This window comes from Vidua chalybeata, chromosome 3, assembly GCF_026979565.1.
Source record: "Vidua chalybeata isolate OUT-0048 chromosome 3, bVidCha1 merged haplotype, whole genome shotgun sequence".
NCBI lineage: Eukaryota > Metazoa > Chordata > Aves > Passeriformes > Viduidae > Vidua > Vidua chalybeata.
In genome coordinates this window covers 80,680,032-80,968,389 of record NC_071532.1, presented here as the reverse complement: position 1 = coordinate 80,968,389, position 288,358 = coordinate 80,680,032, and the positions used below count along the sequence as shown (strand labels likewise).

The following is a 288,358-nucleotide window of genomic DNA, read 5'->3' as shown; positions in this document are numbered from 1 at the left end:
TGTGAACCTCTGCCCTGTTACCGTGGCTAATGGGACTCTGAGCCTTTGCCATCTGCTGGCTGGCTGAGCTCCCCTGCAGCACCTCAGGCTGCCCTGGGTGGGCACATGGGCTTTCCACACTGCCCATCCAATCAAAATGGGTGGGAGGAGGAGAAGTGAAGGGAGGAGGAAGATGAGAAGGCCAGGGGAGATTCCTTGAGGAGGAAGTGCAGGGCAGGCAGTGGAGTAATACAGTCACAAACAAGCAAGCAACCAAGCCACGTGCATGCAAAGTGCCTGGAACAGCTCCTGTCCTTCCAGGTCAGGAGAGGCTGCTCTGAGTGATGATTTCACCAGCATGTGGGAGACATACTAAAGAAATTTCTCTTTAATCCACAAGCAAGGCACAAATAGTTTCTGATGGAAAACAATATTAAAATTGTTGATTTTTACAGAAAAAACCCAACATCCATTAATCAAACAAATGGCACTCTCAGTAACTGAGCAGCATGGGGCTGCAGATAAATTGCAGGAGTTGTCTGTTCCCCCTATATCTTTTAGCATTTCTGAATGGACATAATACCCAGTTTATTATTTGCCAGCCCTGTAGGTTGGACTTGAAATGCAATTAAAATAGCACTTGAGAGAGCCATACATTTTAATTAATGGCCTGCATTGCTGAGAAGTTGGAAAACAAAGAGAGCATTGCCCACTAGCAATGAATAAATCAAGACAGATGCGTTCCTGGGTGCCCATACATCAATATGATGACATAATCTAGCAGAGCAAGAAACCCATCTGTGCTGTAATATTGCTCGTTTTGCTTCAAAAATTCACTGCAATGGGTGCATATGATCAGAGGAGTGCCAGTTTAACAGCCTCAGGTTTTAAAATTGGGACGAAATATATCTAAGGGAATGCTGCTCTGCTGCAGGGTTCCAAAACCAAGAGGAGTCCCCATGAGATTCTGCCTGCCCAACTCCTGTCCCCGCTGTGCTGCTTCCCCTTTTTGTTTCCAGATCCTGGAGCTCTGGCCCTGAACTGGTGGCTAAGATGTAGCAATCCCAGGTGTGGGTGACACCTAAGAGTGGTGCAAAAAAGGTGTGAGCACTGTGGTATAAAGTCTGGGATTTGCTCCTGCTCAACACCCTTGTCCTCTCCTAAAAGCAAGGACATTGCCAGGAAATATCTTGGCTAATCTCTGCTACTCCCAATGGCATTGCTCCTGTGGACAGCTTGGATGCAGTGGATCTCTTTTTGTATATATAGAGTATGCATGTGTAAATATAGATGTATCTATTTATGCCAAAGACTGGTGCTAGACACGTTTTATGCATAGATCTGGACTTCCTTAAGTATTTTACATGATGATCATCTTGTACATAACATTTACTGAGAAACATATTGAAACACTGGAAAACAAGCAATGCTAGTAAATTTTGCTAAATAAAGAGTAAAATGGGAAGTGGTTCACATGATATAAGTTACAGAGACTTTCAAGAGTTTGTATATCCACTCACAGATCACATACCAGTTATGATTTTGGCTAAGGATCAGGGGCTACGTAGAAAAGATGTCTTCAGCTTTTTACAGGGGGAAAACAAAACTGAAGCAGAAAAAGAAAGGGTGACACACACATTAGTAAAAGCAGAAATGGAAATAAGAGATGGGAAAATTGCAAACCTGTTGACCATTTTAAAACACATTTAGAGACCTCAAAAGTACAGAGTGCAGAGGTAAAAATTTGAAGAGGGCAGCATTTTTTTAGGTAAATCTGTCTTTCCTGAACTAGGGAAACTCCAGGAAAAACTAGCAAAAGAAAGGCACTTATGAAACAAGATAGAAGAGAAAATTGGCTGTTGTCAGTATGAGATAATGAGCCTTCACAGAAATATGTTGAGCTGTCTGTCCCCTTTTTCATCTCTTTGTGAATCTGCCTTTTTTGGACAAAATGTGGGCAATCTTTGGGACTATAATCTATCAGCAGGGTCTGATCTAGGCATCTTCAGCAAAACACAGAAAGGACTGAGATGGAGAAATGAAAAAATGCCACTTCATGAGTCAGTAGTACTCCTGTATTCAAATGCTTTAGGCAGTTTTGGTCACCTAATCTTTAAACACAAGGTTAAAAATTATGATCTTCAGAGAAGGATCAGCAAACAAATGAACACAGGGAAAATCTCTTCTTACTTCTACCTCGAGCTAGAAGTATCTGGAGGCTTTCCATTCATCTTGAAAGACAGTCCAGCATTCAACACGTGTTCTACGTCACGGGTACCCAGCAGAGCAAAAACTGACCTCCACCTTTGCAGAAGTATGTCCTCCCCTGAGCAGCCTCCCAAGAGGGACACCAACACAGATCAGCCAGCTGCCAGGGACAAAAAGGAGTTTAAATGCTTGTGCAGCCTTTGGTAAGATTGTGCAAGATGGTAGAACCCGTCTCAGAGAAGAAACTGCAAAGTGCTGGATATAAGGAAATATCCAAAAGCTACTGAGAACACCCAAATATTGAAAGAATCATGGAATGTGCTGAGTTGGAAGAGACCCACTGGGATCACTGAGTCTAACTCCTGGCCCTGCACCATCCTCAAGATCCTCAAGTTCAATATTTCTTGGACTCCATCAGGCTTGGTGCTGTGAGCCTTTCCCTAGGGATCCTTTTCCAGTGCCCAACCACCCTCTGTGGGAAGAACTTTATGCAACCTAAACCTCCTCTGACACAACTTCAGGCCATTCCACTGGTCACCACAGAGAAGAGATCAGTGCCTGCCCTTATGTTATATCCATTGTTTGAGATGTATGGATTTTATGGTGGGCAAATATCAGCTATCTGTTTCTCTCCTTAATCCTGAAGATAAAAAAGCAGATTTTTGTTTGTGTTTTGTTTTTTGTCTTCATATATTCCCCTCTTGGAAATACCCAGACAGTAGGTTGCCAGTGTTGGCTGATGGGACAATTGACTCTTCCTGTGGCCATTGCTTCTGCAGTTTGCTCATACCACATTACTGGGCAATCCAGCCCTGTCAGCCCATTTAGCACAAATGTCTACAATGAAGTGTCAGAGGGGCTGTGGGCAGGCATAAACATCCCTCTGCCTGATCTACAGGTCTTGACTAGTCAGGAGATAGAGACCTGTCCCAGGGAAGTTGTTGGCACATACATCTTTAGGAGGGGAGTTACATGTGCACTTGTTGGGGGCACTGAGGACAAAGTAAAAAGATTTTTGCAGCCTGCCTTCTATCCCCTTTGCTTTTTCATTAAACATGGTTGGAAAACATTTCCCAAGTGGAAAACACTTGTTTGCATTTTTTTTCCCCTGAGCATTTAATAGCTTTTTAAAATTGTGTCACTAAGGCTTTTTAGCAGCTGGCAGTAAGATGGGCCCACTTCGTGAGCCATGATTTGTGCCTGAGATCAGAAAAGGCTGGGTGTCCATTAATCCACACCTGTGTATTCACTGGGGAAGCAGCAAAGATTAAGTTCATTGTCTTCTGGGAAGTCTTCTTGAGTGTGCAGATTTCCTGCTGCCAGAATCTTAGCACAAAAGGAAATATTGTGTTGTCACTCAGACCTGTACAGCAAAGCCCAGGCAGGCGCCTTACCAGCCCCATTTCATTTTCTGAGGCATCAAAAAGCAGGAAGGGGGGAGATGCACATGAAAGGCAATTAATGCTGAAGCAAAGGGACCTAATTAGAGTGAAGGTAGGGAATCTACATGAAACAAAAAGACTGTGTAATTACTAAAATAACTAATATGTTGCTTTATAAACCATGACAAGCCACGCATTTAGGGTTATTCTGTATTCTGAACTTTGATTGACTCACATAGTTGTGTGATATTGCCAATTTTTATAGCAAGACGAAGCAAATTCAGTCAATCTGAGCCTCCAAATCTGTGTACAGTCATTGATGCCAAGGAGAGAATCCTCTTCTCTATTGGTCAAAGACTGAAGGTGAACTTGAATTTCCAAGAACTTGAGACAGTCTGAATGAGAATTTCCAATGAAAATGGCATGAGCCTTTGGATCAAGTATCCAAGGTGACATACAGAAAATAAGGATATGTACTTACTAGAGAGCTTTTTTGTCATCTGTCCATACTGCTGTGGGCATCAGACCTGACTGTGGCACCTTAGGGCACCATCCCACTGACCACCTTCTGGATGTTCACTGGTTTTGCCCTGCCTGATCTGCAGGTGAAAATCATCCAGAGGCATAACTGGTGAAGAAATGACAAGTACACACAGCCAGAGTGCTAGAGAAATGGGGAAATTTCATTATCCTGAACTAAAAGTAGATAAAATCTATTCACCCACAGTTACCCTTGACCTTTGCTTTATCCCTGAGGTTTGAATCTGATCTGAAGGTGTATTTCCATGGAGTATTTGCAATGGGACATAATGGGGAGCAAGCTAAATACTGGGGGAAGGGGAAAAGGATTTCCTGTTTGCTTATTGCTAAGAAGGATTTCAGGGGTGCAGGCAAGCCTCCTGCATCCCCCCAGGACCTTTGGCTTTGGTCCCCTTGACCCATGGCACTGAATCAGCATTTCTTCAGCATTCTGCAGGCTAATGGTAAAGCAGCCAAGGCTTGGGCTGTCCCTAGGAAACTTGGACTTTTGGGAAAAGACAGAAAAAAAAAAAGGATGCCAGGATGATTTAAGCAATGTAGCAATGTCCTGGAGGATTGACCCATTGCTAGGGCAGAGGATCCCTTTGCAGAAGCATGAACTATGTCAGTAAGACCTGAGGTTTCTCTGTGGGAAAGTTCAAGGCCTGAACAGGTTAACTCAGAAAAAAACACATTAGATCTTTAGAAATAGAATTGGTGGGCAGCTCTGCTCTGTGAAACAGAAAAAATACCCAGCACATGGCTGGATAATCCTGTGATATTTTGAAGAAATTGTGCCCCCTGCTGATTTAATTAGTTTTTTTTTTAGCCTCAGCTCTAAACCTGATGAGAGCATTCAAACATACTGATTAGCATTCAAGGTCAGTAACTCAGATGTCCTGCTGGATAGTAAAAATCTTCTCTTTCAACACTGAAATAAGATGCTTATTATTGATTTGTTGGAAGCAGAAGGCAAAAGATGAATGGCATATCCTTGCAGGGCCAGCATTCTGATGCCATGCCTAGCGTTTTACATGTCCTTTGTAGCATTTAATGAGGAAATAAAAGCCTGGAATAAAACAAGCAGAAATTTGTGACCAGGAGATTTGGTGGATTTATAAAACCTCTGTTTGTGTCTTATTTGCATGGTAAAATGATCTCATTTTCTAGCAAAAAAAAAAAAAAAAGAGCAGTCATTGGCTACCCATTTAAAGTGATTGTGACTCATTAACAAAAACAAAAAAAAAAATACCCACAAAAAAAAAAAAAATCCCAAATGCAGGTCGGACAGCAAAAGAAGGAAAGAAAGGAAGAAATCGCAGCAATGTTCTGTCACAGATATGTGAATTGGGCTCCAGCCAGCCCCACATCCAGCACAGCGGGGCTGGGTATGGGCTCACACGTCCCAGGAAAGGGCAACAAACCCCCAGTGCCCACTGCCCCGTTTCCATCTGGCAGTCTGGGGCCACTGGAGCTGTGTGTGGTACAGATATGGTTGGTCCTGATGGATTTAAGCCCGTCCAGCATTTCTTTCCTCTGAAATCCTACTTAGCGTGCTTTCCGGGGTTGCCCTGTGCTCTGCTGTTGTTAATGCAACGATCAGGGACATTTTCTTTTGGCTTCCCTTTCCCAGCCGCTAGACCGCAAGCCTGTCTCCGCTAGGAGGTCATTGAGTACCCTCTAGTGGATATTTTGGAAAACATATCTCAGCTCTTTATTGGCCCCTGGAGCCTTGGCAGCAGCTCTCTGGAAAGCCTTATGTTTCTAGTTAAGGTACACGGGGGATGGATTACAGAAAGCACAGCACATGCAAACAGTTGCAAACGTTTACAAAAGCTCCTTCTCTTTAGTTAAATCAATCATGAAGGGCAAACAAGATTAAAAATCAATACTTCCAGACAAGCTGCTTGATTTTTTTTTTTTTTTTAATCTGGTAGATGTGTACAAGGCAAAAAATACCTGTCAGGAAAATCAATCTGCCAATAGCATTCAATTTCAGTTTTTGGAATAGCCTGAGATGGCAATGGGCCCCTGACCTATGGCATCTGAGGACAGGCTCCTGGGAGAAGCAAGAATATAAACCTACGATCAGCTTCCTTACCCTTTATTTATTAGCTTTATTAATCATCTGGGTTTTTTTCCTAAATTAGTTAATGCCTTTGCTTTTTGCCTCCCATGATCTGTATGTGGTGGGTTAACCTTCCCAAACAGCCTAAATCCCTCCCAGCTGCTCCCTCACTCACACCCCCATCCTCAGAAAATGTGTGAGAAAGGTCTTGTGTCACAGGAAGGACAGGGAGCTTGCTAAATTGCCAGTTAGCATCACAGGCAGACTACAATTGGTGGAGGTGGGTGGAAATATTTTAAGTTGCCAATTAAAATAGATTCAGGTAGTGAAAAACAAAGATAAACATTAAAATAATACCTTTCTTCTCACACTTCTCACAGGCTCAGCATCGTCCCCAACTCTTCTACTTCCTTTTACCCCCAGGCTGCACGTGAGATGTGGGAATGGAAGTTGGGGTCAGCCCATGATGGCTGCTCTTTCCTTCTCATGCTTTTCCCCTGCTCCAGCATGGGGTCCTCCCTGGGCTGCAGGTCTTCTGGATAAACCTTCCCTGGTGTGAATCCTCATCAGTGCAGTGGATATGTGCTTCAGCTCCGGGAGTACCTCCTCCCCCACCCCCTTCCTTCTCCTCCTCTGCCCTTGGTGTTCCCTCTGCTGTTTCTCATTTTTTCCTCCTCCCCTGCCCATCCAGAGTTATCTGCTCTTTCTGTTACAGCTTACCAGTAACATTTTCACTGAAGTGTTGAGCAGCATTAGTTTCTGTTCCTGCCATCTGTCAGTCCAGTCTTGTCAGTCAGCAGTCTTGTCAGTTTGTCTTGAGTTGATGTCAGAATAAATGTTGTGCCATTAGCATGCTCATCTTCATGCCTTTTATCAGTGGCTTAATGCTGATGCTCTGTAAGGCTTCAGGAATTTCTTTGGTGCACCAGGATGTTCTCAAAATGAAGATGAGTAGGTCAATTATATTGCTGGCAGATTTTCCAGGCCTCCTGAGTATGTAGCAAGACTTAAACCTGCAGATTCTTAATGTCCTCACTTATAACTTAACAGCTAAAAAAAAATCACTTCTTTCATTACGCTTGAAAATACCATCCTGCTTCTTTCTAAATGTGTAAGAGAAATCTCTGTTTGTCTGCCTACCTTTTCTTACCCTTCTCCTTAGGAGGATGTCACTGCTCCTGCTGTTTTTCAGGTTTCTATCAGGCTTTCCCCTTTGTATGTCCTGTTTCCCTTCTGGAGCACAAGTTCTGTGCTGGTCTGTTGGATATTTAATTAAAAATACAGACCTCTATATGCACAGCTTAAAAGGCTTTGGGGCTCTCCTGGTGGCATGTTGTAAGTTCACCTCCTTTTTAACATCTTTTCTTGTGGAGCTTTTGGCCATGGCTCCTGGAGTTGGGCCTCATATGCCCCGTTCTTATGCCAAATTCTTAATTTTCAATTTCTGAACCATCCTGGTGGTTGAGATTTTGCCTTTTTTTTTTTTTTTTTTTTTTTTTTTTTCTCTAGGAATCACCATTATTTCCAGAAAGTAGCTGGCTCTCAGTGTGTTATGTTTTAGAAGAAAACCAGACTGTCTCTATGTGCAGGTAGGTAACAGATGGGCCAGTTGAGCCTCAAACCCCCTCCCTAACCTCTTGTTTCAGATCCTCCATGGTTCACCCTCTCCACTAACATCTGAGACACCTCCAAGCCCCTTCTGCCCAGTCCCTGGGCTAGCCAAGGTGTCCAAAGAGTGAATGTTTGGAAAGGCACATTCTCAGTAATGGGAAGGGGAATATCTGAGGAGCTTCTTGGTCATTAAAAATTGCTCCTGACCTGAGTAGGAAATTGGGTGAGAAGGTTGCCAGAGGGACCTCCTAGGCCAAATTGTTCTATAATTCTATGCAAAAGTATGGTATATCACTTGGTAAACTGGCTGAAAGTATCAAAGAGGCAAAGGTAGAGTACAGGATGAGACACATGACATAATTACGTTGTTGAAAAAGCTTTATTCTTTTAAATTTTATTTCCTGAAGCAAAAAGTATACAGGAAGTGTACAACCATTCTTGAAAAATGTTCTATTCCCTAATCCAATGATATTTTCAGTTGCTTTGAAGGTTTTCCATTGACGAGAAGCTGCAGTGCCCAGGGATGCACCCAGCACATGATGACATACATTTCCTCAGTTACTCAGAACCTGTCCTCTCTGGTAAGTGAGACAGTGATAACACTGCTGTTTTGAAAGCAGTGAGTCACTTGCTTTTGCTAATAATGCATTCAAAAATCTGTGCCATTTCTGGCTGTGTTTTAGCCAGGGCTCTGAGACACCTACCAGACGCTGTGGGGCTGCAGGAGGGAGTCCAGCACCAGCAAATGATAAAGGTGGTTTTCTGAGGAGCTGGCCCCAAGGTGCACACAGCCTTGGCTTGTCAGAGAGCTCTGCAAGTGCACATCTACCACTTGTGCTGCCTCTCCAGAGTTAGTGAGTCCATGGCTTTGGCTTTGAGAGTGTAGTGGTGAATATGGGAGGAATTTTTTTTTTCCTTTCACTTGCTCTACTTTCATGTGTCATTGGAAAACAGGGTGTATTGTGTTTGCACAGCAAGGTTTTGGTAGCAGGGCTCTACACTGGTGGCTTCTGTGAGAAGTTTCTAGAAACCTTCCCCATGCCCAACAGAGCCAATGGCAGCCAGCTCCAAGATGGACCTGCTGCTGGCCAAACTGAGACCATCGGTGACCGTGGTAGCTCTGCTGCTGTAACACATTTAAGGAGGGGGAAAATTTACTGCCCAGAAGCAAATTTTGGCCAGAGAGGAGTGAGAATATGGGAGAGGAGCAACTCTGCAGACACCAAGATCCATGAAGAAGTGGGGGAGGAGGTGCTCCAGGTGCCAGAGCAGAGATTCCCTTGCAACCTACAGTGCAGACTGTGGTGAGGCAGCTGTGCCCCTGCTGCTCATGGAGGTCCACGGCTGGAGCAAAGATCCACCTGCAGCCCCTGGAAGATCCCACACTGGAGCAGGGGAAGAGTGTAAGGAACCCCCTTCTGAGGAGGAAGGAGAGGCAGAAACCATGTGATAAATTGACTGCAGCCCTCATTCCCTGTGCCCCTGTGCCAATGAGAGGAAGGAGGTAGAAGTTTAGCCTGGGAAGAAGGGAGGGATGGGAAGAGGTGTTTTCCAATTTGCTTTTATTTTGCATTACCCTACTCTGGTGTTAACTGGCAAATAAATTAAACTAATTTCCCCAAGCTGAGTCTGTTTTGCCCAGGACAGGAATTGGTGAGTGATCTCTCCCTGCCCTTACCTTGACCCATGAGCTGTTCATTGCATTTTCTCTCCTCTGTCCCAGTGAAGGAGGGGAGTGATAGAGTGGCTTTGGTGGGCACCGTGCATCCAGCCAGGGTGAACCCACCAGCAGGGATGTGCCAGCTCAAGCACTAAGCAGAGGCTATTTTACAGAGCAAGCAGAAGTGGGTTTTTTTCCTGTGTGATTTCAAGCATGAGCAACAAACATGTATAGCAAAAATAAATTGGCTTAGCCAGCGCTTCAATGGGTGTGAGCTGCCACCCATGGTAATTTCAGCGTGATTCCTGCCGACTTCCCCTTTGCAAAAGGTGTCTTGAATGATTCATACTCTCATCTACTGATGTTCTAGGCTTCTTAAACCACACCACTAACCCTTTGCCTTGGAACCAAAATTTCCAAAATGTTTTTAAAAGGTGCTTGTATGTATGTGTGTGTGTGTGTGTGTGTGTGTGTGTGTGTGTGTGAGCCTTCTTTTGAAAGACAGGCAATTCCAGCCTGTGCCCCAAGAGACAGGTCTGCCAGTGGAAAGTTACCATCCTCCCTGGCCTTACTCATGTCCCTCATGCTTGCTTTTTCCCTTGAAGGATGGAGTGTGTCCTCCCTACCCATAGGCACCAGTTGAGACAAAGAGCTGCCAGAAACTCTCCATCTCTTCCTGGGAAGAGGTGCCTTGCCATTTTCTGATTAGATTGCATACTTATAATGCTGACCCAAACAGAAAGCCAGAATGAGCAGGCACTTCCTCCTCCTGCTTTATTACTGGCCAGAGGAGGGAAGCACCATGTTTCCAAACTCTCCTTCTTCTGGATCCCTCCATGCTAGCTCAGATGCTCCCCGTTTAAAGAACTTTCAAAATCTATTCTGAAATGCATCACCATTTTTTGTTTTAATTAGCACCGATGGCAATGACTACTTTTGAAAAGGCTCAAGGAGCTCCCCATCTCTCCAGGCCTGCAAGGCACTGGCATGATGGGTGGCAGTGCTTCCCATGGCAGCAGCCCTGTGAAGCCATGCTTTCCCAATGCCTCCAGTGACTGAGCCACTTAGGAAAGCAGCTCTTCTGGTTATGTTAACTCTTTAATCCTTTTCTCTCCCTTTCCAGAAGTGACAACTTTTCTGTTCGCACCTCCATTGCATCACCACTCCCCTCTACAGCTGCCCTGCAATTTTTTTGCCTAACAGCATGTAATTAATCAGCTCAGGTTTGTAATAAAATATGACGCCCATTTAATAGACTGAGTCACTGGTAGAGCCAAGCAGAATGAGCTGATGGGAAGGATGGCAGGGGAGATAACACAGGGCTGTCAGCAGGCGAGGGGCAGGCCTGCCTTGCACAGCCAGTGCTCTTCAGAGGCAGCCTGGGCGACACCAAGACCAAACCTGCTCATGTTTCCCTGTTGCTTGGTGAGGTTTTGGCATGTTTTCCTGCCTGAGCCAGTGCTGCAGCAGCAGGAGCCAGACTGGTTGATCCTTTCCATAAGAGATGAGCATGAGCTGAGGGTTAGGCTGGGAATGAGGAAACACAGAGAACGGGTGAAGTGGAGAGGTGGCTGCCAGCCCTGTGGGACACATCCCCTGGATAAGGTGAAGGGGTTGGACCCCATGTGCCAATGAGCCTTTTTGGGGGGAGCCACCAGTCTCGTCCCTGAGCTGTTGCTGGCTTTTCAAAACACTTCCATATGCAGGTTTTTTTGTTGCTGGCTGTGGTACTGTCACATTATTAATCTTCATTAGAGAGTGATAAAATATGTATATAAGAGCAACTAATAAAACCAGCTGATCATTGGCATTGTGCTACTCCAAGTGCTCTGGAGTTTCAGGACAGAGGAGTTCTGTGACATTATAAAAATCTCCCTCCTGTGGTTCAGAGGCAGTCAAAGCTGAGGAAGAGCAGTTGTGCAGGTGACAAAAACTTTAGGGCTTGCACTCGGGCAGCTAAACTGGTGTATCTGGGAATGCTCATGAACAACACCAGAAAGATGCTGGGCATCTTACAATTTACTTTGCAAGAGCTGTAGAAAAACTAAAAAGTGCAGCACCGTGACTGGGAAGATGGGTGTCCTTTTGTGTACATCTAGACATATGTAGCAAAAAGAAACACTTTCTGATTTTCTGGCTAACACAGCTAGAAGCTTTTTAAGCAAAATGGTTTTAGCTCTATTTCCAGCAATTATGAATATTTCCATGTGACTGCTTTTCAGCTGTTCGTTAGAAAATGCTTGTCTAGTTTTTTTTATGATGTAAGCTAATTACATCCCAAATTAAAAAATACCTTATTAATGAATAAGATACAGGGATTTGGCATTTGATTTCAACATTCAGCACAATTCCTGTTTAATGCTGTGCAAACAAATTCAGTCTCTTATCCCAGACCAGGAACTGCAAAAGCCGTGATGGTACAAATCACGCGTTGCAGCATGTTCATCGCACGAGGGGATTCAGGGTGCTCTGGGTATGGGCAGGAGAGCAAAAGCTCTGCCAGTTCTCGGTGTTTCTCCACACTACCATGTCCTAGGAGGCAGCAGTGGCTGCAGGACCTCATTTCCAACCCCACTGTGTGACAAGTCCTGCACTGAGCTTGCAGATGCAGCACTAGCCCTGTATTAGCCTGCCACGCTGCAGAAGGAACAGGATCAAAGGAGAGAGTCATCCTCACCCAAGTCCTTGCAAGTCTTGTTTCTGGTAGTTTATCAGGTATTCCAACCACTTTCTAAATATTTCTTTTTTTTTTTTTTTTTTTTTTTTTTTTCCCTTGGAAAAAAAGATATTAACAAAGAGCTAGGACTAGCACAAATTACCTACTGTGCTTTTTATTGTTGAATTAATAATCTCCCTACTTTATAGCCCTGCCAAGAGGGATAACACTATTGTTAAGGCATGACACCACACTCCAGAAAGGGTGTCTGCTCAAAATTTATTTAGTCCTCTCATCCTTGCCTGTAAATCACTGGAAGACATACAAAACCTCTCACAGTTTGCACAGTGGCCATTCAAAGTAAACTCTAAGTCTTCTTTTGGTCTCTTTTCCCTGTTAAGGTAAGGAATACCCCAAAGCTAAACAACTGAGAGTGGTCTTTTACCAGTGTTGAGTTCTGGAAAGAGCAGCTTTTGCTCTTGTGGTAGGTACCTGCCAGAAAAGCCATTTTAAGATTGCCCATCAGTTAAAGCTCTAAAGCCGTGGAGGTGGAGCTGCAGAAACGCCCTTCCTATGGATGCCAGAACATTGTTTAGCTCTTCCTTAGAAAACATCAGCAGTTAGGAAGGCTCCAGGTTTTCCAAAGGAAACACTGTAATGAAATGCATCATCCAGCTGTCTGTGCCTTCACCACCATTCACCTGTATTCATCCCTTCATCCTGAAATCTGGCTGCAGCTCGCAGGTTGTGCAAGCCTGCTAAATTCAAGTGCCACCCAGAAAATGTTTTGCAACTGGATGCAGTTTCCAGCTATGGGAATCTTCACTTTCCCCACTAAATCACCTGGAACAGATATTTGACATTTGCTATCTTTATTTATTTACATATTTAAATTGCTGCTCAGTCAATCCTGTAAGTCCTCAAAGGTAAACCAGTCCCAAGAAATAGGATTGACCAGTGATGAGAATATTGTAATTTTAAAAGTGGTTCTGGGCTGAATATTGCCATGAATTCTTATTCTTTCAACTTTCATAGGACAGCAGGGCCATCCTACTGGGTGTGAATGAATTTCTCCTTGCTAAATAAATTATAAAATGCTCCTTTTGCTCTGGAATTTCCAGTTTCAAGACCTGAAATTCTTACATAAACATTCAGATTGCATTATAACAGCTGAAAAAAAGAAATTAAGAAATATGGTTAATTAGCCCACCCTCATGTCTGATTAAGTGTATCATCAATCTCTTTCTAAAGGATTCTTCACAACTGTAATGGCTATTTTATCTAAGCATCAAAGAGAAACAGGCTCCAGCTGGGGATTTAAAACCTGATATTATTTTCTTAATATAAATAGCATTAATAAGCAAAAATGAGGGCATTTCTTAATTTGTTTGCTTTAGCTACTGGAATAGAAGAGGGCACAAAAAGAACAGTAAGTAATAACCTCAATGAGCAGAGTTCAAGGATTTTTCTTTACCTTATTTCTCAATGCTGAAGAAAGACATGACAAAGTTGTATTGAATGAAATTATTTTTAAAATTTATTTAAATCAAAGAAATAGAACACAAACAATCTGTTGAGTTTTATCATTTATTTTTCTGAATTCCTAATTCCTAAACATAGCTTTTGCAGCTACTAATCTCTATATCCTGGCTGAGTCACTGTGCTGAAAAAAAGCTGTTGACTATATTGTCTTTGAGGCAGATAATGGAATTCTTTTAAATTTCTAATTTAGATCCAGAATGGACTGCTCACCAGGTCATAATGATGTTGAGAACTAATCTTGGTGTCTGGCATTATGCTCATAATGGGAAATTTGGAGGCACTGCACAGCATTCTGCTGGTGTCTCAGCAAACAAAGAATTACATTGCCTTGAGATGTCATGCTGCCAAAATTGCTACACCAAAAATTAAATTGAGAACAGAGTCTCAAATCCTTTGTCTGGATAAAATATCGTGTTATTTCCAGCATCCTTGCAATGCAAAAGCAAGCAGACCACTAATGCTTTGTGCATCTCTTTGTTCCTACAGCACATGTTCCTACTCTCCATGAAAACATGCATCAAGAGATAATGTGAAGAAAATATCAAGAATATTTTGGTCAGATTAAAATACCCACTTATTTCCCAGTCAGTTAAAATTCCTAACAAAACACATTACAAAGTAAATGGATTCCTTCTTTCTAGTGCATCTCCTACTGAGCTGAGCAGCCATCGTCTAATACTTGCCATGAATTGCAGAGAGCCCAGTGCTGCTCCCTGGTAGCCAGTGGCTGAACCAGGGGCTGCCAAAATCAGACTCAAGGTGTTGAAAGAAAAATTGTCTCACTGCCAAAAATGTGCTGAAATATATTTTGAAAGGCACCCTGTGAGTCTGAGTATGAAAAAAAATTACAATTTCAAAAATCACAAAGTTACAAGTTACAAATTCTTAATTTGGAATTGAAATTGTCCTTAGTGAAATTCTAATGGTTCAGTTCAAGGATTTTAGTAAATCAATCCCTCTGTAGCTTTCAATGGGCTTCAGACAACACCTTCTGGATTCAAGAGATTTTATAGACTTCTGAGACAGGCAACTTATGCCAAGTGCTTTTCAAGATGCTACTACAAGGGTACTCCACAGTGCTGGTGCAACTAGAGGCATTAAGGAGAGTTTGAGTTACAAGCATTGCACATACAAGTCTCATATCTCATCCCTTATCAAAAGCAGATTTAATAAAGTGCCATAAAGCAAGCAAAAAAATCACTCATGCACTGGTCTACAGCACAAAGCAGAGTTTTCTCTCTAAGAATTCTGCCACAGCCAACACTTTGTAAGTTCAAAATGTGTTGCCACTTCTAGTATTTTACTAAAGTAATTACACCTTCACTGTAAAGTCTTAAAAAAAAACAAACAAAAAACAAACAAAAAAACAAACAAAAAACAAACAAAAACAAAACAAAAGAAACAAAAAACAAAAAACCCACAAACAAACAAACAAACAAAAAAACCACAAAAAAACCCCAACCCCCCCCCCCAAAAAAAAAACCAACAACAACAACAAAGTGGAAAAATTTTAAAGGTATTGGTCCTTATTTTTCTATTATACTCTAGATTTTCTAGTGTTCAGTGTGAGGTCTAGATGGTAAGTAAATTTTATACATTCTGTTAGCATCATGGACTGTCCTTAGTGAAATTCTCATAGAAATAAGTGAAACTTCACCTAGAGAATACCAAAAAGCATCAGAAGTCACAATGAGGGATTTTATCTGTGCAAGAAAACCTACCTGACTTTAAAATAAAAATACCCAAAAGTCAGATTTATATAAAAATCTGCTATTTATTAAATTGTCATCACAGAAGAGCTCAGTATAAAATCTCTAACAAGGTGATTTTATAGTGCAGTAAACTCTCTGTTTCCCACAGCCAAACTCTGGTTATGAATGTACAGTGTGCCTTCATATCATAGAATACAAAACTGGAGTTTGTCCTTGTAGCCCCATATTTGTTAAGCAGGAAGACCAAATTTAATAAAAGCTGTTCCTTCTATTAGTTTACTGTATCCAGAACAGCCAGTTTTGAGATCATTACATGAAAAATTTTGTTACTACTCAACCTGCTCAGAATGTGTGGCCACTATTTGGCATTTCAGACTGCACTTCACATGCCCCAGTGACAAATCACAGCAGTAAACTATTCCCTGAACACATCACAGTCTGCATTCATCCAAGGAGCCACTCTAGCAGAGCAGAAAGGCATGCACAGATGAAGTGATTGAAGTGGGCAAAGAGGAAAAGAGGGGAAATTTTCAGTAAAATCTCATTTTCTGAGTAAATCCTAACAATGTGGTGGGTTTTTTCCTATTTAATGGAACATTTCCAGCATATTTGGTTTATGTCAAGCAACTAAGAGCTGAAAAGTATTCTAGGCTCTTTACAAGCACTGCATCCAGGGACACATTTTCTTCAAACTCCGTACCTCATGCTGTCAGCAGAAAATGTTCCAACACCCCCTACCAAATTGAATGTTTGAGAATAGGTAGAACTACAAAAAAAAAAAAAAAAAAAAAAAAAAAAAAAAAAAAAAAACAAAAAAAAAACCACCATTCCTCACCAGCCCAGGGGGACTTCTGTGCCACTTGCCAAATGTGCAGAAACCAGGTCAGACACCAATTTCCAGGTGAGAATCTGTTGTTCAGTAAGGAAAATTCCTATCAGGATGGGTAGACCCAGACTGCTGTACCCTGTGCCCAAGAGCAGCATTTGAGGTGAACCCAGTGTGCCAAATGCTGCCATGGACTTGAAACCCTTGACTGTAAAACACCCCAAAGTTTATTTTAACATTTTACTCACTTGCAGCTACTACAAGATCTTTCTATGACATACATCCCACTCTGGAATAATTTAGTAAGCAAGCACCTGACTTGAAGATACATGTACAAAAAATAAACAAAGCAGTACCAGAAGCTCTGCAAAAACAGGTTTTTAGCAGTTATACAGCAATTTTCAGCTTTGGAGGGCTTTCTGTTACTGCAAGAAACTACTCAGAAGCTCTGAAGATTATCAATGAGAAAATACAGAGAGTCCTGCCAATGCAGGAGTATGATGTTTACTCCAAGCATTTGTAGTTAGATAAATCTCTCTCTCGATTGTAATTTAAGACAAAGCAAATTTTACATACCTCAGAATGCAATTATGCACAAGTACACTACTTGTATACCAGTACAGCATCTGTAATGAATACACAGCAGTAACAGTTATAGAGTAGTCATTTAACTCCTGCAACATCCAGGAGCAGCAGCAAAAACTAGAGGAGCAATTACCTCACGTTCTCTAGTTTTTGGCCCAAGTTGTTTCTTGTATTTCTCTATTTTTTCTCACAACACACTCCAAAAAATACTAGCGTAACAGTGGTTTTCTTGTCAAACACATTAAGGTTACACCACTGCAAGAACAATAGTTCTCTAGGTAATGATCAGGACAGAAAACACTTTGAATCATTTCAAAACTCAAAGATTTCTTTTTGCTTAGCAGACTAAAACCGACCTGATATTGAATTGACAGATAGCAGTGATGCCATACAAGCTTGTATCAATTCCCACCTACTTAATCAAAATGCAAAAAGCTTTTTCCCCTAAAGCAGCACTGACTGTGTGGTGCTCTGGCAGGAATTGCCAGCACTGTTTTGTAGTGTGCACTAATCAGGGCCTGGATGATCAAGAGACATAAACTTACCCATCAATAAGTATCTTTGTAATTAAGTCAAATGTGATGTCACTGACATGTCAGGCAGTCAACAGAAAAGTGTGCCTGCATTCATGAGGTGACCTACAAGTCCCAAGCATAAAAATACACTGAAAGCACTAGTCCATAGAAGGCACTGCCTTCAAAGCTGTCTTTGAGTACATGGCTTCTTGTGTGTGTCTGAGAGTAGCCCACGTTCACCCAGTGCTTTTAGCTGAGCAAGAAAACAGGTAATAAAACCCTTCCCCCGCTGAACTCCAATTTCCCAGATGTTAAGAAGCAAGTGATACAAAAAAAGAAAATAGAACATCAGAGGATCTGCTCTATTCTATCCTATCATCTGATAAATCTAATTTGATCACATTCTTAAAAAAGAATAATGGTGAGGGAATAGAGTTATGAGAAAGATGCCTGCAGAGAGAGCCTACCCCAGCACATGTTAATCAACTAAAAGACAAATCTTGTTCTGAACACTTAGTGTATTTTCTGATTCCAGGGAGGATGTAAGCAGTGGATTGAAGCAATAGCTGAGAATTGTGCAAGGCATAATTGACCACACCATATTTTGCTATGATGGCAGACTTGATTCTCTACTACTTGACATCCGGAGTAGCTATTTGCACTGAGGTTCTAGGAGTGCAACATGGGTGCAACTTGACATTATAAGGTTGATTACAGAACTCATACTTGGCAGACAATGAAGGAACTTACTGTACCCAGCACATGTAACCACAAATTGCACCTAATGCCAAAAGTGCTCCAGATTCTCTGAGATGAGATACTTCATTAACACCACATAGTGTCCAGCAAAAGCTAAACTTCATGGCTAATTGTATTCCTAATTGTTAATGCTTCCAAGACCAAATACAGAAACTTAGGGGATTTTTTTTTTTTTTTTTGTTTAAGTGGGCATCCTATTTTCAGTCAGTTTGCTAAGGGTGATTTCAAAGCCACTCCATTATTATCTGGGGACAATATTCAAAATTTTAAGTCCCTGTAACCTCAAAATAGGAGGATGTGTCACAAAAAATGGTTTTCTCAGACTCCTGGGCAACAAAACAGATTACATCACACAATCTGCACAACACTAAAGTTAGCAGGCATCTTGAGGCAAGATGGGACACAGAAGAACCTATGACAGAATGTATAAAACCAAACTCAAACAGCATGAAAAAAGTAATGTTTATTTCCAATGTTTACAAAAGCATGAACACCTTATGCAAAAGCAGCACCCTGAACCATACATTTCCCTCAGTCCTCCCAGGATATTGGCAGAAAGCAAATATTTTCTCTGCTCTTTAGTGCTCAACACAGTCTGCTGAGGTAAATGGGAACCAACCCACTCATTTCCATGGAGCTCCCTCTGCTTACATTAGCAAAGGGGCCGGCGCATCAGACTGCAGTGCAATGAGATGTCACATGGGTGTCTTGCTTTAGGTATCAAATTAGATAAGCCTGTGTTTCTAACCAAGATAAATACACTATCCAGATACTGAATTAGCTCCCCATTCTCTTCAATTTTAACCAAAATAAATCTTATTTTAAATATGATTCTCAGCCCACACTAGCTTCATGCAAGGTTTAACTTTATGCACCATGAACAGTTTTATTCAAGTTTTTAAGAGATAGCTAGTGCTTGTAAACTATTTTAGGACTGAGACCTTGCATCACAAAAGCTATTTGTCCTTTCTTACCTCCCTTCCCAGCACATGCAGTTCAAGTGCTTACTCTGAAGAAATGTGCCCTTAGGTTAACCTGAAAAAATGTGCAGCATTTTCATTTTGCCTTTACCTTTTTATCCTGGTCTGGAGCTGGAAGTAATTGATGGTCCTGTAATCAAATAGGCCATGCTTTTGAACTTACAGGGAAACATTTGTTTAATAATTGGACTCAGTCATCTTAATGGTCTTCTCCAACCTAAATGGTTTTATGACTCTATGACTTATTTTTCAAAGTTTTCTGTTAAACAGAGAATATGATTGCAATGATTTCAAAGACTCACCTGGAGCAAGTTACTCTTACTAAAATGATCCCTACCATAATACAGCATAATTCCCCAGCTACCCTGAGTTGAGATCTCTCCCCTCAGAATCTACAACTGATGCCTCAAAATATTTATTACACTGGTAGAAATGGCTCTGTCTTGTCTGCCATCCTATATCTAAAATAACTGACAAATACTATTTATGTTTGCAAGACTGATACTGGATTTGTGGAAGGAAAACTGCTTCGTTTTCTTGCTGGAGCTGTAGGAATCATTCTATTAGCTCCTGCCAAATTCACATTCGAGAAATATAATTTACTTCACATGTTGAAAGAATCTGCTAAGAACCCATACATATATACACACACACATACACTATGTATGTGTACACATATATACACACATGTATAGATAATATGTATTTAATTTTACACTGAAAAAGTGCTAAAATAATCCAACAACTGTCACTGCTAGAGATGAGGCTAAATGAAATGGTATTACTTATATGGCATCAAATATTTAGAGACTCTGGTCCAAGAGCTTCAGAACTCTTAGCAAAAAATAATAATTCATTGGCAAAAGAAAGAAAAGTTTCAAATGGTTTGAATTTAATTTTTCAATAAATTGAAAGGATTTATAAGAACAAAACCCCAATAACCCTGTAAAGAATAATTGTACTGCAAAAGATTGTATAATTTGAATTTCAGTATTATGTATAGAAAATACACATATTTATACATACTTTCATGGCAAAATTTTAAGCTTCCTTAGATTCAAAGATGACTCTAATGAATCTGTCAGTATTTCACATGTGCATTATTGCCTATATTTTGAAAAACAAAAAGCTGTACAAGTTGAGCCCTGTATTCTGTGAGTCTGGCTGCATAGTCAGAAACAGAAATATTGCACTCAAGACCATGCCTACAAAAATGCACATTTAATAAGGCCATTATATTCAAGATTGCAATGGGACTTGAATTACATGAACAATCAAATATATCATAAATAGACCTAGGAAAGTCATACTGCAAAAGATGTACTCAAGACAGCAGTGTTCAGTAATTTAATAACTGGGTTTTTTTCCCATGAAATGGCAATCTCTTAAACCGGTTTTATGCACAGGGCCAGATGACATGATGTGTATGTACACATGCATTCTCACAATGACTTTTTTTCACCGTTTTTTTTTAGTATTTAACAATTACCCCAGAATTTGACAGACTTCTACTTGAATTCTGTCAAAAATGTTCCAAGTTGCAATCAACTTTAATCCACTTCCATGCATGATGAGGGGAAAAAACCTTTGACTTTCAGTTATTTAAATATTTATCATCATGCAAGACATAATTCTTAAGTCAGAAAGTGTAGCAAGTGTATTGATCCTGCGCTGGAATGGTCCCCAGTATGCTGTAAGAGTATCAATTTAGCTGAGCTGGCTTATTGAATGAATGACAGAGCAAACAAGCAATTTAACACAATTCAAGGAATGATACAGATTTAGAAGTTAGCTGCCCACATTGCATGGCAAATAGAAAGAAGCTACCCTTTAATCAAAGTGAGGTAAACGACCTTGAAATTACAGCAGGATAACTGCATTCACACCAGTCACCACCTTGGAGCAGCAGGTGTGCTGTAAATCTGCTCTGTAGTTATTTACTCCTTTAGCTATTCCAAAGTTAGTGGGTCAGCCAGCATTTTGGCTTGGTTAGGGGTAGTGGCATTTGTCCAAGAAGAAAGGGTAGATCACCATCCCTCTTCCCCGTGCCACGCTACGTAAATACGCAGTTATGCAAATGCAAAAAGCATCATTAAAAGGCTGGAAGAATCAGAAGACACAGCAGATAAGAACCTTAATGGTCACATGCATTTGAGTTCAGCAGAGTCAGTTTTTCACAATTCTACATTCTGCCCAAAAATCCACAGTGGTGGTGATTAGGCATGAGCCACCTTCCAGCTGAACCAACTCCAGCATTAGAGCATTAGAAATTATTTTCTAATACAACAGACTATATCCAAAACTCTTTTTCCTAGGACTTGCTTTCTGGATTTAGACTTTTTTTTTATAGAAACAAGACAAACCTGAGACACAGAATATGTAACCTGCTTGCATATTATAAACAGTCAATGGATGACTGAGATAAAAAAAAAATCTAATAAATGTGTCACTCGCTTTACACTTACAGTTCCATGTACTCTCTCTGCACCAATGGTGCTACTTGCCAGATATGTTTGTTGCTACCTCTGGATATGTTTTTGACCAGAGCTGGGGGGGAATGCATTTGGACAATGCAGCTCTTGCAGTGATGGCCAAGGAACACAGTAATTCAGGATATAGTTTCTAATTCCACCCATCTTCTACTCATTGCATGCTAAGCAGGTCAAAATGTATCTCTCAGTGATCACATTATTCAGAAAGAGTATAAATCTTTCCCTATTTTCTTCACAAAAGGAATAGTAAAAAGTCCTTTATGTAACATGTAAATTAAAATCCATCTAAAAGTTTCTACTTATTTTAGCAGTTTTGACTTATAATGGTGACCTGTCAGGTAATACTTTGTCTGCAACTGTCTAACAAATAGAGTTTTGACAGGTATCAAGCAATAGCAACGTTTTCAAGGTTTTATGTTTGCTGTACTTAGTACTTTTAAACTGAATTCTCTCTCCCAATAAAGTGATGGTTGGTCTTGTAGTTAGCACGGCTACCCAAGCACACATTTCTAAATGGAATTACATGCTGTTTCCTCTCCACCATTGCATTATCTTACCATTTTGAGTATCAGTGCCACAGATTGAATGCAGGTCATGAACAACAAGCAGCAGGCCTATTTTTACTTCTTGCTTCAACCAATATATTTGTTCATATTTACACATTCTTAAAATGTACTCTTGATTTGGCTCTACTAAAAGTATCACTCCAAAATTTCAGTTTACATTAAAATGATGACTTGATCAAAGGATACCACCAAAAATCCCTTTTACTCCCACAGGGAAACACATGTTCTCCTGAATTAATATTAGCAGATATTTAGATTAGAGGACTCTGTATTTCAGAAACCAGTTATTTAATGCTCAATATTTTCAGCAGATGAAGAGGTAGGTATATTTCCACACAAGAAAAAATAATAAAACAAAAACCAAACGGTAACAGATACTCAATTAAATCAAGTAATGTCTGAAAAATCAAACACTGTTCTGACAGCACATATTTTGTCTGAAGGTACTCTCCAAGGAGGACAAGAAAACTTGCGGATTCTGATTAGATAATACATCATAATTTGAAATTTAATAGTTTTCTGGAAAGAAAGCACAAATATTCAAATGCTACTTCCTTCCCATCCCCCCACCCCCCAAGAAATGTGGGTGCCAACAAAACTGCCTGTATCAATCGTAGTATTAACTTTTGGACTGCTAAACATGGAATCAGCTGTAATTCTTCCTTACATTCACCAACACCAGCAGTCTACAAGTTTACACAGAGACCATATGCATGATAATTACATAATTACAATAGAAATTCAACTTTAGTGTTGTTCTTAAAACAATCTTCATAAATAATGAAAATATCTGTGTTCTAGCTCTTCAGTAACCTAAGGTTAATTGGTACAGATAATGTTTTTTTTCTTCCTTTTATAAACCAAACTGGAGGTTCCTCACTGCCAACAATGGTTAAGGCCTGGATCAAGTTACTCTCCTTTTGCTTTTCCCTTTTTCTGCTTTTTTCCATTTTCCACCATCGCATTATTTTCTGGTTTGCTTACTCCATTTGCAACAGCACCATTTGCTATTTTGCCATTCTTTACAGGTTCCTTGGGCAGCTTATATGTCCGATAGTAGAAGTTACCAAACAGGAAAATGAAGGTGACAGCATAGAAAATGACACCCCAGTGCATCCATTTAGGGAAAGGACAATCAATATAAATAGACAAGGCTGTGTGGCCAATAGTCACGTGGAACTGCACCTGAAAGACAGAAAATACAGAATCAAAAATGTCTGGATATATTCTGTAGGTCTGAGCACATCAATTTATACCAATTCATTAAGTAATGGCAACAGCTGAATTGGGAGGTGGTAGGGAAGCTGTATTTGGCTGTCACATTCATGCAGGCACATCTGTGCTTGACCAGGAGCATCACATTTATTGTAGTATCTGGCATCAGTGTTCAGAAACAGGAAAATGAGAAGATAATAAGCGAGCTGGATTTTCTCTACATTTTGAACATGTTTCTGTTATTCAGTTGAAACAACTAGCAAGGAAGCATTAGACTTTAACTCACACAACTCTTATATATGCTGCATTTTTTTTTCCAAAGTTGAATACATGCTTCCATCTCCAGAAAGTATTCTAATTGAAGAGTGTCAGGCAGAGAAGATATTTTGGAAGGAGCAGCATCCGATTCAAAGCTCTGCAAATGCAAATCCACACAGAGGCAACACCTTTTATCCCAAAAGGAGGATAATTACTTACCAATTGCAATATGGTCAAATATCGTTTCCACCACAGGTATTTCTGAAATTTAGGGCCACAAGCTGCTAATCCATAATACATGTACATAATGACATGAATAAATGCATTCATTTGAGCTCCGAAAAAAGCTGTCCAGGAACAGAAGGGAAGACCATCATGTAATTTTGGAAAAGAGGATTCTTTTCTAGTATTACTCACATAATTATTTTTAATAGTAAAAATTACAAAGCACAGGACATGTCAAGATTCCATCCCCAATGTACTGAATAGTATAATGCAGATCTGGCTGTCAACATGTGCTAACACAAACAGATGTTAATGCAAGTAGTATGTCACATCTTCCATGTAACTACTTATGCCAAAGCTTTTTATAAAATTTTTGTTGAACAAACATAAATGACATCTATTCCACATTAGTTGTTGTAGTGTAACTGCAACTGTTTTTCTAAAGGATTATTAAAAGCTTTGACAAAGTAAAGTATAAAGTACCAGGCTCTGAACTTAAATCTTTTCAACTGTATTTAAATGCAAAAGATTCATTTCTCAGCAAGAAGTCAAGAAACTCACATGGAAGTCTTATTAAATAGGCCAAAAAAAGCCCGTACAAAGCAAAATTTGACTTGTTATTTATAAGAACTTTAAGGCATTGCCAGGTGAGTTTGTCTAAATTAATAATTTTTAGTTTCTTTATTTATTATTTAAATTATCCAGCATTCTTAAATATGTCAGTGTATAGTATAACATTTTCCAGAATGATCCATGTTAGATCCATGTTGACAGTTTCATTTGCATTGAAATTTCTTTGCTTTGTCAAGATTAGCAGCCATTTAACAGAAACACATTATATCTTGTTAAGGTACTCTTACACTGACAGAGAGGCTCAAAAATGCTCTCATGTATAAGATTAGGGCAATACAGACAACACTTGCTGACATCAAACAGCTCAGATGCCTGGATGGTCTGGCCCCAGTTGTTGTAATAGGGTCTAGTTTATAACAGACCTGTCTGTGTAAGCAACAGGCTATCAGCTAGAAAACAGAACACAGATCTATCCACGTTTATGCAGTGGTGCTGCATAAATGCAGAAAAGCAACTGCTGCTTTTCCTTTTGCAGGCTCTAGGAACTAAGAGGCAGTGCTAGAACACAAAACTTGAAAAAATTTGCAAACAGTTGTAACTGTTGTATTAAAAACTGCAGATATTTAGCATGAAAATTCTGAAAAGGCAACAAGGGCGTGGGCCTTTTGAGATAGCCATGGAATTTCTATGCAAGACTACAAGTAACCATCCAGTCTACAATAATCTTATTTTATAGGTGCAGTTGCAAATAAAGACCATGAAACATCTGGTTGAGTACCTGCTTCTTGCATATTACATAAGAGAAATTAAAAGGTAGTCAGAGACACTAAATTTACATATTTCTTCCTTGCAAAGTAAGTGGCCACTCAATACAAAATGTCTATAGTAAATGGGAGCAGAAACCACCCATGCAGTAAGTATTAGTGTGGTTCCAAAAAAAAAAAAAAAAAAAAAAACAAAACACTTAACCCAAAATATTAGTTTGGTGTTCATAATATGGTATTTTGTGTTTACTATGTGGTATGTTCAGTGTTGCAAGCCTACAAAGCACACATCAAAGGAAACAGGGCATTTGCCCTGTACCCTCAGCTCTGCAGAGCTTTCAACTTGAGAGACAAGGCTAAACAACAGGAACAAGAGTACAATGTAGGCAATGAAGGGTGCAGCAAATGCAACAAACAAAAATGAAATTATTTGATAGAGGCTTTAGAAAAGAAGAGAGGGAAAAAAAGGCTGATAATGAATTTAGACTTGTACCATTATGAACAGGTTTTAAAAGTGAATTGACAGATTTATTGGCTCACCTCCAAGGGAAGGTTTCAGAATTTTATACATGCCTCTTTATAAAAATAAAAGCAAACCTCAAACTAATATACAATGCCAAAATAACATCTCCATTGACTTCATTAAATTTGCACACAGAACGTGGCCCACAATTAGATTTTGCAGCTCTCTGTATCTGCAAAAATTAAAGTTAAGCAAGGTGCATACAACTTTCTGTTTCACACACATACAGATACTTTCAAAGGCAGAACTTCAGGCTTGCAATTGATGCCCATGAGGAAAAGAAAAGAAGTTTTGCAATTCATTAGATTATTGCCCTGCTATCTTTTCCTCCCCCATGTTTCCCACAGAAGGAGATGTATGCATTAATAAACAGTTTTGTATAGTCAAGTCTATAAGATTTTCTTCTATTGCTCCCAAACAATAATAATTCTCCCTTCCGCCCAGTCAAAAACACATGAGAGGAAGGGAACTCACCTTGTCCACCTGCAACCCACTTAATACCAATCCACCACAAGGTGAACATGGTGAAATGGTGATAGACATGAAGGAAACTAATTTGGTTAAATTTCTTCCTCAGGATGAAGAATACTGTATCCAAATATTCAATTCCTTTAGACACATAATACCACCATAAAGCAGCAGCTATCTGTAATGAAAAACAGAGAATATATAAGTTTTAGTGATTCCAAGCTGAATGGAATGAAGTTCTCACCATCTATCTACTGTAAGATAAGGATATCTCTTCCTTCCATAAAACTTGGTTAAATGCTGAGGTGGAGTCAAACATCTGACAGTATGAGAACAACAAAAAAATGCTCCTTTCATCTATTCTGGACATGGAAGAAGATTCTTCTGAGCCTGTTGCTCACCAATCACATCTGTAAAAAAGCTGATATAGTTAGAAGCTTTGCCATATCTGAACAGTTTACCAGTTAAACATGGGAAGTTTGTGTCCTCATTGTCTCTTAAGCTTTGCAGCAGAAGTCTGCCACAGGGCTTCCCCCTCTAATGAGGCAACACTTTGATGTGGTCAGAACAACGAGGCAGAAACATTATGACAAAATGAAGTTGCAAAGGTGAAACTTTCAGTACCATGAGCATATGGGTGGAAAGATACCAAAAAAAGTTAGATGCAGCACAGATTTCACATTCCTTACAGCAATATTCCCTCAGCTTCTTCTGGCCCTCTGTAAAGCAGCATTCCCCCAGTGGCTCTCTGCCCTTCAGGGAGTAGAAAAAACAGAGACCACAGGAGCCATACAAGCTGAACAGATATAATCCATCCACCCAACAGGGAAGTGCTACACACCCAAAATTCTTTTTCTCATCCACCCGTCACAGCACATCTTGCCCAGGATGCAACATAAACACGGCTTCCTGCTGAAATTAGGATACTGTCAAAGCAAGTAAAGCCCAGAAGCTCTGTGTAGCAATATGCTAATGCTATGATATGGGAGTATGGTGGTGGTAGGGACTCCCTCCCAGATCCCAAAACATAGCAACAAGTCTAGTTTTGGCATTGTAAGTCATCTAGCTTGTTATGCAAGGGTGGGACCAGATGGTGACTCACACAGAGAGTGGGAAAAAAAAAAAAAAAAAAAGAGTTGGAATTGGTACCACCAGCAAGGAGAGCAGGCAATGTCACAACACACTATGTGTAAGAAGTTGGCCTTGTCTTTCAGGACTCAGTTGATGGTAAACCAGACTTTCTTAAGTTAATATGGTGTGAAATAACCCCACCACCCCCTCAGTCCACAGGGAAGACAGAAGGAAAAAGAGTTAACACAGAGTAGCTTCCCTTCCCAACTACACACATATTTTTAGGTGAGATAAAGGGGAATCATAAAGAGCTGTAGAGAGCAATGCTACAGCCCTGCATGGTGTTTTCCTCCACCTCTCCAAACCAATGGGAAAGGACAGCACCTCTCCACAGACTGTCATAGCCATGGCTGGTCTGGTGAACAGTTTAGGAGAAATTACAGCAGAAGCAAAAATGCAGCATAGGAGAAGAGTGCTGCATATCTGCATTGCAGGCTCTGCAGCTTCCCAGAGGGACTGCACATCTTACTGATGCCAAACTGCAGCCTTCTATGTGTCCATTAATGAACACCCTTCTCACTCTCTGGATGTGATTTAGCCCCCTTCACGACTTGGGAAGAGGAGGCAGATTTATTTTTACTTTTATATGGAAAGATATTAATATCTAAATCTGAAGAGAGGCTTAATGACAGAAAAGTGACTCCCACAGATCTTGGAGTTCCCAGACACAGAGGCAAGCTGCAAGAATCATATATATATATATATGTATATATTGCTCAATATCCAGTACTGCCTCTGGGACAGGTAGCCAGGTATTCAATAACACCCACATCAAGGTTTGTCTCACACCCAGTGGGTTAGCATAACAGTCCAGCATCTCTTACAGGTCTTTGCTAAAGTTGCATCTCTTACATAAATTAAGATAAGCATCTTTTCATTTCATAAGTTAACAAAAAACACTTTGGACTGTATATCCATAAAATAACAATCCAGCACTGCAATACTTTAGCTCTTTGGAGGTCCTCCCTTCAAAGAAACTTTCAGAGAACCAGGAGGTCAGTTACAAGCAAACTGCCATAAAATCTTTTATAAAGTAAATTGACATTTTTGTTAATAAAATATGGGAACAATAAGTCCAAAAGCCAATAAGCAAATAGCCAATTTACTGTGACAACAGAGAAAAATATAAAAATCCTACAAAAATACTTCTGTCTCATACCCAAAGTGCCACAAGTTCAGTACATGTTCTTGGGCAAGTCACATAACACATGTCATTGCTCTTCTTTTGAATTGCACCTAGTGGAGAAAGCAATTACACTTCATGGGTAAAAAGAATCTGAACTTTTGATCAAAATGCTTCCCATCACTTAAGAAAAACAACAGGATTCTTTGAAGGATTATACCTGCTGATTCTGTGTTCCTGTAGATTTTTTGCATGTCAGCTTCTTTGCTCTGTTACTATCATCAAATTTCCTGCCACTTACTCTCAAACCTGATAGGTTTTGTGTACTGATGATCTATTTCAGTACTTCCAGTGACTTCTACAGATGTTTTCATCATTAGCTTATAGAAAAAAAATGAAACAAATGTCATTTGCCTGAGGCTATGCATAAAATCAGTGAAAAAGGGCAGAAACAGAGGAGAACAATACACTGATATGTAAGTTATGTCAGGAGCAGATGGTTACTAATAAATTTCTTTTGCAAAGCATCAAAAATCATGACCTAACCTTTAGCCTTTGGACACTGCATGCAAGAAAGATTTAGTTGAAAAGAATAGGAAACGTGCATTTAAAAGGCACACCCTTGTAATGAACAATAGTAGTCACTATTATTTTCACAACTATATATTTTCTGGTATTTTTCATATGTACCAATGTAAGTCTGTTAAAACACCAGATGGCACAAAAGATTACATTACAGCCTAGGATTAAAGGGGTCAACAAGAGGACCAATTCCATGTCCTCTGCCTGCTGCAGGGTTTTTGACTGTAGGGCTGTTTTATTACAGGACTGTTTCTGCACCATTTTTCCTCATTTTGGGTTGGAGACATTTATCCATTAAGGGGTATGAAGGGACATGTACTTCTTGGAAGATTACAGCAATGTGGAAAATCAAAATAGCTTTTATAGTGAATTTTCAGTTATAGGATTTTGTTTACAGAACTTGTGAAGTCAAGTTTACTGAAGTTTGAAGTATATTATGCTTTTTTCATAAAAGGAAACCACTCAAGTTCTAGACATATAGAACATAACAATGTAGATTACAATTACAATACAGAAAAGAACCATTGTTTGCCTTCATGATTACAATCAGCACACTTTAAATAAGAACTAATTCACACAGCCCCATATTCCCAATTCTTCAGAAATGCTAATAAAATAGATGAACTTTGACCTGGTAAACAAGAACTCACAAACATAAGCAGAGGGAGGAAATGACTACTGGCAGACACCAGTGTACATTAAATTAGACAGTGCAACAAAATTGTTCACTTCAGATACTGAAGCTCCCAAAGGAGTACTACAAAGCATGGATTTAACATCTCAGCCCTTTGCATTTATTGTTTTGATTCTTAAGCTATAACCAAAAAAGTTTTTGCAAGATACATCTGTAGATCTCTCTAAATACTTTCTAAGAAATTTGTTCCCCCTTTTCTTCCTTGTATACTACGAACATTTCATTTTTTTCATAACTAAACCACTCAACTTCCTGCCAACAGTCAGTACAGTGGCTACCTACTACATTCATCAGATAAGTCCTTCACAAAAAAGTTTATTTCAGCAAATGTTTCAGCAACTGGGGAATTTTATTTTCATCCCTGCCTGCTCCAGTTGTCCATTGTTTCTTGTAGAACAGCTAGGGGAGCCTCAATGAGATTAACATGTGTAGGTAGGTTCAAAACAGTAAGCAGGAGGACCAGCTTCTTCACATTTTGTGTAAACTACCTACACAATATAAAATTGAAGAAAATACACAGACAAATACATGGGAAAATATCCCCCTAGAAGCTCTGGCAAGACCAAAGAGGCTATGTCTGGCTTAAGAGGTCTCTGAGCCACAGGCTGCTGTGTTGCTAAACTGTACAGGGGAAGTGCCACCACATGCCCTTACTTTGCTCCCTTAAAATCACTGGTTTGAGACATGATGTGGGCTGGAGAGGCAGAAAAGGACATTCTCTGGTACCCAGGATAGCCAAATCTTTTTTTTTTTTTTTTTTTTTTTTTTTTTTTTTTTTTTTTTTTCTTGCAGGGGGAACTTTTTCTGGGAGCTCTCTGTAGTCTCTTGAAGGACAAAGGATGGTTTCTTGACCTCTTATTTTGATCAAGAGCTTTACACAAAGGAGGCCACTCAATGTGATGGCAATATCACAGTGGCACATTCCCAAAAAGCCATAAACGGGGGCCCTACCAAGGCTCCTATGTTGCCATTTAGACCACTATATACAATTAGTTTCACGTTTCTCAACATTTGTACCAAATTTCAATGCCCCAAATTAAAGTCATATATGAAGCTCTGCTTTTCAGAGCAGGCTCCATAATGCTTTCTGGGCTCAGTGGTTTTTTCATGGGACCTAGTCCCAGTCTTTATCCGAGCAATACAGGATTTATTTACTCATTCCCTGCAAATATGGTCATTGCATTTGTAACTGATTCTACTGTTGCAGTGCAGCAAACCTGGTGCTGATAAATGCTAACCATTTAGTATCTAGATCTATTAAAAGGACATGAGAGATGTGCTAAAATGCTCATTGATTCCATACTCAAAACTGCAAAAACATATTTTAAAATTGCTTTTGCAGGTTTGTATTATGAAAGACGATAGTGAATGAAATCTTGACAAGGTTTGGAGTTTTGGTTTTTTTTTGGGTCTGACAGTGTCATAAAACAGCATACCTTCTAAATCCAGAGCATGATATACTGTAAAGCAAGACAGACATGTATCCAAGAATCCTCACTTCGACAAAACACACTTGTGGAAAGTATAATTTTCTATTTGCAACTTATTTACCTGAACTGAGAATTCATTCAAAAATAATCACCAGAAAATGATCAAGATAAGAATCTTGACTGATAACATACTACACACTTGCTGCAGTAACTTGAGAGGACTCCATTTTCCCTTGTTCCTCAACTCCCTCAGTTGCAAACTGAACATGCTACAACTTAAACTTCAGGGCTGTTTTATGCAAATCCATAAATCTGGGAAATAATTTTATAAAATTTAAAAAAATAAGAAAAAAGTCAGGAAGTCAAAAGAATATATATTGCTAGAGCAGGTCTTCCCATCGGGACATATTATATAGTCCAGATATAAATACATTCTTCAGGTCATTTTGCCTTTATTTAATTGTAAAATAATGCTGTGCTTCTCATAACAAACAAAATGGATGATTCTTTCGAGCAGGTCTGACCTCTCCACTGCCTCCCACAAACAAGTGCACCTAAAAGGGAGGCTATGAAACAGAGTACTGCTTGTATTTAGCTAATATAAAAATTCTTCCCATATATACCACACCAGTCCTCAATGACATTCAGCTTAGTACAAGGGCATTCTATTTTGCTTATCTATTAAAAATCCCAAACCTGTCAAGCACTTGCTACACTCTACTAGATGCTGTTTTTCTAACAAATTTTTAGCAGAATCATTCTAGTGACTGACATAGTGAGAGCACTGTATTGGCAAAGGTGAAAGATTGGCAGCTACAAAAAGGTGAATAAAAATCTACGCACAGAGCTGTTCTGCAATATCAGCCATTATAAATAAGGTGTAAGACTCAAACCTTTTGTTCTCACTACCACCCCTGCCACGTGCACAAGCTTTTGACTAACCTGTCCATGAACAGCCACCTCACAGACAAACATTTTCAAACTACCATAAACATAATGCATATTTTCACTGCATTTTCAGGAACACGTCCTAATCTGTACATGAAACTTGCAAGAACAGCTGAGAGATTCTCTAGCGTCAGCTCTGCTGGAAGATAAGGTTTAGTACATGAGCTAATCAATGGCATTATGAAAATGAACAAGGAACTGCACTTTGCTTTTAATTTGGATGTTTTCCAAAACCCAGATTTTCGAAATCTAAGATAATACAATGAAATGTACTGATAATACATTTGCCAAATGCCAGCAAGACCTCATAAAGCCAAACATGGGTAAAGGAGACAAAGAGTTGCCACACCAGTATGGGTGAAGTGCAACCACAAGATAAGATGACAAATCTCACTTGCTTTGATCTAGCTAGAACACAGCACCTTTACTGGTGGTATCCCAAACTTCAGCAAATCTAGGAAGCAAAGGATGTACACAAAGTTTACCCTGGGTTGTACAACTCTGGATGAAGCCAAGGATGGTATCTTCAAGATTCCCCTCAGCTGTTGCAGTCAGATGCAAGTTAGCACAAATAAGCTGATGCATTTTGATTAAACCTGCTACGTATGATGTAGTCAAAGCTGAAGTGGCCTGTGAGGATGTAACGGGATACAGTCATTGCTGGCAGCAGCTGTGGAAACACTTGTTCAGAAAAGGCTTAAACCATCGTGTAGTGCTATATATTACACACATTCATATACAAATACAAAAAAGAAATACTCACCCTAACTTCATAAACATTATCTGAATAATCCACAGTCTGGCAGACATAGCTGTACCCTCGAGCTCTTGATGACAAGAACAACTGAAAATATTAAAGCCATACATGAGGGGAAATATAATACATAAAGCACATTTATAGCAATTATCAGCAAATTTCTTGCTACATCAAGCTTACTGGAACCGAAATACTTAAAATGTTCTTATTGGTCCTGAGAATACTATTGAAGAAAGACAATATTTAGTACTAACAACCTGTTGTTACAGACTATTTATTTTTTTCTTATAAATTAAAAAGAAAGCATTCGTTTTTCCCTGCATGTATCTGCCCAGATAATTAGAGTCTTGTACAACAAATTCTAGTATGACCTTAAGCTGTTCAGACACAAATACTCTTTCTGATGGCTCTAGCTTCAGAAACAGAAAATATCTAATTGCTTTCACTGCAATTGACAGAAATGCTATTCCCAGTATAAATTCAAGAGAACACTATTCAAGAGACAGGGATTAGATAATATGGATGTACAGTTCTTAGCACAGTATAACAATCAAAATCCAGAACCTCTCCCCCCCACCCCTGCCTCACTTTGAACAGCCAAAGCTGAATACCCACTAAACACAGTGAGGGAAAAAGGATGGAGGAAAGTTCCCCATTTTGTGCCAACAAAAATGGCCTAAAGCAATTGAAGTGCTTCTGTAGGGCCTCTCCAAATTAAGCACGTTGCAAAAACCTGGACAGGAGAAGATAAAATTGACGTTTGAACAAGTTCCCATTGGAAAGAAGTACTTTTCTAGAGCAGTACAAAGTTCAAGTAACACTTCTAATCTTGACATTCATAAATGTTATGATCCAAGAATGTTTAAAGCCAAGTAATCCCACTCTATTAAGGATCAAAGAGAAACAGCAGTGGGGCAGACATATATTGGGGTGATAGAAAAAGATTTCAAAAAAACCTGTCATGGTCAGGCACTGACTACTCTTACCACTAACCTGACTTCCATCTTATTTACAACATACAAAACCTTGTGAACCTCTGGACTTGTTTGCTGCACGTATGTTAAAGGAGGTAAATGAAAGAACTGCCCACAGAAATTATCCTAGAAAAGAAACTGAACTACTTCTGCATCATCTAAGTCCATTTACAAACTAGTGTAACTAACTGGAACTCCAGTGTGGTCCCACGTGGGCAGAAGCACATCCAGTACTAATAGAGAAGAGCAGGGAAAGTTTAGTTTGCACCGTTACAGAAACCAACCCGTCCCTACTGTGACCTACTGGACAACTCAGCCAAGGCTCCCTTGGTAAAAGGCAGTAAATTGACTTCACCAAACTGCCCTGAAGTAGAATAAGAAATTCATGCTTCTGTGGCAAAATAGGGTCTATTCCATTGTGACTTCTGCATGTTCTAAGCAAAATTTGCTCCAAATTTGGATGTGAATTTGAATTCTGCATATGAGCCTTGCACTATGCTTTATGATTTACTATTTAACATAAGCTACCACAGATGAACAAAAGAGCTTGCCATCAGGATATTTATTTAAATAACTTTTAAAGGTGTTTCACATTAAAATTCTGTTCTTAGCAATGTCTGGAAACTTCACAAACACTCACAAAATACAAACAGTATCATTTTTCTCAAAACAATTACATTAAACTTGTGTGAATTACAATAGTGGCACAGTGGTATTGTAAACTTTGGAAGCAGAAATTGCCTTGTTACAGGGAACAACTGAAACTTGAACACCTTCCTTCTATCAGTCTCTACAATCAAGAAAAGACACTTGCTGGAAGTGCTGTATCCATTGCCTCAACATCCACTGAATAACAACCTACCACTAGGAGAGAGGAGGAAATTAAAACCTCTGTGTATAAAGTTAAGAGCTTTCAGCATATCAGCAACAAATATGTATTTGTAGTCCCACTCATTTTTATGTTAATTCAGTGACTTGGAAATGCTACAAACACATATCCTATAAGGAACATAGGTCTGAATATTATTTGACTGCAAGTTTGGTATAATTCAGCTTATGGATGAAACAAACCAGTTTAAAAGAATATCTGAAAAAGACAGGCATTGCAGTAACACTGCAGAACTAATTCCAGGAGTTTCAGTTTTAGCCTGCCAAGATGATTGGATTTAATCTCTTCCTTCAACTATGCTTTCATGTCAGCATTAAATTCTTTTGTACCTGTCACACTACTTTGTTGAATAGTCCAAGCAAACAGTTTAAAATTATGACTAAGGTGTGATGGCTAAAATTTTACTAAACCTTGTCTTAAAGTGAGGCTGAAATAATTTTATGGTTAATGATTTTATGCTAGGAGCTTTGGGAAAGGGTCAAAATGCAGATCATCATCAGATATGCTATTTTTTTCATGGCAAAAGTACAGAACAGACCAGACAGTTCTGCAACGCTGTAATTTTCACTGCTCTGTTCATTTGCTTACTTCTGGAAATAGATTTTGAAAATCTATGATCGGAGGTCTTCCAGGAAGACAACTCCTGATTCCCATGAGCAGTCACAGCAGCATAAACTTAGCATCAGCCATCTTCTGTACAGCTACCCTTGAATAACAATTACCAAACTGTTAAGTAATCCCAGTTAGCTACTGCTACACAGCTGATCCACTGTGGTGTTACTATTCATTCCCTCTGTCCAGAAAATCCAACAAAGGAAAAATGCAGCAACACTGAATTTCTAAATATTATAAACACATTGAAAGTATAAATAGCTCAATTTCTAACAAGATACATTCTGATACCCTTTAGGATTATTAAGATGAAAAAAAAGTATCAGTTACAGGTGTTAAATCTACAGATTTTAGTCTCTCCAGTATTTAGACTAACATAAATCTAAGAAGAACTTGGAATACCTCAAACACAAATTCTCTCTATTGACTCATTTAGTGCAATTATTCTCAAACAGAAACTACCTATTTACAGAAATACTCACCTCAAAGACAAACTCATCTTTAAAAGTCTGTGCAAAACATTCACTCTCAATAGACATCAAGAATACGCAACATCATTTTCATTTTGGCATCCTCAAACCTCAGTAAGAATTCCCTCTTGCAAGAGGGCATACACACCTCTTTGAAAATGAAGAAGTTGAGCAGAACCATTCCAAAGTTGTAAACAACCAGGAGGAAGCGTAACTGGAAGGGCTCTCTCGTCTTCATCCATTTGGGGCCCAGCCAGACAGTGAGGAGATAAATAGTGCTTATAGTCAGTGTTGGAAATGGAGACTGCATCAAGGGCCAATCATCAACACGCTTGTCTGAGGGAGTGAAGCAAACAGAAGGAGTCAACAGGGTCTGAATAAAATAAATTCCATCATCGCTTTAAGCACTGAATTTGTTAAGTATTATTTTCTCCTGGAATAGCCGCATCAGATAGTAGAAACACAATGCACTCATTCTTTCTCGGAAGGTTAAAGAAAATATTTTTTTAAAAAACCCCACTATATCACATTACCTCACAGAGAGACTCATTATGTCATTCAAGCTCTGTTGTCCAGTTCTACAATCCAAAACAACAAAGCAAACAGAATCCCATGAGCCCAAACACAAATCAACTCACTAATCCCCCAAATGAATTTTGCTTATGATGAATAATGACTGCAGTGGCAGTATAACCAAATATTCATCACCACTGCAAATGAAAGATACATGAATTGGGCAAAATACTGATAAAACCAGTAGCTTTTATTAGTTTAAAATTAGGTACTAGAAAGTCTCCTATCAATTTTATACAGGTTGTATGATGAAAACCTTTGCTACTTGATATAGGTCAGTCTCATGTTTCAGACAGAATACTAACAGTGTTACCAGAAAACAACCAAATAAAAGAGTTCTAAAGGGATGGTTCTAGTCAATCTGTGCTGCCATATGGGAAACAAAGGTTTTATTTATAGTCTCCTTCAGTCACTCACAGGATCCAGTTACATTACACATATTTCAGAGCTGAGAATATGCTATATTAAGTTCTAGATCAGTATGAAAAATGCAGTGTTAGCCTGATGAACCAGTGACATCTAGGATTAGAAGATAGCTCTGCTAGAGGAGAGAAGTGAGATTGCAGAGACACCTCCTTCCTCAGTGCCTTGCTGTCCCATGTGTCACATGTCCCACCCTGCCTGAAGGCCAATATCAAGCTGTAGCAAGAGATAAAAGGTTACTGCTTCATAACTCTCAGAACTTCAGACACTGCACAGCTCTATGATACTAACTGGATTATTTTCCCAATGCTTAGGCCAGTTACAGTTCCCATGGAAATCACATCACAGGGCTCCTTGGGAAGCTCAAACATCTGAAACACCTGCTTCAGTCAAGTGTGGGCAAACTCACAAATGCAGCTGGCCAGAGATTTACCCAGAGGACAAGTTTCTTTTAAAGAAGTGTAAATCAAAGACCATGAAAAATCCCTATACCATACATTAATTCCTGATCCCAGGCATAGAACCAGCAAGTTAGAAAACCCTTCTTATCAAGAAAATGAGGAAAGTACAGAAGAACCCTGCTGTCATTATTTCTCCCACTCTTCTTTCTTGTTTCCTTTGTTTTACTTAAGGCCATAAATTAGAACCTAATTTTAGGAACAAATTTCATGAGGCCCTTTATTTCTAATAAAAACAACAAGTACTGTGATCTAGGGAAAGAGGAAATGAAGAACACAGATTATTCTTACTTGTAGATGATTTGATAATAATTAAGCTGCACATTCCAAGATGCTAGGAAGCCTAAAAAGAAATTGAAAAGAAGACTGCTTCTTTTATGGCTGTTAATACCAGAAGAGAAAATTCATCCTAATGCATGTAAACTTCAAGAAAGGACACTGATGCTGCTGGAATGATGGGATTCAGCCATTTGGCCACAGCCACCAAAAGAAGCCAAGGGCAAGACAGGGCAAGGACTACAGGGAGGAGTGTCAAAAAAATCAGATAGATCAGCTGTAGAAACACAGGCAATTAAAGAGGACCTGAAGAGAGTGAGAGAAGACAGCTACCACTTAACTTTTTGTCAAGCTCCTGAAACCACAGAGAATACCACCTGGCACCTACCAAAGTTGAAATCACTACTGCATTGCAATTATTACACTCTTATATCCTTTACAATTTAGTTTCTTCTTGCCTTTAGTGATTACCAATCTGAATTTAAAAACAAAAAATAACACACACAAAAAAAGATAACCTCATCATCTACCTGGCACCAAGTAATAGGCAAGAACTCATCATGAAACAAGAAAAAAGGTGTCAGTTAAGAGACAGCTCTGGGAATAGCCAAAGAGTGACATGCTTTAATCAAATCCAGATCTGTCTTCACTGTAATGTACAAAGAGTTAAGAGCAGGCGAGGCAAACAACACAGTTGCTTTCCCGGGTTTCTTGCAATAAGGAATACAAAGAGGATAAAGAGAAAAAAACACATTAGAGAACCTGTCTTCTATTTTCTAACACATTGTTTCATGATAATCTTACACACTAAAGTGGCAATACAAAGAGATGTGAGAGAGGAAGATTTGAATTTTAGCCAGGAGGTGAACGTTACCACCCACTGCTGAAAACAGGAAACCATGACCTGTTCCAGATTTCTTTTTGTGTCAGGAGACAAGGATTTCTGGACTTCTAGATGGAAGAATGAAGATTCACTACAGGGTGAAAGGAAAGACAAAGGGATAATTTATTTTAAAACCCAGCTGAAAGCAGGCTTTGCCTCACACCTCATCAGCACTGTAAACAATTCTTCCACCTTGTTTCCACAAATATTACAAATTGAAGGACTTCACTGGAGAAAACCAAGAGATATATTTCATTAAGTCTGACAACTATATAAGAGCACCTAAGAAGCTGCCATTACTCTTCCATACCATGCTCTCAGGCTGTGACTTTCCCTCTCCAAAGGGTTTTTGGACAGTGAGCCACCATATCTCAGAGATGTCTTGAAGTATTTACAGGAAAAACATGTATTACTGATACAAATCTTGTAACACACTGCCCAGAGTATCCAACATTGCACCTGCATATGATTATTTTTAACTAGAAAACATCAGAAAACATGATACTGTTAATCTGTGAACTTTTTCATCACAGGATCTCTCCTGGATAATGCAAAGTAACTTGTTGCATCATAAGTCAACTCCATTCTTATCACACAGAAGGTTATACAAAAACAATTTTATTTCAGTTTACCTGGCAAGCCTGCTTGTTCATGTTTTACACAGAAAACCCAGTAAAATGCAGACCCTTGCTCTCTTTCAAAGATAAATTCACTATCTTAAGTCATCTGCTCAAGTGGCAAATATTCCAAGCTACTCTAACACCTTTCTCCTTCCCAGCCCCCAATCTGTTTTAGCAAAACCAGCATAATTTTGTGTCCTACTTACTAGCTGGTGCTGATGACCACAAAAGATTTCTGCAAATTACAGAGAACTGTGATAGCTTAAGGGGACATATGAGTGCATTAAATCCTGCAGTACTTCACACAGAAAAGGGACATTTTTACCTCAAAGATGAAATAAGCTTGAAATAAAAAGGCTAGCTCCCTGAATTAAAAAAAATCCCTCCAACTGCTGTGAAGCAAAAAGACCAATGCCTTTACCTGATTAGAATTGACAGAGATTGACTGAATCTTTCAGGGGATTAAGGCGTTTGTCTTTCAAATCCCAAGACCCAGATTCTAATTCGATCCCAAATAAAATGTCTGCTGTGATGGCACAGCCTGTAACACAGTGCTCTTCTGGTAAGCTGGGAAAAGTTTTAGAACAAATACTTTATAGCAAAAATGAATCCAGCCTAGACTAAGGCATCTACTAACATGCTCTTGATAAAAAATAACTGTTATGTAAGGAAATAGCAGGAAATATGTATATACACAAGGCTTTCTTGACATTTTGTGTATATACTTTCTAAAGTTACACCTTGCAAAGGCAAAAACCAGAAGAACTTACATCTATATATTTATATGTATATATATTATATTTAAGTATATATATTATTATTTATATATATATATAAATAATTGAAATTGCCCTGAGGTACCTACCTTTGCACCATGTAATTCTTTTTGTGGGGAAATTAACAAGAAATACACATATAAATCCCTTTGATTTCTTAATTCAAAGCAAGAAGAAGAGCAGGACCAGTGAAAAGGACTGATTATCCTGCCTGACAATGTCCAAAGAGGACATAATTAACCTATACTGAAATATGGATGGAAAGTGAAGATGAATTTCAATAAGTAAGGCTGCAGTGATGCTGTTCTAGCATTATAAATCACAAGAAATTTTTGAGAAACATACTGTAACTGTTTTAATATGCAAGCATTTCTGTTAAACACGTTTCAGCATTTCCTTTCTGATAGAGAAGATTTTAGATGGTTCAATTTCCTGCATTTTACTTAGCCTATGATCAATTTTTTTCTTTCCCCGAGAAGTACAAACTTGAAAAATAAGCAAACAAATGCATAGCACAGTCATTTTGACATTCACCTCGAGAAATCCTGAAACAGTACAATGGTGGTTATCTTTGCTTTTACAATCAGTTTTAGAGAAAATATTACATCACTAAAATACAAGGTTATTGCAATTCCCTGTGCTCATGTTTGGTTCAAAAGAAATACTTAGATAATCTTCAGTTTAACAACATATGTATTCCTGAGCTATAAGGTTGCTACTCACTAATTTATCTGGAGAGACTTTCGAAGTTATTAATAGCTATTGATACTATTCTCAGCAAAGACACTTACAGTGCCAATCCAGCACATCCATCTGTCCGATTACATTTCTAAAGACACTGCAGAAATGACAGTGAGCATTTAAAAGTGCTTCTGTGAGAGCTCTCTGGAGATCACCTTTATTTCAACAAAAGCACTCTCAAAGCCAGCCTCAAGTTTAAGAAAGATTTCCTTAAACAAGTAAAATTTTAACTCCACAGTATAAGGAAGGCAAAGCAGTATCACCTAATTGGAGTACTGTTCCATGAACCACAGTGGTTTAATTATCTAAGAATTTCCCACATTTTGTTAGTTCCACTACCACTATAATTGAAATAATTACAAAATGAAAACACATATCATATTAAAAAAAAAACAACAAACCAGGTGAGAAATATAACTTCACACACCTTAAAATGTTTACAAAGTTTTCACACTAGATCCCTTCAGTGATTTTAGTGCTTTAGTGATCCCCTCCCTCCCCCTTTTCTTTCTGTCTACAGATAAATATGCAATATACTTCTCTCCAAGATTTTTATTAGAAATACTGGTCCAGTCATGTAAGTATTTAGAAGTGAATATAAGATTCACTCTGGCTACACAATCACTGCAGACCGGATCTGTTGAAAGCGAACTTGAATAAGCATCTACCTGATTAGACCCTATCCTTTGAACTAAACTGAGTAATACAGTAGAATCATTTAAAAGTAGATTTACTGTTAGCAGTTAGTAGAAATTCCAAGAAAAAAGCTCAGTCTCTGACTAACTAACACTTCAGAACAACAACAGCTAAAGCTATAAAATTAGCCTTTAAAACAGTACATGACTACATGGGCTGCACAGTTTGAGACTGAAGACTGATAATGAAGAAGCATTATCACTTTTCAGAGTGAAAGTTGAGTGGCCATATATTTTTGGACAGAAAATCAGTAGAATTAAAATTTTTTTATTCACTTACTATTATTTTAATAGAGCTGTTCATATGGCCCCAAATTAATTTTTCTTTTTGGTTGTCATTGCTTGAATTAACTTACCTGCTTTGCTATTGATTATTCATTGCACAAATTGCACTCTATTCCTCAATTAATGGAATTACAGAATCATTAAAGTTGGAAAAGACCTTCAGGATCATCTAGTCCATCCTGTGACTGAACACCACCATGTCAATTAAACCATAGCACCTAAATGCCATGTCCAGTCATTTCTTGAACACCTCCAGGGATGGTGACTCCACCACTTCCTGGGGCAGCCCATTCCAAAGTCTAACCACCCCGTCCAGTGAAGAAATTTATCCTGATGTCCAACCTGAACCTCCCTCTGCACAGCTTCAGGCCATTTCTCTTGTCCTGTTGTTAATAATCTCAGTTTATAAAGTTTCTTTAATGAGAAATCTTGTAATAGCAGATTGAAGCTACTGCATGAACTGAAATTATATCCCTATAGCCTCATACATGTCTCAGGCAAAAGAATAGTCCATGTCTTCTTAGGAGGGATTGTGCAGACAGATTGCTGCAGGAAAGCAAAATGACTGGGACAAAAAGAATGGCCAGTTTACACTTCTTTCTTACCTATCACACTTGGCAATGTCTGCAGTCCTCTGGCACTATGGGTGTTTCTAAGGAGTTTGTCAGGGCCAAAGATACCTGTATCTAACTCAGAAAGAATCTAATATCATCTACAAAGCAAAGACCATGAAGCTTCCATTAACACATGTATAAGCCAAGAGATCTTAGAAGAATTTCCCATTTTAGTACAGGATATGTTTTCAGAGGCAGCAAGCCTGGTAGTACATATAGCAGCTTGCTGTAAAACGTTAACAAGCATAAAGTTGCTCTCTACAGCTGAAGAAATTAGGATTAAACTTTAACTAGTTCACTATAATTTCCATTCCTAGACCCATCATTTTTTTCTTTCCTCATTTGGGTAGTTTTGAACAGTTATCAGGTCACTCACTAGTTGCCTTTTTTTTTTTTTAATTTTCCTTAAAGAAACACTTCATCTCATTCACCTGTAGGCATATTTTCCAGTCATAGAATAATCTTCATGCTCATCTCTGCATACTCTACAAACATTTAAATCAGCCTTGCACTGGTTTCTCAGGAACCAGTCAAGCCCCTGCTGCCTTATCTCACAAAAAATTCTGTATTATCATAATGTCACAGTATCAGTGGTGGTAATAACTGGCAAGAAAACAAAGATGTGAGTATCAGAGAATCATAGAATGGCTTAGGTTGGAAGGGACATTACAGAACATCCACTTCAAATCACCCTGTCATGAGCAGAGACACCTCCCACTAGAGGTTGCTCACAGCCCCATCCAACCTGGCCTTGAACACTCCAGGGATGGGGCATCCACAGCTTCTCTGGGCATCCTGTTCCAGTGCCTCACCACACTCACAGTAAAGAATTTCTTGCCATGTATGGTATTGGTAAAGCTAAGGATGACACACACAGGATATCATATGCACAAAGGTTCCCAAAACCCAGGAAAAAAAGCATAACAGCTCATCTGGTTTAAGTAATTTTTTTTCAGTACTTAGTAGCTCAGTAGAGGAAAAGCAAGTTTTTTTTTTTTAATCTTTGATAATAAATCTAAAAATCTGAGTTAAGTGCTTTGTCTATCCTTAAGCTTTAACTAGTCAGGAACAAACTAATTTGTTCAGGTCAAGGACAAAACTTTATGCCAAAGCATTGTCATTTTAACAAGCCATAAAACTAAAGTGCAAGAATAAGAGTATTCAGCCTCAAGCACAATGAACAATGAGAGGACACCCCAAAAATCAAAACAATGAAACCCACATATTCGAAGTTTGCTGTACAAAACCCTGTTGCGGGCAGAAATGAGAGATGCCTGCCCCAAAACCAAGAGGATTAAAAGGCAAGACCAACAGGTACCACCCATAACCAGTTGTGGCTTTGTTTTGAATTTCAGGGCTTTGTATTTGACTGCTTAGTCTTCTTTAAAACTGTAAACAGCAACATAAGATCAAAATGCCACACAGCTAAGAGCAACATCTCCTGCAGCTAATGAACACCTGTGTAATGTGCATGTGTTTCATAAACTCCCATTAAAGTAACAGGAAGGCCAAATCCCAATTTGCTGTTAAAAGGCCAGATGTATTTTAACTAGCCTTCCCATTATTCTGACCAGCATTCCAGCCTTCTCAGGACTCCTATCAGTCATTAATACCATATTGGCTTTGTGCCTATATACAGCAATTACATTATACACGTGTTTCAAGACAAGGATAGTAATGGAATTACTATGAAGTTCAGGACACATGACAATTTTCCATCAAGTCTCAGGATTTTCAAGTCCAAAGAGGTTACCTTGCTCAAATGATATTTATCTCCTCCACTGATTATGATTACTCGTGGGGACAGTACAAATGCTCTGCTTCAAGTAATAATAAAAATATAATCCTCATTGAAGCTTATACAAGATATGCAAGATACAAGCCCTTGAGGCATGAAGTATTCTTCTGGTTGCCAAACCTTCTTTTCCAAACATCACAAATGCAAGATGCATTCCCAATGCAATGATGCCTGCATGCTTTTTCTTAAATATTATACGTTATGGAGTAAACAGACAAAAGTATACAAATCCCCCAACCCTACCATACAATGTAATTTTATAAACTAGTTGCAGACTTTATGATCCAGCATATGTCTTTGTATTTCTAAAGCAATAGCAGTACTGCAAAAAAACACACTTCAAAAAGCTTTTCTTCTACTGAAACTTCTACTCAAACATGTATGGTTTTTTGCCAAAACTATGTCTCTGAACTCAGACTGGACATGTCATTACTTCATACAAAAGCACTGGGGTTTGGCACTATGAAAACAGTTGTAGGAGTATCAGTAAGCAGCAATACAAACACAGGACTTATGCACATTCAATGTTGCAATAACAGATTAGTCTACTGGCCCACCCAGAGTTTTAGAATGCTGAAGGGGATGATCATAGGGTATGATGATCTTCTCCAAAGACAGATATTGCTACTGGATTCCTTCAGTTTAAACATAAGTTCATTGAAAAATGTGAAAGACTATTATTATCAGTTCAATAACAACTCTGCAAGGTCTTATCCACCGTAGATAAGTGCTACATACTCAGCATACATGGGACATGTCTAATGTGCTTACACACCAGAAGGATAGTGATGTTTAACTACACAGAAAACATAAACAACTTACATCGATGCTCTTGTAATGCAGCTATTTGGGGTTGTAGATGAACATTTAGAGACTTTTAAATGCAGTGCTTGAGCATGTATGAAAACCAGCAATGGCAAGTGAAATCAACCTAAGAATAATACCAGAAAGCTACTGGAGAAAATTTGCAGAAGCAGCACAGAAAGCTCTCTGATAAACTACCTGGTTTTCCTGTTTGCATTATCACAAGGATGCTCCTCATCACTTTGGTTTTACAGAAGGATGAATGAGATGAGAATTTTGTTTTTTTAAAAACTACAAAAGGAGTCACTGAAATGCATTAGCTCTTCAAAGTTCAGAGGCAGAAGTAAATTTACAGTTGTGAGATGCATTTGGTCTTCTGTTAGCTTAACACAAATACATCAGTCAAAGCCTCTGAGGAAAACAAAACTCTAAAACATTTAGAACTTAATTCCTCAACATCCCTTTAACATCAGCAAAAATCACAAACTGGGGGGTTGAGGAACCAAGCACAAAAAAAAAAAAAAAAAAGCCTAGTTTTGAAATGCTGATTTTCAAAATATGAACTGAATGACAAAATGCTTTTAACCCAAAAGTGAAGAAAAGAATGATCAGGGTCTGAATTTTTCATCCACTAAGTACACAGTAGCAAAATCATCAGTTTGGAAGCTACATAATGTCCATGTCCAAATGACTGCTACAACTGAGTCTTTTCACTTCCACAGTTGTGTTACCTTCCATGCTGACACATGGGCCCCAAGCTTCTCTAATGCTTTCAGCAATAAAAGTTTCTCAACGTAAAAAATCCAGGTCTCACTGAAATGGAGATTGGACAGAGTAGGAAAAAACCTGACCTAATTATCAAAGCATTTTGGGGTACTCTGTATGTAAGTATTTCTATTAGGCACATCTGTTCCTGGTAAAGCACTAAATATTAAACTGTGTAGAAAATATGATTATGAAGTCTCCTATTTACAACCCAGCTAGTCAATTTAACTACTAACTACTTTCTTTTTTTTTTTTCTTTATGTTAACTCAAACCATTTAAAAACAAGGTGTTACAATTATGTTCTAAGAATAGAAGGACATAAAATCACATCAGAGAGAAGATTTGCTGGCTCCACAGAAAACGTGAAAGACATGGGTTAAAAATTCACTTCTTTCAGCAATGTTCTAGGAACATTTAGAAAGCAATAAAACAATTTTTGTTATTGGTCCTAACTGGGAGAAAGAATCAAGGAGATAATATCTATAAGCAGAAAAAAAAAATAGAAGAACGCTATAGTCAAGCATGTAAACTAAACACAACATATGCAAGAGCTGGAAGAAGACACTTTTTAGATATAGCAGAAATAGATAAGAGGAATAGGAAAATATGATGGAAACAAACCAGTCAAGAGTTCATGATTATGCTGAAACTGAAAGTGAAACCAGGGATGTGGTGGTTTGACCCTCTCTGAAGGCCAGGTACCCACCAAAGCTGCTATCACTCCCCTCTCAGCTGGACAGAGTAGAGAAAATAGAAGATAAGGCTCATGAGTTAATCAGAATCACAGAATTCACAGAATCACCAGGTTGTAAGACCTTCAAGATCATCCAGTCCAACCCCTGCCCCTACACCTCAACTAAACCATGGCACCGAGTGCCACATCCAGTCTTTTTTTAAACACATCCAGGGGTGGTGACTCCACCACCTCCCCGGGCAGACCAGTCCAGTACTTTATCACTCTTTCCATAAAAAACTTTTTCCTGATATCCAACCTATATTTCCCTTGGTGCAGCTTAGCACTGTGTCCTCTCATTCTGTCAGCTGCTGCCTGGAGAAAGAGACTGACCCTCACCTGACTGCAGCCACCTTTCAGGGAGCTGGAGAGAGTAGTAAGGACAGGGAGAGGTCACAAACTGATTACGGTCATGGACAAAACAGATGTGACTTGGGGAAATTGCTTACTTTATTACCAATCAAGATCTGAGTTGTATAATGAGAAGTAGAACAAACCTGAAAAGCACCTTTCTCCCAAACTCTCTCTCCTTCCCAGGCTTAACTTCACCCTGATTCTCTATCTTCTCCCTGCCAGTGGCAATGGGAGATGGGGAATAAGGATTACAGTCAGTTCATCACGTGCTGTTTCTGATGCTGCTTCCTCCTTAGGAGGAGGGGTCTTGCCCCTGCTCCAGTGTCAGGTTGCTCCCAAAGGAGACAGTCCTCCATGAAATTCTCCAGCCTGAGTCCTTCCCACAGACTGCAGCTCTTCACAAAGTGATTCAGTGTGGGATCCTTCCCGTCAGGAGCCTGCTCCAGCACAGGCTTCCCATGGGGTCACAGCCTTCTTACAGCATCCACCTGCTCTGGTATGCTGCTCCTCCACTGGCTGCAGATTGATCTCTGCAGCCCTATCAACCTCCACAGGCATCAGAGGCACAGGTATCTCACCGTGGTCTTTCCCATGGGCTGCAGGGGAATCTCTGCTCCAGTGCCTGGAGCACCTCCTTGCCTTCCTTCCCTGAGCTCCATGTCTGCAGAGTGGTTTGTATCACATATTCTCACTCTTCTCTGGCTGCAATTACTTCTGTGCCTTTTTTCCCCCTCTTCTTAAATACATTACTGTAAAATCATAGAATGGCCTGGTTTGGAAGGGACATTAAAGATCATCCACTTCAAACAACTCTGTCATGAGCAGGGACATCTTCCACTAGACTGGGTTGTTTAGAGCCTCATCCAACCTGGCTTTAAACATTCGCAGGGATGGAGCATGCACAGCTTCTCTGGACAATCTGTTCCAGCATCTCACCATCCTCAGAATAAAGAAATTTTTCCTAAAATTTCTAACCTAAACCTCCACTCTTTCAGTTTGAAGCCATTCCCCCTTATCCTCTCACCACATGCCCTTGTAAAAAGTTTCATTCCATTTTTCTTGTAGGCTCCTTTCAGATACTGGAAGGACACAATTAGGTCACCCCAAAGCCTTCTCTTTTCCAGGCTGAACAATTCCAATTCTCCTAGCCTTTCCTCATAGGAGGGATGCTCCATCCCTCTGAACAACTTGGTGGCCCTGCTCTAGATTTGCTCCGTTAGGTCATTGTCTTAGAAGAATTGTCTTTTTTGTGCTGGGGACCCCAGAGGTGGAAGGTCTCACAAGAGTGGAGTAGAGGGACAGACTCACCTGCCTCAATCTGCTGGCCACGCTGCCTTTGATGGTGGGATTGTTGTCACTGAGATTTTATTACCACCACTGATTGGCTCAGCCTTGGCCAGGAGTGGGCCCATCTTGGAATGGGCTGGCATTGGCTCTGTTGGACATGGGGGAAGCTTCTAGCATAGTCCCCCTAGCAGCAAACCCTTGCCATGCAAACACAATACAAGGGAAGAATCCCATGGTACAATGGGAAAGCAGACACAATGCCACAGAGAGAGTGAACATTCCAGGACAGGAGTTAAGGATCAAACCACTGAAATTATTCAAGTACCTAAAGAAAGAAGTTGAGCTGCAGGCACACAAGCAAAACAAAGCCAAGAGCAATTGGATGCCCACAGGCATCACTATCTTGCATCAAATGCAGGCCAAACTGAGGTAGCTTATTCTCCCTCACCTTCCATAAGAGAAAGGCAATTTAGCTCATGCTTATCTTGAGATCCAAGCACACACAAAATGATTTAATACAAACCACGTTGCACTCTATTGATCTCCAGGCTTGCCTTGCAGCTACTTATTGCTTTGCCTACTAGCTGGGATGCAGTACTCAAAACCCCAACAGGGCTAACACCTAAGCCTTGCCAAGCCTGAATTTCAGAGCTGCCTTCATTTGCATCCTTAAAATTCCACAAGACTTTGAAGTTCACACACTCAGAAGCACTTAAGTTTGACAACACTGAGTACCCACTTGTCACCATACAAGATCCAGGAACTGTATTCAGCATCTACATCCTCCTAAATGAGGTGTCAGTCAGACAGCCCCACTCAAAGAGATCCTTATGAAATGCAGTGGTAGCTCCAACTTGGTTTCCAAATACAGCTTGAGAAAGCAAGGCCTTGTCATTTATTTACCAGTCAGAGAAGTCCTAACTTATGGATCAGAGCTGTCCTTAAAATCACACTGTCACAACTCCTGTGCTCTGGGAACACCCCAGTCATATCTTTAAAAGCCAAAGCTGTCATTCTTTTAATGGTCAATTCTTTTTAGATAAATGAACTCTCATTTATCTCCAGTTTTTCAGGCCATTCAGGCATTCATTCAACCTCACTTGCCCTACCTCAAAAAACTCTTCAGTACACACAACAGCCTCTTCTCCCCACTTAGCCTTGCATCCTAGCAAGTTCTTCCTCTCAAAGTCCCCTCCATATCTGTTTGGAGTCTTTTCATTCATTCACCTTTTATCTAAATGTTCTCCTAATCAATCAAGTAACTCCAAAAAACCTGTCTGGACTGGCAGAGGAAAAAGTGGAGTCTCGCCTCACCCACTCCTCATCTACAAGACCTTAAAAGGAACTACATCCTATGTTCCCTAAGCTTCTTCTACTACCTGTCCTTGTGCAGCCTTTGACACTCTTCCCAGGTTGCATAGGACAGCACAGCTGCCTTGAATACAGCCTCTTCTGGTTGTTCATATCTATAACCACACACACCCTGAGCACAGCACGAATGTAGGGTGACAACTACGAACACTCCTAGTCAAGGTGCTCCAACTAGAGACAGCTACCTATGAACAAGAGTTCAGCCACTATCCTTGATCAAGCTCTGTAACCAGTGGAGCCTCCAGGATGAATGCATCTGCTTCATAGCAAGGGTATTTCAAATTCTCAAGAATTCTTCACCTCTGGTTGCAGTATGGGGCTCCAGGACCACATATTGATTTGCACCTCATGATGCCTCAGCTGAGAAACGTGATTTGCTTGGAACTCTGGAACAGCAATTTAGCATGTGCTGAATTCTAAACATCTAGTCATTTGGCCTTCTGCAGCAGGCACTAAGATCATGCAATCAGCTTGGTTAAATTCTGTATACAGCCATTTCCAGATCTTTTCCCATGGATTCTCCTTTAAGAGTATTCATAACAACTTATTTCCTTCAAAGATTTAAAGACATGCTACCTACACAGTTTTAGAATGAATTTTCAAAGATGCGGTCATGTTCTTGTCATTTTGTCTACACATTTCCTTTTCCTTCTGGAATATGCTGATGAGTGTTCAAACAGAAGTTTGTATTACATTCTTGCTGGTGCTCTTTGAAGTTTTTTTTCTGTTTCATTTCTTTTCTGGAGCTGAGATTTGCATATCACCCCTACAACTTCTGCTCCTTCATTTTAGGAAAGAGAAGTCTTCACTCAAAACTCAGCTTCTCATCCATAGAGTTCATTTTACTTCTCCTACTCCCTCATGACCAAGGTCTTGAAGCTTGCTGACCCAAGATCTCTAAGTAGACATTTTCCCTTCACTAATGTACTTTCCTGAATGATGTTTCCACTTCCAAAAATGCTTGGTATCTGTTTAGTTCTGATTATGTCTTTTGAGTTCTACAATCTGATAAAAATCTTCTGATGATGAAAAGGGGGTAGAATTTCCCTCAAACACTCAGCAAATTGCCTTCAATACCAAGCATTATTTTTTTCTTCTCTAATAAATTCCCTCCCTTCACCAACTGGCAATTAAATGTCAAATGAATCAAATAAACTGGGATGCTCCAATTGCTCAGTTTAGTTGACAGCAATCTCATGATCTAGGCATTAAGATTCTTGACTTTCACAATCAATTTCTCCAGTGCTGTTTCTGCCACAGGTTTTTTCTGTGTTTCTGCCACAAGACAGCCAGCCCAGTCAGACAGCTTTTCCATTTCCAGTATGTTTCTCCCTGTCTAATCCTTGTGTTTTACCCAGTCATGGCCACAGACTGAAAAAAAACTATTCCCTTGAGAAGAATATTGTATCTGCAAGACAAGTATTGTGCCATATCACCAAATCTGATGCTCAGCCAGCCCTCTGAAAGTTTAGGAACATGTTCTGCTTTGTTTCTGTGAAACAGACTTCATGGACCTTAATCTCACCCTTCGTTCTCTTTCTTTCCCCATCATCATCCTCTGAAGCACTTTCACTGGCATTCTACTTGCCTCCAGCTTTGGCACAGATCCTCAGCTACAAGGGACTACTTGCACTCAGAGTGTTCTGCTAAGCACCCCAGTGAACCTTTCTCAAGCATAAACACTCAGGATCCTTTGGTCATACTTGGGTTCTCTGTGGAGGAAGGTACAAGGGAAGAAGAAATGTGTTTTGTTCTGGTTCTGTTCCCTGGACTGAAAAAGAAAATGAACCTGAACTTCCTGGGTAATTTTAAACTAGTCCCAAGATCTCCTAGTAAAAGTGTTCATGGAAGCTGCTCCACTGGTTCTCCTTTTGGGCAACCAGCTTTAAGTTTCCCATCTTCTCCATCCTCACCGCCTTAGACTTCTGACCCAACCGATAAAACCTACAGTTGATGTTGCTCCTGAACAAGATACTAGGTAGAACACTACCCTACCACTAAAGTGAAAGTTTGCATCTCTCCTTTCCTACTGATGGAAAAAGTCTGTAATCTTATTAACTGCAACAGCTGTAAATAGTTGCTGTTCCAAAGCAGTCCCACGTGGCCTGGGATGGCCCTGCCTTCTTTAAACTCTTGAGCTCCAAGAACAATCATTCTCACCCAAAGTCAGTAAAGCCTTCTGTTCCTTAGCTCAGTATATTCAAATTAAGTAGTTCCTCTAAATAAATATTTTTGTACAGTGTTTCATGAATCTTCTTTTCAAGCCACAGTCTCCTATTCCCCCTTGCCGACTGACAATGGTCTCTTCACCCACATTTTGAGATTTCCACACTCTTCTTTCCTGGATTGTGTCCTGAGTTATTCATCTTAATAGTTCCCCTGGACTCAGCCTGGAACCTCCCTTTAAGTCACTTGCTCAGTCATCTAATCATACCCTTAATCCTTCCTGGCAAATCCAACCTCAACCAGCCACTCGAGCTGAGAGAAAGAAGGAAGCCCTGCCCTAACAATTACATGGAACTGGTCCCATGCCCTTACAGAAATAAGGGCATGGAATTCCTAGATCATATTCCCTGATAGTAACTGTTCCTCTGACCACCTTTCTATTTCTTCTTGAAGATTATGGCTTCCTAAATTATGTCCTTCAGCCTCCTAGGTGAATATATGGTTACAATGGATTTTGGGCTTTCATGAAAGGGGTCTGAAAAGTAGTCATGGGTGGAGAGAAAAAAAGTAATCTTGCAACAAATAAACAAGCAAAAGCATCAAGCTAATGCTGAAAATGTATTTGATAATATACTTGGGGAAAAAGTCACAGAACACTGCTACTACTCCCAAATGCAAGACTTCAAAAACCAAAACCACAAACCAACTTTAGACAGCATGCTTAATGCTAAAAGAAATTGTAACATCAACTCAAAATCCATTTAGGCTCATTATATACTTGGTCTTTTGGGGTCTTTTTTTTTTGGTCTCAGAAAAGGTCAGTTGCTTTTTCAATAGCACAAAGCAGGGGAGGAAAATGATCAAATTTTTAATGTACAAAAATAAAGCAGCACAAGACTCAGTGGGATGTTCTGGCACAGTCCTACACAAGTGTTATCACAGGAGTCCAAGGCAGCAGGAGAAAGCACCTACTGGCAAGCCAATCTTGCTGAATACAGAGAACAGGGCTAAAGACACACAGGTGTTCAATAAAAAATGGAAGTGGGAAATGGAGAGAATAAGTGTAGGAGTAGTAGTGGGAATAAAATTTCTTCACATTTTGTTGTGTAATTTTGCTGTGTAGTAGTGTTTCAGTATGATTTATTGTGTAATGCTATTGCATAGCATCATTTGTTGAGCAACTTTGCTGCGTGGTATAGTTTTTTATTTAATGATATTGAACATTAGGCAATGGTCTTGCATGCCATAATTGGTGTTTTCTGTTGAGCAACATTACTGTCATAGCTCTTAACACAAAGGTGAATTGCATGAATTCATAACAGTGCTGAATTCACAATTTTAACGTATCATAGAATGGTTTGGGTTGGAAGGGACTGAAGATCATCTACTTCCAACCACCCTTCCATGGGCAGACATACCTTCCACTAGAATTTCAGAGCCTCATCCAACTTGGCCTTGAACAATTCCAGGGATGGGGCATCCATAAGTTCTCTGGGCAACCTGTTCCTGTGCCTCATCACCCTTGCAAGAGAGGATTTTTTCCTGCTATCTAAACTTACTCTCTTTCAGTCTGAAGCCATTACCTTGTCCTATCACTACGTGCCCTTGTAAAAGGTCCCTCTCCTGCTCTTGTGTCCCTTTTAGGTACTGAAAGTATGCTGTATGTTCACTCAGAGATGGCAAATGGAGACAATTATTTTTATCTCAACAAAGAAACATGCAGAAAAGCAGCAAACTGAGCAGGTATTTTTGCACAACTTAGGGCATTAAAAATTATTTCACTGAAGAGCCACACAGCATTGCCTCATGAATAACACTTTCTTATCCTGAGCTACCTTGTAACTACAATGTGACACATTACATGTTTCACCCATCCCTACCTGACTGTGAAAACTACAGGAGAACCTTGTTCCACATGCTGCTGGGTATAAATAAGAACTGTAATGTGTTTTTCATGTGACTTAGGCTCTACTCAAAACTAGCTTTGAAGGGACCTGCTGTAATCCAAAATCTGAACAAGAAACTCTCCACAAGATAGGACTGATGACTTCATTACAATGGAATCCTGCTCTAACAGCAATGCTACCGAATTTAAAGCAAAAATTAAAATGTTTCCATTAGTAAATTAGTAAGACTTACACATATTTTAGGGGCAATAACAATGTGATCCTACTACTGCTTAACATCCTCCAAAGAAGCAGAAGAAAAAAGTTTGCTGTATGTGTAGTATCACTGTTACTTACTTATCATTACATTCTTAACATTTACTTGCTTTTCCTTCTTTTTTTTCCCCTCCTCTGATCATTTTTGCTTACAATAGACATGGTCTATTGACAGACTTAAATAACATTTTTTGAAGTTGAGGAAATATATCAGAACATGAGTTATTTTTTTCCAATAAATCAAGTAATCGACAAGGTTATCAACTTTGTACCCACATCTATTTTTATATCCATCTGAAAATGCTATTGGTTGACTAGAATAGCATTTCTTTCATTCATTACCTGGCAGTCTATGAACAATTGTATGTTGCAAGAGTCAGAGAGCAAACACTGGTAGATTACAATGCAGTGCTGCTGCAAGCATTTTTATTTGCTCTCGTATTCTGGCAGTTTTTAAAAACAGAAGAGAAAAATAAGCATGCAGGCTCAATTTTAAAAATATAGCAAAACACGGGAGTTATGGAAAGGCTAATTGCGAAAAAAGTGAGCTCCTTCCATCTATAACATAAGATTAATTTATTATCTGACAGATGGCAGAAGGGAGGGGGGGCGGAAAAGCAAAGACTGCTGATGCAGTGAGCTTCCACATTCCCACCTATCTCACCGCCACGAAATACATCCACAGTTGCACTGCGCGTTTCAAAATAGCTAAACCTCATCGTTGCGTGGACAACGAAAAAATGAAGAAAACATCCAGAGGAGTAAATGATCCTTCTGCCAGCTGCCCGTGGCTACTCACAATAGCAACTGTGAAAGCGACTCCTTTCATTTGACACACGAGACAGAACCATTCACGCTGACCAATAACACTTCCAGAGCTACCGGTCACTGCAGCAAGGTACCGCCTCATTTGCTGTCCCAGCACTACAAGCTGCTTTTGCACATTTCTCCATATTCCAAGACATTTACTCTTCCTTCAGCATCTGCCACATTGCAGTCGTGGAGTGCCAATACAGGAGCGGAGCACGGAAAACAGCAGGACTGACCCAAACACATTTAATATAAAATGCAAAGCTGCTGCACTGGCGGTAACAACCATTTCCTCATTTCTTTTGCTGAACTCCACGCGATGCCGACGTGGGGCTCCCACCTGCCGCAGAAGCCAAAGACCGGCTGTGCCGGGGGGGCTCGCTTACCTCCGACATCACATCCCCGTGTGACAACCCCAAGGCACGCCGCGGCGGCAGAGACCCGGAGGAACCACGGCCCTGGGAAGCGGATTTCGCTACGTCCACCCGCGGGCGCCCGGGGGACGCGCTCACCTTGCCTCGGATCGATGCCCCGCGCACCCCGGGCCGCTACACGGGATTACGGCGGATAAACAAACACTGCACCGAGCGCACCCGGAGGGGCGAGGAGGGCAGGCGGGAGCCGGGGGGGGGGGGGGGGGGGGGGGGTCTGCCCCCGCGGCCGCCCCATCCCGGGGAGCGGAGCGCGCTCCGCGTCTCCCGGGAGATGGAGCCATTTTGAGCCGCTGCGCATCAGCGGCAGCGGGCGGGGGGCGCCGGGCACGGCGATGGCGGGGCCGCGGCCGCCCTGGCGCGTTACCTCGGATGCTCCAGGTCCAGCGGTAGAACTCGAGGGTGTCGTTCACCACGCTGGACACCAGGCCCATGGCGCTGGGGGGCTCGGCGGCGGCGGCACCCATGGTGAGCAGCAGCAGCAGCGGCGGAGCCGGCAGACCTGTCTCGGCGCGTGCGTCCGTGCCTCTGCGCCGGGGCTGCTGCTGCTGCTGCCCCTTCTACAGCCGGGGATGTGATTTAAATCTCTATCTCTCCGTATCTTCCCTCCAGACTCCGCCTCGCTCCCGTCACCGGCTCCCGTGCCCCGCGGGCAGGGTGGAGGGCGCGGAGGCGGGGGGCGGCGCGGCGGCGGCCGCGGCTCCGCAGCTCGGTACTCCGCAGCGCGGTGCTCCCGGCTCGGTGCTCCCGGCTCGGTGCTCCCGGCTCGGTGCTCCCGGCTCGGTGCTCCCGGCTCGGTGCGCGGCGCCCGGCGCGGTGCGGGCGGGCGCGTCACGTGTCCGCCGTCCCGCGGCCCCGCGGAGCGGCCCGGCCGCGCAGGCGCCCGGCGGCCCCGCCGGAGCAGGTGCGGGCGGCGCGGGGACCCGCTCCTCCTCCCTCAGGGGGGCGTGCGGGGTGGCGAGGAGGCGCTTGTTATCTCAGCCTGGCTTTTTATGTTCAAATAGGAGGTTTTTTTATTTTTTATTTTACCAGAAAGGGGGAAAATGAGTATTTCAGCCAACTCCTGTTTCCTTTCTTTCTTTTCTCTTCGTGTAAGTTTGGATTTTTCTTCTCTCTTCCCCTCCTGCTACCCCTTGGCAGACACGCCGAGGGTCCGGCGTGAGCGGTGTTGGCGTTATCTCCGTGTGTGCGTATCGAGGCTCTTCTGCTGCTTCCAGGAGCACTCGCTAAGATCCCTTCTCCTCCCAGCACGGCTAACACCGGCAACCGCAACGGGACCTCGCTACCTCCCTGCCCCACCCCCTGGTAGCACTTCCCTGGCCAGCCTTCGAGTGCCACCCAGCTGCCCTTCTCACACCTCCCCTTATCTCCTGGACCGAGGCCTTTATGGTCGTTTCATGGAGCAGAGAGATTCAGCTGCCCGGAGTGTTGCTGGGTGCTGCAGGAGAAGCATCCATTCTGCACCCCGTGTTTCAGTCCCAGCAAACCCTCTGTCTGGTGTAAAGGCACCACCTGCTCCTCACACCCTTTGCTTCTTATCTCCTTCTTGGCAGCTTGTCTGCCCCATGATCTTGCATAGTGCAGATGGCTACATGACACCCTCGGGAGTGAGGGGCAGGAGGGGACCTGCTCCACCCAAGTTGCAAGCTTTCCATCTAGCAGGCAGCAGATCAGATGGTGTCTGCCTCTCCCTCCTCCAGTGCAGCAGCACCTCTGTCACTTGTTGTCACTTGGTCTTGGTGAGCACAGCTCTCACTCCTCCTCCTGGGTGAGGCAGGCCTGGCTTAGCTCCCGCACTGCTCTGGCTGCTGCGATCCCAGCCCTATGGACAGGAGAGGCACACTGGCCATCACTAGTTACCCCACTGGAAGCAGAGTCACTGCACCAAAACCAGGTGGCTGGCAGTAGGGATCACCTACGCTGGGAAGAGGAAGAGGAGCTATGTCAACACCTGGAGGCCTCGATGGACAGGGAAGTCCAACTGACCCCAATGCTGGCTGAAAGTTGGAGCGAAGCAAGGTTTTGGATGTATGGACAGCTGCTACTTCTCTCACATGAGAACAGTCAATCAAAATTCTTCATGAATTACAGTGACTGGACTTATGCCTTGTTTTGATGGCGCTGATCGTGGCAGAAGGTCTGGTGAAAGCTCTGAAATGGATCTGTCACTGGGTAGGGCAAGGTGAACACCAACCTGCTTCTCAAGTTGCAGGCAGACAGTGTAGTGTTAGCTGTGTTTCCTGTGTCTTCAAAAGGAGAAGCTACTGGAGTGTATTGTTGGACATTTAGTATCTTGATATGTGGTTAGCATTGTCTAAAGTACAGCTTCAGAACTTTTTTGTAACATTATCATTTAAATTGAAAGGAAACCAGGAGGTTGAGTCATAATCCTCAAATTGGTATGTGGCCATTTGTGTTGGCCACATGCTGGAAACAGAACGGCTTCTGACTGAATCAACATGACAAAGGTTTGCACTTCCCTGCCCTGTTGGGCAAGATGTGGACTTAGGAGAGTGCCACCAACACAAGGAGTGAAGATCCACAGTCTACCAAAGAACAAAAAAGGAACAAGACATTTTAGCAATATGAATACATATTTCAGTTAATAATTATTTATATTATAGCTTACATATACTTACTTCTTCATTAGAATGCCTGTTTATTCTGTGGAAGTCTTTTTTGCACAACTGACACCAATAATTATTGTTTATAAAATGTTTATATCATCCAATTTACTGTTTCATCTATTTCTGATTAGGTAACTTTGCTTGATGGCAATTAAATCCTTTATATTAGCCATATGATTGTACATAGATAATTTCACAGAACCATTAAGGCTTGAGAGGAGCCACAACTGAGTTGCAGAGTTTGGACAACGGGGAGAAGATGAACTATCTAACCAGAGTAACTTCCTCTGTGCTTTGAGATTGCCTTAAAAAGTATGCTGAAATTTACAGCTAACTATTTTCATTAGTTTAACTTTCAGCCTGCAAGTATGTGGACATGCTTTTAAGATTAGGTCTGTGTCTGAGGCTTCCAAACACATCCCAGTTAGTTTACATTTGTGCACCCAGCAGGGTATGCTATCTCAAGAATGCTGAGACCGTGTCTTCTACTTAAAGAGAGCAGAAGGAGGAAGGCATCCAAAGGCATGGCATCAAAATATCCTCCAAGGAAATCTCCAGCATGGTCGTCAGAAAATGATGATTTTTCAGTATCATTAGTTGGCCAGTGTTGTTATTTTCTACTTGATAATCTACTTGTTCCTAAAACTTGGACGTCTCAGATGGACTAGGAAAAGGCAGATCTGTGGCAGCTGATCCCAGAGGAACACACACATGAATTCCCAGCTGTGCTTCAGCCATTTGCCCAGTGCTCCAGGGTGCTTATGCTGGCAGCAGGCAACTGTGTGCTTTAGGAAGGGTGCAGAAGGTAAGAGGAAGTTGTGGGACAGGTGGATCTAGGAAGCTCTCCTGCCAGTTCCCATTCCAGATGCAAACTGTTTGTATTTCTTCCAGATATTTTTGTAAAAAAACCCCAATGATATCTCATTTCAGAGCTGTTTCAAGCCATTTTCTGCTCCTTCATGAAAAAAACAAATAGCGATAGAAATGTTACAAGCTCCTGATGATCAGTGCCTTTATTCATGCTTGTAAACATGCATTTATTCATTAATTTCAGTGAAGCATATGCTATCATAATGATTGATGAATCAGCAGATGCTTCTGCACTAGTTGAAAGTATTCCCACTCAGGTTTTGCTTCAGGTTAGCAATGAAATTGCTGTAAGGGGAAAATGTAATGCAGGTATATTTGGCAATATTTATGAAGTGTAGTAGGAAGAAAACAGTCAGAGCTTTGTGTGTTGCCTCCAGTGATCCCTCCAGGCAGCTCAATAAAAGACAAAAACAGCGGTAAAAGAACTCTGCCTTGCTACAAAGAGAATCACCAAAACCAGGAACTTACCTGGTGGGAAAGCATAAAATTGCTTGAATCAACACATTTGACAGATCTAAATGTTACATGATGTGGTAAGGGACAACCTATTCACTTATCAGTAAAGAAGGTGCATAAAGTATTGTATGTGTTGAGCATGACCAAATTTAAATGTTGAAAACACATTTAACTTTAGAAATGTGTTTTAATTACTTGAATTATTGAATTCTCATGTTTTTTCATTTGATTCCATCAATGTCTTAGGAGGGAAAATGATTCAATAAATTAGCACATTAATTTGCAGTGAATGGGTTTTTCTTGCACAGCCTGTCCAATTGATATGCTCCTTGCATTAAAACTTTCAAGTTGATACGCCTTATAAAGACTGCTAGCTGAGCCAAAAAAAGCTCATTTGATCTTTGAATCAACAAGTACAGGCTCAAGTGTATTCATATGCAATAGTATAAATGCTATCTGCTTCAACAGAGAGGCTGACTTAAGTCAGCTTTATACTATAAAAGCTTAAAAGAAGCTGGTTTCATACAACCATAATATTTTAAAATAATAACATTTAAACCAACTATGTGTCTTTCAGTACTAATTAATTTGTTTATTACGCAACACACTGTTAATTCCATAATTTGAGGTGGGGTAACTCTGCACACAGGTATTCCACAGCACAGTCTTCCATGGGATCTGAAACAGATCTGGCTTTTTGTTTTCTAAACCATCTGCTAGATGCCATCTGTCCTTTCATACATTTAACTGCATCAAAAGAATTGTTTCCAAACCAAATATATTGGAGTGATGCATCAGAAAGTGTCCAGAGATGCTAATGCTCGGTGCAGGCTTTGGCCAAAACTTACCTTAGATGTAAGTTCCCACAAGGTTCCACCTCGCTGTTGTCACCAGCACTGGATTGAATCTCTCATATATATCAACTTCATGTTTTGAACATCAGCCATTTTTACTGTGGCTCTAACAGAAATATGAGAATTAAAGTATGTTTAATATCCTGGTTAAAATAGTCAAGGGCCAGTCTGAAGTAAGTGAAGTAAATGTGAAGTAAAAGTGAAGTCTCCCAGTGAAGTAAATGCAAGTTTTGTTTCCAAAGGGCTCTCTGTACATATTGACTTTTCTTCTTCATCTTTCTGCATAAAAATTTGGTGCCAAGAAGATGAGGGAAGTGGTGAGCAGCTTTCTCCCAAGCCATATCAGGCTTTACTCTCAAGTAAATATATCTGTGATTTGACTCAGGATCATTATATTTAGGTGTTTTTTTTCTAAACTGTAGAACAAACCCCATTTACTGCAATCTGGGCAGAGACTGGAAGTGTTGGCCTGCAGTGCTGGGCTGCATTTAGCTTGAACTGCTGCTCTTTGCTACTTGTTCAGAAGAGGAGCCCTTAGTCCAGTGTTTCCCAGCACCATTCTGAACGATTATTTTATAATTGATTCCTGTGTGGGAAATGGCACTAACCATGAAGCTAATGTGTATATCCAGTATATGAGATGTGTTGTGTACCCAGCAGGTGCACATACATTCATAGCTTTACCTGTGTTTCAGCTTCCTTTTAAAAATGTGTTCAACAGATATGAGGATGACAAAAACCTGTATATATACACTGCCTCGCTCTGCCTTAATGATACTTTTCTTACATGGTTTCTCATACTTTTACACAGCTAAGATTTTTATCTGCAGTGATATCTGTCACAGCATCTATCATTTGTGAGGTGTGGCAAGCACGCTTTTGCAATGAGGGCTTCAAATGTGTACATGCTGGAGAAGGACGATGCTAAACTATGGGCTGATGTTTTGAGGGCACTGTGTTGAAATGACAGCAACATGTATAGTCAGATCTGCAGCAAGTCGCTAACTCCCAAATCCAGCCTTTTCCATAGGTGTGTGTCACTGCTACTGCACCCACCTCACTGGGTGTGTCAGCCTCCTGAAGGCGTGTAGCTGTTTGTAGGGATGATCTTGCACCTTTGCTTCTGCGCTAGTAATGGCTGAAATGTAGGGCACAGTCCCCTGCAGAAGCTGCTTGTAGCAATGCAGGCAGGTGGAAGGGCGTTGGTTATGCAAGCTGGGTGCCATTGTGCTGTCTCCGGCTGTAGCTGTGTGAATACGGGTAGTAATGATGGTGCTGCCCTTACCCTTTCTCTGTGTGGTGTGTGGAGGACAAAATTGTGGTAAAGGAGTTACATAAAGGCTGTGTCAGCCTCTGGGCCCCTGAACTGGTGTGACCTGGCTCACGCCCCACCTTTCGCTTTGCCAGGGGGATACGCTGTGGAACTGCGTGCTCTGGGTGGACAAGCCTGAGTGCCAGGCCTCATTATGGGCGTGTTGTCTTATCCTCAGAAAATCATGTGGAAGTATTTGCCACAGGCTTACACATTTTATAAACAATAGGTTAGTTATACAGCCCTACCGAGGTAATCTGGCATTATGATTTTCATTTTATGTATGGGGAAACCAAGCCTAGAGAAAAGTGATGCCAATTCCAACCATTTGGAATGGAATAGAGAAGAAATTTTGGCATGTCCCTTAAGCTAGCTATGTCTTGGCCACTCCCTGGTATAAATCCATGGTTCACTGGTCTTTTCACTGCCATATGCAGTCATGGGCATGAGCCTCAGGACACCACTTGGAAAGAGCCTGAAGATCCACCAGGTAGTCGAAGGCAAGACAGACACATATAAAACATAACACTTCCTATGGTTGTGTAGTGAACTTCCAAATTTCTTCCTAAATATATGAGAGCTTTTGCTCTAAGTTTTTGTGCAGTGACTACTGTAAATCTTTTAGTTGTCAGGACTCACAGTAGAAGTTGTGTGTGTGTTTAACACAATAGTGTTTCAAGAGAAAAAACAAGAGCAGAAAAAAAGATAATAGAACATATGAATATTTAGTTGTTGAAATCAGAAACACAGTCATAACCTCGTAAAGGGCCTTGAAATCATCTTCTACCACGTCCTGCTAACACTCAGCCCAAGTTTCCATGCATCCATCTCTCCTGCCTGGGGATAGGCAGGGAAATTCCTAGGGAGGGCTGCTCTGCAGACAGACTGCTTCCTGCTGGGATTTGCTCTGCCCATTGCAGGGTGTTGTGGCACTGGGCTTGGTGTTAGCCTCTGAGCCATCCATTCTTAGCGCAAGCGGCAATTAATACTCAGGGAGATTTTACCAGGATTACAAAGCTCTGGTGGGAATGAAGTCACCTGTCCCCAAGGTAAGAGTCACAGCTCTACGTGGCAGATAAATGGACTCCCAAAGGGGAAGCTGACACCTTAAACTTTCATGTTTTTAGAAGACAATTATTGCATATGAGTAGATGCACTAAATAAGCACATTTTATCTACGTGCACATTTTATGAACTCTGCATCTACCCACAAATCTTGATTTTGCCTCAGGCCTTGTCTCAAAATATTAGGTCTTATCTATGTAATGGAGCAGGATGCTTAAAACCAAAACCTGGGAAGCCTGACATTGGAAGAGAATGTATCTGTTAGAGGCAATATTAAAGTATGTCCAAATGACAAAGGCCAATCAGATGCTATAATACCTGCCAAAAAAATCACAAGTAATGAGAGGCTCATGGACACAAAAGGCTAGCTCTGTATCTGAATTATTTCAAGAGTTCATGAATCAATACTTGGAACAGATCTTGTGTAAATGAGCAGGACTCCACTGAATTCAGGAGAGTCTTTATGGACACCTATTTTATATTGTTTACAGCAAAACCACCAAGAGAAGTATGCTACTTGTCTTTTCATTGGGAAAGTGGCCAATGTGAGGAGGGCCAAGGATGCTGGATTATAAGAGTACAATAAAATATTTACAGTAGTATATTCTGAGGATCAATTTATTGATACATGTCAAGATAAAAAAATTATTCTTTTAAAATTTGTTTTTATTTCTGCCTAGCTGATTCTAATAACAAAAGAACCAGGATTGTTTGGTCTAGACCTAGTAAGCCATAAGACTTAAAGAAAGAAAGCAAAAGAGGCAAGAAGTGATATCTACTCTGAACTTAAAAGTAGAGGACCTCAGGGAGATTATTGTTGTGCAGTTCCCAGGAGCTGCTCCTTTGAAAGAAAAAGGATCCCAGGAGAGTGAGTCTCAAACCATGAGAAGCATCAGCTTCTGTCTGCAGGACATGATGCAGGTGCGAGGCAGCCAGACTATCTGAATGGGGAACTCCCGACAGGGCTTAGAGAGGAAAAAGGGATCCTGTGGGACACAGAAGAAGGCACGGGCTGCTCAGGATGAATACAGAAGGAATGCCCAAGTCTGAAATGATTGAATTAAAAAAACTAAAAAGACTAGCCAAAGTAAAAATTGGTGAAGTGCATGAAGGAAGCAGCAAGAGGAAGAATAAGGCCAAGTGAACAGGTAGCCTAGTAATGAAGGAGACAGAAAGGTGGAGGATTTTACATTCCAGTTTTTACTGGCAAAATTTGTTCTCAGGCTTTCCATGTGTTTGGTGGAATATAACCAGTGTTAGAGGAAGACTGAGTTAGGGATTACTCAAGCAACTTGAACACAGAGCCAAGTAGGAAGCATGACTGATATCACTGCAAGGCTGTTCCCTACCTCTTCAAGAGGTTACAGTGATCAAAAGTTCCCAATGACTGCAGAAGCAAATGTCACAGTCATCTTCCAGGATGACAAGGAGGAAGAACTGGAAAATAGAGACCACCTGGCTTTACTTTCATCTTTGTGGAGTTTAAGGAGCAAATCCTTGTGTGAGCCATGTACAGGCACATAAGAGAGAAGAAAGTGACTGGGAAAAAAGAAGTATGGATTTACCAATTGCAAATTGTGCTTGACCAACCTCATTACATTTTTCATTGTAATGACTGGATTTGAAGATAGAGGGTAGAGAAGTGGATGCCCTTCACTTTGGCAAACTTTTGTCTCTGCTCTTACAGAATCTTTGGAGCGAAACTAGGCAGACAGGGTAGGTGGGTTTACACATTAGTTTAATTCATTAGCTGGGTGAATTAAAGTGAGTAAAAAAATAGGCTGGAGCAACAGGCTGAAAATGATGTGCTGTCTGTTTACAAGTGGTATTCCTTGGACATTCATATTGGGAGCAGTATTATTTAACATCTCCATTCATGGCTTTGACAATGGAACAGCATGTATCTGCCACAAGTTCACAGATGATACCCAAATGTAGGGAGCAGTCATTGTGCTGGATGATATGTCTGCTGTTGGAGTCACCTTGACAAGCTGAAGAAATGGGCTGATAAACCTTTTCTGAAATTCAACAAATGCAGTCCTGCATCTTGGACAGAACAACACCATGCAACAGTACTGGTATCCATACACCATATATGATATCTAGCAGCATTCATTAGACCAGCATGCTCTAGGAAAGGTATCTGTAGGTACAGGGCTAGCTCCAGGGCTGTATTCAAATTCCACAGAGGCTATATAACTACAGAAGGGAAACGATACTTTTAATTTTTTTAAAGTTTTACCCAGTACAATATTGGTACCTAAAGAAAAATGCAGTGCAGGGCAGTACCTGACTATAAGAGAACCTATCTCCTGTATTTTGCTGACACAGGGGTAAGGGAGTGCACCAGAAACTTCTGCCAAAGTGCAGGCACATGCACACATAACTCAGTGCCAGCCCCGAGCTGCTCAGTGCCTGTGGTCCTCAGACCTGCTGGTTATTATTTCAAGAAGCAGATGAAACACCCTTCTTGGTTGCTGTCACCATCTCTGCTCTGTTTTCAGCCCAGACTGGCTGCCTATCAAATAGCCTCCACATAACTTTCTGCAGCAAAGAAAAAGAAGTCATATCTTCTATCTCTGTGGCATGCAAGAGTTTCCACTTTACCCTTTTTCTGAATTAATTACTTATAAGCTGTTACTTATCATATTTTTTTCTTGCCAGAATTTCCAGTTGCAGTTTTTATTCTTAGTCAGCCCTACTGTATAGATGAGACTACTGTCAGTAATCTCTTCTCTATGTAGGAATTCAGTTAATATTTCTTCTTTTAGTAACTTGATTTTTTATTGGACTGCAAACCAGATTAGTCTTATTTTGATGGTTAGTGCTAAAAACTTTGTTCACCAAATTTTTTGCAAGTTTTTAGGATTTCTATAGAAATGTGAATTCCAGATCTGTCAATGGTTTCTTAGAAATTATTGTGCTCCATACAGCTGATGGTCCATTTGCAGTTACCCTTGCTGTCACTTAGTTACTTGTTAATCCATATAAATTAAATTAACTATTTTTTTGCACCTCTAACTTTTTAAACTCATGTAATTCAGATGCTTACAGAAGCTTTATCTTATAGACTAGTACCATTACCTTTTTTGGTCTGACTTCTGATCTTCAAATAGTAAGCCTATCTTGCAAAATCTGTATTTCATAATACCCAGTTGGTGGCCATTAATTGCTTACATATTTTATTTTTGTTTTAATGAAATCAAATTTCTGCCTTTATAATTGAGTCTTGAACCTGAGTCATGTTAATGAGTTACACATTTCTGATATCAACCAATTTAATATTTGATAATGTTTTCTCTAATGCACATTAAATTAATTAGTGTTTCAAGATTAGAGAAAAATCGACTTTAATATTTAAGGGAGTCATTTGGCCTAGTATTTTAATGTTTTAATACTCTTGGACTCTGAGTTTTCAATTTCTGTTCTGTTTGGGGTTTTTAATATTACCAATATAACTAAAGATATGCATCCACTGAATTAAAATCTCACTTCAAGTGTTTCACATGGGATAGCTTTACTTGGTGACTTGTGAAGTGGCTAGGTGGGATGCAGATTGTATTCTGTTCCATGTGTGCTGCATTTAATGTGTCAGAATTGACAAGAAAGTTTTTGTATGACAAGTAAAAATGAAATCTATTCCTAGATGTAGTCTTTTTTTCCCCCTGATATGTGCAAAAGGACACAATGTTACATGACCTGAGCTATACTTTCAGTATATGCTATCTCACAGTACATCATATAGGATTTATGATCAGGTAATGTTTATAATCCCAAACTTACTCAAATTCATTTTTAGATTTACTCATTCCTTAAGTAAAGGAATATTTGTGAATGTACAGGTGTAATGATAACCACAAATATGTCACCATAAAGGAATGGCAACACTGTGATTAATAATAATAACAGCAGCTACAATACAGCCAGACTATCCAACGTGGTCATCACAGGAATTTTGGAAGACCATTTTACCTAGAAAATCAAACACTATACCATATATAGCACCAACACCAACTTTTACTGCCACTTGGGCTCAGATTCCATATGAATGTATTGAGATTTTTCTTGCATGACAATATCAAACATGTTAAAATATCTTGCACTATATCCTAAAACATGAATATTCTGTATGTCTAACACATATATAAATGGAATGTCACCTATGAGTGGAATACTAATAGTTTATCTGTAATGCCACAGTGACTAGAAATGGAACCTTAATGCTAGAAATCACACCTAGAACAGGAACAGAGCCCTTACCATAAAGGCCTTGCAAAATAAGTTTAGATAAAAATATCTTGCAGGCAATCTGCTATTGGCAGTTTTAAAACACTCTGACATGTTTGCATGAAAAATGCACTGACCATAGGAGGGAAGGCTAGGAAAAATGGCATCTGGTCCATGTTATGGCTAGAGACTGCCAAGATAATATTAGTATATAGGTGTAGTGACCTATAACAATGACTCACTGATCTTACGGATGTTTAAATGGGTACCTAAGGTGAGTCCACCTCCTTCACCTCTTCCTACTCCTCCTTTCCTTCTCCCAAATGTGAGCTCAGCTCTGATGTTAAATTTAAATGGATTCTTGCTGCATATTCAGTATCTGGGGCTAGGGCTTGCCATGCATTCAGTGAAGAAACCTGAGCTCATGCCTGCAGAATTTGGAGTTTCTGGAGTTTGCAGGTGATTCTCCAGTGTTGTGTCTGTACATTTAGAAAGACAGTGTAAAAAGAATCCATGTGTGCAATAATAAAGCTGGGTATGCACTTGTATAGTTTTTGTTATGTGGCTATCCAACTTGACTTTAAAGGATACAGTGGGTACAGTATAGGTGATATTTTAGCCTTATTATTCTAATGAATAAGTAATAAAAAGTAGCAGTTGCTTGATCAAAATGGTAAGTTTTTGCTTAGTCTCACTTTCCTTTGCGCACCTGCAAATTTTCCGTGAGCTGCTCCAGGTTCCATAACCTGGAAAGAGTGGGGAAAAAGTGGGGAGAAAGAGATACTTGTAGAGGAAGATGTTTTTTATCACCCTTAGATAAAAAAAGTCATTGAGTGAGGTTTTCCATCTCTATCAATAATGAAAAAAGCCTAGAGCAGTCACTAGTAGATGTTAGGTGACTAAAGAAAATTAATTCCACCCTTATGTATAGTTTACTATTCAGGTAAACATCACCCATTCTGAGCCAGTGTGTATATTCCCTGTGTACATGCAAGCACAATGTACTGTCATAATATGAATGATAAGAATACTTTTCATGTATCTGTCTCATTCACCCCAGGATATCCTCTGTTTATCAACATTAATTAATGTGTCTTCATAACAATCTCATGAGGAAAGAATTGCCCCCAATTTAGAGATGAAGAAATGGAGCCATAGCATGTTTAAATAAGTTGTCCCCAGTTGCACAGAAAACCAGTGGCATAAATGTAAATGCAAGAGGATGCCTCACAATCATAGCCCAAAGATAAGGTAATCATAAGGTGTGGTTCCCAAATCAATACAAACAGTGTAATAGCAGTGGTCCTTGCTTCCGGCCTATTCAAAGTAAATAGGTTGAGGTGTGGTGTGCACGAGGTAATTCCTGATGAGTTCACATCAGTCATACAATAAACTTGGTACAGATAGACTGAGGGCAGAGCCACAGGGCAAGGATCAAAAATACCTGTTCCACATATTTGACATATTTGTGTGTCTGTATGATTAATTTATTTAGATTCCACAGAATCCAATCTTTCAGTAAAGAAACAATTTGATAGCCCCAATGAGAAGGACTAGGGATACTGGTGGATGAGAGGCTAGACAAGGGCTGGAAATGTGCACTTGCAGCTCAAAAAATCAACCATATCCTTGGCTGTATCAAAAAAAGTGTGATGAGACGGTCAAGGGAGGTGATTCTGTCCTTCTACTCTGCTCTGAGGAGACCCCACCTGTGTCCAGCTCTGGGTCCTTAGCACAGGAGCAGGTCCAGAGGAAGGCCATGAGAGTGATCAAAGGGGTGGAGCATCTCTCCTGTGAAGACAGGCTGAGAGTGTTTGGGTCCTACTCCCTGGACAAACCTTCAGAACAGCTGTGAAGAAGCCCAGCTGGTTACGCTGAAAGCAAGACAGAGAGCGTTTTAGGAGTTTGCTAGTGCAGCTGATTTCATTTCAGTATCATGAATATTTCCTGCTGCCAATTTATTTTTGGGGACATCGGTATCTATTGATGCCAGGTTTTGTTCACTCTTTCAGTGGGCTTGATGTCCCTATGTATGAGCTTGCCTTCAATAAAGGTTTGCTGTTCATTTTTCCCCCACAGCACTCCTCTCCCCTCCTGGCTTCATTCCCCTACTGCCATTCTTGTCCAGCACTTATTTGCATGTCTAAACCTGTCATCAGTGTGAGAAATGGCACAAGCCAAGCACTGTAACTGTACTGAGTTACAGTTCAACTCATCAGTGTGTATCACCAGAGCTGCAGGAGAAATCCTGTGCAGTTAACTTCCTGCTTTACTACATGGAAGAAGCAAACTCATGTTGCTAAACTAGTTTCAAAGTATTATTAATATAATTCTCTCCATGTTTTTATTTTCCCTGCTTTTTCCCTTTTCATTCTTCCATGTACTGGACAACTTCCTAATGAGTTGACATTAGCACAGTGTTTCACTTTCCATTTCCATGTGTCCCTCTCCAACAGTTCATCACGGTTATGCCATCTAACACAATGTCAAGTCACTTTTCCTGCTGCTATATGGGTCATAATATGGTTTGGGTTAGCTGCTGGTGTGAGCAACCAACAGCCAACTCCTTGAGCCACCATCATCTGCTATGATATAACTTTGAACAGAGGTTCTCTCAACCTTTCCCTGTAGGATATGGGTGAAAGTAACTAAGAGGCTGCATGTTAATGGCAGACATGTAGGAGAAGAGACCATGATGACCACAGACCTCCAGGTCAGCCTCTGCCAGTGGGTGAGCTAGATGTTCTGCTGAATGCTACAAGCACTGAACTAAGTAAAAGCTATGTCTTAGAGAATGGACCTTTCTAAGGTTGGTGGACCTTAGAAAAAGGTCCACTGACCCTTTCTACTGTTGTCATGAGTGAGTTGTAACAGATCAGGAAGAGACTCCTCAATTTTGCTACAGTATCCAGGTTTATGCACTGAGTTTGTTAGTGGTTTACAGCTGTGAGTTGTATTTGTCTTTGTGTAAAGATGGGAAAAGAGCATTTCTCTTGCACTTCTTTTTTTCCCTGTACCTGGTAAACTACAGATGAGGAAGGTAAGTGATCTAAGCATGCAACTAGGGCCTCTTTTAATTTGTCTTTGCAATTTGCAGAAATAGAAGAGATTTGGTATACTAAGGAAGAGTACCCATCTCTTCTGATATTTTTGTAGCTCTGACATAGCAGTAGGCTAAGATGAATTGACTAACACTGAAAAATTATCCCAAATGGATGGACTGTGGAACTCGGTACTCTTACAGTCATTGGATTGTGCTATTTCTCAGCAAGCTTTTTCTGACTGAGAGGGATGTGAAAAGCCTTGTGAAACATTTGCTTTTTTGGAACTCCTCCCATAGCTCAGCTTCTTTTCATGCTTGTCTAAATTTTCCCCGTAGCTGGCAAGGTACACCTCAGTCCACTTCACACCCCGTGAATTGCAGTGGTCAGTGAATGCTAGTGAGTGCTTGTTTTCAATGGCAACTTCCCTAACTAAAACATCTTGCAGTCCATAATACACTATTGAATCACCAGGTAATGAAGAAGTCTTCTTTGCATTAACAGATGGAATTATGCTTATCTTTCCATAGTTTGCTTGTTTTCAGTCTCCATTACTAACGTGTTCCAGGACCAACCAATATGAAGCAATAGTGAAACCATTTCTGGTAACATGATCACAATGCTGTACATGTTCTATTATTATTTTCCCTAGCAAATCTTGCTTATATTTTTCCAGTCATTAAAAGTTTTTACTAGTTAATAAAGAAAAATAAATTCTTAACAGAGCCCTCTGTTTATTTTGTCCCAGACTGCTTCAGAGCAGGCTTTCAAATGCATATTATTTCAAATGGGAATAGATGCATGTCATGTTGATAACAATTCCTAACAAGGCTTTATTTTCTTAGGTTAAGAGGAGAACTTTTTGCACCTCTTCTATTAAAAAATATTTTTTGTTGTTCTACACATACTTTTACTTTTGTACATAATGGCTATGTACCCTAAAAATGGTATTATGTACTTGGAAATTGAAGGGGAAACATGTTGTTGCACCCAAAAGATTTATTGCAGGTAGAGTCTATAAAACCAAAAGTCTCCAATGCACAACATAAATCAGTCCATAACAGCAGAATGGATGTGCATAACACACCAGTGCACAACACACAAAATGACACTGGGCTGCCTGGCATTCCTTCATTCCTAAGCCACGTCACTGTGCAATAAGGGATGTGGGAGCAGGAGGCATCCCTCATTTTCCCTGATTGCTTCCTCTTAGACTTAGAGGGAGGGGATAGAATTTCTGTCTGTGTGTGCCAGATTTAGCAGCTGAGTGTGTATGGGGAAAAGGTATGCAACCAGAGCCTGCCATGATCTGCTCAAGTAATGAAAAGATAACGTGTACAGTGTGCAAGTGCTCACTCTGTAAGCTCAGCATTCTGCAAAGACATGGCCAGGACTGCATGTTTCCCTACACACTGATCTTTTCACTGCAGCCTGCACATTCTTTCATCACCCAGCAATTGGCACCACGGTAACAGCAGGTTGTGGGATTCCTTGCAGCAACTGTGAAATTGCATGCTTTATAATGACCTTATCAGTAAGAGACTAAAATCTCTCTTGTCCCAAAAGGCAAACATCCTAACTCTTTAACAATGTCACAATACATCCATACATCCCTTTGTTATGTCCCCAGAGGTGTTTGAGGCCAGGTTGGATGGGGCTCTGAGTAATCTGGTCTAGTGGAAGGTGTCCCTGCCCATGGCATGGGGGTCAAACTAAATGATCTTCAAGCCACTCCATGATTCTATAGTTCTGTGACTCTGTGATACATACACATACTCCTGTTCAGTACCACTTGAGAATGATGGAATAGCACCTCAGCAGTTCAGTTTCTGTGTGTTTATTTAATGGATAAATAACGTGTTTGAATGACATTGATGATTTTATTGACATTTGGAAAGACCCATTCCAGATAGCTGTTATTTCAGGGATATTTGCAGAATTTTCCTATAACCTCGAGGTATCATTTCAAGGCCTGTTTTTGTATGTGTGGCGTCCTGCTCCTAGGAAAAGGGAGCACCCAACAGTCATAGAGGCTTGTGGTTGGAAAAGAACATCAAAACTCAGAGGGTCCTCAAAAACTTACTAAGTTTTATTTGTAAATTATACACTTGGCATGGAAATCAGTATGAGTTAGTCCCATATATACTACTATAAACACACACTGGTGGAATTTGAATAAGGAGTAGGGTGAAAGAGAAGAGAGAGGGAAAGACTAAAGAAAGGGAAGGAAGGAAGGAAGAAAGGGAAGGAAGAAAGGGAAGGAAGAAAGGGAAGGAAGGAAGAAAGGGAAGGAAGGAAGGGAAGGAAGGGAAGGGAGGAAGGGAGGAAGTGAGGAAGGGAGGAAGGGAGGAAGGAAGGAAGGGAGGAAGGGAGGAAGGGAGGAAGGGAGGAAGGAAAGAAAGAAGGAAAGAAAGAAAGAAGGAAAGAAAGAAAGAAGGAAAGAAGGACCAGTCTTGGCTCCAGCACCAATCCAGCTGGTAGGGTGTTCAGGGACCTGGGGCTGCCTCCTGGGACAGGAGTGACACATGCAGCAGTAGAGCCACATCTGGATGCAAATAAGACAGATGTGGGTGAGGAAATAGATGGGCCTTCTATTTGGGAAAAATGACGTGAAAGCAGAGAGAATAAGAGTATACTTTTACAATGTAGACTTGGGAAGGAATTCTCTCAAAGAGGATGGGATTTTTGGAGAAGACATTAATATAGTACAACCAAAATAATTCCATCAGAGAGGAAGCACACATATAAATCTAACTGTAGCTTCTCTTACAAACACAGTACAACCACCTTTCTTGGAAGTATATTAAAAAGGAATTGTAACTGAGTACTCAGTTTATTCCTTCAGAACTTCAGTTCTCTGCAGTTCTCTAATGGAGCTTATTTTCTTCTTTTTGCTTCCTATGATGCAAAATTTTGATAAATTTATAATTCCGCAAAAAGCTGCGTAAATCTTGCAATAATTATGCATTCCCTGTTCAACATAAAGGTCACATCTGAGACAACTGTCTCACAGAAGTCTTATTTTAAAATTATCTTTGATAAGTTCACCATTTTAACAGATGGAGTAGAGAAGAGAAAAGACTAAGATGCATAATGGTAGAAACCCTGACTCAAAAAAGAATTCCACAAAATATTCATGTCATATGAAATACACCTCCTATACAGCTATGCAACCCAGTCACTCAGCGTATGGCAAGTAAAATGGAAGCAAAAAGTAACTAATAAATATAAAACAAACATGACAATGCATTTGATAGTTCTGGCATGTTTATCTAGAACAAAACCAACACCATAGTCAATGCTGCATTGTTAAGAATGCGGAGTAATGTACACACACACTCAAATGATTAGTCCATGATGGCAAAAATTGGACATAATTCTATGGAAACTTCATTAGTACAAAAATTATACTGAAATACTGTTGAGTAGGAGTTTCAAAATGCTCACTGTTTAGTGGGATCTCTTCTCCTTCTGATGAAATGATCTTGTTTCTGATGAAATGATCATGTTTTACTAGCTTTTTTCTATCTTCCATGCACTGCATGTTTTTAATTCCCATCTGATTTTGGTGTTCATGCCTCGACAGTGATCAGAGATACCTCATACCTGGCATTCTTTAGACGTACAGCATCAACCATACCCTTCAGCACAGGCAGTACTTTTAAAGTCTGACATTGGTTTCAAACTCACTGCCAGGACCTCTGGAATGAATTATGTAATAGTTTTAAGTCAGGACCATGAAATTAACATCTGTATTGAAATATCAGACTCGCTGCATTTCATTGGATTACATTTGTATCGAGACGAAGAAACTTTTGACAAAAATCATTCTTTCAGAGTAAATTTGATTCAAAGATGATTATTCACAAATCTTCTTCAAAACTTTATTTCAGTGCTTATGTTTAGTGATGTGTTTTGTCTCCAGTTTTATATTCCAGACACTGGTTCCTTGGAACTTTTTCCTACTAACTTAGAGACCGTTGTACTACCTACTTTTTTCTCCCAGCAAAGATTAACAGGAATTAAGTTATGTCTCAAGCACCTTTTTTCTTTCCTCTTTAAATAATAAGGCATTTTGTTCAAGTCTGAGGTAATTTTGTGACTGTCTCGTGTATATTAATGTCTTGGTTTTTTGAAATTAGTCATTTGCTGTTGACTAATTTGAGACTCCCCAGCACCACGTGTAAAAATAAGATCATGTCTGACTGAGCCCCTACTCACTAACCACATGATTTTTATACATGAGAATTAAATAATTTGGTTTTGCAAGGCCATCATAGTTCTAAGTTTCTGTCCTTAAAATCCTCTCATATAAATCTCAGAGTTTCCCAAGATATATCAAGGTTCTGGAGCAAGAAAGACTTTTTCTTGGTGGATGAGGGTAATGAGACTGTTTAAATAAACTGGACATACACACTGGACCTGATGGGACACACCCACAAGTACTGGCCAATGTAATTGAAAAGACATTCAATTATCTTTGGAAGGTCATGGCCACAGGGGCAGATAACTGAGGACTGTAAGAAAGCAAATTTCAGAGGAAATGGTTCTCTCTTCAAACATTCAAAGCAGTCCTAGAAAATGTCTTTTCTGGCCTTTACAGAGTATTCTGCAACATATTTTCTCAGAAAAGGTGTATTTTATATAAAAAATCAACCTGAAAATAATTCCACAATATATTAGAAAATATTTAATTCCAAGTAATCAGATCCTACCACTTTTAATATGTAGCAGCATTCACAAAACCACAGTTTAATATGCCATCTCTGTAAATAAACAGGGAAATATTTTGCTTTGTGGGGAAATCTTGAAATATACCTTCAAGCTAGATGCTGCAGGTTTCCTGAATGGAAATAATTATTCTTCTCAGTTGCAGTTACTGTCCCTGACCTACAAGCAATCAAACTCAGGAGAACAGCAAGGGGGCAGATAGCAAGCAGTAATCTAGGGATCTAAAGCCCCCATATTTCAACTACTCATCAGTATCCCACTCTGTGTCTAATCTTACCTTGTGGTAAAAGTGAGCTCACTGAGAGGTGACCTGTTTACCACATTCTTTGGAGGTTAAACCAGACAGGAGTGCACGGTAACACAGGCAATTAGGCTAAATTCAGAGCCTACCTTAGGCCACAGTACCTGGCTGATGTGTTCCTCTCTTCAATGTACCTTCTGGTATAAGTATGCGACCACGTGTGGTTTCTTATCGGAACACCGGTAAGATAAAGACCGGGGCAAAACCAGATCTGATGTTATTGGTTGCTCTGCTAGTCTTCTGGCCAGCTGGTATAAAGCATTGTGGTTCTACACCTGGGAATTCAGATTCCAATGAAAAAAACAAAGTTAAGTGTAATGGTTTCATATGTGAGAAAATTTTGCTGTGCCTGCCTAATGATGGGTGAGAACTAGGCAGACTTTTAAGGTGCTTTGTGGGTCTTTTTGGTGAAGAAATGAAATAAATCAGGGACTCAGATATCATGACTTCAGAGAGATAGCAAGCACTTTTTTGGACAAAATGGGGCTTGGGGACTCAGTATTTTGTAAAGTGCTCACAGAACAGTATAAGCTATAAGGAATGGGATTTGTTCAACCATGAACACTTGATTCTTTCCGTTTAACATGGAGAAAAAAGTCTTCGTTCCTACCCATTTAGATTATGTTGAATTTCCACACTACAGTGAATAATTCACTACTGTTCTGATAAGATGTGAAAATCTAACTTCTATTATTTTGAGTTTTAATTTATTTTTGAAGTAATAGCCCTGGTGAATAAGACAGCTCTTATTTGTAATCTGTTTCTCTAAAGCATCTTGAAAGTATTGGATTACATTTTTTTATGAAATAGCTGGTAGTGAGGCATGGGATATGCCTGTATTGGTTAGTGGCTGGGCAAGCAGGAGTACCTGTAAACACTCAGGATCTAGGGTTTACAGAAATCATAGAGATCATCTGCTGAAACCAATTTCAGCATCCATACAGTAGATTTCCTTGACATCACTCATTGACAGTTCATATTAATTCCTAATTCTAACATATTCCATCATCTCCTTTGCACACTTTTTCTTTATGCTAGCTCAGTCCTTGGTCTTTGCTGCTGCCTTGTTCAAGACTCAGGCCATCTTCAATGGGCTCAGTACTTTCTAAACATCCACTGGGATTTAAGACATTAATAGCCTGAAGTTTCCAACATAATCCTTCAAACAGTGTTAAGCCTGAAGGGTTCCTGACAGGCTTCTCTATTTGGAAGACAGCATCATTTCATGGTGTTATGGGATCTTCATTTTTCTCAATCAAGATGTTTTATTTAGTCATAATTATATTCCCTTCTCACCACTGCAAATGGGGACAGGTTTTTCAAGCTAGTTTTCATGCTCATACACTGGAGCACCACATGGCTACAGAACCTCCTCACTTAGAATGAGGCTAAGTGCCAATGTCCTGCCAAGTAATTACTGTAGCCAATAATCAAGTTTTCCTAGTGTATATGTAATACATACTAGGTAGGGTCAAAATGCCAGCAACCTTGCTTACCTGTGACTGTTACTACAGTTTTGAAGGATTTAATATCAGTGACGTTAAGAACATTTCCTTGCTTAAGACAATGATCTTAAGGTCTTCTAAAGTGTCATAATCTTGAATTTCAACTTTCTCAGAGCATAAGGTAATAGACTGGACAACTGATGGGGTTTCTCTGCTACACAGCATCAGAAATGTGCACTGCCATGGTGATCCCCCTTCGATTACTCTTGTATTTTTCTCCGTGGGGACAAATCCTCTTGTGATGCACTCTAGTGTTGCACTGCTCTGGGGAATGGTTTTCCCCCCACCAGAGACCCCTGTAGCTGTAACCATGTTAGTTTAACCCTTCCTTCCTTCCTTTCTGGACCCAATTGGCTGGGAGCCAATTATCTCTTCCTGGACAGGAGTCCAGGTAATGCCCTGTTCCTCCATTGTTTGCCCTCTTTCCCTCTCTTTCACTCTTTCCCTCTTCCTCCTATGGAATAAACATCTTGGACCATATTAGGGGTTAGAGCCTCTTTTGGAATCTTTTGCCTTAACCCTGAAATATTTCCCCCAAAGCTCTCTCAGATCTGGGCTAGCCTTGTAACTCCAGGGGGCTGCGGGGGTAAGTATTAACACTCTAGGTATGGGATAACTGTTTATTCACAGCCTTACTTTTAAAAAAAAGTTTTGTTTTGTCTTGTCTTACCTCTGGGTATCTATTCCATGCACAATGTAAACAAGTGTTGCTGCAAGACTACTGCATGTAGGTCAGCCCTTCCAATGAGCCTGGAGTTACCTTGGCAGGCAACCAAGAGTAATGCTCTGCATAGCACAACCCACTGCCTCCACTGGCCTCTCCACATGCTCACCCACAAATGGGATGGACAGCAGTGGCACTGGTAAGAACCACAGTGTGGGCTGTGCTCTGGGTACCTCAAACAGCTACAGTGCTGATAATCGTACCACCAGCAGTCGCCGGGGCTATCAAATACATTCCTTACTGGCCCACACTGTACTGCCATATCTTGACTGCTATTTTACCTCTGCTTACTGGATTATCCTAACTTGTGCATGTCTCTTCATGCTGCTCACACACCCAGTGGAAACAGGGTGGACAAAGCCTTCTAATCTTTTATCGGTACCGTGTGTCTGGACATTTGCTAATTGCTAATTTCAGCTCTCGTACCTTGGATTCAATCACTCCTGGTGGTTGTTTCCTTCGTGGTATTAATCTATGGGTTATTTTTTGAGTAACCTCCTTCCTTAAGAAACCTTGGGAGGAGGTGTTGCTGCAGTGAGTTAATACAAGCACAGTTTGTTACTGAAACTATGGTTCTTTTCCTAATTTTCTGCTGCTTTCTTACTCCATCAATTAGGGAAGTGTGCAGTCAACCTGCAACATCTGATTCTCAGGGAAATCTCCTGATTTTTCATTATTACCTTTGTTTTAAACCTGTCAGGACAGAATAGAAGAGATAGCTCTGCACAAAATTATCAAAATCTCTTAAATGTATCACATTCTTAGGGAGAAAACAGTATCAGGCAGTAGTCACTATTGTGCTATATTTATAGGTATTCCTTAAGAAATGCTATTTGGGTACCAGAAGCAACAGTGACAGCATGGAGAACTGTGCAGGATAGTGCATCGCTTCTCAGCTCAACAGCTCCCAGCAGTGCATGTGAACCCATGTTGCTCTCTGTTGCTGCCCTTGGACTGCTTTCAATAACCAGGTTAGCTCATTTAGGATGAGCTAAAATTAAGAGCTATAACGAGGATGTCCTGAGGTGGATCTTTTGGCACTCATGCTGGTATTTACAGCTGTGATAAAAATCAGTTACATATTTATTTCTAGTAATAAGATCTTAAAATGTACTTCATGTTTGTCAGGCTTAGATCCAATTTTTTTCTTTTAAATATCTCCTGAGGCTCCATTCTGGGCAATCTGCCTACTAAAAACTTTCATTCACTTTGCTTTGCTGTGTAATCTTCAATCATATTTTCAGCTAAAAAAATGCCAGTTCTTTTTGTGAGAAAACATCACCCCGTATCACAATTTTAGCCCTTTCAATAACACGGTCTTGGGGATGAGACTGTCAGTACTGGTATGTCCTTTGGACAATTGTCCAGAAAGACATCTGGAGATTTGTATTCAGCAGTACATCCTGAGAACTGGGTGTTAGATCACAGTCACTTTTTTTTTTTTCTGAAAGAATAATAAAAACAATCAGGGACCGACTAATATGTTGCAATAAAACTGACGATAGCAGCAAGCTGCATTAATTCATAATTGCTTGGATAATAGCAATTTTAAGTAAATCTAATCAATTTCTTCTATTCAAAGAAAGGAGAGTTTGAAGAAAGGGACTGAAATGGGCATCTGCTGGAGCATCACAGAGAAGACCATCCACATCCCCCACAAGAGAGGACTACAGCCTCCAGTTCCTTCTCTTACTTAGTATTCAGTCTGTTCTGAAAATTAACAATTAGAAACAGTATCAAGTTGTGCCAGAGGAGGTTTATATTGGATATTAGGGAAGATTCTTCCCCACAAGGGTGGTCAGGCATTGGAACAGACTGCTGGGGAAGTGACTGAGTCACCATCCCCGGAGGTATTTGAAAGGCACATAGATGTGGCACTTAGGGACATGATTTAGTGGTGGACTTGGCAATGCTGGATTAGTGGTTGGATTCTGTGATCCTAAAGGTCTTTTCTAACCTAAATAATCTATGATTCTATGTCTTTTTCCTTCAGTGTCAATTTTTTGCTTTATGTTTTACAGAAACAACATTTAAATCCATTTTGAGTCTATTCTAAAATTTCAGTTTGCTCCTCTTTTGCTATAGTTTAAAAACTAATTCCAGCAATGGAAACAATCCCTGATATTTCAATTCTTACCATTCTTCACTGTTTACATATTATGAAAACAAAAAAAGGTTTTTGTTTCTGTTTATTGGAACATATCCCAAAAATAGCTGAAGACTCATTCAGTTGTCTTAAATTATTATCTTCTGTTGAGTAAAGTTTGATTTTTTCATTAAATAGGAAAAAAAAGCTTTAATTTACAACCTATCACACTTAGAAACTTGCAGAGAAAATATTATTTCCTTGAAACATTAAAAATCAAACCATAAAATTCAGCTCAAGGGAAATACTAAGAAAACAATTTCTACACTATGTGTTTTGTGGGGAGTGTTGATGAGATTTTATTTAGCTGTATTGGTAATTAAAAAATCTATGTAACTCCAGCTTAAGCAGTATCCACAAGCAGGTATTTTCTGAGACACTTTGAATCTCAGGTCCTGTCTTCCTCCCTGGTAAAATCTGACTAATCCATATTTCCTATAGGATTGGAAATGACAGGCTCCTCTTTCCCAGCAATACCAATGGACAGTAATTACAATGTACATCCAAAGAGTGCTCGAGACAATTAATACCAACATGATGCAACACAAAGCTGACCTATCTGTATGGTACTAGGATCTGCTGGCATTTTAAATATTGGTCCAATTGAATGTTATGGTATGATACTTTCCTTCACAAATTAATTAGATTTTGTTCCTATGTAATTTTTTTTTTTACCAAATGCCTGCATTTTTAAAAAACTATTTCCAAATTGTAAATATCTTTGTAATAACAATAACTTTGTGATGAGGTGGTAATCAGGAGCCACCATGATGCTTTTGATGCAGTCTGTCCAGGGCTGCTAAAAAAGATCAGAAAATCTGAACCTGATCTCTCTCCTAATTTTGGCAGCAAAAGTTTTGACAAGCTTCTTTGTTAGCAGATCATTAATTTGTTGGATAGTTGTCGTTTGTGCATGCTCATGGGTCATCTAACACAGGAAAATCTCCTGTTGAAATGAGCAGATGAGTGCTTTGTGTCAGTGGAGTCTTCCACTAAAGCTAAGTGTGAGACAAATGTCAAATGCTGGATGCTGTTAACATCAGAGTTGTTTTCTCATTATTATCAGCAGAAGCAGCAAGAACTTTCAAAGCAGAAAATAATTTATCCATTTCCAGGGTTAGGAGATGATTTTGAAAGTAATTGGCCTGGAATATTTTGATCATGCTGCTGAGAAAAGAGGTGAGCCAGTCTGAGATACTCCTTTCATCCCACGGCCTCAGGTTACTTTCCCTGTAGCAGACTGCAGCAAAAGGAAAGTGTATTTGAGCTGCACTGCTTCAGTGGAACATCTCATTTTCACTGGAATTAAAGAACTACTCTGGATTCTTCATCTGCATTATGAAAGTAGGGACCTCCAACAGAAATGAGAGAAATCAGATAAGGGGTGAAAAACAAGATTCATGAGAACTTTTTCAGAGTTCAATTGCATAAAATGCCATTGCTTTGGGAGGCAGTTATGACATATGTAAATCCTTGTGTAACATCCCCTTCACTTCCCTTGCAGCATTACTGATTGCTCACTTAGTTGGGTTTTTTTAATGCTTACAGGGTTTTTTTTTATAATTTTGTTTTCTGATCTGGTTTAATTTTTATTCTTCTAAGGTTGTTACATGTTACTTCTATTCCAGCTCCTCCTAGTCACTTATCAATTTCACTAATATTTTATTTACTTCCGTCTTAAGGCCATTAGTAAAGGTTTAATTAATAGGTCAGAAGTGCAATCTCTGTGGCTTAATGATACATTGTTTGAATGCATTGATAATTCAGAGGGTGGAGTATTAATGGTTGAGTATTTAAATAAATTTTGAACTCTACTTCTTCTAGTTATGAGGGGACACTTTGTCCCAGTATAAATGTATTTTTATATATGAAATAATAAGAGTAACTCAATTTACAAACTCATAGTAGTATCTTCCACATGAGGCACTGAGATGATTACAATTCCATTACTATCATCATAGTTTTTCATATATAAGGAAGAAGAAAATTCCACACTCTAAGCCTTAGCTGAATGTTAGTAAGACAGTGGAAGACTTGCAAAGAAAACACAGGCCTTTTCCTTATTAGCTTTTTGTCAGCTCAGATTTTATAAAATTATTGAAAAGGAATGCTGGGAAAAGAAGTAGTTGGCAAGTAAGAAGTAGCCTAGAAAAAGGGTCATAATTACACCTGAGGAGCAGGGCAAATGTTACTATATCTTAGATTTATTCTCTGAAGACCCTGTCTAAGCTTCTGGGACCTTGATTTTGCTTTCTTGGATGTAGTTATCCTCAAATACATTCCATCTCTCTAATTCTCTAATTCTACTCTTTTTTTTCCCCAGCAGATGATTTCTGGAAAATTAACCCTTTTGTTGTTGTTCTTGTTGGTTTTTATTTTTTTTTTTTCTGTTACTAAATATCACAGGTACACTGGCTAATAGAAGCTGCATATAAAACCAGTCTGATAAGAAATGGCTTCTTAATTAAATATTTAAAAGTAGTTTCATGTCCTTGTGGTTAAGAGCTAATTTAGGTTACTGAAATCTAGATATTAACATCACTTTTTCAGGACCAAATTCACAATTATATGCAGTATCTTTTCTTGCTTTCACTGTTTGTGGTAAAGGAGACTTTTAACAGTTGCAATGGTATCAGCAGTCAAGAGTCTGTGGAGCACCATAGCCAACACTTGATAGCTCTCCCAGCTTCCTAAAGACCCCACATGGCCACATGGACTCACAAATTAGCAGAAACAAATCTGCATCCTATTTTCTCTGCAAGAGCCTACGATCTGGCAATAAACAATGTGGTTTGCTATTAATCTTTTTGGTTTTTTTTAGACAGTGAAACAAGAAGCGTTTGATACCATAGCTGTATGTGCCATTACAGCTATAATGGTGATTGCTGTTCAGATGTCTATTACACCTCTTTGGAAAGATACATGTTAAAATGACTGATACACATTATTGCATTATGGCCACCTCCTCTCTGAAATACTCTAATAATGCAGTGAACAATGGTGATATGTTGTAATAACTTTAAACCCTGATCTGGTGTTGCACACATGCATCTTTCACTCATGCACATTCTTAAATTTACTACTTTGAGCTCCCCAAGTAAAACTACTTTTACTTGGTTCTTTCTGATAGTCTATGTATTTTCTCCAAAATCTAACATTAGCTGTGTCTCAAGTGAGGAATTTATGAGGAAAGATGTCAAGAATAGATGTTGAACAAACTCAGGTCTCAGATTTCTTAAACTGGGTGACATTCATTGATCATATCCCTCTGCCCACACCCCTTGTTTTCATCAAAAAGTAAATGGGAGTCTCTCAGGGCTTTCTCACTCTTTAGGGAGTGGCAGAAATAGATTCAAGTTTCTCTGGCCATGCTTAAGTAGTCACACAGGAACCACATGCAGTCTAAGGGCTGTGCAGAGGAACTCTGCACAAACTAGCATATGCTGCTTTCTAGGCAGGTGTCAGAGGACTGTCCCAGTACAGCTGTGTCTCTTCTGAACTGATCTTTTTTCATGTCTCACTAGACCAGAATGTAGACAGGAAAGATTATAACATCCGACTATCTGACTAATTTGCCTAAACTGATCACTTTTGCCAAAGCTTTAATCTCAGAAGTAGTAGTCAGCATTATTTACAGTTTTAAAGATCAAAACTCAGATTTAAAATTTCACTAAAGAACTGAATGGCACCCAGGGTAACAAGTTTGATAGGTTTTATTGCATTTAATATATATATTATCTGTCATTTTTAGAAATATTCAAGAATACACTAATATAAAGTGTGCTGAAGTAAACATGGGAACTGTACCATGCTTAGCTTCTACAAAATGGACACTGTAAAGGAAATTTCTGAGAGATATACATATATATATGTTTTCTTTTGTTCTTTTTACATGGACATTCAACAGAACCCATGGATCCATCATGACCCGAAAGCTGTGAACCTGCATAAGCAACATTTTACGATTTCTCAACTCTGTTCTTTTCCAGTTATTTCCAGCCCACATAAATCTGTAACTCAGTTTGGTCATAAATGAAATAAGCTGCTGAACAGCACCAACTGGATCTGATGAAATCAGTGTGTACAGCTGGGAATTATCCTCCTACTGGAGGTACCACAATTCTCCTATCATCACGGATTTCCTGTGTGGCCTCATACATGCATTATACTGGCCAGATAACAGAACAAAACACAGAAGAGCTCCAGCTGAAAAGCCATCCATGGCAGATTACTAATTATCTAACAGGCAGGTGAGCAATCATCTTGTTTGTTGTACTCAGTGTCAACCTGGTTTGCAGAATCCCCTGAGAGAAGTCCTGAGGGCAAAGGAGTCCAGGATGGTTGGACATTCTTCAAGGAGGAACTCTTACAGGCGTAGGAGCAGGCCATTCCCATGTGCCAAAAGGTGAGCCAGAAGGGAAACCTGGCCTGGCAGAACAGAGAGCTTTGGCTGGAACCTAGGGTAAAAAAATAGGGTGTATCACCTTTGAAAGAAGGAGCAGGCAGCTTGGAAAGACTACAGGGATGTCACGGGGTTATGAAAGGACAAAATTAAAAAGCCAAAGCCTAGTTAGAACTTAATCTAGCTACTGACATAAAAGAAAATAAAAAAATGTTTCTGTAAATATACCAACAAAAGGAGGGCTGAGGAGAATCTCATAGAATCTCACAGAATGGATAAAGTTGGAAGCAACAGGGCACTATCTTGTCCAACCTCTCTGCTCAAGAAGGGTCATCCTAGAGCACTTTGCACAGGATTGCATCCACATGGGTGCTGAATATCTCCAGTGAAGGAGACTCCACAACCTCTCTGGGCAATCTGTTCCAGTGGTGGTCACCAACACAGTGAAGAAGTTCTTCCTCATGTTTTCCATCCTTTACTGGATGCAGGGGAAACATAGTGACAAAGGATAAGGAAAAGCCTGAGGTACTAAATGATTTCTTTGCCTCAGTCTTGCAATAGTAAAACCAGTAGTTCTCTCGGTATCCAGCCTCCTGAGCTAGAACACATGGACCAGAAGCAGAACAAAGCCCCCATAATCCAAGGAGAAACAGCAATCCGCTACACCAGACACACACAGGTCTATAGGGCCAGATGGGATCCACACAAGGATACTGAGGGAGCTGTCAGAGGCCAGCCTCTTGCATTTGTCATCCATGTATTACAGGTGTTCTGGAGTTCCAGTGCAGTCTGGATCACTCTGTGGCAGATGGTAGGCCTGTGCCTCCACTCCCAGGACAGTCAATCCCACGTGTACTGGATGCCCTGTGAGCAGCATCCTGCACTCTGCTGACAAAGGACTCAGGAAAACGCACTACCAATGTCAATTGTGATATGCTTGTTGGCTGCCTTTGACTCCAGCTTGTGTTGAAGTTCCAGCATGTCCAGTATGGCAGCACTGAGTGGTGGCATGACTTCATTCAGGCTACGATAGTCCATTGTATGTCTCCTTTCTCCGTTAGGCTTTCACACTGTCCATATGGGACTATTAAAGGGTGAGTCCCGCTGATCGCTCCTTGGCTCTCCAGTTGATGAATCAGCTCATGGATGGGAATCAGGGAGTCTCAGTTGGTGTGATAATGCTGCCAATACACTGCAGTGGTAGGAATCAGCACCTGCTGCTCTTCAGCCTTCAGCAATGCAACAACAGAAGGGACCTCTGAGAGACCTGGCAAGGTAGACAGCTGCCTAATTTCCTCCTTCTCCAAGGCAGCTATACTGAAAACTCACCAGCACTCTTTTAGGTCTTTGAAATACCCTCTCCTGAGATGTCTACACGGCAGATGCATGGAGCCTCTGGGCCAGTTGCAGAGGGGGATTTTTGCCACTCATTCTCAGTTAGACTTAATTCAACCTTCAACACAGACAGATGCTATGATCTCCCAGTACTCCAGAAACACAGGTGGATTCTGCCTCTTTGTGATCTGATGGCATTAGTGTACACTGTGCACTGGTATTTCCTAGAGCCTTACTGTCCTGTGGATCTGATGTACCAGGCCACTGGGATCCACGTAGTTCAGTAAACCAGGCTGTCCACTTCTTTTGCCCATTTGCAGGCAGGGCCCCTCTAGTCCTGGTGACAGATGTCTTCACTGACATGTAAAATCAGGATTAATTCCCATAGGATCAGAAGTAAGACCAACCCTTCCACTCTGACTGGGGAATTGCCCACTGAAGACTGGAGCAGCAATGCTCCTGGAAGAGCCCCCATTTGTGATTGCTTTTCTTTGCAACCCATGTACCCATGTCTCTAGAGTCAAGGTAGATTTTCCATCCTATTTCCTCATGTCTTCTTTGTGGTCCCTCAGGTAAAATCACAGGGTGTCTTACGGTGTACACCCTCTATATCCTCCCTCTTGAGCAAAAGAATGCTCACTGCAATAGCTGAGATACTGGTCTGTACAGGTGAGGAGTAGGACCTATCCCCTCTTTGTTGCTGAAACTCCTGGAACAGCTTTTCCCAGTTTTGGACAGGTTTTCTACAGCCAAGATACAGGTTCACAGGGAGGAACAAAGATTTTCTTTATATTGCTGGAGTTGGTGAACCACTAAATCCATCATCAGTGCCTCTTTGTCTTTCCAGATAATTACTGCCAATGAGGTACCATATGCAGATAGTGCATTTTGTACAAATTTCTGCCACATAGGTCATGTACATTAGATTTCATCTTGATCTGTGGGTGACTGCGTATTGTTTGGGTCAGAATAAATCATCTCTAGCATGGCTAATTCCTGAAGGTACTGAATACTTGTCTTCATGGCGGTCCATCTGTCTTTCTTGAAGGGATTCCTTTCCTTCATGCCTGACATGCATGACGTCTCCACCAAAGGCTGAGGACTTGTGTTCCCCTTTCCATTTGCCTTATCAATACTCCCTTTATCTATAAAGTGATCCCAGCTGCTTGGCTTCCTTACCCTCTAATTCCGAGATACTAGATCCATTATGCCAGCACTGGAGCAGCCAAGTGACAAATGTGCTCATCTGGATGATCACTGAAATCTTTTCACACATCCTGCAGATGATCAAGGATAGGGATCAGAAGCAGAACCTCTTGTTCTTTTGGTAACCCTGCTTTGTCCTTTAGTAAGTGAGCTTTCATGTCCATTTCTTCTTGTCTGCAGGAGCATCTGACACCAGCACAGGTTGGTTCTCAAGTTCAGCTGCAGTGCCTGTCAAGGGAGATGGATTAGCCATGGTATCTGTCCTCAGGGTTGGGGTAACCACAGTGCCTGTTGTTTTGCTCTCTCATCCAGAGTCTATTTCTTCCCTGCAAAGTACTGAATAGTGATGAACTTGGTAGGTAAAAAAGTTATCATTATTAATATTTCCAATAGATGGCTCCCAAAGTACAGTGGTGACAGCGATGCTGAGTACAAATACTAGATTTGTTTCATGACCAGCAATTCCGTCACACCATAAGCCAGTGTTACAGTACAGCAATGTGATAACTTTAGCTCAGTTCCCATGGGTGAGATACTGCAAGTAAGGTATGACATAGCACAACTAAAAGAACAAGCACACCAACTTTGAGAGCAAATAAATCAACATTGTGACCAGTGACTATTAAACTGATATAACAAATTATTATAATAAAATTGTTCTAACATATTCTAATCAGATTTGTCATTGTCTCAAGATATCATGCTCCATGCTGGAAGCCAAAAAGAACTGCTAAGGACTGTTATGGTTTAACCACAGCATCTCTCACCACTCCCCACCCCACCATTGGTGGTATGAAGAAGAGAATCAGGAAAAAAATGGTAAAACCCATGGGTTGAGATATGTACAGTTTAATAATTTAAGTAAAATAAAATTAAAATAACAATATAATTTTAATGCAAAAAGGGAGACAAAAATAAACCAGAGAGAAATAAAACCTAAGAGAACAAAGTAATGCACAATACAATTGCTCACCACCTGCTACCCAATGCCTGTCTTGTCCCCGAGCAGAGATCAAGCCCTACCAGCCAGCTCCTCCCAGTTTATATACAGGGCATGATGTTCTCAGATATGGGATATCCCTTTGGCTGGTTCAGCTCAGCTGTCCTGCTCATGCTCCCTCCCAGCTTTTTGTGCCGCTCCTCACTGGCGGAGTATGAGAAACTCAAAAGTCCTTTACTTAGGGTAAGCACTACTGAGCAACAAACAAAACATCAGGGTGCTATCTACATGATTCTCCCACTAAATCAAAACCACAGCACTTTACCAGCTATAAGGAAAATAATTAACTCTATCCCAAACAAAACGAGGACAATGTGGCACTTAGGGACATGACTGAGTATTGCACCTGTTTTCCTCTGTGTCAGTCTCCCCCATACAGAACCCACCTCTAATTCCTTTTTCTCCATTGGTCCCAGTTTTGATAAATCTACATTCACATCTGGTATGGCTGGCACCATCACCCAAGTGACCTCGTACTTCTGTAGTGATGGTATTCTTCATGTGCTTATGCAGGTGCTCTTCATGGTGTATGATCCTGCTACACGACAGATAACCTTTACAAAATATTCCACTTCAAATACCTGTGAAGTTTGGCTGTCCCTCACACAATATGTCCTCCATAACGACATGTGAGATCCAGCCAACTTTCACAGTTTGATCTGTAGCTTTCATCAGCTGCTTATGTTACGCTCAGCAACTTCTCATTACATTCTCTGTATTTCCACCTCCCCTCAATCAGCCTAACCTCCATCCAGGCCCTGGTCAAGAGCCTCATCATTTGCCTGCAGCCTTAACACTATCTTTGCATCAAGTTAATCAGCAAAAATTTAAAATCACCACTATAATACGCACATCACTGTTACAGCCAAACCCTGTGGTACCCCTCCTGCCATGAACAGCTTGAACACTTCTTATTGACACTTCCTTTTTGAAATGTTGTTTAGCCACTTTCTACATCAGTATTCTGTGTGCATGATGAACTGTGCATTTTATAGACCTCCAGCAGAAATTCTATCAGACAACACAAAGAAGCCCAAAAGTGCAATGGTTCTTATTATTTGATTGATTGGATATGACCATCAGTATAGAAAAAAGGTTTACTTTCCAAGTCCAGTCAGAAAGCATGCATCCATTCTCTAAATTAAGAAATACCATGGGATAAGATCCACTGATACGCAAAAACAACAAAAAAAAATACACATAAATCTCAAAGCAGTCAGTAGTGACAAACAGTAGTATGCCATGGAAACATAACATGTAGGAGGACTGAGAATACTAGACATCTGGTGATTATTTTTGCTGCTCAAAATCTTAGTAATTGTTACTCACTCACTGCTTTCAGAACAACTTCTCAGTCGTTGGGGTGACTCTAGAATGTTTGTGTGCTTCTTCTCACGGACATCCATAGCATGCAGCAGTGCACTGGGAGTCAGGAGTAGTCCAGATGCTCTCAGTAAATGCTGTCCATGAAATACTCAGCAAAGCTTTCTCCAAACGCACTTCCCACCATATCAGCTACACTGAATGTCTGCCAACAGTTGCAACCAAAGGCCTACCATTTTTTTCCTTTTAGATAAGCCCTTCATAGGCTTCAGACATTAAACCTCAAGTACCAAATTGAGAGGATGGGCTAGTGGCTGCCAGATTTTCAAGAGGAGGAAGGCCTCTCTCTTATATCTATCACAGAAAACACCATAGTGTGGTATAAAGATTTTACCAACATTTGAAAAATCCTTCGTGACTCACCTGTACATTTGCTACATTTAGATTTACAATGCCGTTATCCAAAATGATACAAAATCCGACCATAAGATGAGGTATTTAAAAGAGTCAAACAAGATTCCCCTGATAGTGACTCATTACAAAAGACTGACCTCTCTCTCCTTTTGGTTGTTACCCACTCTAGTACTTGTTTTTGCAATTCACAATTCATTTCTGTCATTCAAAGTGGAATTACCTTTAGGTGGAGACTACATATACTTCTTAAATTCCCTTTGTATCTATGACTTTATATTAAATAAAATGAGAATCATAAACACTTATAAGCAAATAAAGAATGGTTCTACCAAAACCCATGCATATTTTATGTTTTGTTGAAGAATACTAAATGGAGGTTCATTTATTTTTTTTCCTATGAGTATCACAGCCTTTCTTTCTCTTACTCTTTTTCTCTTGTTTGTTTGGGGTTTTCCCCCCCAAGATCTACCCCATTTTCTTTCTCCTATTTATTTTGGTTTTGCCAGGAAACTATGTGGTATCAAGATTTCTTGTCACAACTACAGAAACCAAATGACAGCTCCTTATGGCATTTTTCACTTACTAGAACAATACCACTTTCCTCTCCTTTAACACCCCTCCTGCTAATAAAATAATCTCAAGTGAAGCCAAATGCAGAGCAGATGCATGCAACTTGTGCCGTTTCTTTACATTTTCACTAGATTTGGATTCTGGTGGAATTCAAGATCACCAACACAACAAACCCACCAAAAATATGGGAGGAAGACTAAGACAATGCCGAAAAATATCATCTCACTTAGCCTTAGCTGAGAATTAGAATTGCTCTTATTTAGTAGAGAAACACGGGGAGCTCCATGGGATCATCCATTACATTCTAAAAAAGGTGTTTGGACAAAATTTCCTTGTTGAAATCTTTTTGCTGAGTGTAGAGTGAGCCTGTATCACTAGATGAGCTGAGATGAGATATTTAAAATGTAGATTAATAAATAAGAATGAGATAAATTTCAATGAAAGGCCAGTGTAGGTATCTTATTATTAGACATCATGTGTGATGTCTATGGCAAGCGAATGACTAGCAACTTACCAAATTAATAAGGAACAAATACACATCTGATTTTTATAATGTGCCATCAATCTTGAAAATAGACTATAATAAGCATAATACTGAATACATTACGAGCACCAGAAGAACCATACAGCTGCAAAGAACACAATTTACTGTGTACACCCAGAACGCAAACCGAGAGGCCGAACTGTTCTGCTCAGTGCGCTTGCATTACTACGGTCCAAGAAGGAGCAGCTCAGAGAAGGAGCTGCGTTTAGCAGCCTCAGGCACACTGCAGATACGGGATCGCCTCACGAAGGATCCCTCGGAGGAAAAGGTAGAGGGGAGACGTAACGCTAAGGACACACAGCCCGGCTGTTCCGTTACAACTAGATGAACCTTCAAACCATAACTGCCTACGGCCAAACGAGGAAAGCATTTTCAGATATAAATTTTTAGTAAGTTGGCGCTGCCCCACCCCCGCGCTCCCCATCCGCAACCAGGGCCGGGCCCAGCGCGCCTGCGCACCCGCCCCTCCGCTCCGCTCGGGCCCCACAGGGCGCCGGGACCCGCGGCCAATGGGCGCACGCCGCAGCCCGCGGCCAATGGGCGGCCGGGCCGCCCGCGTTTCCCCCTCCTGCGGCCAATCAGCGCTCGCTTCCTCCCGCGTTCCGGCCAATGGGAGGAGCGCTCTTGGGGCGTCGCTCACGTTCAAACCGGGGGCAGCGCGCGAACGCGCTCTGTCGGAGCCGCGTCCCGGCCCCGCAGTGGTGGCGGCCTCGGCCGGGAAAGACAGCCAGGGTGAAGGGACCGGGCCGGGGAGCAGCGGAGTGAGGGAAGGTGGGTGAAGGGGTCGGGGGGCAGCAGAGGTGCTGGTCTGCGGGGAGGCCGCGGAGGAGCTGGGCCGGGCTCCTCGGCAGCCCCGCGGCTGCGGCTTCGCTGGGCTTCCGCCCCTGAGGGCGAGGAAAGCTGGTTGCGTCTTCCGCCTCGCGGTCTTTGTTTATGCCACATTGCCTCACCTGCTGCGCTGCTGTTAAGGCTCTCTTTTACTTAGCCCAATTTTGCATCTTGGTGTCTTATCATTTTTGTGTCTTACGTTAGATTTTAATATTTTTCTCTTTTATTTCTTTCCTAGTGTTGCTATTTTTTTTAAATCGATGACGGTTCTTCGTGTTAGGAGTTTTTATTTTCCTTAAAAAAAAAAATCCTGATTTAGGATTTGTAAATAAAACAGAAGGAAGATTTTTATAGATAGTATTTTTTAAAGGCTGAGTAGATGCTTCAGAAACAGGTGTTATTTTACCTCTCCTCTATAGAAAACAAAAACAGAACAAGTAGTGTAATACAGTAAATACAATATTTCAAGACTGGATGCTGTTACTTCTTTTTATTATCAACGAGTATTTTTGAGTGTGTTAGCTGTGGAATCTTACCACCAACCTGTAGTGCCATTTCATCCATTTACTTCTCTCAAGTCTCTGTCCTTTGGCTCCTTGTGTAGTGGGTCTGTATGAGGGATTGAAGTAACTGTAACTACTACACTTTATTTAGAGGTAGTTCTTCCTGGTCTTTGCATTGCGTGTTCTCCCTCTTCCCTCGTTCTCCCGAACCTTCTCTCCTGTCGGCATTCCTACATCACAGGCATGCTGCAGTGGAGCTCTTGCTGTTGCTACCTCAGTGCCTTTGTAACAGCATGTGGCTGGTTTAGGTCTTTGCTGTTGTCAGATTTTAAATAAATAAATATATATATCAGGAAAATAAATGGCAAATTATTTCTTTAAGAGTAAATATGCAGCAGATTAAGAACAAATAAACCTCTGGATACTTGCTTATGGTTGAACATTGGCATGAGTAGAAAGGTTGCTGGCAAATCATGACAATACGTAGATGAATATGCCCTTCGTGTACTTTTTAGTATCTGAACGCAAGCTGACACTTTTGGAGGGGCTTTTCCTCGTTCAAAATGTTGTCTTTAAGCCTTTTTTGTTCTAATTTTATTACTAACTAGGAATAGTTTATTTGATTTTGATGAAATCTGTATTTCTGGGATATGAAGATTAGGCAAGCTTACACGATAAGCTTTCAATGTTTAACCCATTAATTTTGGATACACAGGAACTTCTTCAGGATGGAGAGCTTCATTTCTTGCCTTTGGATTCTTGGGATCATCTGAGGCCCTCATCCATCTTACCTTTTTGACAAGGCATATCCATTCTTCAGGAGAGTTGTTCTCCATTACATGTTGAACCTAGAGCAGTTAAACAGCACACCAGAAATGTAAGTTTGACATGTATTGCTGTGACTTAAGATCAAATTTATACAGAAATTTGTTTTTCTTTTTGTCTACTGCATTTGGGAAGCTATCACTGCAGAAAGAATAATGAACCTTTGACACTGGTAAGGAAAATATAAAGACTGTGCTTAAGAAATCCAAAATCCACCTGGGAATTTTTAGCAGTTATGGTTGTAATGAGATATTGTGGTCTTTCTTAACATGAGGTAAATTTTTTTTGGTTGTCTTGGTGCTTCAGATTCTGGAGAAGCTGACTTCACCCATACTTTGAGGGAGTGGGTAGAGTTGGAAGTCACGTTTCTGTGGATATTCTCACCCATAAAGAGGTGATTTGGAGTGTCTGATTTCCTGTAGCCCCTTCTACAGTATTTTCAAAGGGCAAACCTGCAATGTGTACTAAAACTTTCCATATGAAGTAAATAAGTATCATCTGTACAATGGCATATGAACAGTATTTGCTGTAGTAATCACCTATGTAATTTTTAGCAGTGTGATCCCCAAAAGATGGGACAGTTTACAGACCCACTCTCAGAACAGCCTAAATTGGCTCTGGGGGAGAAATAGATATTAAAGCAAGTGTCAAACAAGCACTGAAATTAAAATCTATTCAGTGTACATTTTTGAATATGAATAAGAGGGGGGTTCCTTTATTTTTTCTGTTCAGTGAGACAAAAATATTATTTTAGATTCTACTGATTTAGCATACAGTCTTTAGCTTTCATAGGATTTTGAGGTTTTTTTCATCATAGGCTTTGCTTGAGGCTATTTGAGTGTCTCTCCAGACCCTTAAGGTGCTAAGGCCTCTTCATAGTGGTAATGTAGATGGTGCCTTTGCTGAACTAAGTCTTGGAATTTACACAGGGAAACTGTGTTTTGAACCTACAAAATGACATTTCTATGTAGACAAGAGCAGTCTTGGTATTCTTGGTGGGCCATATCAAATTCAGGATGAACATGAAATACTTCTGCTTTATAAGCAAGCTCTTGTAAGCTTTCTGATTTATGGTCTTTGCTTGGGGAAAGCTGGGAGCCTGGTGCTTTTAAAGACATGCCAGCTTCTGGTGAATAACGCTCTAAAAATGATTTGTGGGACTTCCTGAGAGTGGTGCCTGGTGTATTTTTTGTCTTTGTCATTTGATCAGAGGAGAATGTGAATTCTTTTCTGCTTAGCCCACGGTGAGGACTAATTGCCGTAACCTGTGGAGAAGAGCTTGGATTAACACTGTGTGCTAAACTAAAGCCAGCCTAATTGTGAGTACAGAATGTGATTTAAGGCGATGGACTGGAAGCTATTTCAGGCAACACACTGTACTCCCCATTTTATTCAAATGCTGAATATACCCTATTGGAAAGGCTACTGGGAAGCATGGATTAGGATTTGGGTGGATCAGTTATGTACCAATTCTTTTTATGTTTCCAAGTTGTCTTCTGCAAAGAAGTTTACTTGTATAACTACATTGACAAAGGCTTAATAGAGAATTTGTTACATAATGTGGTTGAGTCTCAAGCTCTAAATCATACATGAGAGGCTTTCCCATGGTAATTCCAATCAAAGTGAGCTACAACAGGATTCTTCAGTAACTCCATTGTTTTTTAACCTTGTGCCTGCAGATGGAGGAGACAGACCTAAGTGAAAGAGGATTGCCACATATTACATCAATCATGAATAGAGTTAGAAACTTGAAAAACAAATACAGAAATGAAGAGAATATCACAGATGAATTTAACTATACTAAAATCTCAGCTGATACAACAGGTATTTTGTTTTGTTATTCTACTGTCACTTATGCGAAAGATCTTAACCTAGACTGAGTGAAAGAACCATTAACTGAAAGGATTTCAAGTTTTGCGTTTCTTCAGTATTATTGACCACAAGGTTAATTTCGTCTCTCCTTATTTCTTAGCTCTGTTGCTTTAATCGTGTTTAAAATAAAGTCAGTAGGTGTCTTGCACAAAAGCTTATAAAAAGTGTTTTCTTCTGTACATGTTTGCTGCTGTTGTAATCAATCTCCTTTTTTGTTTTTCTGTCAGATAACTCTGGAACTGTCAATCAAATAATGATGACAACAAATAATCCAGAAGATTGGCTATGTTTTTTACTTAAACTAGAGAAAAAGGGTGTTCCTCAGATGGATGTTAGCCTACTCAATAGACTCATTGGTCGTTACAGTCAAGCAGTGACTGCATTACCTGCAGAAAAGTATAGTCAAGATGAGAGCTATGCTCGCATCCTCGTGAGATTTGCTGAGTTGAAAGCGTAAGTATAAATTTTCCATATGAGAACTCATCATCCTGTTTTTGAATTAAGATTACCTTGTTTCATTAGTGTTTTCTGCAACTAATTATCATTTTGAGTGTGGATGGTTTCATTCTGTTTCCTTGAGGGTAAGTAGCTTTGGTTAGGCAGCTTATCTGTTGTCTCCACAGTACTTGGATTTTTTGTATATGCTAATAAGCATGATTGTTTAGAGCTATTTGATTTAGAGATGTTAACATACTACTTTTCTTGGTTCTGTATGTGAGGTACAAGAGGGAATAGCATGCAATCCTTTTTTAGCTCTATTTTAGTATGCTTTCTCTCTTATTAGACAAGATCATCACAGATTAAATTAGCTGCCTTAGGATAGGAACAATGTTTTAGAACATCATTCTCTAGTTCCGCACTTTGAAAATTAGTTTGGGTTGTGGTCATTTATTGTTTTACTCAGTTCAAATTCGAGCAGTGTGGTTGTTCAGATGTGTTCAGACATAATATGGGACAGGGTTATAATTAGAACATTTTTTTGCGAGGGGTTCTTCTCTCACTTGAAATATTATAGCAAATATTTTGATGAAGAGCTGTATTTAAACAATGCAGCAATCTAGCAATCAGAGCTGAGCAAGAAATTTTCCAGTGAACATAGCTAATCCTTTTCTTGTATGTTCTTCCCCTATTTGACTTTTTGGCATATGGTTTCATCTGGCAGTATGATAAATGTCTACTTCTCTGCACTGTTGTTTGCATGGATCTTGCTGCAACACTGCTGCTAAAAGCATACAGTGGAAGTAATCTGTTGAATCTCCTATTGAGAAACAGGAGTGAATAATGACCTTGTGAATCTTTAGTATCTTGAAGAGGGAAGGTGTTTTTGTGTAAGTGGAGTAAAGAATCTCTTCTGGAAGGGTTTAAAGCTTTAAATGGCATTCTTATTCAAAGATCAATTACTTTTCCTCAGAGCAGAAACTGTGTTATGTAGGCTTCTGGATCCTAATTTGTGGAAATTCTTGTCCAGAACAGTGATCAAGTCACATCTGTTGTCTCATTGTAGGAGGTTTTAAGTTCAGAAAGATTATTTCCTACCTCTCTAATCACTTGGACCTATTTTCACTTGATCTTTAGAACATGGTTTGAAAGGTGGATACTGTTAATCTGTGTGCAAGAGCGATGTTCAGTATTGTGTGTTATGTATTGCAGAAAGCAAAACCAAAGGTGCTGTCAGTAGCTTGTTAATACATGAATAGTATGAACAGTTCTAGTTGTGGTGTCTCACTGAAAGGTCTTCAGTTGTTTCACTGCTACACCCTCTAGGGACCTTTTTGGGAGAATAGTCTTTCTTGTTTCACTATTAAAATGCACTCTACAGCTGGACTAAAATAACTTCTATTTTAGTAGCCAGAATTACAGAATCCACCTATCTTACTAGGTAGCTCAGATCTGCTTTTTGTTTTCTGCTGCATATTTAATTGTCAAATATCCTCAGCCATATGTTTCCTGACATGCCTAATAAAAATTTCTTTTAAAAAGATGAACAACCCACTCCAAACACCTTTTAAAACAATGTACCCACCAAAATCTGATATAGCATCACTATAAGGATCTCCCTAAATGATGATTCCTCGTTTGGAAATTACTTTCAGATACTAGCTTGTTCTTAATATTTTTATAAGCTAATACTTCATTATCCAGACTAGCATACAATATCAATTATTTATATGCAACTTCATTTCTGAACTACATGTGTAATCTCACCAACAATGAAATTACTTTTGGCTGGTTGGAACTGAAATCCAACAATGTTGATTGTAATTTTCGGATATTAACTTAATCAGTGGCTACTTAGTTGGATCTTTTGTGTTTGGCATGTTTACTTACTGCTCATAACTTATTCTCATTGGTCATTATTTTTGTTTCAAATTTCCCTGTTGTTCTACACTTCTCTATTCTTGGCTGTCAGTTTGTCCAGTACTATATATTTTCTTTACTTGGTTTTAGCTTCTCTTAAAGAAAATCCTCTCATCTCATTACTTTGAGTGCTTCTGGTTAATTTTATAGCTATTGCAAGTAAAGCAATACTGATACTGCAAGTTAAGTGACAGTGATAGGTGCTCTGATGATGCTATCTTGGGTGGGAGAAGAAATGTGCTTTTCAGTAAAATTGTTTGCTGTTTTCCCAGGTGTTCCACCTAAACAAGGTGGAAAAGCAAATCAGCATCACAAACTTCAGAAGCAGTGGCTTGAGATTTTAGTATCTACTGCCATCAACAGTTTTGTTCTGACTGTAGAATTATAGAATGGGAAGTTGTTGGAATGGATCTTAAAGATCATCTAGTCCCAAGCCCTCCTGCTGTGGGCAGGGACACCTCTCACTAGACCAGATTGCTCAAGGCCTTCTCCAGCCTGGCCTTGAATGCTTCCAGGATTGGGGCATCCACAGCCTCTCTGGGTAACCTGTTCCAGTGTCTCACCACCCTTACAGTAAAGAATTTCTACCTAACACCTAGTCTAAATTTCTTCTGTCATTTTGTACCCAGTTGTCCTAGTTCTACCACTAGAGTTCCTGACAGTAAGTCCCTTTATGGCTTCCCTGTAGGCCACCTTCAGATACTGGAAGTTTGTTATGAAATCTCCATGCAACCTTCTCTTCTTCAGGCAAAGAGCCCCAACTTTCCCAGCCCATCCTCCTAGGAGGGGTGCTCCAGCTGCCTAATTACCTTTGTGGCCCTTGTCTGGACTTGTGCCAACAGATCCCTGTCCTTTTTATGTTGGGAGCTGGATGCAGTGTCTCAGAGCAGAGGGGCAGAATCACCTGTGACCTGCTGACCATGTTCCTTTTGGTGCAGCCCAGGATTCTGTTTGGTTTTCTGGGCTCCATTTGCACATAGCTGGCTCATGTTGACTTTTTCCTCAGCCATCACCCCCAAGTCTTTCTCCCTAAGCCTGCTTGCAATCACATCTCTGCCCTGCCTTTAGGTGAGAAACTGGATTTTTCCATTCTTGGCACTGGACCATTTTTGTCCTGGTATCTTCTTTAGCTGCAGTTTGGCTGTGCCAATACCTTTTGACCTATTATTGTACCAAATTTGTCTGAAGAACCCTTGAGTGTCCTCTGAAATAATTGAAGACAGCAAATGCTTCTATGATTTTCTGTATTGTACATTTGCAATGCCAGACCTGCTCTCGTGGAATGCTGCTGGCTGTAGCACAGTGCCACCAAGCGTGTGACAGTTGGTGCCTGTTGCTAGTGTTAGGTCTTGTTCTGTCCATTGCTATCCAAGCTGTTGCTGCTTTCTACAAGAACTTAAAATTTAACTCTTTGAAAGTTAATGTAATACATTACAGCTTAATTTCTCTGGCTCAGACTTTGCCTGCAGATGGGTTAGTCTGTGCCTGTCCTATTGCTTTGGATGACCAGAGCTGAGTTCAGTAAACCTATGTGACTCTAGTAACATGCCTAAACTATGAGAAACTTCTTTCGTTCAAAATTCCACTTTTATTTTGAAACATGCTCATAAATCTTTCACTCTTCCCACTTCTAAGTGGTACCTTTGTGTACCTGTTTTGTGTACTTGAGCCAAGGGGAACTCAGGAAAGAATTCCTTAATCTCTTGGTTGTAGATGTTGCTGGTAAAAGTGTTAAGCTCCCTTTTATTTATGTCAGTTGAAACATAACGTTAATGTATTTCATAATAATACAGGCTTAGGCCTTTTGTATCTTGACTGGTATTTGCATAGGCTGTAGTTGCTCTTGAATATTTAAATGTTGGTGTGCTGTGTGTAAGCATGAACCTGCTCAGCAATCTATGGCTGAATGTAACACTAGGATGAGAATTTGCCAAAAGTAAATGAACTATGAAGTGTGAAAGAGCTTAAGGATTGAGTTCTTTTAGTTTTGGGAAGGTTTAGCTTGATATCTTTCAATTATTAGAGTTTTAAGTTCTTTGCTTATTTGTAGTACACTGATTACTCTAAGAAAGAGGAAAATCTTTAGCCTATAGGTGGGTTGCTTTTTCAAAGTTCTTTAAAGGCTTCATCCAGTACAAGGAACTTCATCCTTCTCAGGCTCTTTGCCTTGTATAACTGTGGATGTGCTATCTTCACAGTCTTCAAGATCCAGAGGAGGCACGGGACCAATTTCATCTGGCCAGACTGAACTGCAAGAAATTTGCTTTTGTGCACGTGGCTTTTGCACAGTTTGAGCTATCACAAGGTATGTAAAAAAAAAAAAAAAAACAAAACTTGTTTGGTGTTGCTGTTCTGTATTCTTCTCAGTTTTGTTTTAAATTTCTGCTCCTTTACATAATTTGTAAGGAAACTGACAGGTATTGAATAAGGAAGAAAAAAGTTGGGATTTTTTAAATTGAAATTTACTGAGAACATGTGTTCACTTTTAAAATGAAAATATGCACACAGTTCATTGTTATTTTCTGTTTTAGAAATAACTTTGAAACCAGGTGAAAATTGATAGTAGTTTCTACTTTTCTAATTTAGATCTTGCAGTGGAAGGCTTTTGAGTAAGGCTCTTCTTGCATTGAAAATTGAGGCTCAAATACTTTGCTTGCTTGTGGTAGAAATTCTGTCTTCTTCCAAAAAGCATCTGTAGATTGTTTTTTATTAAACAAATATACACTGTCAATGTGCAATTTGGTTGCCCTGGTACTTGCTAACAAGGCTGTGTTGGCTTGTATTTTTGGGTGTCTCTTCTGTTTCCATGGGTGATTTGAACAGTGACCTATGTCACCCTGTGTATTTCTTCCTTTGACAGTTTGCTCTGTACAGAAAGACAAGCACATTCCGTGAAAGTCATTTTCTTATTTGAATGGAAACGACTTGATTAATATATTTCAATTTTTTTGTGATTTGTTTTCCTTCATGGTTTTTTTCAGTATCATGCAAATTGTTGCATACTGCCTAGTATGAGAAATTCTCCCCAAACTTAGCTACACTAAATAAATTAATCTATTCTACACTCTAGGTTGTGAATACATTTTACTAGTTATTCCTCTTTCTTTACTTCTGTTTATTTTCCACTGATAGTGGTTTTGTCTATCCATTTTTGCTCCAGTACTACTTTTTAACTGTATTTTAGGATATTGTTTAGATGTTCAAAGTGTGGCCCATGAGGCAGAGCCATTTTGTTAAAATCAAAGTAGATACTCATTTGTCATCTCAGATTTCCCAGTTTTTCTTTACTAATAAGTTGTTTGGCATTAGAGCAGGAAAGGCTATGAACCAACCTCCTCTGATCCCCTCCTCCCCCCACCCCCAAGAAGTGTGTGTTATGTTTTAGGAGTGACTCCTGTACAGGATGGGGAAAAGAAAACAAAAATCTGCATATTTGTGACTTGAAATTATGCAGTTTCTGTGCTATGCATAAGTCTGACCAGTCTTGTTCTAATATAAACTTGTGGTATTGAACTTCTAAACAGTAGTAAAAAGAAGCTAATAATTTATTCAGTGAGCACTGGATGTTTATTTAAACAGATAATTAAACACTAATATTGCAATAACAAAGATATTGTTAAATAAGTGTAATAAAACCTACTGTGTAATTTAATAAAGTGTAGAAGTGTTGGTACAGGTTACCAGTGACTAAATTCATCCTGTAGTTATGGGATGTGTTCATGCAATAATTTTTGTCACTTTGACACCAAGTAATCAACCTAGAATGAAGTCCTAACCCCAAAGGAAACAAGCCAGTTCTGATTGGCTTAGTTTTATCTGCGGTGTGCTCTGATTTGTATCTGTTACCCTTGAGCTGATCTGGGTGTCCTTTGGTAATGTGTATGGAGCTACAGTGTCCCTGCTGGGCGCTTCAAAGAGGATTAGTGGAACATGTGAGTTGTAAATTGTTCCTTAAGAGTGCTGTTCCTTTTTCACTGTGTCCACTTAAGCCAGAGGAAAAGGAGGGCTGTGCTTTGCTTCTTCATCCCGGTGATTTCAGCAGTGGTCGGCACATCTGTCATCATTTTCTTTTGCATTAAGAAGAAAAACTTAATTGCACATTCTCTTCCTTAGCTCAGAGTTTTGCTCAAGATAAAAGCTCAAGCCGAAATTGTGAAATTAGACTTGGTAAATTGATGTTGATTTCTTAATAATTGAATATTAGTGACCTGGAAATGGAGTGACACAACAAAGGTGCCAGTCTGTTTTTTGTGGTTTTCTTTTTCTTTTTTTTCTTTTTTTTTTACTTAAATACTGACTACAATTTCATTTAAATACCTCAGATGAGGAGTTGTTTTGTCTTTAGTTGGGTGGTGTACTTGAAGATGATTTGCTGTGAATTGGTCAGAACTCATGACCACAGAAAAAAAACTCTACTCATGACTATTTCAAATCTTATGCCAAGGTGGTTGATTGAGGCTTTTGGATGTGATGAAGTGGACTGATTGGAATTCAGAAATACTTCTGGCTTTATGTGGTGCCTTGGATCCCTATCTATTAAGGGGAATGAAGCAGTTAGTTTTTCACATACATGTTTTGGTGTCATGCTCTTTCTTACTCAGTGAGGCACATAATACTAGGAGGAATTACTTTTGAGTAGTAGGTCTTGTTGAAGCAATGTGTGGTTACTAAATATAGCCAAAGGTAGAATCACAGAATGCTGGTTAAGGATTCTTAGAGCCTATCCACTTTTCTAATGATTTAGGTGAAAAAACAGTATTTGGCTATATGGTTAAAAACCAAATTCTAACAAATTAGCACAAAATTGATTTAAATGGAATTATAGCTCATCTAATTTTGGTGCTTCCTTGCTTCAGTGTTTGACATCATCCATTTAATATTCTTAAAATAAGTTACTTAAAGCATAGGTTCCTGATAGCTAGACTTCACTTCCACCAGCCTGAACTGAAAGCAACAGTGATGTCTAACTTCATTTACGAGTGGAGATTTGAGTGTGGGGGACATGGTGCTCAAAATATACTCAAGTATATGCATAATAGCATATTTCTTATATATGTGGCATGAATATAAGAACAAAGTGGTTTGTTTTGCTGCTTTGGAATGGAGGAAGAGGAGCATTTGGGTTCCAGGGGCATTGACAGCTGTAGCAAAATATTGCATTATTTTGCCCAGGTGTTCTTCAAACCAAGTAAAGTATTGTGGTTACGGTACACTTTTGTCCTTATTTGACTTGTTCTAATAGATGCCTGTATACGTGTTTACATATGTAAATTGGCTGCTTCAATATGTTTTGTTAACACATTTCCTTTTCCACCCCAGCTCTCTTCAAAGTTCTCTGTTTATGCCATTTAGTAATGTCTAAAACTGTAATGAAAAAATATTCTTGCTTTTCTCTCCTCTTAACTGTAGTGCTGTTCAGAGTTGTTTTATTTAACAACAGCTGGTTTTAAATGTGATTTCTATTAAGTGCATTAAAGATGTTTTATAATATATAATAAATTTACCTGGTCAGATCTAAATGGAAGTCCATAAAAGTCATATTTCCTTGCTGATACTACAGAAAATAATGGGTTTTAGAATGAGGACGATTTTCTTACAGTTCCTATAACACTAAAAAAATACTGAGAATGCATAGTTTGTGACTTGGCATTCAATTTAATGTGAAAATTGACTTGTGTGATTCACTTGCAAGTATTTCCAGGCAGTTTCCTTAAAATGACAATGGAAGAGGAGGTGTCCCTAATGAACAATGGCTTCATAGAACTATGCAAAGTGAATATAAGACAACATGAATGTAACAATCTCATTAAAAAATCTTGCCCTAGTGTAATTGTTTTTTTATTTCTGTGATTTCTAACTCTGTGCTTCTTACACTTAGAAAATGAGAAGAAGTGTAAGCAGATCCTTCAGAAAGCTGTGGAGTGCTCTGCTGTTCCTCTGGAATTGTTGGAAACTGCTCTGCAAAACTTACATTTGAAAAAAAAGCAGTTACTTTCAGATGAGGAGAAGGAAAACTTTGCAGGTGATTGCAGTTTCTTAAAATACTGGTTGCTTATGTGTGTTGTGATTCTAGATTGGAAAAAAATCACTAGTGTTTTTCCCTTCTAGATACAAACTCAATCTCTACTGCCCAATAAACAGATATATTTGTCTATATTATGAATCTTATTCCTTCAATGCCTGTTTTCATCTTCAGTGCAGTGACTGTAGTTTGCTGGAGCCGTGGTATGGTTGATTCTGTAATTCTGCAGAGGGTGTTCCTCTGGCTGTCATCAGGGATTTGCAGTTCGTAAAAAGTTGGTAGAGAAGAATTCGGAAGTTGGTAGAGAAGAATTAGGACTGAAATACATAGACTAAACTACACATAGGTAGGTTGCTTGGAGGTGTATCTTGTGACAGACTGGGGAAGCTCTGACAGTCATTTCAGTTAAGTCAAATCTAGGAAAAATAATCCATTTCAACTTTATTTTGGACAAAACCCATATGTTTATCAGTACAAAACTGAAGTACTTGGCTGTATCATAAATCCTAAGTGATCCTTATTGCTGCGTATATAACTTCAAAAAGAGAACAGTTATTTCTTGAAGCTTTCAAGGAATAAATTTGTTTGGAGTGGAATGGAGCAAGAAATATGTTTTTCAAAAAATGTGGACTTTAGCATTAAAGTGTGTGTAGCTAACTCTTTCAAGAGTGATGTCTAACACTTCCATATTTTTGCATTGTGTAAGGACAGAATTAATGTAAAATAGGTCTGATTTAATTTCCTTAGGGATATATCTTTAGGAGTGGTGTTTGAGAGTTGCTTGGCATGTACTGGATCAACCTTTGACTGAAACAGTAGTGGGGGGTGAACCCTTTTAATAGTATTCAGCTATGGCATTCGTTTCTAATAAGCTATTTTCTGTCTTATTCTGTTTTTCATTAATTGGATATAGAAATAATAAATGCCACTGCTGATGTACTGTGCCATAGGAGAATATCTTGAAGGATACCAATATCCTTCATGGATTGTATAATTTCTTGCTGACATTACTGACTTGCTGCTGCAGAGCTAAGGCAATACCTGTGAGAATGCATGGCAAAACCCTGCCTGCCAGTTAGGAAGCAGCGAGCTTTGGGGCAAGAGTAGGCTCATTTATTTTTTCATATGAGTTTGTATTTGAAAAATGCAAACTACTAATTCAGTTATTTGAAGATTAGAGTTTAAAAGGTAAATAACACCAGACTTGAAATATCTCAAACTCTGGGACATACATGGCTTAAATCACTGAATTTGGCTTTAAGTGAATTTGTATGGTCCTCTGGGGCAACAGAGGCTATTTTAGTATATTGGCATTTAGGTCTTTTCTGTTTTGTATTACCATTTGGAGAGTTGCTTTTGAAAGATTTTATTTGAAAATATGAATGCTGTATATGTAAATGCATTTGTTCACAGCTTCAAAAGATTGCACAGAATGCATTTGACAGTTATATGCAGTTAGTGTTGTGATGCAAATATAAACCATGCATAGTGTTGAGAAACCTTTAGTTTAATTACTTTTTTCTCTTCATGCACAGCAATCTAAAGTATTTGACATACCAGGTGCAATCAAACACTTTCAGTTAGGAAAAGGTAGTTAGTATTTAAGAAATGTAGGTTGCAGAACCATTTTAGAAACGTTTTGGGTGGAAGAGAGCCTTAGGTCATGGGGTCCAGCTGTGGTAAAGAGTGTAATAAGAAGCAGATGGGCTGTCTTAGAGTGTGAAGGAATGAAAGTATTGTAGATCACCAACTGGGTGTGAGAGTCCAGTGGCCAGCTTGGTGGTAAAAAAACCCAGATCTTTGGGAAAAAAGACAGTGTGGGATGCATTTGTGAGGTGGTGATGGTCCTGGGTTGGTAATAAAACTTCCCTGTACATTGAGGCACTTGTTTTATTTAAATGAGTAGTTTGGTCTATTGGCATAAGTAGTTTATAAAACATTAAGTACTAGAAATAGCCAATACTGCACTGTTGATCTACCAGAAGTCTGACTTGTGGCTGAAAGTAGAAGAGGGCTATGGGAGAAATCAAAAGAAAAGTAAAATTCATTTTAATGAACTGATACAAATTTAAAAATGTTAAGTGCTGTATAAAAGAGTCCTTGAATTGTGATTTCTTGGAAGGCTATGGATAGCTGTGAATCTTGTTGGTCAAGTAGATAATTTCCTATACTGATGTAATGCAAGGCCTGTGTGATGTAGATGGTCATATTATATATCATCTTAGTTAGAATCTTTGAATGGTTTGAGTTGGAAGGGACATTGCAGATCATCTAGTTCCAGCCCCCTGCTATGGGGCAAAAACACTTTCCACTAGACCAGGTTGCTCAAAGCACCATTCAACCTGGCTTTGAACATTTCCTGTTGCCTTTGATGTTTTTTTTTCAAATATGTTCCTTGGTGTTTCTTAAAAAAAAATCTTGTTGTGTTGAAGAGATCTTAATCAAAATAACCAGATATTAATTTAAATTTTTTAAAAAGGGTTTATTGGGAAAGTAGCTGAGTTCAAGTGATTAGTGTTAATCTGAAGGTATTTAAAATAGCTTGTACTCCACATTGTTCTCTAAATGAAGAATTAAACTGTTGTAACGTGAATGTGTGTTCATTAAGGTGTTGATACACTGTCATTAGTATATTGAGTTCTTGTAGTTTCTTTGTCTCTGTCAAATGACCTTCCCTTCACCTTTAGGGAACAATAATGTGGAAGACAGTGTTGTCCTAACTGTTTATTTGTGGGTTTGGGTTTCTAGAATGACTTCTCAACTTGATTTTGGGTTGTGTTTAGCATAAAGTATATCTGAAATACATACTTTCACAAAGTTTATTAAGTTGACTTGGCATATTATTTTAATATTAATGTACAACTTTGTAAAACTTCTGTTAAATCTTCAATAATCAAGCAAGATTCTCTTCTGGATTAAGATGGGGCTGATGAATGAGCTTTTTGCTATTGCCTGCCTTGATACTCCCTGACTTTGCACAGCTTATATGACCATGCTCAAATTTGCTATCAGTGCAATCAGCTGATTTAATTTAACACAATTAATTGCTTAGAATAACTTAGTTGAATTTGTCTGATATGATCTGAAGGATTCTATTTTCCCTATTTTCCCTACAGTACCTAGTACACAGGAGTCTGGACTTCAGAATATAGGTGGAAATCACAGAAGCTTAAAAAAGAATGATTCTAGTGAAAATTCTTCTACTGTTACCAGATCTTTATTTAGGTAATGTCTTAATTTCTTATTTAATGTCTTAAAATATCATTCAAACCAAAACCAAACGCATACACTACAGTGTTGTGTGTTTTATTTTGTGGACTTCTTGTTTGAGTTTATTTTTTCCTTTAGGGAAGAGAAGTCACAGGAGCTGGGTGCCCTAGTTAATCTCCACAATCCATTGAGACCACTAAACAAATCTAACCAGGTAAAACACGTTACAATTTCTTTAAAATCTTAAACTCTCTATTCTGGTGTACACACCTGATAAATTTGAATTTGTTCTAAGATTTGCCCATTTGGGAGGATCCCTGTTACCCTAGTATCTGATGATGGAGATGACATGGAGGATTCAGATGTCCCACTCACGGCTAGTGTTACAAAGAGGTATGGTTATTGGGTTTACCTACAGCACAACCAATTTTACTGCTCCTCTTCAATGGTACTTCTGTTGCATAGCGGAAATGTCAGATGTCAATGTTAAATTTGACTTAAAGAATAGAGAAAAATAGTCATAGTTGCAACAAGTACTGCAGTAACCTACTTCCACTCTTGCTATGCAAATTCTTTGGATGAAAGCATGTAAAGATGAAGAGAAATCATGTTCTGGCTAATCAGTAAGCTCAAAAGAAATAGAAATTAAGGTGGCAATAAATGTAGTTCAAATATCTTTATGTAGTCCAGTTTTTAAAATAAGAGATAAGACAATCTTGTAATTTTCAAGATATTTTTAAATCCTCATTTTGTAGGACTTATTTGTATTGTTTCTCGCTTTGCTGTCCTAGTGGACCTGCTTTTCTGTATATTTGAAGCTTTTAGCCAAAAGTCTTTCACACAACTACGTTTTTCATCTCATTCACAAAAAAGACTGTTGCCACACTGTGTTGGTATGTGATGTAATTAAGACTGTTACTTCAACAGGCAAACATCCAGCTCCAAACAAACAGCCTTTGTTGCACCTTTTCCACCATCAGAACCAAAACCTTGTGGCCGTGATTCGTACAGCCTGGGAGATTTGCAGGTAAATTAAATGTTTTTTAAATACCTAAAGGAACTCTAGCTATCCTATCATATTAGTAAGAAAGGTAATAACACCTTTTTGAATTTAAGAAAGAAATAATGTAGGATTTCCCTTTAAGTAATCATTTATGGATAGAAACATTCATTGTGGCTTTTAAACTTGAAAATTGTTATGCATAATCGGGCATTAAAAAAGAGCTTTCTCTGAACAGTACATCTGATGGGAGCAATGGGAGTGGTGTTTGGAATATGATTTATCAAGAGGGGATAAATAAGATTTCAACTTGACTACAGGACCTCTTTCAGCTGTAGTCATGAATTTTACCATGGGAAGTACCCTATTTAATGAAGTCCATTCAACTAAGTGCTCTATGAAGCCATAAATTACAGCTTTTCATGAAGATATTTTTTTCATCAAAAAACAAATGTCTTGCATTACTATGTCTTATATTTTCTTGTCCCATGTCCTCATCCCCTAAAAGAAAATTCCAGAATAGAAAGCATTTAGGCCTTTATTATAGAAATTGGATTATGAAAATTAGGAATGTTGATGTATTTAAAAACATCATCAGTAATACTTGTCTGTGTAACCTGCACAGTTCCCTGAAGCATGTTTGCTTTGCAGTGCATCTGCCATTTAATTACCTTAAGGAAATGTCTTTTGTATACTACTCCTGAGTTTTCCTTTGATTCTTTTTTAAGATGCTTTTTATGTTCTTTAGTCCTTACAAGAAAAAACAGCTTTACAGTTGCAGATGTTGGATGAGGGCAGGTCAGAAACAGCTACCAATTCAACTGTAACTCTCAAAACCAAAGTGGATGCAAGTCTTGTGACAAAAAGAGCAGGTAACTATTAATGTCATGTCTGAGTAGTTTGAAATAGAATAAGCATTGAAAATGTGCTGTTCTGTGTTTTTAAAAATGCATTGCTGAATAAAATGTTTTTCAAAAAGCAGAAGTTACTGCATTATTAACATATTTTTGGAGAATGATTCTTAAAATTCTTTTAAAAACAGTTTTGTTGTATTTCAGAAATACTTCAATAGCTATTGCATGGATTTTGACTGTTGCGTGAAGTCAGCTAGAAATAGGCATGGTATTAGATTACATTATGTTGTCTTTCTGGAAAATGTTGCAACCAGCTTGGATTTATAGCAAGGATTTCAGAGCTAGTAAAGTCTAGAAGGTTGCTACTAATTATTTACCAACTTCGTGGAATATGGAATACATGTACTAACCTCCTATGGTTAGTTGCTAGCTACTTCAGTGTTTCATCAGAAAGCTGGTTCCCTAAGTGGCTTTCTCATCCTGCTGAAAAAATTAGGAGAAAATGTCTAATATTGCAAGAGTTGGATTTAGGATTGTAAATGTACATATGTATTGTAGGAAAGAAACATTTCAGTTGAAAAATTGTGATTTTTCAGCTGTGTCCCCTCAGCTCCCCAGTGAACTTGTCCCACTGACTTGCATTGGGAACAGTTTGGGTTTCAGGTGATACTTCCCTGTTTGTGCTTCATTCATGTTTCCAGATGAGATGTTGGTTGAGGTAGTTCAGTCCTTCAGCAGTTGACTTGCACTGAGCTGCTCAGCATGGGATGCTGCTTTCTAGTAATTTGAAAAGAAAACTTTTCAATCTTGTGAAGGAACACTCTTAAGCTGTGCTGTTTGCAGCCTGCACTGTCACATGCCACCATTTCACTCCTGTACTACCTGTGCAAAAGGACCTAGGAGACAGAGTTCCAAGTCCCTTTAGGCCTCTGGCTTCAGTCATTATGCTTGGATTATAGGTTGACTATTGTCACAGACAGCAGACTTCTAATTTGGAGTATGATAATAAGCTTATCTTCAGTGCTTTATAGACCTGCTCAATATCCTGAGATGTTGTAGAGCATTTTGTGAAGGTGCTCTTACTGTGGGTGTTGAAGGAAACAGTTGCATCTCTGTTACAGGATTAACCTAAGACTTTGAAGAAAGTTGCCATTTTAGTACACTGAATTGAATATGGAGCCTGAGGACTTCATTAATGTCTCTTAAGGCCTAATTCCAGTAGATTGTCTGTGTTTTAGTCTGATCTAGAAAATGAGGTAAAACAATTCTAGAAACTTTTTCAAGTATTGAATATTGAATCATTTTAATAATCTGGTTTTTGGGTTTTTTTTCCCAGAAAATAAAGTTCAGCATCTGGAGCTGAAGACACCAGAGCCCAGGAGTCTGGAAAGTCAACAGCAACAATCTAGTTTTGGTGAAAGTTATAAAAAGCAGTTGGAACAGATTAAACTGAACTGTGTTAATGCCAGAAAAAAAATGCCAACTCAAGAAGTGTCACAGAAAAGCTGTTATGGAGAGGTAAAGTAACAAAGATACGTACTACATGTGTGCTAGCAGCAGCTGTCTCACTTTGAAGAAATTATTTCTGTATTCTTAATTGTGGCTCCTTGTGTGATATAATACCTTGCTTTGCCCTTTGTAGGGAAAACAAATGAACCTTGAACAGTCTGGTCATCCTGTTTCAAGACGATTATCACCATCAGATGCTGTTTCTAAGAAAAGTCACCCATCACACATTTATGGAACACCGAGCACTACCACATCTAATGATTATATGGCCTGGTAAGCCTACTATAAGATGGTAGTTGATCTCTGGAAAGGTTTAAGCAGATTTTTACAGGGTTTTTAAAATTTTTCTGTTTGATAGCAAACATTCCAAGTGCTTCTGTAAAGTGCCTGACTTTGAGATTCAGATTGCATTTAGGGGACCTTTGCCTTTTTGGGCAGCTTTTCGGCATTTGAATGTTTACCATCAAATCAATAAGTCCCTAGTAGAGCATTTACCTTTTTCAGTGATCTCTGCTATGTGACACATTCCTTTGGTAACTTTATGTGGCTGACAGGCTTCTTAGTTTGATAACTATATATCAGTTTATTTCCCATGATGCAAGTGCCTGAGGCTTTTTAAAAGCACTTTGAGAAATCCAGAGGCTTGCAGAATTAAGCACTTTACATTAGGAAGTTATAGCATTTCTTTATCCATGTTACCTTAGATAAGGCATAAACCCCTATGCCTGTGTTGGCAAATCTTTCTAATTATATGATTACTTATTGTTTTCAAAAGTCTCTAGGATGAATCATATAGGTCAAGGTTGTATGCTGAGTAAGCACTATTCCTGTTGGTAGGACCTCTGTCTCTATAGCTGTAGAATTCAGAGTATATGTAGGGCATGAACCCCATAATTTCATGAAGGATCGTGATAATAGTCCTTGATGAAAATTCTCTTTACTTAGCTTGTACATGCTAAATATGCAGAATTGCTGAGTGTTTCTGTATTCAAAGAAAGCCATGCTTTGCACTGGTTTTGTCTTTTTTTTTTTTTTTTACTTCTGTGATTTTACTCCACCAAATAAATCCTAGTTATATACACTTTTTCCAGTTCTGATCTTGGCATTAGTTTCTGTATATATGGTAAAAATAAAGTATGTTCAGAAATATAGCTAAGAAGATGGCAGACACATCAGGAGAAAAAAAAAAAAAATAGGATTTTTTTCAATCTTTAGTCTTAAATCCGTGATCTTTCTGCTCATACACAATGTAGCTAAAGCTCTCAAGGGAATAGTGAGAGTTTTTGAAATTGTCTGTCTCAATATGCTTACTTTAAAAAATAGCTATCTAAAAAGTTTTTGAATAAATAACAATAAGCTGAGGAAGAGTAACTGGCTCAAACTCTCTTATAGTCAGCTCTTCTGGATTTATAGTTCTTCCACTTTTCAGTTGCTGGTTAGTGGCAGCTATTGCGTGAAGACAGTGAGTTTGTGTTTTTAAAAACAGTGTATTTTTAAAGTTTAAGTGTATTTCTAAAAGGACTTCTAAATGAAGAAGTTGAAGTGGTCTTAATGATAATTTTTGAATGAAGTGGAGACTTGGGCTCTTGCTAGTCAATAGGGTTTAACTTTCAAGAAGTTAACAAGAAGTTAACAAGAAACATTGAAGATTTCAACTTTGTTAAAATAATCTTAAGAAAATACATCTAATGAATATATTGGTAAAATTTTTTTTTGTTAGTTTCAGCACACCAGTCATAGAGGACAAATTTCTACCAGGATGTCAAATTTCTACTCCCTACAGCCAGTTCCCCTATTATTTACCACATACTCCAGCAACTCCATTTCAAAATCAAGCTGGCTTGCAGGTAATGATTTTCTGCCATTCTTTAGCACATATTTTCATGGGAACTACTTTAGGTAAAATAAATGTGTGTATATATTTATTTTTTAATCTGAAGTTACTGTTCATCTTCCTGGGTGACTAATGGAAAGTAGTCTAGTATTCCTAAAATAACTTTTTGTGTATATGTCTGAATTTAGATGACCTAAGTCAGGTGCTGAAAAATCAGTTTAATTTTGTCAAAATGCTGGAGCTTTTATGTCTGCAGTCTAAGCCTTTTCAGATCCTACTTAATGACAGAGAAAAGAACTAGAGCCTCTGTTTTTGTTCTGCAGTGCTTTTACAGTGGTAGTAGCCAGTACAGTACCAATAAAGAGAAGTAGTGTGTGTTGAAAACCACAAGTCTGAGGGAGGTAAAAGATTGCATTTCTCCTCCATTTTCGTTAGATTTCACAAATTTTGATACATTTGTTGTGGCCTGACAAAATGTAAAAATGGGTTACCTTAGATGTGTTGCATGTTGAGGTAGGAACCTTCCCAATTGCAGATGAAACTGGGGGATATGTTTAAGCTTTCTATCAAAGGATAAATTAATAAATCAAACTTGAGGCCTTTCTGTGGCTTGGTGTAGCAGATATGGGCAATGGAGGCTGTTTCAACTTCACACTACTGCAGTCTTTTAGCTAGTAATTAGCTTCAAGTATAATGGTAGATGATTTCAGTACAGCTCTTAAGTTTCATGCTGAGACTGAAAGTCTCTTGGATAATGTAGTTTCTGATGTTATATGTACGGAGGGAGGTGTCTCTAATGATCTGGGAGGCCTTATTAAAGAACATCCTTTCCTTGATTTCCAGTGTCAGGAGCATTGGCATCTTTTACAAGAGTGCAGTGATGTCAAGTGTCAAACAATGATCAGTGGGATCTAGCTATGGGGATCTAGCTTTCATTTGAAGTTTCTTTACTGCTTCTAAACAACTTTATCTTCTTCAGAAAAAGCAAGACAATTTAAAGCATTTTAACTTAATAAAAAAATGGAGCTCTGTTGCATGTACCAATATTTATTTCTTAACCTTTTCTATGTGTACACAGGTTCCAGCTTCTGTACCTTCACATGAATGCCTTGTCATCAATGGAAGAGTTTATACAGTGTTAAAGCAAATAGGTAGTGGAGGCTCAAGTAAGGTAAGGTGCTCCTTTATTCTTTTAGGCTTCACTCATTTACACAGTAGTACAATCTATTATAAATACACGTTGAAATCACCTAATGAGTGCCTACTGTAAACATGTACACAGTGTTTGACCCAGGTTTAGTGCCATGCTTAGACGTTTTGTTCTTGAAGATAATTTCTATGGTAGAGTAAGCATTAAAATTCCTGATAGAATCAGCTCTTCTGTTATAAGAGATGTGCTGCATTGTGTACCTCCTAATGTGAGAGGCTGTTGTTTAGAGCAGTATGATTACACTGTTGGGAAATGGGTGACTTGTAAAGTTGATTGAGAGCCTGAAGGAGACAGACCATCTCTTAACTATTTCTGTAACTTGTGTGAGAAGTAGTTGTAGCTATGTCTGAAGTGGTGAGTGAGCTGCTTTTTACATGGAAATTTGGGGTCGTGGAAGCTTAGGAAACAATATTGGCAAAATCTCTTGCATTTGTTATAGGTCCTTACTTTCTTAACAGCATAAGTAGTTTAGCTGGATGTTGTGGGGGACATAAATCAAAGGCCTTACAGAAGTCCAGACAGCTGACATCTCTATCTGTTCCCTTGTCCACTGATGTAGTCCCTCCCTCACAGAAGGCCACTGGATTGGTCAGACTTGCATGTGGTGAAGCAGTGCTGGCTCTCTCAAATCACTACCCTGTTCTCCATGTGTTTTAGCATAGCTTCTAGGATGTGTCCTAAGGTTAGCTAATTTAACTAATTACTTAGAGGTCTTTTGCTTTGTGAATCCTTGTTGACTGTGTCTGATCATTGCATTTCAGTAGTACCTGGTAGGATATTCTCAGTAATTTTTCCAGTGACCGAGGTTAGGCTAACAGGTTTGCAGTTTCCTGGGTCTTCCCTCACATCCTTCTTGTCAATTGGACTAATATTAGCCAGCTTCCAGTCAGCAGAAAACTCCAGAAAGAAGAGCTCCCAGTGTTGCCAGTGTGTGGCTGTAGAATGTGGTAGGATGGCAGGGACTTCTGTGTTGCTTTATCATGATCTGCTTAAAACAAGGCCAGAATATAGAGCACGTTATGCATGGGGTTTTGTGTTTATAATATAGCCAAGGATGGAGATTTCATAGCCTATCTGGACAAGCAGTTTTCCTGTTGGACTATATGACAGTGAAAAAAATCAAAATATCCAATTGTAATTTTCCTTATTGTTAGCTATGACTGTTGCATCTCATACTTTGATGGTTCAAGAGGAGTCTGTCATACCTTCCCTTTAAATAGCTGAAGACAGCAATAGGATTTCCTGCAGCCTTCTCATTTTAAGACTGAATGAGACTTTGTGCTCTCGACCTCTTCTAATGTGCCATGTGATCTAGCCGTCAAATGATTTTAGTGTGACAAAGTGAATGTGTGAGGGCAAACCAAACCTGTATCTCTGGGAGTGCTATTTTGTAATCTTTATCTCAGGAACACTGCAGACTCATAATGTACTACACCTGGTGAAATATAATGTGGCACCAAGATATCTTCTGATAGCAGGTTGCTTTGTTGTAACTGTGTCTTCTTTCTTGATTTTATCATGCTGATTGTATGAATGTTTGTATTGGTTTTTTTGTTTGAAAAGGTAGAAATCTTTGGTATTCTGGCTGAGATGAAGGACCATAGTACATCGGAATTGGGGATGAATTAAGTTATTAACTGATACTGTTTTGCAGGTGTTTCAAGTACTGAATGACAAGAAGCAGCTGTATGCTGTCAAATATGTGAATCTAGAGGAAGCTGATCAACAGACTGTTGAGAGCTATAAGAATGAAATTGCTCATTTGAGAAAACTTCAGCAACATAGTGATAAGATCATCCGCCTTTATGGCTAGTGAGTAAATACTAACTTTATGCAATCAGTATTTCTCAATAAAAAGATATTTCCTTCACTTTTAACATACATGTTTTATTTTTAGTGAAATTACTGATCAACATATCTACATGGTAATGGAGTGTGGAAATATTGATCTCAATAGCTGGCTTAAAAAGAAAAAAAAGATGGATCCATTGGAACGAAAGAGCTATTGGAAAAATATGCTGGAAGCTGTGCACACAATCCATGAACATGGTACTCTTAAATAATTCTAGGTATTTGTATAGGATATATGGCAGATAATATGGATCTAGTTTAATTTTGGAGGTGGTATTATCTTTAGTGTTGGTATAATCTTAGTGATATTCAAAGATGGGTATTTACTGTATTTTTAAAAAAGCAGTGAAGCAAAAAACCAAGGTAAATCTTGATCCAGAGATAGACTTAGCTAACTTGAGAAGGATCTCACAAATATCACTGTTTATGTAATGCTGTTTTCTTTCAACAGACAGAAAATATTTTCTGGTTTAGACTACCTTGTATACTCCCAATTCCACTTGTTCTCTCTTAGACTCAAATTTTAGCCGCTCAGTCTCTCCAGACATAGCTTTGACATTAATGACAGCTCCACCATCTTTACTTTGCCAAAGTGTTTCAGCTTTTTCGTAGAGTTCTTCAGGCCTTCCTCTCATCTTTACCTATATAATTGTGTATGCATCTATATACTGTTTGTCGTACAGTATAAAGGAGAGGGCAGACTTGGATCTTTTCCTATATAATAATGAATGAAGACTAGTAGCAGAAAGCATCATCTATTTTCATGACTAGAGCATTCAATAATATAGCAAACAGCAAAACCTACTGAGATTCAAGGTGCATATATACATGTGATGTTTTGAAAAAAGACAGTGATTTTTGTAAAATATCAAGATAGATTGGTTATGTACATAGTAACCAAAATTTGTTACATTGTGCAAGTAGAGTTTGTGAGAAGACAGTTGTGTATACTCCTCAGTGAATGGTACCTTTAATCAGACTAAGCAATATAATTATTTTATTTTAACTACCTGCTTAGCTAATTAAAGAGAGAGCTACAGGCATGGACAGGCCACTGAATTGCTCCAGAGCAGCAATCCAGCGTGGCCATGTGCACACAAAGCTGGAGTGTCTGTCCCAAACTGAGACAAACTGTGCAACTCAAATTGCTTGGAGCTGTTCTGGAGTTACCTGCAGGTTTGAATAAGTAGTAATTCTAACTGTAAACTCATGCAAGTTAAGAAACTGTTTAGGAAGAAATTGAAGCACTTTTATGAAATCTGCAGAGACTCAGATAAAGCCAATCTGCACCTTCTCTCTAGGTGCAAGGGTTATGGGAATTGAGTAATGCTAACCCTTATGGTGGTAATTTGGATTTACTTTAAACTCTTTTTTTACAGGCATTATTCACAGTGATCTGAAACCAGCAAACTTTCTGATAGTTGATGGAATGTTAAAACTAATTGACTTTGGTATTGCAAACCAAATGCAGCCAGATGTGACAAGTATCATTAAAGATTCTCAGGTGAAATACTTCTGGAAAATTCATGTCCATTTTTCTGTCAAGTGCGATAGTACCTGCTGATAATTTTGATTCTAATAACATCAATTACTATTGAAATTTTATGCTGAATGGTTTTATATGTGTATATGAATATTCATGTATACTGGTTTTTACATGTTTTTAATGAACAGAATAATAATGGCATTCAGCCTTAATAGAAACAAATTTTTAAGATGCTTTTCAGTGTTTTGGGACAGAAACCTAAGTTTTTATTAAGTTAATTAAATGTAATGCTTTGCTTAAAAGATTATTTTTTCATTTTTATGGCTAGGCTGGCACAATGAATTACATGCCACCTGAAGCAATAGAAGATAGGTCTTCCTATGGAGAAAATGGCAAGCCTCGCTCTAAGGTAGTATGATCTTTTTTCTCAGATTCCCTTCATGTTAAGAAGGATGTAATTCAGTCATGTATCTTAAATTTTTTTTCAAAATCTTCCACTGAAACTTGACCATAAAAAAATTTACTGTGCCATGATGATGGTGTGCAGAGTTGGAAGGTTAAGCCTAATCTCCCTAACTACTTAAAAGCATTTGGCAGATGGTGTTTAGAAAAATGTAAGTGCTCAATTACTGAATAAAACTGAAAGTAAAACAGAGGCCCAGGCTTGGGCATTTTAGGGCCACTTGTATGAGTTCACTGTATCCTATTAGTTTTTCTCTGCTACAGAGTATTGTGTATTGTAGAAAATTTTATAATATCACCAGGGCAATGGAACATGAATGATGAGAAAAGTACTGAAGGGAAAGCATTTTTCACATTGGCATTCACACTTCAACTGAGGGTTACGTGGTTTGGTGAAAAAGTGTTTAAAATCTGTATGTACTTGCATGTACATGAGGATTAACTTTTTAACAGTTGAATGGGAGTATTATTGTGTAATGAAATGCAGTCTTGTCTTTCTAAATAGTGAATAAAATATTTTATAAGTGGATTTCTTTTTTAAGGATAATTTTTTACCTTTTGTACTTTTAATACTGCATGCAAAGTGCAGATTTGTTCAGCTCATCTAAGCAAAAATCTAACCATTGTGCTGGGAGTCAGGTTCTCTGTATGCATCTTTCTCCACTTCCCTCCTCTCCCCCACTCTGTGCTTCTCTTAAAGTGCTTCTGCTTCAACAGGACAAGTGCAAAGTTGTCCTGTAAGGAACAGCCTGAGTGTCAGGTTGAAATATGGATCTGAATCCTTTAAACCCAGGGGAATTGAATTGTGGCTTTCCACTTTGGAGACATAGCAGTGATCTCTCACTGTTTCCTGGATTTAAATAATTCAATATGCTTTTACTTGTATTTATTTTTAAATCTGAATTAGAATCCTGCAGTTTGACTTAAGGACTAACTTTAGACTTTAGTTTTAAGTTAGCTCTTCAAGTAAGTTGATTTTTCAAAAATAGTTAAGAATAGTTTTCTTATGGAATATCAGTGAAGGAAGCCACATCACTGTCTTAGCAGATAATGGCATACTGCCCTGGTGATTTTGTATAATAGTCAAAAAATCTCTTATACAATGAAAACTGTACAAATACATGATAAATTGACTTAAGGAACTGAAGGGCCAGTTCCTTAAGTAGAGAGTAATCTTAATTTTTTTTTTTTTTATGTTAGATAAGTCCCAAAAGCGATGTGTGGTCACTGGGCTGCATTTTGTACTGTATGACATATGGAAGGACTCCGTTTCAGCATATAACAAGTCACATCAATAAAATGCATGCTATTGTTGATCCAAATTATGAAATAGGGTTCCCAGATATTGCTGAGAAGGATCTTCAAGATGTGCTGAAGGTAACTGTTCTTTTTGTTTTAAATAATGGTAATTTCTTTAAAGTGTATTTTCTAAAACTGAATGAGTTGTGCTTGAGAGACTTTTTCCACAAAGAGATGCTCACTGCTACTTGTAGTAACAGGCCTTATTCTAAAAGAAGAATGAAGCTAGAGCTACTTCTTGTAGTTTCCATATTAAAGGCTCTTTTCAGCTCAATACCAGCTAAGTAAGTACTGAAAGCTGTCTGACTTAAGTCCTTTGGTCCAACAACCAAAGTAAATACTGTTAATTCTTAGGACAATTCATAATTTATAGGCAAAACATTCTTTCTCTCTTCTCATTTGCAGCGCTGTTTAGTAAGAAATCCTAAAGAGAGAATTTCTGTTTCGGAGTTGCTGGTACATCCCTATGTTCAAATTCAAAGTCATTGTCAAACAGGTACATTTATTTAAAATACATTTTTATTAAATAGTATTTGTAACTATGCTTTAAAAAACACTTTACTCTTAGATGTACTATGAGCTTGTTGGTGTGACTCAATTTTCTTTGGCACCTTCATCTGCTTCACAAAAGGCTTCAATACTTTAATTCTTAAACCGCTTACAAAAACTGTTCTGGCAATTTTTACACTGATAATGTATTATATAATATTATATATATTATATATATATATTATATATAATATATATATATAATATTATATATAATATTATATATATATATATATATTATATATATTATATAATATAATTTCAGCATAACTATAAATTAACTGCAGGTGTCCCAAATGCAAAAGGTACAACAGAGGAAATGAAACGTATCCTTGGCCAGCTTGTTGGCTTGAATTCTCCCAATTCTATCTCCAGAGCTGCAAGGGTAAGTAAATTGTCTTTTCTATTTTGTGTAGTAGTACATGCTCATGCAGACAAAGGTTAGAATGTTCAGTAGTGAAAGCTGGAACTATATATATGAAGTCTTAAGCCGTAGCTGGAAAAACATTGCATATCTTAGTGCTTTTATTTGCAAGGATGCAGAATCCCTCTACATTCTTCTGAATTGGTTGAAAATTATGCCAGTAATATTTACTTTCAATTTTTTCTTTCTTTTCCATCTCCCAGTAGATCTGCTTTGCTTTTTAATCTGCCCCTATGCATCAGTCTTCTAATTTAAGAACCCTCAATATGGAGGAATTATCTAAATTGATCTGTTAAGTGTGCACACTTTTGGACTGCAACTGTTCCTGGAAGTTGCTGAGGTGTTAATGCAGTGCTATGTGTAAATTAGTTCCAGTGGGTTGAAGTATTGCAGCCTCTCTGTTTATTGCCTGAAAGAGAAGCTTGATAAATCTTCAACTGCTCTTTCTACCTGTGTCTTAGAAGTGATGGTGATAAAGTATACATAAGACCTTGAGAATGCAAAGCTGCTTTCATGGGCAGGAAAGCAAATTCAATGCATATTAAATCTAAAGGAGTTCATACTTACACTTCTGATTGCACTTGATCTGTTTTAAATATGAGGGTGAACAAGTAGTTATTCTTCTAACAAAATGGTGGTGTGGTGGTTTGTGAGCATCTGAGTATCTCATGTAAAGTTTGCATGCCTCCAGTACACAACTCTCCCCTTCCATGCTGGGGTTTCCATAGTGGAGACATTTAATAGAGTAAACTTGATTTTAGGTCTCTGCAGCTCATTTGTTCTCTCCTGACTTGTGGAGCTCTGTAACTGCCCACACTGCTAAGTCAATGTATGTTTTCTCTTCTGGACACTGCACTGCATTACAGCTGGTACAACTAAGCTGTCTTAAATGTGTTTTTATTTTTTATTTGACAGAGCAATATTTCAGTATGTGATGATTTATTTCAAGTGATAATGTTTGTTATATAGTTTGAATCTGTATGCAGTACAACTGTGCTCACCTGAATACCCTATGTGTTTGTTAACTTTCAGACTTTATATGAACAGTGCAACAGTGGTAAAACTCTTGATGTATCAGCATTTGCAAAATCTGGGAGTCAAAAAACACGGACAACAAAATGATGTACTACTGTTCAGGAGGCAACAAATGTCTGGTCTGTTCAAAAAGTATTTTGTGCTGCTAGCTTTTAAAAGGACACTCAGCATAAGGTTTGCATTTTTATATGTTCTTTGTGTTCTTCTGAAAATGATTGCAGGTCATTAAAAAGAATTTAATTGAATGCTTTTTACTGTGGGCTCTTTCACTCCTTGCATGCTGCTTGGGTTGAGCAACGACAAAGGCTACTTGGTGATTATGGTCTATGTTACTTAAAAAGCACTACAGTGTCTGGAGTACAAAAACTTGTATGAGGATCTTTTAAGATGAGATCTTATGAGAAGCTAATATTAAAAAATTCCCCAAAAATGCCAATTGATGTACATGAAAAACATGAAATACCTTTTGAAACATCCCCTAAGGCAGGAACAGAGTGCTATGCTGTTCTGTCCTTTGCTAACACATACCTTGGAAATGAACACTCTGTATAAACCACCAGTTACAATATTGGTAGATGCATGTAAATGTCACCCAGTTTTTGAGCTGTTCCTGTGGTTAAGTGTTATGATGGAATCATCAGTACTATGTTGAACTTATGTGAATAAAATGGCTCTTGTTGTATTAAAAATGCTATTATAAGTGTAGTTTACCTCTCAGATTTCAAAATAATAGAAAATCTTTCAGGATTCACAATGGTAATAAATTACTAATTTGGGTTTTTAAAAGCATTAATACTAAGCATTCTCTAAAATGCAGTGAATGTAAGAAGTGGATTTTAGATGGTTGCTATTGGATTGCTCAGGTATTAACTGAATCACATTTCTGGTGCCAGTGTATGTTCATACCTGCCCTCTTTTGTTTTGGGTTAGCTGTGATTCTCTACATTACACAGGGAGAGTGATCAGAGTGGGAACTATTCCTGATGAGGAGGAGGGCTGAAGCAGAGACAGAGAATGTGTGCTCCACTGTAGTGTTGGAGCACACACATGAACAGCACATCTCCTTCCTAAGAGCAAACCTGGAATGATAAACTTAAGGTGTTGGTCACATTGTCATTATGTGAAACAGGGTGTGGAATCTCCATTAGTCATCTGTCAGGATGGGGGTAGTTGTCCCATATTTCTAGTGAAAAATGTTTGTTCCCCATAGTGGTCTTGTTCTTGCCCATTTTATTAAAGACTCAGTGTTGCTACTGCAATAGTTCAGTGGTATTTCAGGCATAAGGAGTACCTATGCTAATTGTACTCCACCTTCTGTTTATAGTTTGTTATACAGATGTTAAAATTTTGAAAGTTGAAACCAATGAAGAAAAAAATTTATTGTTCTGCACATTTCATAGTCTAAACAGCTTGAGAGACTGCTAAGATATGGGAACTGAAACACTTTGGCTTTCTCTAGAAGTAGGGGGAAAGAAGTATCAGCCTCTTCAGAGAAAAACCTGTGAAGAAAATCTTTACTCTGCAGAAATGTCTTTTTAAAAAGTTTCCCAAGTACTTGTCTAGATTACAGCTCTTGATTTTTTTTGTCATTATTCTAATGTTACAATTGTCAACTTTTGCTGTTTTGCTTCTCTAGTTTGTGTTGAACCTTGAGAAGTAGTGCTACATTACTGCACAGTAGTGCTACAATAGCTACAGCCATTTTTCTTTTGTAGTGTATGGTTTATCAAACCTTTCTCTTATTCCACAACTGTTGAAGAACCCACAGGAAATATAACTGGCATGAGAGGGAGCTTATGAAAGAGCCCTGGGACTGATGAGAGGCAGTGGGTTATCAGTCATACCTTTTAAATATTTTTTTTCCATTGCAGATGGGCACTTGATTTATACTCCTTCCCCACCTCAATGACATGCTGCAGGATGTCTGTCTACCTTGGTAGCTGCCACTTACCAGTCTTCAATATATTCCAGTTTTTTTTTTTTTCTGCCTTACAGACAACTATCTCCCTTTTCAGGTTCTGCTGAAGTCTTAAAAGCATAAGTGAATTACAGAAATGTTTTGTGATTGGCTTTAAAGGACAAAAAAAATAACAGTCTTAAATGATGGGTAATGGGTAACTGCTAGAAACTTCTTCAAGGTGACAAAATGTCTATCCTGCATTACTGTCACCCTCAAGGCTGCATTTCAGAGCATTGTATATCATGGAGAGAGAAGATGACTGGTAAAGCAGAGAATGTCTCTGTAGAAGTTGTTACTGTACAGTATAATACTATATCAGCTAATAGAGAGATACCACCGCTATGTGAAGTGTACAAAGGTAAATGGGAACACTTCAGTAAGTTCCCTCTTGTAATTATTGTTGGAAAAAATAGGTTTCGGAACTTACAGCTTTTAAATCTAAAACTGTGGTCCAAAAGCTCTGCTCAGCAGCTGGCACTATAAAAGAAACCTAACTGCAGAAGGGTGAGTTCCCTTTTCATTTATGAATGGGTATAGCATGACTCAGTCTCCAGATTCTTCATGAGGGTAAGTGGAGGGGCAGGCACTGACCTCTCCTCTGTGGTGGTGGGAGCTGAGGGAGTAGCAGGAAACTATGCTGGGGAGGTTTAGGTTGAATGTCAGGAAAAGTTTCTTCACCCAGAGGGTGGCTGGGCACTGGAACAGGCTCCCCAGGGAAGTGGTCATAGCACCAAGCCTGACAGAATTAAAGAGTTTGGACAGTGCTCTCAGGCACCTGGTGTGACTCTTGTGTTCTGTGTAGGGCCAGGAGTTAGACTTGATGTTCCTTGTAGGTCCCTTCCACCTCAGGACATTTTTTGATTCCATGACTCTGCCTGAGCTCTGCTCTGTAAGGTTAGTTGGAATTCACACACTAAACAGAGTTTGTTTTGAAGGCTCTGCTCCTGTAGTCAATCTTGTTGTGACAACACCTAGAATCAAGTCCTTGAGAAGTACAAGAAAAGGAGGCTGTTTGCTGGCATAGACCTCTGCTCTAAGGACACTTGACCAAGGAACAAGAAAAATCTATTCAGAAATCCATCACCATGGCACTGGAGGAGTCAAACTCCTACTTCTCATCTAGTCTTGTGGAAGGCACTCTTAAGGTGCTACTGCTGTACATGTAGCTGTGCAGGAGGAAAATAGTAAAATCCCTAACAGCAGAGTGTGTGAGTTATTCTGAAGGTAAGTTGTCAAATTGTCACTACTTTGGTCCGTCCTGTGGATTTCTGTTCTTCCTTTAAGTACCTGATAATGGTTGCATGCTAATTAATTTTAACTAATTTTAACTAATTAATTTTAACTAATTTTAACTAATTAATTTTAACTAATTCTGGGAGTGGTGATAAGTATCCAGTTAAAAATTCAACAGTTAAAGAAACTTGAGTTCTAGCCCAGCTGTGAAGTCTAGCTTGCTTACTGAACTCCTCAGCAAGGATCTCTGGCTAATCCTTGCAGGTGCCAGTTTTGACAACTCCTTGCTTCTGTCTTCCAGGTGTTTACACTTATTGCCTTGCTGCTCACACAAAATGGAGTTCTCAGCAGCAACAAATAAAACAAATGCCACTTTTTATTGTATTGCTGAGGCACATCCTATTTCAGCAAAAGGTAAACTGCTACTGTGGGAGTATTTCCTTCCTTCTTGAGGTATATATCTTTTCCCAACTTGGTTATCTGTCCCACCTGCCTGGAGCACAAGGCTTGTCAGTCTGTCAGGGAGCTGGTACAGTGTGCCCTTGTTTGCTTACTGCTTCACATAAAGTAATTAAGAGATAAATCTTTTAAGATAAAGGCTATAAAGAATGGAGGAGGCACTACAGTGTGATTTACTTGTGGGATATAGAGGTGTACACCTGTATGGACACAGAAGAAGTCTTTATACAGTCTGTCCATACACTTTCATGGGAGTTGCTGAAATGAAACCTGAGATAAAAATCTGACTCCTCACCTCAATTCCTTCTCTTGGCAGGTAGAATATTCACAGCTAAACAATGATGCAATTTGAAGATTCTGGCTCTAATCAGATGAATTGCTAAAATCCAGGCAGATTTTGCAATGAAAGATGTGACTAATTTGATGTGGAATAGTAGTACCACTGTTTTGAACCCTGAATAAACAGAAAGAATAGGTCAGCTTTAAACAATATCTGTCCATTGGTCTTAACCCTTATATGTTGTAAGGCTCTCTGGCTTGTCTCTGTACCCACTTAATGTGTATGTTATGTGGTAAGTGCAGGCAAGCTTTGAATTCCTCTTTGTTACATGCGCTGTGTCTCTGGCTTTTACCCTATTGTATGTCACTGTTAATTGTATTTTTAATTGGCTTTTAAGTAACTATATTTAAGGAAATATGAGTAGGATTTGCACCTGCTTCCTTTGTAGTCTTGAATAGACTAAATCTTAGAGGTCCCAAATGATTGTTAGCCTAACACTGCCAAGTCATGGATAAAATATTATCCATGTGAGTCTTGGCTCTTTACGTTCCTTTCCTTGTCTTGTTTGCTTGGAGTTTGACAGAAAGTTGTTCAGTACCACGGATCTGTACAGTTCTGCTTGTGTTCAGTGACTCATTGGGGCATAAAGCTCTTCTCTGCTATTGCAGAGTGGCATTGTACTTTGAAATACTCTTATCAGGCGTAAAATGTGTGTTTGGATGTTCACGCAATGGGACACTTAGTTCTGTGCAGCAGAAGGCAGTGAAAGTTCCCTTCACAATGGTGGGGAAATGCTGGGTTCTGCAGCAGCTGCTGTGTGGTGGAGGGACTCCTGAGCCATCCAGCAGGAAGCACTGACCAACATTTCAGGAAGGTATCTCAGTAATGAGAAGTTCTGAGTCTTCAGCAGGTCTTGGGTATCTGAGTGAAAGGTGAGTGTCTGCCTAAATCTCTTTCAGTCTGATCTTTGGACTTAGCAGACTTTGGTCCAGCACTGCAAAGGTAAAGACACTTCGTAACTGCAATGATGGATGCTGAGCAATGCAAATGTGAACAAAGCATTGGTTTTTGGGACAGCAGATGAAGCTTCAAACAAACCCTGGCCTTTGGCTTGCTGTTTGCTGTGGGTTAGGGTATGCTGCTGTTGCTGCTCTAGCTTCTCATATGGAAAGAAAAGCCTAGTCACATGCATCAATGAGAAAGTCAAAATTTTCATGTCAAGCTGTGCTCTGTAAGATATTAGACCAAGGAACTACTTGAAACTGATGTGCCAGCAGCAGCTTTTTAGGGCAGTTGACAAAGCTCTCCAGACCCAGGTGGCTTTGACTGCTAGAGTCTAAAGGACTTTGTAAGGGCTGTGTGAGATGTTGTCCTGTGTGATTTTTAAATTAGCCTTAAAAGCACAGAAAGGGAAGGTAGCAAATACGATACTTGTCTTTATGCATGTTGAAGCTTGTAAATTAGACTACCGCATATGCGTTCCATAGTAAATAAAGCCTATGTTGACAGAACACAAAGGAATTCACATGGGAAAAAAGTATCCTAATATACATCCAACACGAGGGGCTGTGGAGTGGTATTTGGGGATGGTTCTTCTGTATTATGCATAATTCTCTGAAAATGTCTGCCCAATCCTTGTACCAAAGGAACCAATTAGAATATTAATTATTGGGAAAGGACAAGAATGCAAGAAAATATTGGTATGCTGCTGTGTAAGCATATTTGGTTTGAATGCTGTCTGCAGAACTTGAAAAGGTTTAATAAAGCTAGAGAATATGGAGAGAACCATGCAGGTGCCCAAGGTGATGGAAATTACTTCCATACAAGACTAAGAGCTGTATGACTCCCTTTAGGAAACTCACTCTGGCTGGCTGCTGGATAGGAGGAATCAGCATTGCGTGGGGCTAGAAGCTGATGAAATGATCAGTCAGATTGTTAGAAAAGGATGAAAGGAAGATGCTAGGGTTTAGAATGCAACATGTAAGTACATCTGAAGTATTGTGGAAGCCAAAGATACTAGTGTATTCAAAAAGAGATTGGGCATATTCAAGGAGTTCAGGATGATCCCTGGCACTGTAAGTAGTAAGATGTAATCTCTGGCTTGGGAATCTCCTATATATATATATGATTCCAAGTGCCTAGGATGTTTTGCCAGAAATGAAATTGCTTACCTTGCTCAAAGGGTTCCTGATAAAAAAGTTCAGCAGACCACACTGCCTTGTGCTGACCCCTGTGACAATAGATTCCTTAATTGGTTAGGTTTCTTTGGGTCCTGGGTAGTTGATTTCCATCTCCCTGCCTGTCAGTGTGGCACCTTTCGCAAGCAGTGTTTGAATGTATTTGCTCCATCAGTGTCAATGGCAGGCATCATGTTTTAGCAGGCACTGTGTACCAGCAACAGCTTGGCCAGCTTGTGCTGCTTTATCTCGCTTCTCACCTGCCTCAAGGAGTCAGGCAGGTTTTGTAGCTTTGCTGTAACTTCCCTGCTGAGATCATAGCTGTGCCTCAAAGGGCACCTGGAAGCTGGGATTGTGGCGGGCTGTTGCCTAGGTGTCAGCTTTGGAGCAGGGCTACAAGAAAGCAAGTAGCTACAATAGGCAACTACAGCGGTGGTAGAAGCTGAGTTCAGATCTGCTTGTCAGAGGTTTGGTCCCACAGATTGAGTTTTAAGTTCTGTATACATGCTGTGGCTTTCTTGACTCTGCTTGTAACCATGTCCTGACCTAATTGGCACTAGGTCCCACTTCACACGCTGCCTGCTGATAACACCAGCAGCAATTCCTGACAGCAGCTTAGGTCGGTGCAGGTCGTGATGTTTCAATAACCACTTTGGCACACTGGTGGGTTTTTGTACATGGGTGGGTCCTGCAAAACTTGTTTAGCTAGCCCTTCTTTTTCAGAGTTCCCTGTGTGCTCAGTCTTCCCACAGCACCTTGCCTCACACTTTGCTATATGCATGTCCTTACACCCTGTTTCAAGGCAATAGCTGGAACCTTTCCAGAGGTGGTTTCATGGGGAAATGCTAGTTCAAGGAGTTCAGTGTTCCTTTCGAATTCTTCTGGGTTTCACTTTAGATAGGGGCCTGGTATCGTTTGGGTAGACTCCTGCCATAATTCTCAACATAAGGCCTCCATGTCCTGGAGTTTAGGTTCTTCCAGGATCTGGAATAATTGCTGAATAATAAGGAGCCCAGAGCATTTGCTGATCACTTTGTGGTGTGTCACTATATTGGAGTATTAAATCTTGTCCATTCAAACTCTGGCCAAGAATCTTTTTGAGTTCAGGGAGATTCTGCTTCATGGAAGATAAGTGAAAAATAAACTTTCCTACATATTGGACATCCTGTTTTTGTTTATGTCTGAAAACCTATATATTTTCAGAAGGGATGTGCAGAAAGACTGGCTGTGTAATGAGTCAATCCATAAACATTGCTAATGCATGAGTTGTACATCCAAAGCTACATCCAAGCACATTTTCCCTAAAAGCTTATTCATTGTGTCTGATTACAGTAAACAGGAGTCACTACAAGTGGAGGCTTACTCATTCTCTTTACTGAAATATTGTATCTTTCTCTCAATTTTGCAATTATAATAGTAACTTGAAGTCTGTATTGACATATGCTATCACAGAGGTTAATTGATTTTCATCTTAAGCATCTCTTAGAACATCATAGCCTAATGAAGAACTTCCCTAAGACAGGCCAAGCATAAAGGAAAAATGAAGATATGAATCCAGGACTAGATGAAACATCTACTTCTAGCTAAAGGAAAACCCTACTGTAGTTCCTGATCTCAATGGATCCAGTTAAAAAAAAACCAAAACACACAAGAAAGCAAAAAAGCTCAACCAGAGAGAGGGAGGTGCTACATCCCACTCTTCTGCCTTGTGAGCTGTTACAAGCCTTTCTTGGGATGGTGTCTGCTCTCCTTTCTCCCAGACTTCCTTCTTCTTGGCTGAGTCAGTCAGAATTTTCTATAGAGCATTTTCCTGATCCACTTGTCTTTGCTCTTCTGCACATCCTGGTTGGTCATATTCAAACAAGATGCATTGAAAATGAAAAAAAACCCAGAAGTCTCACGAGGTGCCTTTTTAGAGGGAAATATTTCTTTTCAGGGAATACTTTTCTAAGTACAATCCCTAGGCAGCATTTTTCCCCTTGGCTTAAGCAGTTATGCTTCATGACTAATAAAAAAATTACTAATGCAGAGCTCTTCTGCTCCCCTTTTTTCACTTCCATGGTTAGCTTACAGTACACAATGAAAGGCTTTGGCACCAGGTACTTAACCTGCTCTATGTATGATTGAGGTTACTGTGACTTTTTTCCTTACCACCTAGACCTGAATGACTGATCCTGAATTGAGAATGATAAAAGTAGAGGTAAGAATAAATTTTATTGGACTATTGGTGGTGTCATTAATTATCTGTAATCCTTAAACTTTGAAGGTGCACCAAGAGCATATTTTCAGCCTACTGGAACTGGTCTTGCTTTGCACTGAGCAACTCGGGCTTCTGATTTCTTTCTGACCAGCAGGATAACATCCAAAGTTACACGATGAACATGAATGTTAGTACTGTATGTTATCATCTGGCTTAATGGTTCAATTTTCCCCCATTTCAACCAGTGAAAAGTTGTGCCAGAAGATGCATGGGAAGATAAATGCAATGCATCTTGATATTCTGACTGTCATAAGGAAAGAAACTTCAGTAGGGTCTCATTTATCATTAATACCCACGCTGTAATTTGTGTCAGTTTCTACATTATTGTTACATGTTTCTAAATCAAGACATACTTTTGAGATTAGGCGAGTTAGTCTTGCATGGATCAGCATGTTTATTGCCTTTTGTAGTCTTGGTGATCTTCAACCATGTTACATTCACTTCAAAATGAGTCTACCTAAGCTGCAGTTCCATATGCCAATCCTTTCAAAGTTACTGAAAAGCAGCTTGTTGGGTTTAGAATTAAGGTCCATGCTGCCTCAGAGCTTGTCTCTGGCCAGTACCAGATGCTAAGGAAAGAGTGGCCTGGGGCAGGTGTGCAGTGATGCTTCTGAGATGTTGATCAGCACTTTCCCTTGGGTGCAAATACAGCTGCTCTTCCAGTTCCAGGACAATGGAGTTGTGCAACACCATGCTCAGTTTCAATGGCTACCATGCCTTTGCTCCAAGGAGACATCATGGTCCTCACTGAAAACTGAGGCAGACAATAGATTTCTTTTGGGGTTATATGTAAATTTAGTTATGTGTCTATTGTCCTCATTTTCCCTGTTTCTTTTTATGTAGGAGAACATCCTGTTCATTTTGATTACCTTTTAGATGAAAACAATTTTATTGAGAAGTTCTTAAACCCCCCCTGCTTTTTTTGAAATAAAGTTCTGAAATGTATCTGCTTTTTGAATTTTTTAGATATGAGAAGCTGTATTCCTTGATCTTCATTTGTTTGTCCTGCCACTTTGACTCTGTAATCATTTGTTGTTTATAAAAGAGCATCTTGCAATCCTTCTGTCCTCTTTGCCTAACAAAATAATAGTGCCTGGCTTTTGGACTTACAGATTTAAGAGCTGAAGGAGAAATGTCTCTCTCTAGTTTGTGTCTTGAACTTATTTTTGAGGTTGCCAGCCTCCCAAAGGGTATGGCATATGGTGATATTAATCTCTTTTTTAGCCTCTGTGTCTCTGGAGAGCAGCTCTTTCCTGTAGGCAGTGCTGCTGGCCAGGGTGGCAGAGGTGGATGTCACCTGCTGGCCAGAATGGTCAGGAAGGAATCAGAAGCCTGAGGAGCTTGGTCTGAGGCAAGCCTATAAATAAGTGCTCTGCTCATGCTTCTGGTTTGATGTGGCCACAAGCCTGCTCTGGGAAGTGCATTTCAGGTTGGGCCAGGACTGGTGCTTGGTGAGCATTAAGGGCCAAGAAGAGATTTCCTCAGCAGGATATTCTGCTGCATCTTCTACATCCTGAACTCAACTATTTGCCTTGATCAAATGTAGCCTTTTAATTGCTTAATGTTTCATTTCTGCAAGTAACTTAATGTTGTATTTCTGTTGCAAGTAACTGCTGCTTACTTGTTGCCCTTGTATTAATGACTGCAAGCTTTTATTGTGAGCTGTGACTGTGCAAACCAGGTGTGTATCAGTGGCAGCTAGAGTGCAGGTTTGCTTCCTTCAGCCATCCCTGTGTCACAGTCAGAACAAAGTGCCAGGAGTGGGCAAGGTTTCTTTTCGTGCTGTCCTGGGGTTTGTTATCTGTGATGATGCTACAGAGCAATATGTGATTGTCCAGTTAATGTCAAATTGATAGTGGCATTGGTGTAAGAGCTGCTATGGCAATGTCTGCAGTCCCTCCTGTTCTCTGCACAGGCCTGTATTTTTCACATAGAACTGGCAGGTGTTGACAGTGTCCTCAGACCACCTTCAAGCAATATGAAATATCATTTAGCTTTCTTAGATCTCTCTCTATAAAAAATAATTTTATTAGTCAGAGCCTAGGTGCCTTTAAACATGTTTCTACCTGTACTAACAGCTTCCTCATCTATCACAAAGAGATTATTCATAATCTTTTGTATTCATAGCTCTGCCTTCTTTTGGTAAGGTTTTGTGTTTAGTTATAGGTCTTGTAATGGTTGGCTGAGCTGTACAATACTGACGTGCCACTGGCTCTGCACTATAGTTTAACTCACATCTGATGGATCCTCAGGGAAAAATTTCTTCACTCACCAAATATTTCCCAGGTTGGCATTTGATTTGTGGGTTATCTGTGTTGGCTTAAAGCACACAGAGCTTTTTGACTATGTCTGAAAGGCATGTTTCTTGAGGACAGGGATGGCAAATGTTTTTTTGTCCAGAGTCAAACACTGGCCTTCCTGTAGCGAGTGTAAAATTTGCTGTGTCGATAGGCTGTGGTCAAAGCTGCAGTTTCTGCTCAAACATGCTGCTTGCTGGAGTCTGTTTGTGCCTTGCCCACATTCTAGAAGTCCCATGTCCTGCTGGTGTTTTAGGAGTGCATTGCCCATGCTCTCCTTCAGCGATTCACAGTTATTGTAATCAGGTTCTTTAATTAACTCCTTTGAGAGTTAAATCTTTACTGGGTTTTTAACAGTGGCTTGGATAATTTTGCATAGGAACACTCTAAAGCAGCTGACTCGGAGAACTAAATTAGGTAAGCAATTTCAGAACTTAGTTCACTGCTTTAAGAAGTTTTGTATTCATTCTTGCTCTGCTGGACAGTTGTTTCTGTTTGATTTTGGTTGGCCATGATTCCTTTATGCACCTAGAAATGATCTTTCTAATCAATATGGTTTGAGGTAGCTTTAGTCTTGTGTTGCCAGTTCTTTCCATAGCTGCTCAGAAGATTAAGTCACCCTTAACTAATCTGATGGCCTTCTACGGTGAAATGACTGGATCTGGGAATGAGGGGTGAGCAAGAAATGGTTTTCCTTGACTTTAGCAACACTTTTGGCACTGCCTCCCATAAAACTCTTGTAACCAAGGCAGGATATTGGGGATTGGGTGGAAGGGTGGATGGACAACTAGAAGATGGGTGAAATGCTGGCTGGAGACTGGGATCAGAGGGCCGTGGTTAATGAGTTGCACTTTCAGACCCCTGCAGTTCTCTACTTGTTACTTGGGTGTGTCCTATTCTACATCATCAATGGCCTGGAGGAGGCAATGCAATGCACCCTCATCAAACTTGCAGATGATTAATGCTTGAGGTCAAGGATACTTTTTCCAGGTAGGCTGGAGGAATGGAGAAACAGGAACCCCATCAAATTCAGCAGGGGCAAGGGCCAAGCCCTGCCCTGGGCACCAGGATAAGCTGGGGCTGCTGGGGAATAGCTCTGTGGAAAGGGCCATGGTAGGCAGTGAGCTGGGCATGTGTGTGCCCCAGATCAGCACCTGCAGTGCTTTTCCAACCGAGCCTCTGCCCATGGAGTGTTTAGCTGAGGTAAACTAGCTAAACACTGCTAAGTCTTTAAGTTTTACTGCTAAGTCTGTTAAGTTTTATGTCATTCCCCCATGATTCAAGCTCTCTCTAGCAGGAGCATGATTTGCCCTGTGACCTCTGAGCAGTAAGCACAGCCATGCTCACTGTACAGTCTTAAAAGTTAGGGATTTCTTAAAATTATGTGACCTGGGTGTCAGGATGTTTTTGTTACCTTTCCAGCCTCTCAAGGTCTTCCCTGTCTTCTTTAAGGCTAGCTGTCTGGGTCTGTCCTTCCCCTACATCTTTGTGATATGGCAAAGAACACACAGTATATGGGAAGAATAATCATGAGGAGGAGGAAGCCCTACGTGGGTGACTTGCCACCAGTGAAGCAGCAGGTGGGAAATGGGATATTTCACATCTGCTGGCACTGAGAAGTGACTGGATGGCACATTATTGGTAGGGGCTGATGTCAGGCAATTTGGTATCTACTGCCAATTTCCAGAGGAAGGCCTGCAATACTGCATCTGATGAGGGGAATCAAGCTCAAGGGCATTTGGTCTGTGGTTGGACCCAAAAACATTCAGCTTATTCCTTGGAAATATCATGAGGGTAGTGCTGTAACTAATCCCCCTTTTGAAGTTTTTTTTTTCATAAATCAAATAATGTCTTGAAAAATAAATTTTTCTTAAGTGAGAAACTTTTGGTCTGGCAGTCTTAATGTTGAGGCACATTTATTCCTCTGGCATTGCAAAGAGCTCTTGTGGTGAGCAGGAGCTTTGTTTGCAGGCTGGGTTTGCAAGGCAGGGTGCAGGGACTGCGATGTAGCACATTTCTGTGTTCTGCATCCACTTGAGGGCACCACAGTATTGCTGGTAGCAGGGATTTTGTTAACTGTATGGGGGACTGTACCCTGCACTTTAAAGGAATCCTTCAGGAAAAAAAAAAAACCAAACCAACTGCATAATTTATTTAAAACCACCACCACATTGCAAGAATGGGTATTTCTGCTCTGTTCGACCTTCCCTCAGGTTGTGGGCACTTTGCCCCAGCACACGAGAACCTCTTGTGGTGCACACGTTATAGCAGCCCTTTCCCTGCCAAGAGGGACATGTGCTTTGTGGGTGAACTGACTCAAATGGAGGAAAAACAAGGAGTAATTTAGTTCTTAGCTCTGGTGAGATACCAGCTTTTCTGGGAGAGCCAGGGCAGTGACAAGGGCCCGTGAGCCAAAGGCAGATACTGTGCTCAGCATGGGGAGTGGGCTGGACATGCAGCCTTCTGCACCTTCCTTCCAGCAGGCAAAGCCACAGAGATGCTGAACCTCTTCCTCCTTCCTTTTCCCATTCCATGTCTGCATCCCATTCTTTCTTTCCCTTTAAGCATGGCTTTACTCTCAGGCTCTGACCTTTCCACACAGAGCCAGCCTAATGCAGTCATGTTTGTTACTGCCCTCTGCAGCATCCCCTACAGGCAGGACACTGTCCATGTTTGGGTGCAGCTGCATTCCCTCAGCCAAGTGACTTCTTTGGACAATAAGGTCAATATTGTTGACAATAAGGTCAATAAGGCTTTGTGTGGCTGAGGAGGTCCCTCCACTATGGCACAGCTCCTGAGAGAAGCAGAGGCTGAACAAGCCCCAGAACAGGAATTGCTGTGTTTCACCCTGCATCCCCTCAGAGTGCAGCCCCTTGGCTGGGCTGCTTGAAGGAGAGCAATGCTGGCAGTGGCTGAGGGATAGTTACTTGCTGGTTTTAGAGGGAGGTTTCTGAATTTTCATAGAATCATTAAAGTTGGAAAAGACATGAAATCCAACTGGTGACCCAGCAATGTGAGGTCCATCGCTAAGCCATGACCCTAAATGTCACCTCTGCGGGCCTGTTGGACACTTTCAGGGATGGTGATTCCATCACTTCCCTAGGCAGCTGATTCTAGTGTCTGACCATCCTTTCACTGAAGCAATTCTCCCCTAATCTAGCTCCTCAGCACAACTTAAATGCATTTCCTTTCACCCTGTCACTTGTTACTCTTGGGACAAGAGACTGGCCCCACCTGGCTACAACCTCCTTTCAGGAACCTGTAGAGTTGTAGGCTGATAAAATGTGTCCTCCAAGCCTCCTTGTCTCCAGGCTAAATGCCTCCAGCTCTCTCAGCTGCTCATTATAAGACTTGTGTTTCAGACCCTTCACCAGTTTGTTGCTGTTCTCTGGACATGTGCCAGCCTCCCAGCATCTTTTGTGTAGTGAGGGGCCCAGAACTAGACGCAGCACTCGAGGTGTGGCCTCACCAGGGCTGACTGCAGAGGAAAAGTCACTGCCCTGGTCCTGCTGGCCACACCATTTCTGATACAAGCCAGAGTGCCATTGGCCTTTTTGGCCACCTGAGCACATGCTGGCTCATGTTCAGCTGCTGTCAACCAGCACCCCTGGGTCATTTTCCTCTGGGCAGCTTTCCAGAAACTCTTCCTCCAGCCTCTAGTGCTGCAGGGGGTTGTTGTCACCCAAGTGCAGGACCTGGCACTTGGCCTTGTTGCACCTTACGTTGGCCTTGACCCATTGATCCAGCCTGTCCAGATCCCTCTGTGGAGCCCTTTTGGCAGAGAGGGTTGATTGAGGATCTGACTAAACCAGAAAGTGGTCTGTTCCTGCTAGGGCCAATTGTTAACAGGCCAGGAGTCCTTCAAAGCGCTGTAAAGAGCTGTCTGGTGAAACCTCCTGAAGGGTACTTTGAATTTAAGCTTATTACCTCAGGAATAAAAAGGAGGAGGAGGTATGTGCTGCTCTGGCAAGCGTTGCAGGCCTTGGAGTTGTGCCCCAAAAATGTTTCTGTTTGCATTTCAGAGACTGGGCCACTGCAGGCTTGCCAGCACACGAATGGGCTCCCAAATGCATAAGGCTTCAGTAGGAGAGATCTGTCCTACAATGCAAGAAAGTATAAGAATTGATATAATTTGGGGCTCAGCCCAGGACTCCAAAGGGCCCTGGCCCTTTAAATACCTTATCTTTCTCAGTGAGTCATCTCTTTCAGAACTCCTCTGCAACAGATGAAATTTCACCCAATAAAAAGGCTTTGGGCAGGCTGGTGTTGGTCTAAAGGGTGGGAAAAAGGGATGCCTCTTGCCCCTGGGTCAGCTGCTTCCTTGCCAACTATTTTCTGTCTTTTAGCTTTGTTGAATGAGGTTGGTGATCAGGCTGTGAGATTTGGGACCGCCAGTCAATCAGCTGAGCTTGTGCCAGTTGGGAGTGAGGTGCAGTCTGCACTCCCCATAGAGGCTGCAAATCAAACAACAGCTGATTTTAATGAACTGTTTGAAGAAAAACATTGATAGAAATAAATCCCTGGTTTCCATAGTGAGAACCCAGAAGTCTCCCTGTGGCAGAGCTGTTGCACTGGGTGAGCTGTGTGAGGGTCTCTCACTGTCCCAGCCAACCCATGCATTGGGACTGTCTCTTGCTTCTTGAGTTGAAGTGTGGTCTGAAAGCCCAGGGATCAACTCCACAAGTTTTTTTATCTCTTTCCTCTGTCAGACCAGCTAACCAGCCAATCTTCTGGAAAGAAAACAGAGCTATGTGCTGTGAACATTGACTCCAGCAACGTTTCCATCACCATTTTTAAGCAGTTTGGTGTAGGTGTCAGAAGAGAATGGTTCCTGTTCACTGGTATCTAAGAGGTCACTATTTAAAAGGCCTCTGCACAGTTCAAAAGGGCACTGAGAATTAGGCTTGACTATACTTTGGTGGTGTATTTCTACTACCTTTGGAGGCCCTGGGCTCTTCTCCAGTTGTCTATGAACTCTACTCTCCCTTTGAGGTGCTGGGTAGTTCAGTTCTAAGTCTTCAGTTCCATTCTCTTCCTGCCCAATTGCTCCATCCATGCCACAAGGAGTGTCTGCATGCAAATCCCTCTGGCTCCTGGTTTTCTTTCATATCAATCCATTGCCTTGGCAGCTTCTAGTACCTTTACATGTGCCATAGTTCAACCCCAGCCAGCAGCCAAGCCCCATGCAGACACTTGCTCACTCCCCCACCCGCAGGATAAGGGAGAGAATTGGAAGGGCAAAAGGTAGGAAACTCGTGGGTTGAGATAAAGACAGTTTGATAGGGAAAGTAAAAGCTACTCACACAAGCAAAGCAAAGCAAGGAATTAATTCAGTGCTTCCAAGGGCAGGCCAGTGTTCAGCAGTCTCCAGGAGAGCAGGGCCCCATCACACCTGGTGGTAACTTGGGAAGACAAATCCATCACTGCAAATGTCCCCCCGCTTTCTCCTCCCCATCTTATATACTGAGCATGAAGTCATATGGTCCTGAGTATCCCTTTGATCCATTGGGGCCACCTGTCCCAGCTCCTCCAAATCTGCTGGGCACCCCCTGTCTCCTCCCCAGCATGGCAGTGCAAAGAGTAAAAAGGGCTTGCTCTGTTCAAGCCCTGCTCAGCAATAACAGAAACATCTCTATACCATCAACCCTGCGTTCAGCACAAGTCCAAAACACAGCCCCCTACAAGACACTCGAAAAAAGCTAACTCCACCCCAGCCCAAACCAGCAAAACACCTCATCTTCTGCAGTGCATGTTTTTCATTCAAGTTCTTACTTTACCACAGGTGGTCCCCTTGGCCACTGTCTCTGCTGCAGTGAGATACAGGTTTCATCTCTGTGTCCAAAGAGTGGTCATTGCAAACCTGTTCTGTATTTCTAGTTCTAATTCTGTACTAATGATTCAAACTGCCTGGAATATCTACATGCAGTGGAACACAGTGATGAAGATGCAAAGGACTCTGTTAATAAATTTAAGTGAGGTTACACAGTTTACCTTTTCTTTTTTCCTACCCTATATCTCCTGTGAAGATAAATGGGGAAATTAGTATTATAGTTATGTAACACTGGAGAGAAGTGCCTGCTTGTATTTAAATATGTGTATGTGTAAATAATAAAAAAACCCCAAATTTTATGTCTGCTAAGTGAACACCAAAGCACTGGTTTCACAGTGTAAAGTAAAGGCAAAGCCAAAGTAGTCCAACTTGAGAGACAGTGTTGAATAATACTCACTGCATTGTGGCTTCACAAGGTAAACATGGTCATGTTAGACCAGAGATTAACGTTTTCCATTAATTTTACTTGTTCCATAAACAAGACAGGACTGTGTTATTTTTTGCTTTTAAAGCAGCATATTAACAAGCACATGCTGCTGCTGGATCCCAATAAAAGATTAACTGCAGTCAGCTGTTATATTGGTGGCTTATCAGTTGTTTTCTGTCTGTGAAGTCAACCTGAATATGATTCTCTGTCCTTGGATTTTGCAATTACATCTGGGTAGTTTGGTATACCTTTAAGATGGTTAGAGTGAAAATAACATATTCATGGAGGTGATTGTCAGATCAAAAGTCACTGGGCTCTTGCAGAGAATTACCAGGTGTTATCATTCTGTTTGTAGCTAATCTAGCTGTGCATTTAAGGACTCAAAAGTATACCTGGATTTGTCCAATGATGGAGTGAGAAAATAAAATAGGAGCTAGGGATTGGAAATAGGGTGGCAGAGCAAAGCTTCACGATTCTCTACAAGCAGGGAAGTATTTTCCTATCAGCACTGCTCTTATTATGTCTACTATCATAAATAGCACCTGCTATGTGATACAGATACACGAGGGCATATCCCAGCAACTGTCTTAGAAATAATAATATTTGTGTGTCAGGGTTAAACTGCCTTCCTTCTTTACTTTCACATTTAGAAATCTTCTGGGCTTTGAGAGCAATAAGCAAGGATGCAGCTGTAATTTGCTGGAGCTTGTTTACTTCTTGTATTAATTTGTTTTGTGATAAATCCAAAGAAGGTCAAGGTCCAGTTGTTTTACCTGCTCAAATATCCAGTGACAAACAAGCAAACAAAACAGAAGGCAGGAAAAAAAAGGGTTAGAAGAAAACATTTGTTTATGAAGTATATTAATGCCTATTTTGATGTATCTTCATATGCCATTGTTCCTTTTAGCAGTTTTGAACCACAGTATCAGCTATGTGCAGCTAAGGCACATCCAAACCCGAGCACTTGTGTGGTTTCGTGTGGACATCAGTGATAGCAATGCTTATTTGAAGGAAAGAAATTATTTGGTGTTGGAAAAGAAAATTAAAGGGGGAAAAAATATCTTCCCACCTTCCTCTATTTTATCTTCTTTGAGATTAACACTTCCATAGTAAGCTCTTGGCTCAAGCAGTGAAGTGCTAATTTCTTAATGAACAATATCAGTGAAAACAAATAGCCATTAGTAATAATTTTTTCCCAATAATTCAATTTTATTTGCTTGCCAGTTTTCTTCCTTAGTTGTTCACTTCTTCTAAATGCCTCCATCTGTTGAGATTTCTGTGTCAGGATTTAATATATAACAGAATGCACCAAGACCTCACACTTAATCTCGCCCTTATCCTTATCAAAATGTTCATTTTTCAGAAGGTTTGATATTCCAGAGACTACTTCCTCTCCTGCTATAACTATTTAATGTGACTTTCTATCATCTACTGATTTTTTTTCTGTTCTCTTGCTGCCTAAAATGACATTTTGGGTCAAGATGTGTGTTTTCTGAGGCTGTATTAGCAATATGCTAATCCTCTGGGCACACTGAAACACAAAGTAAACAGAAGGCGAGGAAGGCCAGCTAATAAAGCACCTCTGCTTGCTTTATGGTTTTTTTCAAACCATATTGCTTGCTGTGGACACATGAATTGGGGCTGAGAGTGGTTCTTCAAAAAATAAGTATTTTTTAGCTGTTCTGCATGCTGCTTTAAAATACATTCTATATTATTTGTTATAACTTTAGAAGTTTTTCAAGTGATGTCTTGTTTTGACCTTACAAATAAAACCAGAATTACTTTTCCCTCTATGTGTTTTGACTTTATTTTTGCCCCAGGTTTTTGGGATTTAAAGGTGACACTCGTAGTCACAATAAACCAGACATTCCATGTGGATAGTTACTCAAGAGAAAACGTATGAAATTAAAATTTTCACAGGTTTGTTTTTTACTGGGTGTTCCATTCCACCATTTGTTCTGAAAAACGAATCTATTCTTTGTCACAGGTTATAGTTTATTAGTGAAGTGGTGTTAGCATGACAGCAGAGCAAAGGTGAGTGCTGCCCTTTCCAAACTCTGCTTGCAGAAGTGTGGGGGACTGGGCAGGAGCACAGAGCTCTGAAGGGGTGACCTCCTGCCACAGGGTGGGACTTGTTGGGCCAACTTGGTACAGCTTATCCCAAAAGCCTCTCCAAACACTGGGCTGGGAACTGGGTTGAGGTACCCTCCAAGGTCCTGTCATCACAACATGTGTGGGTGCTGCCAACTCCAGTGTCAAATGAGATCAATAATGAGCTGTGTCATTTGTTCACACTTGTGAAATCGTTTAACACATGATGGGCAGGGTACTTGGTGTGGGTTCAGAGTAGGAGTTCTAACATGAAACATTTATATAATGGGATTTGGGCATTTCCCAGATCAGTTCTACTTCATGCTGAGCTGAGAACTTGGTAAATCCTGGCCCACTATGGGAACAGCTGTAAACTGTGCATGGAGAAATCCTTCTGCCCTGTCCAAGAGAGAATATCATCTCTACAACAGATGGCAGCAAGTACTGACTGAATGAAAGGAAATTCTAGGGCCTTTCCTGCTTGACCTAATGAACCAGAAGCATATGAGGCAAGAGGAGAGAGGAAAAGGGGGAGAGCTTTGGGTCAGAAGGACCTGCACTGTTGGATCTGAGCTTTAAAGGGAAACAGGTCCTGGGGGTATAAATGCTTCAGTCCACTTGAGTTTGGATGTGACCTGTCACAAGATTATCACAGAGCTCTCACCATCCTGCCACAGGAACTGGGGAGGATGAAAGGACTGTTGAGCACACTGCAGACATTGTGCTTCTCTTGGTCTTTTGTTTCTTTTAATGCATTCACACGAGCCTTGCTGTTAAACTGATCTGATTCGTGGTTTCAAACGCTGCCTTTCTGAGCAGAAGTTCAATGCACAATGGCAGGACTCTAAGGTGTCAGTTCCCTTCAAGGTGGCAGATTTAGGTATCAGACACAGTCTGAGGACAAAACTCCTCCTACATATGTTTTGCTGGGTAGCTACATGAGAAAACAGTATGTCTCTGCTTAGTTTCAAAGGCTGGTTTGAGAGGTGACCATGGATGCACCTCTGAAGGAAAAATACCTTCCAGTAGCCACTGTAAACTAGGAGCAGTCACTGGCATGTAGCATGATAAAATCGTGCTGGAACTGTGTGGGTCCCAAAGGAGAATGTTGCACACTTGATTTCTTGCCCAGTTTTATAATGTGTTTGAAATCATACATTGCATACATTTTGGTTTCCATTGTTCTAATGATCTGATGATTTCCTGAAACACTTAAATGGAGTTTCCACTGACCTTAAAATAATAGTGTTTTTTTAAAAAAGTGGTTAAGTGCAGACTTTTATAAGACAAATGGAGGCAGACTTCTCTTTCAAAAATATGATTTTTGCAAATGTGCACGGTTCTAAAAATCTCAGAGCTGTTTTTCAGAGTGACAGAAATAACATAGATGCCAGAGTAAGCAGCAGTATATCTTTCAGCACTAAAGTTTCAATACTAAGTCATTAACTGTGTACAGAAACAGGTCCAGAAGAAGGTCTGAATGTCTTTCAAACTGCCACTGAACAGCATGGAAGTGCCTGTGTCTTGTGGCCACCTTTGACTCACTTTGACATCTTCATACAACTTATTTGCATTCATCCTGTCATAATTGTTCTTATTAAAAGTGCTCAGATTGATCGTTCCCTCCCTTCCCTCCCTTCTATTTTTAACCTGTACTATTTAACATTTTCAGGTTTCAGAATCTTCTACTCTCTCAGTTCTTTCTGAGAGAGACTGTGATTCCTAAGATCCTGAGAGACTAAGAGTCCTAGTTCTTTCTACAGAGAGTCTGTGGCTATCCTTCTCTGGGTTTGAGCATTTGAAATCCATTTCCTTAGCCTTAATTTCACAGGACTGTTTGCTCAAAACCATACATGCTCTCTGGAAAGGTTTTCAATCTTTCTTCTTCACCCCTGCTGGACTCCATGGTTCTCAAAAAGCTGGCTCTTGACAGATAAGCCTCTAACATGGAGATAGAAAAAAATTAATTTACAATTTACAGTATGACTCAACATCTTTTCTTTCTCCCCAGTTTTGTCAGACCAACCTATTTCTAAAGAAATAATTGCCTAAAGGCAGGCAGAGTCATGCCCTTCAGTGCTGCCAGTCAGGTAAAGGTTTAACAGATTGAGTGTCCATTGTGTGTAATACCAGAGAACTTTCTGTATTTAAGTACTCTGAGCTCTTAGAAAATCCAGATTTTGAGATAGAACTGCTTTCTTCCTTTTCCCCAATCTGAACAGAGAGATATTTAAATCAAGAATTATCAGTAGAAAAGTTATCCTGTGGCAAACAGCAAGGGAAGTTTGGGCATGTTAATTTTGTCACAGGAAAAAATTCAATACATTAGTCCTTTGTTTCTCACAGAAGACATCTGATTTTTGTCCCCTGTATATTTCAAAATAAAATGAAAGAGATTGCGATTCGGTTTCTTGGGCCTTGCTAATCTGATAATAAATGATATGTATAAAGGCAAGTCTGAAGATATCTAACCTTCACTCACCAGTCTGTGGTACTTACAGAGTACTAATCACTAGATTAGGCATTTATCTTCAATGATACAAGACAGACTAAACTTTAGTGTGACAGTGGGCTCCATACTACATTATAAAATTAAAATTAAAAATAAAAATTAAAATGTTTATCATCAACCACTCTTCTCAGCAGGGAGGGGGGCTGAAGGAGGAGTTCCTTTTCAGTGCCACTCTGGAGATGGCATTGCTAGCCAGGAACATTTTCTAACTGTGCTTTGCAGCATTTTTCACTTGCTGGGCACTACTAAGTGGTACATCTATCTGTATTTAAAATGACAGATGGTGCCTGTCCCAGCACTGATAGGAGTGACTGTACAAACACCATCTCCTCAGTGGGGGAGCTGGAGAAAAATGGCACAAACTTGTACAAGGTCACTTCTGGTTTATTTTAGAATCTCTACATCCCAAGGTGTGTCCCTTATAAAAATTGCCAATTTACCCTTGTAAAAACTTTAGTATGAAGAAAGCAAAAAATTGGTGTTGCCAGCTTAAAAGCTATTCATGTCTCCAAATTCATGTCCAAACATGACTTAAACCAATCCCTTACCTGTCACCAAGGGAGAAATGTCCCAGAAGCAGCACGTCTGCTATGGTGTGCAAAGCTGTGAAGAAGACTCTGACCCCATGTTACTGCAAGGCAGGTTAGGGCTATTAAAAAATCATGGAAAGAGTTTACTTACCCAGCTGGGTTTGTTGGTTTTCACTTGTTTGTTGCTTTGTTTGTTTCTTTGCTTTCTTAAACAACATGAAGAGCCCTTTTGGGTTCATTTATACATATGTATGCAAAGAAATCTATTGCTTCTTTAGATTTGTAAGAAACTGAAGAGTTAAGAAATATGTTCCTGTGTCAACCCATCTTCTGCCTGAGGAGAACCGCTGAGCTGTTATTTACTTTCTGTGCTAATATTTTAGTCTCATATTTGGTTATAGCTCCAGATGGCACATGTTTGCATTCACATTTGCAACAGCTGAGATATAGTCAGGCAGCATAATATCTCTAATAAAATGTCCTTGGTTTAAAATGAAGATAAGCTCTGCCCCTACTTCAGCTAGTGAGCAGAACCTGCTGAAAAGTCACTTTAAAAGTCACTTTACTCCAAGGTTTTTTGAAACAAAGAACAGGAGGACACAAGTTAAATATGATGCCTTGGATAGGTTTTTAAGGGAGGGGGCTTCTCAGAACTCCTGTTTTGCATCAAGATTTAAGGCAGAAGTTCAGAGATGCTTGCCTGCTATCTAACTCAGTCACGAGAGGGAAATTTAAAACAAACCTAGTTTCAGTGTTAGACAACACTTCATGGCAGGACAGCTGCCTCTCTATTAATTTGCTAATTTATTCAAATGGCTATCATAAAAAAGATGCTGATTTTATCAGACATAACCAACCAAAGAATTTTAAGCACATGCTTACCCTCAATCACTTGAGCTTCAAGGTAGTCTAGACATGTTTAAATTAACTGGATTTTTTATTCATGTAGACTTGCTTCAGATATAAGGGTCAAATCCTCCTTTACCATGGCATTCTCATAAGCTAGAGACAGTGTTTTAGAACTTGTTTAAAAGCTGAGCAGGCTTCAACATGGACCTGGTATTTGCCAGTATCTGCCTAGCCAAAGCTGACTGAATGGTAGCTTTTAGTTTCTCTAGCTGAGAAATGAATGCCTTTATTGCTCAAGAAAGATGGAGGAAATGGAACCCTTCTAGAAAGATAATGCTTTTATTACTGTTTCCTTTTCTTAAGGCTGTTAGAGAGGTCAGCTGTCCTCAAAAGTGCCAGTGACGTGGAATTCACCCAACCTCTCCCAGAAAACACATTGTATAAAGCTCCTAGAGATTCCTGTTCTGAAGTCATATGGATGTTTATAGGCCAATTAAATGTTTTCAGGTGAGACCAGAGTGATAAGAGGTCACTGAATCAAGGGAGATGTGCATATATCAACCTGGTGTGACGCCAGAAAGGCTACTGTCAGTTTCCCAGGAAGGCATTTCCTTCTTAAAGCCCATATGAAATAATAGCAGAAGATTCTTCCCCTCCAGAAATGCATCTGCCTCCAGTCTCATCTTTTAGTAAAGTAGGAGAGCTCACATCAATGCTTGGTAATGACACAGTTACTATATACATGGTGTACATATGAATAGTCCAACATTTATGTGCTTGTATATATGGATGCTCTACTTTTAAATAACTCACAGCATGGAGTGAACTATTCTGAAGAGCAGTGCCTTCAAATTTTGAGAATATTAATGTCTGCTGATGGTACAAAATTACTTGGAGGAAGACAGGACTGTCAGAAGAATTGCAGAAAGTCTTTATGAAAATCATCAACTAGGTGTCAAGTGATGATTAAGTATATGTGTATATGTGTCTATGCATATATGGCAAAAGATGCACATGAACCACTCCTGACTCTACTCCTGATGAAGTTAAGAGCCTCTGAACTGATGACCATCATTCAGGAATAAAACCTGGGGGCTATGACTGTTCCACGACGACAACAGCTCATTGTTCAGAAGTGACTTCTGAGAAAGGCAAAACAGAGAACTTCATTCTGTCTCCGTATAAATCCATGCTTTCCTAATTCCTGGATACTGTGTCCTCTCCTGATACTTCATGCACATCCCTCTAAAGAGTATCTTAGAAAAGCTGTAGGGCTAGGAAAGATTCAAATAAGGTTAACTAGATGATCAAAGGCCTTGTGTCACTCTAAAAAAAGAAGCTATATCTCTTCAGTTTGGACAAAAAGTGACCATTGGAGTCTTACTGAGATTTATAAAATAGGCAAAGCAATAGACAGGATGAATAGGGATTGCTTGATTGATTGATTGATTGATTGATTCCCTTTTTTCCTCCACAGTCAAAAAGCAAGAAGGCACCAGATCTTGTAAATGTAATGTTTGATCAAATTTTGTCTCACTTACAAGCATCCACAGAGAACTCCTTGACACAGGCTGATGTGGACGTTCTTGTGGCTTTAGGAGCAGACTGCATAAAACATAGGTTAGAAATTAATTGAAAGTTGTTAAATGCATAAAATCATTCTGGTTCAGGATTTCACCAAGATGTAAATTATTGAAGGCAAGAAAAACAGTCACGAGAGGAGTGGCATATATCATACACTCTTCCTGAAAGATTCATGTTTGGCTACTGCCAAGGTAAGGACAAGTTTGCCATGCAAGCTCCTCTACTGTCTGACAAGTCTCTTCAGACTTCCAGGTATTCCATTAATGGAATGGACTATGAGCCGAAAACAGTACATGTCTTATATGTTTGGACCCAATGAGATATTTATTATTTTAATTCCCAGCAATGGTGAGAATATAAAAGAGCTGTCTACAGCAATCATAGTCATAGAATGGCTTGGACTGGAAGAGACCTTAATGATATCTAGCTGCAACCCCTCTGCCACGTGCAGGGGACACCTTCCACTGACCAGGTTGCTCAAAGCCCTTTCTAACCTGGCCTTGAACACTCCCAGTGATGGGGTAGCCACAGCTTTTCTGAGCAGCCTGTGCCAGTGCCTCACAAGTGCCTCAGTGTAAAGAATTCCTTTTGTATATCTAATCTAAACCAACTCTCTCTGAGTTCTTTTAATTTTGTGTGTGAACTTAGGACACATTGTATTGTTGTCCAAATGGCAACACTTGTGCCCGAGGAGCAATTCTGATGGTTTCAGAGAGAACGTGGTGGCAGTGAGTATTTGTGAAAAAGTATATAAATGCAAAACTGAAAAACTAACACTGATGTGACTGTATCTTATTGTTCTCAAGCCAGCATGCTAGAGACAGCTAAAATAGACAAAAAATAGATAAAAATAGACGGCTAAATAGCTAAAATAGCTAAAACAGTTAAATGGGGATTTATCATATCACAAAATTGGGTTTTGTATTGTGTGCTTCCTTAACATTTGAAAGTATGAAGCATTAATACTGCAGCATCAAGACTTGTATGCTTTCTATCTAGGTGCATGTGGCTGCAACCATTCTATAGGTAAGATTTAGAAAGAAAAATTAACTGTTGCCTAATTTATTACTATAGAGCTAAATTTGGCTGCTGGTCTTCTACCTTTGAGAAAATTGGGTCACACAGGAAGTTCACTTCAGTCAATTTTGAATCAGGATGACCAGGATCAGTTTCACCGGCAATTCATTGTTGACTCATAATTCTAAGTAATCATTTTTTCAGGAAAGCTGATAATGCGTAATGCATCCTAGGCAGTCATACTGGTGACTGACCTTTACTCTTATTTTTGGTAAACAGTCATAAAGTTATTATATAATTTTATATATATATATATATATATATATATACTGGGAATTTCTGGTAGAAAGAAATGTAATTTGCTTCTGCCTCTTAGATCTATACACAACCAAAGGAAATAAATGATGACAAGTAGAAATGGTATCCAATACCATATGTTGCTGACATCAGGACTCTGCATATGACTGATGCAGGCCTCAGAAAGAAAAAAGTAGGATAAGAACCAATTTAACCTGAAGGAGAATTTTCATAAACACAGTTAATAGGAGCTGTGAAATAAAGGCATGAACCAAGAGTGAAATGGTTAACCATGAGATGCTCTTGGAGCACAGGAGCTGGGTTGCTCAGAACTCTGCTGCCTAGATTACTGAAACATCACCACACTCCCCAGCAGTTAGGAGACAGAACTCCTTTCACAAACAAACACTTTGCAAGAATGACTTTAGCAAGCTCAGTCTGTCTTTCTAGAACAGCCATTAGCCAATCACTGTAATTCATGCTGAACCTCAGATGGCAATGGCCCTGTAACTGGAGTTCATTCCATTCAGCCTCAGCCCAGCTTGAATTTTACATCATGAATAAGAAGGAATGGACTTCCTGGGGACTTCTCTGTTGCTGTGACATTTAACTTACAAAGCTCTTTGGTACCCCAGCAATGGACAGGATACAGGGAGCTGTTGAATGAATGGACAGGTGGACAAGCAAATACTCCCGGGTGCTATGTGTGCCTTGAACCTTCACAGCAGTTAGTAGTCACTGCACCTCAGCAGCACTACACTCCTAAATTTCTCACCTTTGGAGCACTCATCTCTTCCTCCACTTTTCGTCTCCTCAGAAGGGGAAAATTTTGCAACATAAATATCATGAAGAGGTAAAGAATGTAATTCTTAAAATAGCCCAGCATGGAAAAAAACCCAAACCTAGTGCAGCAAAACACAAATTTGTAGTTGCACATCTGATGGTGAGCGGGAGGCTTTTACACACCAAAGGCTTGGAGATCTGGCAGATAGAGACCTTCAAGCTGTTGTTTTTAATGCCCAGTTTTTGCTGAGACATGCTAAGAGCCCAGATGGTAGGAATGCATAAACTTCGTGCTTGGTGAAAAAAACTTGGTACCTTTTCCCCTGTGTAAGAGCAAGCAAAGAGAGTAGAGTGCAAAGTAACACAAACTTGAAGTAGCAATGTCTTCTTATTAAGCCTGAGCTCCTTTCATTCCTCCTACCTAGTGTTCCCTGATGTTGCCTGAAGGGTCCTGACAATTCAATCATTCAACGCTTGAGCTGCTACAAAAGTTCACATGTACACTAGTATGAAATGCCATTTTTTCCTCATCAGTTTCTATGAGGAAAATTTAATTACACAGCCTGTCTGGGAGAAATATTCTGAAGGAGGAAGCTGTACTGGATATCTTGATTTGTCTTGTTCTACATCAATGCCCAGGTGCCCAGGCTGCTCAGGGAAGTGGTAGAGTCACCATTCCTGGAGGCACTTAAAAGCATGTAAATGTGGCACTTGGGAACATGGATTAGTGGTGGACTTGGCAGTGTTGGGTTAATGGCTGGACTTGATGATCTGAAAGGTCTTTTCCAACCTAATCAATTTTATGACTCTGAACCCTCACATTCTGTGTTTGAAATTATCATGTGTGAAATACAAGAGAGAACACTGTCATGAGCTCCAACAGCTGACCTTCTCTGAAGTTTCTCTCAAATCTCACAGAAACATGAGGCAATTCTGAAACACAGGATTTCCATCCCCAGGACTGTCTCCAGGACTGGCCCATGCCACCCACTCCCCTGGAGCTAGAGCAGCCCAGGGACACCAGCAGCCTGCAGCCACGCCCCACTGGAAACACACTGGTGCAAGTAAAGTTCAAGGTAACCTTATGGATCAGGGTCATATTACTTTTCAACACCTGCCCATGTCTATATAAGCACACAATGCCTCCCTGTGTGGCAGAAAGGCCCTCCCCTGCTGCTGACACATGGCTCCAGACATGCTGCTTCCTGCCACAGGGAACTCTGCCTCCATGGCCACCAAGATCCCAGCTGAGAAATCTGGGAAATGTCAGTGTGAGACACACCATTCTAAAAGCATCCTGTACCAGATCCTTAACAAAGAGCATGGAAGTGAGACCAAGAGGCACCAGCAGCATTGCAGTCCCCACTGCTGTGAAAGAAGCAAAGGCTGCCCTTGTTTGGACAGGAGAAGAGTTGTCCTGAAAACACCAGAAGCCACGTGCAGAAGAGCTTCTGAAGTGCTGTTGAAGACTTCAACTTTTATTAGAAACCTACCTTCTTTTTATCACATGCCTTGGGAGGATCAGTTTGTCCTCATACAACAGAACTGGGCCCCTCTTTTTGTCCTGGGCATGGCACAAGAAGGAGTGGATTTTGACCTGAGAGAGATTCCAACCACCAGTTTATTGGAAAAAATCCTCCTCAATCAGTCTTCAACAGCTATGAATGAACTGGGCAGCTCATCACCAGGAGCATCTTTCACAGAAGTTCAGAAGATGAAGAATTTATTGTGGAAATTCTGGGACCTGGACATAAGTGGAAAAGAATATGCCTATCTTAAAGGAATTATTCTTTTTAATTCTGGTAAGTCCTCCCAGAAATTACACAAATGATTATGTACCTAGAAAGATATTTGATATTTTTATTTATGTATAGAAAATGTTTTGTCTAACTCATTTCTATGAATATAGTTAAATGTTCTCAAAAACCTGTATTCCATGATTTAACACTTTTTCTGCCTGATGTGGTTTATTTTGGTTCCTTGGATATGTGCAGTATGTCACCCACTGTAAGTCAAAACAACCTCTATCTGACAAATTTTAAGTAATAAAGAATTGTGTAACTTCAAACTGACTTCCAGTTCAAAGGTAATACAGCAGCCTCACCCTCACGTCACAGCAAGGGAGAGATGGTGCATGGGCACATGATGTGAGCTTTAGAAGTATTTTAACAAAGGCTTCCTCAGTAACAAGAACACTGGAAAAAATAACCATCTGATTTTCATCTGTGAGGCAAAGGATGCTATGTTGAGGTCACACAGCTTTTACGTATTTATATCCTTTATTTATATAATTTAGTATCTCTACTTTCAAAGCCTGGGACAGCAAACTAAGACTTCTGATTGCATCCTCTCACTTCTGATGCCAAGTTCAGGCTCCTTAGGAAGGAAGGTTGCCTCAGTCAGCACCATGGAATGCATGAGTCATTAAAAGCTGAGCTCTAAGTCCACTAGAGTAAATGGAAAGACTTATTGACTCCAGCCTGCTCTGGCTCAGATGCCCAGCTCCTTCCACAGCAATCACTGCTGCTGGCCGCACTGCCAGCACTGTGCTGTACTTGGGACTGCACCAAAAGGATGCTTGAATGCTTCAGTTATCCCATTATATTTCTCGTGGTGCATGGTTTATAGGCTGCTCAAAGGCTGTGTGACTTTATATTTGTTGCCAGTGGGATTCAAGTTCTGATTCTTGAGGTGTAATGTCATCCAGATGCTTGGCATTGCCTTGAGTGTCTATGCCGCAGCATCAAACCAGAAGAGTTTGTTTCAGTGCAAGCTTTTTTCACAATAAAATCAGGCTAAAAGAAACCACTGTTTAGATCCAGGGGAATGATAAGAGGAGAAAGGCCTCATCTGCAGCAGCTTACACAGTTTAACTAGCTGGCATTTTTATTGCCTCTGTGGGTAAAATGCAATTTTCACTTAAGGAGAAACAGCAGCAGCAGGGTTATGTTCTGGATTTGTGCCTCCTAAAGGCCTGCTGCTTCCCCAAGGTGCTGTATGAGAGAGCCAGCAGCCTCAATGCTGTCTGCAGACACATTCCACAGTTTCAGGAATGGCACTCAGCTCTTAGTTGGGATAATCCTACTCCCTGGAATGGAATATTTCTCCATGAGCTGCAGAAGGCAGCCTGGAGAACATCAGTTAAGCTTAGATTCAGTTAAGCCTCCATATGAAACAGAGTCACCATCTAAGTCTGGGCTGAAACATGTACTCAGGGCTTATACACAGCCCAAACCATCCTTTGCTGCAAACAAATCTGTACAGCTGTTGTTTCACAACTACTACTTTTAATAGTTTTTCAACACTTTCCACAAAACTCAGAAAATGTTTTCTACATATTTGCAACACATTTTCAAACTTCTCAAGTTTTGGCTTGATGTTTGGCAAAATGCTACTATTTTTGCAGGCCTCAGTTCTAAAAGGATTTCAGGAAGTCACCAGCAGTGACTAACTCTCTTTTGGATTACAGAGTACCTCATTACCACCCTTAATGTTTTTCTTCTGTTGGGACCACCAAAACTGACTGAAGCAAAGGGGAATGGCCAGGACCAGAGAGGTCCAGAGCTGGATCATGAGCTAGAGTTCAACAGGACATCCAGGCATGCAGCTGTAGCAGCCATCACTTGGATAAGAAGCATGACAATTAAGCAAAGCTTTGCTTGTACCCTGAGTGATCTCTTGTGGCAACAGACATTGTGCTTATTCTCATCAGAAAAATCCCTTTGGCAAGAGGGTGGCAGGCAGCACGATGGAGTGTAGGTCCTCCTACAAGAATCATAGAATGCTTTGGGTTGGAAGGGACCCTAAAGATCATCTAGTGCAACCCCCCTGCCATTGGAAAGGATACCTTCCACTAGACCAGGCCCCTCTAAGCCCATCCAGCCTGGCCTTCTGGCCAACTTCTGGGGATGTGGCATTCACAACATCTCTGGGCAAGCTGTTCCAACCTCACCACTCTCACAGTAAAGGATTTCTGCCTACACATCTGGCCTATGCCTGCCTACCTTCTTTCAGTTCAAGGCCATTCCCCCTTCTCCTGTCATTACAGGCCCTTGGAAAAAGTCCCTGTCCAGCTTTCTTGTAAAGCCCCTTTAGGTACTGGAAGGCTGCTCTAAGGTCTTTCTAAAGCCTTTTCTTCTCCAGGCTGAGCAACCCAAACTCTGTCAGCCTGCATTCATAGGAGAGGTGCTCCAGCTCTCTGATCATCTTCAGGGCCCTCCTCTGGAGTCATTCCAGCAGGTCCATGTCCTTCCTGTGCTGAGGGCCCCAGAGCTGGAAATAACTGTGCAGCACCTCTGTGTGGGAGGCTCTGGCTGGGTTACTGATTGACCACATCTGGGCTAGCAAGAACCTGCAAAGAAGAAATTGTGCACCAGCCCCCGAGGGGAAACCAGCACCTTGCATCAACAGAATCCAGACTCTCCAGAACATATTGGCATCCCCACTCTTCCCAGGGGAGCTTTGGCTGGGTGGCTTTGGAGCTGTCTCTGTATCTGTGGGTGAAGGGTCCAGCTGCAAGGCCTTCTCTACTTGGACCCAGGCCATAAGTCAAAGGAAGGAGCAGGTAGGACTCTTCTGCCACACAGGAACAGCACAGAGTGAGGTGGAAACATTTTTGTGTTTTTGACAGTTGGCTGAAGAGCAATTGGGACTGCACAGTGAAGAGATGGGAATAGCTAAAAACAGTGCTGTTATTATATCAGTGCCATACATATGCATATTTATGTACACATATATATTCAAAAATTCCATCAAGGCTGTGACAGGGTTTCTGTTAAAAAAAAAAAAGGATACTCTTAAGAGGTTTACAGTTCATCTGGAAACATGTGTTTGACTGAATATTATTACAACATATCTTAGAACAAGAAGTGTCTCATAATATGTAAATTAAAACCACTCTTCCATTACATAGAAAAGAAGACCAAATGGGGAAATCAAGTATATTTGAAGAGATATAAACTATTGCAACTTCATCCTGAATCCACAAAATCCTGACAATTTCCTTTCCATGAAAAATCTAACATTTGGAATCATCCTCACAGCTTGCAGCTGCTGGTAATCCTGGGGGAGATTATGACTTTTGCAAACACTTAATTTCTGGCTAGCCTGGTTGCAGGTTTGGCTGAGGCTTCTTCTCCTCTGGCAGTGATGTCTAGGAAGAAGAGAGTTGCTGAAGGCTGATAACAGTCAGCCAGTGACAGACTGAAGGAAACCCAACCAGATTTGTTTTGCCCTGGTACAGGGCACTAGTCAAGAATGCTGAATTTCCCACATGGAAATGAATGATCCTGTGTAAAACATTTGGTGTGAGCTATTCAGATTCTATTCCAGGGAGGTATGGGGTCAGTCACTGTAAACGTTGCCAAATAGTGTGTTCTACCCTCTGTCCAGACTGCAACAATTCTAGGAGATAAAAGGTATCCTTAGAGAGTGAGGACAGGAGTCAACAGGCTGCTGAGAGCTACCTGACAAAGCAATCCCTCCAGAGGCAAAGGATGAACACAGGGTGTCCTTAGCACTGAGTTCTGGCACCCACAAACCCCTCAGTGAGCCAGCAGGTCACATGCTATGGGAGGTATGTGATTGAGGCTCAAGACCATGACTCCACAGGGCAAAGGCCTCTCCTCCTTCAGACACTCCTCTTGCTGAGGCACTCTTCTTGCTCTTTTTAGACTGTAAATGAAAATACCTAGATAGTATGGTGAACCACAGTGCTACAGCTTAATCTAGTAAGCAGAGGCAACAATAGGATGGACATGGGGCTGGGTATTCTGGAAATCTACATCTTCAGGCTGTGAGCCTGCTCGCTGCTCCAAACCATCATGTCCATCTCCTGGTGTTACCTAGGTACGGTAGATTAGAGCTGGAATATTTCCACCTGCCCAGACCATTATCTCAGCATCATTTGGTGGATAGACAACACTACAAAACTTCTTTTCCATCTGTACTGAGTCAAAATTACATGCTGTTACCATTTCAAAGCTGGATTTTAATGTAATGGGCTAGATTCCAATGTGATTACAATGCTGCCCAATGCTCATTCAAATTATTGAGCTACACATACCTTCTTTTTCCAAAAAGTATGTTTAGGAAGTGTTTTTTTTTTTTTTTTTTTTTTTTTTCTATAGAGAAAGTAGTGCTATAAGCCAGAAATCCAGACACCCATCATTACAAAAGGCACAGAACAGAAATGTTTACTCAGGATTTGTTATTTTACTTTTTGTTTTGACAGAATGTCATGTCCTGAAATGTCTCCCATATGTACAATCACTGCAGCAGGAAGCTCAGAAAGCTCTGATGGAGTTTATCTCAACAACGTTCCATGGAAGCCTCAGCAGGTTTGCTTTGATTCTTCAGCTAATCACGTCTCTTCGAGACATTGATGCAGATGCTATTGAAGAGCTCTTCTTCAGGCCCATCCTAGTAGAGGCCACCCTAAATGTACTACTTCTAGAAACCCTATATGTCAAGCCAGACTGGCTTTGAAAACAAATGACATCTGAGCAATAAAATATTTCATTTTGAAGAGATGAGAGAATATTATGAGCTAAATAAACACATTTCAAGCAAATCATTGATGCATATTTGTAAGCCATATACGCTTCGATGATGAAGTAATTTTGTAACATTTTAGAATTAAAAGCAGAGAAAATTAAGCATTTCATGATACTGTGTGTTTTAAAAAAACTCTTAGTCTAAGTATTTAAAGATTGTCTAGGAGCATCAGCATACTTTCCAGTTGTGCTACGTTCAACTGTATTATTTCTAGTGAGCATTTTTCCAGCTGTTTTTGCTTTGGCTTTAAGGAACAGGGGCAATGGTAAATTTTATTCAGTTTAAGGTAGATACATAAAAGGCTGGTCAATGGTAGAATCAGTACAAATCCTTCCTTTTCCTTGTCAGTCCCTGACCCCAATCCTTTTTCTGTTCCACTGACACCTCTAGTCCTTGGCTGTAATTGCACGATGGAGCTCCCCCTTATTAACTGCTTTCTTATAGGTTTTTTTCTAAGTCTTGCAGCAAACTGTGGGCATTAAATCCCTCTCCCATTATTGACAAAGTCCTTCCCTGAGGAACTAAACAATATAAACCAAAAATTTGTTGACTGGACAACAGCCGTTGTTCAGGATTGTTTCCAGAATGGGAATAACAAAGGTTGAAAGTTACTGTGTCATGCCATAAGCAGCAGAACTAATGTAGCCCAATCTCCTACACATTTAAGACCTTTTCCCTTTAGCCCTGCCTGCACCCTTCTATAATTACCCTCACTTCCTTCCAAATTGTCACCCTGTTCTTTTAAAAGTTTTAATGTTCTTTTAAAAGTTTTCTATGCCTTCTGATGTTTACATATTTCTACTGGAATTTCTCACACACTGTCATGTAAATAATGATTTTTTTGCATTCTTCTTTGTGGGAGGAGAGAATTGATGGACTGTTGGTTTGACCAGTGTGGTTGGAGAGGTGGCAATTTCACCCTCCAATCCACTGTCTCTTTTGAAATTCTATATATTGCGAGGTCAGAAATAAAACTTCCTTCTTTTGCATCTTGAGTGAATGCGTGAGTTATTTTGTGTCGTAGTGCGACACCAAATAGATGTCAAATATTCCTTGGACAGCAGAAATGCTAAAATACGGTTTCCTACAGATGTGTACAATCTGTTCCTACATCTCTCACTGCAAGAGTTCCACGTTTCCACCTCCAAATGCACTGTGGCATGCCCCAAAAATGTCTCTGTCTCCTACCCGTCTGGCTGGAGAAGAGGCAGCACGTGTTGGGGTGGGTGCCAAATGATGTGTGTGCTGACTGCCCTTCTGTCAGGATGAAAAAACATTGAGCTTCTGCTTTAGCCACAGCAGGGAAAGCTATTTGTATCCATTTCCTGTCCCACTTCTTTCACAATGGTTTCCATGAAACTTAAGGGAATTAATTTCTGAGTTTTTTCAGTAGTGGATCCAGCCTAGTTTTGCTTGGCAAAAGGGCTCAAATTCACCAAATGGGGGCTGACAGACAGGTAGACAGACAGCACAACGAAGAGTATGATAGCTTAGAATTCCTTAGAATGTCAAGCTAAAGTCAAAGGAAAGAGAACTTGTAAATATATATAATATATATATATGTAAAAATGCACATCAACAGAGATGGATGTTGAAAGGACTTCTAGAAGTCCTTTCTAGAAGTCAAATAGCTAAGGAAAACAGAAGTTTAAATAATAAAAAGAGTTTAGTACCTGTCATTTTTGACAAAAGAACACACATTTTTCTCCCACTTTGTTAATCAAGGAGTAAATTACAAAAATGAAGGGGAAGAAGAAAACCCCAAACAAGGCAAACCAACTAAGCCCCTGCGTAGTAGTGATGACAGAAGTAACAACCTCTACAGTAAACACAACTCACTTTCTGTTGTCCCTAAGCTAACTGAACCTTTCAGAACTGCAGATTTTTGGATTGATATTTTCCATGGAAAGCCCTCAGAGTGGAAGTCTTCAGTAGCTTTTCTTTTGTTAAAATGGTTCAATAGTACTGCCACAGACCTGCTGCAGTGCAGGGTAACAGGATATTCCATGGTGAGTTGCTTGTGATGCTGAATGAAAACATTAGTTCTGGACATTTGCTTTTTGCCTGTTCTTCTTAAGATTTAAGCAAGCAGAATGCATCCAAAACTGGCATTTGTACATTTGGAACCTACAATATCATTTGGCAGCAGACATATGAGTTCAAACACCTCCCAAGTCCTATAAGCTTCTACCTCTACTACAGATGCTCCACGTGCACCCAGACAGTGCAGCACAGGCCGGGGTGGAAGGAGCAGGGCTCAGCTGGCTTTGCACATGCAGCAGCTTCTGCCATGGAAAAGGGCAGAAGGGCTATGCTCTCATCTCAGTGCTCCCACTGCTGGTTTGAATAATGTAGAGAGGGGAAGGAATATCCTCAGCTCAGTGGGAAGAGTGAGGAATTTTAGAAAGAGGTAAAATGTGCAAATATGCATAATGAAAAACAATCATGGGGGCTTAGAGAAAGGAGCCAAAAGGCCAAACAAAAAAAAAAAGGGGGAAGAGAGGGACAGAAGCAGCTTATTAATAGAGCTCATTTCTATGTAGAATCCAGCTTACCTTCATAAGTCAAAGGCCTGCTAAATGACTCACCAACAACCTGAACCCAGGACATGGTTCATGGTTCTGTAGCCTGAATTTCAGGCTAATGACAGCACACCAGGCAGTCTCTGCTCACAGCTTTATTATAAAAAATCTGTTCAAGGTCTTTGACTTTATCTACATATACAACAGCTTAATGTCAGCTCTCCTTGAACTGGAGGGCACAATGCCAACAAGTTCCATGGCTTGGCTCACCTTGAAGACAATGCTGTACTTGCTGATGATTCTTTTAGCCTGGTGTGAATCTGTGTAACCATGTCTAAAAAGAGTGCCTGGTACTCCAGAGGGAAGATTGTGGTCAACATCTTGGATTTTCAAGATGACTTCACCTTCTACTGTGAGGGCAAATTCTAGGCTTCAAATGGAACTCCCACAAGATCTGATACTCATGGATCTCACCTCACTGTGCTTGTATACAAGATTCTTCAGAAGATCAACAGATCTTATCTTAGTATCCTGTTCAAAGGATCTGAGATACCACTTGTCTTGCTGAGGACAGAGTAAGAACCTGTATTTACTGTATTTAAGCGTCACATGAAGCTGGAGGCTGTGCAGGTACAAGAAACCGGCAGGAACAGGAGAAGTGAGGGATTGTGAGCAGAGGTTAGGAGCAAAAACAGGAGCTCTCCCTGGAAAGTGGAAAGGCACAGCACCAGACAGCCTTTAGAAGTCAATGGAAATAATGCATTGGAATGAAGAAGCAGAGACAGAAATTAACAGAAGGCAAGAGGATGACAACAGAAAAATCCCTACTCTAGGAAAAAAAAAGAAAAAAGAGAGAGAAAGAGGGAGAGACAGGGAGAGAGAAGCATCGAAGAAAGGTTTGTCACCACTATTCAGCTTCTGGGATTGAAAACAGAAGCACCGTTTCTCCAGCTGTGAAATCCACCGATGTGGCGCGTGTATCCATCCCCCTCTAGCGCCCAGGAGACCACAGTATTGCCATCACCTGGAGTGTGAGCTCAGCTGCGGGAAGCGTGCCAGATAAAGCACCTACCGCTGCTGCTAACCCAGGCAGAGCTTTCACTCAAGGACACCTCTCCTCTCCCGTTGCTGACTTGTTCAAAATAGTGCATGGCAATGTTTTTAAATGGTTAGAAGAAATCTGCATTTGCAAAATCAAGAAGGAAAAAGTAAATTCAAATTGCTTGTGAAACTTTACTCCAGCCTCCTGAATATGATCATAAACTATTTTAATGACCTGATTACAAACTCCTGTGGTTTCCCCTCAGGACTCTCTGCCTTTCTTGGGGCAAAGAATAGCCTGTGCGTGCTGTGGGAATTTGTTATTACTGTACAATGGAGGAGGCTGCTGTCGGCTAAGGCTCAGCTGCTTTTGTTGCAGCACCATCATTGCAGAACCTGAACTAAAATGGATCTGCAGTGCCAGAAACAATGCTTTTACAGTAAAACTGGTTGAATGACACCTTACGGAGTGTGGGTGAGCCACGTAAATTGAATTGTCATTATTCCAGAGTGGTATTGTCCCAGAAAAAGCTGCTACTAACAGTGTTAAATGGAGTAAAAGGTTATAGTTTTTCACAGTGGCAAACACAATACCTGGGAAAGGGTAGTTTGCAGAAGTCAGAAGGCTCTCATAGTTGCAATCCAGGTCACAACAGGTTGTGTCTCATGCTTCCACAATGATGTATAGTGCTGTAAGCACTGAAAAATCAGTCTGTGCACATCTGAAGTGCTGGAAGCTTTCATCGACCCTAATCTAGGTGTTTTCATTCCTCCTTTGTAAAAAAAAGTGGTGATAATAATGCCTTCCTTTTTTGACACATCTTTGAAGATTTTAATCAGTGTTTGTAAAGAGCTAAAAATTACGGTCCTTGAGAACATGAGGGAAAATTATTAAATTCAGTATTCTACACTAAATTGAGCACACACAGTAAAGTGATGGAGAAGCCTACACACTACAGAGAAAGTATAAATAGAGAAGATACTGGAGATCAAGCTTTAGTAAGCACCAAGTAAGGCAGTGATCTCATAGCAAAAGTAACATGAGATTTCCAGTGGTGGGAATCCATCTTGCCAGACAGTCACTTGCACTCTCTCTCAAACATGGAGAGGGATATGCTCTGAGGGAGATATGCCACCCTTCTCTCAGACACCTGCCTTAGCTTTGGATGAATCACACCATGAAGTGGTGCCCACCTAAGGGCAGGAGCCCACCTAACCATTTGAGAGTCATTGCCTAATTTTCACACAGTAAAAATGAGATTAATCTTACCTCTATGGCATATACAAAAGCAGTCTGGATCCAGTTTGCACCTGCAATATTAACTTTAATGCATTCTAATTCAAGTCAGAAGCATGCTTGGATTTGCAGTCCTGACCATTACACAGTAGGTTTTGGAATTAAGCTTTCAGCTAAACATGTATTTCTAATAACAAAAACATTATATAGGCTTGGAAACAAAGATAATTCTGTGATTTTATTCACCTGCCCATAAATGACTAAGAAGGCACACATAAGACATCACATTTATAAATCTATGTCCTATCTATACTATCTATATTAATATTTCTATGCAGGTTTTTTTTTTGCTGTGTTTTCTGTTTTTACTGTGGAATGCCTTTCTTGCCTCTTTTGTAGAAACAAAGGCATTTCATTCAAAACCTAAATTTTCACTTTTTCTAGAAAGCACTTGCAAGTTATAATCTCAGACATAATTTTATTTGCAGACAGGGCACTATTGTAGGGTACAAGTATGCAACATATGCAGTTCTTCATATTAATACAGGCACACAATGAAATATATGCTCCTTTTCTATCACAGGTCTGCTGATAAAAGCAGCCTGGCTCAGGGGAAAAAACTGGAGACAACTTTCTTCAATAAATGCATAGTCTAAAAAATATCAATTCCTGTAATGACAAAAAAGGGTCCCACTGAATCCCGTGTTACTATTTGTGCATAAATCCTCAATCTTTCCCAGTAGGCCAGGAGAGAGGAGGGTGAGTCAGTAGTTTGGTTTTGCTTGGGCTTGTTATCAACTGTTGTCCTTATGAGATTGTGATTTTGAAAGTACAAGTTGTCATTCTTCCTGTGTTCTTTCTCTCTTTCTCTGCCTGGGGGGGTAGCAGAAATGTTGCAAGATGAAGCACTCCACATCTCACCTGAGATAAGAGCATCTTCATCAAAGGAAGACATAGCCACAGCTATCTGCAAGTAATCTCATGAGCCAAGAATGCAAAACTTCAAGTAGCGTGGGAACGGTCCCATTCCAGTCGCAGCGGAAACAGTGCAACCCACGCCCACTCATAACCATAGATTTTTATTAGGAGGGAAAAATGGAAATCTAGTGGGAAAAATAAAGGTCTTATTTGTGCAGGTGACCATACAGTGAAGGGTCTAAAATTCTTTCCTTATCCTTACTAGCAATGAAAAGTAATCTGTCATACACCTGTAACAGACAAATGTTTGCTTCCAAATATTGAAATTTCCGTCGGTGCCTTGGAACATAACTTGATGCAGTAGATGGCTGTGGCCACTGCAGCAAGAGCAGGGGGTTGCACATCTGTTGAGGAGCAGTGCAGCTCCTGGGAGCAAGACACAAAGTATGATGGCAGACAAGGAAGGGATACTTTAAGCAGGAGGAATAGAGCACCATCCCCACTGTGCACCATTGTCTAGGAACTCAACACAACTGGGAGGGCAACCAAAGATGTAAGAGCAAGTTGTCATTCCTGGTGACATGGTACACACTGGTGGTGTATCAGACTAGTCTGCCACAAAACACGACATTGTCATATAGAAGTGACCACAGAGATGTTGCACGTGGCTCCTCACCGTGCTGCTGTGGCACCCTGGACTGGCAGGTGTTGCTCCTATACTTCTGGGATCTTGAGTCCTCTCAATGCTGCTACATCATCTTGTACAGTCCCTGCATCCCTAATCTATGTAGTTTTCACACTCTAAGGCACTGAATATGTGAGCTCTGCACAGCCTTCTGAGGGTGTATCGATAGGTGTGGACTCCCTCGCCCACACTCCAAGTTAGGCAAAAGCAAGCCAGTTCAGATCAGAAAGTCATGTATTTGCACAGATTTAAAAACTTGGGTACAGCCCTGGGCCACTCCAGCTACACAGATTCCAGAAGTGGGTGGCATCCAGTTGGCTTGGAAAATGAGTGAGGTAAATGTGTGTCTGTCTGCACCTGTCCTGGTCAATACATATGAGTCAACAGCATCATTATTAGGAAAATAAGATTAGGGCAGGGACTAGGAAGGTCCACCTACAACATCCAATCTGGTCTCACTCATCGTGGATATCAACTGTGTGTATGATTGCATCCCCAAACTTATCAAGCTCCACCTGAAGATAATCTAGGATGTGTTTGCATACCCTGCTCCTAATAGGACAGTACATAATGGGACAGAGCTTCCTGATCTGATGGTTAGGAACCTTCTAATTCCAGAACTTTCTAATTCCAGTTCTAGACTACTAACATTTTATTATATGCATCTTCTTTCTACTACCAGTATCAATTCAAATTGCTTTTCTCACTCAAGGTGTTGGATATCCAAGATGTTTGTAGACAACAGTGGTGTCCCCAGTCCATCTGCCTCTGGCAGCTCCACCTGCCATCCCTACTCTGATAGTTTGCAACTTCTGATCCACTTCTCACTCTTTGACTCCCTGATGAAACCCTTTGATACAGAGATGAATCTCAGATTTGCTTCCATCTGTTCTCTCCTTCACCTGGAGGTCATTTTGTTTCCTGTTCTGTGTCAGTATCACATAAGACTTCATTGCTCCGTCTGAGACTCCACCTCTTAGCTATCTCAACTATATCTCCCTCTCCTCTGTTGCAACTGTCTTCCCTAATTTTCTCTTTTGCCATTCCATCATCTGCCTGATTTTTCATATCCCTTTCCATTACTGCAATTTAATTTCTCAATTTTTTCTTCTCTATCAGTTAGTCTTTTTTTGTTTTAATTTTGCAACTGCATCCTTCTTCCTCTCTTACCCTTCAGGTAAGTTTCCTAGATCCTAGCCTTAAAGAAAGGATGAAAATTCTCAGATCTCCTCCTACAAATTGCTACACAAGCCACCCTTGCTGTTGTTTGTTTTGGGTAGGTAGAGAATTGCTTGCAAGAGTAATTTTTCCTTTGGTCTTGCCTGTAACAGTCTTTCACAAGAAGCTGAATGTGTGCAGTCGTAGGCAGTAGCTTTGACAATACATATGAAACCACCAGTAGGTCTTGTACCACCTCCTGGCACATTTGAAGGAAAACAACCCTAGGCATTCTTCTACTGCAATGTAAATCATTCCAGTATCTTCAGACCTGAGCAAAACCACTCCTGTTTTCTATCTCATCCTACTTCTTGCTATCACCTTTTCGGCATGCTAAGGAAGGTGTACTAGGAAAGCATACTTCTTTCTTTCCACTAATCTCATTTCTGGGTGATGTGAGAAGCCTATCAGGAAGACAGAGGAAAACATTAGATAGCTTAAGTGTTCACACAGTCATCATATGCCAAGGAAATACACTTTGTTCTGCTGACCTCCAGAATATTTTGACTTCTCTAGCTAACTTGCTTCTACTGTGCTGCCTGAGATCCCTCTTTCAAAGGAAACTGTTTTCATTCATTAATCTGAGTTAGTTCGGACCAATGGTTTTGCATTTTGAAATATGTTTTAGTTTACTGAGGTCTCTTCAAAAGAAAGCACTGGAAAGTACAAATCTACAGTTTATTATATGGGCAGTTTAAGAAAAACAAAACCAAACTGTTCAGTGCTTTCTATAAAAAGGAGATGATAGAGAACACCAATAGTTTGGGGTTTTTTTTTGAGATGGGGTAAGGGGGTTGAGGCAGATGATTTTTCAAGTTCTGTTTTTTATTATATCCACCTCAGAAAGTAGATGGAAGATGCAAAGTCCTGCAAAGGGGGATGAACTTTGTCATCTTGGACACAGATTAGAAGAAATCAAAAAGGTGGTTGTGCCCACTCTTGCAAACAACTGTAAATTCTAAGTAGAATCCAGGGAGACTGCTTGTTTAGGTCCTTACATTCTCAAAATACAACAATATCTCAGAACGTATTTATCCCCTTCTTGAGCAGACTTTCACGTCTGATTGTACAACAATGAAAGGATCAAAGGTACAAAAAGAAATATTCAGGATTTTGGCTCAGCTGAGTAATCAACTCTTGACATTTCTGATAAAACTGTAAAGAACAACATAAGGAAAACAGGCTGATAACATATAAATAATGTTTCCTAGCTTCAGGCCTATGGTAACCCACATTTGAATTATGCAGACTGAAAAGACCTTTCCTTTGTGGAGATCCAAATACTTCGTACTAGTTATCTGTGGTTTTAAAAGCATAAGGCACAATAAGTGATCAGCTTGATGGTTATGATTGTTCCTCCCTTTCCCACAAAGATAAGTAAACCACCTCTGCCCCAGACCGGATCCCAGCATTAACCCATGTCCTGTTAGGCTCTGTGCTAGTGAAAGCCCAGCAGCAGCATCAGGATGGGCAAACACAGATCAGTTCATGCCCTATCCACCCCAGGGCTCACAGGGTGCTGCAGACTCCAGGGGCAAATTGCGATGTGCACACAGCTTGCATTGCATATTGCACTGCCGGGCACCCACCTGTTCCCAGCAGCCTGTCCTTTGGAGAGCTTGAGCAGCCCCACTGAACACAATTCCCTCTGAGGGAACACTTGCTTAGTGACTTAGTGACTAGAGACACATCAGTCTCTCAAAGACAAAAATTTTTGATTATTGAACAACTCACAGTGCACCAGAAAAAATATTGCTTGTTTGATTTCACACAGGGTCCAAGCTCAATCTCCTAACACACTGCAGCTCCTCTCCCAGGCTATGCTGCATATTTTCTGGGAGGTCTGTGATCTACACAGTTAGAAGCTAGAAACAGGGTAGGGTGATCTATAGATTGACTGCTAGACTGATCCATTGGAAGTACCAATACTGCTGTCAGATGCTAAGGCTGATAGCATGCTGAATTAGATTCAATCCTGCTTGGCAGCCTTCTGAAATCTGTAGCTATTATTTGTGAGGGAAAGAAATTGCTGTTGAAGATGACCCACCTTTTATACCGACAGCCATAGTGGCCATGGGACTGTGATGTGCACAGGCATTGAGTATTTATATTTGGAAGTAATCTGATTTTCTGCAATTCAAGGTAATACAATCTGTTGCTTAATTCATCTTGTGGTACCATTATTATTATTATTGGGTTTGGCGTTTTTAACTATTGAAGATTCCTGTTTGAGATAATTTCCCACGAGACTGCCTATGTCTGAACTGTGTGGATCCAACACAACTACTAAAACTCAGAGACTAAGACTAAAAGTATTGAATTCTAACTCAAGCAGACATGTGGACTTCAGAAATAGTGAGTTTATAGCTTGTGTAGTTACTATCAGCGTTCTCAGGCAATGCTGGTGCTGAACAGGAGGAACAAAGGACTCCTTGCTTCCAGAGGCAATTGCCTGACACAAAAGAGACACACTGTTAAGAGTTCTCTAATTTGCTACCACACATTTTTCTGTGAATAATGGATTTCCATCTCTTGACTGTCACTGCCACGTTAAAACTGCATTGAGTTGAATTTCTCTGCGTATCAGACTAATCAATAACAAATCAACAAAATATCTCTCTTGTGCTTCTCTTCCTTTCAGGTGTTAGCTTATCAAATCGGAATGGCAAACTGCAGCTGTGTAGTATTTTCTGGAATTGTTATTTATTTGGCACTAGATTATCACATAAACATATGGAAAAATCTGCTTTGGGTCTTTCCAGTTAAACATCTGTGACAATATCTGTGGCACAGTTCTTACAACAGCACTTGATGAGTTTGAGGGAACAAGAATAAATCTTTTGGGGGATACTCTTGCAAGGGATTTAATTCCACATCTCTGGGAAATGCTGAGCATAGATTTCCTTATCTCCTACGGAGTCACTAGCAGTGCAATTAACTTCCCATACGTCAATCATTGAGTGAGTTATCAAGCAGACAAGTCTTGCCCTGTGATTCCTGCCACCTACCCTCTCACCAGTGACATCCATTGCAATTCTAAAATCAGCAGCCAGCTAGATTTAGAGAAATAAAAGTTGCTAGCAGTATAAATCCCCTATCTTTTTACTTGCAGCCATCTGTCTGTCAGCCTGGGTATGTTAGTCAGATCAATTCTTTTGTGCCTATGCTACGTAAAAGGTCCCTATTTATAGTCAGACCCAGACAAAAGCATAGCCCTTACAACCAAGGCTCTCAAAAGAATAAGAAATTTTCTTGCCTTCCACCAAAGCTTACTGAGTTAGACTGGCCTAGGGGCTTCTTCCAGCAGTCAGATTTAGCCTGACCAGAAGCAGAGATTATAAGTAGATAGACAACAGTGCTGATGTTTAATTTTTAAGGAACTCCCAGTGGAATGAGTATGCCTTGGTGTTGTGTTGTTTTTTTGGTTTTTTTTTTGTTTTTTTTTTTTTCTCCTTATTTCACAAAAGGATTGCACAAAAATGAAATCTGAAGCAGTTTTGATGAAAGCAGTGATCCCTGTTAGTAAGTCATTTAATAATTAGCTAAACAAAGCTCTTGACAGTTCACAATAGGAAATCTGATTCAAAAAGGGTGGAGAGAACAATCTGATAGATCTGTATTTCAACATATGTATTTCATCAAGTAAATCTTCATTGTTTCCTGCCACCTAATGGTATACATTAAAAATTACAAACCAGTAAGACAATTCTCAATTTATGCTATTTCTAATAGATGTTGATATATTTATTTAAATATAGAGAAAAATGAAAGTTTGAGATAAAAATGTGAATTATTACTTCTGGCTTCCAGTGAGATCCAGGCTGCCTAAATTAGTCTAAATCCTGTGTTTTAGTGAAGCTGTATTTCTACATTAAATGCCTGTGCTGCCTAAGGGTGCCACTGAAAACCTGTTTAAATATATCCTGTTCATCTAAATTAAACTTAGACAGAAGCTTGTCATATATGTATTTGAAGCAATCTTTTATATAAAAGTCAAGTCTTTTATATAAAAGAAAGCTTTAATGTACAACATTGCCACAAACTAGATGTTTTTTTTTTTTGAATGGGGCATAGAATGCTGAACCCATCCTAGATTTCCCAGACACATAAAAATTGCACGGGTGTTAAGCATTCCTTCTCTTGGTGGTGACCCACAGAATTTTCAGGTACTCTGTGGTGATGAAAATCTTTAGTCAAAAGAGAATATAGAAAGATACACTCTATATTAAAATTAAAAAATGCATCTAGATATTTTTTCTGGGATGAAGAAAATTCATTGGATAAAGGAAAAGAGAAGTAATAATAAATACCACAACCGGCTACTTTATTTAAAGACAGCTGCAAGTGGGTGAATGCAGTGATGCAGACAGCAGTGCCACACTGAAAGCAGCATTAGAATCTGAATGTGAACCAATACCTGAAACCTGGTCTAGAAAAAAATACCTAGAACATTCTGTAAATGCACAGATGGTCAAACTAAAAGGAAGAGATATGTAGAAGGAAAAAATCCCATGCAGTCTGGAATAAATTTAGGCAAACTGACAGCTGAGTATGGGGTTTGGCTCTTATAAAATTAGTAGCACAGGTATCCCTGAAGTATGATCTAATTTTGGGTCACTTTGATTATTCACACTCTGAATACAGTTCTCTTCAATTTTCTCATGCTTGACAGCAATGAAATATGGGTCTGGATACTGCACTGGCTTATGCAATACTGCTTCTCTGGCTAGTGATACTAGTTCAACAAATGGCCAGGTGATGCACAGAAATTGATGTCTCCACATGTAAAAGTTTGGCATATTTTACAATTATATGGCCACAGTAGGACTTGCTCACTGGCTGGTAGAGTACACATTTGGTATATTTAATTTCAGAAATTACTATTAACATTTTGGGGAGAGATTTATTACTTTTGCAACTGATCACAGCTCCCATTCTGATCAGCAGCTAAAGGCCAGTCTGTGGCATGGTGACCATTGCCTCAAACACTTATTTAAACCTCTTGAACGTGTTGCTTGGTACATGGCTATCTCTAGAGCAGCACCTGCCAGCAGCACACAGAACACTGTGGAAACCTGTTGGGAACTCATGGGATCCAAATGTGACTACTTTAAATCACATGACCATTACTTAAAGCCATCTCTGTATATTTGTTTTTTGAACACTGCTTATAATGTCAGCTATATCTATATATATATATACATACATATAAACATATTTACATACACACAAATACATTCAATATACCTGAAGAATCCATCACTCAACATGTTTCTGAATCTGATTAAGATTTTGGCATACTTTCTTGACCGGTCAAATAGCAATTCTCACTTTATTATCGAATAACAACCGGTATTTTAGAATGGCAAGGTATTAATAAGATTATTTCAGTATGACTTCACCTAGTAGTTTTGCTATCAAGATAATAAGTTTTGTTTGAGCTACAGTACATCTTCTACAAAGAAACCTAGTTATGATTTGAAGAGTGGAAGTGATGAGAATCCAGCATGCTCTCAGGTAAATTGTTCCTACATTTAACTATCCCCAGGATAAAAATGTGATCCCCATTCCTTGCACAAATTGGATTTAATTATGACTTTTTTTGGCATTAGAATTGTGAGCTGTCAAGTATTAGAAATTATTTCCCTGTACAGGTATTTCTAGATTAAGTTAGTAAAAATAGAGTTAAATATGATCTGTGGTTTCAAGACAATTAAAACTGATTGAATTAAACAGAGTGGGATTCTCATCCTGTAATTATGAAACACTGAAATGTCATATAAAGAAAGCTGAATAACATCTCTATGGATAGACACCGCAGTTTCTAGCCTTGATTCACTTAATGTTATGAATTACTCATGTAATTTAAAATAGGACTGTCTTCAACTTAAACGTGCAGTATTTAAAAATCTAAAAAGCAATTGGTGATGAAACCCACAGTTACTATTCTAGACTGAGTGGGAAGCTCTGTCTTACCACAGAGGTGGGTCACATGGCAGTAACTGGATGATTTCTGATCTTACATGAAAATGACTGCAAAACTATGCCATGAAGGCTTCATTTCCTTTTTTTCCCCCTGCTCTTTGCCAGACTACAACTTGTCTGGTTCCAGATAGATTGCCCTGCTTTTTATCAAAGTGTAAATTAATAATTTCTCTGCTAAACTGGCAAAAGGGTTTCTGGCATTTATGCTACCTAAGATGAAACCATTTATTTCTAAGCCCTGTTGATCAAAACCATTACTGTTCTGATCTTTGTCAGTTTGTCTTACTCATTCTTAGGGGTAAGACAACCCTTTCTGTTCCCACATTTAATCTGTACAGGACTGACAATAAAACCAGTCAGGCCAAATGGTACAATTTCTCCTTTTCACGTATCCAAGAAAGAAATGACTGTCCCTAATCAAACTCATTTGTCCGAGGGAGGAGGGATGGGAAAAAACAGCTCCAAAGTACCAGCACAGAAAAAGAAGGACAAGGCAGATAATAATTAGCATAGAATGAAGACAGAAGACACCAAACAAAACATGAAAACAGCTGTAGTGCCAAGACCTAGGATGAGCGTGACAAGAGTGCTTACTAGCAGCTCTTTTAAGAGGGGGTAAAACAGCTAATCAGCTGTTGGGGTGGAAATATACAAAATTCCTTCCATGAACCACAGAGCAAGGAGGAAAACTTACAGCAACACTGTAACATGTCAGACAGAAGTGACAAGAAAACAACTATGCTTGAAGGAATGAAACAGAAATTGTCTGGATGCTTCATCATCTACAAAAACATAATTTAAAGTAACACCTACTAGGAAATGTGACAAGTTTAAGGTTCAGCTGCAAGCTATGTAAAAATTTTGAGAGATTTTGAAATAGAATAGTAGACTTGGAGCCATATGTTTATGTCCAAATCCAGTATTGCAGTTTGCTCACAGTTAGATCCATGTCAATCAGAGGCAACAACATGGACTGCAAAGGAGTTACATCTGATTGATGCTGGCATAAATATGGGCATAATATGGTCTGGGTCAGTAGGGTCTGCAATCATCATCAGATCCTCATTAATTGCTCTGCATGATTATTCACAAATAATAGTAATCCCTGCCAGAGTTTTTAAATGGTTGTCAACAATACTAAGGATGTGCAAAATGACTAATACACACAGATGGGGAATGCAGTTGATTTCAGCTCTTAATGTCTGCTGTACAGATTTAACAGAATTGGCCCCAAGTGACTGAACAATTTCTAAAAGAGAAAAATGTATTCAAAATGTAATTGAAGTTGCTGGAATATTATAGCATATATTAGCAACAACATGGATATAATTATTACCCCATCAGAGCTGGAAAGACATAAATGCTGGGATTAAACTCCATTAAAATATTGTTCAGCCAGTGTACATTTGGATAAACATCTTTGATTACCCCTTTTAAAAATATTTATTTATTTATCTTTATTACCAGTGCAAATATCCAAGGCCATGTGGACAAACCATCTTTTGTACTCAAAAGGCAACAACAATTTAGGTGTTAGTATATTTCCAGATACTTTTTTCTCTTTCACCTAGGTCTGACTAGCAGGTAAACATCTTACTGAAGATATTTCTTCTTTCCACCCTTCCATCATAAATGCTACAAGTTCCTCTGTAAGACACTGGGCCATGTGACCATACTTTTCCTTTTCAAGTTCCATGTATCACCAGGTATAGCAGACAAGACTCACAGCATGGCATCTACTAACTGTACACAAGCAGAATATATCTTACAGTTTATAGTATGAGTTTAGCAATTCACAGTAACTGACACATTAGTAATAGCTGACAGGCTCACATGTAAAGTAATTCCTTTCTATACTATTGCTCTCCATTTTTAAGTTTTGCAGATCTTGCCACAATGATGTGAAATATAGCTAAATTCCTCCTACTCAGATACATTGCTTTCTGAAAGAAACACAAATATTTGAATAGTAAACTTGGATATTTTTAATATCTTCCACTATTAGCAAAATGTATTACATTATTATGTATCACTTGATGGTTATGATATTTTCCAGGTCCTAAACTTTATCAAACATCTATGTGTTGCCTTCAGTTGAAGTTGGAAGCAACCTCAACATTTGACATTTATACTCCTTGTTCATTGCAAAGATGGCTTTTCTACTGTTTGTTAAAATTCTCACCCCCTTTAGAAACTTAAATAGTGCCTTGTTTCCCTGGGATATACTGGGATATGTTCAAACTCTGATCCCATGATCAGTCACTCAAAATTTGAGTGCTTTTTCAGCAGTCTCTAAGGATAAAGGACGTGTTGAAGAGCAAGTAGATGGTCTCCTCAGTTAGCAGGAGGATTAAGCCTTTTATTTTGCACGAACCTTAATGATTAAGAAATTCTAAATCAACATGAAAAAATATTTTTTCACAAAATACATAAAGAAGCAATAGTCTTCACTGAAATGGAACTGTGGTCATTACAAGGATATTCAGTAATGGCTTGGGACTCAGACATAAAAAAATCTAATCATAACATTTATGCATATTTTATGTTAGACATGAAATCTATCATTCCAGTATTTAAACTAGGCCTTGTTCATACAGGGCTGCATATGAACCCTCTCATTTGCAAGAGGTGATGCCATTTAGATATAATTCTAATTTCTAGCCTTTTTCTTTGAAGCACAGAGTTTGAGTTAGAGTTCTTGGAGCAAATTAAAAGTGCTAGCCAGTATGGTTGGCCTTACAGATAATATCAAAACAGACAGGGAAGAACAACTTAAAGCTTGTCCCATGCATTGGAGGCTGCATGAAAGGGCTTGATGAGGAAGCATGCACAGGGACAAGGTGTGAAACAGTGACAGAAGGGAAAGGATGGTCTGGAGACAATTGAAAGGCAGAAAGGATGGTTGTGAAGAGGAAGAAATGGAGGCTGCAAAAGTAGACCAAGTACACCAAGAAGATTCACGTGGATGATGGAAAGAATGTGAGGTCATCATACTTTGATGAGGAGAACATTAGAAAGAATGTTTTTATAAAACTTGACAAAGAAAATATGTGCATATGAAGGATCATAATTTCAATAAAATAATGTAACAAAGGTCTGAGCAAGAGTGTTTGGAAGAAAAGACCTTGGGAAAAATTAATTTAAAATAAGACAGACTGAGAGCCACGTTGAATGGGCAGTTGAGAGGGATTTTGAGACACAGAGTAGAAAAGGTAATATCTGCAGGTCTATGAATTCTTTTTACCCTTCTGGGGCAGCTGCCGGGGTAGAATTTGAGGATTTCAGATATTTGTGAAGGGAGCCTAGAAGAAAGATGGAGAGTTTTACAAGGACATGTAGTGACAGGACAAGGGAGAATGGATTCAAACTGGAAGCATACAGGTTTAGATTGGATATTAGGTAAATAATTCTTTACTGCAAGAATGGTGAGGCACTGGAACAGGTAGCCCAGAGAAACTGTGGATGCCGCATCCCTGAAAGTGTTCAAGGCCAGGTCGGACGGGCTCCGAGCAACCTCGCCTAGTGAAAGGCGTCCCTGGAACCAGATCATCTCTACGGTCCCTTCCAAACCAAACCAGTCTACGACTTGTCGATTCTGGGGTGGTGACACGATAACCCCTGCAGTGGAAGAAAAGGGAAGAGTTTAAGGGGAGAGGTGAAGCCTTTGGTTTCAGCTGCGACTGTGACAGCACCGAGGCGAGGCCTCCCGTGGTCGTGCCTATGACGGCGGCCATGGCTGTGGCTGTGGCCGCGGCTGTGGCTTGTGGCTGTCCCTGTCCCTGCAGCTGTGAGGGCGCACGGGAGCAGCGCGCTGCCGCCCTCAGGGCCGAGGGCGCGCTGCCGCCCCTCAGGGCCGAGGGCGCGCTGCCGCCCTCAGGGCCGAGGGCGCGCGTACCCGCACCCGCCCCCCGCGCACACGCAGCAAACCACCCTCCCTGCAACTCCTCCACCCACCGCGGAGCCGCCGCTGATTGGTCCGTGCCCCGGCGGCGCTGGCCAATGGGGGGCCGGCCGGGGACCCCGCCTCCTTAGAACGCGCTGCCGGCGGAGGGCCCGGCATGGCGGCGATGGCGGCGGCGGGGCGGGCGCTGCGCGGGGCGCTCCCCGCCGGGCTCTGGGGCCGCCTGGCCCCGCTGCCGGGCGCGCCCCGCCGGACCGCCGCGCACTTCGCTTTCCAGCCGGACCCGGCGCCCAGCGAGTACGGTGAGAGCGCGGCTGGCCGGGGTCCACCCCGCGGGCCGGCCTCAACCTCGCTCTGCCGCCGGGTCCGCCCTGTCACCACTGCCTTCTTGGGGGAGGCCGCCAGCAGCCCCGTCCGGGATGGGAGGGAGGCCGGCAGGCAGCTGAACCCGCCGAGGGCCCGGTGGGGCGCTGCGAGTCGGGCCCCGGGCGGCGGAGGCATCCGCACGGCCGCGTGAGCCCGCTGTGTCCCCGGCAGTTCCCCCCGGGGGTTTTCCGCAGGAATCCTGCGCTGTGGGTGGGATGCCCTTGTGGGCCGCTGGTGGCCCCGGGAGTGCCGCAGGCCCCCTCGCCGGTGGGGTGGGCAAGTGTTTTGGGCTGTCAGAGCCAGAGCTGCGGTAGATGGGCACATCGTGTGCTCACACTCGCCAGGCCATCCTCGGCCCTTGTCCTGTACCAAAAGCTTCTAGCAGTAACTTACTGACTTGACATCTGTCCTGGTTTTTGTGTTGCATGCTTAGGTCATGAGTGTGCTAATAAACCTATGATGAATAAAGACTGCTGTCTGCTGAAACGTTCGAGGTCATCCTCGTGGTCACATGGTTGAGAGTAAACACAGATAACTTGGAAATGAGCAGCGCATGGCGTTTGACTTTTATTTCTGAGATGCATCCTTGCAAATGGCTAGTGCCGAGTTCTCCTGAAAGAAGCCTGCCAGCTGCAGAACAGCTGTTTCCATCACGTGAACCTGAACCCTGCTGTTCTCTAGAAAACTTGTTACTTGGTTAGATACCTTGGTGTTGCATCTTGATCATGACCAACAGAAACAGAGTTTCTGTTAGTAATAAAGAGGTACAGGCGACCAAGGTGCCACATAGTGAAGCTTGTGTATGGCAGGTCCCTGCTTGAGATCATGCAAAGGAGCTCTGGAGTGGCATGCCAGTTATTGCCACTAATTAGTAGAAAATAAATTCCCTGTGAGTTAAAATACACTTCAAAATTCTGTGGAAAAGCAGTGGAAGTGAAATAAAATTATGGCAATACTGCTCCTGATATTGTTGAGATATTGCTTTTCCAACTTCACAGTTCAAATCTAAAAGGAACAATTAGCTCCCCCTTTCCTCTGTGGGGCTTATATGAAAGCCTGTGTTATAAGCAAGAGAAGCAGGTTAGAACTATCATGGTGATGAGTTTCTGACTGTAGCTTAAGTATTTATACTTAATACATTTATTTATATCCAATACTGGAAGGATGTTATCTTGTAGAAAAGATAACCTAAGTACTAATGTGGATGGCTGGGAAAAGAGAGAAACAGCTGCCATTCCTGAGCTTTTCTTCTCTTGAATTTGTAAATTTTGTTTGTTAGGGCTTTTGTATAACTGGAACAGTTCTCATAACATTTTCTTTTCCACATTTTCCTCTCCTTGAAGGGCCATGTAAAGTATAGCAAGTGAAGTTACCAAGCACAGGAATGTGTAGGAATGCAGCTACTCAGGTGTGGCATGACACAAGTCTTTAACAAAAAATACTAACATTGATTAACGATTTAGAAGAAAGGGAAGCTGAATGTTTGTTGAGAGGTACTGTAACTACTGGGAAAAGAATGTAGTTCACCTTTCTGAATTCGAACACCTATTAGTTTGTGTGGGATCTTCATCTAATCATCTTATTCATTTAGTTAGTTTTACACACTGTGTGTGCTGGAGGTAGCATTCTCCTGGACTGTGGATTCTAGTCATGGCTTAAGAGGTTTTGCCAGTTAAAGAGCTGCCAAATGTCTGCCAAGGAATTTCTTACTTACTTGGTTTCTTTTAAGAATTATTTTATTTGCTTGAAGAATCTGAATTGGTCACAGTAGTGAGGACTAGCTACTGTTTTGGTCCATCTTTGCTTTCAGGTCTCCTTGTTTTTCCCAAAAGTGCTGGAATGATGAAGGGCATTCTGGTAGGCTTGCTTTACTTCAGCACCAAGTTTCTTGGTTTGAAGTATGGATTTGAAGCTTCAGACACTTACTAACTGCAGTGCAGAGAGCAGGCCAGTGGTCTAGAAAATTTCTGATAATAATAGATGTCTGTAAATGGGAAAGGCTGGAGCTTAAAAAATGTGATTAAAGAATGATAAAGTAAATGTCAGTGAATTTTAGGGGGGGGGGAGATCTCAGTCCTCAAAACAATAATATGTTGGTTTCTTCCTTTGAAAAGGAAGGCATTGTTCCTGGTGCTTGACTGAGCTTTGCAAAGCTGCATTTGCTCTAGGCAAGAGCATAATTTTTTGGAAAAAAAAATGGAAGTGGAATTATAGTCCTTGGGAAGGCCAAGTATACAATGCTCAATCCCATCTATCCCATAATTTAAGTTTATTCAACAAATGAATCTTGGGTATTCCTAACAGGGATCTTGTTTTTGATGGTTAAGTTTTTAGACATGTTTGCACCAGTGTTTTCTAATGTACTTCGTGTTTTGAACCAAATTAAATTGCGGAATGATCACTTTCACACAGGGCAAACTCAGAAGATGAATCTCTTCCAATCCATAACAAGTGCCTTGGACAATGCTTTAGCCAAAGATCCAACTGCAGGTACCTTATACTTGTTAGTGTATTTTGCTTTATATAAGTTATGTTTTGGTTTGACTATCTATGTACAATATTTATTGTATTTCTTATGGCCTGTAAAGTTTTCTAATGAGTTATTACTACACTTCGATCTCAAATCTTAAAACATGTGTTGCATTAACAGATTACTAATGGATTATATGGTCTAAAATGCAGTTGTTTCTTCTGTATTAACTCTGTGTATTTCACTTGAAAGTGAGGACAGAAGATACATTCTTTAACATGTTTAAAGTATTACTGACGAGAACTGTCCTTGAGGGCAGCTGGAGTCCCCCTAGTAGGAGTTTTAAAAATGTAAACATTATTTTTACATTTCTTAAACTTTCTTTTCCCTAAAACCGGCATTTTTTTTTAGAGACCATATATTCCTCGCTCTGTACATTCTGCTTTCTTCCCTGCCCTCCAAAATTAATTTATAGCTTTACTTATTTCTGTTCATTGTTATGCATAAGCAGTGTAAGATTTGCTAGGCTTTTGTGGTCTGGATAACCCATGACTTGGAAGATGCTACTTCATTATAGCAGGATTTAAAAGGCTTATCGTAAACTATTGCACAAAACTATTTACTCCACTTTTAATTCTTATATATAACAGGAGGCCTTTTGCTTCTGTTGTCCTAACAAAGGCATGATGGTGGCCATTCAGAGATGCTTCATGCCATGAACACAGCTGCTAAGGCTGCATCATCTTGCGTAATTTTGGGTTTTCTTTTTAGTTTGTTAGTAGCCCTTTTTGGCACTGCTTGAATCACTGCTCAACCTAAAGTTTGACTAATTGTCTAATCTGTTGGGACAAATTCCGTCTTGTCTGTCCACTACTATGCCTGTGTACATTCCCTCTCAATCTCAGCTGTTTTATATGCACCTCAATTAGATTAAATTTACACAACTGAGGGTAAATTAGGGCCAGGAACAGATTTCATTACCATTTCTGTAGAATCAGACATATAAAAGCAAGTAGAATGTTGGTCCATCAGGAGCCTAGACTCATATATAATCTTGAGCCTTTAGAGAACCAGTTGCTCTAAGGTTTCAGCTTTGGAGGGCTTAGTCTTTGTAAAGTCCTTTGCAAGACAGTGTTGGAGTTCTACAGTCCAGATGTGAGTTCTCAGAATCACTGCACTTACTGAATTAATTAGGACTTTTCACAATGGAAAACATGTCCTTCATATGTTTTTAGTTGTATGGGAATTGAGCAATTGTTGTTTAAGTGTGGAAATCCTCATACTTGTGTTGATGAGAATTAGAATGTCTCCAGGAAAATACATTTCAGTGGCTGAATTGAATGAGTAAATCCATTCAAGTTTGTGGATACCAGCATTAAATGGGAAGATTTTTTGTAGATGCCAGCTGGCTCAAAAATAAGGAGCCATATGGTAACAAAAAGAACTTGCAAAGATTTTAAGTACATAAAACCCCACCAAATTATTGTTAAAAATTAGAGAAGTGATTTAGGGACATAGTTCAATCATACATTCCATGAGTGCATTCATTTTACATCTTTATAGAATTTATTTTTCTTTAGGTGGTGTCACTGATGTGATTAGCACAAGTATGCTAATCCCTTTTAGTGATACCAATCAGAAATTTATTTTATTTAATTAAGAACAGTATTTGAAAGGCAAGAAAGTTAACTTATTATTTTTGTGTCCTTTAGAATATAGAGAATACTGAAGAATTGTAGAATAATCAGAACTGACCCTGGTTCATGCAAACAGCTATTGGCGATATTGTTGCATATCTTACATGCTTAAAAATTTGAAATGGGCAATAGTTGTTTCTGTGAAACAGATAACAAAATTGTTTTAAGAAAATTAGACATAACCATCCCCTAAATTCAAAGAAAAAACCACAAACAGATTAGTTGATATGAAGCTAAGTTTTAAAGGCAAATACTTTTAGTGATAAAATTTTATTGACTACAAGAATAGTAGTGTTAAATACTGAGAACTGTCCTAGTTATTAAATAGTCATCTTTTCTTTAGAGGAGTTCCTTTGAAATTACTCTTCAGGGGTCTGGCAAGTATGTTTGGAGAAGACTTGACATTTCATATTGGACTGACATTTTGAAAAATCTTCAATTTGATGGTTTTCAAAACATTATATTTATTGGAATCTGTGGATGGAGAATGAAAATGGTTACCAGTTGAAGCAGAAGGCTTAATTTCAATGACTCATTTGTGACCGAGTGTAATTGCTTTTGTAATTTTACTCATTTAGTTTTAGACACTACGTTACTAGGATATTTCAAAAAAGTAAATAGCTAATGAAAGCCTAACAGAATAATTTTCATGAATTCTGTTTTGAGGCGACTGTGTTAGTGTTCTGATTCCTCATTAACCTTGATTCTGCATTTGTTATAGTCAGGCTGTGCATGAGAAATGCTTAGATCTAGATAAATCTTGAAGTGAAATGAAATGTTCTGAGTTACTTTTGTTAGCGTCTCATATAAAAGCCTTTGAAACACGATTGTTTAAAAGTAAGATGCATTGGAGTAATGTTAGCCTCCCCTACTGTTCTTATTTCCAGTTGTATTTGGTGAAGATGTGGCCTTTGGTGGAGTCTTCAGATGTACAGTTGGCTTGCGAGACAAGTATGGTAAGTTTATGTAATTTATAAATGACATCAGTTTCATATTAACATCTCTGCTCTTTTTTTTACCCATTTTGCTGTGAGAAGTGTTACTGGAATGCTAAAAAAAGGTAAAATCAGTGTTTCATGTGTGCAGGCTAATTAGTGTAGATCATTTTACAGGTCTTGGAAACTGGTTGTGGAGACAGTAACATGAAACAGCTTTTAATTTGGCAATTGCTGCTCCCCCACTGGGCTATTACAGAAAAGAAGAGGTTATAACACATTAAGTTTCAGCAGCTTACTTTCTTCAAGGCACAGAGATGACTTGGACCTTTTGCAGCAAGTGATTAAATGTATTTAATGATAATAAAGATGTGTTACAACCATCTTGGAGAACAAACTTCCACCTTTTTATGAGTAAATTAAAAAAGGGAGAGGACAAAGACTATATTTAGAAGTTTCAGAAACACAACCATATTTTGTTGTCTTGCTTCTCTGCTTCAATTATTTTGTAGGTGTTCTCTTGCTCTCTAGCTTACATATTAATGTTCAGATAATTAGCATATAACTTCTGTTAGCCATGATCTTTAGTGCTGCTTGTTGAGACTAAGTTACATTTCTGTAACTGGTGTGATGACTGTATGTACTAGACTCCATGTGAAAACCAGGCCTCAGAGACAGCAACCAGTTGCTGGAAACATAGGCAACAGATGTTACTTGGGAAGTAAGTAACAGAGATTTTTGAGGAAGCTATGATGTGACTTCAGGAATATTTGGAAAGAACTCCTTTAAAAAAATGAGAGGGAACATGAGAATTGTACTTATATGAAGTACAGTTGTATTTATATGAACATTGAACAAGGACTTATGAAACTAGAATTGCTATTTGCTCAAAAAGGGTAGTGACCTCTTCAAGGTGAATAAGAGGATAGGTTTTATGAGGAAAAACTAAGAAGTGCTCTTGTTTCAGGTGATTGTAAAGTAAAGTGGGTAAGTATATAAAGTGCTGGTGAGATCAGATTGACAAGGTAGGAAGCTGTCTCTCTGCATTCATTCAGACTGTTGTAAAGATCATACTTGCTAGAGGAAAAGTGTGTCAGCTAGAATAGAAGAAAAATTTTGAAAAGCTTTTTGCTGTTTTCCTACATTAATAAAAAGTTTGTTTTACAGATTCTGGTGTTTAGGTCTAAGTGAAAAGTGAACTGAAGGTGTTAATAGTGATTGAGAGAGAAGGAGGTGGAGAAGGCATGACTTGATGTGGTGGTTTGATCCTGGCTGGAGGCCAGTACCTACCAAAGCTGCTCCAGCACTCCCCTCAGGTGGATGCAGGGGAGGAAATGTAATGAGAGGCTCTTGAGTTGATACAAGGATATGGAGAGGTCACAAGCTGATTACTGCCATGGGCAAAATGGACTTGACTTACAGAAATTGGTTAGATTTATTACCAATCAAATTTAGAGCAGGATAATGAGAAGTAAAACTCATCTTAAAAACACATTCTCTGTACCCCTCCCTCCTTTCTGGGCTTAACTTCACTCTTGATTCTCTTCCTCCTCCTCCCACCCAGTGGCACAGGGAGACAGAGAATTGGAGTTTTGGCCAGTTCCTCACTTGTCTCTGCCATTGCTTCTTCCTCATGGAGAGAAGTCATTTCCCTGCTGCAGCATGGACTTCCTCCCATGGGAGACAGTTCTCCATAAATGTCTCCAGCATGACTCCTTCCCTGGGCTGCAGTTCTTCATGAACTGCTCCAGTGTGGGCCCTTTCCACAAGGTGCAGTCCTTCAGGAACAGGCTGCTCCAGCATGGGTCCCAGATGGGGTCACAAACTGCCAGCAAAGCTACTCCAGTGTGAACTCCTCTCTCCACAGGTCCTGCCACGAGCCTGCTCCAGTGCGGGTTTCCTGTGGGATTACAACTTTTTTTTTTTTTTTTGACATCCACCTGTTCTGACGTGGTTCCTTGAGGGGCTGCAGGTGGATCTCTGCTCCCCCATGGACCTCCATGGGCTGCACTGGCAGTCTGTGCCATAACTTTGTTTCCTTCTTTAATATATTGTCACAGAGGCATTACTGACCTTGCTGGTGGGCTCATCCTTGGCCAGAGGTGGGTCTGTCCTGAAGCTGACATTGGCTGTGTTGGACATAGGGGAGATTTCTGGCAGTTTCTCACAGAAGCCACCCCTGTAGCTCCTTCCCCTTCTATCAAAACCTGGCCATAAAAACCCAATACACAGGAAAATAAAAGTTCTTTATGATGCTGCTGAGGTGCCCATAAATAAATGAAAGACAGTATCTGAAATACAAGTTTGAACAGGAAGAGAGTCTGAAGGTAAGGTCCTGAATTTAGGACTCATTTACAGAATGGGAATTCAGTTTTGTAAGGCAGATAAGAGGACATGGGTAACTCAGCTTCTTTCTTCATTGATAGTGAAATTCAGTAGAAAACAAGCAGTGGCTGAAGAGGGAATGGCAAAGATGAACTGAAGGATGTATTGAAAATATAGTTACAATGCTGAGGAGAAGCAGAAAAGACTGAAAGTGCAAAGAACTGAAAGAATACCGTGTTTTGAGGGATGTGTCTGCCTATCAGTGCAGTTTCAGAGATTAAATAAATTCTAGATGTAATGCTTGTTCTATGAAAAGGCTGGACTCCGTGTAAAATAAGGAGGAATTCCAGATGGAAGTGACAACCAACCAACCTGATGAATCTTATGAGGAAGATTACATACACTTAGTCATTCCCCCTCCTGAATTTACCATCAAATTATAATAGGTGATGCAAGTAATATAATATGAAATTGTTTCTATATGTTGATATAAAATATGAAAGAATGAATTTTTTTTTCTCCTCTCCTGGAAGAGAGAGGCTGATTTTTGTTTCATTTGTTTAGTTTCTTTTTCCTTGTAGATAACTAAAATCACTAGGTGGCAGTCTGTGCCTGTAAGTTGTTATTTTGATACAAACTGATAGTTCATTTTTAAGCACTTTTATAGAGGTCAAGGTCTAAATATAATCTAATATTATAGTAGGAAGAACTTAATATAGTAATACTCAGTAGTAGTATTATAGAGATGTTGGTTGGTGTCCAGAATATTACTGAAGTCTCTCTGGAGAGACAGAAAAGAAATTTGCTTTTAGAATAAATTGGTCATTAAATATAAAAGCTGCTTATTTTATTTTCCAGTGGAGTGTCACATTGTATAAACATAGCCAGAGGCCTGTACTAGTAAGTGAAGTCTGACTTTTTAAGGAAATAGATGCAACCTTTTGATCAGATGAATTTTTAATGTGCTACCAGGAATTATGTTTAAAAATATTTAATTAAGGAGTTGTATGTAAATACAGTTTGTGGAAGTTTAATTTTCATGATAGTATGACTAAAGATAGTATGTTTGTTTCTATACATCTTATGTCAAGGTCTGAAATACATTATTCCAGTTTTCTGGCATTGAGTTGAATGTTTAAAAATCTGTTGCAGTATAATTCTGAAAATGAGTAGACTTTCTGAAATATTTATGCAGAGTGCTCCTTTCAGATAAGGGAGATAAGTGTTGTGCAGTTTTTTCCTTTGTCCCCTCTCTCTGGTCTGGTACACTGGAAGGCATATTCATGTTTTATTTTTTATCTTCTTCCCCATCACCCTCTGTCAGGTTTTTGATTGTCACTGTTTTGCAGAAGTTACATCCTCTAACCTCTAGAGTATCTTTATTGAGATAAGCAATGCCTGCTGTTCCATAGTCCTGCACTTGGGAGGTGTTTCCTGTTATTAGAACAGTGTGATGTAAGCTGCCTACTATATTTCTATAGCCTAGGTAATGCGTGCAAACATTTTTAATTTTTTTTTTTAAGGGAAGTACACTATTATTCCAATCCTTCAGAGAAAATGCTGTCCATTTGTCCTTGAGTCTGCAAATAGATTTGAAACAACAATCTTGGAATGGGAGTATATATCCTGTTGCTCTGCCTGAAGTGTGAAATAAAGTTGCAACATGTAAAGATCAGTATCATCCCCATGACAGAAATACAGAGATCAGAGGTAGGAATTAGATGATAGGAGGTAAAGAAATAGGAGGAAAAAACAGAGGTAAAAACAAGGTAAAAATGGAGAAAGTTGACAGAAGTGAAGACTGAGAAACAAGAATAGCAGAAATAGTGATGACAAGGGATGTAACTCAGAAGAATGCTAGGGCAGGTGTTTTTTGTGTAACTCAGAAAAAAAAAAAAAGAAAGACCTCTCTAGCCTACTGCGGCCAAGAAATTAAAATTACATAAACAGGGTGAAGTGTATATATATATATATATATAATACTTTCCTTGAATGTTCTTTCTGCCACCTACAGCTTGAGGGCTTCCTTATCTGTCAGTGCCTGTGTGGTGATTTTTCTTTCATACCATTCTGGCCTGCACTTGAAGGGAGAATCTAGTGTGCACTTGCTGCCATGTCAAAAGATTGTCCTTGGCGAGGGTAAGGATCAGGAGCTTTCTGACTATTTCAGAGCTTGATATTTTGAGAATGTGGAATAGGATCAGTCCTTGAGAGTCCAACAGAAGAAAGGTGAGCTTGGCAGGTCTTTTCCCATAGCAGTGCTTGAGTAGGGACTGACTTTTTTTGGGTGTATATGTTCACTTTTAAAGATGAAGTTTGCAAACCTTTTGAGGTTTCGCTCAATTCCCTATTGCACAGCAACCTGCAATTCCTTGTCATGGAATGTCCTTCTGTTTGCCATCAAGGGAGTCTAGGTGACTGTGTAAGTTAGATTCCCAGTATTTGCAGGCCTGAATAGATTGTTCTCTAAGTTTTTGAGCTATTGAAAATTATTTTTGACTGAAAATAGTGTAAATGAGTCTTTTAGTTTCCAATAGGGAATTCCTGAATAATGCCATTTTAATTCCCTTGCAACTATTTTCAAATGCAGGTAGAATGTGAATACTTTGAATGGGAGTTTTTATTTCAAAGATTCTGTCAGTTCCAAGAGGATGTCACTGTGCTGTCTCCTACCAGAAGCAAATATTTGCCCAGGGTATAAGAGAATTGGCCTAATGTTGTCCCTCAGGAGTTCTGAACTTACTCCACAAAGAGTTGACTGAGATACCAAAGCTGATCTTTGTGGAGATACAGCAGAAATGCTTTTTTCAGCAGTTGTTCTTTTGAATTGTTTTGGAATGAATTTGTCTTTTGCTCATGTGATTAATATGTCACTGTTTGGGATCCTCTGTGTGATTGCAGAGTGAACAAGAGGAAGATAGGTTTCTTCCTTTCTGGATTAATGCCCCATCACTGATTGGAGAGTTTTGACTCATGGCTTTTAATTTTTTATCTGTTCTGTTTGGTCTCTGTTATTGCTGTTCCCCTCTTTTTGTGTGTCAGTGCACACAGAGATGTACTGCCCACAGCAACTTATGATACCCTCAAACACAATTAGAACAAAGTGCTTTTCCCAAGGTTTCTGTGTAACATTGCTGAAATGTTCTAGAGGGATGCTTTATTAGCAGTCAGTTTGAGGCCTTAGTCCTCAAGTTTTTTTTCTAATCTACTGCTGTGCAGCCACTAATTGATTTTTTGCTGGGTGGATGCTTGATCAAATGAAACTCAAATCAGAACAGCTTGTGTCACTCCTATATGTACGTAGGATAAAACAAAATCAATCTCAGATAATTTCCTCTTAGGTAATACTGAGGTACACACGTGGCCAGAGACATTAATACATGCAGAGAGTAGTAAATGTGTAATAAGTAGCTTCATTTTTCTTTCTCCTTACTCATTTTACCATTTTGTCATGTAGAGTGGAAGGGGAATGCACAAATAACTTGCAATTTAATTATCTTTTTTTCCCTAATATTTTCAGGCTTATAGGATTGTTTTATATATAATCCTTCATGTCTATTATTATTATTATTATTATTATTATTATTATCATTATTTTGATACAGCTAGGAGTGTAAATATAGTTGCTAGGATTATTTTCTTCCAAACCATATTTTAAAAAAAGTGTGATAGATGGGGAGCAGATTGTAAATAGTAATTTCTGTCTATTCAGTCAGTTCAGGATATTTTCTTGCAAATTGATAAATCACAGGCAAAAAAGGAACATCAAGAGAAGAGGTAACACTTGTATTGAATCCTGTGAGAATAGGGAGAGTTGAATCAGAAATTTCCCCTGTGGCCAATTTCAAACTCAGCAAAAAGCGAATGACTGAACTACATAAGAAACAACAGTTGTAGCTGTGAAAGAAAATAATATCCTTATGTTCCTTATGTCAGGATGACCTAACCACATTAGCAATCAGCTGGATGCTTTAAAAATGATTTTATTTATCACTTCCATATTTGTTTTTCTTTTCTTTCTGTCTGCCTTACAAAATTTTCTCTCTGAAGCAAAGGGTATGTTTTGGGACAGATCAGCTGGCAAAGGCTGTTTTTAGCCTTCAGTGGTGAAGTTTCTCTGGCTTTCCTATACACATGGTCCCAGTGCAGGACTATTGTTATGATTTGAAGCTTTTATTTATTGATCAGTTTCTCTGAACTCTGGTTGCTACAGCTTGAGGATATAGGGCATTCAAAACCAGATACTTTACTCTTGTGCTTTACTGAGTAAAATGTGGTTGCTTACAGCTCTCTGTTGTTACATCCCATGATAATGCTAGCTTGTCTTGCAGCAATAATGTTTATTTACAATACTTGATCCACTATAATCCCTGGTTGTTATTCTGTAGATCTTGTGTCTAAGGTGTAAACACTTGTGTGAGTTTTCAGGGAACACTTAATTCTCAGTAAATGTATCATTTATTCATAGTCCAGTAAACTAATTCATGAATCTTTGTTTATTCGACCAGGATATGGCTGTACCTAGCTATGCCCAAGGGACACCAGCTTTTCTAAAAAATAGTAGTCATCATTTGAAGATAAGTATTTACTTGAGCAAAATATTATTCTATGAGCTTTAGCTGTAAAAAACTCCTGAAAGCAAGTTCTGTGTTTTAAGTGAAAGCCTATAGAGGAAAACATGGGTGGGAAGATAGAGTTGTCCCCATGTTGTTATGGTATTTGGTGAAGGTTGTTGGCTGAAGTTTGGATGTGCTTGCAAAAACTGCTTAATGTCCTGACGGCTTTTAGCAGCCTGAAATGATGGGAGAAGCTTTTGAAGCTGAGCTAATAGAACTGGATATAGTACAGGGTTGTTTTTAAAAAAATTCTGATAGTTTGCCTCCAAAATACATAAAATAATTTAAAGTGTTTATATCGTAAATATTTTTGTTGGTGATTTCAGGACATTTTTTATTGTGTAGACTACACTTAATGTTAGTGGTAAGGGAGCAGATATCTGTCAGTGGAGATCCTGGGTTGTTCTGGTTGTTCTTGTGGTCCCAAATATTACAGTGCAAAGGTAAGAAGTACAAGAACACAATTTGGATGGGCTGTAATGCAATATATTAAGGCAGTGTGTTCTACCTCCCAAAAGCTACTAGTAGCTAGGTCTTAATTCAACAGATGGGAAGACACTCTGAGGTTTTTATGTGGACTTTTGAATCAATAATCATGGTGTCTTTCACATTCTTTTAGAACATAACCACAGGCTATTATTATGAGGAGGAGGAAAAACTCAGCTTAAAATACCATAAGTGTTAGGGCTTTACTGTATAAGCAGATAGAAAAATGTTATCTTGATGCTTCAAAAAGAGACTGCAAGCTTGCTGGAGAAACATGGTGCTTCTTTGGCATAAGTCTTGGTCCTTCCTAAAACATTGCATGTGGTAGAAGGAAAGAGTTCAGAATTTTTGACATCATGAACATAAGCTAAGGGTGGAACATTTTAATCAGAGTTCAAAATGACTACTTGTGTGTAGATTGAGTAAAACCTAAATAGCCTGGGGTTTGGTTATCGTCATTTCTTTGTGCATAGATTTAAGTGGAGAATTCTGCAGCATGCTTGCCTGGTTCTTCCAGAATAGTTTGGCAAGACCTGGATTTGTTCTGATTTATATAAATGTCTTTGAACAGTAACATCTGGAGAATGTGTTCGGACTCATTACACAATAGTACATTTTGTTCATTTTTGTCTTAAATAGCCAATTCTTTTTTGAAGATTTACAGTTAGAAAAAGAAGAAAAGTTGGTAAAATTTAGTATGTCCTTTCTACACCTTTTGTATCTGTGGGATAATGATATAAATCAGTCACTGTCAGAGCTACATAGCTTTTATTTTAGTTTTTTTTTTCCTTTTCTTTTTAATTGTTCTGATAGTGTGCCTGGTGTGAAAACTGTATTTTATTTATTTGGGGCTTGCTGATATTTATTATGTTTCTTTTCCTATGTTGTAAACCTGTTTCAGGGAAAGATAAGGAATGTATTTTTTAATATATAACTTGATGCTCAGTGCAGAGTAAAAAGAGAAAGCTGTTCTCACATGTTTAAGATATTTCAAGATACATTGCTGGGCAAAAAAGTATGTGCTGCTGAACTTCATAAAAATGGAATTTTCCACTTCAGAAAATACATGCAGTGAATCATGTAAAAACAATATTTTGAAAATATAATGTCAAGAAGGATGAAACTTTATGTATTAAAGACCCAAGATGGAATTGATGAGCATAACTAGTCTTTGCAGTCTGTATTAATACAGGTCTGCAAGCACATTTTGTGTACCTTCTTTTAGACATCTCTATGCCTTTGCAATTCCTTAGGTGGAATTAAGCGATTCTCAATTTCTTTTGTTAGTCCTGTGATTCCCTCTGTTTCATTTTTATGTTTATTTGTCCCACTCATCAACTGGGGTTAATTCCATATGTCTGCTGTTTTTTCTACTCTGAGTTTGGTGGTAAGAGGGTGGTAATTCCAATTTAAGAAGGTTCTGCAGGCTTTATTACAGGGAATAAAACTCTCAGAGTTTTCTTGGAAGTAATTTGCTTGAAGCCTAAAAGGGTGAAAAAAATCAAGGCTAGTATCCAAGTTTGGGAATTGTTTAAGCAGATTTGCAGCAGAAGCACTTTGAGGTGCAGGTTACTCTTATTTTGACTTGATTCAGAGCCATCTTCCAGTGACCAGGTTGGTATAACATGCTAGTCATTTATTATAAAAGATTTCTTTTTTATTTGCAGAAACATTAAATCCTCAAAACCTGGCACAGGGTTTTCACACTTAGATGGAAGCACCAAGTATAGACTAATTTATTAAATTTTCTCTTGCACATGCTTTGCATTATAAAGGGGCAGGCATGGTTACCAGTGGGATTTGTGAGATGGTTTTCATTACTGCAGGTTACTAGTCATTGAGCTCTTTGCTCCTTAGTACTTCTACAGCAGCATGAAATCCTTGCTGTTGTGTTGAGAATACTTACTTCACAATTCCAGGTAGAGCCAGCATGCTTTCACATTTACTATAAAATACATCTACACTACTGATACTGAGGAATGTGAGACAGGGTAATGTGTATTTGACATTTTTGCCTACTCTGTGATTTCTCATCCAGATGGTGTATGCAGCTTATTACAGCAGAATTTTCATTAACAGGTTGCAATACTTAGCTTTGACAACTGTTCTGTGTTTCCTGTTGGATCTCTGTCATGTCATGTCATGTTGCAGAGGATGTGAAAATGCATAGAACTGACCTAAGCCTTGTAATTTAAGCTGGTATGTTGTCCTCTGCTTATACCCACATATAAGTATTTGGTAGATGTCAATTTTGGGGCATATTTTTGGAAGTAAGCACTCGGTCATCTGGCATAGCTTCTCATGTCAAACTGTATGTCAGTTAGGCTTTTCTGCATGTGTGCTTCTCACGCAGCAAAAGTTTTTTGTAGTTGACAAAGGAATGTTGTTAATCATAGCTGGAGGAATATTTGAATGCTTTGTACAGTTAGGCATTGCTCTTTTTTTATTTAGGCTGCAACTGGATGTATGAGCCAGATTATGAGGAAGATATCAGTGTGGAGTGGGCAGCCCGCATGAATGTTTAAACTAGCAGTTCCAGCTCAAAGTGTTCTCAACAAGTCATTCTCTTACTCAACATGATGTGTTTTCCTTCCAAGAGCTCATTAGATCACAGCTACTCTTTCTCCAAGAGTCCCTTAGAAAAGTAAAAAGAAATTCTGGTGAGGAAATCTGCCACTGAGATATGAGCTTCTTTTTAAATTTTTTCCTAAGAGTGTGGGTCTGAATGAGTACTATTTTATCAATGTCATGAATTGCTTCCGTGAATAGGACAGGTGAAAAGGACAGGCATAAAAAGTTCTGGCATGTAGCCCTGCTTGGGGCTGTTAACAAACCATAGAGAGTTTGTAAGGAGAAGACCTTGAAAGTCATCTGTTTCAAACCAGTCAGTACTCAACATAGTTGAGTTTAGTTTGCCTGTGGTCTTGTCCAGGTGAGTTTTGAGCATGTCCTAGGCAGGAGCTTCTACAACCTCTTGGGACAGCTTATTCCACCATGTGACTACTGTCACAGTGAGGATTTTTTTCTTTATTATAATTAGTTTACTTTTTTGCATCGTTCATTCGCTTGACACTGTGTACCTGAAAAGAATTTGCTCTTCCCCCTGTTCATACTGCTTGGCTGCTCTTCCATTGTGGGAGGATTAAATGACTTGCAAGATTACCAGCATTCAAAGCTAAAGCCAAAGCTTTGCATTAACCTCCCCCAACTCCTCCCACTTCTTCCCTGAGAAAGGGAGAGAATTGCATAGGATATTTCAATATTTTTGTTTTATTCTTTAGCTTCGGTGGCTGCTAGTTTGTCACAAATGACAGGAAATCTGAACTGGGGTAGAGGGCTAAAAATGAAATCACTCTTTGCTTTAGGAAGGCAGAGGTATCTATGGAGTTTTTCTGGGTCTTCTTTAATCCAAAATTCTGTGAGCCTGACAAAGGCATTATTACTGTTATATTCATGCTGTGAACTTTCAGAATTTACTAAGTTTTAGTAGAAAGTTTTCCTTCCAAACCTGAAATTTAGTAACTGTGCAGATTATACGAATTTCTGTCTATGGTAACCTTTTCTTTGTGCTTCAGCAGTTCTCCTGACTGCAACTATTTATAGTCTATGAGAGTGAGGGTTAAATGGAAATGCAGTAAACAGGCTTTTCTCCTGAGGGAATCTTGTGGGAGAGGAGGTGAAAGTGTAGTTGTGGTCTAATAAGCTCTTAGAAGAAAAATGCTTCATCTTAGGTCAAAGAATGACTTGTTAAGAACACTTTGAGCTAGAACTACTAGTTCAATTCATGTTTCTTCAAATGTATGATTTAGTAACTTGGGGAGACTTAAAAGGAAAATATATCTTTCAGCTGTTCCTAATTTCCAAATTACTTGAAGTGCTTTTCTAAAGTGTTGAATATGTCAGTAACATATATGATGAACTGGTGAAGAATTCCTGTTCGTACCAGTTACCAGGCAGAACATGTGTCCTTTACTTTGGGCAACACAGTGGTGACAAGTAGTTCAGAAGAATGCATTTTTTGGTGGGATTTTCTTATTTTGCCCCAAATAATGAAGCATAATTAGGACTCCTGTGAACAAGTGAAACCAAGAAAGAAAGACTTATCTATCATTTAATCTTTAAAACTTCTGTCTAAAAACTTCTGTCTAAAACTAGAATAGGAAGTCAGCTACTTTGTTGCAAAATAGAGCATGATAGTGGATTTTGCAGCAGCAAAATAGGAAGAAGCTAATTTAGATTAGTGCACGCAAATCTCATTTCTGACCCTGTTGTCAGTTGCTCACAGATTTTGGCAGTAGGTTTTTTTTACAAACTTTTGTATCTTACTGCCATAATGTGACATTTTGGAATATTTATGGAAAATATGATGGGAATGTGATGTACTTAGTTGCTAAATAATCAAAAATTGAATGACTTTTTAATTCAAGGTAACTAAATGTTGAAATTGTTTTGAAGGCATAGGTGACGTATACACAGTGTGTGTGGATACACGTATTTCTCCTATTAACAGACCAAGTCACTGCACTTGACTTGAGACTTTACACTGGTTTGACTGAGGGCTGAGACCTTGTCACTCAGCCCTGGGGCTGGCTGAGTTATGCCAGAGGCATGGCTGGGTCCTTGAAGCCTGTTATGAATGTTTGGGCACACACAAATGTTCCTGGCTTTTGCAGGAAACAGGGTTGGGGAAGAACAGGAGAGGAGTATAGCTAAATTCTGTAAGTTGTTATTCTATGTACAGTAGGTAAAAGTCACCTTCAGAAGTTAAAAGCTACTTGCATGTGAAATCCTTTTCATTTGATATAACCACTTTTCATCAGTTAGGTGAAATAATGTGTTGTAACATGGATAGCTCTGGGAAAAGCAGCTTTTTAAACAATACAGCATGTTAGTGTGCAAGGTTTCAAGACTGAGAGTTAAGCCATCTCTGTGTCAGTGAGCCTGAATCCCTGCTTTGGACAAGTAGCTTTGAAATGTCTATATTCAGGTGTAAAGTTAATGTATATTTACTGGTATTCCCTTTAGGGCCTATTTTTTTAAAGCTGGAGAACCGTGACTGGGTTATCAGTAGAAAAAATTATAGAACAAAATTATTAAAATGAATAAGTTAGTATAACTACTTTTTGTTAACCCAGGAGCTCCAAAAGAGCTGCGTAAATTTACTTACTGTTTGGCTTGCCCTCTTGTACAGTATCAGAGAAATGGAAGACTACAAGTGTCACCAGTTGTAAAATGGGGCTTAAAAGGGTTGGTGGGACCAAGAAGCTTAAATGTTGGATAGATTGTGTTAATTATTTTAAGAAATAAAGTTAGTAGACTGATGTAGAAGTACATCTATGAAAAATCCTACATATTTTAAGGTTAAAAAAGGTCTTTAAAGGCAGGACTGATTGGAAATCAGTAATTCCTGTTTGAATTTTCTACACGAAGTCCCTGGTGAGTACCCAAAAAGCTCATCTTTTCTTTCCCATCCTCTCTGCGTGTGCAGCCTGACTGCTTCGGTTGAACTCCTAATATATTTAGCTTCTTAAACTTTTCTATTTGACTTCTTATGGATGTTTTAAATGGAAGTTAGTGAGATCATTGGGACAAATAAAATGCTGTCCATATATATTGTTAATACTGCTCAGTACTGACATCTTTTAGGATGCATTATGCATTTTTTTAACGCCAGTGATGTAGAAGTATTTTGAAAACAAAGCACAGTTCTCCTTTGGCTAAATCACCAGCAGTACTCCTTAAACCACCCAAATGGTCCAGGGTGGACTCATGCAGAGTGATATGAAATTACTCAGAGTTGGAGCATTGGGTGGTGTGTTAACATTATAAGAGATTTAATATTGTTTGAGTATCTCATTTTTGAAGTTAAATTAAGACAGGAACATGACTTGTTGCAGTTACTGAATCCTGAAATATTTTCTTCCTGATGGCTTGGAACAAATAAAGATGAAGCAGCCAAAACATTAATGCACAATAATCGACTACGAATGTTTGTAAACATGTTCTGTTAGGTTGCTATGAAACTCCTTATTCTTGGCGAACAAGGAGATGACTATGAGACTGCCTTAAAGCTTTTGTCTCTTACACAAAGGGTCAGTGGTAATTTGAACAATCATGGGTACTCTTTGTTCTGAAAATCACAAAGATCACTCATTTTTTATTTAAGTCAAATTGAACCGAATATTGCTTTGTTCTTTAATGTTTGTTCTTCATAATTTCAAATTTTCCTTGTTAGGGAAGACTTCTAGAGTGTTTTTTTCCTTCCTTAACATGCATCTAGTCTTACTCCTGAGTTGTTGGGATGGAGAGATGAGAAGAATCATCCTTTTTTTTTCACGTAACCCTCCCTGTTTGCCATGTTGCTTCCCTCAGTAGCTGGCAAAGGGCACTGACCTGTTCAGATGGCTGAAATAAAGGATGTTTATAAAGCCAGGCAGGTTAATTGAAATGCACACCAGTGTAACATCTTCCTGCAGAGGCTGACGCACCTGGCTCCAGAAAATGCAGAGGTGCTACTTTCACCTGGGCTGACAAGTCAGCTCCTTGAGTTGGTGTTAGTTTGTTTTGAGCTGTGTGGCTGACGCAAATCATAGAAGAACACATTTTAGGAAGTGTTTTTTTGTTGGTAAGGAAATGAAATATGGAAACACCATGTATCTCTGGGTTGTTTGTGTGCTTCAGTCAGATTTCAGCTGAAATCTGACTCAGCTGGTTTGCAGAAGATGGTGTGAATGGTGGTTTGTTGAAGTGGACTTCCTTTTCATGTTTTGAAAGAAAGTAAAAAATAAAAAAATATGAAATAAACTAGATAAACATACATAGGCTTAATGCATTTAAATGCTAAATATTTAAATATTTTGTGTTAGTTTTAGTAATGATTTTCATATTGTATCAATAAAAATAGAAGGTTAAAGCAACACCATACAATTTTTAATGTTTGGGGAAATTAATATATTTGTTTTATTCTAACAATGTGTGTGTCTTTTTGTCATAAGGGGCTAGATTTTATAAAGAAAGCCCTACCCCTCGAAACTCTGCCTGGAGTTGTTTTCTGATCTAATATACAGTGAAGTACTTTAGGATTTGCTTTTAAGAGGCCAGTATTATTGCTTTCATATTACAATCAAAACCATTCCTGAGTAATAAATTTCATTAATTGAATTCCCTAGCTCACTTTTTTCTGTTTTAAGACATGGTGCTTCAGAATTGTACCTTTAATCCTGAAACTCCAAATTAGGTGCTTCACACTCCTCACATTACAGCTGTCTTGTTACATTTCACTTTTGCTTTAATGATTTTCACTTCATTTATTTCATCATACTCCATTGATAGCAACGTGATACCTCTCATTTAATATTTCATTAGTGTTTCAGCAGTTTTATTAGGATGTATTTTATATTTCGAATTCTAGTGTTACATGGTAGTGTGGTGGGGTTAACATGCTTTTAAATTAATTCACCACCCTAAATTGATATTAAAGAATTAACTTTCAAGTTTGTATCAATTATTAGTTAAAAGCTCATTTCACAGGATTGTTCAAATACATTCCAATTTTTGTGTGAGGGTTATTTATTTATGGAACCTGTGTATTAGGCTATTTCAGTGTACTCTGAAAAATCTGTTAATAAAGAATAAGGTTAAGTAAGCTATAAGCCTTAGATCAAAATATCCTGTAAGCAAGTGAAGTGAAAAATAGTGATCTGCCAATGGACTTATAAAAAGCAGGAAAGTAGAAAGAAAATCACAAACATTACCATATGTCTTCATAATGTTAATACATTTTTAGTTTATTAAAATAAGATTTGTTTTTAGTTAAACTTAATTGTGTCAGTGCAAGAGAAGGGAATCAAGATGGCTAATTCATGGTGTGCTAGATAAATAAAAGGGAGGGAAGGAAGTGTTTACCAAGTGTTTATGGTGTTACGGATGGATGTGTGTACAGGGCTTCTGCACCTTCACAGTTGTGGTGGTAAGGCCTGGGACAGCTACACGTTTACACAGGAAGTTTATTTTCCCTTTTTTTTGGCTATGATGTCTGTCAACGGAGAGAGTGCACCAGTGAATGCAATATAGGAACTGAGATTACAGCTCCTTCAGGAATGAGAACAATTTACACAGTAAAGAGTCCCTCTAGGGGAAGAATTAATCTTGGATTCTCTTTGTTTCCACTGTCTTGTATGAGAAATCATGGTGTGTCCTGCAATTGTGGCAGCTCTTTGGACTTGATGTTGGCTTGTGTAGCCTCACTGATGCCAGCAATATTGTAATATCATTTGATGGCATTTCTTTTTTTACTTGCTTTAAATGAATGTTCCTGGTGGAGGGGGAAAAAAAGGAAAGCAGAGAGAGAGCCAAAAACATATTCACTGCTCTCTCTCTCTCTCTCCATATATATATATATATATATATATACATACATGCATATGGACAGGATACAAGAGGTGAGAGTGGTGTACTGGGTGACATGTGAAAATGAAAGATGTGTCCTTTAAACATTTGTAAAACATACCTCCCTTTAGTATATTGCAAATATAGCCTTGGACAATGGTTTTTCCCTAATCATCCCTTTCTGAAAACTTCTGTTAGCTTTCCTTTTTGTAGTTGAACTTAGAGATATTGAAATTAGAAGTCCTCATAGTTAACAGCTTTCCCACTTATTAGTTTAGTCTGTTTTTTTGGTTAGTTGTTTCATGGTTATTTTGTTATTGTTTAATTTATTTCATAGCCACTGGTGTGCACCGTGCACATTTTTTCCATCCCATTTAAAGTCTTGGCATTTTCATGCATGATGGATTCCTATAGAAACCTACTGTCTACCCAGTGTTCTAAAGGGAAGATTTAATAGCAGACTGAGATTTTTCTGCTATACTCCCTTGGCAGAAAAGTACTGCTGGCAAATATGTTAAATATGTCTTTTACAGGATATTAGTAGTGGTGTTTAATCTTCTTCCTACTCCTTCTTGTTTTTAATTTCATGAACTGAACAATTTTGTGTGCAACCATCTATTAGATTGATGCATATTTGGGATCTGAAATTACTATGGCACAGAAATATGTCAGGACTAAAGTAACCTTTTGCATTCCCATAGGGAAGAAATGAAATCAAATGTTTTGGGTTTGTAGCAGGAACTGCAGTTCCTTGGAGACACAGCAACTTATGTGAATGCAGCCTTACCTTGGTAGAGAAGAGTGGTAAGGTTGGGCACTGCTGCTGGGGAGTGTGGACAAGAGGCAGTGTGCTTTTGTACAGGTGCTCCTGGACATCTGGCTGCCTTTGAGTAGGAACAGTTACTTGTGAGTGCCTGGAAAAAAAAGGAAGAAACAACATCTACCTTTATTGTAAACTTGAAAAAATGCTTGTAAGTATTGTTCACTCCCATATAAGCATGGGGGTTATGCGTGTTTTAAGTGTGACTGTGTCAGAACAAATTTTCCTTCAAGTGTTCAGAACGTTGTAAGTTACAGAGACTGTTCTTAGCTTTCATTTTCACCTTTTCTTTCTCTGAGTTGTTACAAGTTAAAGTATCTGTACCTGTAATGGATGATTATTGTTGCTACACGTAAAAAAGCCCATCTAAACAGCTATGTGCTTAATTGTATGTGACTTGCTTATAAGTAAAATATTTCTGGGACAATATTTTCCACTTAGAGCTGGTTGTATTAAAGGAATTGTGTTTCTTTTTTTTTTGTTTGTTTTGTTTTTTTTTTTTTTTTTTTTTTTTTTTTTTTTTTAATCTAGGTAAAGACAGAGTTTTCAACACCCCTTTATGTGAACAAGGAATTGTTGGCTTTGGTATTGGAATTGCTGTTACAGGTGCTACAGCCATTGCAGAAATTCAATTTGCAGATTACATTTTTCCAGCATTTGATCAGGTTAGTACTAATAAATTTGAGAGTGGTTAAAATAAATCTTACAACTGTTTAAATTACTCTTCTGTTAGCATAAGTACTTGGTTTGAATATGTAATTTTTGCAAATATAACCACAGCTGCATTACTAATATTTATGCATGCTTTAGGTAAACAGGCATAAACTGCAAACAGTGCTAGTGCTGTACTGTAAACAGTAAACTGTACCATGGCCAATTTGAAGGCTTATTAAATAATGGAAATTAAAGATCTGGTTTGAGGCAAATGTCTGTTTGTTTTGATTTTTGGTTTTGTGGCTGTGTTGGCTTCAGCAGCCATAAATTCAAAAGCCTATGTCTTCTGATCACAGTCTCATTTCTGCATACAGCTGCAGCTGGCCATGTGTCCACAGAACAAAGTACAGATCTGGACAGGGCTGATTGACAGTATAGAATGATTAAACAACTGGGTTATAAGGCTACCCCTGAGGCTTAGGCATCTAACTTGAACACAATAAATTATTGGTTTATTTGCCTTGGAAAAAGTTTTTCTTTGTGCTGACTTACAGTATTCCTTTGCTTCTGATTTCATCCTCTGAATCCCATGCATGGAAGAGATGATGAAGTTACATTGCATGTATTGAAGTGTCTTGATGCATAAGTAGAGGTATTGGAGTGAATGTTACTTTTGTATATAAATCTTCCCAGATTGTTAATGAAGCAGCAAAATACCGTTACCGCTCTGGAGATCTATTCAATTGTGGAAACCTCACCATTAGAGCACCATGGGGCTGTGTGGGTCATGGTGCACTATATCACTCTCAAAGTCCAGAAGCCTTCTTTGCTCACTGTCCAGGAATAAAGGTATAGTAACTCTTGTTTTATGAAGATTTTTTTTTTTGTTTGTTCATTTTATAATGGACCTGACTAGCAGTGAGTCTGGGTGCAGACAGGGGAAGAAGAGTAGATGTCAATCCACAACAAAATACCTGAATATGTTAATTAAGAACTATCAGAAAACCTAAACTGTGTTAAATGTTTGAAAATTTATAGCCATTATTGAAGCAATCTTTAGTACACATAACACTTTGTCTGTTTTTTGAGCTACAAACACATATTTTACATAGTTTTATATACAGTATGGTAGAGAACCTAAAACTAACAATTAATAAGTAGTGCTTTCCTTTTCATTTATTTATTTTTTAATTTCTGCATCTCTCTTAAGTGCATTATTGAATTAATTTATATGAAAGACAGTGGTGGACAGCAGGCACAAACTGTCTGGAGGTCCTTGCCAAACTCAACTGCTTGGTGATTCAGTGAGTGAGAACTTCAGGCAAGCTTTCTGCCTGAGATGGTGGCTTCCCTTGAAGTGAAGACACTTAGTGCTTAGGTGGATAACTTTCTTAGGGAAAGCGAAGTGCAGGATCTGGTCATCTCAGATCAAGAGAGCACTGTTTGTCAGGCTCTCCATTTTTTCCTGACCAAATTTTTGTCTGTGAACTTGTACTTCTGGGTTAGCTGGCATCCAGTCCATTGAGCAATGACTCATGGCAGATGAATGTGGAAGATGTAGGCAGAACCAGTATTTGTATTCTAAAGACACATGTTCATTGTTTATCTGCTGTTTATACTGTTGTCTCTGTATGATTTTCGTGTCCTAAAGCTTCAGATATTACTCATCTACAGGGAGGCCATAGCCATTTCTCCTACTTGTTCTTCTCTTAAATAAAAAACCTGTATTATTCACTGTTTATTTATTTATTTGAGGAATGAGATACATTCTTGTCTTTGGGTGTTCTTTATGGTATTTGATGTCCTCTTCTGAACTTGAAAGTGTTTTCTGATTTAGACAAAAGCAATCTACAAATCTTTTGCCACGTTATTGAATCAAATGTTTTCTAGAGCTTGTTTAAAACTAAAGTAGTTTATTATTGTATGAAAGCAAAACATAGCTTAGATAATTAAAATACTGACTCCAGGTCCAGCTAATTTCTGCTGATCTTGTAGGTCAATTTCAAATTTTAATATACTAAACCAAGGGATGAGGTTTAGTGGTCCACTCTGGTGATTAATACTCTTTCTGATTCATACCAACTACCTAGACTGATGGCTAGTCTTATCAACAAGTTAGTAAGTCAGAATTTTGTTTAGTCACTCTATGTAATATAATTTCTTTGTTCCCATCTCTGATCTTTGTGTGGGTTTTTCACTTTCTTTCACTTTTCCTTGGGTAAAATGCTAAAATAGGTTGCTACCACTAAGATCTGTCATGTCAGTTAAAGGTAAAGGCACATGAATTCTGTGGAACTGATGGAGCAATCTTCTAGTTTTTTGTGCACAGAGAAGTATTTTAGACTCTTATCTTTTGAATATTACTGCTTTTGAAAACAATGTTATTCCTTTAATATTTTTTGCAAAGCTGTTTGTTGGTACAGTTCATAATGTTTCAAGATTGCAGGTATTTGTGAATAATCCTGGCCCTTAAAATAGAAATCAAGAAGTTAAAATGAACTGGTATTTCAGAGGCATTTTCAAATGTCCCATAACTAAGTATACTTTCACCATATTACAGGAGGAAAGTCAATGTCTTACATGCTGAGAAGGGTAGGGTTTGATCTTTGGAAAAAGTGGCTTTCAAAACAACCCTTTTATTAAACTTTGTGAAAGGCTTCTAGCTTTCTGTTTTATGTTTTTCTTAAGTGGCAGGTAGAGTTTGGATTGCTCAAGCCAAGGGGGGTTTGTACATCTTTGGTTATTCAGGGGAAGGGTTGTGGTCATTGGTACTTAGGCAAAGCTTATTAGGGTTTGAGAACACTACTGGATGGTTCTATCTTCTGTCCACTGTTGTGAGGGTGTACACAGAAGACATTAATATTGATTCTCTGCATTCCATTGTACCAATATCTTCTCTCATGGTTAGAAGCGTTCTTTTTCATTTCCAGCCTAAATTTGTTCTTGACTAACTTGTATATTTATCTGTCCTTCACTGTCCCGTTTATATCCTAAAACACTTGTATTCTCTTTAGTCTTTGTTTTGTTAGACTAAAGAAATCAAAGTATCAAAGAAATGTTAGCAGTATCTGGAGCTCTTTTGACATCTGTTTCATTCATTTTCTTTTCAAAGGGTTGAAAGAATCATTAAGTATTCCACTTGAGTTTCTAGCAGCGATTTTTACAATAGCACTAACAGTTCCTTGGCTATGTTGTTACTTTTTTTTTTAGGGCTTAACTGCATAGTATGCTAGTCATCTCTTGAGCAGATAATAAATTCACATCTGAATTTCTACTCCTGAGCTCTAAAGCTGTAACAAAAATGTAGTCCTTAAACATGTGACTTTCAGTATGTATTTTTCAGTTTGTTTTTGTAAATTGGGTCTTTTTAGTATCATCCTCTCTAGTGTAGTGACTTCCAGCTTTGGAATAGTCTTCATCACCATGTTCTGACTTAACATCGTGAATGAATAAGGTAAATAAAGTCTGTCCTAAAAATGATTCATACCTAAGGAGCTGTACTAGTGACATCCGTGGGTAATTTCCCATGTGTCTGTTACCAAATGCTTTGGTGAAATATTAATAAACTGCTTCTTCCTTGTTTGGAAAAAGCACTTCTCAAGTTAATTTCATGTAATAGGAGATTTAGGTTGTGTTTTCACTCTTTTATATTATTTTTATGTAAACAAATGATATTACTTTCAAAACATATTTTGAAGCCATGGCTGTAGTTAATTTTTTTTTTAAATGCTGGAACTAATGTTTTCAGTGACTTCTAACTTAACAGCTATAAAAGTGTTTGCTGATAGACTTCATGCTGCATATTCCAGTTCTTGAGGGATGGAAATTAATTGGTTCTTCTGATTTGAGGGAATTTGGCTCTTGGGTTTTCTATTTTCATTTAAACTGCTATAATTTGGTAATTTTCTTTTCATAATTGAAATTCTCTTAGATCATCCAAAGTTAACTCTTTTATTGGCAAATGAATTATAGTGTTTCCTTCCAAGTTTTTGGATTACATCTGGAGACCTGCCTTAGTTTTATTTGCTTGATAATGATTTAAGGTATTTATTGGTTACTTATTTCCAAAATGAACAAAAGCTTCCACCATAAGCAAAGAAAGTCAGCTTTAAGTAATTATTTCGTTTTGTAGCCTTCAAAACTTACTGGAATAAGCCTGAATACCTTTAAGGTCTGTTCTGATGAATCTTTACCCAAGTAACTGAGGATCAGTCAGCTGTGTTTTTTTTTTTTTTTTTGTACATCTATGTTAATTTTACTAAGTTTATGTATATATGTATATTAATCTGACTGACATTTTTCTATTCCTTTTTACCTCAAATGTTACTGTTAAGATGTTAGTTGTATCTTATCTGAGCACAGTACCTTAGTATTTAAATCACTGTATAGAGGGGAACTATTAAAACTTCATCAATGAACAAAATAAAATTCAAAATTTGGAGTGTGCTTTAATAATGTAGCACTGATGTCAATTCACTTTGTAAGAACAGCTCAATCTGTATGTAGATTTATTTAAAGCAAATAATTGCTTAGTTTTAAGTATTATTGAGGAAGTTTCTAGCAGAATTGCTATTTTAACTAAACTGCTTAAACATATTTTTACAGGTTGTTATTCCACGGAGTCCTCTGCAGGCCAAAGGATTGCTGCTGTCATGCATAGAGGACAAAAATCCATGCATATTCTTTGAACCTAAAATACTTTACAGAGCTGCAGGTAAAGATTTGTATGTTGTATTTTCCAATAAAGCAACAATGTTTGGGGTTTTTTGCACTTATATGTTAGTAGTCACAGCTAAAACAATGCTTCAGTAGAAGTCTTGACTATTGTTTGGGCTCTAGCTATGTTGTGGGTTGGGTTTTCAGAGGAATTTTGAAAGCTGAATAAATTCTCGAAGTTTGACTGCAAAGATAATTTATAGAATAATATATAAGAATATTTACCATCTGATTTATGCTCATTTAGCTTTGGAAGTGGAATGCTTTACAGCCTAAGATTAACAAAAGAAGTAAAACTAAGAGGCATTATTCTTTATCAAATTCTGATATAAATTTGGCAGAATTTGAACTGCTTTCTTGTGGTAACTCTAAATACTAAAATAAGTTTCCAGATCAGTTTTTATTTTTCCTAAAGAACTGAGCCCCACCATCACCATTTTCTCAAAGTTAAAATTTCTTTGAAATGCTTAATTTCTAAGAATCTTCAAAATCTCCTCATTTAGCTTTCAACCTTATTTGAAAGGAAATGTGATTGCCATTTCTTTGTTTTTAGTCATAGTGAACTTTCTGGTTCAGAGTAGTTTTAACAACTCTCAGTTACATGTAACGTATTGGAACAGTGGAACTTGACAACGATGGTGTTTGAATTGGTTCTAAAAATTAGCTTGTTACTTCTTTGGACTAGAGAAACTTGACAGAACAGATGTGTTCTGTCACAGAACACATGAAAACAGATTAAAAATTTTGCATGTGGAGACAGGCAGAGAAATAGGATGAGCAACTGATAAAATAGAACTGAAGCCCTGACCTACCCGTAGCATTTCCCTGTCCTGTGGCTTTATATGCAAACTGTGCTTGATCCATCAGTCCAGTTTATAAGTTGACTCTGTGTTGGCTGAATTTGAGTTACAGACAAAATGTTTCTATTTTGCTTTGGACCTTTTCCATCAGTGCATCCATTTTGTCAGTAAATTTATCCTCTTCCTAGAAAGACAGTAATAAGGGGAAAATTTAGAAAACAGACATCAAAACTACAAAAAAATAATAGTATTATTCAGGAAAACTGCTTATTTGCTTTTATATTTTCAAAAAAGGCCCAGAAATCCCATTACCAATGTAAATTTAAAAGTGCAGCTATTTTTAGTGTGATGGGTGTGATGTGTCCATAGGGTATTGCATTCCTTAAGTTCAGTGTGTTTTGAGGGTTTACTAAAATTCAACTAAAAGATCTCTGTCCATTCATTTAGAAGAAGTAGTTTGAGAAATTAACTTGAGTCTGAGTAGGCCTTTATTTCTCCCCCTTCCCCCCAGTATTTACAAGTCACAAGTATAGACTTTAGAGTTAATAAAATACTTGCTTTCATGTTGGCATAAAAGGCTGCACATCAGTATCACACAGCTTTTGAGAATATAGGGAGGTTTTTGTGTTTGAGGAAATGACTTGTAAAGCAACTGCTGGATCATTTATTGAACATAAATCAGGCTTGTGATGGATATCTTGAGTAAAGATGTGCTGAAATAGTGTTTAATGTGATGTATGTGCTGGTCAGTAACAGGCTACAACATTGCTGTCGTTGGTAATTTCTGAAAGACGGTGATTTCCTCCTCTAATCTGATGGCTAAGAGAGACTTTACCAATATTTTTTGTCTTATAATTTCTAAGAATATCAGTTTAGTGATGTAAGTTGAAATTTATAATACATTTGCATCATCAAATGTACTATATGTACGTATGACAGGGATGATTGTAACAGGTAACTTATTTCATCTACATAGATATTTTATTATTTCTACAATGTAAAGCAGGAATATTTTACTAAAGGATTGCTTTTTATGTTCTGTTTATTTTTGTTGTAAGCTTTCTTTGTGTTATCATCAGTTTGTCATCTTTACTATCCTTTGTGGGTTGGGTGAGCCAGGACTAGAAGAAGACTGCTGTCTGGGAGTTTCTTCTATAAAATTGATCTCTCTTAGAGTTCATTCTTATTCTTCTGGCCACGGTCAGGATTTCTGGTAATTCCACCATAGAAACCAGGTGGCCTGGTGAATTCAGAAATGAACCAGGGCCAACATAATTGATAAGATCAAGATGCAGCAGCAATGAGACACAAGCCTGGCTGGTAAACAAGAATAAGATAAATGGTGGAAAGAAGGGTTTTAAAAATGTGACTTTCTTGTGTTTCCTAGAGAAAATTTTTACAATACCCCATGTGAGTGTGTTGATTCTAGCAGGAGAAAGAAAATCGTAGAGGTTCAGAAATTGACTTAGACAGTAAGCTTGAACTATGTCTGTATTTTTGTGTCTTTCCATTAGTGTCTTAAAACAGTACAGGATCTTCTGAAGGCTGGGAACATGCAGGCTTTCCAAAACAAAACCCAAATGGTATCAGTTCTCCTCTATTACTTAATTTATCTTTATTTTTTCCTTTTTAGCATGGCATAATGCTTCACCTAAGATTTGGGATCTCGTTGTTCCAGATGAAAATAATTTTCTTTATTTCTGTGATGATGGCTCAGTCATTGAATAATGAAATTATATTGCCCCTACCATAGCTATTTTTTTTTGCTTTAGCTTCTTGTGAATAGACATGTTTGTTCAGAGAGCTTTGTGACTGATGTTACAGTGGGTGTGTAGGGACTTAGTTGAAAAATTAAGGTATTGAGGATATTAATGAGAAAGAAGATTTTCTATCTGTAAAATTAATGTAGGCTTTTGAGTCTTGTCATTTTCCTCTAATGGACTTCTCTTTCTTCCTATGAGTCCTCTAAATATTTGTCCGTGATATTTTGTTCAGAGTTGTTGATATATTTGAAATTACAGCTGAAAAGAAACTGTAGGTGGCATAGTCTTTAAAAGACAGGCTATATTTCCTTATTCAGGTGGCCTGAAGCTAATAATGCTTTGTTTAAACAAGCAAGCAAGCAAAAAAAAAAAATCAAACTAAAATAATGACAAAAATCCCATTCCCGCTCCATTCCAACCACCAAAAATTTATTACCTTCTCTGAGTGTTCCTGACAAGGTTTATTTCTTGTCTTAGTTACATTTGTCTTCAGGTATATGTCTGCATATTTTGTTTATAGCTTCTCCATTTTTTTATCATCCCATCAGATAGTTTTTTTGAAAGAAACACTCCCATATTCCCCATACCCTTATCAATAAATGGGACTGAGTTCTTGTAACTGCAACCCTCAGCCTTTGTGGTAAGGTTTGTGTCCCTGTGTGTTCTTCCCCATGGCTTTTCTCTCTTCCTGTTATCGCCTTTTACGTTGTAAAGATCCTTGTCTAGACACCCTTCGAGGAGCAGATGCTGTCTTCTTTCAAGTAACCATACAAGTGTTTATCAGAAATATTGTGTATGTTAATTTTCCTTCAATTATATTAGGAGGGAGCAAAGAAATGTAAACCTTTCTGAGTAAAAATCTAGAGTTCAATATGCAAGTACAGTGAGAAGAGAGAATTCTCTTGCTATTTAATTTACGAGATCATAATGTTACTGAAGGTGCCGTAGTGACATCCCCCTAAATGTCAGAGCTACTAAGAAAATATCTGAATTAAAAAGGAAAAGGAGGTTTTGATTTATAAAAAGTGTTAACAGCCTGTGCAGTGTCAAGAGAACATAATGGTTATGAATCAAAGGAGAAGATGAGTCACCTTGACATTATCAGGTTTAGACATCTTGTGGAGAACCTACTCTGATGTTTTTTGACCTTTTCAGTTTCATTTAATTGTACTATATATGACATTGGTGGTGTAGGAATAAATACAACTTGCATCAGTGGTTGTTATAGAGACAAGGCAGGTAGGATGAGAAAACATGTATTTTATTTCTGCTGTTCAGACTGCTCCTTTAGAAAATGCAACAGATGTTGTAACCTCTTAAAATTGTCATGGCCCCTTTTCACTGATAATTACAACTTTTTGTTAATTGCTGTGTTTGAAATCTGTGTTTGAAACATTTGATTTCAAATACTTTATTGCTTTAGTAATAGATGAACAGACTGTATGTAAACATTGTTATCCTGGATTAGATAATTATTTTGAAAGAATATTAATAGGATAATTCCGTATGCTATTTTTCATCTATATTAGTTGGGAAGGGAGTTTTTGCAAAGGCAATCAAGAAAAATCCTTCTAAATTGGACTTTCCTATAAATTTTTGACAAGCTGAATTTTCCATTTTAAATTGTCAGGTATGATAGATGAGCTCATTTAATGGACATTTTGTTGCAGAATGGTTCAGCTGTAGTAAGAAATTAGTTAATTTGCGTAATTGTATGTTATATTTCATTTCCCTAAGTGGATAAAACCATTGCATAGAGAAAAAGCTTTTATTTCTGTATCATGTACACCTTCCAGTTCTTCCTCTGGTTCATCCCACTCCCTTCAAAACCTTCTCATTCATGTCAGTATCCTGGGTTTCCACTCGAAGGTCCCATGGTATCTTTTAAAGTTTCTTGTTCTCCAGGTTTCATGTAGGTGACCATTTCATGACAAAAGCAGTCATGCAATGCCAGTTAGTGTAGTTGTGGGTTCCATTATCTTTCAGGATCTCTTTCTGTTGCCTGAGGGTTGTACAATGTGTGAAATCCGTAGAAACCTGGTCTGCCACTAATGTGCAGTGAGCAACTGCTGGATGTGGATTTCTGTCCCTTTCTTTCCCAGCCCTATTTTTTCTAGCCACTTGTTATTTGAAGAAATTATTACAAAGCAGGATGCTTGGACTAGGTGATCTCCAGAGGTCACTTCCTACCTCAGCCATTCTGTGATTCTGTGATATACGTGGTATTTATAGATCATTATCAACAAGAAAAAAGAAAATTGTCTGCCAGGATTGAAAATTATTTGCTACTTCATTTTTTGAAGTCACATTTGGAACTTGTAAGCCAGGAAAAAACCTAGGTAATTCTACTTTTGTTGTGTCTACCATAACAGTGAAGGAATAATATTGACCACTTCACTATTGGTATCACTCAGGGAGATTCTTATTGTTACTTCAAGAAGCAATTTTGTTCAGCAGGAACTCAATAAGTATTTTATGAGCCATGAAATAAGTTAAAAAGGCAGAGTGTTTTCTTTATAAATTGTTTCTGTGTATTTAGAAGATTTCTATTTTTTCTACTTATCACTAGAATATGTTTCAAGAAGTATTATTTCACTTGCTGGTGCATAGACAAGTTCATCTTTAGATCAAAACCAGTATTTCTTCTAAAATATGATATATGGATGTCTTTAATCATAGTTTTAGTCATTTAACCCATATGTGCAATGTATAGTGCATTGGATCACTGATTCAAAATCAGCACTAGTAAATGAGTCTTGAATGGAGCTGCGTTAAATGTCTTAGGAGAAGACTAAATGCCTAATTCTTGCCTTCTCTCTTGAATTGTGGTGTATCTTTGGTGTCTAGGTAACATTTTTAAAAGGAAAAATATTTAGACTTATTTAAAACTGCTATAATCAGAAGTTCTTGCTGGCATTCCCTGTGTAGGTTCTGAAAACCTTTTACCTCAATTTAAACATAAAACTGCAGAGCACCATATTTGGAGCATCAGGAGGATGCTGGCACAGATGATACTTCTTGTCTGAGTATTAAAGTATAATTTCAAGACTCTTCTGATGATTACTAGAATAATTAAGGATTCTAATCGATTAGTGGTTACTTGAGGTTTTTTATCAACTGTAGCAGTGTCCATTTCCAAATCTGATGCTGATATTTTGACTTGATGTACACCAGAACTTATTACTATCCTTTGCATGTGTATATATGCATAATCTTGTTGTGGTATGTAACATAAATTAAACTCTACACTGAACATATTTGTAACAGTCTAATTAAGAAGAATTTGAATTGAACATTTGAAATGAATGCTAATACTCAGTTATTTTGGTCTAATGCTAATAAAATCACACAATTGTTAGGGATGGAAGGGACCTATGGAGATCATCCAGTCCAACCCCTCTGCCAAGGCAGAGTTACCTAGAGCAGGTGACACAGGAACACATTCAGGTGGGTTTTGAATTTCTCCAGAGAGGGAGACCCCACAGCCTCCCTGGGCAGCCTGTTCAGTGCTCTGCCACTCTCAACATAAAGTTCTTCCTCATATTGAGGTGAAGCTTTTTCTGTTTTTGTTGAGGGTCATTGCTCCTCATCCTGTCACTGGGCACCAGTAACATACTCAGTGTAATTTTAGTCTATTATTTTAGATGGCTTTAAGAGTGAAGAAAAATTTTAATGTATGTTTTTATGGGATAATATTGACTAATAAAGGAATCTAATACTTATTCTCCCCTCTTTCTATTTTCTCAGTGGAACAAGTTCCTGTAGAACCCTACAACATTCCACTGTCTCAAGCTGAGGTGCTGCAGACAGGCAATGATGTGACAATGGTTGCTTGGGGCACTCAGGTCAGTAACTCTCTTACAAGCTATTTGTCACCCAGCAAAGCCTGGCTTAGGGGGTAGGTGATGTTTGCATTCAAGCTCAAGTGCCAGACATTAAAATGTGTGTGTCTTCCATCACTGTATGCTGGGATGAATGTTTGCCAGTGGTCATATTTCTATGAAACCTACTTTTTGTTGTGTAGGTTTTTAGTAATTTTTGGTTGAAGATGACTATAGAAGAGGTACCTGTGCATCAGGCTAATGATTTTTCTATGATTATGAAAATGCTAGATTTAAGAATGGGGCAGTGAGATGTAACTCTGAGGAAGACAATGGGAAAGAAAAATTCAAAATGGTATCCTGAAAGAAAAGTTTAGATCTTCACTGCAGGATTTAAAGAAGTATAATCTTGGGGTCCCTTTGTACAGAAAGTTAAAAATCCATGGAATCTTTAATACAAGTAGGGATTGGTATAGTTTTGATTCTAACAGTTAAATTTCAAAGCTGTTCAGGAACATAATTGGCAACCTCCCCCCCCCCCCCAATTAAGATCTGCAAATATTGAAAAAGCTGTTAATAAAATACATCTTTGTAGTCTAGTAGTACAGGAAAGCCATTTGAGTCTAGCCATTCTGATTAGTTTGGACTAATCAGAAACTACTGTTTTCTTGGCCTAGTTGTATCTGAGAAGCTTTTAGAGGAGAGGGTCTTACAACTTTCGTAACAAAGAGTATTGAACTGATCTCTGGGTTTGTGCTTTTTGCTGTTATTGGGGCCTGTGTAGGATTTATTAATGCCCTCTGACCTTCAGGCAACTGACACTGCCTGACCATGTCCAGGTTGCTAAAATCTGTTGCCTTCAAGATGAAGATGACCTCGTCCAGATTGATTACTGGGGATGGGCCTTGGCTTCAGCATCTTCAGAAGCTGCTTGATGGAGGTCATCTGCCACAGTCCAAACCTGTATTGTGAAATTCTGACAATAAAGAGAGCACCAGAGTTTATCATACTGAGAAATTTTTTTACCCACATATCTCATGAGCAAATGCTTTTTGCTGAGATATTTGTGGAGGATAATCTGAGTTGTAACAGTTCTTATTTTCCGTGTTGGAGCATTTGCTTGCAAATATTTGTTTTAGGGAAGGCAATACTTGAAACATGTTTTGCTGAAAATGTCAAGATACTTAATGTCAAGATACTGTTTTGAATGTATAATAGTATTACTTTCTTTTCTGTTCTTAGCAAATACACCTTACATAAAGAATGGGTATAGGTGTGGATTGTTTTGTATCTACTGTGCCTCAGTACTACTAAATAGATTCCTTGACTGGTGGATAGGGAATAATCTGTATTCCAGTTCAGTGATAGCCTCCTGCTAGAGGGGAATACTTTTTTGTTTTAGTAGAATGTTAATTGTAGTAATCAGATAATGCAGCATTTGTAATGTTGGTGTTAAACTGTGTGTTGGAAGAGCAGTAATAATAAATGGCTGTAATGTCGTGCTAATGCTATAGGCTTTGATTGTGGGGATCAGGACTGGATATTTACAGGTAGTAGTAATTACTTTTTCTCCTAGCTGTTCGTGAGAGAATGCTTTGGAGATGATCACTTGGCTATTCAGTAAGTTAGGGTAAGAGTAGTTACTGGGCCTAGAACTGTTTCTTGGCTTTTTGGCTAAGATCAGATGTAGTGCAGTGTAGTATTTCTGAATGTACTTAATGCTTCTTGCAGGATTGCATGGGACTGATACATTAAAATACATTACTCTGATGTATTTGGGTAATAGCTTAGTTACAGTCCTAACAAAAAATTTCTAAAACTCATTCAAACTGATTACAAAAAAAAAATATAGTGAGGACTGATACTATTCACAGAAAGACACTTCTCTAGAAAGCAAATTTTGTTCTCAGTGATTCTTCAGTGAATTTAGTTTTTGGAATGGTGCTAAAATACTGGGAATAATTAGGTACTAAGTACTAAATGGTTATTATTGAATAGAAACACCTCTGCTCAACATGAAGGTGATATATTGAATTACTGCTTGTATTCCATATGTGTAATTTAGAGCAATTTGCATAATTTAGATTATTTGGTGATCATACATTGCTTTTTCAGGTACATGTGATCAAAGAGGTGGCAGCAATGGCTCAAGAAAAGCTTGGTGTGTCCTGTGAAGTTATTGATCTGAGAACCATCTTACCATGGGATACAGAGACTGTTTGCAAGGTAAGGAAATGATGCATATTAATTTAAAAACAACCTAGGTTGTTTTAAAAAGACCTACATTTTTTGCTTTGTTTTGTATATATTGTTCGATATTTTTTGTTTTGTATCATAAATGCAGAGTACATGCACATTACATGGACTGGACTTTTGTTTTAGCATTGAAAGGGAATTATGTTTCAGGGCTCAAAATAATGTCAAAATACATGTTCTTTACTTTCAAGCAGAGGGTATAATTTAATCAGACTTCTGCCTGAAAATTGCCTTTCCACAATTTCTGAGTCTTCGTCTTTCTGATATCCTTGCTGTCTTTGGCAAAATCTTAATCTTTCTTTTTTTTCTTGCTGTTTTACATTAAGATCTTCATCTAGTTGTGGGTCTGCAATAATGTGCCTTATTGTTGTTTATCTGTATTTTTAGAAATAAATGTTTTGATTTTAGGTATATGAATTCTTGAGTTGGGGAGCAAAAGCAGCATTTACTCTTCTCAGACTACCTAGTTTGAAATTCCTGGGTATTCACAAAAGCACAAAGAAGTGCTTTTCTTCTTTGTGGAAGTCTTTGGTGTCACTAACAGAACACTTACTGCTTCTGCTAGAGCTGAGTGTTTCCTTAATCTGGCAAATCTACAGTCCTGCAGGACCATGGCTAACAACTCCTTGGGTCCTAATTCAGCCTGGGTTTACTTGCTCATTTTGTGCTCCTGAGCAAATTACTCAGAAGATGGAGAGATGTCTGCAACTTTCTTAACTCAGGCCTAGTAACTGTAGCCTGCTGAGTTAACCACAGGGATGAGAACAGCTATGGGCTTGGAAAAAGGTGTGTGATTTCATCAAATACTTCATCTGCCTGCAGTTTCTAATTTAAGGCAATATGGTGTCGTGTACAGCTAACTCAGATTGTACAGATGTTTAAATAGGGCAGATCAGGCACATACCGGACTCTATATACTTGGGATATCTTAATTGTGTAGACAAATGTTTTGTCATTCTGTGTTTGCTTTGTAAGGGCCTTGCTTCTGGTCAGGTAACATATAAACACATTAAGTATGATAAAGGGAAAGAAAGATGGGCCATTGGTCTGCTATTCTATGGCAAAGCTTGTATTTCTCCTCAGTTTTATTTATCTGAGGGACTGCCAGTGGTATGGGATGGAATAGATTATGGGAGGAAAGATCCATGTTGTGCATTTGCTATTGGCAGGGTTCTGCTGTCTGGTTGTTGATGTGTTACAAATTGTGTACTTATATCTGTAGCTATGAGTTGCCTCATACACATTTGATCTTCTTGGTTGAAGTGTTTTAGTTTTTTTGTTTGAAGTGTATTTCTTGTTACTTGGATGTACTTTCTAGCCGTAAAAAATTAAATGTGTTGAGTTAATGTCATCAGTATGAAGTGAAATTTTGGCCATAATAAATCCTTTACAATCTCTTCTGGACAAGTAAAATGATTTTGTTTTTTAGGTAATTCTTTTTCCTTCTTTGAAGATTGAACTGTCATTCTTTGAAAATAAAGTATCTCTTTGAAAGAGCAGTTAAGTCTGTTTTGTTGAGTTGGACCTGCACTGAAATGCCATGAGGAAAAAATGTACATTGGAAGTGGAGAGCTTTAGTTGTACAACATTTTACAAATATCTTCTTTAAATTTGGATATTCCATGAAGATTTTTAGCTCATGTTCTGTTCTGAACATCTTTTGATAAATAAAAATATCATAGAATGGTTTGGATCCAAAAGGACTTTAAAGATCATGTAGTTTCAACTCTCCTGCCATAGACAGGGACATCTATTAGATCAGGTTGCTCAGAATCCCATCCAGGCTGGCTTCGAACACTTTCAGGGCTGAGGGATCCACAACTTCTCTGGGCAGCTTGTTCAGTGCCTCACTGCCCTTGCAATGAAGGTTTTTTTTTTTTTTCCTAATATCTAATCTATTTTTTCTAATATCTAATCTACTATCTAATAACCCTTCTCTCAGTTTGAAGCTCTTCCCCCTTGTTCTGTCACTACAGGCTCTTGTAGAAAGTCTCTCTCTCTATCTTTATTGTAGGCTCCTTTCAGGTACAGGAAGGCTGCAATTAGGTCACCCCAAAACCTTCTCTTTTCCAGGCTGAACGATCCTAGTTCTTAGTATTTCCTTTTAGGAGAGGTTCTCCATCTCTAAAAGATGGAATAGATGGACCTGTTGCTTTAAATCTGTTAGTAAGTTTATTATTAAGAATTAAGAGAATAATTTCAAAAAAAGTATAGTGCCTGTTGGCTAGGCAGTTGAGCTGTTTATTATAATAAATACAAAACAGTAAATGTTTTTAGTTAGCACTGCTATTATGTTAGTTTGGCTGTATGCTGGCTGGTCTGATGGGAGAAATGTTAAATTCTCTTCTTCTTTAGATCTTGTCTGTTTTGCTCAGCTGAAAATAATTAGTGGTTTGCATTTGTGCATTAGTTGGCTGCATTATGTAACAGTGAAACTTTTTAAATTTAATTTGCATCTTGGACAGCTTTTAACATAATTGCTAGTGTAAACAGATGGATGGAACTACAGCTCTAGCTGCTTGCTCTAGTCTCACCCCAAGAGGAACTGCTCGTGGCAGCTGTTGCAGTTGACAGTGGCTTACAGCGTCAGTTTGGGTAATGTGACTTGTTATTCCCTTCCTGAGATGCCAGTGTCAAGGTCCTAAAGATCAGTAGAAAAGTTGGCCATTCCAGAGAAAGTGCACAGCTGTCCATTGGTCTGCTTTTGTTCTCTCTGTGGGCTCTTAAATGATACTGGAATTACTTTTACTCCAGTCCAACCCATAAGCAAATGATCAGCTGCTACAGGTCTGACTGTTTGCCTGTGACTGTTACTTGTGTCAGCACTCATAAACATCATGCCAGCTTTTTGTTTTTCCTTGTCACACGTGCGTTTGAAATGCATCCATTGTCTCTTTGTCCTGTTGGATGCAGATGATGGTGCACATAATATCCTGTAACCTTATTGCTCTTCTGCTGCTGCTGGAATGCATGGTCCATGGCTGGTGGGAGTCTGTGTGGTGGTGGAGACCAGGACTTTGGGTTTTGCTGTAAAAACACATCCCTCAGTTTCACTGTTGGGAGTGGTGTCCTTTGTGATCAGTAAAGGCTGTCATTTTAGTCTTAGCTGGAAATACATGCAACTTTAATTTGACAGCTGTGGTGTAGCCATGAAGAGGGATGGGCTCAAATTGTTAGTGCTTTGGAGATGAGCACCAATATGTAAATTTTCACTGCAAATCTAACTCCTTGGTCTGCTTTCTGTACCTTTTTTGATATAGAAAATTATGTCATGAAAATTCATATTTTCTAGAACTGTTAGAAGCTGTACTTCACAACTGCCAGCAGAGGCCTCTTCTAGTCAAGTTAAGTGTCTGCTTTGACTTTGCATTGCTCCTATGAGCATGCTTGTAAATAAATATCTCTGAGAGAAACATAAATAAAGAATGAAACATAAAGAATGAATACAGTGAGCATAAATAAAAATTGCTGTTTAATTTTACTGATATTTTCTTTGCATTTTTAAGATTTTGAGATTCTTCTCAGTTTTGAAATAGGTTAGTCATTTGTCATCTGCATGAGGAGATGAGGTTGCACCTGCCTGGAGCAGACTACCATGGACTTTGAATGGATCCCACCTGTAATTGAAACTTTTACTGTTACAATTCCTGGAATGGGTCAACATGCACACAGGGGCTAGATTTTTCTTTTGTCGATCTTCAGATGTCTAAGAAGGAGAAATGAAGGTTGACTTAGTTACAGGAGCCCATAGAGCTATTCTAGAGAAAGGATATTTCCACAACTGCATCAGCAGTCTCGTTTTTTCATGAGATATGTCATGGTTTAAAAGTTTGGTCTTTTTTTTTAAAAAAAGGGAAACTGTAATTTTCCTAGAGTTAGGTGAGGCAAATTGAACTCTAATTTTGTAGCTGAGAAATGACGCCTGCTGCTGACATAAAGGACATAAGTATTTTAAAAAAACATATCTGACATTTTTACTAGGATAAAAGCAAAGAATCTGTGTTTTATATACATTTCTGTACATTAAAATGCATGCTGATCTGTAATCTTTCTAAGGTCTTTCGCAAGAAAAATGGGGTAGGTAGTGCAGGTTGTACATGCACAGACTCCCAGTATATTGCTTCTGAATGAGACATGAAACAAAAGCAAACATGTGCTTTTTTCTTGCAGGATTGAAAGTAAACCCAACATCAACTCCCAGTATGTAGCTGTATAAATCAGCTTAAAAAGTTTTGTTGTTATGTGTCAGAAAAGTGACACAAGCTTGTTTAAAGAGTATATGCTGCATTAGCTGCTTCCTTAGGAAGTGTAACAGCAAAGGCTGTCCTTAGATTACTGAGCATCTTGTCTATTTATACATTTTCAAAGCACAATGTCATTGTGGTCAGTGAGAAATTTGTTTGGTCTCTTGTTTACTTTGACAATCTTCACTGATTTCTGACTAAAGCTTTTGTTTTATTCACTAGGACTGGAGTATAAGTGGTACAGAAGTTATAACTCAAAGAGAGATGAGCTAGCTGTCCATAGCATTGTTTTTTTTCTTTTTTTTTTTGAGGGAGAGAATGCTTTCCCTGTGCTTATTCTACCATCAGCATCCTACATCTGTGTGTTTTATTCATGAACACACTCATGTGTGTTTATGAGTGGGCTGGGATCAGGAGTGATTTTTTTTCCTTTATACATTCACCTGTAAACACGAATACATGAAATTATTGTGTTTCTCAACATACCCTGCTGATAAAGAAGCCTCTGCCTTGAATGCCCTGCTGACTCCCCAGCTGTTGCATGTGCATGCAGACATCTGCATTTAGTGCAGCCACAGCAAAGATGTCAGTACCTAATCCAGACAGATACCACTTTTCCACTACTTGATTGATTTGCTATGTTATTATTGAAAGACTAAGCTGCCATGAAGGACACTGCTCAGAAAACTGAAACATGAGTGATATATGAAATATCTATAAAACTGGTTATTTATAAGCCACAAAACTGTTTAAAAACACTTTTTCTCCCTTTCAGAAATGAAGTTTTAAAACAGGATCTTTATTTCCGTCGCTGTACTTAACAGATTTGCTTGGATACTTTGAATAGATTAGGGTCTGTGGACTTTCCTGTGTATGAACTGCTGGGTGATGTGGTATTGATTAAAAAGCCCATGGCACACTTCCCAGTGCTTCCTTAGTCACATTCAGGGTAATATTCTGTAGTTGTAGTGGCTTATATACTGAAAAATATGTGTTACTGGAAGTAGGAAATCTAGCTCAGGATTAAGTACTCTTAAAGTATTGAGCAAGTTACTGTAGTCTTTTCACCCTGAATTGAGGCAAGAATGTTAATTTAAATGTTGAACCAATTAGTATCAATCTGCCATTTTAACTGCAAGTGAAAATTTGCAAATGCACATTTTTATACTTCTGAATTATTCAGAAGGCAAGTATTTGCCATGCCCAGTGATACCTAATTAGTCATCTTAACTGTCTCTGAATGGTTGCTACCTTCATGCAAAGAAATGTTAAGAATAGTAATTCAGAATTTGCGTCTTTAGGGCACTATGCTACAGTCAAGTGAAGAAGGCATGTATGTAGTTCTGGGCACTCCGTGTTACTTTGCTCCTCTTCAGGAAGGATTCTGCAGACCCCTCATGGAGGTCAGCAGAAATGCTTGTCAGGCTTCAAACACATCTGCTACTCATTGGAAAGAGCAAATCTGAGCAAAAGAAATACAAGAGTTCCACAGAGGCAACCAGTGGGTAATACAGATTGGGCAAACTCTGTGCCTGTTTTCCATCGAGGCTCTTGACAGGAGCCTTTGTTTCCAGCATGTATTGAAGCATTATCCTTAATGCACAAGTGGCATTTTTGTCAGATGTCATCAGTGAATAATTTTCAGTAGTACATATTTCATGTCCTATGCTTAATAGGCAGCATGTCCTAGCAGACCTATAGGTCTACCAGCTTGTTCCATTCCTTTAAGTTTACTTCATCTATTTGGACTGTGAATAAAAGGAAAATCAAGATCAGCAACCCTGATGTGGGTTTTTTATGCATTAACTACACTCACCAGGCATTGAACTGTACAATTGTAGCACAGGTATCCTGGGATCAGATTTATGTTTCTTGGCTATCTGTTCTTGATATTTTGCCATTTTACATGTTGCTCCTTGGATTTCTTATTGAGTGGATCTTGTACCTATAAAATATGATTAAAGTTGTACTGCTTGCATGATGACAGTTAATTTTGTCACTGTTTCCATAAGAAACTTGTGTCTTTTGGTCTTGTAGTTTCAAGTTGCTAGAGCGTGCTGTGGACTGTTGCTTGGCTTCCAGAAGCAGAATGCTGGAGCCAGACTTGGAGGCCGACATTTTAAAGCTATGAGAATATATACATAACCATTTTAGAAACTAATTATTGATATCTTTGTTCTTCTGTGTTTTAAGGAAATTTTGAAACCTTTTTTTTGTTCCTATGCATCTTGTTTTTTCAGGGAACTACCTCAGTGCCAAGGTGATTGTCTGTATATAATTCTGTTTTCTCCTTTCTCCCTCCCAATATAATAGTTCTCAGTCTTTTTGCCTATATATTGGCAAGTGATACTTGAGAAAAAATCTGATTAGAAAAAAACATAGGTAAAGGCATTTGTGTGTTGTTTCTGTTAACATAAAGTATGGTGCTGATGATACTGTCCATCAGTTCTTCATCAAACCTTTTCCCTTTTGCTCACATTATGTATTAAAACCTTCAGATTTAAAGGCACTTATGCAAATAAATGGGTAGTGGTACATAGTCTATGGTTAGAAACTATTTTATGGCTCCAATATGTGCATTTATTTTTTTCCTTGCAAGTGGTGCTGATTGAATTCTAATAGAAGTTGGGATGACGTTCCATGATGGTAATCATATATGAATCATTGTTCCATAGAAATAATTATTGCTTCCCTACAGTATTGCCTTTCTTTAAATGTCTGTAGCTATTTATCCTGCCATTATTACTTAATTGAGCCAGCTGCTCTTTTAAACTACGTTTTTTAAGATTCACATGCTGTAGATTCTATTTGTGCTTTATTAACCTTTACCCCATGAGAATGTAGTTGTAAGTATTTCTACAATAATTTTGTACTTCTGTAGATAATGTTGAAATTCATCATGCCAAGATTTGATCTGCTTTTTACTGAATTATTGTCTAACAATATGCATTTATTAATAGCACAGTGCATTGTATTTAGCCTCTTGTAAGTATTTTTATGTTCACAGTGAAGGCAATCTGAAATGCTTGTAATAAAAGCATAGACTACAGAGATTTCCAAAGGTAAATGTTGTTGGAATTTTTTTTTTATAGGAAGGCTTTGTTTTTCTTTAAGATATATATACTTGGGTATTTTCCAAAGGTCTTAGAGCTGTACCTACTATTACACTTAGTTTTTGTTATGCTGCTACCTCCTCTGATACTACTAGTGTGGAACTGGACAAATCATTTCCTATCCCTCTCATCTTTGTTTTGTGTTCAAGAGTCTTTACTTGAAGATTGCTTTCATTTTTTGTCTGCCACACAACAGTGTTCAGCACAATCAACTTGTGATTGGGTTTCTTCTAAATAAGCTTAATCTATTCCAGAATAACTTTTTCTGTCAAACTATTATGGAGTACTCCTGAAATCCCCCAAGTCTCGTGAAATTCTTTTAGGCTGTTTGACTCTGCTCCTTGCAACGTGGTGGGCTGAACTAATGCATGAAATCCTGAATATCTGATTACCTTATTGACTCCTTATGATGGAAAAGTTACTTTCTTGTTATACATATTATATCTTGTTATACAATTTTTGATAGCTCTGAGATACATTAAGACCTTTACCATATTGAAATGTTTGAACTTCTGGTTATATGTTAATGAGTCCTCTACTAATATTTTTATCATACGGAGGTTGAACTAATCTGAAAAACTTCCAATTTACTTACTTTTTCTATGTATGTAATTTGCACTGTCCTGAAATTTATAATATTTCTCTTAATATGATAGAATAGGACAGAATTTGCTTGGGCTTCATGGACATTTTACTTTTGCATGTGGATATAGAAAACCAAAAAATTGCTGTTTTGTAATGTCACAAAAATGTCCTAGAATGCGATGCATGTATTTAATTATTGTATTATATGGGTATATAGTGGTTTAAAATGGAAAAAAAAAACAGGTCGGCATTTTTTTTTCTCTCCAGAAACAAATTAGACTAATTCTGTTTTCTTAGCTTTTTTGTTTGCAAAATATGCTTTTGATGTGTAAAGCTGTTACTGCAGAAATAGTTTCATTTGATGTGCAGCTTTGAGAACCCTAAACTTTGTATGTTTCAAAGTTCTTGAGGACTTTAACATAAAAAGATATTATAAAACAAAATAATTAGTTATATTTTTCTGTGGTACTACATTTTAGCAGTGTACTTTAGCAACTTTTCCCCCTTATCTGTGATTTCTGTTCAATTGTTATATAGAACTAACCCTACAGAACTGAGAAGCTGCCTGTTGTGCAGAGTATTCTTTTTCAGATAACACACGACAGAACTTCAAGGGGCAGATCTTAACTTTTACTCTTAGTCTCTTGTGCTTGAAATTTTGCTCCCAGCTAAATTACATTTAGATTTTTTGTGTTTGTATGCTGGATACAGCAGGTGATTAGTGGTGCTGTGACACCATGTGGCTTCATCTCTTGGAAGATACTCATCTAATTTACCTTTAATATCAGCCCTTTAAGATCTCCGGAGATCTTTGTGCCTGTTTTTTTCCTGGCATCTGAGCATATTCTGTTTTCTGTGCTTAAAAAGAAAAAAGCTTTGCTATTATTCAATTTGATTCTTCTAGGCACAAAAGGAAAAAAAAAAAAAAAAGCAAAAGAAGTATCTGATTAGAGAGGTTGCCATTTCCAGACACAAAGAGCAGGAGGAATGTCTGTTGCAACATTTGCTACTGCTCTTGTTGCTCTCTCCTTCAGGTACCCTTTTGGTACACTGAGATGTGTTACAATAATTTCTAGCCTTTCTACTTGAAGTACAAACCAGTTAAAATGAGGAGCCAAATGAAAGGAAGTGCTTTGAGCTGTGGCATGCGTACCTCATTGTTACTTTGAGAAGAATGGAAAAAATTGGGCCTTAAAAAATCAGTAGGAAATGCAGGATGGAGCAGTGACATCTCATCTGGGGAAAGGCAGGATATTCCATTGGCAGTGCTAGAATGTTGTCATATGCTTGATTCATGTCCTGTTCTTCTGCCTGTGACTTGACTAAGAGCTACCACCATCTGTGTAGTTCTGGAAGTGGTGTGATTTTACTTGCTGCATAATGAGTCTCACTACAGTGCTAAATCTGCTGGGAAATTTGGTATTCTCTGCTTTCTGTGAATATTAGTACAAAATAAATTTCCTGTACTATCTTGACAGTGTTCTTACCTACTTTTCTACCTGTGTGATTATTCTGCAAATGCTTTTGCCATTAATCAACCTAGTAGCTTGTGAGCTGGTGTTGTATAGTTATTTTGCCAATTTATTTAATTTAAAATAAGAATGATTTTTAAAATAAAATTATAAAAAGTCTTTAGAGGGAGCTAGTTCAGACTGATTTTTCATCTCATTGATGAGAGAATATGAAGAATAACAGATAAGAAAAGCAGTCAGAAATTAAATTAATAAAGTACTGGGAGTTCTTAATCTGAAGCAATTTAAAATAACCACGTTAAACATAAGAATAATTGTCAGTATTTTTTCAAATAGTATGGTGTGAGGGGAATTGCTCATTCAGCCTACTGAGGAAGCTGTCAGCATCATGAATGATTACTATGATATAAGTTTAAGATTATGCAATTAATTTGTTTTTTCCATTCGATTCAAATGTGAAGTATTTATTAATTTGCCTAAGCAGTATTCTGTTTAAACTGTAGTTGCATTACTTGGAGCAGCAGTGAAGTGTGCTGTAAATTGGAACTGTGCTTTGGTTTGTGTCTTGTAGCTTAAGACTTGCAAAAGTTTACAGAGAACTCCAATCAAACTTTCCAGATGAGACAAGAGGAAGTGGTGATTTAATACCACTTGGTTACTGTATAATGCTCATGCTATAAATGAGCATTTTGATTTCTCTGTCCAGCTGAAAACCCCCATACTGCCAGTTTTAATAAGTTCCTTGATCTGCACATGACAAAACTGTAAAATCACTCTTTTGGCATGTGGTCAACACATTACCAAGAAGTACTAATCTATACTATATTATCACATCTGGCACTTGTGGTGCATTTACTGACATGCTACCTAGGCTTTGAAATTTACAAACACTGCCGTGTTTGGAAGGTTACAGATTTCTCAAGGAAGAAGGACATACATGGCTTTGCTGCAAAAGGGGAATCAGTTTTGAGTTTAAAAGAGCAAGTGGCATCTATTTTTCATTTGCCATTAAACTGGTATGTTACTTTAGTATTAAAGGGAAAAGTTGATTAAAACTTTTTCAAAGTTTTAAAACATTTCTCTTAAAAATTTCAAATTTTAAATTAAATTTAGAATATGTGTGTTTTCTATCTGCTTTTTCTTACAGGGAAAATGGTGTTGAGGAGAAAAAATAATAAATTTGTGTTATTCAACTCAGCAGTGGGACCTAGTTTTTCATGTGTTAGTATGGAACTATTTGCACTATGATGGGAACAATTGTTGCACTTTAACAAGCCCATGGAAACAATTAATTTCTGATTACCAGTAATGATGTTTTGCTGACTTTAGAGAACTGTCTTGATACTGTCATTTTTTTGGCTAAGAGCTCATTGATGTTTTAAATAATAGATTGGCTAGGAGAAGATATGATATTTAGATCTTAAAATACTGCCAGCAGTTTGTGGTAATAGAATTTTATTTTCCAGTGAAAGAAGATAAATTTTTCAGAGTAATCTGTCTACATAGTCACTTGTAAATTGTCCTTTCTACTGGACAATCAAAATATATTTGAAGTAGTTAATATATATGTTACTGGGTATGTATGTGTCTAGATTTAAAGTATCATCTTGATTGATATCTAAGTATCACCAGGGTTGATGTATCTGTGTTGAAATTAAACCTGAAAGATCTTGGCTGTTATATCTAATTACGTAGATGCAATATTGAAGTGTTTCAAAATGTAGAGATTTTCTAGGGCAATTACTTGGGGTAATTTAAAAGCTAATATATGGACCCTTTCTTGTTACAGAAATGACTTAGTAACACACTGGGATGTGCTTAATAGAAAAGATAAGTTTAGCTATATATTTTTTTCTCTGTGACTTCAGTAGTTCTCAAATATTTAGTATAATTGTAACTTGTTTTGCTCAAGTCATCAGTGTTAATTTTCTGACCCGTACCACGCTAGAATAAAATACCTTTTTTTTTCTCAATATTGGGAAAAAGTCAAAAAAGTCAAAGGTGTGTAGAAGACTCACATTCCCCCTCTCTCCTGTATTAATTTATTTATTTCATTATCACCTAAAGTAATATCAGAACTGACACGATTGAGCAGCTGATGATTCAGCAAAGTACAGAGGAAATTGCTGATGTGATGAAGTTTTTGAGCTTTCACCATCTGTGTTCTAAAGAAATAAAATATTTTTTGGCACTACAGAAATGCTGATTTTTAAATAAATAAGAAACTCTGAGCAATCTAAAATTACGTAATTTAGAGGCTCAATGGTTTCATAAGTAAACATCATTAGAAATGTGGAAGTATAAAGGGAGAAATTGTGATTTGCATTAGTCAAATGCCTTACAGATCCTTTAAGAAATTTGTGAAATTACTCAATTTTTTTATGTCGTGGTCTTGACTTTTATAAATTTTGTATTAATCTTTCATTTTTCCATTGTTGCCTGAGAAAAAGACATTAATTATTTAGGTCCTCCAGTAACTTTTAACGTTTTAGGTCTTTTGTCTCATTTTCTTCAAGGCACTACAATACAGACCCTTAGCCCCCTTTTCCAATTTTCTGAATTTAGCATGCTAACTATTAAACTTTTGCTTAACCAATTCCTCTTTAAGGCAAAGAAGTTACTACAAAGACTAAGCAAGTCTTTCTCTAAAATGACTACATTCCACTCAAGAAAATTTTACCTGAAAACTCTAGAAACTGTGATAAATTTGCTTCTGAAAAACTTTTTGCAAACAGACCTCTAAAGAATATCAGAGAACGCAGAATTTTTTATGGGGCAGTAAGTTGCTGAACTTCTGTGAGAAGTGGTGTGCAGCAAGTGCTTTTCTGTAAGCAAATGTTACTCAGAGTAAAAAAAAAATGGAGAAAACTAGGAAACAACCACATGTTTTGGTATGTAAACCTACCTACAGTGCTGGGTAATTGATCTTCCCTCTGACCCTTCCCCTGGCAAACCAAGGTTTTTAGGGATCCTTAACAGAACTACAGCTCTGCTAATTATTGCTTTCCAAAAATGAATTGACATTCTGGTCTAATAGAATTTTGCTCTGTTGACAAGCTTGGTTATGCTTCTTTCATTGTCATTCTCTGAGATGTACAAAGCTCCTTGGTATTTCCCTAGATCTGGGTTTAATGCCTTCTCTCTCTGGCCCTGCATGTGTAGAGGATGTAAATGAGGAGATCTCTGCAGTCATTTCAGTGATTACAGTGATGCAGCATTAATTCCGGACTGGGAATGAGTGTTATTCAATAGTATTGCATTTGGAAATGAAAGCTTTGGGACAAGAAGGTCTCATTTGTGCTTTGTATGGTTCTTACAGCAACTTCATGGTTTTTCTGTCTTTGAACATAAAAACTGCCTTAGCGATGTGGGAGAAAAATATTTGTGTGACACACAGTTTAAGACTATGACATTTAAAACTGCTTAGAGGAAAGACTGCCTCAGATATGCAAGGAGTATGAAATAAGCAGATAGGAGGGAACAAAAGCTCTTATTCAGCAATAGTCAGAACTCTGCAGTGAATGAATTACAGGCTTCGATTATTTTTTCTGTCACGTACAAAGATGACTGCTGTCTTTTAGTTGATAAACATTTAAAGGGTTCAACGTCTTTTAAGCTGCTGATCTAAGTGAAAAATGCAAATGTCTTGTATCTTGTTGAACAGAAGAAGCCAAATAGTTAATTCTTTTAGGAGTATACACCGAATAGATAAGGAATATTTGCAAACTCTTATTTCTGATAATTTTCTCATGCTGCTGACTCATTGTAATGCTATGGTGTTCACTGATCAATGAAAAAAATTTATACCAGGCTGTTTTTCCCAGATTGCTTTCACAGTTTTTTCAACTCACCAGGAGAGACTATCTAAAAATAAAATGTATTTCTTGGTCTATAGATTGAATTTCTTTTGTCTACATTTTAAAATTACTATAATTAGTGATTCTTGGGCTAGCATGTTAAAAGGTTCGATGTAGCAATTAACTGAAGCTCAGTTGTGTGTCAAGAAATACCTGTCTCAAACGTGAAGCTTGATTCGGTGTGTGTTGCTAAAGGGACTTCCATTGAGATCAGTGGTAAGTGCATATATTTTGTGACAGTTTTTGTGTGTGCTAATGTTTCTTTGTCCTGTGCTAACCCATCAAGTGTCATTGGCTTACTGTTGCTCTCAGTAGCCAAAAGACCATTAAACATTATGGAAATAAATAATTGGAGGATGACTTTGGCTGAGTACAAGTAGCACTAAGCGGCATATGATAATATTTTTGAGCATTAGAAGGGGTTCTTATTTTAGTGTAGTCTAATCTTTTTATTAGTTTTATCTTGGATATGGAAGACATGTGGAACATGCTGGAAGATTATAATAGTGGCATTTGCCAGAAAATAGAATCATAGTTTCTAAAATTCAAGCCTATCTATTAAAGAAAAGATTGCTGAATATTAACCTTTTTTTAATATGATTTAGTGTCAGACTTTTTGTTCCATACAATTGGTCCAGAAAACAGAAATAATAAAACCTGGAAATTTATATAGACTTGAGTCATCATGTGGTCTTATTCAGTTGATATTGAGAGATATTGTTTTACCTTTATCCCAAGCACTGCAGCTGTAGTCCCTCTTCTGGGGAAAAAGAAGTTATATACAAATTAGTGGCTTAAGTGACAGACATCAAAAAGGTCAAATTATTTGTTATAAAAGCAGCAGAGTTCTTACTTAAACAGAAAACAGCTATTGTTTCATGGTATTTTCCTGAAAATTTAAATGAAGAAATTATGGGTAAATTACTGAGTTTCTAAATCATCAACTCTGTGTTGATGATTTAGAAATTCTAATGTCATGGTAGGACTGTTCCATGAAATGGAAGCCTGAAAAAAAACCCCTAGAGAACTCTCAGATATGTGTTCCATGGGTTTTGCATTTGGCCTTACCATCTTTTCCCTTCCCATGCAATGTTGTGAAGACACAGAAATTAATTTATTTCTTTACTTTGGATAAAAACATTATGATAAAGAATGAAAAATAATTACTACATGAGGAGTAAAACCTGTTTTTCTATGAATTTATGTCCCATATTTCCTGCTTTCCACCATTCCACTATTTACCTACATTGAGGTGTTCAGCTTCTTTCTAAAATGGATGGCTAGACAAAAAGAGACAGGGACAATTTATTGGTGCTTACCAATAAAGAGCTGTGAGAGAGATAGTGTTAAGTACAGCTTGGCTTTCATGAGTTTATGAAGTTAGTAGGGGTACTAATCTTCCTCATATAGACTGATTTTTACCAAGATTTCAGGAACTTAATATTTTTAAGACTTGCATTTGGCTGCAAAATGTCTAACAGGACACTGACAAATGGACAGAAAAATGAGATCAGGTTGCGGGACCCTCATTTTTCTTGGCTGACAGGCTGAAAATTAATACATATCTTGAAAATGACTATTCCTTCTTCTGTAAGTTGAAGTAGGTCAGATAGGGAGAGAGTGTAACTGATAGAAAAAAAATGGAAATTGTAGAAGAAATTACATGAGGAGTGCTGAGATAGTTTGAATGAAGAGAGCACAAAAGATAGAAGAGAGAATAGGATAAAATATGATGCTGAAAGAATGAAAGGAGAAGGTGAATTGGTTGTTGCTTTAGAAAAATAAATGGGAAGTAATACAGAAAAAATATATTGAGGAGAACATAAACAAGGGATACAGTAATTTTTAAAGCATAGGTTTGAAAGATACTTGGCACAAAATTCTGTAACAATTTGTTATTCAAATCGTTAATGGCTATCACTTCACCTGCTAATGCTTGTTTTTGAAAGGGGCAGAGGTGGCTCAGCTCTCATTTTCAGACCTCTACTCATCATTCTGATCTGCTTCATATTTTTATTTAATTATTTAATGATTATTTTGCTCAGATCTTTCCCTTATATTGTCTTGTGCTTTCCCATGTGGTCCATTTTAGTTATTCAGATACTAAGTCCAATAAACCCTAAGTGGGTTCAACATCTGCAGTGAAATGAATTCAAATGTCTGTGATGAACTTTATGAATTTATGCTATCAGAATTGAAAGTAGTTTAGGAAATCAGGATGAAGCAGAGGCTGGATGCAGAGATGTTGAAGCTCCTGCTTCTTTGGGAGGTTTGGTGAAACAAAGTCTTGCTGCTGTCCTGGTCATGCTACAATTCCCAGTATGAGCCAGAGTGAAAAACCAGGGGTGTGCCACAGGTGGTATTGCGAGTAGTTTCTCAGTTCCTTTCTCCATCCAGCTGTTTTCTTTCCAGAACTTGGCATCTCTCTTGCTATGGCTTTCTTTTTTCTTGCTGTTCTTCATCGACATTTCTGCACTTTTCATCTTCCAGGATTCATGTTTTTCTTCTGTCTGTTCTGCCATCAAGTTCTTATATTCTTACAGTCTATTACAAATTTAAGAAACATCACTTTTATTTTAATCTTTCTCTTTGGATCCAAGCAGGTTTTTTGCTGGGACGCTCTAACTATTGTTTGTCCTACGTGGTTGTTTGAATTGTGTTAAAAGCTACTGATCAATTCAGTGGGGGAAAATGAAAGTATCATTGTCTTCAGCAATTAAATTTGAGTCTGTTTTACTTATTTTATTGGTGACCTGATGCTATTTTTCTCTTTTCTTTTAAGAACAGTTGTTGGCTTCTAACAAGTTCTCCAAACCTATAGTTAGCTGCAGTAAAATTATTCTGAAGAGACTTGTTTTGTGGGCCATATCTGGCAGGATAGTGTTTTGCTTCTGGATGACCACTGCCAAGATTTGTTCCAAGACAGTGTTTTGTGTGTGTGTTGGGGTGTGAGTATGGCAGTGAATTAGCTGGCCCATTCTTAGATCCTCCAGAATAGCTGGGGAAGTTCTCTATCTGGTGTTCTTCACAAAAAGTATAGTACAATACTTGGATTAATAGAGGATTTATGGATCTTACAAATCACTGGATTGTCCATGCCTTTAAGAATTGCCCGGGATCCCAGCTGTTTTTCTAAATAAAAGAACAGCTGAGGCACCATTCATCCTCTTGTTTTATAACTTGACTTCACTGTCTGCCTTTTTTATGTGACTCTACTTGAGAATCAGAGCATCTGGAAGAGCAAGGGTACTGAACAGAAAAAATGGTGGTGGTTGTGAAGAAGGGAGATAAATAAGGCTAGCTAGATGCTCTTAGTATTTCAGGGGTTTAGGTACCTTCATAGTCCTAGGGTAGATCCCTCTAAGATTTTAGGACTTTCATCTTATGGAATGTGGGTGTTTTCCTTGCCTCTTTGGTTGTAGAAGACTGCAGTCTTTCCTTAAAGGTTATCTTGGAGGAACCTCAAAAAAACCACTCAGACTTAAAACTTGGATTTTATTTTTTTCAAAAAAAGTATTATAGTGAAAAGAATATGTACTATTACAGCCTGATTATTCCAGGAATTTGAGGGACAGATGAAATTTTCAAAACCTGAGAATATTGACAAACAATATGTATGTAAGTTTCTGAAAGTCAAGAGGAGGGGTAGGTAATCTCAAATTTTAATTTATTAATAGACTTACAACATTTAAGGCCTAAAATAAGTGCTGGATTTGAACATGAATATAGAAAAACTGAAGAAGCAAATTAATTTATGAAGGTGCTAATTAGTATGTATAAGAATTAATTAAAACTCAGAAAAGGACTTTTCTCCATGGAATGTCAGCTGAATGTGGTGATGCCACAGAGACTTAAAGGGTATCTTATAATGTGTCCATGAAGATTTTTGGGATGAAAAGGATCTCTTTAGTGTAAATGATTTCTTTGGTGCAGTATTGTTCATCTGTATTTCCCGAGACTTCCTAATTTTGCTCCCATAAACAGGGAACTAAAAGGTATAGAGGGTGAAGGAAGGATAAGTCTATCCATGGTGTTTTATTCACACTGGTGAAGGTTGGAAGCTGCTGCAAAAGTTCCTGTTCTCTGAAACTTTTGCTATTAAGTGTTAGGTTTTAGGCTATACACAAAGAAGGATTATTTGAATAGATGTATTTAATTGTGGTCAAGTAGGCAAATACAGTTCAAAGCATTGAGGAGTCATGAGTCACCAGTCCAGTGGATTAATTAATATTTTCCTTGAGTTTAGTTGCCATTATACTTTAAATATCTATTTAAGGAATCTGCTCATAGTTATTGCTAGAACACAATGACTGGGAAATCTAGAGGCATTTGGTTAAAAGAAGTTTTTTTAGCATTCATGCTACTTGTTTCAGTAGTGTTAGCAGATTGGAGTCTTCAGAAGTAAACATACTCTTGAACCAAATGTATATTAAAATTATTAATTGTCACTATTAAGGAGAGCTTCAAGTGCTAGAAAGTAAATGAGATGTGAAGAGGTGGAGTAAAAGAATGCAATAAAATCAGTGTAGTGTATCTGAAGTTATAAGAATGAGCCAGATGGGTTTTATTTTTAAATTTACTTTTGAATTCTGGACCTGTTTACATCCCTAACTAATTCAGTCTAGTTTGTATGTAGCAATTTGTCTTAAGGATATCAAAAATCCATGCTGTGGAATTCAGAAGTACTTTTTCTTTGCCCATCTCTTAATGAAGTTGATTAATGTGTTCTTAAATACTTCTAAGTTAAGCAGGAGTATCCATCTACATAAAACACCAATTTTCTTCACTGTCCCCTCAATTCATGACCATTATTATCAGCTGTTGTTTTCTCAGCAATTATCTGTTTTAGGGTACGTAGAATTATGTTATAAAATTATTACAAGAGGGTTTGTAGCAGTGTTACATTACAAGAGTAAGTTTACTGAAAGGCATTGGAGAGTTAGTCACTACTTGATAGAATATTAGTCCTTTTAGTCTACTTTAACCCTCTTCTATTAAAAATTATATCAAGCAGTCCAAACTGTATTGAGGTGCAACCTGCTGTGTGTCATACCTCATTTCTCTTTTCATGGTCTCAGCTATTTAAATTGCAAGTTCTTTGGAGAGGAATTTTCTTCTACTCTTCATATGCTACTCTACACATGGGGGATGTGTCTTTGGTTCTTAGCTTTGCAGGAAGCTTATAAATTTCTATGTTGATCATCTCAATCACACGCTGACAATGTTGTGTAGGATATAAAAGCCATAATTGTTTTATTATCGTCTCTTCATTGTTTCTTAGGATCTTCTACCTAGCCCTATAGCAACACCATTTGGTTTTGACTGCAATTTAAAAAATTTTCCATGTTACTTCGCATTATTCTTGTGCTTGTTTTCATTTTTCTTTATCTCTGCACCACCATCTTTACACTACAGCATTGTTCTTGGTGCTATGCAGGAAGAATCCACATTAGTATTTCAGAATTATTTTTGGCGTTTGTAGTGTAAAATGATACATACTGGAATATTAAAATCCTGCTATGTCGAGTCAGTAAATTTTATGTTTGTGTTAACATTTCTCTGCAAGACCTTTCATATGTGCTTCCCTGCTGTGGTCACATTAGTTCTTTATGAGCTGTTTCTGCCATACGTACAACTGGGGAAAAGATGTGTCCTGATGTGGATTTCAGTATGCAGCATCAGCATAGCAATGGAAACTCTGCCTCTAGGCACCACTGCAAAGAGACTGCCTCAGTCTTGCTTGCACCCTCCCTTTGGGTATGTAGATACACCGACGAGGTCCCCTCAGCCCAGTCCCCTCATCCACTCCCTTAATTGTCTTTGTGGCCCTCTGTTGGACTCTCCAGTATGTCCATGTCTCTCTTACTGAGGATCGCAGAACTGGATGCAACATTCCAGGTGTGGCCTCACCAATGCTGAGTAGAGGGGCAGCATCACATCCCTTGTATGGCTGCCAGCACTCCTCTGAATGCAGCCCAGGATGCCATTTGCCTTCTTTGCTGCAGGGGCACATTTTCAGCTCATGGTCAGTGTGGTGTCCATCAGGACACCCATCTCCCTTTTTTGCCAGGCTACTTTCCAGCTGTGCAGCTCCCAGTGTGCACAGGTGCCTGGAGTTGTTCCTCCCCAAGGGCAGGATTTGTTGCTTCCGTTTTTTGAACTACATGAGGTTCCTGTCGGCCGGTCCAGGTCTCTCCAGATGGCAAGACAGCTCCTTTGGCCCATCAGCTGCTCCTCACAGTTTGGTGTCATCTGCAACTCTATTAAGAGTATACAGTCTACCCCATTATTCAGATGCAATTGCAGAATTGCCCAAGAAGAAAACAGTAATATTTTCTAAATAGTGATGTAGAATGCAGATCTGAAAATGTGTCTTAAGATTGCTGGAGTGCTGCCAGCTGTGGGTCATCTGACTGACAGCACTCAGACTGCTCACAGGTACATGTCTTCTGCTTCAGTGAGCATTTGGTTGCCTTTTTGTGATCAAATTTAAGAAAATGTTAGGTATTTCACAAAAGAGTTATCAGTAAATGCTTTTAAGCTGTTTTTGATAAAACTAGTGTTCTTCACCCAGACTGAAAGTTTTGCATGATTTCTGAATGTGTTAATGAGATGAGGAAAAGTAAGCATAGCCTTGCTAAGGCTAAATCTGTGATTAATATCTGGATGTGTGGATAAGGGATGAGCAATGAATGACACCTTTACTGCAAGAAAGCTTTTGATACTCTCAGAATACTCCTGTATCCAATGAACAGCTCTGGTCCAGTGGACAGCTGGGTAGGTAAAATACTGTTTGTATGCTTGCATAGTCATGGTTAGTGGGTAGAGTGCAGTATTCTACGTGGAAGCCAGTGACAAGGACTGCAGGGATCTGTACCAGGGCCTGTCCTCCCTCACTTCCTTTATCAATGCTACTGTTAGCATCATCTCCTGCTTCTGCATTTACACTGTTGAAATTATAGCCCAGCTTCTGTCCATGCTCCAAATCATTTGCTTGTTGCTTCCCCTTCCTTTGAGGTCTCATTAGGATTTTCTTCCAGCTGTATATTGCTAATACCAAGGAGTTGGTAAAAGAAGCAGCCAGGTAGAAGCACAGTTAGATTGATTGTTTAGGAGAGAACAGATTTAAAGGAGTTATGTAAAATGAACTTAAGTTTCTTTTTTTGAGCTTTGCTCCTTATTACAAGTCTATGTTCAAATGCATAGTATGCATTTCCAAAGAGTTGAGTAGATAGCGTGGCAACTGTCTACAGCATACTACACTTGAGTACATGGTTTGATAATTTATTTGGTGAAGCATGAATCATTTGGTTTCAGGTAAACATCTTATTGGGCAGCAAATACATTTCTAATACTTCTCTTAATTTTCCTACATTTTTGACCATTGCAATAATACTTGCAGTTGTAATACATCATACTTTAGGTCTTTGTTGATTTTCTCTAATATCTGGTCTTTTATTGTGATTTGAAATCAATTGGAAAGGAGGTTAGACTGAAAAATGTTGGGGTTTTGTGTGGTGGTTTTTTATTTGGTTGTTGTTTTGGGGAGAGAGTGTTGTGGGTTTTGTTTGTTTTCGTCTTTTACTCCAGAGAAAGCAGGTAAAGGTATAGTGTCAGAGGAGGGTTGTGTAGCAGGACAGCCTCTCTTACCACTCTGTGGCAAGGGAACCTTGTCACAGTTGCCTGTTAGTATTGTCTTCTTCTTTGTTTTGCTTCTCCTTGATAGAAACCCGAATCAAAGTGTCTACATCTTTGGCTCTTTGCAGTCTGGAAACCGTAGAGGATCTGCTTGTCATCATTCTTGACATATAAATTAGTTATCACAGATCCTTTTGCTTTGGGGAAAATCATTCTGTGCTTCCAAGGCTGGCAGTAGGTCTGAGCCTGTCCCAGCAACTTTGGCTGTGCCATCTGCAGTCAATGAATTCCAGACTTGTAGGTCAGAAAGCACAGACCTTGGTTGTGTCAGCTGAAAAAGCAGACAGGAGTGGATTAGACACCTCAATTTTGGTTAAGTAGTAACAGGAAGACTAAGATTTGTGCTCTGCTAATGTGAGTCAGTTCAAATTGGCAACTATTTAGCTGTTTGTCTCAAGCTAGAAAGGTGAGAGACTTGTTTTCCATTCCCTGCTGTTAATCAGCATAGTAGTTTATTACAGAATTGCCTATGGTTTTTTCATTTTATTGTTTGAGAAGTTTTGGTTAAAGATTTTTTGGTCCAATGGCCTTCCTAAGTGATGTAATAAAAATGACTTATTTTTCTTTCCAAGTAGATTTTTTCTTTGATCTTCATAGATGGTTGCCAGTGTTAGGCTAAGTTTCTCTGCTATACAATTGGAATACTGTGATAATGTTTGTTATACTTAAGAGAATCTTAACAGAAGGGGGGTAAGACTGACTGCCTTGTTACCAGTAGTTGAGAAATCTCATTCATGCTTTGGGCTGTTGAACTGTTGAAATAATGGTTTTTCATGTCATTTGTTTATCTGGGAATTGTCTTGGTTGTACTGAAAAATACCTCAATGAGTTTCAGTCAATTTTTGGAAGTGTAGCATAGACACTGTGACAGAGTACACATCTCTCATTTTCCTTCTCTGGAAATCTAGTTCTGTTGAATCCCACAGCAACTGATGTTATTTTGTTTTCCTCTTTCATTTTTTCTTCAGTGTTAAGAATTATTTTTTGTTGGTTGGAGCTTTAAAGAGGCCATACTTTTCCTAGTTTTCCTGCTTCTGTGAGAAGGCACTCTTGGGCTATAGTTTGCAAACTAGAACATGTTTGTTAGGAAGCTGCAGGATTTTCTTGTGTCCAGGCTACTAGGACAAAACTGTTCCCCTTCTTTCTATTCCTTCTCTTAGGTGAAAAAAAAATAATGCTTGAGGATCTGTTTGGTTTTCCAGAGATCCCAAAAGTCCAGTGGGATTCGTCCTCTGGGATGTCTGGAAATTGGGGATGGAATAACTGCATTTTCTAAGACTGTCAGTATCACATGCACAAACAATTCATTGTAGCTGGGATGTGTCATCCTGTGGATCTGCATGTGCTAAGTGAATGTAATCCTCAGTGACTTATCTGGCAGATTATGTTACATATTGCTCTGTGGGAAGTGCTGAATAGAAATCTGGGATCTTATTTCTATTCCTGTGCTTGTGGTGTTCAGTACCAAGAATGCTGCTATGCAATTTGTTATTGAAACGTTAAAGGGAAAGTAGAACTAATGGCTTGGGGAGAGTAGCCTCCCTCAGGTTTTATGTTTTCCAAGCACAAATTCATTAAAGCTGGTCTAAAATGAAAAAGGAAAGTGTTTCTCAAGACATTTATTGAAACTTTACCAAGTAATTTTTTTTTAAAGCTTCCATATTCTGATTTGTTTTCAGCAAAAGCACACACTAATTAATGTTAATTTTTATACCGTTTTATAATTGCTTCATACATGCTCAGTACAAAATGGAATACAATAAAATATAATTTCTGTACTTTTGCCAGCTTTTTAAAAATTATTGTGGAGAGCTAGATTTTTGATTATGCAAGAAATTTTTATAGTCTCTAAAGAACACAATCAAAAGTATGCAAAAATTTAAAGGGGAAAGTGAACATAATTTAAAAAAATCCTTTTCTTTAAGAGATGGAAAATCTTTTTTTTCTGAGAACATAATTTTCTTCTTAAAAAAATAGCTAGCTTACCATTGTGACAAAATAACAGCTATTTATAAGAAAAGTTTGATAATTTCTCTGAAGGCAGTGTCTGTGTTAGTGAAGCAGCTGGCTACACTGGTAGTTGTGGTGTTGCTATATGTGGAGAGCAGTAGTGTTACATGTGGCTTAGCATCAAACTCATTTTGGTTGGCTGCTTTCTCCTAAATAAGGGCAGAACATGTTACTGGTAGTGTCAGCACTTGGATTTCAAAGTGCTTGGAAGTGCCAGGCTTGTGTTGTTTTCATCTGTCATCAGTGCCTGTAGGACAGGAGAAAACCTCCAACACATTGAATTGAGAGTTGAACAGAAAAGTGATTATAGAAATTCTTGGATAGAGAGCGCGATCACGGAGGTTGAAAACAATTTCTTCAACTGCTTCACTATAAAAGCACTGGGCTGCATCTCAGAAAATCTTCAGAGTGCACCCTGAAAGCATTTGTTTTGCAGAGGCATTAGGGGCTTTTTTACATTTCCTTATCAGATTGTGCTGTTAGCCTTTTGCTCTGATGCACCATCCATTCTCATTCTTGTGAATGACACCAATGTAAAACAGAAATGACAATTAAATTGAGGTGGAAAAGTATAGTCAGTATTGGTTTCTGTGTTTTGGAGTTTTTTGGGGGGCTAATTTAATAGTTTAAAGCCCTTGAGTCTTTTCTCTAATGACTGGATACAGCAGAGGTGACATTGGTGTGCCATAACCTGGGTCTCTGCTGCCTTCCAGAAGGAGAGAGCGCTGCTGAAGCTTTTTCTGTGCAAATCTTGATGTGCCTTCCCTCCCAAAATCTGTCTCTGAAGTGGTGTTTGCTGCATTGCCCATTACCTGATGTTATTGAGCTGCATTTATTTGAACTCTAAATGCTCTTCTGAATATTAGGCTTTGGTTATCCTGAAGATGATCACCTAATCTAAATTAACAGCAACTAATCTTTTGCCATAGATCTAAGAGGTGAAATGAATGTCTTATAGAAGAGCAATGATACCTGCAAATAATCACTAACTATGTCTGCTGTGCCCTGTAGATAGTAGAGCAGCTAGTTTTGAAATTTACACTTTTAATTGAGTAATTATTTTGCTTCCAGGAAGTAAGGTTAAATTTTCATTTGAAGATATAGAAATTAAATGTTAGCTATTCTAGAACACTATGCCAGGCTTTGCTCTAAGCTATGCTGACTGAAATATTTTTTCATGATAATAGATATTTAAAAATTGTGTCTAGATGAATCCCATCTGTTGTTATTGTCTGCTGTTATTACTGTATTGTGCTGTCATATGTAAGATAGAAAAAACAATATAATAATTAAAATTAGAGAGGGCATACAAAGGCTAATATGTTTGCAATATGTTTGCTAACTGAAAGTATTTATTGGCCAGGAATTTCTTAGTCTGATACCTTATGGATCAGTTTTTCCACAAAAAAGCCAGTACTAAATTAACTGGGGAGAATGATCTGTAAGCTCAGAAGACACTATCAAGAAAGAAGCAGCTATTCAAAAGTAATTAGAAATACATGCTCAACAGTTAAGTGTTGAGAACATTTAATAGGTGCTCAAAAGTAAATTTTCATAGTTTGAAAAGTAAGACATTAGTAGTGAGCTGACTCGTAACTGTGTGGCACAGAAAGGCAGTGATAGTGAATGCAGATAGTCTCAAGGTCCTGCAAAGTTGGATTTTGAACCTGTTTTTTAAATATTTCTATCAAATATAAAGAAAACATTATAATTGTTACTGGTAAAAAGAAGTAAGGAACAGCTAAGAAACAGCTAAAACAGTTACTGATAAAGAGAAGATAAGCTCATTAACTGAGCTAAGCTCTGGCGCATTCAGTATATCCAAATATGATTTTGTGTCTTGAAATAATAAAGGCACACTATATTTTCATCTTTATTTCAGGAAGCCATTATTTTAGCCTTCTTTCCCACAAGCAGGGAGCTGCAGTTATCACTAAAAGCTGGACTCGTCCTGTTATGCTTTGGCCTAGATCCAAGAGCTGCAGTACTGCAGCTGCATTATCTCTGCATTTGATGGTATTCTGAAAAAATCTGGAATGCTGGTTCCAGATGGGTGTGCTTCAAGAAAGACATGGAAAACTGGAAATTATTCAGGGTAGGGTTTTAAGAATGATGAAGGAATTGGAAATGTGCTGTTTGCTGAAAGATTTAGAGCACAGTCTGCCTAATTTAGCAAAATCATGGTTAAGAGACCATTTGATCGCAGTCTTAATGTATTCATTTGGGAGCAGAAATGTGATAATAGATAGTGCCTTCTTCTAGCAAACAAATAAAACATGAAGCAGCAGCTTTGAAGTTAAGTCAGCCAAATTAACTTGGAAATAGGGTGCAAAATTGTAACCAGGAAAGGATATAAAAACTGGAACAATGTACCAATAGGTATGACTCATTTACAAACACTGGAAATACTTAAGGTTGTATATGTTCCTGAAAAACGCACTGTAGGGTTGGTTGGGTTCTAAAAGCACCAAACCTCTGCATGATTTTGTAGCAGAAATGATACATATAGTGTGTCATGGTAGGGCTGAGAAGTTTGTATGCAATGCTTGGTGATCACAGTTGCTTGTTCACTCTTAACAAGCTCCCACAGATGTGGACTTCCTTGAAGCCCGTGGGAATCATATGTAAAAACAAGGATTTCTCACACAGTAGAAGCAGGTTACCAAGAAGAGATTATTTTTCCCTTCCCCCCTGCCTTTTCTTTATTTACACGTATTCAATCTGAGAACAGATGAAATAAAAGTTATTAATTATTTAATATAAAATACATAAAATACTATATTGGATTCAAGAAACTGGAGATGCGAAAATAATTGGAGACTGAGACATAGTGAAGGAACACATTAAGGATCCTTTTCTTTTTCTTCTGCCCAAAGCATTAATTATCTCTTTGGGGAGATAATTTACTGGACTGAGGGATTATTGGTCTGACCCTATGTGAATTTTCCTATATGCTAATAGTGTGTGATTATATTCTATTATCCTCTGAGAAGCAAAGTCTGTAACTTTAATCACAGCTTGTAATGTATCAAAATTAATGATACATTCAGTTCAAATAGTGCACTCTCAGAACAAGTATATGCAAAAGAATCTTTCTTTAAAATAAAGAGGATTAAAAAAACCCCAAACAACGGAACTGAACTTTAACATTGATTAGTTGTATCAGTTTTACTATAGCAACTTGTATGACAGCAACAGATTGTATCAGTTTTAATCATATCAACTTAAAAGTGGAGCGTACATTTGTTCATGGAACTGTTGTTCTGATGTACTGGACAGATTTATAGTGCAGTTAATACTGCTGTTCCTTTAGATATGAGTTTCCAGTGCTGGAAAATTACCCCAGAAATCAGCCTATGTAACTGGATTACTTTTCAACTGCTGAAATGACTTTTTCTGTCTTGTTTAGCTCTGAATGTTTTCAAACCACTTTGTAGTACAGTATATGGAACATGTTCATAGCCTACGAGTTGCCAGTACATCTGTGCATGAGCTGCTTAGAGCCACTGATAGAGTCATTGCTAGAAAAGCAAAAGAATTAATAAAATACTTGAATCAGAGAGAAAGCTGCATAATTAGGGCATTGCTTTTATGTGTCCTATTACATAGATAACGTGGAGCTGTCTGACTGGTGAGTGTGCTGGTGTAGACATTACATTAAAGATCACAGTATTCAGAAGGTCTGATCTGATAGCAAGCACTCTCTTGGGCTTTTCCACTTGATGGATAATATTAGACCAGTAGTACATTATGTACTTAAATATCAGACTGTAACTGTTCTTGAAAGATTAACATACACAATAATCAGATTTTTTTCTGTTGTACATATCTACAAGCTTATGAAAGTTTTTTATGAGTCTTTCTATTATAACAAGTTTAAAATGCATATCATGGAAGCAGAGACTTTGCTACCATATTTCTTATTAAAGGCATCTGATAGTATTTGATTCAGGCAATTTAGCATAGTTCCAATAAACATCAATATATTTGTGTGTGGTGAAGCTTTATATTTCCCATCAGATTAAAAATATTTTGCTTTCATTGTTATCTTTTGCAGTGAACACAGTTTTGTTTTTTTGATCAAAGATGGTTATGTCATCTGTATATATTATGCTATTTATTTAGCTATGAAGTAGATTACATAAAAACTGCACAAACATTGAAATCTAAAATTAGAAAATGGTACTTCTAATTGCCATGTAAATTTTAAATATGCAGCACTAATCCACAGATTTCTTGCTAAAATTTTTATTTAGCAATTTTACTTTCTGAATAGCAGTGGTTCATGAGTTTATATAGGATGTATTTGTACAACAATATCACTGAAGAATTTCTTTGTGTATGCGTATTTTAGTATTTTGAGGACTCAGTTTTTTACTGGCTACTTGTTAAAATCCTTATTCTATATCAGAAATGTTACAGTTTGCATTGATAGGGTAAATTAATATGAAATGGGTTTAAATTTATTCTTGATACTTGCTTAAAATTGAGTGGAAAATGTGAATACTTTTATAGTGAGTATAAAACCATCCTATTAATGACTCAGTTGAGTATTTTAGGATAATTTATTGTTCACTGGAAAAGCAAGAGGGGAAAAGTAGCTGTGTTCTAACACTGTGAACAAAGTCACATATTTCATATATTCCACAAGTAGTACAAGTAAGAAATCACAAGAGCTGTAATTTGATGACATTTTGGGCGTTTGTTTTTTCTTTTCAGTCGGTGGCAAAGACTGGGCGATTGCTGATTAGCCATGAGGCTCCCTTGACAGGAGGATTTGCATCTGAAATCAGTTCCACAGTTCAGGTACACAGGTTGTTTGTTTTTAAGTGATCTGTGTGGATGAATATGTTTCTCTGTAGAAGAAGTGTCACTTTAGTATTTAACACCACATTAAAAGTTGAGGTTTTATGTTTTTTTAAAATTATTGTCTTTTGCAGTTTTGTGGATGCTTGCTTTTCTTTATCTGAACAGCTGAGAAATCATGTACCTACTAGGCACTGTGCATAGTGTCTGCTAAGCTTGAAATTTAACTTCCACTGCAAAGCAGGGACAATGTGCACTGTGAGATGCAGGGGAAAAAAATCTTCATGTGTAGTCTGGTTTTAATGTTCTTTTTTATTTTTCTCATATGCTTATCCCTTGAGCTTCTTAAAAATACATTCTAGGAATGTTGGAATCAGACACAGAAAAGGCATTCAGCACAGTATAACATCGTGTGACACACGGTGTTCAGAGGCCTCTTGAGAACTTGCAGAAGTTGTTCACGTGTTTGTGGTGACGCTCGTGCACGTGTTGAGCTCGTATGCACAGAACAGCTTGGAAAGGCTGAGATGTGCATCAGTATCAGGTACAGCTGGAGCATTAGGCTTTGGAAGTCCTTTTGAGCTTTCTGATGTGTTTTATACCTGTACCTCCTTGGAAATTTTCCACTTAACTTGATTTCTTTCCTGTGCACATCAGTTGTACTGATTTGTATAAACATCTAAATTAAGTGTGTCCATCACTATCTGATGATTCTTTTTTGATTATTTTAGGATAGTTAAATTATAGGACTAGAGTGAAATTGGATTGTAAAATTCACAAAATATAAACTATGTAGGCAGTAATTAAAGCTTGATAATTATCCTTTTTATGGGAAGGAATAGAGTTATTAGTTCTGGGAGTGTAATTCTGAATTAAATATGCAGAAGGAAGCAGAATACTATGTTTCTTTATCTTTGTGGTATAGTTTCTTTTAAAGAGTAGTTGTACTAATGTACTAAGGTACTACTGTACTAATGTACTACTACATTACTTTTAATGTAATTATATTAAGGTAAATTCATTTTTTCTACCAAAATGTTTTCTCCATTAAGAACCAAATATTTGGTTTCATGGAGACCTCCTAGCAGCCCTCTACTATCTGAAGGGAGCTTACAAGGAAGCTGGAGACGGGCACTTCATCAGGAACTTGAGTGATAAGAAAGAGTCATGCATTCAAACTGAATGAAGGGAAATTCCTGTTAAATATATGGAAGAAATTATTTACTGTGAAGGTGGTGAGGCACTGGAACAGGTTTCCCAGAGAAGCTGTGGATGCCCCATCCCTGCAAGTGTTCAAGGCCAGGTTGAATGGAGGAGCTCTGAGCAGCCTGGTCTAGTTGAAGATGTCCCTGCCCGTGGCAGGGAGTTGGAATGAGATGAAGGTCCCTTCCAACCATTCTATGATTCCATGATTTTTCATCCTTCTAAATAATCAGCATTTGACCTCCTTTCTTTAGTAGATAGCCCCTGATTAAACTAGGATTAATAAAGCCATAAGGTACTGCCTGCTGTGGGTGTAGGAAATTAATTTTCTTTATAAATTCTCACAAAAATGTGAAATAGACTCAACAAAAAAAAAAAGCCTGTCTTCTAGCATCTTGTATTATTATCAACACTTGAGGAGGAAACTATTCTAAGGTGAGCAGCAAAGTCAAAATCTACCTTATAACAAAGGAAAGCATATGTGGTGGATAAAAAAGTGAGCTGAAAAAAAAATCTTATCAGGAAATATCATTGGAAAAATATGGGATGCCCAATATATTGCTAAAATTACAATATGAGTTTTTAGTTCTCTGACCTCCACTGAGAAAGACACTTACCTGATTGATCCTTCTTGAGGTGTTGTTTTTCATGTCTGAGATACATCTGACAAATATCACTTGTTTAGAAAACAAAGTCGAAAGTGCTTTAGTAAAGGGCTATTTATCTCTGTCAGTAGTGAAAGAAAATACTTGTTTTATTATAGTTGCTCATAATTTTATATTTGTCTTTCTTAGAAAACTAGGCTTTCTGTCTTAAGAAATATTGGTGGAAATATGCTCCTCAGAATAAATTTGAATATAACTTTTTGGCATTGCATTTATCTATGACAAGTTTCTTTCATATAAATTGCCTGACTTGACTCTGTGTTAAAACCATGTGCTCATTACTCTGTATATCCCTTCTTGAAGATTCTATCATCCATACTAAAATTGGATTATATGAGTACTTTAAAGTATTTTGATATGAGTACTTTAAAGATTATACTGCAACAGAGATTTAAAAAAAAGTTGCAGCTTTTAAAAGAACACTATTGCTTTAGGCATAATAAAGACCTTCCTTTTGTTATTCAGTTAAAAATCTTGATCTCTTAATGATCAGGTTAAGTCTGTATGTCTAATATCACTGTGCTGTAAAAATGAAAACAAAAAGTGAAATTCTCTTTTGCTGGATACAATGCATACTGAGAATGCCAAAAATTGGGGATTGCAGTTGGCTTTAGTTTCTTCTTACACATGGAAGTAATAAGACTTCAATAAAATATGTCCAGTTGGATTAGATGGTTAGTTTCCATATTGTTATTCCATCCTTGCTGTGAGGTCTCATCATAGAAATAAGGTGAATGGAAGTATATAGGCTATTTTAAAAGTTAGTGGTCACATACACTTCATGCGATATACAATTCAAGGAAAAGAGATCAAATGGTAATGATGGCTTTCACTCACGAACTGTAGGAAAAAATACATTGAATACTTTTCTTTTTGCATATGAGAGATTAAAAGCAGCATTTGGAGAGCATGTTAAATCAGATTTGTTGTGTGTTGAGTACAGAATATTTTAAAGGGGCATGTTACTGCACTATGTGGTCATTTACTCTGCTCAGACATAAAACTAAAACCAAGAAAAGATGGTGTACTCAAAACTCTACATGATACAACTTTGCCCTTTGCTACAATATTTCATATGTGCTTTCAATGGGTATTCTGAAGTGAGCAACAGATACCAGCACAAATTCAATACAGGTACAGTTAAAAGTCCAAGTAGTTTATATTCTGTATAAAAGCTTGCAAAAGTGTCATATGCAGCAGAGGAAGTGTTAAACTTGCATAAAGCACGCTTTGAGAAGCATTGGGAGAGAAGCCCACTGACATGTCACTTCCAAAATAATGAAGAATTGTGTGTGGAAATCATCAGTACATTAATCATTTGCAGTACACAGAAACATAAATCCAGTAACTGTGTCCTGTTTAAAAACAAAAATTAAAAAAAAAAAAAAAAAAAAAAAAAAAGAGAGAACCAGGCAGGATGGAGACAGCAAGCACAAGGAGTAAGAGACTCTTTGGATTACTTCACAGGGTTGCTGCCTGCCAGCACTGGGAACTTGTTACGGGATGCAGGAGGAAGCATTTCGGAATCATACAAGCCTTGTGAGATGTTTAGAGAAGGAATCAAACCTGGAGAGATGTGGGGGCCAAGGTGGTTTGGGGAAACACAGACATGGGAAAACAGAGAGAGAAGGGGGAAAAAAGGAAGCTTGTATTGTGGCTTCTATAATATGATGGTTGCTATTTTCTGATAGGGCTGAAATAAGTTCAGGGAAGTAGCATATACCCTCTGGCATTGATCCTGCAAGTACAGGAAATGTACATCTCAGGAAGATCTTAGTGGTTTTCTACCCATTCTTTGCAAGTAATGGCTAAATTTTTTAAAAATAGAAAATTAATAATTTTAATGTTTTCATTTAAGGAATTTAAATTTTCATTTAGGAATTTTGATTTTTGTGTACATTGATGCCATTCTAGCTGGATACACCATGAAAATATATGCTCTTGTTAAAAGAAAAGAAATGTGTGTGAGTAAAGAAATATGTTAGCTGACCTGGTAAAAGTCATTGCTGTCTATAAAGTAACAAGTCAGTGCATTGTTTTTTGTAGATGGTTGCTCAGATGTGTCATTCTTGCAGGAACAGAGCAATTCTGATTTAATTGTGGTTCCTGTCTTTAGCACAGTTTCTTTTCTTACTGCCTGCTAAGTACTTTGTCCTTGCCTGCACAGGGGATATTGGGTCAGCTACCAACGAAATGTTCAGGTGAGTGCAGCTCAGTCCTCAGGAGCCCTTCCAGAGGACTCAGCATGCTTCTCACAATTACACAGAAGTATCAGTCTTCCAGAAGATTGGTATCAATCAGAGGACAGTGCTCAGAAAACTCAGTGAAATAACCTGTTTCTGAGAGTTGAGTTCCGTGATCTTATTTTTTCAAATCTTGTATTCCGTATCTACAAATTGGATATAACAGTATTTGACTCTTTGATCAGTGGTGCTTTAGATTTCTTCCTCTTGCAGCAAAATAAGGCCCAATCTCCAGTAAGTGGTGTAATTTCCTGCTGGAGTGTGGCATTAGGGAAAATTATTAGATGAGCTGGTTTTTTGAGAAGCATTTCAGGAAAAGTGGGTATATTGTGAAATACCTTTCAAAGATATAAGAGTTCCACAGCAGTTTTATCCTAAAGCAGGTTACCATAGGAAAAAATGTGCCCATAGAAGTTAAAGAACAAGAAAAACATGTAATGATTTCATCAGTATGAACATTTAAAATAAAATAACCTGGTACTGACTGATGTTAAACAGGAACTGTCTTGAGTAACTATTATTTTACAGAATCCTAATGAAAAAATTTCACCTTTCCAACAAAATGCTTTCAGAATGTTTGTCCCAAATACTTCTTCATACCATTGCTTTATCTGTCTTTAGAATTTGGGATGTTGAGATATTCCAAACACTTCCATTATTTCAGTTTTCCATGAGTAGAAGTTAGGATGGCATTTCCCAAGGAAGCTGTAACAGTCCTCTGTGGGTCTCTGTGGTGCTTTGAGGAAGTGAATGCAGTGCAGTACTTAAAAATACCCATCGGACCAGGTTTGTTTCAAATTATGCACCTGTGTTTGTACTTAGTGCCAAAGGAACTAATGAATAACTTTGTCTCCAGGATTGGTTTTGAAGTTATGGTAAATAGCATCAGATTTTGTGCTGGTGCCACTTGAAATCTTATTTTAGTGAACAGGCTGTAAACTGGTATTAAAGTCTGACTTTATTGAAAGCAGTGATTCTGGTGTAATTGTTATTCATTTATAGGTGAATGTTTTCATTCTCACAAGGTGTATTGAAGCAAATTGCCTTTTGAGCTGACCTTTGAGACATAATGGAATGTGTATGTGTTAAGAAGCTGGAGGAGCTTGTGGTACAAATTGTTAGAACTACATAATTATGGAAATGAAGGAAATTTTAATTGTTCTCTATTCAGCTGGAGAAATAATAAAAAGACTCAAATATATTTCCCCAAGTTGATTAGAAAAATAATTGAAGCCAGCCTGGACAGCTTTTCATAGGACACAAACCCTTTTCACTGAGTACCATTTCATATAATGACTAAAGAAAGAGGCTCTGGACTAAATGTTAAATAAATATCCAAGGAAAAGGGTCACTAAAACATGCAGGTACAGCAGTATGGTTGTTCATCTGATGTAAGAAAATGATTACGTCTGAATTGATGTTTTTTAACTTCCCTTTGACACAATTACAATACAGTAAATCACAATTACAATAGGCAGTAAAATTGGAAGAGATAAAATATTGACACAGTGTGGTCCTTCATTTGTTATCCTGTTTAACTTTCACTGTCACTCTTTTGGCACATCTAGCAGCAATTGCAAACTACAATATAAAAATCTGGTTTTATGGATCACACCATCAGTTTCTGACAGTAGGAGTGTGATCTAGAAAATATTGGTATAAAATATAAATAAAAGCTAAAATAAATACAGGCAAATAAATTCCAGGTGATCATAAATTGTTCAGCAATACAAAAATGAACAGGGATTTGAAGAAAAAGAAAATCAAAGTATACAGAAATAAGCCATAATGATGAAAACCAATAAGATTATTTCTTAAGTGAGGGATTGAGAGCAGTAAGGAAAATACCAGCGTAAAGTTGCCATTCAGTGACTGGAGACAAAGGTACATGAAAATGTTGCCTGTGTTTATTAGTTGTGACTCTAAACAGTTCAGCAAACTCCCAATTTATGAGGTAGGATGAACTAGAAGAAATTTTTGCTATGCAAGTCTGAAGTCTTGCATTGTTACACAGTGTAGAAGATAAGGGTGAATAGACAAAATGTTACAAATCCAGGGTTTCTCAGAGGAAATGAAGCTTTGTTATTAATCTATTAAAAAAAGGGTTTATGCACTATGAAAAATATTTAAAAAGTAAGATTCAAAAGTGATTCTGAAAAGTTCAGTAAAATTGATATTTTAAAAATTCTCTTTCAGATTAGGAATTTGATGTATGAATTTAATGTGGATTGTTTATATTAATTATCAAGCTAAGAATTATTCTTTACGTTAAAAGAACTTTCCAAAGAGCTTGCATATACCAGTAGATATTTAGGATTTTTTTTGTTTGTTTTCTTTTGTAAATAAGAAATTCTGTGCCTTGTACTCCACTGTGTGCCCTGTGGAAGAGCATTGCCCCACAGTGATATAGTGCCTGCACAGTCCTGGGCTTGTGAGCCCAACTGTTGGGATTTGGTGGTTGTGTTTGTCAGGCAGAGATGGCATTTTCCTGAACCTCTGTCACATTTAAAAGAGAACCAAAATTTAGCAAGCAATGCCTCTTCACAGGGTGGTGCCTGGAACTTTCTTCACACTAAGTCGTTGAGGCCAAAATTGTTTTGGAAGCTACACAAAAGTCTCTTATTATAGTTTAGATCACTGCATGGAAGTGTCTTAATTTTCATTTGTCTTATGTTCTGATACCTATACCCATACAGATGTCTTGGTTAATAACTAAGAAATGCAGTAGAAAATGTGAGAAATTCAGAGGATGGTTTTTTTGATGTTATCATCTCATAAAGTCCAATTTACCCATAAGGCTTTATGCATATGTATTTAATTTTAGTGAACATAAGGAAGAACAAATTCTACAATTAAACCAGCAAATTATTATAGTAGTGGCATATGTTATCAGTTCAGCTACAAAGGACTGTTGTGTTCTCTCTAGGCTGGAATAAATTCAATACTGAGCAGAGAAAAGTGATTTAATGAATTGATATAGCCAAATATTGAACAGGACTCAGTATTCTGTAATGTGCAAACGTTTCTTAAAACAAGCACACACACCCCCATATCCTAAAACAACATTCAACATTGGGAAATGAAGTGCTCAAAAATGGGGGTGGATTTTCATAAAATCAGCCCCAGAATACACTCTCTAAAGGTGTAAACATTGAGTGTTTACATGTCCAATTAGTCCAGTCTCTATACATAACAAATATCAAAATGTCTTATTCATCTGCAGCTTAGCTTGAAGTGTCTTCAGCTTCTGTGGAGCACTTCATGAAGAGTCCACACAAGAGTGGGCATATGGGCTAAGAGTAGTCACAGCCATGAGGTTGCTTGTGCACGCTGGCTCCCCTTGGCTTTGGGCACAGTGTCATTCCATGTGTGAGAGAGGACAAGAACCAGTGCCCTGCCTTCAGGTGGTGTTCCAGTCAGCCACGTCCTTCTGATAGTAAATCCTTAAACCTTGTTCGAATCCCACTGCCACTGATTTGCACATGGATTTCTACACTATGTGATTGTGCCCCATCTACTTGGCTTTGGGTCTGCTCTGTCTAAAAAATATGGGTTGGGGTAAGCTTTTCCCATGTGCTATGGGGCTAAAGCTGTTTCTTTACGTGAAAAATGAGGCAGGAGCCTGGCAGTTTTCATAGGCACTGGAAGGAGAGGAGAACAGTAAGTGCTGCCTCAGTAAAAGCCTTCTGTAAGTGAGAGAGCAAGTCCAGCAGTAAGGTTTTGAGGGACTGTTCCCAGTGTACATGGATAAATGCCCTCTCTTTTGGAGTGTGCAGCACATGCCAGCTTTGCTGCTGCAGGACCAGAGTTCACAGATGGAAAGGATGGGTTGGAGGAGTGGTGTGTGTCCATGAACACCTCACCATGGATAGAACAGAGAAAGCTCAAGCCAGTGATCAGCTTGTGACTGCTTGCTTCTCCAGGCTGACAGTTATGGGAGGCAAAGCCCTGCAAGATAGGCACTTCTAACAAAAGCATTCAACTGAAAAAAGAGCATTTTTAAAACTTAGGGTTAAATTGAATGCTTTCTGTGGAGTTACTTATTTTCAAGTAATGTATTGAGCAAAGACTTTGGGGACTGAAACAAAATAACCCTTTCATGTCCCACTTTCAACTACATTGTGTATTAGGCAGAGGGCAGCATTTCTTCCAGCTGCATCAAACTCTGTTTGTCTTCTCCTGTCAGAACTGATTTTCCTTGCATTGGTGGGGTACAGAAGTGTGCAACCAAGTATTTTTAAGTGCAAATTCCTGAAGAGGCACAACTTTATCCCTGGGCAATACAAAATGGTAAATTGGCAGAATATGCTGAAAGTCATTGTGGTTCAGTGAAATCAAAAGTTTTAACTACTGAACAATTCAGTGTTTGAATTATTATTGTTTGAATTGATTATTCACCTTAATCACTCAAGTGTAGAGTATAAACTGTTCTCTTAGTGTGTCCAATGAGGACATTTTTTCCATGTTCTGATATTTAATTTGGCATGCAAATGTTCATATGCCTGAGGCTGAGCTCCAGCATCGTTGTCCTGCTGATACACCCATGTTCATTCGTGATTTATAAATTTAGACAATGTGTTTAGTCTTCCATATGCTAATTCTGAAAAAGACCAAAAGCATGGGCACTGAGGCAGAATTAAAATTTTCTCTTTTCTGTGCACTGCCCTCCATTTGCATTTCCATCTCTCTAGCTATCAGGAATTCTTCTAGTGGAAGGAACCTTATTGTGTTTTTACTTACTCGAAGGTAGAGTTTACATTTCTTTTATGGTAGAGTTTTACATTTAGTTTTAATGCAAACTGTTTTGATTAGAATCATGTTGTGATTCTAACATTTACGTTTCTGATAGATCATGGAGCTGATAGAAATGAAATGGTTTTAATCCACATTGTGAGGAGGGTAAAATACCCTTCTCTGAACTGCACATCCTATGTTTTCTGCTCTGTGATCCAGTGATATTTTTCCTTTTTTTTTTTTTTCCCCTCGAATACCATATTGTAGTTCACTGATGCCAGCATTCCAACGGATATGTAAATACAGCTAAAGATGATCTAGGAGAATATCATAACTATGAACTTCCCTCTTGCAAGTTTGGGTCCCTGATAAGCCTATTACTCAGCAGACCTTTATATTACACCCTGTCAAATCACTGACTCGTTGCTTAATGAAATTTAACATAAATAAAGTTTTTTTTAAATTCTGACTCTAGTCTGATAACAGATGATCTGTGACAGGGCTCTAGAATAAGGCAACTCTGCAAAGCAACTACTAGTTCAAGAATATTTAACTTCTCTCCTGCCTGAAAACTGAACAATACTGTGTGTAACTTGCTTTATTTTGTTTGGCATTATCTTTAATTCCCACTAATTTATGAGTTGCTTTAGAATTACTAGTAAGTGCTTTGAAGGGCAGTTTATGATAGGGAGCCCAGGACTGCCCTGTAAAAGTGTAATAATGACCTTTCTTTCAATTTCCAGTGCCCTGGAGCTGTAAAAAACTTCTTGGGTGGTGAAAGTCACTCAACCTTTGGCATAATTTCCCCAAATGCCTCAGTGGGATGCTAGAATCCTTTACTAGCCACAGGTATAGCAACTTAAAATGTACAAAGGCACCCTGGCAAGCCAGGGTAAAGAAAAAGGTGGCGTTTTTAAATTGCCCTCTATGTCAGGTTTCTTTCCTTGGACCATACAATCACGATCTTGTCTTATTTACTGAAAAAAATATTTTAATGTGTTGGTTTGGGGCTGTAAAGTGCTGATTCATGCAAGTATATTCTATTTTTTTCCTGGCCTTTCATATTTTGTTATGGCTGTTAGAAATGGTCTGGCTAGACTATTAGTTTAGAGCAACAGACAGCAATAGTTCAGAGTAGCATGATTAGAGGAGAGTGACCTGTGGCATATAAAAATCTATTCAGAATAGGGGAAAATTACAGAGCAACACAGAAAAAACTATCCTTCTATGTTAGTGGCTCAGTGAAGTTTTAAAAATAAAAATAAATATGTAAGGAACTTTGCCTTTTTAAATTTTCTTGCAGGTTTAAATTAATAATTACATAAAAGGCCTGTAAAACAGTGTGTGTGTATTTATTGATGTTTTATGTACGTTCACAAGATCAAATTATTTCAGTTCTGTGGTGAATGTATTTGTAGGAGGGGATGTAAAAAAGCCTCTTGAGCTCTTCTGAGCTTCTGTGCTCTTTCAGAGTACTGTGAATTTTATACTGGTGCTGTTGGCTACATTAAGTTTTTTAATATAGAAGACAAAATGGAGGGTTTTGCTACCTCAAAAAACTAGTCTAGGAGCTTCTGCTGCTTCCTTGAGAAGGGAACTGCCTGATCTCCCTGGGGTAGATACAGCTTCTCAGTGCCCAGAAGTCAAACCTGGCTTAAAGGCTCAAATCTGGATCTACAGCAGTAGGATAAGTTATGGCAGTGCTAAGTTTCCATGTTATAGGTAGGCACAGAGGAAGAAATTTTCAAATAGTCTTATTTGTCCAGTAGTCCTTTTGAATGTAAATGGGTACGTGTTCATTGCAATCATGGAGGGATCTAGCAGTTACAGTGATGCAATTAAAAAGCTCCAAAAGTGATTAAAGCCAGTTAAATGCCTGAATAGCAGATGTAAGCCTGGAGCTAGTTTCCAAGGGAAAAAAAGTTACAGTCAGTTACATGAGAAAAATGACCACACTGGGAGAGAATCTGTGTCCCTCTCTTCCTAGGGTCTTACTTGTGACAAGATCTGTGCTAGAGAAAGCTCTATACTGTAGTGTAACATCAGCAAAAGAGAATGAGCTAAGGTACTCCTAGCTGTGCATATAATTCATATGCTATATATCAGCAGTGCCTGTGATGCTTTTTGTAGTTGTGCCGTTTGCTACCACAGTGGGATTTTGAAAGGCAGCTCTATTGAAAGAGTTATAGCAGTCCTGGCATCTGTCTGCATCCTGTTGGAAATGTTTGTTACTCTTTCCACACTTAGCAGTGATCATGGTGAACAGGAGACAAAGTTCTAGGCACACACAGCACAAATCCTTCTAATGACACTTATCTCACAAGCAGAAAAGGCTGGTGAAGATTTAATGCTCATTGTGACTGAGGAAGGAAGGGCTGCTTCCTCTTTACCAAATACTGAAGTAATAGTTTTATAAAATACCATTCAAAACTGAAAAAGTTTCTCAATGAAGAGCCAAATCCATCTTTTATTAATCTACATACAGAAGTTTCTGAAGTTTCTAGAAAAGCTGATCTGTGTAGCTGTAGCTGGAATTGTTCCTCAGATACATTTGTTTGGAAATAATATTTTGTTCCCTGTCATCACTGAAGAAGTGCCTTTTATTCATGTTCCAGCAAGCGGCATGCTCATCACCCAGCTGTGTTTTGCTGAAGCAGTAAGCATGCAGGAATGACTAACAGTAACTTGGATGTCTAAGGAGTGCAAATGTCTTCTTGAATAGATGTTTGAAGTGGGCACAAAAGTGTTTCACTTTTTCCCTATATCTAGTGAAAACATGCCATTTCTCCTGTACATTTTAAAGAAACTGCTGTCCTACATTTGTGCGTCTTTCTACTCAAAGCAACATTAAAAAAAGACCTGACTCTTCTCCCAGGGAGTGGTAGGCAACACAAGCTGCACAGATTTCAGTCATTATGTGCATACCACATCCTCTCAATCCTCACCTGTCTCTGGCATTATCAACTTGGTTCTGAGTTGCCCACAGTGAAAATGTAGGCCCTGGTGATGCAGTCTGTGGAATTAAGATTTCATTCTGAATACGTCTTCTTTTAGTATTCCACTTCTTTTACATGTCAGTGCATGGAGAGGATGGTTTGCCCTAAGAATCACCTGTTTTCTTCTTTAACTGATTGCATATGTGTACAATTGGAAAGCTCTAGTTCTTTAAAGCAAAGACTCTAGTGCTTTGCTTTTTTGTACCTTCTTCTGTTCAGGCAACAAGGTTAGTTCTGCTGGCCATTGATGAATAATGTTGCAATAAGTAAATAGCTGAAAAGAGCCAAGAAATAATATGCCAAGACTGTGTTCTAATATTACAGTATTAGGAATAATATTGATAGATGTATCAAAAAAGTATATCACTGTACATTCTAGAGAGGAAACATTTCATGGTTTTGCTCTGATTTTGTTGATTTCATCAACATTAGAATCCTATATGGCTTTGTACTTTATATTGCATGAATATCCAGTACTTGCTGTATATTGGGAGACCTAAATGAGTCTGTATAGCAGCCAACTGTAAGAGTAAACTTGTAGCTTGGACACACTTATTTTAAGCTCTATTAGTCAAAATGAAGTACATTTTTTGAGAGAACTCAGTGTTCCTCAACACAATGATTCAGTTCAAAATTGTACCTATGCCACATGAAATGGTAAAAGCAACAGTAAAGAAGGAATCTTCATTATCCAATCTGTCTTGCCTTGATGGAAGTTTTAAAAGGCAATGCAGTACATTTATGGGCATCACACGACCATCTGAAAACTATGCCACAATTATGGTGGGTCTGTCACAGACAATCAGAAAAGGAAATTCTATTACTTTAGCCTTTGTTGTTAAAGCCATTTGTGAGACTTCTCAGTCTTCCGTTTTCCAGTCCTTCTCATATAAGTTTTCTTTTTAAAGGTGCCTGTTTTTTTTCCTTTAGAAGATAACCTGTAGTTAGACTAAGAAGTCTGTATTTGGTTGCCTAAATATATAGCCTGACTTTAAAAAAAAAAAAAAATCCACATCTGTCTTGAAGCTTACTGAAACAGTCCTGCTTGCTTCTTTTTCTTAGTGGTTTTCATTCAAGAAAAACTGAGTAAAAAAAGGTTAATCTAATCTACTCTAAAGTAATCTAATCTCCTAGTTCTTCCTTTTCAAGTTGATAGTCCATAGATCATCTGTGGAAGAAATGAGAGAAAAATGTCATAATCACAGTGATAATCACTTTTTCGTAATACTTATCATAATACATAATCACTTTTTCAAATGAAAGTACTTAAAGTAAAAGGAAAGGTCTGTATCTAAGTTTTCTGTTCAAATGTAATTGAACTGCTGAGATTAACAAAGTCTTTAGTTAACTTTGGCATAGCTAGCATTTCAAAACTTCTTTAAAGAAGCTTTTCTACCTTTTGAAGAGACCTGATTTTTACACAGCAATTTTGCTCTCATAATCGTATGACTGAAAAGGTGTTGGGTTTTTGTCCCTATCTGCACATTTATTTACTTTCAGAACTTCTTTAAGTTTAGAGTGCTTTAGAAATAAGAAGATATGAAGTCGTGTGGTTTAAAAGATTCTCTTAAAATGGATTGTAGATTTGGGAGTATCTTATTTCCTGAGGCAGCAGCATTTCCGTGTTTAACAGTGGTGTGTTTCATGATTTGCAAATTTAAATGATGAAATTTGCCTCCCCATGGACAGATTGACACTTGGTTTGCACATGTATTATGCCAATAGAAACAGAAATCTATTATGCTAATATAATGAGAATTTTTAAAAATGGAGATAAAATTAATACTTAGAATAAAAATTATTTTTCCTGTCCTTTCCTCTGATTTATTTCCTTACATGTGAGCTGAACTTGCCCCTGAGCAAGCATTATTTATAGGTGGGATGGCTTGCAAAAAAGGGATGGCTGAGAATTATTGCAAACTATGTTTCAGAAATCTTTCCATACTGAGTTCAGAGTTTTCATGTCAAGGATGTGAACCTTTCAATCACTTAACTTTTAGAAAGTTGTGTGATTTCTGTGATGATGTGAATATATAATTTGAGTCTCCTGTGGTTAAAAACATGGCTTTCCCAGGAATTGATTTATTTGAAAGATGTAGATATAATAATCTCTACCACACATATAACATTTGTTGGACAGAGGAATATCCACTGTGATAAAATAATAGGGTTTTTTTTTTCTGTTATACTGATCATATATTTTGTATTTTATGTGTGCAAACAGTCTAATAGAAAGTAAGCAGGAATAATTGAATAATAGTTGATGCCATGGTGAGGCTATTACTCATTATCGCTTCTCATGAACATCACAGCTAAATACACTCTAGATGACATAATAGAATTAGCTGCTATGAATTTCAAAGAAAATCCCACATACCAGTTCTAAATACAGAATTATTGTGATACATACTAGAGCTGTACTATGAGAACTGTTGAAACGCTTGCAGCCAAGTGACTTCATATTGCAGAAGTGAATTTCAGGTCTGAGCTGTGGTAGTACATGATACTGCTCGAATTAAAGATGAAAGAAAAATCTGCTACTGAAATGTGCATTCCAGTGTTAGTAACTTAAACTATGACCAGAATAAAATGTATTTCTAAGCATACAAACGTGAATTGCCAAAGAAAATATCTTCCCTAATCTGACTGCAACCGGTAGTTAAATAAAATTGCTGAATATCTAAAATAAAACGGTTTTACAGTGTTAAATAAAATAGAATTTTGGTTTGTTATTGAAGTTCTATAGGCTACACATTTTTATAATTATGTCGGCAGTTTTTCTTTAATCAGCCCCTAAAATATTTATTATGGTAGGTATATTTTACATTATTAAAACCAGGTCCTCCTTACTGATATTTTAAAATATTTTCTAGGGGAAAAAAAAAAAAGCTGGTTGTTTGCATATGTTCCAGTGCTTTAGTGCTTTACTGTGGGATGTAGTTCTGCATAAGTTAGTCCTACTCTGAGTCATGAGCTGGGAGTGCTGCTAAAAATATGATGAAGATCACTTACATTTGTGGAAGTAAATCAGATTTATTTTACTTGAAAAGCCCTGTGCAATATTTAAAATTCACTGCAAGTGTGAGATCTTGGTCCTTTATTTGTGTGCTAACAGGTATCGTGCCAGCTGCAGGCAGCAGCCCTCTGCTCACTGCCTTGTGAGTTACCTGGAGTGTGAGAGGTATGAGGGCCAATTATCTGCCCTTGTGTAACATCTATCTTAATACAGTCCTGCTTTGCCATAGTTAAGGTTAGTAGCATGAGAGGCATAAAAATAGAGCCAGTGATTGCCATGTATCAAAAAAAAAAAAAAAAAAGCTGAAATAAATGATGAGATACGTAAGGGCCAATATTAGGTTACTTCTATTCTTGACTGATTGTAGCAACATTAATATCACAGCAAGGATTGCAGTGGAAGTAAACACTTAAAATGCTGATTAAAACCATCAGGAAGAAAGAGCTATACAAGTGTGGGATAACATTAGGAAAGGCTGGGCTTCATGATTTCCTGGATATACAGATCTGACAAGCCATTCAATTGTGACTGAGTTAAACACATGTACATTTCCTTTACTTTCCTCTTCGTCGCAAGCAGAGGGAGGAAAGTCTCTTCAATTCAGCCATAGGGAGTGATATGAAGCATGTTCTCCCTGAGAGGAAAAATACAGCCTGAGTAGTATCAAAACACCCCAAATCTGCTTTCTATCATAACTAAAGTCCTCTCTGATACTGACTAGAATGGAGTCTCACTGGATATCACAGATGTGTTAACTTGAATAGAGCAAACAGGATAATTTTCAACTAAACCTGAAGGTGGTATCTTCTCCCTCTCCCCCTTAATATCTGTTGAGGGGTGGAAGGAAAACCCCTGTTTCTCTTAGAGAATTGTCATTTACACGCACTTCAATTGCTGGAGCCTTAACAATTTGCTTGGATATAGCTGTACTGTGCAACAGCTTTATTCCTTGTAATTGACAGTTTCTGCAAAGGCATAGAGACAAATTTCTGACAGTGTTCCAGGCAGCTTCACTGCTTAGGAGTCCTAGATGTTCATCATACCTTTCTTCAGTCAGTTGCAAAATGCTCTAATCTGTGTTTGCTTTTAATTTTGTCGTGATTTACTAGCAGTAGATATATTAAAACATGAAGCAGTTGAGGAAGATGGCTGAGATAAGGGTTTTAAATTGCTATTAAGTTTACCTTGGCAGCTGACGTGATTAAAAGGAATTATATTGTAACATGCCTTTGTATCTTCCCTGAAGGCAGTGGCAATGCTTGTGCTTCCTGAAACCTTAGGGTACACAAATCAGAAGGAAAAAGAATGAAGAAGTATGACTGAAGATTTTACTGGCAATTTTCAAGTTTGAAAATAGTGAAAACAATATTGTTTTGATGCTTCCAAAATGGAAGAATAACTCTTAGGTTTTTTAAATGGTAAAATTTTTCTCTTTTTTTTTTTGTGGTGGAAGGTTTTATTCCCAAGTTCCTGACTGGACTAAGTTATGTGAATGATGCTGAACTGCTGGTATACATCAATCTTGAAAAATCAAACCAATCATCACATTAATTTCCTATATATGTGATTTTGTTTTCCTGTCCATTTTGAAAAAACGTTATTTTTAGATAACAAGAAATAATAGTAAAAAACAGTTTTTGGGGAGATATGTGCCAGCTTTTATACTCTTCTCTTACTATGGTCCTTGCAAAACCCACAGGTTTACAGTAGCCATTCTGCTAAAGAGTCATATCTGTGTGTTGCCCTAAAGATGAATGTGAATTGAATTATTGCTCCACAGTTTCTTTGGGGCTGAAAAGGATGTGTTTGTGCTACTGTTCTTCTGGACTGTTTTCCCTGCTTTCTCATTTGTACTTGGCAATGTGAGCTGCAGCTCTCAAGAAGATTATTAAGATTATTAACAGATCTTGGAGATACTTGCACAGCCCTGGTCACTCTTCTTTCTGTTTTTGTATGCCTTGGCAATGGCATGGGAGAGAAATAACAACTTTTGATTAACAGAGAAATGCATCATCTGGTGCCCTGTGTTTATGGATTTTAAATAATCATATGTTGAAACTCAAGAGTGTTACATCAACAGAAGGCATGATACCTCTGTCATGCAGTGCTGGGGACTCTGCCTACCATAGCAAAGAGTGTTAATTAGAGAAAGTAGAGCAATGAGGACTTAGAATTTTCTCAGTTCTCACAGTAAATCTGTATCTGTTATTTTAGAAAGTTTTCAAATCGTAAAAGCTTTTTGCAAAAGGTTGGCCAGTGTCTAATAACCTACAGTCCTGATGTCAGTGCCTACGCAAGCAGGCTTTCTGGTTTACTTTGCACTTCCCCATATACAATGCAAACAGATAGCTAATGACTGGGTAAATACAATGGGAATGTACTTTGTGCACTGTGTGTTCTGAGCTTGAGTGTTTTGGTCTTTATTTTGTTTGCCTATTTTTATATTCTTTCACAAGCACATTTTGTAATGATGGGATATTACAGAGTTTCTGGTACAGTACAGAGGAATAATACAAAGCATGTATTGTGCTCACTCTCTTTAAATCTGAAATCTTTGCCGATGCCAATTATTTTTGGCTTTTATTCTTTTGAACTAATATAGTATGAACAGGGGTTATGTGTTATGATTCATTAGCACAAGAGTGTTCATTTAAAGCAAAAAAGAAAAAAAAAAAGACAAAAATGTAACTGTCAGACTTTGGCCTATCTGTTTTCCTTTCCTGGCTTTTAATTTATTTTTTAAATGAAAATCCATGAAAAGTCCAAATACATGAAAGAAAGGATAATGAGAGCTGAGGAAGAAGTCATTAGCTGAGAACTACTTCCAGTTGTAATATTAACCCATGAGGATTACATTTGTGTCATGAAGGGATATAATTTTCAAAACCACAAAACAAAGACATTGAAAGCAAAGTCTTTAAAGCCTGTCTGATCTTGGACTTGCTAATGAAGGCCAGAATGCCATTACCTGCCCTTGCTGGAAATGCCTGATGCTCCCTGTCATGCAGCTCATTGCCTGACAGGATTTCCAACATCTTTTCCACAGAGCTGCTTTTCAGCCAGCTGTCCCCAGCTGGCAGTGGTGCTCAGGGTGTTTGGGTACTGGGTGTAGGGCTTGTTGTGCTCCATCAGGTGCTTGTCATTCCATTTTTCTGTGTGATGAAGTGCCTCTGAATAGCTGCTCCACGTCCCAGCTTATCAATCCTTTTCCCCCCATGTTTGTCCCCCCTGTATTTTTGCTATGTGTGCTCCATCCCTGAAGATTGATGAACACTGATCCCTGAAGACTGATGAACACTGATCCCCAAGGAACATGTCTACTAATCACCTGCCTATTAAATTCTGTTCTGCTGATCACCATCCTTTGAACCTGACTGATCCAGACAGTTTTCCACCAACGCTCATTTTTGCAACTCGTGTCTCACCAGCTTGACGAAAGGAAGGCTGTTGACAGCCTTGCTGAAATCCTGGTAGAGCAGTATCTACTCTTCTCCCCTTGTCCATTATCTTTGACACCTCATGTTAGAAGGCAGTCAGGTTGATCAGGCAAGATTTGCCCTTGTTTAATTCATGTTGACCATTCCAAACAACTTTTGCTCTTGGCCATGGCACTGGGGCCCCGTGGTGGTCTTGGACGTGGAATCAAGAATGATTTGCTCCGTCTTTCTACAAACTTGATATTAGGCTGACTGGCTCACAGCTGTAGATTCACATTTCTGTAGATCCTCCTTGCCCTGCCTAAAAATGTGAATTAATTATATTGCTTTGTAGATCATGTCCCTACTCTGTCTGATTCCTATAATCATACAGGATTTGAGGAAGAAATCACTTTTTGTGGTACCAGGGAGTTCCTCTAAGCAAAAACCCCAACCCAGTTCAACCACCTGATTTAGTTGAAAGGTTATGCTGGGTTTTGTTTATACAGTACCCAGTGGCCTGAACAGAATGGATTGGCAGAAGTGCATGGGCTACTCTATTCTTACATAACTAATTCTCTTAATTAATTTAGAATATTATGGTGCAAAGAAAAGAAAACTAATGATAGCATTTCTGAAAAAAAAAAACCATAGCAACTCAATGCCTGGCAGTTACTGTGTCAATATGAAAAGCTGCAGTGACCATATGAGACCGGAATGCTTTTGCTATGTATTGTGTTAACATCTTTCACTACCTAAATTACCTCTCGTCTAGTCTGTCAAGACCAGTCATCATCAAACAGGTCAATTTGGGTTTTCTTTGAACATTCTTGTGACATACTTTAAGGTTCAAACAGTGACACTTGGAGATACTTGGAAAAGATAAGCTGACTTAATATTTTATTATATAATTTATGTTAATATTTTATTATTTTTGAAGGAAGGAGAGTGTTTATTTTGGAAGTCTGGTAGGCTTTGTATCCTGCAGAGATGCATGGTTTTCAGCATCAGATTTCTCTGAAGGTGGTTTTTTTTTTTTGTTTGGTTTTTTTTTTTTTTTGTTTTGTTTTTTTTTTTTTTTTTTTTTTTTGCACTGCAATGGTTGGAATTGGGTTTAAAAAGTAGACAAATGGAACAGTGTTCAGAAGGAAATCTGGAAGATTTTCTCTCCTAGATTCCTGGTTTGTGTATTGCTGGCTGATTTAGATAAAAGAGGACTTCAGTTTGGAAAGGTTGGGAACCTGTGATGTGTTTGGGAAAAATTAGCAAGAAAAGCAGCAGAGCACGGGAGCATGGGTGTCCGTCTCTTATCTAGGATTGCTTGACCATATTTCCCTTGATCCCTGTTGCTAGATAAGCCTTGACTGCTGTTGACAAAAGGCTTTTACTTTATCTCTTACTTCTTGGTGTCACAAAGTTTCCATAAAGTCTTAGTGTATGAATCCACTTTGGGATTACTGGAAGCTATCTGTGTGAAACAGAATAGTTCTGTGTGGGGCAGTGGACTGGGTGTTCTGGAGAACACTTCAGATCTCCACATTATCAAGTTACATGATCCTGTTGCATAATTAAAGATTAGTTTTTATTGTTTTTTCTTACTCTCTGTTTTTAGTGTATCTTTCTTATTTTCATTTTTGCCTTTTTCATATTCAGCATTGTTCAGTTATTTTAGCATCTCTTTCAAATATTCCTGGAAGGAAAGCAATCGTATGGTCTAATTTACAAGAAAATATTTTAAAATGATCTAAGGAAAACCTGTAATGGTAAACTGATTTATTTTTAACTCAGGCCATAAAAATAATTAGAGAAGCATTTTGAAGTTGCAAGTAAACCTGTTATTGTCTTAAGATGCATTGCAGAGTGAGCAAGGGCACTCTGTAAGGGATTTTGCAGAATGCAGCACAAAGTCTCTCCAGAAGTTGCAGAAGTGCAGTGACTTAGAATGCAAAGGACATCCCCTAAACTGTGGCAATATTGGCAAGTAGCTAATTGATCTTGCTGAGACTTCTGCTCTAGGTGGATGCTCATCCACAAATATTGTGTAGTTGCATTGAATTACTGCTTAACTGAGCTCCACTGTCATGTAATTTACCTCCACTTGGCATCAGTGCAATCAATAAAAATGTCAACAACTGAAAATAAGTTCTTTAAACTTTGAGTTGTTAGATAAAGCTTGCTAGCTTCACTTACAAATGATAGCAACATACGACCTTCAAAACTCTGAGATGTGTTGATTGGTATCTGTTTATTTTGCATTACTTAAAAATCGTTTAGTAACGGTCAAAGAAAATGTTGAATTTATTACATTTGTGACTGTTTTATATTCTTGTGCTGTATATATCTATGCTTGACTGAGAATGTTCTCCAAAGGCAAATGTGCTGCATCTGTAATTGAAACTAGGCCAATAGTTTACATTGTATTGTGGATAGATAATTTCTTAATGCAAACTACTTTGTCAGACATAGTTTTAATTGATTAAGGTCAGATTTTTATCTATTTTTTTAATAGCAGATGAAATCAAATTTTTCACAGAAGAGCTGACCCTTCTCTAAAACTGATTGATGTATGCAGAGGGTGTTTAATCTCTACTGTATCTTACATTTGATGCTAGGTTAGGATGCCTCACTTAAACTGAAGTTAGGGACAAGTTCCACTCTTAGAGGGAGTAATAACAAACAGCTGAACTGTCTGCATAATTTACAATAGACTGCATAATTTACAATAGATGATTTATGAATTCCATGTCTGGTAAGAATTACATGCTGAAAATCCCTCATTTTGAGTATGGAGTGCTAATGTCATCTCTTCAGACAATTCATAAACATTCATAAGACAGCAGATTGTTTTCAGGAGTACTTGTTCAGTTTTACTGTTTAAAGGAGACATGTTAATAAATTGTGTGTGATTAGCACTTGAGGACACTCAGGTTTGTCTATTCAGAATCAAACAATTTATCTCCAGATAAATGATTCTTTACCAAGTAAAGGAGGACTATGGTGTTTAGGATAATTCAGTATTTCTAATAAGATAAAGAATATATTTAAAATGAGATTAATGTTCTTATCTCTGAAGATGTGATGTGGAGATTAGCTTTAAAATGCAGAGGTGATTAAGAATTTCACATTGAGGACAATATCTAATAGCTGCATACCCAGCCCTCTGAGCTGGAAGGCAGGAAGGGAATCTGAATGAAGATCCCATAATCCAAGGGAAAAAATCCTACACCACATAGACACATACAGGTTTATGGGTCTGGGTGAGATCCACCCAGGGGTATTGAGTGAACTGATGGAAGTGATCACTGAGCTCTCTGAGACCTTGTTGCTCTCTGCAACTACCTGTAAGGAGGTTGTAGCCTGAGGGTTGGTCTCTTCTCCCATGTGACAAGAGGGTAGGACAAGAGGAAATGGCCTCAAGCTGCACCAGGGAAGGTTTAGGTTGGATATCAGGAAACATTTTTTCACTGAAGGATTGTCAAGCACTGGGACAGGCTGCCCAAGAAAGTAGTGAAATCACCATCCCTGGAGGTATTTAAAAGATGTGTAGATGTGGCAAATTGGGAAATGGTTTAGAGGGAGACCTGGCAATGCTACGCTAACGGTTGGACTCAATTATCTTAGAGGTTGTTTCCAACCCTATAAATTCTGTGATCCTGTGAGCCTATTAATAAAATGTAAGTGAAGCAGAAGGACCAGCTACCCTTGAAATACCTTTAAATATATCTACATACCTCTAGATTGCTATAAAATAAGGATTCACACTTAAAAATCTCAGTGAGGGAAAGTCTGTAAGTACTTATGGTATCATAACCCAATCAAAATGACTGTTTAAGCTGCCAAATCATCTTTAATAAAGATCCTGTATGATCTAGCAAGATATAGTTTCCCAAGTATACAGAAGCCTTAGTTTTATATGCCTAAAGTTCACCAGATTGTAGGAGTGCCTTGTAATGGTGTCTATGAAAAGGAAGAATTAAAGGCTAAAGATATATTTCTTTTTCTGAAGATAACTACAAAAACAGCCTCTTACCCTATAATAGCAAAGATTCAGTGGGCGGTTTGTAAGAGATATCAAATGAAATTTTCAAATCCCAACCTTAAATTCTTAAAAAAGGGGTAGTGTATCCTTTTAAACATAACTATATACATAAAGAGTAAGCAGTTACCCACAATACTGCTGAGAAATGTGAGTATTAAAAGGTTTTTTAAATAAATAATAATTATCTCAGATATTAAAATACAAGAAAGTGAAATAGGTCTGTCAAAAATCTGACTTGTTTTAGTGTAGTGCTGTAGATAAAATGATACTTTATCAAGTGAAAGGAAGCAGAAATTCCTTCAAATTTTTAAGTATTAGTAAGAAATACACCTAACAACATGAGCTTTATCAGTGTGGTGTGTGCTCAATGCCCGACTTGTCAAATATCCTGAACCAGTGACAGAAATTTGGATTTTAGAATTGTTCTAATTCTCTTACTAATAGTACTGGAAAGAAATAGTATTGGAGTTCAGAATAGAGTCCAAAAGGAGGACTGAGTTCAGGGGATTTCAGGAGTGTTTGCAAAGTTCAGAATTCATAGAAAGGAGGGGATACGCAATCAAGATGGTAGTCTCCAAAATGACAGATGACATTAATTCTAGAGGACAAGCCTCTGAAGCACAACAAAATAAGTAAATGTGATTGAACCTCTGATATAAAACTGGCATTACTCATGACTTACTATCTTTAGTAATTGTACAGACTGAGAGGATTGCATACAGAAAAATATTCAAAAATTGTTATTTTAAACTGCAAGAGGACTGTATGACGAAAATATATTCTGCTGTTGAGAGATTCTTCCATATCTCTCAGGCTTTCCCACAAATATTTAGTTACAGAGATGTGTTGCATATGGTTGTAATTATGTTTAGACTTTATTGGACTTTCACTTTTTTTTTTTGTTCTTCATTGTGAACACAATTTCTAGAGAATAAAAATAAGATTACAAATAAAACATGCTTAATAGAAACTTCAAAGGCTGTCCTTAGGTTTTTGCTCAGGTTCATAAGATCTACATTGCTATGTGGGTGCCAGATTTTAAAGTGAGCACATTTTACTATTCAGAATACTTAAGAATTATCTCCTGCATTTGAATATTTGAAAATCCTGATGTTTGCAATAATTTGCTCTGAAATGCCGTTGGTGTTTTGATTTTATCATGTGCTGTAACCTCTAACTACTCGGTTGGAAAAGCTGATTCAGACTTAGCAGAGCAAAGTGTTTGATCCGATTGGAACCGCTGATGGTTTTGTTTCCGTAGCTGGGAAATGGTGAGCGACCCATTACTCATTTTTCTACTGCCAGTCTTCACCCTTGAGTATTAAGGAGAGAAAGTTCTTTCTCAGCTCAGAAATGCTTAGCGTTTATAGCAAGAGAGTTGAAAATTAGGATTTTCAGCTGCAGAACATGGGTATCTATGTTTTAAACTGAGGGAGACCAGAGTCATTAATCCCAGATAGATGCACTTATTTCATCTAGGCACTGAGCGACGCCGTAAAATGGTGAAGTCCTGGAGCCAGAGAAAAGATTTGATCTTTGCCATAAGACAAATACATCAGATATGTCAAATATATCAGATAAGCTGATAACCATGCTAATAGCCAAATGTATTACAGTGTTAAAAGCTGTTGAGCATTTCCCCACCACAGAGTATTTTTATACTTTCCTTTTAACCCTGTAGCTCTTTTTGGCACATAGGAGATTTTAGTGCCGGTTCTTTGCAGTTCTTTGGCTGGACAGTTTTTAGGTATTCCTCAGTGGCTCTCTTGATTTTGACATACTCTATTTTGTCATTTACCGGCATGATTTATTGCACTGTATGATAAATAAAGGTTCACCTCACTATGTAGGTAACCATCAGGATGAGCAGGGCTCACAGTAATTCTGTACTCTTTGTATGCTCTTTATGGCTCAGATACATTAAATTTAGTGGTGATAAGTCTTGATATAAAGGGAACTTAATTTTTGATTTAATTGTTGCTTGACTGGGCAATTGTCTGGGCTGGGGTCCGTGAAGGGACTGGGAAGTTTTGGTGCCATAAGCTCTCTCTGCAGTCACAAAGCAGAAGTCTCAGTCACACAGAATGCCTGGGGTCTGCTGTGCCCCACAGGGGCCCTCTCTTCTTCTCTAACTGAGGAAGTTTTGGACAACTGGCTTAAACCAGATGCTGGCTCTAAAATAGCCAGTTGAGGTTAGAAACTGCCCACTCTCTTGGACCGATTTCAGACATTTTGTTGACAAAACAGTTCTAAATTGAATATTTTACTGTCCAAGTGCATCTTGAAGTCCTTTCAGGTAATACTCAGCTGTGGTTGTTGCCTTTTTCCTCTGGGTAGTACAGTAACACAAATTTATTCGGTGGCTTCTGAGTAACAAAACCTGCTTTTAGGTGTCTTAAACCGGCCAAACCCGGCATTCAGTGTTTGCTTTGTGACTTGAGGGACTGAATTGTGCTGCCCAAGGCTGGAGAGTGATCATTATGCCATCCCTGACTGCTCAGTGGAGGGGAGGGCTCTGTCCCCCCGGAGATGCCCCCTGACTGTGGGGGCTCCACCCTGAGGAGCTTTGCCAGTCACTGCAGTGGTGTGCTTTTGTCTTGAAATGTGTCCTGAGGGAAGTGGGAATTTTGGATCTGGAAGTTGTCTGGAGAATTTGCAGGTGTTTGGCACTTGAATTCAGAAATAGAAGTAGAAGAAGGCTCACCAAATTGATTTTACTGAGTGGAACAGATGGCTTTTCTCAGGGCCCACTGCCAGAGCAGCAGATGAAGCAGACTGGTCACTGTCTTTGAATGAATTGAATTACAATAAAGCAATAAGTATAAAGCAAAATCAGTTGTTTTAGCTCTTTTTGAGCAGATACTGCAGAAATGTGAGTATTTGATGGCATGGAAGCCCATCTTCCTATATAGCCAAAATACCCAGGGAGCTGAACTGGAGTCCTTGCCTGAGGGCACAAAAACCAAACTGAGTTGTTTTAAAAATGAAATGTTTCTTGCTTTTAGTCCACAGTTTAGTGGGCTGTAACATGTTCAAGCAGTAAAATAAGTAAGAGAGTTTAGTGCCTTAGCATGTTTTGTACTGTTTCTTTCACAAAAAATTCAGACCTAACCCTTTGCGTTATTTATTGCTGTCACTTCTGACTGAAATCTGTGTTTTAAGTAAACATGGGAAAGCATTTCACTACTCACAGGGCTGGAATCATTAATGTCTATGTAACTTCATTTTTTTTTTGCATTTCTGAGCCACTCATTTTGTTTACATTGTAGAAAGAGTTCAGAATGGTGATTAGTGGAAGTAATAATGAGATAATTTTGTGAGCTTATTTATATAAATATTAGTAACAATTATGAAATATATTCCAGAGAAATTGTATGGGTTTGGTTTTACTTCAGTAATACCGTATATTTGTTTCCATACTTTGATACTAAAAAATAATAGATTATCTCTAATTCTTTTTATGCATATCCCAAGCATATTTTTGAATTAATCATGATTTTAAATAAGTTTAAAGCTTAATTTTCTATAAACACAGCAGAAGATGATTGTAATGTGAGTTAATTGCTTCCATGTACTCTGGCTTGTAGTAGCACTACAGCTTTAAAATCTGAAAGTCATTCTCATGCCTATTTCATAGCATGAAATTTAACAGTTAATTATGGAACATACATTCAGGACATAAATATGGAGCTGTTATTTTAAATAATTTCTTTTTGTACTGAATTGACATATTTATCATTTATTACTATTTAAAATTATTAAATTTAGTTCTAAAGATCAGAAAAATGTTGACCATATTAGTAATTGTCCTTCAGAAAAAAAACCCATAACTTTTGATTTAAAAAACCCACAGATTGGTACACTGTAAATCTTTAAAATTAGTTTTCCATACCTTAAAAATATGATAATAATTATTTTATGGTGTGTGGAATTCTGTATATTTAATTTTTTACATTTTAACTCTTATATATATAACTTCTGACTAAAGGAAAAATTATTCCACAGCTGTCCATAGCTTTTATAATCAAAGCCAGGTTTAAATAATACAATAGAAATTTTAAGGGACTACATTTGTATTTTTTGCCAAGTAATGCAATTAATTCATTGCAAAATACATTAGAGTATAATATAATTATAAAAATTCACAAACTTTAAAATTAAGTGCAGTTGTCTCAATTTAAAACAATTTATTGTGTTTGAATAGTCTGTTAGCTGAAGTTGAAACACAAGTTTAGTTCCATGTTCTTTATAATCTGATCTCAGTATACAAAATCTTTGGGGCAGTATAAATACATGTGTAAATGAATTGTTTTAACATTCAATTTTTATGATATAATTGCTCTGAATCATGAAACCTCAGACCCAAGATGTTCCATCAGGGAGGCAGAAATACTGGTAACAGTGATATCCAAAAAGCATACAAGAAGCAGTTGATGAGGCCAAAGACAACTCACGTGGTGTTCCTGCAAAAACCTGAAGGGGAAAAAAAAAAAAGGCAGAAAACCCCACTCCTTAAATCCTGCATTATAATGTGAAAGCTCCATGCTTTTGTTGGACAGCTGAGATGGATGAATTGTGTTTTAGGATTGGCTGCTGCTCTAAATACAGTCAAACTTATACTGTTCAGTATTGCTACAGAAGAAAGTTATCTGCAGGCCCAAGTTTTGGTAATTAAATCCTGGAAGGCCCCTTGGGTGGTTAGCATTGACTGGTGTTATTCCAGAGAAACAAGCATTGCAATTCATTTATGAAATATTCAAGTAGAAATATTATGTATCTGTCCCTTTGCCTAACATAGTTCCAATATTTTTCTTCAAGATGAACTGTAAAAGATGTTCAGACTCTTACATTTGAATACCTCTGTAAGTCATAGTCCAAGACATTAAAGGTAGGAGAAGAGGACAGATGAAAGTTGCTGAGGACCTGCAGGAGGAATAACCAATTCCACTGGGGCTGCTAATATTTAGTCCCTGTCAATCTCTTATTTCAATCAAGCTGGAAGCTAATTACATGCAACACTTCCATTCTTTAGCATAAAAAAAAAGATGAAGTGCCTCTATTTTAAGTCTTTTTGGCAAAATACTGTTCTGTCAGAAAATGCCAATGTCAAATCTTTTTGCCAATTTCTGCAGGAGGTTTTTCAGGGAATACCAGTTCTGTCTTTCCAGGGGGAATTTCTGACAAACTTGGTGTTCTTGGTTGAAAGTTTGAGCTTCTTCCCTGGACTGTTTTCTGTTTTGTGTTCATGTCCATTGGATAAAATGCTTATGTGAGGAACATGGGGGGTCGGGAGCTGCCATCCCTGACATGAGCACCCTGTCCATGGGCAGAAGTGCCCTGCTTGAGCTCCCTTCTTTGCTGCTCGGTGGCACTGTGACTTTTGGGGTGCCATAAAGAGAATGCCCCTCTTTCAGATTTTATCCATCTCTGTGGTTATTTATTATTCACAGGAGTACTTAAAAAATTAAACTTTGTTGTTTGTTTGTTTATTTTTTATTTGCTTGTTGTAGAATAGCTTCAGACACCTTACTTGGGGATTAGGTTCTAAACATCTGATTCTTGATGGCCTGGCCACCACTTTACATAAAGAATACTGTTTGACTGAGAATAAGAAAGACTGATTATAAAAAGCTAGCATTGAATATAATGTATTGTAGGTGTCACAACACACATTCTGTGTATTGTAGGTGTCAAGTTCAAGTCTCATATGCATATGTCTGAGTCAACCACAAAATATATTTATATTGCTGGAATTTCATGTGATAATATGCCCTTATGGTAGAAATATATTGATGGACTTACCTCTATTCAGTCCCAAAGGGCAGAAGTGAAAGGAGACAAAATGTCTCTGAAGTATGAGTTGTAGCACCATATATTGCTATGTGTTGAGTCAGAAAATTGTTCCCATTTATTCAGAATGCCTCAGGTAAGGAATTTGTCTCCAGAATGTATTGGAAATGTTTCAGATGTGCAAGGAACCTGGTAAGTAATACAGAGGATATACAAATTACATCATCAATGTTGCCTTACCAAGACAATTTTAGCAGCTTTTCTCTGAGAGGAATCCTACTTGGTTGAACCAAAATTGAAAAATCTACTTTCCTCTGAGGCAAAATCTTCTAATTACTGTGTATTTAATCGCTGTCTATATTCAGAACACTAAGAAAAGGATTTCTTATATAAGTAAGCATGATGGGATTATGTGAATTAATGTGCATGTTACCATCTTTGCACAAGTTATAAAGAAACTTTTACTGTTGTTTAAGGATTGAAATTCTGATTTAACTTTGAGTAGGAAGATCTGAATTTACCCCATTTTTATAAGGAGTTTTGAGCTAGTTGATGGAAACATTTGGCTCTAAATACTATATGTAACATTATAGATGGCTTTAGAAGTTTCAAGAAGCCAATGGGTTTACCAAAATTATAGGAGCAACTTCAGAAGTCACCTAATGAATGGCATTGATTTTCCTTTTATATGTTTGATTACCTGCAGTCTTCATTCACCTGTAAAGCTGGATATTATAGCAGCTTTGAATTCCAGGTAGCTGAGAAACTTGAAAGATCTGAAGACCTTTCACTGTCTGTGTACTGATAATATATGTCATCCTGTATTTTATGTCCATAAAGATTTTGCCACCTTTGGCAGTGGATCAGGACTGAAAAGAGAGGGAAATATGGATCGATTTTTCAAGTATCATTGTCTCTTTCACTGTTGCTGATGGACACTCTTACTGGGTACCACAGATTTTGTAGTGGTCTACCTCTGCAATAACTCCATTTAATTGTGAACATTTGTTTCATCTCTGTGACTGCCTGTCTAAAGACAGCCACTGCATTGAGGTGGCATGGATTTGAATTTTTTAATAATTACTCAGTTGGGATTGATCTAAAAAGTTGCATCTCTAATCTGTGCACTACAGGCCTCCTTTATAGTCAGTCAGGATTAATATCTTCAAAGGATGGTACATTTCATTTTAGAGTAAATATCCCTATGGAGAGATTTGAAACTTTTTAGCAGTGCCTGAGAACTAGAGATCCTGTTGATTGTCTCCTAAAAATTGTCTCCCTTTTAAGAACATAAATAGCTTTACCTGATTTTTAATGGTAATGAATTACACAAAACTGCCTATTTTACCCCTAAGTGGTTCTTTGGTTGGAGGAAATCAGAAGGAAAGAAGTCTTGAAAACAGCTGTAATAATTTAGAAAACTTAAATAATTAAGAAAAGTTTCAAAAGATGTTTGAAAAAAGGAAACCATTGTATTCAATAAGAAAACTGCAAAGCAGCAACTTGAATTTCAGCGTGCTGTGGTCACTGTGCTACAGCAAATTTCAGCTCCTGATCTATTCAGTCACTGGGTCGTCTAGGCTGAAGTTGTTTATTAACCACTACAAGCTAAGATTTTCTTTTTCTATATAATTTGTGGTGACCACTAAAATAAGTACAAATGCCTTGAAAAATTATATACTGTTCAGAGAAAGATGCTTAAACCTCTATTTTTGTAGAGTATTCAAAATAATATTGATTTTATAATGGATAGGAAACTATGAAGCCAACAAACCCCATAATTTCTGGAGTATCCCTGAATTCATAGCAGAAACAAACCAGGAAAATAGTGTTATACGTGAACTTTATTTCATGACTTTTTTTAAAGTCAGCCACAAAAGAAGACATTTGAGAACATATTTCTTGTCTTGATCAAGAAAAAGTACAACATCAAGCACTTAAACTGGATCTTTAGTGATCTAAACCCGTATCAGCAGTGTCTGCATGTTTCATTCTTAGAGTTGTTAGCAGGATTGGTTGACTGTATTTCTACCACCTGACAAATGAAAAATCTCACCAAATATGGTGAGAAAAGCCCCATAATAACTTCTGTACTGGCTGGATTTTTTTGGAATACTGTTTTTCAGTCTTGACAGCTAACAATTCCCTTCTAAAAGCATGAAGTACTGATTTTCTTCTGTTATTGTGCTCTGACAAAAACATTGTCAGCCTCATGTTTTCGAAACTTAATTTGTCAGTGAATTTGCTGGGCTTTAAACAGTGAGTGTAGATTTTGGCAGATTAACCTGACAGATTAGATCCTGACCTTACAAAATCTTGTCAGGACAAGAACTACAAGGTATATGATGTGGGGACTGTGGTATGGTGGGCTCTCAAAAATATTACCAAGTTGTAAAGAGTAGCACTTTTTAAGGCTTGCTTAGATCTTAACATTCTTGTAGTATCTTGGTTACAAAACCCAGAACTCTGAAGTCACAACGTCAGTCTATTATTGATATAGTAAAAATTAGAATCCTATAATGAACCTGGCTGATATTGAGGGTCTCAGAAGCAGAGTTTCTACATTGCTAGGAACTACTAACTTTTTTAAGCATAAGCTTATAAATGATTTGTTTGGCAAAAGAGGAAGAGCTGGTGTATCAGTTGACTTCAGCTCAACTGGATAAAAAGAAAAGTGTGTTTAGAGAGGCCCTTATGGTAGAAATAGTAAGGTCTTATTTTGTTGTAGAAGACAATGGTGTGAGGAAGTAGTTTTTTTTAAAAAAAATTGAAACCAGGTGACATGAGTCAGGAGCTGTTAGGGTCATCAGAAGCTGTGGAGAGCTTGCTCTGTGAAAATAGCTTAATGGTGCCTGCCTTCTTCCCACTCTCAAAAGGAAGACTAAAGGCATGTGAGTCCTGTTTATAAATTTACTGGGAAAATAAACAAAGGTAACTAGCAGAAAAGTGTTTGCTAAAGTAATGCTGGTGAAAAACTATATATGAATGAATCTGAAATGAATAGCTTGAAATTAGAAAAAGTTTCAAGATGTCATACAGAAGGAGTGTGAATAAAATAGCCAATAACCACGTAACAGCATTATCACTACAACAGAGTACAGTACAGTAAATTATGATCAATTTGTGATAGAAACTGTGGCCTCCTGTGGTGGTAGAGACAGGACTTCAGTTCTGAGACCTTGCCAGGTTTTGTATCCTTACTTTTCGTCAGAAGTTTGGGGAAAAAGCCCCAGTTTCAGCTGTGCATGGCCTGGTGGTCTCATTTGTTGAGAGGAAATCAGGTCTGGTGGGCACAGAAATTTCCATGACTGGATAACTGTTGTTTAAAAATGTGCTTTGATTTCGTGGTTGCCCAGCTGGGAGAGCGCATGAGTGTAAGCGCACCTAATCCCTTACTTCTGACATCAGCAGTGGCTTTAGGTGACAGGAAACCTGACTCAAGCAGTGGTGAGTTTGGTCACTAGGAAAGGAAATAAAATCTCAGACTTTCACAGAATTCTATATTTTGGGTTCTCCCTTTATGCTTCCTGTTGCACGTCAAGTATCACAGTCTCTGTGATTGCAGGAGGCTAGAGTTGATGCTGCTGTACAATCACAGTATTGGATACTGGATGAAAGAAACCAGAAGCCCAATGTACTTTAAGAGCTATGTTAAAAATTGAAAAAAAAAAAATCTGACATAGGGAACGCTAATTCTCAAACAATCCTGCATTAGTATAATACTGGTGGGTTTTTTTGCAGGGCAGACGTAAATTAGGATTGCTGTTTAATAACTAGCTCAAAAAAATCAGGCCTTGCAAATAGTAAATTAATGTCCATTTGTACTATAGTTCTGTTTTATATTTGTGATATTCTGATTTTATGTATTATGCTGTTGAATGCCATTTATTAGAGAGATCTAGTCCAGTAGAGTCCTGACAGATTAAGTTCTGCAAAAATTTTAGTTAGTGAATAAGCTGAGAATTTCTCTCAAGTACTTACATGAGGGAAACACTGCTTTTTTTACTGTTTAGCAGACACATAGGTGGAAAAGAAAATCTCAATTTGAACTCTATTGCAATTTTTCTTTTGCAGTATTTCCAGTAGGTTATTTTTGCATTTCATTCATGGCAATTTTATGTTGAGCGCTAACTGAAATGGAAAAGAATAAAATTATGAGAGGTGCTTCACAGTAACTAAAGGCAGCTGTGTAGGTATTTTACTTTGTTTCTTCATTAAGAAATGTCACTGTACAATTGACAACATCGGTGGAAGGCATAGGTTAGGTTATATAAAAGATTTAGAGTTTTGACTTAAAAGTAAGTTCATTAGTGGGGTGAAAATTAAATTTGTATGAATGATTTAGTATAAGAGTAAAGTTCACATAACCATTTTAAGTATGAAATTTATTTAAATGAACTAAAACATAGACCAAGTTAAATACTTGGATCTAATCCAACGAAAACTTCAGTGAGACTTCTAAAATATACATTTGACATCTGCTGTTATGTTTCTCTCTTGTGTAAAAATACTAAATTCTGTTATCTGTGTTTCTGTGTGTAATATTGCTGAATATTACAGGGCCCACACATTTGTTTTTATACATACATTTCATCGACTCTTCGAAATCAGGGCAATAATTTTGAACTGTTTGTCTGGCATAAAAGAAACTCAAAATTTCATAGCCTCTGAAATATGTTATTCTTTGTCTTCGTTTTTGGATCAGTTTTTAAATTAAGAGATGTAATGTGAACTGTTTATGGTCTTATTAAACATTTTAAAATAAAAGTATTTGGTTTGCAGCCCATTTCTTGGTCTTTGTAACAGAGTTGCATTGACTATATATAACTGCAAAAATTAATGAAGTATTCATTTCTTATTTTCTTATAGGTCTTGGTTTTGTTTGTTTTGTTGGTAGTTTTTTATTACACTGGAATATCAATGTAGCCTGTTTGAATAGTCATTTAGGAAATGAAGTGTAGAATGATCAAAACTATAAAAAATTGCATCTCTCTAGGAAAGAAGAAAAGCTAATTAGTCTAAGAAATTTGATGAAATAATTATTTCATGCTTTTTAGGTTAGCCTGTACCCAAAAGCTCAGTCTCCAATATAATTATTTTAGTGTTTCTGAGTACTTTTTTGCATAAACTTTTATATTAAAACCTCATTACATTTTTCTCCAACTTTTAAATGGTTTCTGTAGAATAAAAATTATATCTCTGTTCTCACCAGTCAGATTTCTTAGCTGTTACTTTTGCTTTTATATGAGAGAATTTTTATTATTCACTTGAAGCTTTTCACTAGAATTCTTCTACTTGAGGGCTTGAACCATCAAGTGGCTGCTGATAAACTAAATTTATAAGTAAAATTATGGCTTGGTTTAAATAATACACCATGAAATTCCTTATGTCTTTGTGTCAAGTAACCTAATAATCCCCTCCACTCTGAGCCTGTTTTGCAAAGGTGGTCATGTAAAAACTCTGGAAAGATATTAGGTAAGCCCTAACCTTTTAATGGGAGGACAGGATAGTTCCTTTGTACTTGTGTCTCCCTGGCTGCCTGGCCAAGCTGTAAGTTTACCCTGGGGAAGGATTTGGTGACAGTCACAGTGGCAACATCATTCTCACTGCATTGTCTCAAAATGCAAATGCTTCGATATAAAAAGGGAAACGTGCTGGTTTAAATTGTTTAGTAACAGCAGCTGAAATTGCATTTCCTTTGAAGTTCATTTGTGCATGTTGAGTGAAATATTTCAACGAGTATTTTACTGTGCCAGATACATAGACTGACAAGGCTGTCTTTGGAAGAATCTCTCAGCTGCCTCAACAGCTGTAAAAATAAAAATACCACTCACTGACTTCTAAAACTCTTAGGAGCAAATCCTTCCAGTCACTTTTGGCATGCTGGGCTGAACCAGAAGATGTTTTTACAAAATACTTATATAAGTAATTAGAATGGTTGGTGATAAATGATGATCAAAAAGTATAAGATTTGATTACATTGGTAGCATATTTCTAGCTTTGTTATTAAAAGGTAACAAGTAATTAGAAGTAGGTTAATCTTTACTGAAAAGTTTAAGAAATGTTTGTTGTGCAGAACAACTGCTCATTCATGCAGAAAAAAGACCTGTGATCTGCAAACATTTTCACGTAAGAATAATTTTATGCAGGCACTTGAGCTCTGTTGATTTCCCTTGGATTATTCAGGCATGTTATTGTACGTGTAGCAGTTTGCAGGATCATTTACTGAACAGATCAGTTAGTAATGCCAAGTAGCTAAATAAAGCAAGTATGTTCAGATACTTATGGGCCTGGGAAATCATTCTAGCTCTGGGGTTTTGGGCATGCTTTTAGAAAATATGTGGGTCCTGCTGCAAATATTTGTAATTGCCACTTACGAAAGTGGCACTTACAGGAAACTTGGAATATCCTATAGAATAACATAATTTGTAATGACTTTGCTGTAAGTTGGTTTGCTGCTATATAGAGGAACAACTTCTGTTCAAATAATTTTGTCATATTCTGCATATCTAACATTATTACCTAGGAAAAAATAGTATTTCTAGTATTTGTAGCAAAAAGGTGGCAAGTGATCGTCTAGCAGATCGCAATTAATTGTCAAAAACCTGACTTGCCAAAAGACATTTTTATGGTTCATTCAGGTTATGGCACATTCCATAACCTGGAAGTCATTCCACATCCTCTTGGGCGTATCTGTCTTGTGCCCTTTATTTTGTGGAGAAGAATTTTGCTGGCTGCTGTACCTCATACCCCAAACAGTGTAAATTATACATTTACTAGGAAGACCTTAATTCCTGTCTGTGTGTTCTTCTGAATTGACTATATTTCAATTCTAGACCTAGATTCTATCAGAATCAATTCAAGTGATGTAATATTTTCATAGAAAGTCTTTGTCTTTTTTGCATAAAACAAGATGAGTTGTGAAGAAATACAATTTACTTTTTATTCATTTTGCTCCTTGTTGAAAATATAATTATTTGACATAAATAAAATTTTGAGTTTGTTTGGTTTGTGGTTTTTTTTTGTTTGTTTGGTATTGTAAATGCCTTGGGAATGCAGTGCTGATTTCTTTGTGCAGTTCTGCCACCAAGACAACTCAGCCACTGACCAAGGCTCTATTTCCAAGAGCTTCAAGTTAATGCTCATGCTGTCAGTGTTTGTTGGAGTGGTTCTGTTGTTAACTTGATAAGGAAAATTTAACAGACCATACCAGTTGTGTATTGGGTTATTAAAGGTTGTTCCATTCATTTTTGAAGCTGGCTGAAATGAAATTCGAAAGCACTCTTCAAGCCGGTGTATGAATTGTTCATTTTATGTTATAATACTTTATCTTTTTATAGAATAAATTTGACTTTTTCTATAAGTACTGTTTTATGTGATTTATTACTGCAAAGACAATATTTGCAGTTAATTGCTTTTTAATGGTAACAAGGCAATGAATTACACAGAACAGACCTTTTCCCCCCTAAATTTTTCTTTGTTTTATAAATACTGAAGTATTTTGTAAGTAAAAGTATCATTTCTTTTGGCAATTGCAAAATAAATAATTTTAGCAGCTATTTTTCTGTATTTGACAAGATATTAATTACATAAATTCAAAGAATCGATAACATAAAATGGATCATTATTAATCTGTGCTAAGTTATAAATATATAGTCTTAAATTGATTTGAAAAGGAGAAAAATATTTGATAGAAGTTAAAAGTTTACAACATACATCTGCAGAGTTCTCTGGGGAAAAATTGTGTCATAGTTGTAACTATCAGGAAAAGATTTATAAAAGTACTTTAAGACAAAAATGGCTAGGCTGTTGGAAAAAAAAAAAGTTCCTCTAAAGAAAGAATATATAGATCGCTCTCTCTACTCATATCTCAACTTGAAAATAGCCTGTGGGTGCATTGTATAGTACTTATGTAGCTCATAGAAGTGACTGTTCATGGGAATGTGACTTATATTTGTTGTCAAAGCAAATTGTGTTCAAAATGTGTAGCATTTGGTGCTTGCAGCTGTAAAGGAAAGTACTGTACTACGATCGAGAAGCATATGACAGCTGAAGACGCTTGACTTTTCTGTTACGGAAAGTAGGTTTTTAAAATAAAACATTATTTTTAAGCAGAAACCAAGAAAAAGATGTTTAGTCTTTATTTAGTGTCGGCTTTAGTGCATGAAATCCACATTTTATAAAATGAGATTTGATTGACAACATCTTTGGAAAGCTTCTTTTGAAAATCTAAGCTATGAGTTAAATAACAGATTTTATTGTAAATGAGATTACCATGTTCATTATTAACCTATAGTAGGTTTCATCTTATTTTTACAATAATAGGTAATTTACAGTTGAAAATCTGTATGTGGAAGTAATAGATAATATAGATGTAACAATCAAAAAAAAAGTGATCTGAAATAAATTTTCTTAACTGTTTAAGTCCCACACTTTAGCTTATGGCAACAGCATAAATACATCTGAATAAAAATCCAGAATAGAAAGTGAAACTCTGATGCAGAACTCTGAAAAGTTCTTTAATTAAATATGTGGGTTTTAAAATTTTAAAATCTGTATATGAGATGGCAAAATTCAGAGTTCTAATTGACAGAACAAACCACAATTTAATTAAAGCTTTGCAACCTGCAATTCATTTGCAAATGAATTCCTGAGTCTAAATTTTATTGTTATTGTCAGCCAAAAGATGAGTACTCCAGCATGAAGAATGTTCCTACCATTTGCCTTGTGTAATGGACTTTGTTTAGTCTTCTTTTTATTATAATAGCTATAATACCAAAATAAACATTAAGAGTTCTGTCTAACTCTTCTTATTCATATTAGCCTTTAATACAAACTTTTTGATTATCATCCTTCAGAAAGTAAATTCCTGTATTGAAAAAGGAGTTGTAAAATCACCAGTCTCATGTAGTAGCCATCTGGCATTCTAGTAGCTGTTATTTTTTGGGGTACTTGTAGTGTTGCAGAATAAAAATAATGTGGGAGAGACTCTGAGGACATAAAATGTTGCAGAAATAATTTATTTTTCCAGGAAAGTTTTCTCACTTAGGAAGTATTCTATGCACAACAGAAATGAAAAATAAAATTAAAAAAAATCCTGTTTATGGATTTTAATCCTTGCCAGCTACGGGGGAAAAATGAAATAGATCCAAAAAATAAAGAAATTATAATGGGGGAAAGATTGAGTTTGAATTGGTCTGATTTGCTGGGTATGCATTAAATAGTCTCATTTACCAGTACTTACTTACCAAAGTGTTTGCATTTGAAGGTCTGTTTACTGTGACTGTGGAATTTTAGAGATTCCCTTCAGACGAAGGACAGTCTGGAGCACAAAAATTCTTTTATCTTCTTCTTGACCAGATGCCTGAAAGCACTTCCTCCAAACGGCAGATGAGATTGCTTTATTTTTCCATACATTGCAGATGGATGAGTAATATTTTCTTTCAGTAATGCCCAATAATGAACTTGATTCTATATTTTATCCTTTTTGTACAACTGTATATCTCTGTAAATGTCTGCAGTTCTCACTCAAAGATTTTAAAGAGTTTTTAACTCAGAACCCTGATTTAGCAATGAGTACCTGAATCTGATAAAAGTGTACTTTAAAATAAAGCTAAAATAAACTTGGATAAGGTTTCCTATATTAGCATACTAGGATATTGTGATCTGGGGAAATAGATTTAGTGTACCACATACTGGAGGATCTATTTCACATACAATTATGCAACATCCAGCAAATCCTTGGTTTTAGCTCCTATTCTAAAAATCAAGGCATGTGATGGTTTTAAAGTGTTGCATTTGACTGATTGCTGTGAATTTCAAGAACAGATTTTTACTGGGACCTGTGCTCTTAAGTTGTTTTGAAAAGTCTTAATAAGAGTGTATTAAGCATGAAATGTTGAAACAGAATTATGTGACCAATTATAGGCCTTTATATCCTAATATAATAATATATTTTCCAGAAAGCTTTGAGTGAAAATCAGGCAAATGAAGGAAAATTGGCAAAGGTTGTGTTGAATAACTGAGGCTAGAATTTGGCCTCTGCAGTTAGGAAGCAGGGCAAGAAGAACAGCAATTTAATGTTTTGTTAGACTTTTTTTTTACATTAAGAAAAGTTTAGATAGATTGAACTAATAACTATAGCTGTTGGTTTCGTAAACACTTTTCTAACAAAATAATAATTTTTGACTTTATTGAATTTTGCAAGTTATGGATATCCTGCTAATAGAGTATGACTTTTTCATACAGGTTTTCAAAACTAAACATTTTACACTGAATCAGAAATCCCATGCCGACTACTTTACTTCCAAAAGCATTTAACTTTAAAGTTTTTTCCTAACGTCTTTCCTGGAGAGATATCAGTTTGTTTAAACAGTCTGTCTTCTAGATAGTGGTCTGTGTTAGATACTTGAAAAGAGCACTATGGGACTGGGAGGCTGTAGGAGGCTGCAGGTCTAGAATATACTTCCATGCTTTGTTGTAATGCAACTGACAGGTGCATTGGGCAGTCAGTTTTGGGATGGTCCCAAATCTGTTGCCTTGTCTTATTGGTCAGTTACAACATGGGAATCAAGGTCTCTTTAGTATCAAAATTGCCCTTGCCAGCAGGTCAGAGTAGGACATCATGATCTACCTCATGGACAGATAAAGGATTTATTACACTCTACTTTCCAGTATTTTGTATTAGTGTGAATCTTTTGCTTTGCAAAGAAAAGAATGCTTGGGAATGGAGCTCAAAAATATTTATATTGTTTGCCTATATCTTTTACCTCAGACCTACTCAGACTGTGAAGTTTCTAGGTAAATTAATGCACTATTAAGTGCAATTGATACTGTGTGCAAGACTTTTTACTTCGGTTCATTGTCCAGAAAAACCCACTTCACAATGCTGTGAAGGTTGTGATCTCAGTGTGTTACCAGTGCCTTCTATACTGCCAAATATTGTGATGTATAGAAAGCACAGTAAGTAGAGTTAGGCTGCCATGGACTGCAAGGCAACATGCATTCAAAACAGTTCATCAGTCTGAAAAAATACTTGGCGCTCGTTTGTAGAAAAGCATTTTAACTTTTCCTTAAAGCTTTTGTAGAAACGCTTTTTAACTATTTTCCCTGTGGGCCTGGCAGAAAAGGACTGGTAGATAATACTTCATCTTCCATTTTGCTGAGCCAAGTACAGGGGAAGTTGGCCAGGATTTCTCAGTTGCTACACTCCATAAAGGAGAGACCAGGAGGAGACATGTTTTATCACTTCATTTGTCTGCTTTGGAAAGCAAATGCCTATACTAAAGATATGGGGAGAAAAGGGAGCTGATGATTAGCTTCAACATCAGTTTGGTCTGGCTAAGTTATTTCTACATCCACTTCGCGCAGATTTTTGCGGTCCATGCCATCATTCTGGTACTTGAGAATAATAAGATGGAAACCCCACTATTTATTTGGTTATTAAGGCTGATAATGTTACATATTTACAGGTTACTTTCAAATTAATGTGGCATTTGTAATATTTTGTGCCGTTCTAGGTCAAGTAACGAAACTCTCAGAGTCATTATCAAATCTGATCTCCAAGTAGAACACAAATTGTGGGGGAGTTGAGTATAGCATGGATTTGACTCAAAGGTTGGAGATATGCAAATCCACTTACTTTTCCCAACTGCTTAATCTTAAACAGAGCCTTAATAATCTAAGAGTTCAAAGAAGTTTGAATATGATGTTCCTTTATCCAACAAATAAAATGCACTTTTTGATTATATAATTTTTCTATATGTTTAAAAGTGGCACAGGAAAGAGACTCTTACTCCTTTGCTGCTAAAATATGTGTTTCTTGGCAACAGTTGTCTGAATGTATAGCAGATGTACTAAATATAATCTGCCTATGATTTAATGCATCACACATGCAGAGAATGAAAATAACATTAATACAATTTGTATTTTTAATAAGGACCTTTGTGCAAGAGGAAGCACTATTCCTTATAGTCATAACTATAAATTATGACTACTGATTCAGTGATATAAATAGAACTTCTGAGTTTCCAGGACTGTCAGTCTGGCAAAGTTCATATGACCCCAATTTGTGATGCAAGACTCCTGAAAAGAATGTCCTCACTAACATTTATTCTATATTTCTGTTAACAGGAGGAATGCTTTTTGAATTTGGAAGCTCCTATTGCAAGAGTATGTGGCTATGACACTCCCTTCCCTCACATCTTTGAGCCTTTCTACATCCCAGACAAGTGGAAATGCTATGATGCTCTTCGAAGAATGATTAACTACTGAGCAGTAGTACAGGTGAGAAATAACATCTTGTACTGACAGGTTACCTGCAAGGGTTCTGACAGGATTACTGCAAGGTTTGGGCCTATAGTACTACTTGTTTATTTAATTAATTAATTTATTTTAAAATTATTTATTTGATTTATTAGTTTATTTAGTTATTTATAATAAGAATTGCCTCTTATGGCTTTGGGCCTTCAGTCTTAAAGGTGTCTGAATATTTTTGAGTACTGCCATTGAAATCAGTGTTTAAAATTAATAATTTCGCTTAATCAATTTGAAAATTAAGTGTCTTGAATCCTGAGAAGTGAAAAGAGTATAAAGTGAGGGGTGAAAGGAATACTTATGCAGAGATTATATCTTCATCCCTATTAGAATACTCAAGAGTTACTTCATAGGCAAACCATAGTGTTAAATTTAAAAATTTTTCACTCCTCAGGGTGGCCTGTAATCCTGCAACATACAAATAACACCCAATTTTTACTCTGAATATTGGCTCTGTATTGTAAACATACAAACCATATTTTTCCAAACCGTTGGAAATACGCGAAGCATCTGTAGTGTCTTACAGTTCTGTTGAAGTACTACTATTTAATATTTATTATAAAAATAATTTTTCTTTATGGTCTTCAATGTGATTTGATCATGCTTGAAGATTTCTATTTGCAGAGCACAAAGACTGAAGTAATACATATTTCTGTGTCTGTTACAGTCTATAACATCTTTTGTCTCATTATACTATAAGTAACATTTGACTGTGGGGTGGGCTGATGAGGATTTAGAATTGTGCTTTGGGAGAACTTCTGGTCTATAATGACCAAAGTTTAACAGTTTAGAAAATGTGTTAACACAATGTATTCTGTTTCCTTTAACTGAACAAAGTAACCTAGTTTTTGAGATACAGTCTTGATGGATCTTGTACATGGGAAATGGAAAGAAGAAAACAGTAGAATCTGTAATGGACAGGCAAGGGATTTTTAACTGTTGACATCAAAGACAGGAGGGCCAAGATGGGCTTTATATTAGGAACACCATCTTCTCTCTGTTTTACCTCTAAATTAAACTGTGAATTAAATTTAGAGCCATGGATAGAAGGTTACCAATACCATAATGTTAATTTCCTCTATATGCATAGTTACCTTCAGGAGACTTTGACATTCCACTCTGTTTCCCTCAATAGCAAATAGTGGAGTTTCTTTATGAGAAATGGGTTTGTGTGCAGTCTCCAAAAAATAATGTAGTTCTACTTTTCTCAAAGATCACTTGTTACTGACATACCAGAGCATTTCATAGAATCACAGAATATGTTGAATTGGAAGGGAGCCATTAGGATCACTGGGTCTAACTCTTGGCCCTGTGGAAGATACCCCAAGAGTCCCATCACCTGAGATTGTTGTCCAAATGCTTCTTGAACTCTCTCAGGCTTGGTGCTGTGATCACTCCTCTGAGGAGCCTGTCCCAATGCCCAGCCACCCTCTGGGTGAAGAACCTTTTCCTGATATCCAACCTAAACCTTCCCTGACTCAGCTTCATGCTGTTTTCTTTAGTCATGCCTTATCATGAGAGAGAAGAGATCAGTGCCTGCCCCTCCTCTTCCCCTCACAAGGAAGCTGTGACTGCAGTGAGGTCTCCCCTCAGTCTCCTCCAGGCTGAACAGACCAAGAGCCCTCAGCTGCTCCTCCCACAGCTTCCCCTCAAGGCCCTTCACCATCTTTGTTACCCTCCTTTGGACACTCGAATAGTTTCATGTCTTTCTTACATCATGGTGCCAAAACCTGCACATGGAACTCGAGGCAAGGCCACCCCAGTGCAGAGCAGAGCAGGACAATCCTCTCCCTTGCCTGGCTGACGATGCAGTTCTTAATGCACCTCATTTCCTTGGAATTAAAAGTAAAGCTATTTTCTGGCCTGTCATCTTTTTTGTAGAATATATAATCAGTACTCTCTTTTTTATAACAGTTCCCCTTGCCTTTGATCTGGGTTGAAGTAAACTCATTATTTATTTTCTTCTTTTGTTTGGCATCTCTGAAACAAGGGTAGGGTATCTTACCTAAGGAGAATTGGTTTGCTTGTATCTGTTCCTTGAGGCGAGTTACTGGGTCATGCTAGATAGCCTCTGATTTGCTACTTTTCAAAGGAAACCAAAGGATCAAATACTGTTACCTCTGTAAGAAAAGGGAGACAAACTGAGGACATTTGGTGGTTCAGAGACTTAGTTAATCCCCTGTTCCTCTATAGGATGGTAAAATGAGGGAGTATGAGCTGAAAAAATGGGTTCTGAGATTGCATCAAATTTACGCACAATCCAGTTTCGACACTGGAATTCCACACTAAACCTGGTCTAAAAAATTTGCCTGGATTTAGCATATCAAGGGGCAGGTTGATGAGGGGTTGTCTGAAAGACAGTGTCAAGACAGAGAAAACTCGTCTAACAAAACATCCAGATGTTAGGGCTCATAGTACCATATATTTTGGTTGGTGTGGCTAGATGTTAGTGTCACAGAATGAGCTGCTCAAAGTTTTTCTACGTTTTTCTATGAGAGAACATTAATGTGCCTTGTTGTAAGGCACATTTCAGGGGAGTATTCCCTAATTTTTCTGTCTGCTATGCATTGGTCTTACATACTTGACACAGCAGTTGCAACAGACCTCCATTCTGCTGTCGACTCCACAGAGTTTGCCTGTAAGGTAGCCCACTTATGTTTCTGAGAAATGGAAGGATTGCTCTTCATTTGCTTATTTTTGTATTCATGGTAACATTTGTTACTTGCCATTGGTATGGAGTGATGAAGTTATGTGTTCCAAACCATCTCATATGTTTTTCTAAGAAATGGTTATACAGTTGGTGTGAATTTGAGCACAGTCAGTCCTTCTGGATGTTAGGGAAGTTGGGCCCCTTCATGTCCTACTGTTGGAGAGACAGGGGAGCTAGGAGTTCCCTGTGGTGAAGAGGGGTGTGGGGATGGCTTTTAAGTTACAGAAATGGTCAAGCTGATGTTGTGGTTTAACCCCAACTGGCAACTCAGCCCCACACAGCCTCTCTCATTTCCCCCCAGTGGGATAGGAGAGAAAGAACTAGAAGAGTAAAAAAATCTGTGTGCTGTGGTTAATAATTTCTAAAGTTAGCATTATTATCTTAATGTACATATAGTTTTGTTCAGCCTATGTTGACAGCATCTCACACACAAGTAGTTGCTTAGCTTGAGTTTGTCAGTACAGATGGATTTCCTGCGTAAAGACAGTGTTTGTTAATGTCTCCTGTGTACCTCACCAGTGAGACAGGCAAGAGCAAAGTCTCTATCTTTCAGCAGCTTCTCAGTTATTAAAATTTGTAGCTATGTTAGGTATATGAGAAATAACTTCCAGGTAGGCAGCTGTGTTCGAGATAACTCTCTGTAGTTGGAAAACCGATAGAGATAAAAAAAGCAGTGAGATTAGGATGGATATACATTTCCTGGGTAAATGGAACAGTGTCTGGCTGTTTGATTGAGGAGGGGGAAAAAAAACCCTAAAAGAAGAAGCAGAAGATAGCCATGAAACCGAAGAAAATAGTTAAAAATTTTATAAAATATGCTCTTGTTCACAAATATATTGAGGGCTGACTGTAGCATAGAAATTGCAGGTATTTAAGTGCTTTTCTGTTATACTTTGCAGCTTTTGCTACCACATTTGCATATTTTGTTTTCTTGTCAGATTCTGAATTTTAAAGCTATTCCTTGCTAGGTTACAGTTTACCTCCATGAGAGTGTGTGTGTTCATGGGGAGCCATTGTTACTGTTACAAACTTAGTCTCTAAAAATGCAGAGTTATCACACTGAACTTCCTTCCAGAACTATTTTATAAGAAGTTTAATCTTGGTGCTTAAAGGTTAGGTGATGTTAGGGGATCTTAGGGGGCTTAAATTTATTTTTCTTTCCAAGCATGCATTTGAAATTGGTTGTGCTGGGAAACAGGAAGGAACCTGGAAGTACTTTAGTTAGTAATTGTGTCTTCCTTGCACTCCTGGCTGTTTGGCAGGGCTTCATACAGGTTAGCTTGAGAACAGGACAACTGTACTTCCTCTCCCTGTTTGATAAGTAAGATATGAGAGGCTGTGCAAGATCTTCTTAACCTAACAGCCAGTTTTTTTCAATACATAAGTCACAAATGTGGCAGGCTAGACTGCCTGCTTTTAATAAGTGCTATCTGTAACCCACTAGAATAAACAACCTCCAGAAGCTTGAGTAGGACACGACATTCCTGGTTTATAATCTTCTCCTTCTGGATGACAAAAATTGTACAGGTGGTCAGTGAATCATGTCTTACTTACAACAAGTGAGTAGTCCACATATAAGATACCACTCTACTAGAGCTATGAGTTAGCCTGTTAGTGTGGCTGCTGCAAGTCTATACTTGCATTCAGACATTGTTGAAAACTCATGCAAGATCAGTAATGAAATTATCTTTAAAAAAATCCCTGTAAACAGAAAAGGTGTTGACTATGGTTTCTTTAGCAGACCCCTCTTCTCTGTAACAGTAGAATGATAGTATATCTAGTAGAAAAAATACAAAACATTTGCTTAACATTCTAGAGTAGAGGGGAAGGTAGTTCATCATAAATTTCTTTGCGTAAATGGCAATAATGAGTGGTGTGTTGACTCTAGGTATCATTTGCATCATTTCTAATTTCTGTGGGTCTACCCTGGCAGCTTTAAAGATGTAAAATAGTATTTAATAAAAAATCAGTAAGTAATTCATAGTAATTTGGTTTAGTTCAAACACCTTGAAGTTAAGACATTATGAATTGAAGAACTAAGATTACCCTGGAGTGTGCTGTCTGTTTAATGTGCAGGTATTAGTTTCAGTCTTCAGATTTATAATTTATTTTGTCATCTTTTTCTGCAGAGCGGAGAAGAACAACAGGGAAATACAGAAGCTGCCTTCAAAACTCTTGACATTTTAATCAGATCTTTTGGGTTTGGAATTTACATAGCAGACTTTTCTTTTAACTCAGCTACCCTGAATGTTCATCTTGGCTATTCTTCAGCAAGTTCAAATTTTCCTTAATTACGAAATCAGTGATGGGCAGGTGATTGTTACAGTAAGTAGTTTCAGATGTACTTAAAGATATTCCAGATGTTGAATGAAAATTGCACATTGCCATGCTTCACTAGGTTACATCTAGACTTCACCGTGTAAATATTAGAAACAGAATTTTATTCAATAAAACATGTTATGCTCATGTTGTCTCTTAGTTTTGCTGTTGTTTTAGAAGAACCCAAAGAAGTTATTTGAATGTGACTCTGTTTTCAGAAAAACACAAATACCTTACACAGCCAGACCAACTTGTGTGATGGAGACCTGCTTTAACTGGTGGCAGCAGTGTTTTACTTGAGTGGCATCCTGCAAAATAGTCCCTAATACTGATTTCCCTTTCTGCAAGGGGAAGTTCACTGTTCTTGAGAGGGGAGCAGAGCTTTTTTTTTGTTTTGTTGCTGTGAGTGAGAGGCTTAATTGGTACATCTTTGCTGCAATATCTTTCCTTCTAGAATTGGAATGTGTTTGCTACTAAGCAGTTGTGCAGAAAGCAATTCCTCTTCTTTTTGCCTGCTTTGCTCTCCATACAAATCAGTCTCATGCTGCATTACTTCTTACCAAAGAGGGGGAGGAGTTGGGGATTTGAGGAGATGGATGTCAGTAGCCAGATAATCACATTTCTGTGATTATTCAGGAGGGCCTTTCTGAGAGAAAGAAGAACACCTTTGTACACAAACCTGCTCAGGACAATCCTCAGGGTGACAGCTGAAACACAGCAGGGAGGAACCTGAGGAGGAGGATAACTTCACATTCAGTACCAGTGGATCTATGGAAAGTGCTAAACTGTTATCTTTACAGGTCCTACCATTTTGTGTAAGATTCTGTCTTCACAGTTTGTGCATTTCCTAAAGAATTCCACACCTGATAATGAAGCTAGTTCTTAATGTATCCAATCAAAATGAGATTGTTGTGAAATTTTGTAAGTCTACTGTAAATGCCATGTATAGAACTTGTTTATTGTCTGAAATAAGACAGGTGCATGACATACTTTATATTTTTTTGCGCTGGATGAAAGCTATTTTGATCATATAAAGGAAAATTGTTTTAAAAATTTCTGTCTTTGTAAAATATTAATAGATATTTTAGTAACTGTCTCCTAAAAATGTACTGTTACTGTATTTCAAAGCATATAAAATAGATGCAATTATTGTACTGCCTTAGTAAAATGTTCTTTGGTAATTAATAGCCTTAATAAAATATACTTTGTATGTAGAGTTTTCACAGAAAAAAGTGATTTCTAATTTAGTGCAAAGCTTAAGGTCAAATTGCCTGTATTGAAATATGGAATAATATATTTCTTAATAAACATGTAGAAAATATTTGCTCTTAATGTGGACTGCTGCAATCTGGTTGAGGGGCAGGTTTCGTGTTTTCGGTGACTGGTGTTGTGTTGGTTTTAATAATATAAAAAATGGTTCCTTTCTCTTCTCTTTTGGGCAATAGAATATTTTTCCCTGGCAAACACGGATTAATGTTCTAAAATAGATGCTGCCTCCCAAAGCCTGCCTAGATGGCAGTATTCACTCACGTAACCTCTGCTCAAGGATGGAGGCTGTTTTAGTGTGTGTTATGGAAAAATGACTTACAGTGCTAAACTGGATGGGAAGGTGTATGCTGCTACATACAAATAACTGTTTCTTATTAGGTTTCCTAACAATAAAATCGAAAGACAAGTGATATTTTCTGGGTTTTAACCGCTTAGGTCTCCTAATTTTATTCTCAGATTTAACCTGGGCAATGATTGTTTCACTCTAAGTAACTCCTAAAGGAAAAAACGTGTCACTACTTCTTGCTGATAGTCCAGAAAAATAGTAATCTATCTAGTCATGCTCATTTAACACCAATTGCTGGAAATACTTATGGTACAAAGTTTATTGCTGGGTCCTGAGGTCTTCATTGAAAGGGTTGTCAAGTATTGGAACATCTCCAAGGAAATAGGGGAGTCACCATCCCTGGAGGTTTTTAAAAGATGTGTAGCTTTGGCATTAGGAGTATGGTTTAGTGGTGGACTTGGTTGTGCCAGGTTAATGGTTGAACTGGGATGATCTTAGAGGTCTTTTCTACACAGCCTTCATGGGACCCCAGATTTATTAACTGCAGATGAAAGATTTTTATCCTCTTCTGTCATCTAGCTCAATGAAGACTGTAGTGCCATAACAACCTCACCGTAATAAACAGTGTGCTGATTATGTAAAAATTTGATTTAAATCATTAGAGGTATTCTTCCTCGTGGAAGTGCATGTGTTTGTAAGAGGATTAGCCAGTAGTACATTCTCACTGCAGTAGCCAGGAGCCTTGACACAGTGACCTTCTGCTCCTATGGTCTGATAATCAATTCTGAGCCCATTAATCTTTCCAGACAGCTTTCTTGCTCCCATAGCTAAAACCCGGTGTTCCTGGTGCACTGGTATACTGCAGAAGCTCTGTTCCAGCCACATAACTTCAGAGGCAGCAACTGAAAGGAATCCATTCAGCAAGCTGGCAGAGATTGTTATCACAGCAGCTCATGGGGTTCAGTGAGCATTATATGTTCATAACAAAATAAGCTGACACAGTCTGTAAGCTCTGCCAGATTTCAGCAGACCTGAAATAAGGATGCAATTCTTTTGTAGCTCTTTTTCAGCTTTGCTGCTCTGCAAGATACACATTGATTAGATATGGGAGAGCTACAGCTGACTTCAGTATAAAACATGATTTTTAGAACTTGGTTCAGTTGCTTATACTTTGGCATCAAATACCATTTGAGACACCCTGGGGTATCCTGCATGGTCTCCACGTCTCCAGCTGCTGCTTCCATAGGTCCTATGTGGTATCTGCCAACCCCATGTGTATCTTGGGTGCCTCGGGGCATCTCAAATAGCATAGATGCTGGCATTCAGGCATCTAAATGGAGCCCTTTGTTTTCTGGAGCTTTGGATAGCTGATGTCTGACTATTTTTCTGTGAGCTTGCATAAAATGCCAGCACTGAGATCGGTGCATTCCTTGACTTTCCAAATAAATTGCTCAAATCCTCAGTATGTACATAAGGTGGGATACATGAGGTTGTGTGTGAAAGAAAATATCATCTCCTAGGTGATGGGCTGACACTGCACTGGACTGTTAGTTCCTCAAGGAGAATAATTTAGAGCAAAACCCCAGCATTGGAACTGTTACCTGGCTGGAGTTGGTTGCCACAAGTCACAAGGTTTCTGATGATTATCTGAAGATAACATGTGGGGAGGATCTGGTTCTATTTCAGCAAAACCATGAGGAATAGGAGTGAGTTAATGGGAGATGAGTTCCCTTACTTTCTGTAGGCTCTGTGTGGGATTCAACTCAAGATTAAGCCACAAAAATGTGTCTAGATCTAGATGTGTATGGCTGAGCAGAGCAGTTGAGCTGGTACTAAGTTTCTTTAAGGTAATTCTGACTCATTCTGCAGGCTGAACTGACTCCACTGACTGGTTGTCTCTGCATGGTGCCACATTAAGTGCTGTGAGGTGTCCTGCCTGGCCCTCAGCTGCTTGTCAGGAAAGGTTCAGGTCTCTCATCAGTCCTTGGTCACACCTGCTACTCAAGGTACATCTTTCACTTTGCCCAAAGTCATCTGGGGCATCCTTGTTAAATGTGCGGGCAGCAGGATCTAATTCCCCAGTGGCTGTGGCTGCCATGGCATCACAGCCCAATGGTAGAGATTAGATTCTTAACTTCAGATGAAATTACTCGTTCTGTGCTTTTGGCAAAATGGATAGAGTGGAGAGGAAGCACATGAAATGTTTTGTGGATGCTGGGGCCATGTACTGAGTGGTGGAAGAAGCTGGGAGAAGATGGTCTGTCCTTCAGTCCAGCTGCTACAAGCAACATTGGCCTAATCCAAACTTAAGGTCATGTAAGTCATCCCCAGCCCCCTAACAGAAAGAACTCAACCTCCTGATGAGCAATACAAATTAATTTGATCAGCTGCCTATTTTCATATTTCAAGGGCAACACTGAAGCAACCCTAGGCTTGGTTTTGTGTTACTTGCTTTGAAATTGCTTTATGGTCTTTGGTGATGTTTTTAAACCCTATTTTTGCCTGCCAAAATAATTCTGCTACTCTAAGAGCAGAAACTAGCGTCTGGTCTTGCTCATGTAGGTCTGTGGCTAACTGTTCTACAACTGACAGTAATGTGCCACCAGTGTCTCATAAGGCATTCCTGTTGATTCCTGTGTGCAATTAATTACTTTTGTATGGTAATTAAATCATTCCTGTTTACTTGCACTCTGCTTGCAGCTGAGTACTTGCTGAAAAGAGAAATTGTCTGAATTGCCTGTGGTTGCTCTCTTGCAGCGTTGGTGAGCTCTGCCCTGCCTGAGCCACTGCATGTTCCAGCAGTGAGCAGTGTCTGGCAGTTGTGAGGAAAGCGACCCGGGCTGCCCGCGGGGCTCTGCGGGTCGTAAAGCTGATGCAGCCCCTTCCCCTCCGCTGCCCTGCCAGTCTCAGCTGTGCTCGGGGCTTGAGGCAGCCCCTGCCAAGGCTCCGGCCGGCAAAGGACGCTGCGGCCGTGCGGAGCTGTGCCGGGATCCCAGGTGCCTTTGGTTTGGCTGCGGGCGGGGGCAGGAGAGGTTGCAGAGCCCTGCCCCTGTGAGAGCTGGGACAGCGGCAGCGCTCGGCTCTGTGAGCCGGGGACGGGCTCTGCACGGCCGGAGCGGCGCATCCACACAGCTCTCGGTGGCAGCTGCACAGGGGAGATACCAGAGGTTGTGTTTCAGTGATGACCTGGGACCTGACAGGCGCTGTGTGACTCCTAGCCTGCCTGCATTTGCAGTGCACAGTGTTCCACGTGCAGCTCGGCTGTCTCACACTCGTTATTTGCTAGTCTAGGCGTTTGCAGGAAAGGGCAAACCCAGATATGTTTAAAATTTTTGGATGGTTTGTGCAGGAGATGCAGGGAAGGTGCCCCCAGCAGAACCCATGACTGTAACATAGTGCTGTATGCTTTTCTCTACCATCCAGCCTGCTGCAGGGTAGTGTCTCAAGTCTAAGCAGAAGATGATTGAAATGTGTGTGTCACATAATAAAGTGTTTTGGGCTCAGGGATTTTTAAAGATGCCTCGAGAGAGAGTGGTGAGGCAGTGGAGGAACAAAGTGCAGCCTTGTTCAAGTGCAGCTTCTGATGGTTTCTTGTTGTAACCTACTGATCCTGTGGTTTGTTCATAAAACAGAATTTAGCTTGGGAAGGAAATTGTGAGCAGGTTGGCATTCAGATATTAATACGTGGAGAACAAAAAGGACTAAGGACAAGCTTAGTGTAATCGTAACTTAATCCTCTCAAATGATTTTTTGTCAGTCCCTCCATCCATCTCTTCAGTAAAGTTTTCCCCCTCCCTTTTTGCCAACAACCTAATTACTCCATCAACTACAACACTTGAATGTTTGAAGTAATTTTTATCACACTTTTTTTTTTTTTTTTTTGGAATAAAACCAAACTATTGTTCCTCATTTGCTGTGTTACAGTTGTGTTTGAGGCCACTGAAGCAAGTGGATGTTGACCAGCCTTACAAAGCAGAGCTGGTCTGAAGCCCTGGCCTCCTCCTTGGTCCTTCCCTTACTGGCTTGGCCCCATGCCACAACCAACCCACAACTTTCCTGGGTGTTCTGCTGCCCCAGGCCGGGGGGCTGGGCCCAGGGAGGTCATGGAGTGAATACCAAAACAGTGGCTGCTGCTGCTGGGTGATGAAGAGTGAGAGGGAGAAGAGGTGTGAGGCAGGCATTAATGTTTTGTTGCAGGGTCATAGCCCTGCCTGTCCTCAACCAGTGACTCCAGCCTCCCCAGGCTTCCCACTCCACTGTCAGCCCCAGCCTCCATCCCTTGGGAGAGGGAGCCAGCCTGGATGTCACAGACTGTGCATCTCTCCCTACCTGTGGTACGTGCAGCCACCCTGTCCCATCCCTCAGCATTCCTTCTTGTTCCTTCTCACCCAGGTGGAGGCAGTTTTGGTGACTTACAGCAATTCACTGCTCAGGCTGTGAAACACCCACTCAGGCAGTGGTCTGGGTGTTGTCATATGCACAGCTTGAGCCTTTGGGAGATGACACTTTATCTAATTAGCTTTCAAGGAAGAACATGTGTGATTCATCTTGTGTTAGGAGCAGTGAAATCACTGAGCATTTTGCTGTCAGCATCGCTAACCGAGCCTTCGGCTTCCGTAGTACTGTGGTTTAGGGGAGGCCCTGTGCAAATTTGTCTGGGTTTCTGTCATTCATTGCTGCACCAGCTCACTCCCCTCAGCTGTATCTGCCTCTGCTCTTGCAAAGCTCTTTTGTGGCAGCACAGCAACTGCCTGCATTCATCCTGATGTTTTGGGAAGCAGGATGTTCAAGTTATTAATACAGTTAAAATTATCTCGGTTGAGCATAGCCGCAAAAGCAAACTGATGTTTGTGGTGTCTATAGACATACTGAAATTAGTGAGGCTGCTCTTGAATGAATCTGGCTCCATGAGATTGAAATTTCAAGTATCTTTCCCAATGAACTTGATTAATTTTGTTTTTAAGGACAAGCAATCCTTAGGTTACAGTCATTTCCTTCCACTGTCCTGGTAACATGAATATCCATAAATATCCATACATGAAACATATATCCATAGATGAAATTCTAAGATTCTTCAACTAAGTATTAAATATGGGGCTATCTACTAGGCAGGTTCTTTGGATTTATTTGCTTGTTTTTCAAACAGGGGAAATAGTTAAATTCAAGTGAGATTTGTTCTTTTATTATTTATGAAGCTCTTTAATTCTTTTGTTAATTCTGACACAATGCTGAAAAAATCTGCTAGGTAAGTGTTGCTGCAGTCCCATGCAATGAGGTGAGTTATGTCTGTGATTACTCCCCTTCAATGCCAGGGAATATGAACACCTCATACTGTATCTGAATGTCCTGGTTTTGGCTGGGATGGAGTTAATTTTCTTCGCAAAGTAGCTGGTACAATGCTATGTTTTGAATTGAGTACAAAAATAATGTTGGTAACACCCTGATACTTTGGGTTTTGCTCAGTAGTGCTGACGTTAATTCAAGGATTTTCCAGTTTGTCATGCTTTGCCAGTGAGGAAACAAATGAGAAGCTGGTGGGGAGCAGGGCCAGGACAGTTGACCCAAACTAGCCAAAGGGATATTCCATACCATAGAATGCCATGCCCAGAGTATAAACTGGGGGCAGTTGGCCAGGAGGATTGCTGCTTGGGGACAGACTGGTCATCAGTCAGCAGCTGGTGACCAAGTGTGTTGTGCCTCTTGTTTCTCTTGGGTTTCATCTCTTTCTCTTCTTTCCAATACTATTATTATTCTATTCTATTTTATTTTGTTTCAATTATTAAGCTCTTCTTACCTCAACCTACAATCTTTACTTTTTTCTTCCTTATTCTCCTCCTGACTGGGGAGGTGGAGGGGAGGAGTGAGTGGCTGTGCGGTTCTTAGTTGCTGCCTGGATTTAAACCACAACACGGAGAAATAAAGCCATGACTACACTATCCTCTGTCCTGTACACCTGGAGAACATCAGATCTTGCTGCCTCCTCACCAGGCTCTAGCCCTATCAGCCAATGCAGTGGCAAGGCTTATGCAGAACTGACCACCCCTCAGGACAACCCTGCAGCTCAGAGAGGGTGCTGAGGGCTGTGTAGTGGTGGGACTATCAGATCAGAAATATTCCCATGTGTCTTTGCATGTGAATAAATGGTTTGGGTCTGGGTCACCATCACCAGCTAAATGTTGTGCTCACTGAGGCTGATGAAAATTTCAGTCTCTCTGTTGACATCCTGTGCATCCTTACTGGCCTGCGGCTGTAAGCTCACTCTGCACAATCCTGCATGCCAAGCCAGTCAGGCAGGAATATTCCAGCCTCTTATTTGCACATAAACCCTCTTTTATTTCCAGGGCTGCTGAACTGTGTGGGTGGCAACCCTTTCAGCTTCCCCAGCTGGTCATTTCCTCTGCCCACACTGGAAACGATTTAGGTGTCCCTCTGCCTCGAGATGGATGCTCCTTACTTTGTAATTTGCAAGCCCCACCATGATGAGAGTGCAGCACAGAGCTCCCAAGGCAGTGTCCCAAAGCAGGGCTCATCCTCAGAGACTAAGAGTGAGCTCAGTTGGGCTGGTCTGGAGCTATTTAAATGCTCCTGGTTGGTTTGTTCAAAAATTATTTGCAATGAAAAGCAGTGGGGTTGGCACCATCCACCTGGTGTACACGTGCTTGAATTTTAGGCTGGTGGAGCAATGACTGCTGTCTGTGCATGCATGTGTTACACACTTTGGTGAAAGCATACTCGAGTATGAGTATCTTGGAGGAAAAAAATCAACAGAACACTATTCATGAGTTTTTAAGAGTCTGTATATAGTGCAGCACTTGAGCTGTGTTCTATTATTTGAAATAAGATGTTCAGAAACATCTCAGTTAAGAAATAAGAAAGTGACAAAATGTGGTGAAGACTATAAATTGTAAACTACAAAGTAAGCCCACATCTTGCAACAAAAGCTGTTTTATTCAGACAAGGAAGTGCACTTAACTTTAAATAGCATGCATCAGGAAAACTCTCAAATTCTATATAATTTCACATAATTAAATGTAGGTATTTCATCCTACTACAATTTACTGCCTTGCCCCTTGTGCCTACAATGTTGATATTCATCCTAGATTCGAGCAGTTTATTTCAGTGAGAGCTAACCCACACTTGCAGAGCCCAGATTATAATTATCCTTCTGCCAAGTGCCAGTCACGGTTCTTCTGTTGCCGTCTGAGAGCTGCTGGAGCCAGCAGCAGGCAGAGAGGCATTCACAGTGCAGCGGCTGCAGGCGGATCCCTGAGCAAGCTGTGGCTCACCCCGTCCCCATGTCTTCCTTCTGGACTCCTCTCTGCAAGACTCCTCTGTTTTCCTTCTTGTTTTGCTCCTCTTAGTCCCAGGGTAAATGCAGCTCTGCCTTTTGGCTGCTGAGATCTGGCGATGTCTGGAGAAAAACATTGTTTCAGGCAATATAAACACTAGGAGAAAGTCCTGGAAACCTTTTTGTCCTGTTATCTTCAAACCACTGAGAGCCCAGTGATGATGGCTGTGAGGTGGATTTATGGACCATGGGACCAGGTCTGGTTTCTCTTAGACCTAAAACTGTTGGGGTTTTATGCAGGACCTCACAGGGATGGGATGTTAAGCATGAATCAGAGAATCAGAGAATGGGCTGGAAGGGACCTTTAAGTGTCATTAGTCCAACTGCCCTGCCATGGGTAGACACACCTAGGTCAGGTTGTCATCCAACCTGGCCTTGAGCACTTCCAGGACTGGGGCATCTACTACCTCTCTGGTAGCCTGGTCCATTGCCTCACCTCAGAGCAGAGAATTTCTTCCTAATATCTAATCTAAATTTGCCCTCTTTCAGTTTAAAGCCATTCCCCCTTGTCCTACATACCCTTGTAAAAAGTTCCTCTCCAGCTTTCTTGTTGCCTGCTTTAGGTCATAGAAGGCTGCCATGAGGTGTTCCTGGAATCTTATCTTCAGGCTGAGCAACTCCAACTCTCTCAGCCTGTGTTCACAGATGTGCTCCAGCACTTTCATCATCTTTGTGGCCCTTCTCTGGACTCATTCCAAAGGGTCCATGTGTTTCCTGTGCTGGGGACCCCAGAGCTGGATGCAGTGCTCCAGGTGGGGAGTCACAAGAGCAGAGCAGAGGGGCAGATTCACCTCCCTCAGCCTGCTGGTCACGCTGCTTTGGATGCAGCCCAGGATACAGCTGGCTTTTTGAGTTGCAAACCCACATAGAAATAAACAGGCCAATGAAAATTACATAGAACAGGGGCTCCAGCTCTGTCCCACACCTGGGTAGAGCTTCCAGGCCATGAAAGAATGC

The 288,358-nt window shown here is 38.7% G+C and overlaps 4 protein-coding genes and 1 long non-coding RNA gene across 7 annotated transcripts; 4 read left to right on the top strand and 1 right to left on the bottom strand.

Annotated features, from left to right (window-relative positions):
* Positions 1–18,465: 18,465 nt before the first annotated feature.
* On the bottom strand, positions 18,466–55,461 carry ELOVL4 (ELOVL fatty acid elongase 4). Its single transcript, XM_053939164.1, has 6 exons — positions 55,090–55,461; positions 35,845–36,032; positions 32,758–32,838; positions 26,093–26,264; positions 23,753–23,880; positions 18,466–23,245 (listed from the first exon to the last, which is right to left on the bottom strand). The coding sequence occupies exons 1-6, from the start codon at positions 55,187–55,189 to the stop codon at positions 22,970–22,972; spliced, it is 945 nt and encodes a 314-aa protein (XP_053795139.1). The 5' UTR covers positions 55,190–55,461; the 3' UTR covers positions 18,466–22,969.
* Positions 55,462–90,035: 34,574 nt separating this feature from the next.
* TTK (TTK protein kinase) lies at positions 90,036–118,751 on the top strand. The gene is made up of 23 exons (XM_053939649.1): positions 90,036–90,146; positions 91,422–91,583; positions 93,211–93,355; positions 93,631–93,856; positions 97,960–98,066; positions 101,640–101,783; positions 104,900–105,008; positions 105,132–105,207; positions 105,289–105,386; positions 105,921–106,020; positions 106,742–106,865; positions 108,184–108,365; positions 108,490–108,629; positions 110,077–110,203; positions 111,269–111,361; positions 113,055–113,212; positions 113,298–113,449; positions 114,631–114,755; positions 115,066–115,146; positions 116,400–116,576; positions 116,904–116,994; positions 117,335–117,432; positions 118,504–118,751. Exons 3-23 carry the CDS (start codon positions 93,211–93,213, stop codon positions 118,591–118,593), a joined length of 2,643 nt encoding a protein of 880 aa, XP_053795624.1. The 5' UTR covers positions 90,036–90,146; positions 91,422–91,583; the 3' UTR covers positions 118,594–118,751.
* A 2,356-nt stretch (positions 118,752–121,107) lies between these two features.
* LOC128786199 (uncharacterized) lies at positions 121,108–122,609 on the top strand. Its single transcript, XR_008430206.1, has 3 exons — positions 121,108–121,690; positions 122,001–122,113; positions 122,475–122,609. It is a non-coding gene; the product is annotated as an uncharacterized LOC128786199 (long non-coding RNA).
* Positions 122,610–146,287: 23,678 nt separating this feature from the next.
* LOC128786146 (nuclear receptor subfamily 0 group B member 2-like) lies at positions 146,288–151,733 on the top strand. Its single transcript, XM_053939211.1, has 2 exons — positions 146,288–146,894; positions 151,325–151,733. Exons 1-2 carry the CDS (start codon positions 146,288–146,290, stop codon positions 151,576–151,578), a joined length of 861 nt encoding a protein of 286 aa, XP_053795186.1. The 3' UTR covers positions 151,579–151,733.
* Positions 151,734–169,331: 17,598 nt separating this feature from the next.
* Positions 169,332–279,819, top strand: BCKDHB (branched chain keto acid dehydrogenase E1 subunit beta). Of its 3 annotated transcripts, XM_053939009.1 has the most exons (11): positions 169,332–169,456; positions 171,933–172,010; positions 174,575–174,643; positions 191,789–191,922; positions 192,605–192,760; positions 196,517–196,625; positions 202,938–203,035; positions 205,127–205,237; positions 232,966–233,052; positions 273,287–273,439; positions 278,309–279,819. In XM_053939009.1, the coding sequence occupies exons 2-10, from the start codon at positions 171,947–171,949 to the stop codon at positions 273,425–273,427; spliced, it is 969 nt and encodes a 322-aa protein (XP_053794984.1). In that variant the 5' UTR covers positions 169,332–169,456; positions 171,933–171,946; the 3' UTR covers positions 273,428–273,439; positions 278,309–279,819. The 3 variants fall into 3 exon arrangements, with proteins under 3 accessions (XP_053794984.1, XP_053794987.1, XP_053794986.1); XM_053939012.1 differs by lacking the exon at positions 232,966–233,052 and having other exon boundaries at positions 169,374–169,456; XM_053939011.1 differs by lacking the exons at positions 232,966–233,052; positions 273,287–273,439; positions 278,309–279,819 and adding an exon at positions 210,813–210,992 and having other exon boundaries at positions 169,374–169,456.
* The last annotated feature ends 8,539 nt before the right edge of the window (positions 279,820–288,358 follow it).

What these genes read in the sequence shown, in the direction of transcription:
- ELOVL4 (XM_053939164.1), bottom strand. Translation starts at nt 55,189, where the DNA reads ATGGGTGCCGCCGCCGCCGAGCCCCCCAGCGCCATGGGCCTGGTGTCC. An exon ending in ATAATGTTTATGAAGTTAGG is followed by an intron (nt 26,265 to 32,757) that starts GTGAGTATTTCT and finishes TTTTCATTACAG; the next exon opens with ATAGCTGCTGCTTTATGGTG. An exon ending in GTGGGTTGCAGGTGGACAAG is followed by an intron (nt 23,881 to 26,092) that starts GTGAGTTCCCTT and finishes GTTCCTGGACAG; the next exon opens with CTTTTTTCGGAGCTCAAATG.
- TTK (XM_053939649.1), top strand. Translation starts at nt 93,211, where the DNA reads ATGGAGGAGACAGACCTAAGTGAAAGAGGATTGCCACATATTACATCA. An exon ending in ACGGCTAGTGTTACAAAGAG is followed by an intron (nt 105,387 to 105,920) that starts GTATGGTTATTG and finishes TTACTTCAACAG; the next exon opens with GCAAACATCCAGCTCCAAAC. An exon ending in TCTTGTGACAAAAAGAGCAG is followed by an intron (nt 106,866 to 108,183) that starts GTAACTATTAAT and finishes TTTTTTTCCCAG; the next exon opens with AAAATAAAGTTCAGCATCTG.
- LOC128786146 (XM_053939211.1), top strand. Translation starts at nt 146,288, where the DNA reads ATGCTGCTTCCTGCCACAGGGAACTCTGCCTCCATGGCCACCAAGATC. An exon ending in AATTATTCTTTTTAATTCTG is followed by an intron (nt 146,895 to 151,324) that starts GTAAGTCCTCCC and finishes TTGTTTTGACAG; the next exon opens with AATGTCATGTCCTGAAATGT.
- BCKDHB (XM_053939009.1), top strand. Translation starts at nt 171,947, where the DNA reads ATGAATCTCTTCCAATCCATAACAAGTGCCTTGGACAATGCTTTAGCC. An exon ending in CTCACTGTCCAGGAATAAAG is followed by an intron (nt 192,761 to 196,516) that starts GTATAGTAACTC and finishes ATATTTTTACAG; the next exon opens with GTTGTTATTCCACGGAGTCC. An exon ending in AAATCAGTTCCACAGTTCAG is followed by an intron (nt 233,053 to 273,286) that starts GTACACAGGTTG and finishes TTCTGTTAACAG; the next exon opens with GAGGAATGCTTTTTGAATTT.